Here is a 208,491-nt window from a genome sequence, read left to right as displayed (position 1 = left end):
CACACTAGATTCAAACCTATGTTGAACAGCTTGTGTTGACTGTAAACTGACTATCACACACTGGATTCAAACCTATGTTGAACAGGTTGTGTTGACTGTAAACTGACTATCACACACTAGATTCAAACCTATATTGAACAGCTTGTGTTGACTGTAAACTGACTATCACACACTGGATTCAAACCTATGTTGAACAGCTTGTGTTGACTGTAAACTGACTATCACACACTGGATTCAAACCTATGTTGAACAGCTTGTGTTGACTGTAAACTGACTATCACACACTGGATTCAAACCTATGTGGGTTCAACATGTGTGGCCAGTAAATGCTATCATTCATTTTCCTGTGCTCTATTTAAGATTTGAAGGCAGTAATGAATCACAGTTATTTCTGCTTTTCTGTGGTATTTGCTTCGTAATGGTATCCAATTCCAGCATTTCATCTTATGTAAAGACCACTCTGTTCCATAGTCTACATTACACTTGTCACAAGCATGGACAAGAAAGAATTTTGGGTAATTACTATAATAATTTTCAAATGTTAAGTAATCATTTACATAGTTTACATAAATATAACATTCAAAAGCTGGAAAACCATATCTGAAAGATCAGTAATGTATCTACAATTCAAAAACTCTGAAATACAACTGCTGTTCAACTCTGAAATGTGAATGGATTAAACCATAGTAATTCAGAATGACACTTGGGTCTGATATACACACTAATTTGGGAACACCTAATCTACGTATCAACCTTGGCATCAAAATGAATTTACTGTATTTTAAGGAATTTTATCATATTATCATTACACTTAGTCGCTGTCTCCTGCGTTAGCAAGGTAGCGCAAGGAAACAGATGAAAGAATGGCCCAACCCATCCACATACACATGTATATACAGAAACGCCCACACACGCACATATACATACCTATACATTTCATTATCTACACGTACATATTCATACTTGCGGCCTTCATCCATTCCCGTCGCCACCCCACCACACATGAAATGACACCTTCCCCTTCCCCCTGCGTGCGCGCAAGGTAGTGCTAGGAAAAGACAACGAAGGCCACATTTGTTCATACTCAGTCTCTAGCTGTCATGTGTAATGCATCAAAACCACAGCTCCCTTTCCACATCCAGGCCCTACAAAACTTTCCATGGTTTGCCCCAGACGCTTCACAGGCTCTGGTTCAATCCATTGACAGCACGTCGACCCCGGTATACCACATCGTTCCAATTCACTCTATTCCTTGCACGCCTTTCACCCTCCTGCATGTTCAGGCAACGATCACTCAAAATCTTTTTCACTTCATCTTTCCACCTCCAATTTGGTCTCCCACTCCTCCTCGTTCCCTCCACCTCCACCTCTGACACATATATCCTCTTGATCAATCTTTCCTCACTCATTCTCTCCATGTGACCAAACCATTTCAAAACACCCTCTTCTGCTCTCTCAACCACACTCTTTTTATTTCCACACATCTCTCTTACTCTTATATTACTTACTCGATCAAACCACCTCACACCACATATTGTCCTCAAACATCTCATTTCCAGCACATCCACCCTCCTGCGCACAACTCTTATCCATAGCCCACACCTCGCAACCACACAACATTGTTGGAACCACTATTCCTTCAAACATACCCATTTTTGCTTTCCAAGATAATGTTCTCGACTTCCAAACTTTCTTCAAGGCTCCCAGGATTTTCGCCCCCTCCCCCACCCTATGATTCACTTCCACTTCCATGGTTCCATCCGCTGCCAGATCCACTCCCAGATATCTAAAACACTTTACTTCCTCCAGTTTTTCTCCATTCAAACTTACCTCCCAATTGACTTGACCCTCAACCCTAATGTACCTAATAACCTTGCTCTTATTCACATTTACTCTTAACTTTCTTCTTTCACACACTTTACCAAACTCAGTCACCAGCTTCTGCAGTTTCTTACATGAATCAGCCACCAGCGCTGTATCATCAGCGAACAACTGACTCACTTCCCAAGCTCTCTCATCCACAACAGACTGCGTACTAGCCCCTCTTTCCAAAACTCTTGCATTCACCTCCCTAACAACCCCATCCATAAACAAATTAAACAACCATGGAGACATCACAAACCCCTGCCGCAAACCTACATTCACTGAGAACCAATCACTTTCCTCTCTTCCTACACGTACACATGCCTTACATCCTCGATAAAAACTTTTCACTGCTTCTAACAACTTGCCTCCCACACCATATATTCTTAATACCTTCCACAGAGCATCTCTATCAACTCTATCATATGCCTTCTCCAGATCCATAAATGCTACATACAAATCCATTTGCTTTTCTAAGTATTTCTCACATACATTCTTCAAAGCAAACACCTGATCCACACATCCTCTACCACTTCTGAAACCACACTGCTCTTCCCCAATCTGATGCTCTGTACATGCCTTCACCCTCTCAATCAATACCCTCCCATATAATTTACCAGGAATACTCAACAAACTTATACCTCTGTAATTTGAGCACTCACTCTTATCCCCTTTGCCTTTGTACAATGGCACTATGCAAGCATTCCGCCAATCCTCAGGGCACCTCACCATGAGTCATACATACATTAAATAAGCTTACCAACCAGTCAACAATACAGTCACCCCCTTTTTTCATAGATTCCACTGCAATACCATCCAAACCTGCTGCCTTTCCGGCTTTCATCTTCCGCAAAGCTTTTACTACCTCTTCTCTGTTTACCAAATAATTTTCCCTAACCCTCTCACTTTGCACACCACCTCGACCAAAACACCCTATATCTGCCACTCTATCATCAAACACATTCAACAAACCTTCAAAATACTCACTCCATCTCCTTCTCACATCACCACTACTTGTTATCACCTCCCATTAGCCCCCTTCACTGAAGTTCCCATTTGCTCCCTTGTTTTACACACTTTATTTACCTCCTTCCAGAACATCTTTTTATTCTCCCTAAAATTTAATGATACTCTCTCACCCCAACTCTCATTTGCCCTCTTTTTCACCTCTTGCACATTTCTCTTGACCTCCTGTCTCTTTCTTTTATACCTCTCCCACTCATTTGCATTTTTTCCCTGCAAAAATCGTTCAAATGCCTCTCTCTTCTCTTTCACTAATACTCTTACTTCTTCATCCCACCACTATCTACCCTTTCTAATCAACCCACCTCCCACGCTTCTCATGCCACAAGCATCTTTTGCGCAAGCCATCACTGCTTCCCTAAATATATCCCATTCCTCCCCCACTTCCCTTACCTCCTTTGTTCTCACCTTTTTCCATTCTGTACTCAGTCTCTCCTGGTACTTCCTCACACAAGTCTCCTTCCCAAGCTAACTTACTCTCACCACTCTCTTTACCCCAACATTCTCTCTTCTTTTCTGAAAACCCCCACAAATCTTCACCTTTGCCTCCACAAGATAATGATCAGACATCCCTCCAGTTGCACCTCTCAGCACATTAACATCCAAAAGTCTCTCTCGTGCGTCTATCAATTAACACGTAATCCAATAATGCTCTCTGGCCATCTCTCCTACTTACATACGTATACTTATGTATATCTCGCTTTTTAAACCAGATATTCCCAATCACCAGTCCTTTTTCAGCACATAAATCTACAAGCTCTTCACCATTTCCATTTACAACACTGAACACTTCATGTATACCAATTATTCCCTCAACTGACACATTACTCACCTTTGCATTCAAATCACCCATCACTATAACCCGGTCTTGTGCATCAAAACCACTAACACACTCATTCAGCTGCTCCCAAAACACTTGCCTCTCATGATCTTTCTTCTCATGCCCAGGTGCATATGCACCAATAATCACCCATCTCTCTCCATCAACTTTCAGTTTTACTCATATCAATCTATATATATATATATATATATATATATATATATATACATATATATATAGGTTGAGATGTATATGTGCGTGTGTGGACTTGTATGTATATACATGTGTATGTGGCGGGTTGGGCCATTCTTTTATTTTTCCTTGAGCTACCTCGCTAACGCGGGATACAGCGACAAAGTATATATATATATATATATATATATATATATATATATACATATTTATTTATTTAGAGAGAGAGAGAGAGAGAGAGCGTAAGGGTGACCCTGGAATGAATAGGACCTGAAATTCCTTAATGTGTTACAATAGTATGTGAGGGGGATGCAAGAAATCGAGTGTCCTTTGATAATTTCCTTATGTTTTTATCGTGAAATTTAGAGAAGTATAGAAATATTCCGCGTTGTAAAATACGTTGTTGATTCATTAGGTGTATATGTTACATATGGTACCTTGAAATTTATCCAAGATTTGTTAATTGTGGGTATTTTTTACCGACACTTGAATATAGCAATGTTTAATTGAAATAGTGGCTATCATCTTTATTATCACACTATTTACTTGTTCTCATAAGCTATGCTAAGCTATTATCATCTTTATGACCTATTTACTTGCTCTCATAAGCTATGCTAAGCTATTATCATCTTTATTATCACCTATTTACTTGTTCTCATAAGCTATGCTAGGCTATTATCATCTTTATTATCACCTATTTACTTGTTCTCATAAGCTATGCTATGCTATTATCATCTTTATTATCACCTATTTACTTGTTCTCATAAGCTATGCTAGGCTATTATCATCTTTAATATCACCTATTTACTTGTTCTCATAAGCTATGCTATGGCTATTATCATCTTTATTATCACCTATTTACTTGCTCTCATAAGCTATGCTAGGCTATTATCATCATCTTTATTATCACCTATTTACTTGTTCCCATAAGCTATGCTAAGCTATTATCATCTTTATTATCACCTATTTACTTGTTCTCATAAGCTATGCTAGGCTATTATCATCTTTATTATCACCTATTTACTTGTTCTCATAAGCTATGCTAAGCTATTATCTTTATTATCACCTATTTACTTGTTCTCATAAGCTATGCTAGGCTATTATCATCTTTATTATCACCTATTTACATGTTCCCATAAGCTATGCTAGGCTATTATCATCTTTATTATCACCTATTTACGTCTCATAGCTATGCTAGGCTATTATCATCTCTATCATCACCTATTTACTTCCTCTCATAAGCTATGCTAGGCTATTATCATCTCTATCATCACCTATTTACTTCCTCTCATAAGCTATGCTAGGCTATTATCAGCATCCAGATCATTATTATTGGCCATAAAGAAGGGGGGGCAGAGGTGATTAGACCAAAGTCCACATGATTCTGGTGATAACAGGGTACAAAAACAAGGGGGAGGAGGGGCTCTCTGTTCACCCACTTACACCAGACGCCATGATTTATAGACCAGATATCAATTAAAAAAAAGGTTAGATTATACTCTTAATGACATAATTGGTCAGACTCATAGAGGTAGAAGACCAAGTGAGATATTTGAGATACGAAATGGAACCTCCATCAGAGGTGAAATACAATGGGCACCTACGGCCATTAGCTAACCCAAAAACACAGTACAAATTTATATGATGGGAAGTTCATTAGCAACTCCTTATGATGACTGAGGCTAACAGCTCCATATTAATTAGGATTTTGCCTAATTAGGCTACGGTTTGATGGGTAGAAGGCCAAATGAGACATTTGAGATACGAAATGGAACCTCCATCAGAGGTGAAATACAATGGGCTCAGAAGGCCCTCTGCTAACACAAAAAAAACTGTACAAAGTTCATTAGCAACTCCTTATGATGACTAAGGCTAATTAGGCAGTAGCCTAATTAGCCTATGGCTCGATCTTTCTGGCAAATTTGGCCTAATAACACATCAGATTTTGAAGGACGCTCCATCAGATTTTAAAGTACTCAAGAGTTTTATTGTCACCATATAAGACTTCCCCTCCCCACCTCCATCTTGTCTACTACATAGAGAATTAAAACTTCAAATGAAGCAGCCAAACACAAAGTGTTATGCCAGCCATTTTCATGTAAGTACCCCAAGGGTTAAGAGATAAAATAAAAAATATTAACCATAGACTTTGAAGCTACATCCTTTGATATAATACATCACGAAACTCAATCAAGTCTTGGGTCATTTAACCCAATTTGTAACTTTGGAAAAAAAATTAAGGTTAAAATTACCAATTCGGGCATATTTCTATCTGGAAATTTAAAAATCATGCCTTTCAAAATTTTTGTATACACGATCCTGACCTTAATTTCTGGCGCAAATCACTACCTTTTTGAGATAAATATACGACAGAAAAATAAAATAGCGAATAGCGAGAGAAATGGTCAGTATCGCTGAAAAAGACGAATCACAAATCCGTCGGCAAAATAACTCTAATCCTAATCAAACCTAACGAGTCTTTATCTATACTGCCCTAAATTTTCTCAGGATGTTCAAAACAGTATTAATAAACAGGGAAATAAACATCTGTGTCTTTGGGCTGATTATTCTCCACATAAAATTCAGTTCATAAAATACCCATAGTGAAATATATTAGCCGTTACCCCATACTTCCGACCTCCATACATTATTTACCTAATAATAGCATTCAAGGCATACATATCTACCCAATGCCAAGCTTTCACAGGAGAGGAAATGCACTACAGACATATCTGCTTTATTATTTATCCACATCGTCCAAAAATTATGAAAAAAAAAATGAAATCACATATAAACATCCCAGAGGAAAACATGTGACGTCACGACAACTGGGGTCATATTCAAGAGAGTCGATTTTTGCCCTCCTCGTTAACAGCCATTAACCAGCACCTCTTCACGATGAACAGGACACATAACCCTCACACCTACACATACGACTGTTGAATCACCATGAGGTAACTGGCAGTTACGAGAGAAAGAGGAAACGTCTTCCCTCAAAACCATGTCTTCATCTCTTTATCTCATCTCGATTATGATTAAATGAGTCACTGAAATTATGCTCACCTGATTCCCACTTCAGTAGAAGTGTGGCTGCGTCTCTGGTGTCTTATCTCACCTTCACACAAGGACAAATAAGACTAAATCTCACGTTTTTTTTTCCCTTTTCATTAATAGCGTCTCCTCACGTGATCAACATGTCTCCCGCAAACCCCCAATGCAAAATATAAATTTGGGTTTTTAAACATCCAATAATAGTGTCTTTTTTCATATTTGTTGCTTATTATATTATCATTACCGTTTTGATCGTTAACAACCCAACATTAAGGTTTTTTTTTTTTTAGATTCTAAAACTTTCGAGGAAAGAACCAAGTTGAAATTTGACACGGTCTCCAAAGGCAAACTTTTCCAAAAAAAAAAGTATTTTCTCAAATTTCTTTTACTATGTCTATCGTGTCAAATTCTCGTAATCAAAGCTCCTTTACCATACATACCCTATTACTCACTCGTAAGTCATATATATTTTCTTATATACACAATAAACGTACGAGATATGAGAGCCGGAATTGAAGCTTTCAATATATATATATATATATATATATATATATATATATATATATATATATATATATATATATATATATATATATCGTTTGAGTAACAATATATAACTCGATCTCAGCCAATCATCCAGGATTCATCCATTCCTTGTATTTAAATATTTCTTGGCCTATTTTAACGTAGGCTTAATAGAATTACTTGTTCTAAATAATGTCTGTCTATTTCTTGGCCTATTTTAACGTCAGGTTAATAGCATTACTTGTTCTAACTAACGTCTGTCATGTCTTAATCCCAAAGACCATGCCGTTAGTTCATTATTGTTCTATTTAATTATTTAATTTCCGATCCCAAATGTCTCGTCTGATGGCCACTGATTTCGCACAGTGGACGCCACCATCACGCCCTCGCGAGTCCTTGGGGGTTAGGAGTCAATTTTATCATCTCCTGCAGAAGGGGGACATCGGAAGGCACCTTTATTCATAACCCCGCCGGTTGTGGCTCCATCACAACTCGGTTTCTGTATCGGAATCGTTGCCGATTTGGGACAGACGATCTCGCTGGTGGTTCGTGTGGTTGTTATTGAGGGAGTCGGGCGCGCAGAAGCCACAGAAGCCGCAGAAGGGCGCCAGGCCCGTCCTGATGGCGCGGCGGTGGCGGTGGTAGAGGCGGTAGCCCAAGGCGGCGCTGACCGCCAGCAGGAGCAACACGACCAAGCCGGGCACGACCATCACGGCCCTGTGGTCTCTCGCTTGGCCACTGGCCAGGTCGTCGCCCTCTTCTTCAGACAGGTCCTCGTCCGACTCGTCGAAGATGGGCGGCGTGGCGTCCTTGACGGCATTCATGCAGGAGCGTAGGACGTCCGACGCCTTCACCCACGTACCATCCTCCCGGCACTGAAGCTTCTCCCGCTCCTGAAGTAAACAAAAGTCGGGTTTAAAAATAAAAGCGGGAAATATGTATCTTTCTTACATAAATCATTTTAAAAACTTTATAACACATTAAATATATTAAATATACATACACACACATATATATATATATATATATATATATATATATATATATATATATATATATATATATATATATATATATATTAAAAAACGCATTAAAAAAATGTCGAAGAGGTTGCCAGAGCCACAATGACTAACGTTCCCCCTACCCCGTAAACACAGAGCCTATAATTCGATGAATTCCATTGCAGGTTAGAAAATTTGTGGCTGTTGGGGGCAATATATTTTTCTCCCCGATAATTCTATAAAAAAATCTACAAAAAAGCCGATCCAGTCTGTTTTCTGCCTACAGGAACGTATAGGGGTTGCCAGGCGCACAATGACTAACCCCCACAAACAGCTGCCACGAAAGAATTTATTTATTTCCTTGGATATAAACTGACGGCTGCTGGGTTGTTATATTTTCTGGGAAAATAGGTCAGCATTGAGCAGGATGATATAGAAGATACGAAGCGGAAAGAACAGCAGGAATGAATGGTATAACATCGAACAATAACCGTTGCAAGAAACGAGAGCCAGGAGGATCCGAATCTGTTAAGTCGCTACGAAAAGTGGACTTATGTGATTTTTCAAGGCAGGAATCGGATTAAATACCAACAAAGGGTTTCAGTGAAAATAAAAAAAAAAGAATTAAATGACCTTATTTACAGCGTTCTGTGGCTAGCAAATTAGGCGTTTGAGACAGACCATAAACATAAAAGATTAACAAACGGATTTACGAATATGGGACAGACAGAGCTTGGATATCTTACACGAACGCATCTTAACATATTCGCCATGAATCATATCAAATCACTGAACACATACGATATTCAGCCAAATTAGCTTATATAAACCTCGTATTTATACATATACGTAAGAACTTATAGCCACGAATGGAATTTCGTAGTTGACATTGAAATTCTATGCTTCCGAGCGAGTTTTGACCCTGGGGGAAAAAATGATCATTCAAAGGTGCCAATTTAGCGGCCTCAGCTCATGTTCAGCAGTAAAGTGGCTGTCTCTAGCGGATTTGTCTATCATTATCTGGTAATGGATGATGGTGGCGTATTTAAGCTCAGCCAAGGGGTCTGGCCTTCTACTTACTATGCTACATTCTCATAAGACTATCAAAAGACTTATCGGAGCGTTTGAAAAGATACTTTAAACAATAAGACGCTTAATCATGTACAGAAATGGCTGGATATGGTAGTATTCTTAAGTCGCTAAGCTACGATATTGAAAGTAGTATTGCAGCAGCAAGGATATGATATACCGTTTCTAACAATTAATGTATTTATTATAGGATATTCTGGGTAGAGTTACTTATGTTGTAAGGTTTTTCCGATTCTAACGATTAATGTTAGGATTTTTGGTCTTACTAAACACTATAAGATTGCCATCTTAAACTCTCTAGCAGTTGCTCAGCTAGATTAGCATCTTAAGCTAACAAACCAGTCAGCTTTTATTAAGATCTTGGAGTTGTTAACAATTGTTATATTAAGATCTTGGCTTGTTAACTGTTAGATTAAGATTTTGGCTTAATTGTTAAATAGAGATTTTTTACCTGCTAACAACTAGTTTCTCGGTCTTGCTAACATCTGTTGGCTTTAAGACTTGCAGTCTAGCTAACATCGCTAGGTTAGCATCTTTGGTCAAACATCGCTAGGTTAGAATCTTTGGTCTGCTGTATGCATCTGTTGCTGACAGCGGTGGCTGACAGCCTAGTAAGTACGGTATACCTGTTGCTGACAGCCTAGCAAGTATGGTATACCTGTTGTTGACATCCTAGCAAGTATGGTATACCTGTTGCTGACATCCTGGGCAAGCCTGGAGCCTGTTGAGGAAGGAGAGCAGGTAACACGAGCACTCCCAGGGGTTGTGGTGCAAGCTGGCGTGAGCGTGTGGCTGTAGCTGGAAGGCATCCAGGTCTCGCGCGTCCAGCGTCGTCAGGTGGTTCCTCTGCAGATGGAGGCGCCGCAGGCTCTGCAGGTGCATGAGGGAGGAGGGGGCGATGTGCCGCAGGGAGTTGTGGCTGAGGTCCAGCGAGCGAAGGTTTCTCAGGCCTAACAGCTCGCGTTCTAGGGGAGTAATGGAGGGCAAGTTAGCGATCGAACGGGATCTAATAATTATCGTACACATGTCTACAACACTTTCTGCTATCGTACTAGGCTTCATAGTTGTCGTACATACAGCTACAACACATTCAGTCATCGTACAATCCTTAATAGTTGTTATATACACACATCTATAACACGTTCAACCATCGTACGATGATTAATAGTTGTCGTACGCACATCTATAACACCTTCTGCTATCGTAAGATGATTCACAGTTGTCATACATTTATCTGCTATCGTACGATGATTAATAGTTGTCGTACACGTTTATCTGCTATCGTACGATAATTAATAGTTGTCGTACACATGTTTATTTATCTGCTATCGTACGATGATTAATAAATGTCGTACACATATATCTATTTATTATCGTACCATCCTTAATACTTGTTATACATACATCTACAACACGTCCATTCATCGTACAATCCATATAAGTTGTTATACATCCATAACACAGTCATAGTACGATCCTTAATAGTTGTGATACATAATTAAATCTATACTTTACTTATTCTATCTATTTTGCACCATATTTCTTTCACGTAGTAATATATTCTACAAATATTTGGTCTAAATATAACTTATCTTATGAAGTCGTGTTTATGTAACTCACATCTGTGATTACAAGACCCACCCCCTGTACGTACCTAACCCACCCCCAGGGCCACTCTGCACCTAACCCACCCCAGGGCCACTCTGCACCTAACCCACCCTAGGGCCACTCTTTAACTAACCCATCCCTTGGGCCAGTGTATCTAACCCACCCTAGGGCCACCCTGTACCCAACCCACCCCAGGGCCACTCTTTAACCCACCCCTAGAACCACTATACCTAACCCACCCTAGGGCCACTCTTTAACCCACACCTAGGGCCACTCTGTACCTAACCCATCCTCAGGGCCACTGTACGTAACCCATCCTCAGGGCCACTGTACGTAACCCACCCCAGGGCCACTGTACCTAACCCACCCCATAGGGCCACTGTGTGCCTAACCCATCCCAGGGCCACTGTTCCTATCCCATCCCAGGGCCACTGTTCCTATCCCATCCCAGGGCCACTGTGTACCTAACCCACCCCATAGGGCCACTCTGTACCTAACCCACCCCCAAGGGACCACTGTGCACCTAACCTAAGAGGGCAACCCACTCAACAGAAAACGAGGGGACAGACCATCAGTGTGGAAGGGTGCAGAAAACGGGAACTGACCAAGGAGTATGGTGAGACGGTTGTGCGATAACGACAGGTGGAGCAGTTTGTGGGCTCGTTTGAAGCGCGACTTCCCTATTGACGTCACCTTGTTGTGCGACAGATCCGCCTCCTGTATTAGCGCACGCAGTCGTCCCAGTACCGCCACCACCACAGTCGACAAAGAAACATGTAAACAAGGTATCAGTCAACAGAAATGGTATGAGATTGTAAACAAAAAGCTATTTACATCAAGCTGTAAATATTTACCTGCATTGTGTGGGGTGTAGTTACCCTTAATATACCAAAAGCTTTGGATAAGGTGTGGTATTCGGGTCTCGCCTGAACTCTTCTTTTTCTCTTTGCTCCCTCCTATCTACTTTCCTCTCTGGCTGATTTGTCTCCATTTGGACCAGCTTCTCCCTCCTCAAAGAGATGTTTTTTCAGGCATCTGTCTTGTTTCCTACGCTCTTTCTCATGCACACAATTTTCCAATCCTACTCTAGAGGTCTGTCATTTCACCACTTCACACTAGACATTCTTGGTTTCGCCATAAAATCTACCTTGAAACTTGGAAAACCTCTTTTCTAAGTTCTTAATTCATAGGCAGTTCCACTTAGCTAGACCAGGCCAACCTTATAACAATCTAATCGCCCTAAGGCATAATGTTGGTTCACTTTCCCTATTCTACAGGTACTACTTTGGATTTTGTTCCCAAGTGCTGGCTGCCAGTGTGCCCCCCTACCATCACCTAGACCACGTACTTCTCAGCAAGCAACGGCGTCAAATGACCCATGGTATGGCCGTTGGCAACTCAAGGGTGGGCCGATTTGATATTCGTTTCTTTCCCTACACTTCTTAAACTCTGGAAATTTCGACCCCTCTCATGTTAATCCTAACAGGCTTTCCACTTCCTTCAAAAAGTCTTACTGAATTTCCCACAACTTTTCTCTCTTTCTTTCATTAATTAGATATATAATCTAATTAAGACCCAACCTCAATGTGGACTATACTCTGTGATTAAGGTCTCCAAACTAGAATGATATTTCGAAATATACTTCAAGATCTACTTAGTCCATTAAACTAAGATTCATGCAGGCATCCACACAACAGATATAGATAGATAGGTAAATAGATAGACATATAGTCCACACAAGATATAGATAGATAGGTAAATAGATAAACATATAGTCCACACAAGATATAGATAGATAGGTAAATAGATAGACATATAGTCCACACAAGATATAGATAGATAGGTAAATAGATAGACATATAGTCCATACAAAAGATATAGATGGACAGATAGGTAGATAGACATATAGATAGATAGATAGATAGCTAAATCGATAGGTAGATAGATATAGAGCATGAAGGAGTATATAAATATATCACATACCACAAGGGCGTGGGTAAGAACAGGCAGGCTGGAGAGGTGGTTATGGCTGAAATCCAGATAGAGGAGCGTGTTGGGCAAGGCTGGGGGCATCACCAACAGGTTGTGGGCCACCGTGACGCTGGTCAAGTTAGCAGGAGGGCACGACGTGAGGTCCAAGCCCGCCAGGAAGTTGTGGCGAAGGTCGAGTGTCCGAAGGGCGCCCCACCCGCAGGTGGAAGCCACAGTCATATTATTGTTGTCAGCTTGTAGATACTGCACAGCGGAGACGCCGCCGTGGCAAGAGGCCCACTGCAACCCACCGCCCACCCTGTTCCACGAGACGTGGAGGGTGACGAGGGAGGGCGTGCAGAGCGCCAGGCGAGAAAGGGCGGCGCGGGAGGCGTCCAAGCGCTGGAGTCCAGGTGGTACACACGACTCCTCCAGCTGTATAGATTGTACCGGCGAGTTTGAGACGTCCAACGCCTCGAGCGTGGGCGGGAGGGCGTGGCAAAGCCCCTGGGCGCCCTCCCACACCCAGTCGTCCACGCGGACGGACAACTGACGAAGGTGGTCTGAGCCAGCCCACCATCTAAACCTAAGGACGAGTTTACCTTTGATGGCGAAAGTGAGGCCCTCGACCCATGCCGGGACCCCACGCCCTACGACTACAGCTCCACACCCCTCCACGTCCACCACGACTTGCCCCGCGCCATCCTCCTCCTCCTCCAGTAGGCTGAGGTCCATCTCCACGCCTCTGCCCGTCAGCGCCGCCGTCAGGAGAGACCCCACGGTGGTGGAACTCGGGTCTGGACGCGGAGTGGGGGAGGAGCGGCCTTCTTCTACTCCTCCTCCTCCTCCTTCTGCTGCCGACGCCGTCGGGAGACCCGGAAATAGGCGCGACTTGGGCCGGCAGATGGCGCTCACGAGCGTCGTGTTCCTCTCCGTCGACACCTTCAGCGTCAGGGCGTCGGCGCCCAGCGGCAAAGGGCGTGCGCTGGTGGGGACGACGTCGGAGGACGTGGCGTTGGCGGAGACGACAACCTCCACGGCTGCGACAGTCGTCGGGTCTGGGTTAGAGGGACTGGCCAGCTCGGGCGATGGGGCATCGCTGCTTCCCACAGACGCGAGGGGCGCGCCCACAGCAGATACGAAGGGCGGGCCCACAGCCCCGAGGATCAGCGCCACCCACACCACCCACAGCGGGATGGAAGGCATCGTAGATAGTGGGGTGAGGAAGGGGTGGCTGTGGGGGAGGAACATGGGTGTGTGTGTGGGGGTCGTTAGGTGGGAGCCTGACTCTCTCCTCCCACCAGGATACACCCACACTCCCACATCACCCACACCTCAATCACGAGACGCCCCACCTCCAGCACACAGAGACCCTTTTCCATCCCCGTGCACCGGGCTAATGGTCAGTTAACCACACCTCTCCCTCTGGGGGCGCCGCGCGCTTGCGCTTCGCCACAACCACCTTCCCGCTCGTTAGATGGGTCGTGTGTGTGGGGTGTGTGGGTGGGTGTGGGGGAAGAGCTACGCTAAGCCGAGCCGCCCACAGTAGAGAGACAGCCTTATCACTCACTCCTCTGGAGTAGAATCGCTTTTACCCATCTGGGTCAACGGAGCTGGAGGAAACCAGGAGGAGGAGGAGGGCGCGCGTCCCTAGATCTCCTTCAGCGCCTCCTTCTGCGTCAGCCAGTTGATCCTCCAGCGGAGGAACACTTTCATCCCCCGGACGACGCCCTTCGTGGCTGGCAATAATAGACAACAACAGATCTATCGACCAGGCATCGACTCAAATCTCATTCCTTATCTCCCAAGGGCGGCGCCCTTATCAAAACCCACACTATCACTCGTGTTTACTACACACGCACCCACTCCCTCTGTGTGTGTGTGGCTACAAGCACACACACACACACACACACACACACATACACTCCAGACGACGTAGATGGACGACGACCTCCTACAGGAATGGGGCAAGGGGCCTGCCTTACCCAGCTTCATGCGCTCCCATCTGGAATGGAAAATGGGAGACAAGCGAGAAAGCAAATTAAACACAGAAAATGGTGACATTAAGACGCCCTTGAGACACACATAAAGAGATCATAAATATATCTATTATCTGAACTTATCTGATAGATAAATAAACAATTAATGATAGATGTCTGTTGATAACACTCGACCCTGTTGGGGGTTAAAGTCGAGAGGCATTCCACCTGCAGGAGGGAAAAAGTACAGGGCGAAACGTGGGGTATATGGGGGTCGACGTGGGTCGAACTCAACCCCCTCCCCACACACACACACACACACAACAGAAGTGTAGAACCACACACACACACACACACACACACACACACACACACACACAACAAACTCCATGACCAACAGATTATCTTAATTATTTATTCTCGAATTACGTACAAACATGTCACATTTCTAGAAAAAGAAAACTATCTTAAATATAATTTGGATGCTCTCAATACATTAATAATTACATTGATCATGTATCACTAACTTTAATGCTGTCCATATATTAACAATTACATTAATCAAATATGATTACTAATTGTGATGCTGTCCATACATTAATAATTACATCAATCAAATATAATTACTAATTCTGATGCTGTCCATACATTAACAATTACATTAATCAAATACAATTACTAATTTCGATGCTGTCCATACATTAATAATTACACTAATCAAATACAATTACTAATTTTGATGCTGTCCATACATTAATAATTACATCAATCAAATGTAATTACTAATTTTGATGCTGTCTACATTAATAATTACATTAATCAAATGTAATTACTAATTTTGATGCTGTCCATACATTAATCATTACATTTATAAAATATTCATTACTTTGCAGCAATAATTACCTTACTAAAAGGATCATTTCTCAACCACATTTACGTGAAAAAAAATAGCTATCTTGGATATAATTATCTTACTGTTAATAAACTGATAATTACATTGATCTAACATAACTACTTTGTACCAATAATAATTACCTTATGAATCAAAGCACTGTATCAACTACTTAGTAGAAATAATTACCTCTCCCAGCGAATCACTGTATCAAAATCAATTACCTTTAAGATAATTCATATTGTAATTACATTTCTCAAAGACATTGAATTACATTTTTTTTTCCAACTGGTCCAAAAACTTCGACTTAACCCAAGTTTTACTTAACCGGACATCTATATATAAATGAGGGGAAGGGGGAGAATGGGGGGAAGAGGGAAGGGGAGGGAAGGGGGAAGGGGTTGGTTTAGAAGGGGAGAAGGAGAATGGGGGGGGGAGGAGAAGGGGGAAAGGGAAGGGGATGGTTTACAAGGGGGGAGGAGAATGGGGGAAGGAAGAAGGGGGAAGGGGAAGGGGGAGAATAGGGGAAGAGAAGGGGGAAGGGGAAGGGGATGGTTTACAAGGGGGAAGGGGGAGGAGAATGGGGGAAGGGGGAAGGGAGAAGGAAGAAGGAGGAAGGGGGTTGATTCACAAGGGGGAGGGGGAGAATGGGGAAGGGGAAAAGGGGGAGGAAGGGGATGGTTTACAAGGGGGAAGGGGGAGGAGAATGGGGGAAGGGGGAAAGGAAAAGGAAGAAGGAGGAAGGGGGTTGATTCACAAGGGGGAGGGGGAGAATGGGGAAGGGGAAAAGGGGGAGGAAGGGGATGGTTTACAAGGGGGAAGGGGGAGGAGAATGGGGGAAGGGGGAAGGGAGAAGGAAGAAGGAGGAAGGGGGTTGATTCACAAGGGGGAGGGGGAGAATGGGAAGGGGAAAAGGGGGAGGAAGGGGATGGTTTACAAGGGGAAGGGGGGAGGAGAAGAGGGAAGGGGGAAGGGGAGGGAAGGGACTGGTTTACAAGGGGGGAAGGGGGGAGACTCTTATCGTGTACAGTTATCAGTGTATCGCCAAGGGAGATGAACCATCACCTCCCCTTCCACCCCTTCCTTATCTCTCGACAACTGTAAACCGGCGAGGTAAACTTCCCTGGGTATCCCTGAGGGTGAGGTAAACTCGTCCAGATCATGGTAAACTCACTGGTGGGTACATAGACTCGTGTATGATTAAATTGGACCACTGGATTATTTGAGGTAAACTTGCCTTTAAGGTGGTAAACTCATTTATATAGACATGTTATCTATGATGTAAACTCACCTAGAGGTAAATTTGCCTATGGTAAACTCAATGCTGAGGTAAACTAACTCTTAGGCGATAAACCCGTCAGGACTAAGGTAAACCTGCGTATCATAAACCCATTCATAAAGTAAACCATGTATGACATAGTTTATATAGCAAGCATTCGAATGTAAACCCATCTCCCCGAAGCAAACTACAAACCAAAACTGTCTACCATACAGCAACATGTAGGTAAACTTGTTCCGCTGGTGTAAACTCAGGAAAATTGGAATAAGGTAAACTCACTAACAGGCCCGTAAACTCGCTTTGGCAACAAGGATGTTTCATTAGGTAAACTCACCCGCAGCTGGCAAACTCATACGTATATACCAACATGACTGTAAACTTGCCCACATTAAATACAAAAAAGGTAAACTTGGCAACAGTTGGATACGCCATAGAGTCGATTCGCCTACACTCTAGTATACATCGACGTAAACCCACCCACACGAACACAAAGCTAAAGACGTAAACCCATCCAGACCAAAATCAAGGTAAACCGTCATACTACAGAAAAAATGTAAACTCGCCCGCACTATATTTAACCAAGTAGACTCATACTGAGGCCCGTAATCTCCCCAAAAGAGGCAATGAAGAAGGTAAACTCGCCCGCGCTCATGACAAAGACAGTAAACTCGCCCAGCAGGACAAAAAAAAAGCCATGTAAACTGTGTCGTTCTGACACGACAACAGGGGAGTCAACAAACCCCCGAGAGAGGTGCGCGCGCAGCCTGGGGACCCTGGCCAGTAACGGACACAAGGTCGGAATTCCCATTGGCTCAGCGTGGCCCACTGGGCCCTAACGACGAGCCTAACCTCCAGACGACTACGCATCCAAGAACCCAATTATTTTCTCTATAATTTTCAAGCATTAATACACCTTCAAACTAACTTCTAAGTTAATAAACACTTTCCTTATACATTCTCTCCGTTGTTGATCTACTGATTAATACAATAAAGGGCCAGAGTTTTATTATATCTGTAAATATTAAGTAATGGCGGGAGATTCCTGAAAACTGCCTCACCTTTTTTTCAGGAGCTGCTGTTATCTTCTGAGTGCTTACTGCTTTAGGGGTCAAGCGATAAGATGCATTTGCTTTGCGCCATAAGTATTCGACTCAATCATTGTTTTACCACTATTATTAACGTACAGGATATTATTGGTGCAATTCATTGAAAAACTGAAAAATATATCTAAAAGGGTGGTAAACTAATCCTGATTTCCGTCGGGAGAGGTCGCGGTCGACCTATTTTCTATTATTGTTCTTGATAATTAGTTATAAACAATAATCATATTAATCAGTCTAATTAGGACTTCATCAACGGAATAAGCAAGTTAAATAACAAGTGAATAATGCGCTGTTCTATCAAACATTTATTGTATTTTATTTGTTTAAGGTTCGAATACCTGCCCACAAAATTTCTTGAGCTTTTATATATATATATATTATATATATATATATATATATATATTATATATATATATATATATATATATATATAATATATATATATATAATGTTGGGAAGTGAGAGTCAGTTGTTGTTCGCTGATGATACATCGCTGGTGGCTGATTCATGTGAGAAACTGCAGAAGCTGGTGACTGAGTTTGGTAAAGTGTGTGGAAGAAGAAAGTTAAGAGTAAAATGTGAATAAGAGCAAGGTTATTAGGTACAGTAGGGTTGAGGTCAAGTCAATTGGAGGTGAGTTATGAATGGAGGAAAAAACTGGAGGAAGTGAAGTGTTTTAGATATCTGGGAGTGGGATCAGTCCACGATGGAACCATGGAAGCGGAAGTGGATCATAGGGTGGGGAGGGGGCGAAGATTTGGTCATTATAATCAATACCTTGCAGGATGTGAGCACCAGAAATTGGTCATTAAAATCAATACCTTGCAGGATGTGAGCACCAGAAATTGGTCATTAAAATCAATACCTTGCAGGATGTGAGCACCAGAAATTGGTCATTAAAATCAATACCTTGCAGGATATGAACCCCAGAATTTGGTCATTATAATCAATACCTTGCAGGATATGAACCCCAGAATTTGGTCATTATAATCAATACCTTGCAGGATATGAACCCCAGAATTTGGTCATTAAAATCAATACCTTGCAGGATATGAACCCCAGAATTTGGTCATTATAATCAATACCTTGCAGGATATGAACCCCAGAATTTGGTCATTATAATCAATACCTTGCAGGATATGAACCCCAGAATTTGGTCATTAAAATCAATACCTTGCAGGATATGAGCACCAGAATTTGGTCATTAAAATCAATACCTTGCAGGATATGAGCACCAGAATTTGGTCATTATAATCAATACCTTGCAGGATATGAACCCCAGAATTTGGTCATTAAAATCAATACCTTGCAGGATATGAACCCCAGAATTTGGTCATTAAAATCAATACCTTGCAGGATATGAACCCCAGAATTTGGTCATTATAATCAATACCTTGCAGGATGTGAGCACCAGAAATTGGTCATTAAAATCAATACCTTGCAGGATATGAACCCCAGAATTTGGTCATTAAAATCAATACCTTGCAGGATATGAACCCCAGAATTTGGTCATTAAAATCAATACCTTGCAGGATATGAACCCCAGAATTTGGTCATTATAATCAATACCTTGCAGGATATGAACCCCAGAATTTGGTCATTATAATCAATACCTTGCAGGATGTGAGCACCAGAAATTGGTCATTAAAATCAATACCTTGCAGGATATGAACCCCAGAATTTGGTCATTATAATCAATACCTTGCAGGATGTGAGCACCAGAAATTGGTCATTAAAATCAATACCTTGCAGGATATGAACCCCAGAATTTGGTCATTAAAATCAATACCTTGCAGGATATGAGCACCAGAATTTGGTCATTATAATCAATACCTTGCAGGATGTGAGCACCAGAAATTGGTCATTAAAATCAATACCTTGCAGGATATGAGCACCAGAATTTGGTCATTATAATCAATACCTTGCAGGATATGAACCCCAGAATTTGGTCATTAAAATCAATACCTTGCAGGATATGAACCCCAGAATTTGGTCATTATAATCAATACCTTGCAGGATATGAACCCCAGAATTTGGTCATTAAAATCAATACTTGCAGGATATGAGCACCAGAATTTGGTCATTAAAATCAATACCTTGCAGGATATGAACCCCAGAATTTGGTCATTAAAATCAATACCTTGCAGGATGTGAGCACCAGAAATTGGTCATTAAAATCAATACCTTGCAGGATGTGAGCACCAGAAATTGGTCATTAAAATCAATACCTTGCAGGATATGAACCCCAGAATTTGGTCATTATAATCAATACCTTGCAGGATGTGAGCACCAGAAATTGGTCATTAAAATCAATACCTTGCAGGATATGAACCCCAGAATTTGGTCATTAAAATCAATACCTTGCAGGATATGAACCCCAGAATTTGGTCATTATAATCAATACCTTGCAGGATATGAACCCCAGAATTTGGTCATTAAAATCAATACCTTGCAGGATGTGAGCACCAGAAATTGGTCATTAAAATCAATACCTTGCAGGATGTGAGCACCAGGATTTGGTCATTAAAATCAATACCTTGCAGGATGTGAGCACCAGAAATTGGTCATTAAAATCAATACCTTGCAGGATATGAACCCCAGAATTTGGTCATTAAAATCAATACCTTGCAGGATATGAACCCCAGAATTTGGTCATTAAAATCAATACCTTGCAGGATATGAACCCCAGAATTTGGTCATTAAAATCAATACCTTGCAGGATATGAACCCCAGAATTTGGTCATTATAATCAATACCTTGCAGGATATGAACCCCAGAATTTGGTCATTATAATCAATACCTTGCAGGATGTGAGCACCAGAAATTGGTCATTAAAATCAATACCTTGCAGGATATGAACCCCAGAATTTGGTCATTATAATCAATACCTTGCAGGATGTGAGCACCAGAAATTGGTCATTAAAATCAATACCTTGCAGGATATGAACCCCAGAATTTGGTCATTATAATCAATACCTTGCAGGATGTGAGCACCAGAAATTGGTCATTAAAATCAATACCTTGCAGGATGTGAGCACCAGAAATTGGTCATTAAAATCAATACCTTGCAGGATATGAACCCCAGAATTTGGTCATTATAATCAATACCTTGCAGGATATGAACCCCAGAATTTGGTCATTAAAATCAATACCTTGCAGGATGTGAGCACCAGAAATTGGTCATTAAAATCAATACCTTGCAGGATGTGAGCACCAGAAATTGGTCATTAAAATCAATACCTTGCAGGATATGAACCCCAGAATTTGGTCATTAAAATCAATACCTTGCAGGATATGAACCCCAGAATTTGGTCATTATAATCAATACCTTGCAGGATGTGAGCACCAGAAATTGGTCATTAAAATCAATACCTTGCAGGATATGAACCCCAGAATTTGGTCATTATAATCAATACCTTGCAGGATATGAGCCCCAAGATTTGGTCATTATAATCAATACCTTGCAGGATATGAACCCCAGAATTTGGTCATTATAATCAATACCTTGCAGGATATGAGCACCAGAATTTGGTCATTATAATCAATACCTTGCAGGATGTGAGCACCAGAAATTGGTCATTAAAATCAATACCTTGCAGGATATGAGCCCCAAAATTTGGTCATTAAAATCAATACCTTGCAGGATGTGAGCACCAGGATTTGGTCATTAAAATCAATACCTTGCAGGATATGAACCCCAGAATTTGGTCATTAAAATCAATACCTTGCAGGATAGGAACCCCCAAGACTCTTATGTGTGAAATGGACTGGGTGGAGTCACCTTCCCTCTCCTGGTGCCAGCGTCCCAGACCAATTGTCGAAGTCTAACTGTTAAGGAGGCACTAATGCAAGCTGTTCACATCCTACCGAAAAGCCAGAACATGGAATAACCATCCACAAAGAGTTCACAGAGAAGGTCCAGAGGAAGGGCGACCAAAATGGCACCAGATTTAAGAGAGAGGAGTTACAGGGAGGGGGGGGGGGGGGAAAGATGCCCCCTTAACTTGACCCAAAGTGGAAAAGAGAAAACGGAGTGGGGGGTGGTAACTTGACCACAACCACCGCACCCCAGTTTCTATATACAGACTGATCACTTTCAGAAAACGGAGTGTAATAAAAAAAAATCAGAGGATTTATATATATAAAATGGCGGATGAATGGATTAAAATGACTTTGGATATGGTCAATATAGAGAATATACACAAGTGTACGAGGCCTTTCTCCCCCCCACCAAAACACCACAGCACAAATACGTAACTACATCAACACGGACATAGACATAGACACAGCCATAGACAATGACATAGACATAGATATAGACAGAGGCATAGACATAGATATAGACACAGACATAGACAATGACATAGACATAGATATAGACAGAGGCATAGACATAGATATAGACACAGACATAGACAATGACATAGACATAGATATAGACAGAGGCATAGACATAGATATAGACACAGACATAGACATAGATATAGACAGCCATAGACAATGACATAGACATAGATATAGACAGAGGCATAGACGTAGATATAGACACAGACATAGACATAGATATAGACAGCCATAGACAATGACATAGATACAGATATAGACAGAGGCATAGACATAGATATAGACACAGACATAGATATAGATATAGACACAGCCATAGACAATGACATAGATACAGATATAGACAGAGGCATAGACATAGATATAGACACAGGCATAGACATAGATATAGACAGCCATAGACAATGACATAGACATAGATATAGAACAGAGGCATAGACATAGATATAGACACAGGCATAGACATTGACATAGACATAGATATAGACATAGATATAGACATAGATATAGACATAGTGGGAATGAGAGTGTGTGTGTACCCGGGCTATACAACATGATGCTATGCAAATGTTCTACCTTGAGAACGTCTCGACAACCACACATGAATAATGCATGACACACACACACATACATACACATATACACACACACACACACACACACACACACACACACACACACACACACACATACATATACACACACACATACACACACACACACATACACACATACACACATACACACACACACGAGGATAGCATATCACACAACAGGGGCAGGTGTGGCCACAACAAGTCGGGCCACTGTGGCCACCAAACAACTGGAGAAGACAGGACCACTGTGGCCACGAGAGAGCAGGTCGGGGCCACTGTGGCCACAACGAGAAAGCAGGTCGGGCCACTACTGTGGCCACAAAGAGAGCAGGTCGGGGACCACTGTGGCCACCAAACGAGAGCAGGTCGGGGGCCACCGTGGCCACAAGCAACAGTAACACTGGCCAGCAATGAAACAACAGAAGAACGGTCTATTGTACCTCATCCTGGGAAAAAAATATACCAACAAGAATTTTTTTCCCCAGGGTTATCTAAGACGACAGTGGACGCCTTTGAAAACGCCGGGTGATTAACACACACACGTGTGGGGGGCTATATGGCTCATGCTCACGTCGCCACAGACGAGATAAAAGGCTCTATGACATCATGAGGGGAAGGGGAGAGGGGAGGGGGACACACTCCTCCCCCTTCCCCTCAAAAGCACAAGATTCGGTGCCAATGCTTGCCGCCATCTTGAATATCCCCCCCTCCCCATCCCCTTAGGGACCAACCCCCCACACACCCTCCAGGCCCTCAAGAACACACACACACACACACACACACACACACATGTAATGAGGCGCCAGGTGGTCACTATAGCTAAGACAAAACGACCACTTGACATGTTACTCATTTCGCAAAATGAGTCAAATTGTGAGTCTCGACACCCTTACTCATCCTCTCATAACGAGGTGGTCGCTCGTTAAGGGGGTGGTCGTTAAAGACTGAGTCTAAAACGATCGAAAGACGACCTTCCTTGCAATATAATCAAATGTAATTCAAATTTCCTCAAACCGCAATGAGAGAAAAATTCTTTTGCGAACATCCAAATTCATTAATCATTTGTTTAATCATCCCAAGAACCTCCCATGAGTAATAAAAGTCGCTACAGTTAACAGAAATTTACATAATGTTTAACTCAATTAGTAGACCGCAGAAAAATGAAGTTCAGTGTATTATTAAGTCAGAATAATTTTGCATCATATTAAGCCTGGCAATGAGCGGCGGGAATGGATGTAAGGGATCCTAAATGTAAAGAATCGAGATGACTGATAAATCTATTTCATAAATCATTTTTCACATATAATTCGCCATATTATGCACAAAAGCATTACAAAATAATATTTCTTTAATGCATGATTCCTTAGTTCAACATCAGTGATGAAATGAACATAATATATTTAAGGCTTGAATATAATGTATTTAAGACGACTATGGCATCCCTGTAGACATTTGAATACAAAATAATGTTTTCCCCACAAGAGTATAATATACCCTTTTTGGGTATTACAAAACTGTAATACAGATATATTAAGAACGATGGTGACTTTCACTGTGTGGAGCTCCGTCCGACTGAACCTTTTGCGATAACGTTGTGTACAAGGAGGCGCTCCGTACACGTGAATACTTCGGGAATGAGAGCTTGGAGCTCAGTCTATGGGAATATTCTCGGTAATGCTGAGGTGGAGTTCAGTCCAACTGAATCTTCTGGACATACACGTGGAGCAACTCAGTCCCACTGAAGGTTCGCTGCCTTGCTAGAAGTCTCTGCCACAGCGAGACTAAGTTGATATTCCTATTTTTGTTACTAGGTTAGCCGGGGCGGACACTTTGTCAGCTGAGCAGCCCAAGAATAATACTTAAAAGGCTTTCATACAAACGCATGACCAGGGAATAGTTAAAGTAGGCGACTTAACTCAAAAAAAGATCAAAATAAGAACAAGAACACAATGTCTTTTGTTTTTCTTAGAAAAAGTATCAAGTTTCCGAGATCTCTCAAGGATCGTACCGTCGTGGTCAAGGGTCGTACCGTCGTGGTCAAGGGTCGTACCGTCGTGGTCAAGGATCGTACCGTCGTGGTCAAGGATCGTACCGTCGTGTGCTCAAGGATCGTACCGTCGTGTGCTCAAGGATCGTACCGTCGTGTGTTCAAGGGTCATACCGTCGTGTGCTCAACGGTCGTACCGTCGTGCTCAAGAATCGTACCGTCGTGCTCAAGAATCGTACCCTCATGCTCAACGGTCGTACCGTCGTGCTCAAGGGTCGTACCGTCGTGTTCAACGGTCATACCGTCGTGTGTTCAAGGGTCATACCGTCGTGTGCTCAACGGTCGTACCGTCGTGCTCAAGAATCGTACAACCGTGCTCAAGAATCGTACCGTCGTGTTCAAGGGTAGTACCGTCGTGCTCAAGGATCGTACCGTCGTGCTCAAGAATCGTACCGTCGTGCTCAAGAATCATACCGTCGTGCTCAAAAATCGCACCGTCGTGTTCAAGGGTCGTACCATCGTGCTCAAAAATCGTACCGTCGTGCTCAAGAATCGCACCGTCGTGTTCAAGGATCGTACCGTCGTGTTCAAGGGTCGTACCATCGTGTTCAAGGGTCGTACCGTCGTGTTCAAGGGTCGTACCATCGTGCTCAAAGATCGTACCGTCGTGTGTTCAAGGGTCGTACCGTCGTACTCAACGGTCGTACCGTCGTGCTCAAAGATCGTACCGTTGTGCTCAAAGATCGTACCGTTGTGCTCAAAGATCGTACCGTCGTGTTCAAAGATCGTACCGTCATACACAAGCGTCGTACCATTTACAGTTGCCTACAACCGCCAGACAGATCGACCAAAGGCCACAAAAAACAGCATAGTGAGTCATGTATGAGTAATGCAGATGTACTCATCAGCCTTGACCCCCACTAAACCTATACTCACAAATCCTCACACGATTCACAAACAAGGTCAAGGGAGAAATAAATAAGAGAATAATTAATCTGAGTTGTGAGTCTGGCATGATTTATGCACGCCACAATAATAATAATAATAATAATAATAATAATAATAATAATAATAATAATAATTATTATTATTATTATCATTATTATCGTAATAATAATAATAATAATAATTATAATTATTACTATAATAATAATGATAATAATAATCATAAAATAATAATAATTATTATTATTATTATTATCATTATTATCGTAATAATAATAATAATTATAATTATTACTATAATAATAATAATAATAATAATAATAATAATAATAATAATAATTAATAATAATAATAATAACAATAATACTCTCTCATCATTGATATTCGAGGTATGAGATATGGTTAAATATCAATATCTCAAAACCATTACTTAACCTTTGCTATATATCCCCAATATTCACTCACTCACAAATCACCTTTTCTCTCACCTAACTTGGACATACAATCCTCATAAGTGCTCATAAACTCAATATTCGGGACCAACAAATATCCGATCGGCAAATATTGTCATCACCCACACCTTTCCAAAATACAACGAACGAATATCTATTGTGTAACCGATCCGCTAGATTATAGCGGGTAGCTAGATTATAGCGGGTATAAGACTCAAAATACTAAATATGAGAAATATTTAAAAACCATTTAAAAAAAGGGGGTTGAGGAGGCCCGGGGGGGGGGGGGAGAGGCGGCAGTTATGAAACGCTCTAACTTCAAGTCAAATGGAAACTACAGATGACAGTGGCTGCCACAAAGCTGCTACTTTACGTTAGGAAAAAAAGAAAAAAAAAGCAGCAGCAAACAGCGCTAGAAATCATGAAATCCCTCTAAAACCTCACAATAAATTCAATACCGACAACTATTTGAAATATTTTAGTGACCTGCAAACGTCGGATTCAACATAAGGAAACAATTCTACTACAAATGGAGTCGCAAGGGCATTGGAGCGAGCCAAAGGAACTAGGAATGCTAAGAACGCTAAGCGCTAGGCTACATTCTAGGCTAGATAACGCACGATAGAAAAAGTGGTCAACCAATGAGGTTCCACGAACGTACAACTCCCAACCGGTCTGCAAACTGGTTATATATACGACCCAGTGTATATATATATATATATATATATATATATATATATAGGTGCCCTATATAAGGGAGTTCTGAGATGTAAATATATAAATAAGTCCTGGATGTATGTTGACATCCTTTAAAGTGATGTTTATAGCACGTGATATATATATATATATATATATATATATATATATATATATATATATATATATATACACCAGGGGCGGACTATGACAGGTTAGGGGGGGCGGGGCTGTCACCATCAAGAGACAATAGTGTTTGGGTTGTGGACGCTATGCCACAAAGGTATCTCGAGATGTTGTGGTTGTCCACTATCCCCGCCGCTAACTACGTACCCGAGTGCTGGGAGTGCAGCCACTCACACGAAACTCAATGGTATCCACGCAGGAGACGAGCTGTCGTTGATGCCAATAGCGTCCTTAACGACCAACAACTATAGTCGGACCAGTTAGAGGAAGGCGAGAGCTGGAGCCGACACATGTACTCTCCCTCACTGCTCAAGCGACACTGACGGAGTGACGACTTGGCGCAAAAGTTGCCAACTCTAACATCATGGTCGACCCCAAATATCTCACCTCCCGTCCTCAATAAATATATCTAATTAAAACTATACTACAAACGTAATAATAAATTATGATAATATATTCTGGTGTCTAATATATGTAAATACGATACAAATATAGAAAGATTAGGGAGAATACATATTATGTGTATTGGATGTACCACTGTCTCGCATCACCTCCTGCCTTCCGACCCCCGCCCATGACTCCGGCTTCCGCCTCCTGACCACTGTACCGTAACTGTCAGCCACACCCTTACGGACGCTCTGAGTGTCAGCCATAACCTGATGGTATTATTTTACGACGATTTAACCACATCTGGAGTCGTTACATTGCGACAAAGTCAAGTAATAAGGTGATAGCGATGTGTCATAACAGGCTATAGGTTCATGGCTGACGATCACAATCATAAAGCGGGGAATATATACCAAGTGTCAGCCATATATAGACAGGTTATTCGGGGAATGTCAGCAACATTTAGCTAGGCAGTCAGTTGCCGCCAAAACTAAAAATTCAAAAATAGTTCCGCCAATGAATATCATTCCTTTACGAACAATTATTCCTTTATGATTGAAATCTATTTATTATTTGCTCACTTTTATTGGTGGCTGATCTCCATTAAGAAATAAATAGGGGTCAAGTAATTATGGACAGATGTCTATTGTATCTAAATGCAAAATTCTAGCGAAGTTTGAAATGTCAACTAACTGTGCCTTAAATGCACCAGGGAAAATGAGAGAATTTATATAATTTCCATCATTATGTTTCTCCTTGGGTTTAACGAGCTTCAACGAAAGGCTCTTCGTCAATCCCATAAGGGTATATAATTACAGAGTTGAAAAACATGGGATTAATTCATAATCTTCAATTTTTTAAGATGTTTTATAAACATTTGGTTGATTTCCCTTTATCTAGCGTTGCCAACGACAGCTCTTTTTATTTTTTTTTCACTTGTCTTTGACCTGTCAACCATAGCTCTTTCCTTGACCTGTCAACCCAGCTTTTCCTTTCGTACTGTCAACCCCATTTATGACCTGTCTACCCGGCTTTGGTTCTTCATTATTTACTTCATTATTCAGTTATTTTTTAACTGATTGAGTTATTGAGGGTAGACCATCCGATGAAATCACCGAATATTCGCTCTGGGCATGTCTTTCAGTCTCTCTCCTCAGTGAATAGGATCTTAATTAGATTCTAGGACATTGTGAAGATACAAAATAATATAACATAAACTAGAGAATAAAATTTTTACATCAATAATTCCACTCATACTTCAAAAAAAAAAATATTGCGACCTTTGGCAAGGTCAACATTGTCAACAAACTTTAGCAATTATTTATTCTTTCACTGTCGACTTTACCTCAAAAATTCATAAGAAAAAATTAATTAATTCCAATGTCATTTCTTAAGTCTGGGCGCTTTCAAACTCGTTTTTAAGAGTAACCTGTGTCATATGTGGCATGGAAATCTTCATTTCAACCGTTGGTAAACTGTGCCATTAATTGCGTCCCGCTACTTTCGCTCAGATGCGACGAAAAGTAGCGATAGAAGACCAGTTTTAAACCCCCCCTCCTTGTCGTCTGGTAAGCTAAGGACGTAAAGCTTTATGATTTATTTAACTTTTAACCCGTCTTAACCAGCCTCGCCTCGGCGGGGGTTTAGTCCGGTCCTACATCCTCTCCCGCCATTACTCGAATCTCATTTGCCGAAATTTTTTTTTTTTTCCCCCCATCAAAACACCAAGACGATACTTTTGCTGCTAACTTTAGCAGGCTAAACTTAGTTTAGACGCTAACTTCAGCATACGATATTTTCGCTACTAACTTTAACGAGACGATCTTTCGCTACTAACTTTAGTCAAACGATACTTTCGCTACTAACTTCAGCAAGATGATACTTTCGCTACTAACTTTAGCAAGACGATACTTTCCCTGCTAAATCTAGCAAGACGTTACTTTCGTTGCTGACTTTAGAATTCAGTATCTTCATAGATTATAGCCCCATTTCCTATCTATAGGAAAAATATTGTACAATTTCAGGAAAATAGGGATTTTTGAACTAGTGGAAATTAATAATAAACGCCAAATTTCGATCATATGAAAAGTTTTATACAAAAAATTCAGCTTTGTGAATTTTTCGGAAAGCGGAATGTGATATGTGATCCGGCGCCATACCGAAAATCATTTCATAAGAGAAATTAAAGGGAAAAATAATCAAAGTTCTGAGCGGTAAGGTAAAGGAAGGGAAGCTAAATGAGAGGCAACAATGGCGAAGTTCAAAGAACCACAGCAAAGATGGCGTGACGAGGCGCTGGACCTCGAACTTTTCAGTTGCCGTAAGAGCGAGGGGAATTTGCGACCGGATATATTAACCCCCGGCCACAAAAACATTTAAATTATCCAGCAGTAGATGACTCTAGGGCCATTATTGCCATCCCCAGCGTAATATTCTTTAAAATTTACTGATTTGCCGAAATCGATCTAAATTCCCATGTAAAATGTCTGGTATTTTCGCATTTGTGTTGGGATTAAATATTCGCTTATTCAGAACATGGATACTATTCCCCTTGCTAATTATATCAAAATGTTCCAATTATTTAAGGTAAGACTACATGAATAATATAAGCTCAAAAACTCTCGTAATTCCTTTATGTTCTTGCAATTTAAATTCCGCCATCAAGAAATGCGTTTATGGCCGATCCTTGCAACATTCGAACCCATGTACATAATTCCGGCCATTAAAGATCCGCTTCTCCAGATTGCAGGCATATATATCGTATATCAGGAAAGCTATGCAACCCGATCCAGTGGGTGGTGTTTTCATCACGATTCCCGCCCCATTTTTGCCATGGTTTCCACCCTAGCGACCACGTTAAATGGCGTCGACTAATGCATTCGGGGGAACAAGGGCGGTGATGGTGGGCGTGTGAGGTCCCAGATGTCCCAGCCCCGCCCTGCAGGATGCCCGCCCATAATTTCCGCGCCACTGTGTCCCATTACCAGCCTCCTGACTTCATTGGCTTGAATCTGCGCAATTTCAGCCCTTTACGAGAGCGCATCAATGTCACCGAGATTAATGAGATCTACTATATATAAGACGATATAAAACCATAAGAGGAAAAGGCCTGAAGAGAGAGATACATGTAGAGAGTTTAATGGCGTCCAAGGCCAGAATAAAGGATCCGAGTCAGTGATCATAAGCTGAGGCCAGAGATGTCGTCCGAACACTGCCTCACCTGGTCGTCCTTCCTGTAACTCACACACCCGGAAGGAGGCCACACCGCCATGGCACGCATCTGCTCCTCTCGCATTCTTTCCCGTCGCCTTTCCTTCACCTCTTTGTCACTCTCTTGTTAATGGCTGTCTCTTTCTCAACTGCATCGTTCAAATGTCACAGGATGGGTTGTGCTTGTTACAGGGGCGTGCGATATTAATGCACTGCCACCAACTGAGCAGATATACTATCACCCTCGTTAAGCTCTGGTAAGATCTTGAACTTGACTGTGAATTCGGTTCTTTTCGGGTAAAAAATGGATATTTTGTCAAACTTCAGCGCCATAGTTTATTCTGTAATGAAAATGACGTTATGTATAATAGGGGAAAAAAGTATATATAATTTTGCAGCATTAAAATCATTACAGAAAAATAATTGGAATTATGAATTAAGAAACAATTTCAAAATTACGGGTCCGACTCATCCGATGAAATGCGATCAGATTTTGAATAATGATAATAATAATAATGATAATGATAGTAATAATAATAATAATAATAATGATAATAATAATAATAATAATAATAATAATAATAATAATAATAATAATAGTAATATGAATAATAATAATGATAATGAAAGTAATAATAATAATAATAATGATAATAATAATGATAATAATAATAATAATAATAATAATAATAATGATAATAATAATAATTATAATAATTATTATTATTATTATTATTATTATTATTATTATTATCATTATTATTATTATTATTATTATTATTAATAAGAATAACAAGAAAAATTTTCTCTATAATAATTACTGATAATATGAGAAATACTCTATTTTTCTTGGCGAAAATGGGTACATAACTAGACACAGTATTCTATCAGAGAGGGAATGGAATGGATGCAAGAGATATTTCAAATACGAGAGCCACGTGAATGTGTAAATAAAGACATTTCTACCACATGCTAACGCTGGCCTTCCCATGTCGTTTTGCATTCAGGCGTTGGACAGTTTGGTCGCTGAAGTGTGTGTGCTCCAGCCTCAGCAAGACAATGTGGCTGAAGGGATAATTTTTTTTTAGGTGGATTTTGACCGCATCTCGAAATTTCTGTCCTTCAAGAACGTTAAGTAGGGTTCTTAGATAGGTTCTGTTGATATCCAGTAATGTTTCTTTAATTAATCTAAATTTTCCTGGTTCACCAGCCTTTCCCCTCTAATGTGAATGATATATAAGATTGAAAATAATGACGTGAAATGCGTTCCTAGTCTTAATAAATTCTATCAATTATTAAAAGAATATTTATTTGCATTTTTATAGTCCTGTTATTTCTTTGAGGTCTCTCATCTAGATTTCTACCCTAATTTGATTTTCCGCTGTTTCATCTTTCTATGTAAAGTTCATTATCTTTAAACTACTAATGAATTCTACCAATAAAGAAAACGTGCATTGCCTGCCTAATTTAAGACATAGTCTGTGAATTCTTTTAGATTTTAAAACCTATCATTGAAGTAAAATTGAATAAAGATTGATGAAAAAATTATAATAAAAAATCTTGTGATTTAATATACATTCAAAATATATATTCTTTATTTAGTTTGTTAAATATATGATCAGGTTTAAGCTTAAAAAGGGGGATTTAAATTACTTTAAAGCACGACCTAGGCAACTTGCGCAGTCAATTACAAGAACGGATTGACTGGGTTGGAGAGCCATCCAGTCTGTGTGTGTGTCTCTATACCTCTCCCTGCAGATATTAGGTGACAGAAACTCGTCACATTATCCTCAATTGTGAAAAATTAGCATTATAGAGTAAGGAAATACCTCAAGGTTTTTCTATGGCGTCGACTTTTCGTTCTAAGTCTTGTTAATGTTGTATTTAGTCTCGTTTTATTAAATGACTTGTCATTTTAAAAGTCTATTATCTTCGGTGAATTACATTTGTTAATGTTTTTTTTTTTTATACACAGGCTTCCTTGTTAATAGTAGGATCTAACTAAATGTCTTATATGGATTTAGTGTTTATAACAGAATAAGGCAAAGAGATTGGGCGAATCATTTATCCGGGGTGGTTATTTTGCCGACATATATATTCAAGTGGATGGGGCCTCAGTACTCTTGAGATCAATGAGATATTCTCCCCCTCCCCCCTCCATCGTTCGTCTGTGGTGCATTAGGTTAAGGTTAACTAGATTTAGTCGGTGACAAAGCTAATATAACCTCACCAAAAAGTAGTCTAGAAAAATCTTGGGGTTTGGGTGGGGTTGGGGGAGGGCTAGTAGGCTAACCCAAATGAATGTTCACCCAGACTTACCCCTTAGATTCGCCCACAACCTCATTCATAACCTTAGGTTAGGATGAACATTGATTGGCATATTTTCTTTATACATTGTCCTATGGAGCAGATGTTCCTAAGGTGCCAATATTACTTCGATCCCTTATCGATATGCCCATTATGTGATAAAAGGAAACAAACTAGGCTCTTATATCTTGCTTTTAGTTAACTTTGTCTTGCACATTAAAGCAAAAGAGAGAGAGAGAGAGAGAGAGAGAGAGAGAGAGAGGATCCAGGGGAACATTGTGCTTATGGTTTTACGTACATGGAAATATACTTTTTATTCTACAACCTCTAATAAGTTAATCATATTTTTTTCCTTTTCTTTTCAGCAAAATGAGTGAAAACGAAATACTGGGAATCACACCCTTGCCAGGAGTGGAGTACCCATTGAATGTCACGTATTGTGGAAACTGTACCATGCCTATAGAGGTAAGTATGGCGGCTTGCCCTGTTTGCTTTGCAGTCGAGTTAATTTGGCAGATTTCATTTCTTGGCACAAAAGTTCTTTGTATGATCTTTTTAATATACATATGGCAAGGTCTGTGGGTCCTGAATGTGGAAAGGGAGCTGTGGTTTCGATGCATTATACATGACAGCTAGAGACTGAGTGTGAACGAATGTGGCCTTTTTTTAATCTGTTTTTGTGGCGCTACCTTATTGAAGCAGGGGGTAGCGTTGCGGTTTCCTTTTGGGGTGGGGTAGCGCTGGTAATGGATGAAGGCAAGCATGTATGAATATGTATGTGTGTATATATGTATATGTCTGTGTGCATATGTATATGTGTTCAGGTTTATATGTGTATGTGCATTTGGGCATTTATGTATGTATATGTGCATATGAGTGGATGGGCCATTCTTTGTCTGTTTCCTGGTGCTGCCCCACTGACTCAGGAAACGGTGGTCAGATATGATAAATATCTATATGAATATATATATATATTATTACCCCACCACACAAGATATAGCATCCCCCTTTCAGCGAGATAGCTCTAGGAAAAGACAAAAAAAGGCCACATTCGTTCACACCCTGTCTCTAGCTGTCACTTGTAATGCACTGAAACCACAGCTCCCTATCCACATCCAGACCCCACAGACCACCTTTATGTACAGGGGATGCATTCCTATGGAATGCTTATATTGCAAATCTCTGCCAAGTGGACCTAGTGGTATATGAGGAAACTGAATGTTCCCTACGCCTCCATAAATTCCTTTTCTTTTTTTCGCCCCATGAAGGAGAAAAAGTGTGCCGAGTTCACCAATTTTCTTGAGGTTATTTACAAATGGACCCCTTGCATAGACTTCCCTTTAGCTTGAAGGCCTCTGTTTTGGTTTTTATCTTCATTTTTGATTGCCAGCACTTTCAGTTATCTTAATGAAAGAAAAAATGTTAAAACAGGATGAAATCCCAGGTGCCTATTATTTAAAGGATAAAACTGTATTTTCAAGCATCTGTGAGATGGTGCTCTATGCTCAAAAGGTCCTGTAAATGATAAATAAGAACTTTGCAGTAAAAGGTAACAAACTTTACTTCGGGTGTGTAATAACGAAACCTTTTCCAGTACTGTGAATACTACCCTGGTTACGACAAGTGCAAGCAATGGCTGGAGAAGAATCTGCCAGATATGTTCCAGAAACTTATGGATGGGGGTCAGTGAATATCTCTTTTCCTGTGAACTGAATAGAACTTTAAGTAACGGTGAGATTGATTTGTTGGGAGTATTAATTAAAGCTTTTACTAACAGTGACAGTCTCCATAGTTGAATCATTTAAACTTATGAGTTGATGAAAACATTCATATGAAGCTGTTTATGTGAAGGGAAATCATGGTAGATATAAAATGATTGTTGGGGACGAGGGAATATCAGCGGACTTCACAGAGGGAGGTGACTAGTTAAGAAACAAACAAGAGAACAAATTGGAGAATCAGATGGGAAGGGGTGATAGGTAAAGAAGAGGTAAAGAGTAGATAGGGTATATTGAAGGGTCGTTTAATATGATAGATGATAGGGTATTTAGGACGTGGAGATGTGCGAAGTGAGAGCAAGTGGTATGGCAAAAAAAGCTGGTGAATGCCTTGCACAAGACAAAGTGTGGCAACGTAGTTGGAGTGGAGGGATTGCAGTTCATTTTGTGAAGAAAATGGAGCGACTGTTTTTAATTGGTTAATTAGAATATTTACTGAAGGTGATGTGCATGAGTATTTTTGGAATGCCTGTTTGGTGCCAGTGTATAAAGGCAAGGGGGGGGGGGGACAAAAATGTGTGGATTTGTGCATATTCATATGATCTTAAGTTACTATAATATATATATAATGATTTGAGCATTAGGGGGATTTTGATATTCTTACCCTTCTTTGATTGCAGGACTTTGCATATACAATATAGATATATCTCAGGTTAAACTGTAATCACTTGATGGCACTGCATAAGTTAATAGCCTGTGTCGTATAGCAGGAGGTGGTTCAGAGGAAGGAGGGGATGAAGAGAAGAAGAGGCAGAAGCGTGGTGGGAAAGGTATGGTGAAGGCCAAGAAGAAGGCTGAGGAGGGTCCGCGCAAAGTTGTGGTATTTGTGGCACCACGCGGAAAAAAGAGGAACACTGTTGTCACTGGACTCAAGACATTCAGTGAGTGTGTACCTTAAATTCATTGATGTACAGAAGATTGTAATTTATGATTTACTTGTAACTCTTGATCCTTTACATAATTAACGGAACTTCGTGTTTTTGTGATTACTAATTGGAATTTTCAGATATTGACTTGAAAGTTGCCGCCAAGTTCTTTGGGACGAAGTTTGCCTGTGGTTCATCTGTGACCGGTGATGATGAGATTGTCGTTCAAGGTGACATTAAGGATGATTTACTCTACCTTATACCCGAGAAATGGTCTGAGGTCAGTTTTACCTTCTATATTGTTCTGCCAGCATGCAATAATTGGAATAATATTGATCAAAGTTACATAAAGGTCAGAAGTTGAAAAGGCTTCTGATGTTTTTTATCACCTTTAGACAATGAAATAAATGTCCTAAAGCCTGAATAGGAATCAGCCATAATTTATGCCTCTGAGTTATATATGAAAGTAAAAAAGATGCTTTATAATCATACCTCATGTTTTACAATACAGTGGGTCCCTGACTTACAAATGGGTTGCATTCTTGACTCTGTAAGATGAATAGTTCATAACTCAGAAAATATAGAAATGCAGAAAAATAAATACCTGTATCTGACGTATTAAGATATTGTATTCCAAAGTAAGTATAGTTAATAGACCATCATATTAAGCAACACTTCATGAAAAAGATGGACATTTTAGTAGTTTTGCAATTCACAAGTATGAGTAATTGATTATACGTCAGGCATGAAATTAGATATTATTTTATGGACTGTTCCAGAGTAAATGTGAAAAAGAGCAAGGTTATTAGGTATAGTAGGGTTGAGGGTCAAGTCAATTGGGAGGTGAGTTTAAATGGAGAAAAACTGGAGGAAGTGAAGTGTTTTAGATATCTGGGAGTGGATCTGGCAGCGGATGGAACCATGGAAGCGGAAGTGGATCATAGGGTGGGGGAGGGGGCGAAAATTCTGGGGGCCTTGAAGAATGTGTGGAAGTCGAGAGCATTATCTCGGAAAGCAAAAATGGGTATGTTTGAAGGAATAGTGGTTCCAACAATGTTGTATGGTTGCGAGGCGTGGGCTATGGATAGAGTTGTGCGCAGGAGGATGGATGTGCTGGAAATGAGATGTTTGAGGACAATGTGTGGTGTGAGGTGGTTTGATCGAGTGAGTAACATAAGGGTGAGAGAGATGTGTGGAAATAAAAAGAGCGTGGTTGAGAGAGCAGAAGAGGGTGTTTTGAAGTGGTTTGGGCACATGGAGAGAATGAGTGAGGAAAGATTGACCAAGAGGATATATGTGTCGGAGGTGGAGGGAACGAGGAGAAGAGGGAGACCAAATTGGAGGTGGAAAGATGGAGTGAAAAAGATTTTGTGTGATCGGGGCCTGAACATGCAGGAGGGTGAAAGGAGGGCAAGGAATAGAGTGAATTGGAGCGATGTGGTATACCGTGGTTGACGTGCTGTCAGTGGATTGAATCAGGGCATGTGAAGCGTCTGGGGTAAACCATGGAAAGCTGTGTAGGTGTGTATATTTGCGTGTGTGGACGTATGTATATACATGTGTATGGGGGGGGTTGGGCCATTTCTTTCGTCTGTTTCCTTGCGCTACCTCGCAAACGCGGGAGACAGCGACAAAGTATAATAAAAAAAAAAAATATTGTAGGTCAGATGTTTCTATGTCAGGGACCCCAGTTTTTAAAATTGTGATCATCCTCTGCTGTAGAAACCACAGAAATGTTCTCATACTGTTTGATGTAAGGTTGGCAATGTAGTATTCTATTTCTGTTTTTCCTGCATTATACATGATAGCTAGAGAGTGGATGTGAGCAAATGAGGCCATTTGTTTGTTCGTGGTGCTACCTTGTTAATGCGGGAACAGCATACAGTTATGAAAGAAAAAAAGGAATAGCCTGTTAAGAATGTAAACGGAAACTTTTCTAAAATACAGAAGAGGTATTTGCATGCTGAATACTTTATTCCTTTATGTTAAATTCTTCATTTTTCTCAACAGATTGACGATGACAGCATAGAAGATGGAGGTGAACATAAGCGCTGATTTGAAAAGAGTATCTTCGTTTACACAGTGCAGTGTGAAGCTTCTTATTAAATACACTTTCATGTGACCAGTTGTTTTATTCTTCTTAACTCTTCTTAACTCTTGGTGATGCAGGTAAGTATGACTAGTGGAGAATTATAGATTGTCAATTGGTAATTCTTGCCTTTTCATGAACTCAATTTAACCTCCCTTTAGCACAGTCACGTGACAGTCTTTTATTACTGTCTATCCAAGAACTTAATTTGTCACAGGGTCTGACAGACTCAGTCCTTCATTACTGTCTATCCAAGAACTTCATTTGTCACAGTCTGACAGACTCATGTATCCAATTTTTCTTAATTAACTCTTCTTATCCCCTTTTAACTACATGTTTACATACTACTTTTCTTGTGTATAATGCATGCTTTTGGTAGCTTTTTTGTGTTACTGATAGCCATATTGATATGAGGAATTCATTGATAGGTGTCATTAATATTGTGGATGGGCCTGTCATACTCACGGAGAATAAGCCGTAGAAAGTTAATCTTGCTTACTTGAGGTATTAGCACTATCGGTGGAGATTTGTCTGAAGGAAAATGCCCCATGGCCCCTTTTGTTCCCCATTAATGGTTCTTTTTCTTTGGCCACAATCAGAGTGCAGTCCTTCATTGTGGTAAACCGCACAATCTCCACCTTCACGCTGTTCTTACAGCATTTTCTACATGTCCCCAACTATTCATCTTCTTTAAAGTGCATGCTTTATATCTTAAACTTACTTGTGCATTGTGACAGCATTTGACAGTTGCATAATGTAATATATCTATATTGCAAAGAAGTCTTTGAAAAATACACATATTAAATGTTACTGTAGGGTCTCCAGTATTTGCTTTCAGGATGTAATACAAATATTTTAGGAAGGAAGGCATTATTAACCTCTGCACTGAACTGGGAAATATTCATCTCGGAAATTATGACTGGATAAATGAAGAACATGTTTGTGAGGGAGGTGTGGAATGTTTTCACCAGCATGTGCGAAATATTCTGAAATGAGTAACCAGACCAAAGGGTTGAAGTGAGGTGGAGGTAGATCTCCAGTCCAAATCTCCATTGTCGAAGATCACACAAATTTTCAATGCCCAAAAATTCAAATTTAAACACAAATAGAGCATGTTTCATTTTTCTTTCGATTTGAATTCAAGGCAGTAGTACTACCTTATGCTTTTTTAATAATTTCTGTGGTTTTGCTCTCATTCTACCCTTATAATGGTATCCAGCAAGCTTTTAACAATACTAGTGTGAAGAGTACACGTGTTATGCTTATCCTCACATACTGCTGCTGCTATGAAAAATGAAATTCAGGTTCAGCCTCCAACAATTACTGTTACATCAGCTATGTCTGATGTCATCCCACAGCACTTTATCTTCTATGTAAATGCCAAACTACCGTAGTTTACATTACAGTACACTTGTTAGAAGCAGAGGTTTGGACAAGAGACGTGGAAAAATTTTGGATAAGTACAATAAATAAATGCTTTTCAAATCTTTTATATAGTATATATTTACATATATTTCATACAAATAACATTTAAAAACTATATTAGGTATACAAACACATCACAGTTAGTTACAAAATATTCAGACCTCAGTCTGAGCCCACTGGAAAGATCAGTAATAATCCATGATTTGAGTTACTCTCGGTCCCACGGAGTTTGAACTGGAGATGACCTACCTGTATTTCGTTTGTCGTCCTCTTTTAAATGTGAGATGTGGACTATAAATTCTAGGTTGAAAATGAGGTAACATTAATGATTTTTATATGAGGAAGTCCACAAATAGAAGAATATAACACGGTTAGGGAAGCAGATAAATGCACAAAGTCCACAAATAGAATATAACAGGGTTAGGGAAGCAGATAAATGAATAGGCTTTGCCTAAGTACAGCCTGTCAGGGTCTTTGTTGAATCTTTGAGAAGCCTGTGTGTAGGTAACAGAATCAGATTTGTACAGGATCATTAGCTACTGAGGTAAAGAAGAAAAATTTGAGGCAAAATTCGAAGAAGACATGATGCAGACTTTTGAAATTTCTGGATAGTCTTAGTTAATCAGAGTTAGGTTTCATTCTTTAAGTTTGGATGTTTGTTTGCCGTACAATATGAAGTCTTTAGGAGAAAATCGTGACAGAAATTAGTGATTACTTCACTGTGTAGGTTGTGTAATGATTTGCCTGACGGACCTATATCCCACTCTGGTCTAAGAAATTTACATCCCACTCTTCATGCTTCCCTTCTATTGGCTGGTTATACCTATGTACAAAATGAGGCATTTCTTATTTTTCATAGTTTCCAGATGCAATTGCTAGTGACCGTTTCACCTGTCTAGCAGTAGAACAACTTAAGTGTATCAAGCATTTTAGGTAGATTGTAACATTTGAACATACAAAATGGGTCAAGTGTGTAGTATGTCATAAAACTAACATTGTGCTAGCCTGCTCTTGAAAAGTGCATTTATGACACAAGTAGATGAAGACAGAAATTGTAACTCCATTTTCATGCAGAAGTGGTGAAAGTAAGTTGCAATTATAGTATAAAATGCTTTAATCGAAGTATGTTATCAAATGAAATGATAATTTGAGAGAGCAGTTGCAAATTTGATCACATGCTTCTTGTCCATAGTGTTTGGGCACTACACATCACAGTTATTTTGTATATGTATTATAAATACTCTCACTCTCCACATCATGTGCACCCACAGCTTTTTTTTTTTTTTTTAAAAACACCACTGCACTTGTCATACATTTCCTTTATAACAATATCTCAATCTCTTGACCTCAAATACAACTGTATTAATATATGAATCTTTTATACTAAGATTCTCAACCAGTTCTCTCTGATATTCTTTTCACCTCTTTTAACACTTCGTCCTATTACAAGTGATCTCCGAGACTTACTTAGTACACCATAACTGTTCACATGCACCTCCTTTCCACATCTATGTTACCTTCTTCCAGTCTGCATCACCTCCTTCCAGAACTGCATTATTTTCATTTAGAATTTTATTCATCTTTTTTTCTGAACTAATTTGCTCTTCATTTATGCACCAGCTTGTATGAAGATCTTACATTCTACACATACGTACTGGGTGAACCAGTTTTTCTCATTATTATTCAGCTTCTGCTTCTTAATGCACTTTTTCTCATCGACCATTTTCCTGGTATCTTAACCAGTGAGTTCCTATCTTTATGTGATGTGCTGACTCGCCAAAGTGGGAAATCATGAACATACACGAAAAAATCTAACTGTGCCATGTAACTCAATAGAAGCCTTTGCTAATTAGCATCCATATCACTTAAACCTTACTTTGTACAGTGTATCAGCTTTTTATTTCATTTTATTGTATTTGTAGGCCTAAACTACCCCCTGCTTCAGTGAGGTGTAGCGCCAGGAAAACAGACTAAAAAAGGCCACATTCATTCACATTCAGTCTTTAGTTGTCATGTGTAATGCACAGAAACCACAGCTCCCTATCCACATACAGGCCCCACAGACCTTTCCATGGTTTACCCCAGACGTTTCACATAAATTGGTTCAGTCCACTGACAGCACGTTGATCCCAGTATACCACACTGTTCCAAATCAATCTATTCCTTGCACGCCTCTAACCCTCCTGTAAGTTCAGGCCCTGATCACTCAAAATCTTTTTCACTCCATCCTTTCACCTCCAATTTGGTCTCCTGCTTCTCCTCGTTCCCTCCACCTCTGACACATATATCCTCACTCACTCTTTTCATATTTCAACACACCCTCTTCTGCTCTCTCAACCACACTTTTTATTTCCACACATCTCGCTCATACTTTCATTATTTACTCAATCAAACCACCTTACACCACATATTGGCCTCAAATATATCATTTCCAACACAACCACCCTCCTTCGCACAACCCTATCTATAGCCCATGCCTCGCAACCATGTAATATTGTGGGAACAACTATTCCTTCAAAAATACCCATTTTTGCTTCCAAGATAACACTCTTCTTCATTCCCTCCCCCACCCTTTAACTCACTTCCATGGTTCCATTTGTTGCTAATCCACTCCCAGATATCTAAAACATTTTCCTTCCTCCAATTTTTCACCGTTCAAACTTACATCCCAAATACCTTGACCTTCAACCCTACTGAATGTAATAACCTTGCTCTTATTCACATTTACTCCCAACTTCCTCCCTTCATACACTTTTCCAAACTGTCTCCAACTTCAGTTTCTCACTTGCCTAAGCCACCAGAGACATATCATTGGCAAACAACAAGTGACTCACTTCCCAGGCCCTCTCATCCCAAACAGACAGCATACTTGCCCCTTTCCAAAACTCTTGCATTTACCTCCCTAACCACCCCATCCATAAACAAACTCACTCCCCTTGTGTCATTTGCACTCACCTTTTGCCATTCTACACAAAATTTATTCTGGTACCTCCACACACAAGTCTCCTTTCCAAACTCCTTTACCCTGACCACTCTTCTCCCCAACATTCTCTCTTCTTTTATGAAAACCTTTGCAAATCTTTGCCTTCACAAGATAGTGATCAGACATCCTCAAGCTGCCCCTATCAGTACATTAACATCCAAGTCTCTCTTTTACATGCCCATCAAATAACACGTAATCCAATAATGCCCTTTGACCTTCTCTCATACGTATACTTGTGTATATCTCTCTTTTCAAACCAGGTATTCCCAGTCGCCAATCTTTTTTCAGCACACAAACCCACAAGCTCTTCACCATTTCCATTCACAACACTGAATACCCCATGTCTACCAATTATACCCTCAACTGCCACATAATTCAGCTTTGCACTTAAATCACCCATCACTATAACCTGGTCTCATGCATTAAAATTGCTGACACCCTTAATCAGCTGCTCCCAAAGCACTTGCTTCTCATGACCAGGTGCATAAGCACCAACAATCACCCATCTCTCTCCATCCACTTTCAGTTACCCACATCATTCAAGAATTTACTTTCTTACACTCTATCACACACTTCCACAACTCCTGCTTCAGTAGTAGTGCTACTCCTTCCTTAGCTCTCGTCATCTCACCAACCCTTGACTTTCCTCCAAAGACTTTTCCAAACCATTTTTCCCCTTTACCCTTAAGCTTCATTTCACTCAAAGCCAGAACATCCAGGTTTCTTTCCTCAAACATACTACCTATCTCTCCTTTCTTCTCATCTTGGTTACATCCACACACATTCAGACACCCCAATCTGAGCCTTCAAAGAGGATGAGCACTTCCCACTTGACTCCTTTTGTTTCCCATTTTAAAAATTGAAATACAAGGAGGGAAGTTTTCCAGCTCCTCCACTCCCACCCTCTATAGTTGCCTCTTATGACACACAGGGAATATGTGGGAAGTATTCTTTCTCTCCTATCCCCATATATTATTTTCATGTTTATTATACTTAATTGCTGTTACCCGCATCAAGCAAGGTAGTGCCTGGAAACAGACGAAGAATGGCCCATTCACTCATATGCACATATATACATACACACACAAACACATACACAGACATGTACGTATTCATACTTGCATGCCTTTAATCCATTCCCTGCCCCACAGGAAACAGCATCGGTGCCTCTGCTTTAGTGAGGTAGCACCAGGAAAACACAAAAAAGACCACATTCATTCACACTCAGTCTCTAGCTGTCATGTGTAATGCACTGAAACCACAGCTCCCTATCCACATCCAGTTAATGAACATTTTAAGAAACAACCCCTTTTTGGAAAATTGCTTTCAGGTATTCTTAATACTTTTTCCTTTTGTCCATTTTTCTATTCATTGTATGTAACTCTCCTTTTTTCTACAGGTATTTTTGAAAGACAATTAGCAGTGTTATAGGAAGTTTTACTATATTCAAAGGGAGATGAGAAAATCCCTTTTTCTCAACTTTTTTTATTTCAATAAGGATAAATAAGATTTACAATTTTGTCTACTTGGGTTATCTAAAATTTACTCCTTTGTACATAGAAATCCTTAATATAAATCGGAACCACTACCGAGCCCTCTAACAAGCCCATAAGTACATATGAAGACTGGTTACAGTTCTTGCGTCTGATTTTTTTCACTAGGTGGTAGGCTGACCCTATTCTTATATTTACAATGTAATACTGTGCTGTATAAATGGATTTTGTTGAAAGCAACATTCATCTTCCAAAAGCCCTTGTTCAAGTTCAGTAAAACTGTTCTGGGTGATTGGCTAAGGAGTAAAAACACTTGAGAAATGGTATGGCTCGTTTTGCCATAAAGACTTACTCCCTTAATGGTAACAGCATGTGCATAGTTTTACTTGTTCTGAGTCCCCCATCTGGACTTTGTTTGGTCATACTGTTCCATTACTAAGTCTTATCCGAGAAAAGCAAGTGTTTCCTCATATAAGAGCTGATTTAACATAAGTAATGCATTCTTTTGGGTACTGTGAGAACAGTTTTGCATGAGCTTAGCAATGGGCCATAGACTTTTGAACATTATGTCACCCATAATTTGTAAAATGAAAACAAAATGAAAAAATTGTAAAAATATTGCATTATAAAAACTATGTACTGTACATATAAATTAATCTTAATTTGAAAGGCCATCAACAAGCATATTGTCATATTGTACATATACTGTTATTTCTAAATTCTGTCTAATTCTTATGATTTAAGAATGCATGGAGAAATAAGTGCCTGTCCTAAATCCATTCTTCATATGTGAGCTGGTTACACAAAAGTAAGAGGACACAGGAGGGGAGACATACACAATTTATGATCTCCATCTGGACAATTCTGAAATCAATTCCACAAATAAATAAAATTCTATTTAGAAAATTGTCTATTTATACCAACTAAGCCCTTTCCTACATTCTCAGTGCGATGGCTTATGTATACTCTATTATTTACACATACAAAAAACTTGACAAGTGAGGACTAAATGGACTCTCCCCATAATAAGGACACCAAAGCTTTAAATATAAATCCCACAATGATAGAAACTTATTTTTTCAGCAGTTCTGGTGTTGAATGGCACCCTATGCAGGAAAGTGAGAACACACTCAACTCTGATGGATGCTAAAGAACCTGTCTATTTTATATACCACACAATACCTTCCAACAGCAAAGATTTGAACCTCGTACCATTTGCGTGGTAGATGGGTACGAGGTTAGAATCCTTGCTGTTGGAGAGCATTATGCGTTCTACGAAAGTGCATGTTCAAATGTACTATATATGTATATATATACTTAATTGCTGTTTCCCGCATCAGCAAGGTAGTGCCAGGAAACAGACGAAAAATGGCCCATCCACTCATATACACACACACACACACATATATATATATATATATCTTTCATACTATTCGCCATATAAATTATATATATATATATATATATGAGGATATTCCAAAAAAGGCCCAGTCCTCTGTTCTTAACGCTACCTCGCTAACGCGGGAAATGGCGAATAGTTTAAAAGAAAGAAAAAAAATATATATATATATATATATATATATATATATATATATATATATATATATTTCTTTTCTTTCGTACTATTCGCCATTTCCCACAATAGCGAGGTAGCATTAAGAACAGAGGACTGGGCCTAAGAGGGAATATCCTCACCTGGCCCCCTTCTCTGTTCCTTCTTTTGGAAAATTGAAAAAAATGAGAGGGGAGGATATATATATATATATATATATATATATATATATATACATAAATGTACATACATATACATAACATATACATATGTACACATGTACATATTCATACTTGCTTGCCTTCATCCATTCCTGGCACAACCCTGTCCCACAGGAAACAGCATTGCTACCCCCTGCTTCAGCGAGGTAGCACACGGGGAGACTGTGTTGTTGACTGGTTGGTGAGGATATTCAATGTATGTATGGTTGAGTATTCCTGGGAAATTATATGGAAGGGTATTGATTGAGAGGGTCAAGGTATGTACAGAGCATCAGATTGGGGAAGGGCAGGGTGGTTTCAGAAGTGGTAGAGGATGTGTGGATCATGTGTTTGCTTTGAAGAATGTTTGTGAGAAATACTTAGAAAAACAAATGCATTTGTATGTAGCATTTATGGATCTGGAGAAGGCATATGATAAAGAGTTGATAGAGATGCTCTGTGGAAGGTATTAAGAGTATCTGGTGTGGGACGTAAGTTGCTAGAAGCAGTGAAAAGATTCTATCGAGGATTTAAGGCATGTGTACGAGTAGGAAGAGAGGAAAGTGATTGGTTCCCAGTGAGTGTCAGTTTGCGGCAGGGATACATGATGTCTCCACGGTTGTTCAATTTGTTTATGGATGGGGTTGTTTGGGAGGTGAACGCAAGAGTTTTGCAGAGAGGGGCAAGTATGCAGTCTGTTGTAGATGAGAGGGCTTGGGAAGCGAGTCAGTTGTTGTTCACTGATGATATAGCGCTGGTGGCTGATTCAGGTGAGAAACTGCAGAAGCTGTTGATTGAATTTGGTAAAACGTGTGAAAGAAGAAAGCTAAGAGTAAATGTGAATAAGAGCAAGGTTATTAGGTTCAGTAGGATTGAGGGACAAGTAAATTGGGATGTAAATTTAAATGGAGAAAAACTGGAGGAAGTTAAGTGTTTCTGATATCTAGGAGTGGATTTGGCAGCGGATGGAACCATGGAAGTGGAAGTGAGTCACGGTGGGGGAGGAGGCGAAGGTTCTGGGAGCGTTGAAAAATGTGTGGAAAGCGAGAACATTATCTCTGACAGCAAAAGTGGGTATGTTTGAAGGAATGGTAGTTCCAACAATGTTATATGGTTGCGAGGCGTGGGCTATAGATAGGGTTGTGCGGAGGAGGGTGGATGTGTTGGAAATGAGATGTTTGAGGACAATATGTGGTGTGAGGTGGTTTGATCGTGTAAGTAATGAAAGGGTAAGAGAGATTTGTGGTAATAAAAAGAGTGTGGTTGAGAGAGCAGAAGAGGGTGTATTGAAATGGTTTGGTCACATGGGAAGAATGAGTGAGGAAAGATTGACAAAGAGGATATATGCATCACAGGTGGAGGGAATGAGGAGAAGTGGGAGACCAAACTGGAGGTGGAAGGATGGAGTGAAAAAGATTTTGAGCGATTGGGGCCTGAACATGCAGGAGGGTGAAAGGCATGCAAGGAATAGAGTGAATTGGAACGATGTGGTATACCAGGATCGACATGCTGTCAATGGATTGAACCAGGGCATGTGAAGCATCTGGGGTAAACCATGGAAAGTTTTGTGGGGCCTGGATGCAGAAAGGGAGCTGTGGTTTCAGTGCATTACACTTGACAGCTAGAGACTGAGTGTGAATGAATGTGGCCTTTGTTGTCTCTTCCTAGCACCACCTCACATGTGTGCGGGGGAAGGGGGTTGTCATTTCATGTGTTGTGCGGTGGCAACGGGAGTGAATAAAGGCAGCAAGTATGTATTATGTACATGTGTATATATGTATATGTCTGTGTATGTATATATATATGTATACGTTGAAATGTATAGGTATGTATATGTGTGTGTATGGACGTGTATGTGTATACATGAGTATGTGGGTGGGTTGGGCCATTCTTTCGTCTCTTCTTGCGCTACCTCACTAATGCAGGACACAGCGACAAAGGATGATAAAGAATATATATATATATATATATATATATTCTGTGATCAAACATAGTTTTACTTAAAAACTGAGGAAAGATAATTTACCTACAATTAACAGAATTAATGTGTACTTGTGAAGGCATTCTTATACCTCATTAAAATGAAAGGGAAGAATATAGACAAAAAAAAAAATCATTTGAAAACTAAACCATAAGAAAATACTCATTACAACAAGTGGCAAGCCTACTTCCTCCGGCTCTTCTTTGATTCTGGACCTGTAAATTTGTAGGGTGTTCCTTTCCTTTTGTTAGGCAATCTGACAATTTGTGATGAATCCATTGGAGGATCTTGTAAGATATATATCGTTAGGGCACATTCCACACATTTGTTGGTTATGACGGATGTAATGCAGTTCACCGTTACCTTGGATGCATCAAATCGACAGTAACAATTTGGACAATTCTCTGGACATGGCTGGCTGGGATAATACACGACTAGGTAGTTGCCATCAGCAGGGGCTTTTACAAAAGTATTTTTCAAATGTGGAACCTTTATTAAGTTCGACTGTTTTTTACCATCATCAGCAGTCTTTGGTGAGGCCTTACTATACTTTCCTTTTTTATTTAAACCTGCACTAAGATACTTTAATAAGAGAGCTCCACTCTGCCTTGATTTATTCCCACTTTGGGATGTTTCTTTGGCTGAAAAATTTCTACCAGACGTCTCTCCTGGGATACTGCCACACTTTGATGTTGATGCTACTGCTAGACCAGGTTCATCTAGTGCAAGTGCTTCAGTAGGCTGTCTCACTTTCTCTAAACCAGTTACCTTAAGTTGTCCTGCTGGAGCTACTGCTGACTGACACTGAGAACTAGGGCGCCCTAAAGGTTCAATAATTTTCTGGGCATTAAGAGCTGCACAAGATTGTATTGGTGGTGTAACCGGTTTGATGGTAGAACTTTCTTTTGCACTAGTATGCCCACCTGTCATAAAAAATGGCTTGATGGTACACTTTCCTTTTGAAACAGGATATCCAACCGACACAATAGTTTTCTTATTGCTACCATCCTTTCCTTTTGCACCTGCTTTTCTTTCTGTAACATACTTGTGACATTTAGCAATAGCTGTCTTCCAAGGAGAACAGGTTGCTAGTGAGGATAGCTTGGCCACATAAGCATCAATTTCATCAACAATCTCAGATACTGTTGGTGGACCACTTAAGCTTGCACAAAATCTTTTTATCACCAGTTCCTTACGTATGTAATAGGACAAAAATTCAATGGGATCAAGGGTCCAATCTTTAAAACTATGTTCTTGTGAATCACTTTTCTTGCAAACAGATTTTTTGGAATCCATCATATCTTGTAGCATATCACATCCCACTAACCGTCTGTTACAATGTCCACACTGAAGATGGCCAAAGAAGAGGTGATATTTATATCGTGAACTATCAACATTAGTTTCACAGACATGACATACTGCAGACACAGGTTTTTCACAGACATATACAGTATTTTCTTCAAAAAAGTGTGTAGGTTCACTGTCATTTGAAAGGTGGTCCTCACTACTTACTAGTTGTAAATCTCTTTCCTGATCAATAGAGACTTCTTGAACATCACTACCAGCAGGCATTCTCTCAAAATCAGCACTGTTACTGGTATGAATACCGTGAATATTATGAAGATCACTATGGATTTCTTGGACATCGTCATTCTTATTGAATGTATGGATATTACTCTCCTTAAACCGAAGAGCCTCAGAAAGTAATTCTGATCGTGTAGGTTTGATATCCTGGCTTTCAAAAGGATCAGCAGGTAAGGGATCAGCATATCCTTTAGCAGGAACACTCACTGGGGTACCTTTGATCTCGACAAAATGAAAACAGTCATCTTTTGCAGGTGATGCACCTGAGCAAATAACATCCGAGTTACTTCTATTTTCAGGAACTGAAACAGGCACTGGATTAGTGTCTCCTGCTCTTGTAGCTACTGAAGAGCCTGGCTCAGAAATTTTATCAAGCATTTGAATGCCACTATCTTTCTCTATGACAGATTCTGGTTGACCATCTTTCGAATCACATCCTGAACTTAAAGTGACAGGCAATACAGGGTCTGATTCACTGTTTGTTGGGTTACTGGGATGGCTTACGCCAGAAATCACTGTGCTCTCTTCATGTTCTTTCGATGGTTCAGCCGAAAGGCGGGGATTAACTTTAGACACAATTCCTGGCCAATCATCTGATGGGTTGGAATGCATACGTGCTGCATTTCCAGACCGAAAATCTGACAGTCTGGATTCACGTAATGAAGGTCTTTTTTGGGTATCTGGAGAAATAGGCTTACCTTGTGATGCAGTTTCTGATTTATCATTTGATGGATGTGAATTGCTGAAAGAAGTACCCACTTTAGAGCCTGATGGGTCTGAATTATGAGGTGCAGTTTTTGGTTGACTATCTGACTGGCTGGAATAATTATGAACAGAAGTTCCTGTCTGAGAACCTAGTGGCTTAGGCTTAGCTAAGTCTGTTCCAGGTTGATCATTTGATGAGGTGGAATTATTTTGCAATGCAGTTCCTGCCTGAGTATCTGATGAGTTGGAATCTTGTAACATAGTTACTGGTGGACTGTCTAAAGGATTGGAATTATCTTGTGACGAAATTCTTGGTTCATCATCTGACAGGGTGGAATCATTTCGTATTGCAGTTCTTAATTGAGTATTTGATGACTTGGAATTCACTTGTAATGGAGTTTTTGATGAACTATCTGATGGGGTGGAGTCAACTGGAAATTTAATTGCTGGTGCAGCATTTGAAGGATGAGAATCATCTTGTGATGTTCTTACTGGCTTGTCATTAGTTCTATCTGGCTTGTCACTAGAGTTGGAATCATCTACTAATGTAACTCCTGACGGGGTGGAATAATTTGGTAATGTGGTAGTTGGTTGCAAGTTTGATGAGTTAGAAATGGACTCACCTGATGCATTAAAATCATCCTGTACTGTAGTTTCTGGTTGAGCGTCAAAAGAGTCTGAATTAGCCAATGTTTCAGTTCTTTGTTTATTATCTAACTGACGGGAATCATCCTCTTTTGTACGTCTTGGATGACTGACTGAAGGGCTAGAACTAATCCTAACTGCATCTTCTGTCTGACATGAAGGTATGGCATCGTCAGTTACTGCTGATCTTGACTGAGCCTTAGATGAACCAGTTACAAAGCGTGATTCATTTTCTGCACTAGTTTTCACATGATCAGCTGGTGAGTTGGAATTAAGAAATTCATTGTCTGATTTATTTTTTCTTGAGCTAATTGAAAACCTTAGATTTTCAGGCACTGTAGATTCTGGCTTATTACTTGATTGGTTGGAGTAATCACACAATTCAGGTACTTGCTGATGATCGGAAGGACTGGCATCACCACATAATGCAGATCCTGTTTGGCTATCAGTTGGATTGAAGTCACCTAAGGCAGAACCTGACTGATCCTTTGATGGACCAACTGGATAACTTGAATCAGTGCACAAGGTAGATTCAAGCTGGTCAACAGAAGGATTGGAATCATCACAAACAGCAGAGTCGAGTGGGCCAACTGATGGGATGGAATCATCGTGCAAAGCTTTTTCCAACTGATCGACCGATGGATTCGAATCATCGCGTAAAGCAGTGTCTATGTGGTCATCTGATGGACTACAGTCACTTTGGTCAACAGACTCAAGATGATTTAAAGACAAGTTGGAATCATCATGAACAACAGAGTCTAACTGCTCATCTAATGGGTTTGCATCATCACGTAAAGCACACGAGAGTTGGCCATCTGAGGAATTAGAATCATCACCATCAACACGGTTGAGATGATTACCACATGAAATGGAACCACCACGGACAACAGAGTTTAGTCTCTCATCTGATGGGCTGGCACTGCTGCGGAAAGTAGTTTCTGAATGATCAATAGATGGGTTAGAATTTTTTAAGGTAGTTTCAACTGATGGGCTGCAATCATTAGACACTGCAGCTCCACGCTGCCCTTCTGATGGATCAGCTAAACCTCTGTTTGGTCTTGTAATGTTTGTAAAGTCATAACGTGGGAGGTCATGGGAAGCTGGAGCATGAGATGTCTTGGAACATAATAGCTTACTCGGTGAGTCACTTGGTGATGGGGGAAGATGCATCAAATTTTTCTCCATTGAGACTTTAACTGCAGCCATATTACCATCATCTGTGGAACTTACACCCTCAACAGAAGCTTGGTGAACAGAAGGAGGACAGTGGAGACCAACACGAGCATTCACAGATGTTTCTGTTTGTCTTACTTGAGACTGCAGCTCCTTGTTTGGCTCTGTTTCTTTACGACTGTTGGGAGAAAATGCTGACATTCCCTCACTCAGACTGGCTGGGGATGTTATTTCTTCATCCCGATGCATATCAAGTGGATGAATTTGAATGTGAGAGTTTTTATTAAGCTCTTTCAACAAGGACATGATTTCTGCCTCTTTTTGTTGTTGGGGGATGGGAGAAAGAGGCTCCTGTTGCCCTGATACACTGGCCTGGTGACTCTGATAATCGTGCTGTTTGTCATCATAATTATGCTGGCTTTGTTGTGGTTTTGGTAACTGTGGGTATATATGAGGAAACTGTTCACTTGATCTTGACTGTGTCAACCTCGACTGTTGGTGCTGTTGGCCAAATCCTGCAAGCTGGTGAAACTGACTCAAGCTAATTTCTTGGTGTAGTGGCACTAATTCTGACTGTTGAAAATGTTGACTTAATCCTGACTGATGCTGCTGTCTAAATTCTGACTGCTGGTACTGTGGTTGAAATCTTGGTTGCTGATACTGTTGTCCTAACCTTGGTTGCTGGAACTGCTGTCCTGATCGTGGCTGCTGAAACTGCTGGCCTGACTGTTGGTACTGCTGCTGCTGCCATGGTGACATAGGCTGTACTGCTGGGTGGGGGTGTCGTGTACCTTCCATCCTTGACTTTGCGCACTATTCCCCTGCCAATTAAACCTATTATCAATCATAAATGTACATCACAGCATTTAAAGTGATCCTTTCCAAAATGTGAAGCGTCTGGGGTAAACCATGAAAAGTTCTGTGGGGCCTGGATGTAGAAAGGGAGCTGTGGTTTCGGTGCCTTATTACACTCAGTCTCTGGCTGTCATGTGTAATGCACCAATACCACAGCTCCCTTTCCACATCCAGGCCTCACAAAACTTTCCGTGATTTACCCTTGACGCTTCACAAACCCTGGTTCAATCTATTGACAGCACGTCAACCCCAGTATACCACCTCATTCCAATTCACAATATTCCTTGCATGCCTTTCACCCTCCTGTATGTTCAGGCCCTTATCACTCAAAATCTTTTTCACTTCATCCTTCCACCTCCAATTTGGTCTCCCACTTCTCATTCCCTCCACCTCTGACATATATTTCCTTTGTCAATCTTTCCTCACTCATTCTCTCCATGTGACCAAACCATTTCAATATACCCTCTTAAGTTCTCTCAACCACACCTTTTTTATTACCACACATCTCTCTTACCCTTTCATTATTTACTCGATCAAACCACCTCACACCACATACTGTCCTCAAACATTTCATTTCCAAAACATCCACCCTACTCTGCACAACCCTAATTATAGCCCATGCCTTGCAACCATATAACATTGTTGGAACCACTATTCCTTCAAACATACCCATTTTTGCTCTCCGAGATAACATTCTCACCTTCTACACATTCTTCAATGCTCCCACAACCTTTGCCCCCTCCCCCACCCTGTGACTCACTTTCGCTTCCATAGTTTCATCCGCTGCCAAATCCATTCCCAGATATCTAAAACACTTCACTTCCTCTAGTTTTTCTCCATTCAAACTTACCCACCAATTAACTTATCCCTCAACCCTACTGAACCTAATTACCTTGCTCTTATTCACATTTATTCTCAGCTTTCTTCTTTCACACACTTTACCAAACTTAGTTAGCAACTTCTGCAATTTCTCACCCAAATCAGCCACCAGCAGTGTATCATCAGCGAACAACTGACTCACTTCCCAAGCCTTCTCATCCACAACAGACTGCATACTTGTCCCTCTCTCCAAAACTTGTATTTACCCCTCTAACAACCCCATTCATAAACAAATTAAACAACCATGGAGACATCACGCACCCATGCTGCAAACCGACATTCACTTTCCTCTCTTTCCACTTGTATACATGCCTTACATCCTTGATAAAAACTTTTTACTGCTTCTAGCAACTTACCTCCCACACCATATACTCTTAATACCTTCCACAAAACATCTCTTATCAACTCTATCATATGCCTTCTCCAGATCCATAAATGCCACATATGAATCCATCTGTTTTTCTAAGTATTTCTTCACATACATTCTTAAAAGCAAACACCTAATCCACACATCCTCTACCACTTCTGAAACCACACTGCTCTTCCCCAATCTGATGCTCCATACATGCCTTTACCCCCTCAATTAATACCCTCTTATATAATTTCCCAGGAATACTTAACAAACTTATACCTCTGTAATTTGAACACTCACCTTTATCCCTTTTGCCTTTGTACAATGGCACTATGCATGCATTCTGCCAATCCTTAGGCACTTCACCATGAACCAAACATACATTGAATATCCTTAACAATCAGTCAACAACACAAGTCACCTCCTTTTTAAATAAATTCCACTGCAATACCATCCAAACCCATCGCCTTGCCGGTTTTCATCTTCAGCAAAGCTTTCACTTCCTCTTCTCTGTTTAACAAACCATTCTCCCTGAACCTCTCACTTCGCACACCACCTCGACCAAAACACCCTATATCTGCCACTCTGTCATCAAACATATTCAACAAACCTTCAAAATACTCACTCCATCTTCTTACTTCACCATTATTTGTTATTACCTCCCCATTAGCCCCCTTCACTGAAGTTCCCATTTGTTCTCTTGTTTTATGCACTTTATTTACCTCCTTCCAAAACATCTTTTTATTCTCCCTAAAATTTAATGATACTCTCTCACCCCAACTCTCATTTGCCCTCTTTTTCACCTCTTGCACCTTTCTTCTCTTGACCTCCTGCCTCTTTCTTTTATACATCTCCCAGTCATTCACCCTACTTCCCTGCAAAACTCATCCAAACACCTCTCTCTTCTCTTTTACTAACAATCTTACTTCTTCATCCCGCCACTCACTTACTATAGATTATTATTTGATGATTGGTGCTGTTCAAGTGAGATTAACAAGGGGCTCATAGCCATGATTTAAGTAATACGCCTTAATTAAGACATTAATGACCCAACTAGGCCAATGGACTGCCAAGCATACTTTGACTTCTCACTTTTCTGTAGGCTAAGGAAAGGCCAATAACCTTCTTACATTTAATACCTAAGTAAAATGACACGAGTCCACATAAAATGACAGTGATGTGTCTGTGTACGCAGTCACTGGGATATCTTAACATCTAACTGGTTGCAACACTGCTTACATAATCAGTCATCATGCATGGGTTCGCAGACATTATTACATTAAATACCTAAGGCTACTCACAGTATCAGAAATAATGTAGCATGCATCCTTACACAACTGCTTATGATAACTAAACATCCTAATTCACAGTTGCAAGGGACTTCTTATTAATGCCCTTAATTGTTTGCTTCGCCTCAGGTCCCTGGAGCTTAAAGTTCACTTAGTGAGTATCAATTGGTAACACATGTTCTTAGATGGGTTTTGAGTAACTGGACTGCAGCCGGGTCTCTGGACACGAGGGTATCTGTGCCCTAGCAATGGACCCTCATCCTCCACGTCATGTTGGTCTGTGCCTGCATTTCACACAACGGCGCGCCATAACACACCCGCTGGTTCAAGCATGCCCTATGCACATCCTTGGTGCTGTGCACATGATCGGTCGGCATACAACTAAGACTCTCCCTTGCTGGGACCCTGACTGGTGCCCTACAGATGCTTGACCCAAACAGGTGCCCTGTTGGAATTGAAGTTATCAGTGTCTCTTGTAGACATATTATGGCTCATTACCCTTACTGGGGGACAAGCCTTGCACACTTTATAAAGACACCTTTTGTAACAGATCGAGGCATAGCTTACCAGGATTCCTAGTAGATGTTGAAGCTATACCCCTGGGCTGAGTAACTGTCTCCAAGGGGAGAGGATGTTCATTGACCCTGAGTCTTGTCTGTGTACTGCATGACATGGGATGCACATGGGTTACTAAGGTGGTTATTTCAGTCTCCTGGGTCATCATTTGAAACTGTCTCTGCATGTTCTTATTTGAGCACCATAAATAGTAAAATTTTGCACTTGGCTTACTCCTATATGGGACCTACTATGGACGATGTCACAATCTCTATAATCAACCAACAGCTATACTCATGATACATGCCACATATGATTTTACACACTAATTCCTTACATTATTCTTACAAAATGGTGATTTGCTCCTTACTAATTAAACTACTATCCCTTCAAACATACCCATTTTTGCTCTCTGAGATTACAGCCTTAAAAAATAATGTGCTGATGAGAGTTTGAGGTGGTAATGGAGTGGAATGAGAGCCACTCGGATGGAATGGAAAGGGAGCCAGGCTTGTCTTTGTGAATCCCTGAATCATCTGATCCAGCACCAGTATCGACAGGAGGACATCCAGACTTACTGTAATGCCTGCACTTAGCGTGGGTGTGGAAAAAACCATAGCAGCAATGAACATAACTGAACATAATTCCTCAGTTGTGGGTGTGAAAAAAACCATTGCGGCACTTAACACAACATAATTCGCCGGTTGTTGAGATACAAACCAAAAGGGATTTTGCTGGTAAATCATCAAAATATGCATGACAAGTACACAAATACCTTAAATTACAATGAAATACCTTACTGGAAAGATAATCTTCTAGACTTTAAATAAATAAACATATAAAATTTCAAGTTTTTCACAATCTATTGGAAGTCAAAGCATACTGTCCTAAGTCAATTTTAAATAGAACACCCTATTTCTGAAGTGTCGTATGTCCAAAATGTAAAAGTGTCACAACTCATAGCCATCCTGTAAAGTTAAGTCTTAGGGAAAACAGGTTTCACTTACCAAACTTCACTGAACATTCAACTTCTCAGGAATGCATTTATTCCATTAACCATGGGATACCTGTAACAGGAAACTACATTAAGAAAAAATTCCTTGATACGCTTTAAGAAAATCAATTCATGTGAACCTATATTTCAGCACCGATTCAAGTGCCTTAAAACAAACAGTGCCATGGCTTTTTTTGAAATCCCACAATGAACAAAAGATCCTCTAACCTACTGACTCTAATTCTTTGTGAAATTATGAACATAATTTTTTCCTTCGGGTTCAGCGTAATGAATAGCTTAAAACAATTTTCACAAAGGCAAAATCATGGCATACATATTAACCCCAATGGAACCGAGGAGATTAAATGCGAATAAATCCACAGGAAATGGAAAGACAGATATGCAAAACTTTCTTTTATTTCTCAAGACATATTCAGGGCAACTGATAGCCTGATCACCCTGAAGATGTCTTAAGAAATAGACGAATGCTTGGTATCTCTGACTTTCTGTTTCCTGTGGGTTTACTTGGATAGCATACAAATGCAGCACTAACAAAAATAAAAAAAGGCAGAAAAATGAAAAATAAATTATAAATCAGAATACAAAATGTTTGTTTGCCTCGCCTAAATGTGGACTGCTGGCACTTTGTCCACAAACACAAGCTCTCCTTGTCAAACATAACACCTGACAACACTTAATTTATACAACTCATTCTTCAAAACTCTAGATTTTCTTGTGGCGAGCATATGTGTTAGCCCTGCCTTTTGGCAAAATGGCAGGAGCAATAGGTAGATGCAGTAGGTAGGAAGATTAAGAAGAAACAGTACGTAAAAGTAATTTGCAGGAACACAGGTGGGAGAATTAGATAGAAGTAGTACCTGTCTGTATCTCCGATGCCTGTTCCAAACTGGAGCTCCCTCAAGAACACAAGACAAATCACGCCACAATCACATTAAACGCACACACAAAATGACAGAAAACCCTAATGGTCTAAAAAAATCTGCTTAAAAAAAACCATGTCATCACTTTTGGGTATCCGTACCCCCGAGAACCACTAGTAATGACTTCATACTGCCGAAATCCCTCCACTCAGTTTCCACACAGCCAGTCCTGTACCACAAAGGCTACATAACCTCCATGAAGGAAGGTGAATAGAGGGATTGGGGCTGGGCAACAAGTGAGGAATCTAGCTTACAAACAAGGTTCTCACTATGCCAAAGCCAACTTTTGAAACAAACTTTCTTACTTGCCCTCACCCATGCAGTCTACGCAAAGCAGTCTACATGGATGGTTACCAACAGAAACCTTAACAATTCCAAAGTAATTCTCTCCAACAGAGAGCCATTCAGAAGACTTTAGCTGAACTTCTGGCATGGCTCAATCTTCCTAGATTTACAATCTTTTTATGCTTTCTTCCTAGATTTACAATCTTGTGATGCATTAAGTTATTCTATGAAATATTCACAAGCAAATGTCCTCTTAGGTGTCCAAAAACCTTGTCATCATATCATTTTGCAAGACATAAGCACATTATGTGAAAGTGGTTTTTGGAGGACTGCTACTAAATCATCTGTACGATTACCCATCTCATGCTGCCTTACTGATTATTCCAAGGCATCTCATAATGCGTTAACCATGTCATTTTTGGGTATCATATGATTTGTGACACTTTATTGACTCCCACCATCATTCAAAATCCCAGCTGCTGTTCGTTCTATCAATTACCTTTAGATGTCACTAGCAGCCAATTACCACAGCTGGCAAAAACACCTCACACTTCAGTTACCCATAGATCATTATAAGAGGTCCATGTGAGTCAATATGGCATATGCTACATGCACCTGCCCACTCATAGTATGTATGATACACAGCGGGTGATGAGGGGGAAAGTTTGTATGGTGCAAATCACAAAATTCTACAGGGGAAGCATATTTCCTTACGATAGAGCCTTGATACAGAGACATAAAACTCTGTGTAAATTTCTGTCGAGAAGTCACTAACTTCACATAAATATCTAACCTTGAGAAGTTAAGGGGTAATTGCTGTATAATACTCTAAGTGTGGTGGTTAATTCAAGAGTTCATATAAAAGGCTGACCACTTTGAGTACACACTTTTCACTCTTCTCGTATGAAGATAACTGCCTTCTATGGATTAAGGATGCATAAGAGTGATTTGAGATGACGTATACCTGATCCAACCCTAAAGGAATGGAAAGACAGATAAACCTAATTCCACAAAAGAGTTCATAACTTTGTATGTTAGATCAAGTCAAGTTCATACACGTGAAAAACATGGGGGGGGAGGGGATGGCATTATTCAGATGAAACAACAATTGGCTGTGTGAAAATGTCTGTAAAGGTTCATAAACATGACATCACCACTAATGTATAACAGTGTTGCTATAATATGGATTTCCAGGTAATAAAATAATTAACCAAACCAACCCAACCTCCATCTGACATAACCTAACCAAACGCAGATTAGCCGTTAGCTGAAAATCTCTTTAAACAAACAAACATCAGAGTGGAATGAGGATTATGAGTCATATCCATAAATAAATTCAAAGAAATGAATATCAAGCCTAAATCATCAAGTGAGTCATTTTCTGAGAAATATTGATAATATCATATCCATATTTCAAGTGCATCAAGTATTCAGTGCCATGCATTTTACATGTGTTTCCCTTGGTTGAGAAAATGAAAACAGGAATATAATATTCAAAGATATATAAACACTGGATTTGGCACATACTGTTATACTAGATCTTAATTCCTATCTCAGTTACCACAATACCCTAGACCCAAGCAGTCTGTTATAACATACACCTCCATTCTGGCAAAGGATACATCGGTCTTGTGATTTCCCTTCTACATGTGAAGCATTGCAATTTTTGTGCGGAGACTTTTTAAAATACTTTAATAATAAACCTATGTGGGACAGTGCTACATCAAGTAAACATGAAACAATATAATTTCACATACAAAACAACACATGAATAAAGGAAAATATAAAAATCTGTACATGACAAAAGCATAAGAATAATTAGGGTATATCTACTTCCTTTTATTTACAGATATTATATACAAAATTCTCAATATAGTAAAACTGTTTGGTTCCAATCAAATGAAAATCCTTCATCTAAAGTTGGTAGTTAGGTATAATTAATCCTTTCTACATCTAATTTTCACAGTCACGAAGGTAATTATTTTCATTATGGTTTCAATATAATTAAACAAGAGGAGAGGGTCGTAAGTTATATTATATTAGAATATTTCTTATATAGCATTGCCTGCTCTATCATATACCCAGATCTCCTACACTCTGCGCTTCATCAAAAAATTACAATACATATCTAAGGTACGAATAGCACGCCATCACTTCTTAACTTTAAACATCCATGACTACTTCACTCTCTGCGCTTCACCAAAAAATTACAATACGTATCAAGGGTACGAATAGTATGCCACTGTTTCTGAACTTTAAATATCAATAACCTAAACTATTTCACTCTAAAGGTAATAAGGTATTTCATAACCTGAAATTCCCCGAAACATCTCATTCCCTCTCCTGAAAGCACGGCATAATGTCTCTCATCACCACAAATCACATTAACTATAAATAATACTAATTATAATCCTCATCCTCCTTTTAGTCCTGATAATTAAGCAATAATTATATTTATCTGCACATGCCAGACCCCAGTAGGACTACTCATTCCACCTTAAAACTCCCTAAAAGCCATTTTAACTACCCAGATAAAGTGGTTATACATATATTAGTCTCATGTATCCACTGGGGAGGCTGTCCATCACCCAAGGCTCGCCAAATCCCCCCCCAACTAAGGGTCCAGCCAGACTTTATTTACATACTCCCTCAAAAAAAAGGCTACATTGGCGGCGCCCTTATGAACCCTTCCCCCCGCAACGCCATCTCTAGACCCACCTCTTGTGGCCCCCCATTTCTATCCTTCATTCCCGCCATGGCACGGGTATATTCTCGCTCTTTCCCACCCCTAACCACTTCATGGAGAGGAAAAAGGAAGATTAATTAAGAGGAAAGTCTGTGTATTGACGGCTCTCGGCAGACGGGACCCCCTGACCCCCCCGGAGACTCACCCGGGGACTATAGCAGTCCAGTCGCGGCAGAAAATGGCGTCCTACTTGGGTTTTCTAGGACCGCGGGATCCTCTGACAAGTCCCAAGGCACGAGGAGACACAGGGACACGGGCGATGGGACATATTAGGCCGATCCTGAAGTTGGTATAGTAGCAGGAGCCTGCCTTCAAGCCACCAGGTGGGCCTGCGCGCGCGCCTCTACTGTTTGTAAACAAACTATGGCTGAGGGAGGGGAAGGGCAGGGAAAATTACACCTATTTTCGCACCATTCCCTCCTAAATCAATGGGGAAAGATGAATTGACACCCTCAGATTTTCCTATTTCTCACATGGATGCTCATAATGACGCTGGAAGCGGCTTCACCACCTCACAAAATGGAAGAGAACAGGAACTCGCCTTAAAAGGGGTCACTGTGCTATTTCCTTGGGCGCCCGCATGGCCGAACTCCAACCCAAAGGGGCTTCTTCTTTTTTCCCGATTTTTTCGCTAATTACCATCATTACCCCTGATGAAAATCACCCCCAGGGTCGTTATGACCACCAGCGTCCTATTGACGACTAGTACCGCGTTTCTGTTGGTGTATAAATAGCTTAATTCATCATGGCGAGGGAGGAGGAGGGGCTCAACGGTGGATATAACTGACATGGTTGTGCTATGGCGGGCGTTGGCTACTTCTGCTGGAGCAGGAGGAAAAATGAGGGAGGAGTTCCCCCTTGGAGCTGCCACAGGACACTTGGTCTCCTGGCGTTGGTGTGGGAGAATGGAGAGATTATTTGTGTCATAATTATGCCGCACGAGACAGGGGAGCGTCTGTGCTTCAGGAGGGAAGAGGCGTTTTCGAGGTCCTTTCAGTTCTCCTGCAGGAGGTAGAAGGCTTTATCCAGGTGCCACAACGCCCGTGGTTCTGCTGCAGTTAGGAAGAGGAGTTGTCAGGGTCCCATAGTCCTGCTTCAGGAGAGAGAAGGCGTTAACAGAATCATATTGTTATGCTTCAGGAGGGAAAAGGTGTTACCTAGGTCCCTTGGCTGTGCTGCAGGAGGGAGGAGGCGTTGTTCCAGGTCCCTCAGACCTCCTGCAGGAGGGAGGAGGCGTTGTCGAAGTCCCTTCTATGGTTCTGCTGCAGGAGGCGTTGTGGAAGTCCTATGGTTCTTTTCTAGGAGGAAGGAGGCCTTGTCGGAGTCCTATGGCTCTCCTGCAGGAGGGAGAAGGCGCTGTCAAATTCTCATGGTTCTCCTGTAGGAGGGAGAAGGCGCTGTCAAATTCTCATGGTTCTCCTGTAGGAGGGAGAAGGTGCTGTCCAAATTCTCATGGTTCTCCTGTAGGAGGCGCTGTCGAAGTCCCTCAATTGTTGCTGTTTTTCATCATCGAGTCATGAACTACCATTAATCCCTTAATTAAATTCGCCAGGGAATTTAATGAAGGAACTCCACTTAGGAATATTTCTCCCTGAAGGCGATTCAAATGAAAAATATTAAGTCAAAAGTTGAGGATACATCGCAGGTAAATGACAATGAAACTAATAAAAATCCCGAGCACTATTAATCACCTGACAAGATTAATCACAGGATAATGTAGTTAATTAACGGAGTATTGCCACTTAGTTCATAAACACCAGTGATTAATAACCTTCCCCCCTCCCCCTCCCCCCAATGCAATGTGGTCGCTATTACCGCAAACTTTTTATTTGTAAAATACGAGAACATCCTTCAATCTTTTATAAAATGTATAGTTATAATATATCTATAACACATTTTCCTCCATTAAAATGAAATCTGTCCATGAATTACGCAGATCATTAAAAAATCTATTTTTTTCAAGAACATGTTTAATTAATACCAACCATTGAACGCTTCATAGAACCCAATTATTTGAGTTAAAACTGAATTTATCTTAACAAAATAAATAATGAATTAACAGGATTATTATATATGATATTAGTATGATTTTCACGAGTGACATTAGACATAATGCATTAATAATAATAAATCCCCAGCAGATGTACATATATACATACATAGACATATGCTCATTTATGATAGCCTGTTTATTTTGATGGTTAGATACTAAATACTTTATATATCGAGGAATATTAAGGAATTTACGTCGCCAATTCGAGATAGCACAAGAAAGGCAACATGGCGGCTTGGCAACACCGCCCTTCCCCCAACACAGGAAGCTTCCATTGTCTAAATTTTTATGCTTTATCGCCCTCACTTCCTTCCCTTTTTACCCGCCATTTTACTTCCCTTGACTTAATCCGGCCAGTTGATCTCTTTTGATTATTCATGTATCAACTCAGGAGCGCGCTAATGTCATCCAATTGCAACAAAGCTGCCTTTATTAGGTGGATATTGCTCCTTAAAGTGGAAAATCAGCCCAATTGCCCCCAACAGACGATGTTAAACTCTACTATCATGGCTCTCACCCTCCTTCATGCTTATTTCTTTATCCCCAGAGAACATTTCGAGGAAATTCTTTATCATTTACGCTATTTCACCGTTAAAAATAGCCATGCCGCCGTTCATGCTGTAGTAGTAAGGTTAACGACTCTGGACTTTAGGGTATTTTCATCCTGGTTTACACCACTTCCAAATTTTCCCTGAATATATTACTTTAAACCCTCATTATTCATTATCCTAAATGATTACATATGACCAATGCTGGTACAAGGACGACCATCAACTCCCTAGTCCATTCTAGGATGAATTGTGCCAATTCCCAGCTAACTCTCGTATTTCAAGCTTTAAACCTATCTTTTTTTCGGTGCGTCTAAAAAAAAAGGAATTTATTTCTTAATCTATGTCTAACATGGATTCTTGGAATGCATCGCTTCATGTCCCTTCTTACTGGGGGTCGTAGTTCTTATGGTTGCCGCCTAGGTGGCGCGCACCACGGTGGTGCCGTGTGCACAACCAGTTCACAAAAGTGCGTCCAGATGGCGTCTATAAGTAGAAGGCGTGGCTTGGTATTCCTTGCTGAGCATTGACATACTTATCCTCTCTATTATTTACCACCCTTTACCCAAACTCTTGATTACCCGACTCCAAGGAATCCTAGAATACACACTTCCTATTAAAAAACTTCTTGGCAACCCATCTCTCAAATCAGCAGTCTTGAAAGGTTTTCATAAATAACTTTCTGGATAATCATTATCACCCTTGCAGTTGTTAGGTATTAAACTCAAACAACCAACGAGCCAGCTAAGCCTGATCGGACGCTGAATCATCGGGCCCAAACAACGCCTCTCCTTTAGCAGAACCTCGAGACCCTGGTAGAGCCTTTCTCCTGCAGCAGCACCACGGGACCCCGGCAACGCTTTTTCTCTCCTGCAGCAGCACCACGAGACCCCGTCAACATTCTATACTTTCCTACAATAGCACCACGGGACTCCAGGAACGCTTTTTCTCTCCTGCAGAAGCACCACGGAACCCAGGCAACGTCTTTCCTCCTACAGCAGCACCATGAGACCCCCAGAACGCTTTCTCTCCTGCAGCAGCACCACGGGACCCCGGTAACGCTTTTTCTCTCCTACAGGAGTACCACGAGATCCCCGTAACACTTTCCCTCTCCTGCAGTAGCACCAGAAGACCCCAGCAATACTTTCTCTCTCCTGCAGCAGCACCACAGGACCCCGGCAACACTTTCTCTCCTACAGGAGCACCACGAGACCCCAGTAACGTTATTCTCTCCTACAGCAGGACCATGGGGCCCTGGCAACACTTTCCCTCTCCTGCAGTAGTACCAGAAGGCCCCCGTCAACACCATTCCTCTCCTACAGCAGCACCATGGGATCCTGGTAATACTTTTCCTTTCCTTCAGCAGCACATGAGACCCAGACACCACTTTCCCTTTCCTTCAGCAGCACCAAGGGACCCTGGCACCACTTTCCTTCTCCTGTAGGAGCTCCATGGGATCCCAGCAACACTTTCCTTCTCCTGCAGAAGCTCCATAGGATCCCAGCAACACTCCCTTTCCTGTCGTAGCACTGTGGGGCCCTGGCAATGCTTTTCCTGTGGAGCTCGGACAAAACTACTACTAATCAACACAACCTATGAAAGCCTCACTGAGGTTGATATTTACCTAAAATTTCTAAATATATCAATATTGCCATCTACATTCCAATTTGGAAAGAATCACAATTTTGCGCATGATCAAGATATTCTTGGGTCTACAGGGAAAATTTTCCCCGGGGACTCATAGGATTACCTTCCAATATATTGGATGCATGTACTTCTCATGTCACAGAAAAAACATATAATTATTAGGGAATGTTGAGTGAGGTTTTTAATAGGCCCTGTATTTTATTCCATATTTTCTCTAATCATCATAGCACCTCCACGTTTCTTATTGAAACAAAAATTATCAAGACATATTTTCATGCTCAATGCTACAGTTAAAAAGTTCATTAATCTGTTTTTTCCAAATTCACAAGTTTGTGGTAACTATAAATCAAATTTTACTGAACATGAGACCAAGTCATATTTTCTTTGAAACCACAGAAAATTAATTTGTGTTGCTCGAGGAATTTAGGTGAGCTATTCACAGGTTTTAGTGACATAATAGAACATCTCCCCTACTAATGAACATCACACTTTCTCATGATCTTCATAGCCATCTGGCTTATTTTATTATCATAGCTTGAAAAGGGTGATCCTAATTAAGTTTCCTAATTTTCAAAATAGTAATACAATTATGTTCCCAATTCATATGGGGTAGAAGTGGACCAACTGCTTTTTCTCTTGGTTGAAAGTTTATCACATTACAACGACTTGATTGATTATAAATAACATGCTTAATACTGGCAAAACATGCAAACTAATTAGGGTAATCAGAGTAATACAGTAAATTAGTTTTTATTGGAATAAGAAACAGATCACTACTTCTATAAATGCCATGACTAGAAATAATTGACATGAGATGTAGGACGACAATTTTTCCTTAATGACAAAAACAAAACTAAATTTATATGACACTAGTTAAGTCTTAATATCTACTCAAGTTTATTTCCATACAACTAAAATTTATGAAAAGACGTGATAAATGAATGTAAAAACTGAACTTGGCTCTTTCAGAACAAGTGCTTTGTTTCACTACCCAATCTACATTAAGAAGATTTACCAAGTGATGGTTATCATATATCCAGGATTTCATTTTTTATCTTTAGTCACCATACATAAGTTCTCAAATGTTGAGAAATGCTCTCCATAATAGTTGGTAATAATATATTGCAAAACTGGGCACTAACTACACTTCGACAAGGAGAGAGTTTCAAATGAAAAAATATCTATTATATTCCCTTTTGTGGGTGGTTTCTACTCCTGTCCACTGAGAAACAGAAAAGTTAAACTTTTAGACAGAATTCCCGTAAGTGAAATCTGTTTTTCCATAACCTTCCATCAATAATTAGAGAAGCATTTCTACAAAAAAAATATGATTCTAAGACATAATACCAACAAACTAAAGAATGCAGAAAATCTTTAATTTTAAACATAAATTTGATAAGGTTTTGATATCATTAACAGTACAAATTAAGGCATGGAATAAAAAAAAATATCTTAACACTGAAGACTGTGGGCTACTGTTCTGTAAGGTAGTTTTGTAAGCAAATGTGAAGGAGTTACCATGACTTTCTATACTCAATTTATATATGTGAAACCCAAGTGTTTGAGGTTTAAGATACTTTAAAATAAGATCAGTTGAGATGGATTACCTGTGAGAATAGTTGAAATAAAAGGTTAGATAAAATGTTCCAAGAAGGTTGTTTGGTGTGAGCAAGTCTTCAAAGAGGTACTTTAAAGAAGACATGATTAAGTGGAACATATGGCACATGACAGGCTGGTCAGATGATAAAGTGCATGACTATATTATTCAGCCATCACAGACTCGTAGATCAGTAAAGCACTTAATTCATCATTAGCTTGTCATCAAAGTTAACCAAATTAATCAACAGCATGTATTTTAGGCTACATAAATTTCAACATTTCTTCAACCCTAGTACAGCATTATCTGCTGCATGAGCATAGAAGTTTTTCTTTCATTTATGTAATGAAAGACTGACATGCAATAAGAAGGGAAAATATTTAGAAAGTTATATAAATACCTTTGTTCTAGCCTGGGCCACAGCTAAAGGGCAGAAGAGGGTGCGTTTGACATGACTGACAGCTCCAAATAAGTGAGGATGGGGAGATATTATTTCTTTCTTTTCTTTGAACTTGGATTCACACTGCAGTCTTATCTCATACATAGGCAAAGCACTGGAGATGAATAATACAAAGATATTTGGAAATGGTACACAACCCATTCAAAAAACGTGTAAGGAGTTAAAGAGGCAGAGATACATGGGGAGGACAGTGAAGCTTTTGTTTCTTTGTTTATCTTACACTTAGTTTCATATTCCAATCTTTCAAATACATGTATAGTGGTGGTGGTAAATAACATGAACACTTTTAGAAACAGAATGTACCTAACACTAAACACCAATGTAAGAACAGTAAGCGACTTGCATGTGTGGAAGGATGTGTGAGGAGGTATATTTTTCTTCAGAAATATCTTCGGCCTTTAGCTATCATCTGTTCTCAAAGTACTCAACTATACCAGGATTATATGAAGAAATTAGACACAATTATGTAATTTCTTCCAGAAATGTGATGACCTCAAAATCACATCACAGCATCGTGGCACTTCCCAGGCAATAACAGACAGACATTACACCATCTCACAACTAGATCAATGTCTCTTTCAAAACAAAATATACGCATCACCAAAGAAGTATACCACTAAATCGTTCACCCAACAAATATGAATCCAACCTGTGGCCAAATACTCCCACTCAACAAAACTCCAAGTACATGGGGTATCATACATGACACAAGTATGACAATTTCCTAAATACAAAAAAACAATACAAGCATGAAAAAAGAGTCATAAAAAAAATCATATGTCCTCAGAATGATTACCAATAGCAGATCTAGACAAGAAAAAGAATCCTTTAGTATTCTCTACAAAGAATTCATCTGCTCCATCCTAAACTATATTTTCACTTGGCTTGGTCATTCACCCTCTTAAATCTTCAGAAATGCAAATCACACACTAAAAAAAGTATTTAGGACCTTCACTGGCTGCCTAGGAAGTACAAACATTCAACACTTGCACTTTGAAACAAAATAGTTTCAATATGGAGTCGCCTTAATATGCTCAATACTCAGATCTTTGCAACAGCATTTGATCCTTCTTTTGCAAAACACTCCATAACCAACCACTAACCCCCCGAGCTGGTTTCCAGGTACTTCATGTGAAACTTTGATCAATAACCACAATGTATTCTGTTTGGAAGTTTGGACGATTACAGTGTTTGCATGAAATTATAAAGTGAAGAGACACCAGATAACTTAATATGTGATACATTAAACTACCTGGAGAAACTTTACTGAAAAAATCTTCAGATAACATAAATATGCAGACCTAGACTAAGCTGTTGTACTTAAAATATTAAGCATCATACACCGACAAAATAAATACAGATTATTAAGAAAGGAGTTTAAGCACAATAATCAATGGCAGAGCTAACAATCATGGGCAATGTTTCCATGCATGTAACATTACGTGTTCTGTTGAGTAATTCCTGATGGGGATACTGCCAGATTTACGACAGTATTTTCTGGATATGAAAATTAATCTAAAACATTAAAAGACTGTATCTAGACTCTTTTCAATATTTGTTAAAGGAAGACATAGGGCAGGATTAAGAAGGTACCCATGCATGGGATAGTAGCTAATCATCCAGACTAAAGTCACTGTCATCGTCATCACTTGGTATGGAAGGACCCGTGATGCCTGGTGGGACAAGTGTCTTGTCCATCAGCATGCCATGTCTAGGTGAGGAACGGGAAGCCATTAAAAATAAATGAGGATCAATGAAGAGAAAAGTTATTATCAGTGACCCAACAATCTCATTTAGTACTCTTAACTGTTAATCTTGACAGCCATTAAGTTCTTCCTACAGGAGCAATTAAAAACATACCATGTCATATCTATGCATTTTTTTTCAATTCTAGACAGGGTTCAAATTACTTATGAAATTTCTGATTGCTGAAGTACACTCTAAGTTATGAATTCACAAAGGAAAAATCAGATTCTGAATTATAGGAAATCTATTGCTTTCAGGGACTGCCCTTAGGGCATATAAAATTTAATGAATCACTGCAAAAACCAACGACAATGCATCATGAAGAGGGTAAAAGGTGTTGCGATAAGGACATAAGCTATCAAAATGTATTACCTACCTCAGATAAATACAAAAATCTGTCTATCTATCTATCTACCTGACACCTGTTCCAATTGGAACCCCCTTAAAGGGGTAGCCACAGCAATAGCTTTAGTGCCTCACCCTTAACAGGCCACTGGCGGAGAGCAAGTCTAATGACTACTCTATCTATGAATTAGGTAGAAAAACAAAATCAATTTATCAAATCAATATACTTACTCAATAAGGAAAGATTCTACATCTGTGGCATAAAAATCATCTCCAAACTCATCAGTGAGCCGAACAAAGTTGCCCATCATCTGGCCCCCTTTGTAAACAAGCAGAGCCGGCAACCCTGTCACTTTCTGGAAAATGAAAAAAAATTACTTGATCCTTATTAATCTACTACTGGTATTTATACTTATACTCTGTTAATAACATTTATTTAGATATTCTATATAAAGTACCTCAACAAAAAGAAAAACTGTTTTGATGATGGCAATATCTACACTGTGAGTAATATCTCCCGTGCTTGTAGGGTAACTGAGCATGACAAGTTGTGAAAAGGTATGTGGCAAATATAGGATCCCCTCTACATCAAAATTACTTCATCATTTTTAGTTTTGTATTACGACAATTTTCAACTATCCATCACAACTCTATCAAAAAAAAAAGGAATGTCATTCTGGAGAGTTCTATATACATTCAACCATAAACAAAAACTGGAGGGTATTCTATGGAATATGTGTCAACTGCAGTATGGCATAGTTGAGGGTAAAATAAGGATGGGTGGAAATGCTATTTGGAAAACATCTAAAACATCTTTATTATGTTCTACAGCAAGAGGTGGAATTTTCAGTAAGTTACAAAGCAGGTCAAATTCCAGGATAAAACTCATTAAAAGTGGAATACATGGGTTTTATGCATTTCAATTCTTTAGACGCTGGGAAACAACTGTATATAGTTTCTTCGCCAAAGGTTTAATTTTCTTTTACTTATGAAGCAGGTAATGTTAACATTTTTCAAGCTGTACAACTCAAGCAAAATCCAAACTAATATTATGGTTTTTTTGCCATTCAATTCTTTAGAAGCTAGGAAAATAAATATGAGTATCTAATAAAGAGTATCCAGGCTATGTTAAAGGTAAAGGCAATGGTTAGAGTAAGACTCCTGATGACATGATGACAATGGGCAAAGCTATCCTAAAAATGTCTGTCATACTATGCAAATGACAGAATGTGTGAATGCGGATGGTACATTTTGGGAAAGTTCGGAAACAGGCACAGGAGTACAATAGGTCTGTGTGATATAAATTTGGTTTTTCAATATCAACATGAAAAGGTCTTCAGCTAGTTTTGGGCCTTGAATAGAAGGAAATGGAAGACGATGAATGTGCTAGAAATGAAATGCCTGACAACAATACAGTATCTGGCATATGGCAGACTAATCATATGTACTACTGAGCACTGAATTAGTGAGAGGGCCATAAAGGATGTGCTGAAGTGGTTTCTGAACATGGAGAGGATGAGTAATGAGAGAATGACAAACATACTCAGTGTCAGAAGTGGAGGGAGCATGGAAAAAAGGGTAAACTGAGCATAAAAAGAAAGGACTGAGTAAAGTTTGCTTTGGGGTGCTAGGGGCTGAGCATTCATGAGGGTGATAATTGTGCATGAGAGAGAATAAATTTCACAACTCAGATGCAAAAACTTGCAGAATTAACTTTAAATAACACTTACAAAGTGACTGCTAACACCAGCAGCAGATGCCTGCAACTGACAGAACTTAACGTGAGGATATTCTTGTGCCAGACACATCAGGCAACCATTCATGGCCTCACATCCCAAAGCTTCCTGAAGTAACAAAAGTTTAAAGTTATGATGCAAAATCACCAGTCTTTTGTGATTCAAACAATCAGCTAAAATTTTATAAATCAAAACCTAACCTAGGGTCAGAAACAATAATGAGAGGGAGTATGAATAATTTTGAGAAATAACACTGAAAAAGTTTACACAATGCTCTATCACTGACATTTTTGAAAGAACACTTTTCATCATTTTCACACTGCCTATGTACTGACTTTAATATAAAAATCTATAACCAATACAATTTTTTATTCATCCATCATTTCCTAAGTATCACTTCATCTAATGTACATGACACATGCCTTTAAAAGGAGCAGATGTGCCACACTCATTAATCATGGCCATGGGTGATTAAGTCAAGGCTGAAAGTTTACTCATAAATTGGGAGGAACAGATACATATATTACACAATACATCTGATAAGATAAATATAAATTTTTAAGCATGCTGGCAGGTTCTTCCGGGAAAGCAAACTATTTCAGGCCTATTGGTACCGAGTGTACATGTTAAGTTCAAAGAACCAGGACTGAGGTTAAGGTCCAGCAAATCAAAAGTAGTGTAGAAAAATACAAGGCACATGTATAGGAGAATATGGCATATCAGTGAAAGCCTTTGACAACTAAGTACTGTCTCAATTGAGGTTAAACATTACTTAACTCCAGTAAACAAATAGCAGAGAAAAAACTTTTCCATTTGAATACCTTTGAGAAAAGGTTAAGGTTACAATACATTCAGACCTTAACTTGTGGCCCATATCTCTAAAATCCATAAAAATCTAATGTCTGAAAACTGCTTGGTCCTAAAGTTTATGCATATTTGACAATGTCCTTGTATCTTTAAAATAACATATCCCTTAACATCCAAATGAGCTTCCACACTATATGGCTACTTAGTCTACAGGGCAGCCAGCAGGAGAAGCCTCAACTTCATCGCTTTCCTTCTCATAAAAGACATATCTCAAACTTGATCTTCAAGCTCTTATGTGGATCTGAACACCTGTTAAAAGCTAACTGCTTTCAATTCTCAATAACAAGAATATGTAATCTAATCTTTTTCCTTCCAACTGTGGTCCAACTATCTTCGCTGATGAGACACATAAAGTTAACACATTACGATGGAAAATATGGAATAAAATGTACAGAGATTATGCTAAAGGGTAGAACACAGAATAATAAAATCTGGTTTAAGGAATGAGTTATAAATGCAGTTACAGAAGTTTAAATATTTGAGTAAGTCTATCAGCAAAGGCAGTGGCAGAGACTGAGAAATCTTAAATGGTGACAAAAGAGATGAATGATGAGAGATAAAATGGTGAAATTGTAAAATGAGAAAATGATAAAAAACTGGCAGACAATAAGTGAAGCCATCATTCTTTGTACAAGTATCAGATGTTCATATTTCTAGTTGCTTGTGAAACTTGGGACTTAGAAAAGAATCACATGCAATCCAGGGTAGAATTACAAGTGGAGAACATCACAGGAAGATGATAAATACATAAGGTAATGGTTAACAGAGTAAAACGTAAAGTATAGATGCCATATGAATATGTAGAGATATCTGGTGTGAAAAGAATCACCCCAACTGTATTTGGTTGAGGTGAAAGGAAAAGAGTACTGAAAAATCAAAGACTGATTGAGTATATAGTTATTATGACACAAATATCTCAGGTGTAAATTAAGCAGCAAAATGCAGTGACTGCTGAGTTTGGGGATTCTGCAAAAGGTAAAGATATATACAAAAAGACAGCAAATAAACCACAATGCAATACACAAAATGATAAGGCCTTACCAGCATATGGAAACCTACTTGATCATAGATGTGCACAATGATAGTGACTCCTTCTTCTTCTTTGTCAATAGCATCCAAGAAGGATTCCCCATTCTCGAGTGCAATCAGACGACCAAACTGTGCTCTGGCAGAACAAGAGTGTGTATAATGATATAAACACTGGGATGAGACATATCAAATACCATCTTTACAAGACTGCATCATCTATATGACTTAATAGAAGTTAAACAGACACCACTGGGAGAATATGGAGAAGAGGAAAGAATAAATGTGCCAAATATGATCGAAAGTGACCTATAGGGGTCTATCAGAAAGAGGTTTTGCTAATCACTAAAGGCAAACTGGAGATTTTCAACAGCCCATTTTCTAAGGATAGGCCATTTCCTACTTTTTGGTAGTCTTGCTTCCATTCTGTGGGGGTTTAACTCCTAATTCTAACTAGGTGTAAACAGCATGCCTCTACAATCGCTATTCATTACAGACAAGATCGCTGGTAGAGTTATAAAGGATGTCAATACTCTACACGTGTGATTAAATCTTTTACAACTTCATCTCTTGCTTAAAAAAAAAAAGTTATCCATGGGAACAACTTCTTCCAGTAAATATTTTCTCCTGAAATCAGTCCAGATTCAGGTCTCGCAAATCATCAGAGAAGTGGGTAACAGTTAAATATCAACAATATATTTGCGTGTGTGGACGTGTGTATGTACATGTGTATGGGGGGGGGTTGGGCCATTTCTTTCGTCTGTTTCCTTGCGCTACCTCGCAAACGCGGGAGACAGCGACAAAGTATAAAAAAAGAAAGAAAAAAAAAAAAAAATCAACAATATATACGACAAGATCTGTGACTGTTAATTCTATGGATGACCAGTGAAAATGAAGAAAATGTAAGATAACAAGACAATATTGGTTAATGAAGTTAAAAAATGAATGCATGAATGCAAGAATCATAAATTTACAGAAATTAATCGGTTGACCTTCTTTCACAATGGAAAATGTATACTGAACAAAATAAACCCTAGTGTCTTACTTATTTGATGTGTGAGCCATCATTTCTTCCATTCTCTTTGAGATATACTGTCTGAGGAACTCCTCATCTATTAAGACATCTACATCCTCCTCTTCTTTATTCTGATTTTCTTTCTCCTTTTCATCATCCAGCTGAAAAATGAAGAGAAAATCTTACCAAGTGCCAATCTCTAATCAATCTAACCATCTCCCGGTATCAAATGGGGTGACAAATGTTGTATTCTATGAACATTTCTATCCTTGCAGAATTACACAGCAATCTACTCCATGTTATCCTTTCCATTCTGCCCTTTTCCTCTATCCCTATCTGTGATCTTTAACACTATTCCAGGTTCCATGGAAAGGGTACTTGGCACTCTACCCCAAAGGAACTGTAGATCCCTGATGCTCTATTCTATATATATACCCCTTGTGTAGCAAACACTGAGGCACATGCACAAAAGACAGAGGAACACTTTCTAAAAATTCAAAACATATAATCAACAATGTTTTACAATATCATTTATGATAATTTCCAATATCTGTTATCATGAAACTTAATATACTACTTAATATACTTAATATACTGGATTTGTATGTAGCATTTATGGATCTGGAGAAGGCATATGATAGAGTTGATAGAGATGCTCTGTGGAAGGTATTAAGAATATATGGTGTGGGAGGCAAGTTGTTAGAAGCAGTGAAAAGTTTTTATCGAGGATGTAAGGCATGTGTACGTGTAGGAAGAGAGGAAAGTGATTGGTTCTCAGTGAATGTAGGTTTGCGGCAGGGGTGTGTGATGTCTCCATGGTTGTTTAATTTGTTTATGGATGGGGTTGTTAGGGAGGTGAATGCAAGAGTTTTGGAAAGAGGGGCAAGTATGAAGTCTGTTGGGGATGAGAGAGCTTGGGAAGTGAGTCAGTTGTTGTTCGCTGATGATACAGCGCTGGTGGCTGATTCATGTGAGAAACTGCAGAAGCTGGTGACTGAGTTTGGTTAAGTGTGTGAAAGAAGAAAGTTAAGAGTAAATGTGAATAAGAGCAAGGTTATTTGGTACAGTAGGGTTGAGGGTCAAGTCAATTGGGAGGTGAGTTTGAATGGAGAAAAACTGGAGGAAGTGAAGTGTTTTAGATATCTGGGAGTGGATCTGGCAGCGGATGGAACCATGGAAGCGGAAGTGGATCATAGGGTGGGGGAGGGGGCGAAAATTCTGGGAGCCTTGAAGAATGTGTGGAAGTCGAGAACATTATCTTGGAAAGCATAAATGGGTATGTTTGAAGGAATAGTGGCTCCAACAATGTTGTATGGTTGCGAGGCGTGGGCTATGGATAGAGTTGTGCGCAGGAGGATGGATGTGCTGGAAATGAGATGTTTGAGGACAATGTGTGGTGTGAGGTGGTTTGATTGAGTAAGTAACGTAAGGGTAAGAGAGATGTGTGGAAATAAAAAGAGCGTGGTTGAGAGAGCAGAAGAGGGTGTTTTGAAATGGTTTGGGCACATGGAGAGAATGAGTGAGGAAAGATTGACCAAGAGGATATATGTGTCGGAGGTGGAGGGAACGAGGAGAAGAGGGAGACCAAATTGGAGGTGGAAAGATGGAGTGAAAAAGATTTTGTGTGATCGGGGCTTGAACATGCAGGAGGGTGAAAGGAGGGCAAGGAATAGAGTGAATTGGAGCGATGTGGTATACCGGGGTTGACGTGCTGTCAGTGGATTGAATCAAGGCATGTGAAGAGTCTGGGGTAAACCATGGAAAGCTGTGTAGGTATGTATATTTGTGTGTGTGGACGTATGTATATACATGTGTATGGGGGTGGGTTCGGCCATTTCTTTCGTCTGTTTCCTTGCGCTACCTCGCAAATGCGGGAGACAGCGACAAAAAAAAAAAAAAAAAGTTTTATGGTACTAAGTCTGTTTACACTGTGACATGTTTTAGTACCGATGGTGTATAGGATACAAAAAAGCCAAATGACTTGACTTAATACCTAAAGATTCAAGAGGGCACTTTCTCCAGCCCTTCACATCAAGCAATTACCCAACAAAGCATCTCATGTGAGTTCCTTTGTTTGCCTAAACAGCCAATGCTGTTTGTAATCTAAAAATAGCTACTAATACTCTCACCCATAGGGGTTTGATGATGAAGCCAAATTTCCAAGCTGACATCAGAGAAATGCTAAATAAGTGAACTGATACTAATCTAGCAATGAAAAAGCCTAAAACACAAGGGAAGTCTTTTCAATATGAGCAAGAATGACAAGTGGGGATCACTCAGGAAGTAATGTAGATTCTGCAGTACAACCGTCAGAAATTCTTCATTTCTAAAAGTTACCAACAAAATAGAGCAAAACCTACGATAATACCTTCCAAAAACACTTAAGCCTTCATGGGCAAAAAGTTCTGAAGCAAGAATGAGCTAAAAAAAAAGTCAGCAACAAAAAATTCCTCTGCTAGGTCTGAGAAAAATGCAAATCTTTCTCATATAAAACATCTTTCAGAAGATCTGAGGGACCTTCCATGAAAGTGAGACTAACTGTCATATTTCCCGAGTGTTTTAAGTCGAAAACTTCCTTCCTAGAAGAAGACCGGGTGAGAGAAAAGTTTGAGGATAGGGAAAACCAAGATCCCTGTGGAGTGATATTCAGCACCATTATATCACTACACGGGCACTCTTCACCATGGACTAGGACCCAGGAACCAATCTAACACAGAAGGCTGAATGAAGGGTCAACATTTTTCCAATCTCAGCCAATAATCTTTCCTGAATCAGGTGGACCCAAACCTTCAAAGCAAACTAGAGGCTACTTAATCTTCCAGTGCTCTCATCAGATGCTTGTGTAGTTCTGTGAGTAAGTACGAAAAAGAATCATCATTAAGAATACAGAGTTAGGTGTGCCTAAAAATCTGTAAACAAAGATTCATCTTACATGTGATCTGCAGGTAAGGGTGAGTTTCTTCGCCAGCATAATACATTCCCTTTCTTGTTCTTTCCTTTTCTCTGACTCAAGCTGCTTAAACCGTTGCCAGTCTTTCAATACTCCTTTTGGCCCAGTCTGTTTGAGAAAAAAGCATGAGTAGATCCAAACTCTGGACAATGCCATTGTGAATCTAATCACAGAAAAGCAAATAGCTGAGTGGTACTACTTCCATAACACTTTGTAACCACAGAATCCACTGCAGCCAACCCTATCACTTGTTAGATATAATCCACACCAGCCCAGCTCCTGCATATAAAGCATTTCTGACCCAGTCAAACAATATCCCTTTTCCCAGAGAATACACACACACACTTACTCATGAAAATACCCAAAAAATTAACCACAAAGCAACTACACCTCTTAACGGGAACAGTAATGAAGAACCTACTTAAACTCAATCTTGAAACAGCTGCTCATCCACCTTTCACTCTCACTGACTCGTGCAGTTCAGTTAAACCCTTAAAGAATTCTCCTGCAGCAGGCCCTGACATCATCTCAAACTTTCACTGGAAATACTTTAGCCTAATTGTAATCCAGTCAATCTGAGGTGATCTTCAACCACTCCTGGTTACACACCAAGACCCCAAACATCAAGATGCTTGCCAGCATATTACTAATCCTAAAACCCTCCAGACCCTCCTCTTATATCCCTGTAACACATTTACCTTCAGTATCCAGTCATTAAAATTGATACAGAACAGAATTAAGCAAAATATTCCTCTTTCACAAAAACAATATGGCTTTAAACCCAATCACTCCACTACCACACTGCTTATAGACTCCAAACAATTTATCTGAGATGACTTCAGCATTGCATCCTGTATGGTATTAGTGGTAATGCACTGTTTTCATGCAGAAATATATTTTTTTCATAGACCAACTGTCACTTACATTAGTAGATGATCCTTCCCAGTTTCTCAATTCAGGCTCCATGGGTGGTATTTTAGCATCCTTTAGGCTGGTTTGAGTGTTCTCTTCATCCTTTTCCTCATCCTCCTCATCATCTTCATCCTCTGAGCTACTGCAATAATACTGCAACTTCTCTCCTAAAATGCGGTCTTCGAGTGTTGCCATAGCTACCGATGGATATTTCGTCTGAAATATACCAAAACGGGCATGAATTCATTTTCCTTTATAGATAGCACGTTCAATCTTCCCCAAAGACAAAAAAGTATGCACAGAAAAGTATATATCTCAGGGAATAATGATAAAAAAAATGGGGATACAGATATTATTCTGAGTCCGAGGCTATGTAGCAGACCATAATGTTGTACAATGTGCAACAGGCCCAATATAAAGAATCGCAAACATCTAAGTCACAAGAAATGTTTCCATGATAAAGAATAATAGTCATACTGACAATGAGGACAGGCCACAATCCTCAATAGCTGAGATCAATAGTACCCTGAGTAATACAAGCAGCAGACTATGAACTTAGTAATTAAATCTTACCTGATGATATCTATGGTGACAAAAGTAAGGGCTATGGACATCACTGAAAATGTGGGGTTACATATGTAAATGAATATAATACACTCGTAAGAAATCAATAAACATATAAAAACCTAATGTAACCGCACCTAATAGTTGAGCTGAGAGTAGACACACAAAAATATTATGCCATCTGCTTCTAAAGATCACAAAGCCACTCGATGTGCCATCTGTTTACATACATTTAGCAGCATTTGCGCAGTACTTAATCATAACTATGACCGATATATTTCTACTAGAACATTAAATAGACCTTGACTGCCAGGGATGTTAGGTGTAGTTATCTCGGGTTCTTTCGATTTTATATACGTGCATTACCTATCATCACATAATCTAATCCCAATTTTCTCTTGATATACCTCTGTTGCCAAATTCAATAACCAATAAAATACGAAGCTGAAAATCAAACTGTGTAACCATCACTGCATTCTATAAACACGACAGTAATACTGAAGAACAAAATCACACAAGATCCAAAGATAAGAGAAATACCGAACTAAACTATACCTTTCCCAATCATTAAATATCCAATTAGAAATAAAATATATTATCTTACTCATTTTTCAAAATTAATGATACTTAGTACAGCTTCAAACTTTCCTCAAGTCTTCAGTGAGGATCTACAGCAGACATAGATGTAGTATAACCAATTAATTGGCTACAAAAATATGCAAGATAAATGACTAAATAATATAATACACTCACCACACTCATGCATATCTCACACCATTGCTTAAGCCCTAGACTTATCTCCACTGAGGAAAGAACAAATTCCGATTACATATCTTCACAACTGTGGAAAGCTGCGCGATAATAACATGCTATAATATGAGAAGAAAAGTGTTATAATAACCCACCTGAACAGAGATAACCAGCCTCAAAGTCTGTTTATCCTCATCGATTGTTGTGATTGTGGACAGCTGGATGTTGGCTACAGACACATTCTAAAAAATGATCTATTGACTTTTCTACCACTATCTATGTCTTTTATATATCTAATTCGATAGATAATATTAGTTTCGATCGTTGGTTATGCCTAATGTCCATTGGATAGTGATATAGAATGATTTATAAATCTTGCTGTGTTAAATGATGTTAGCTGTGTTACCCTTACGTCCATCATAAAATTTTGATTAAAATACTTTACAGATAAATCTTTCTGAAAAGAAATACACTCTATGAATACCACAAAGAATGTAATCTGATCATAAAAAACATTTGTTTAGCTGACCTGTGTGTTCAGGGATCTCTTGAATTACATTATTTACCTGAGAGACTGGAAATTGAAAATTAGCCTTTCTTTCAAATATAATTCATCTGACACATTAGAACAGCAATTGCCATTTCCTTTTAGTGTGAACAGCATTAGTATTGATTAACCTAACTGACACTTACATAGATAGGTGATTATGATAAAGTAATTACATTTATTGACCCACTTATATTTACCTATTTGTGACATTACAGTGTCACTCTGCTTTGAATTGGCGTGATATATTCTTATTTTACAAGAATGATCTTTTCCATTAACTACTCTCTGAATATGACTGGATTTCTTAGATAATCACATGGCAAAAATCTGAATTAGTCAGTCAGGTTTGGCATTTAATTGACAGGTGGCGCTAAAAACATATATAAATTTTTTGTACGGTTTGGTCATTTAGTTTCCTATCTTAATAAGACATCTTGCCAGACAGTGTAGAGGTTTCTTGTCTTTTCTACCATTTTTCTGTCGTGGTTATAAACAAATCTTGAAGCTTTCCCAAAGAGGATGTCTATCCCAGACAAGTCATGGCAGCCTCCTTATGTTGTATTAGAGACCTCGTGAGTACAGCTGTAAATTATATCATCTCTCATATCAGTGTGATTAACCTGCCTAAGGGATGTATGGGGGTAAATATAAGTTCATATCATGGAGTATTTTATTTAATGTAAACCCCCTAAGGACAAGGTCTATCCTAGGACATATTCACTCTATGCACCAAGAGGCGTCATATAAAGTGGGCCTTGGTTCAAAGCCTTCCATCATTATTTTGATATTTAGATGATACCCAAGTGTTATGGTGTTCATAGTAACATATTTCTTTTATTTTCAGAATGGGTGAAGTGACATTGGAGCTGTACTGGAAACATACTCCAAATACCTGTCGAAATTTTGCAGAGTTGGCACGCAGAGGTTATTACAATGGCTGTAAATTTCATCGAATTATTAGGGACTTCATGATCCAAGGTATTGTAATGTGTGAAATTTTTATAGAATACCTTTCTCTTGAGTTTATATTAGACTCTGTCTTCTGTTTCTCCCTTCTGTGTAACTTCCTCGCTGTGGGGCCCATACCCTTAAAAGACTGGATAATGACCAGATGGGGGGGGGAGACATGACAGTATCATGATAACTCTCTGCTCGCTCAGTCATTCCATTATTACCATAAGAATTTAGAAATTATTGGTTGTACCTGTGGATCAACTAGTTGCATCCATCCACATCAGTATTACCATATATATATATATATATATATATATATATATATATATATATATATATATATATTTTCTTTTTTCTTTCATACTATTCGCCATTTCCCGCATTAGCGAGGTAGCGTTGAGAACAGAGGACTGGGCCCTTGAGGGAATATCCTCACCTGGGCCCCTTCTCTGTTCCCTCTTTTGGGAAAAAAAAAAAAAAAAAAGTGAGAGGGGAGGATTTCCAGCCCCCCGCTCCCTCCCCTTTTAGTCGTCTTCTACGACACGCAGGGAATACGTGGGAAGTATTCTTTCTCCCCTATATGGTAATAAAAAGTGTGTTGAGAAAGCAGAAGAAAGTGTGCTGAAATGATTTGGCCATATGGAGAGAATGAGTGAAGAAAGGTTCACAAAGAGGATATGAGCATCAGAAGTGAAGGGATCAAGGAGAAGCAGGAGACCAAAATTGAGGTGAAAGGATGAAGTGAAAAAGATATATATTTATATATTTCTTTTATTTTTCTTAATCGCCCTCTCCAGCGTTAGCGAGGTAACGCACAGAAACAGACGAAAGAATGGCCCAACTCATCCATATATACATGTAAATACATACACGTCCTCACACGCACATATACGTATCTATACATTTCATTGGATACATACATATTCATACACAGACATATACATATATACACGTGTGCATATTCATACTTGCTGCCTTCATCCATTCATGTCGCCACCCCACCACACGTGAAATAGCTAACCAGCCAACTGATTATTAACAGTGCTACTTCACATACACTGATAAAATATGATTCTCATGATTACGGTAAATAGAATTAAACAGAAAAAAAGACGCTATTTAGGAACTGGAACCATCATTTACAAGGGTCACCAAGGCTGCTTACCTTTCACATAACCAGTAGTTGAACAAGTTTGAACACCAAGAACTACCATTAGGTGAACAGGCTTGAACACCTAAAACTTTATAAGTCCAAGACTGCTCATCGACTACACAGAGGACGAAGGATTGTAATTTTGGAAAAACAACATAGATAACTAGAATCTAAATATGAGTTGTACATCAATATATGTATATATAAGAATATCAAAATAAAGGAAAAACATATTAAAAGAAAGAGATGTAGATCCATACAAGCTGGCTAAACAGCAGCCAAGCGGCACATCTGTTGCACGGTAAACCTGAAAAATGTGTGGGTTTTGGGTTGTTGGTAGGGCCCTTAGAGCAGGTTAGTGCAAGGAGAATATTTCCCAGACTTTTAGATGACATCCTACATGCCATCAGCTGTGGAAGAGACAGTAGCAAATTCTGATCATTTTTGGAAGATTCATACTTATTGCTTCTAATTTCCTTAGAGAGAATGTATGAAAAAAATGCTCACATTGTATCACTTATACACGTGGGGAAAACCAAAGGAATAAAAACAGGTAAAGTTACAGACAGAAACAAAATGAACTACTTTGTTTAATTTATGATTTCTGTCCACAGGCGGTGATCCAACAGGTACTGGACGAGGTGGAGCATCAATATATGGGAAACACTTTAATGACGAGATCCATGATGAACTAAAACACACTGGGGCTGGTATACTGTCCATGGCAAACGCTGGACCAAATACCAATGGTTCACAGTTCTTCATCACTCTTGCTCCAACACAGTGGCTTGACGGGAAGCATACCATAGTTGGTGAGTGATGAACAGGATATGTACATGGTGCTTCCCAGTCTCTTTCCCTTTGATTGGGACTTTTCTCCATGACTGGAGCCTCCAGTGTATAAAGAAAATAAAATCCTCCCGTATGGTGATAGGGAATTACCACAGTTCTTTAACATTTTGGTATGATCTTAATCGAAATTTGTAATAAAACTTCGTTGATGATATTGGGTCATATTTGAAATTTGAAAAAAGGTATGTTCAATTGTATTGTAGTCCCACAGTATGGGCGTGAGTCACGGGCTTTAAGTACAAAAGAAGAGAGGAGGATGGATATACAGGGAATTGAATAGCTGAGGACAACAGTTGATATGCAAATGGTTGGTTATTTAAGGAATGACAGTGCAGGAGGTATGTGTGTTAGTAAGTATAGGTTGATTTACAGAGCTGAACATGGTGTGCTGAAATAGTTTGGTCACAGAGAGGAAGAGTGAAGATAGATTAGGAGGATATATGTGTGAGAAGTGGACGGAGCAAGGAATAGGGGAAGACTGAGAAGATGATGGAAGGATGGATTGAAATAGGGTTTAAGTTACTAGGGCCTAAACAAGCAAGAGGGTGAAAAGTGTGCTTGGGATAAAGAGAACTTAGGTGATGTGGCATACATGGGGTGACATACTGTCAATCAGCTGAACCAGGACATACAAAATGGTGAGAAAACCACAGAAAGATCTTTGTGGTTGGGCCTGTGATTTTGGTGTATGATACTTGAAAGCTAGATAGTGGATGTGAACCAAAGCGGCTGTTCTGTCTCCTCATGGCACTGCCTCACTAATGTGGGAAGCAGCACTCGATTGTGAAAAAAAGGCCTTTGTTTTAATGTATGTGGTGAAAGGTGTGCATGACATGTACTTGTAGTGAATGATATCTTTAAGGAGTTTGTGCCATGCTGCTTCCTATACCATCTTGAATGTTCCTTCATTGTTATTATTGAAAACTTGTTCAGACTCTTGAAAATTCTTGGGAGGATTATAAAATGCCACCACCACTTTGCCAATTTTTCCTGCATGTTTTTCATCCTAATATATCCTGTTTGAATGGGCTATTTACCAATATTTCATAAAACTGAATGTTGCCCTTTATGTCGAGGGCGAGTCTTCTTCTCCCTTTGTCTTCTCTTTCCTATCTTGCTTTCGTGAACAGTATCCCTCCAGACTGCTTTTTTTATTTCCTGATTCAGTCCTTAAACATGTGCTCTTTTCTTTTTATATACTACTAGTCCATCCACATTTTTATGCCTTATTTCCAGGATGACCTTCACATCACTTAACAATCTTGATCTTTACTGTAGAGTTGTGAATAATTTTGCTCCTTCTTGTGATCGTAATAAGAAAAGAAGACTCAGGATTTGAAAAATGGGTCAGGAGATCACTAGAATAAAGGAACATCAACTTATATTAGAATTGATGTATGACTACATGAATTAACAAAATTCTTTGTTTTATTGTTTCTTAACATCGTGCAGGTCGTGTGTCATCTGGGATGCAGGTGGTAAAGAGAATGGGTCTAGCTGAAACAGACAACAATGATCGGCCAGTAGATCCAGTCAAGATAAAACGTGCGTATGTCAAAATGCATTAAATCCATCCTCTTGGTAGTTAATACATAGACATTTTATTGTAACATTTATTTATGTTGTCAAATTCATAAGACTCATACAGTAATGGATTTGTAGTGATTTTTGTAGACTTATTCCTCATTATTTTGTACACATTAGGAATGAAATACATCATGGGTAGAATGAAGTTGAAGATGTGTGTGAATTTTGTTGTGGAAGCTGTTTGTACCTAATCCACTCCATTAAATTGAGAATGAACTAAAAATAATATATTTAATATGTAGAAAGTAATTTGATAACTTTTACTTAATTCTGCATTTAGTATAAAACTGGAAATAAACACAAAATCTGCATGGTCTCGTAGTATGTAAGTGTGGAAATACTCTGAATAGAAAAATGGAAAAATAATAACTTTTTTATAATAATTCATTGTGCAAATAAACTCCATGTCAAACATGACTTTTAATACACCTTAGAATGCTCTTAATGAAAAGAGCTAAAGCTAGGAGGAGAGTACTCTTAACCCTGTGGGCATGTTCTGCATCTTTCGACTGGCAATATTCTGGCATCTTAGGACTGGAACCATTCATACCAATGTGTACCAAGGACTCTTACCATTTCCCTTTTGACTGAATATCATTGGCATTCTTAGTGTCAAGGAACACCCTACAGATCCGTAAAAATAAGGCTTGCACAATGAAAAAAAAAATTAAACCACCTTATATTCATTACTTTTTTTAAATGAAATTTACACAGAACTAGAATTTAATGACCCACAAGGTTTTTTCTTTTCCTATTTCTGAATAAGAGATACAATAGGCTTGTAGTCTTTATCACAGTTGCATTTGGATATGAGTTCTATTATGAAAAAGCCTCCATGCATGAACGTCATGGTCGGGTCTGGAAGGGGAAAAATTGTATATGGATAAAAAGAATGTAAGTGAGGATAAAAGGTATAAAAAACAATCAAAATGCCAGTTGTAAGATGAATGTTAGAAATATGGTGATTAACTAATTAATCTGCATGGGAGTCAGGTTTGGAAATGATTATTTAGCTTTTGCAAGTGCTTATTCTTGATTTATGAAAAAAATTTTAAAAAATAACCTCAACCATGCAGTACTTTTATCATGATCTCTAAATAATCATCTTTCCTTACTAATACTGTATTTAATGGACCCGTACTATACCAGCACTGTCGAATCCCAATTATCCAGACTTAACTCATCTAGATTCTTGCGTAGGTAGAAACCAACTATACTAATTTCTTTGTACCGTAGAGTATCATAAAATCTGTGTGTTAGAATCATGGTTCTCATAAATTCTGTCTTTACTATAAATACTGAAAACTTTTCACTGATACCCATTTCCTCAATATCCTCTACTAGTGCTTTGGGTATGGAAAGAATTGAAGCACCTAGGCACTGTAATTGCATAGGTTGACTAAAGCAGCAAAGGATCTTGGGAAATATGCTGGCCAGTAAAATTATGCATGTGAGTATCAACCAATTAGTGTCCAATTTTCCCATATATAAGTTGTGCAGTAGGCTAACATTCCAAATCCCAGCCTGGACACTTTGGTACAGCCACCACCAGAGAGTTCCTCAAAGTCTTAGGAATTTACTTTTTTATCATCCACAGACACACCCAACATAACTTTCCATATTTTCCTCTAATCTTTTATATGCCGTGGTTCAGCCCACTGTTATGACATTGCTCTTCAAGTACCACATTGCTCCATCTCATGCAAGCCCCTAACCCTACTGCATGTTCAGCTCCCAATAAAAAACAAAGCCATTTTCAGTCTATTGCTTCATCTCCTTCTCAGTCTCTTCCTCACACTTGCTTCCTTCACTTCTGACACATGTATCCTCTTGGTCATTCCCTCTTCTCATCCTCTTCATATGTCCAACCAGTTTCAGTACACTAAGTTTAGCTTTCAATTATCCTTGGCTTGTTAGCACACCTCTTTCTTACAATATCATTCCTTACACAATGAAACCTCCTCACGCCACATATTGTTCTCATGCATTCCATTTCAAACACACCTACCCTTTGATATTCTCTTGTATTTAGACCTCATGACTTGCAACCATGTAGCACTGCTGGGACTACCATGTCATACCCATCCTTACTTAACACATGGTAACTTCTGTTTGACCACACCCACTCTATATCTAAAACACTCCACTTCATCTGTGGTCTCTTCATTTAAACTCTTGCCCAAGCCAGCCTGCTTATACTCCTGCTAAACTTCATTACCTTATTTTACTGACATCTCTCAACTACCCCTTTCTGCCCATTATAATGTTGCCCTCTTCCTGTTTAACAGGTACTATTTTGGCTCTTGCTCTCCTGGGTTGTCTGTGAGTGTTTCTGCCACCAAGTTATGGCCTCATGTGTGTGGCTGCTGCTTCCCACAGTTTTTCACGAGACCAACTGCATGAAGACTTAAAGTCATTATACTTCCTTCTCCCTTGTACTGCAAAGCTGTGCCATTCTCTTTCTTTCATCTTTCTGGCTTTTGATACCCTTTCAGCATTTAAGAGGCATGTCTGTAAATGCCTGGGGAGGCTTAATGAATTTCATTCTTTTCCTCTCACAGTATCATTTGTCTGTGGTGTGTTGTTCCCTATAAAAATGATTATGACAAAATATAGGATACTGAACATAATACATAAGCAAAATCTAATCATGGTTGGCTTCAGTTACTCATATTTTCTGTGTTTACTATTTTCTGTAATTCAGCACAGATTATTACATTAGAAATATAATGCATATCTTTTATAAAAGTGTGTGTGAAATTATAGGAAGGCATGATTTTATTCCAATAAAAATTGCATCAATATCTTCAATTTCTCTTTATATTTATGATGCACATTACAAGACAAGACATTCTTTACATGCTATATGAGAGACAACTGCATCAAGAAGACTGCTCACTTCCAGCTCAGCATCTGTTACTTTATACACCTGCTTCACCTTAGCTCTGTCTGTTAAATGTGACATCTCCTTCACTGATGTTTGCTGAAAGGCAATATACATCATAATTTACAAGGACGACTGTTTTAACCTGAGTTTGTTAGCAGTGACCTTTCAATGAATGATACTTGTTAAAAGATAACCTATAAAGAGAGTCTAAATATTTATCAGCATCCGCAACAATTACTTAAGAGTGTTTATCTTGATTTATAAAAGATTGAATATGTCTAAGTTTTGCATAATTGAAAACTGAATCTCGAAAAGTCTGAAAACCACCCTTTTAATTCATGTTTGGTCTATCTCAATCTTTGGGAAAAAAATGGCCCAAAAGATAAATATCCATGAAATTCATCCTATTCAATTCCAAAACTTCTTGTCCTTAGTTGAGTTGCCATCTATGGCCAGCCAACAAACATCAAACAAATACATAAAATAATAGTTAAAATATAATTTTCATGTTTAATCATCATTCAAGAATTGTACTTCTATAATTTTCATGTTTAATCATCATTCAAGAATTGTACTTCCTATTTTCATCCACTGTTCATAACATACCATCTGCTTTATGACTCTACAATTGGCGAACGTGCAATCATCCTGAGTATGCAAAAAAAGACACGTTTCATTATTATTTACCTGTCCTTTTATCTGGCTATTTAATTTGCCAACTTTTTCTCCTGACTCTTGGTCCAGCACTACAGCCAAGATCTCTGTATCAGTCTCACCCAGACCAAAGTTCTTCAGAGACTCTGTAATCTGAAAAGGTTTAGGAAAGTCATATTAAGTGAGGTTTAATCTCTTTTGCTTAGGGCATACAATTATAATTTTTTTTGTTTTCTTTTGTTTTACCATTACATACAATACAGAAGGGAGAAGTTAGGCACCATTCATGGTGGTACTACACCCACCAACACTGCATTGGCTGTCCTATTCCTGTCCCTGGCCCAGGTTGCTGTCTTTCAGTTAGGCCTCATTGCTGGAGCTTCTTTTACAAACACAAGCTTTCTCTAAATCTCATACATAAAACTTGACAGCATGTAATTCAAACAGTTCTTTACACTAATCTGCAACTTTCCTTTTATCCCTTGTGACAGGAGAATAAAAAGCTACTTGTACCCACGTGTCTTCAGCATGTTGTATGAGGCAACTGTTGGGTGAAAGCCTGCAACTGGAAACCCTCCCTATCTGTCTTTTGATTTTCCAAAGGCAGAAAAAGGAGGAAACAGGTGAGGACTTATTCTCAACAGCTCAAACTGGGGTGTCTGAATATATGTGGCCGTAACTAAGATGAAAAGGAGAGATAGGGGTTATTTTTGGTGAGAGAGACATGGATGTTCTACCTCTGAATGAAAAAGGTCGGAGGTGAAGGATAAGATTGATTTGGGTATGTCAAGGGGGGAAAGCCTAGGGTTAATGAATGGGCAAGAAAAATGAAAGGGTGACAAATCGGATGAAGAAAGAAATGTGGGACTGTGTAAATGAGTGTAGGTACTAGAGTTCAAGATTACTGTGAGTTAGAATGAAAGTAGGTTACAAAAGGTTGCTGAATGTTTTGGTTGGCGTTTTGCAAGTGCTTTGACCTTCTTGATGCAAGGGACCAAATCCTGATGCAAGGGTATCAGAAGGCAAGGATGGGTGATGTGCAGTTGAAGGTATAAGTGGGAATGTAGGGTCCCCCATACATACAAGAATGGGATAAACTTGAGCTGTGTATTGAGATGGCAATGGTGATAAGGAACACATGTTTTAAAAAAGATGCTAATATAAGTACAGTATATGTGGATGAGGGTGAATGGGCATAAGTAGATCACATGCTGGCTGACAGGCATGCTAGCATGAGGCTGTTGGATGAGGACATACTAAGAGGGCTGCAAGTGGAATTTCCGTTCATTTCTTCTCTGAAAGTCTGTGGCAGGGTTAGGGAAAGAAATGATGTACCATGTGTGTGAAGGATGTAAAGTTAGTTTGGAAAAACAGACTGGAGGCTAAGATGCTAGAGATTGAGTAAAACATGGCATAGAATGACAGCAATGGAATCTTGAAGATTGGAAGGATCTTAAGAAAGCAGTCCTTGTACGTGTGTGTGAAGTATGTGGCTTGCAGAGGATAGGATATGAAAGTATGAGAAAATGTATCAAGTCATGGAATGAGGCAGTCAAATCACTAGCAAGAGAGAGAGAAAAAATAAAGGCAGTTGTATGGATGGTATTTACAAAAGAATGCCAGTGATTGGACAGAGTACAAGAAAAAGAGGGTCAAGAGAAAAGTACAGAAGCTGAAAAAGAGGGACAATAAAAGATGAGGTGAAAGAGTACCAAGGAAACTCAAAGAGAATGAGGTAATATTTTGGAAGGGGTCAAAAAGCATGAGATGAACAAGAAAACAGTTAGGAATGACAGAAAGCTCATGAGAGCAGATGTGAAAATGGTAACAAGAAAAGGAAAATTGCAAAGAGGAAGATTTTAATTTACAATAATGGGCATGAAAATATAAGTACTAAATGTCAAAATGATCAATGTAAGCAGAGAACATTTGTGACAAATATGACTACTATGAAAGAGTAGATAATTTAGTACTTACATTTTTTGAAGGGGATAAATTAAAGATGATTTCAGCATACACAGAACGAGTTACCATTTTTTTGGCAGCTAAAGCTCGCACAGCTTTGTTTGCAGCAACCAAAACTTGAAAGGGGTCAACAACCTGCAAGGATAAGTTATATTCTTACAACACTTTTCTGGATACTGTGGTGGCAAACTGCTTGTGATTAGCTTCCTTTTTGGCAAGTATTTTATGCAAGTTAAACAATTTGTCCATTAATGAGCTCATTGTCTTAAAAAACTTCAACGTGAAAAATGAGACAAAATACTATAGTAACTATGATAGGATGTTGTTCCTTCTAATTTCAATTATACAATCCCAGGACCCCTTCTGTGGAGCTCCTGCAACTTTGAAACTGCGGTCCAACGAGGAGGAGTGAAATGATAATCATTTGGAATTGGAAATTTCTTGACGAGGCTGTAAGCCTTTCATTCAGTGACAATCATAGAGCCTCGTAAGAGTTAACTTTTGTACTGCAATGTAACCAAAAGAAGGCAGAGTCTAGTAACAACTAATAACATTAGTGAATCTCCACAATTCCTTAAAAGTGTTCCTTCATGAAGAAGGTAGTAGAAATTGTGTTGCTATGTACAACACACATTAAAAATGATGAAATTATTCTTATTTGAGTGTAAAAGTGGTAATTCTATGTGTATATTTTCTCCATTCTTCATGAAACCAAAGGAGAGTGATTTGAAGCTCTCACAAGTAGTTATTTTAATAGTACGTTAATTTCTTATGATCTAATTTAAATTTAATAAGGCTATGTTACAAAACATTCAATAAAAAGAGGAAAGGAAAATGTCAAAGCACAATTTTCATAAAGACTACTATAAGTAAGTGTAAAATGGTAAGATGCTAATGGGTTTTTGTACTAATTTTTCAAGAATGGTTGTGTTGATGATTACCATGAAGAAAGCAAAGTAAACGAACTAAAAAAATGAATTTTAAAAGTATGGTCATGATCAAATGCGAGAAACTTATGAGAGGATATTAGAAAACTTAGGACCACTATCTTTATTTAAAGTAACTCCTCTTCTGTAAAAAGATCCTTAGTTTAAAGCAATACAAGCCAATAAACAATATTAAGAGTGCTAACATATGGTGAAGGGGTAAAATGGGGGAGTAACAACAGGCAGAAATGAGGGGAAGAGGAGATGGAGTGAGTAATTTGAAAGGTTGTTAGATATGATCGATTATCGGATGCCAGGTGTGAGATTTTGGGATCCCAGCCACTGTGTCAAGACAATACCTAATCATCACTCTGGCATCACCAAACATGTTAATTTCCAAGCTCAAAGCAAGGCACTTTACTTTCTCCCGAAGCCTTTACTCACTGAACATCCATCCTTCTTTTCAAGAAAAGAACAAAGCCATTTTCCAAAGAAGTCTGAATATTGGTCAGGTTTAACTTTGTGTGACAAATGCTAACTGGAGGAAACTAAAGCTGACAAAATGACATCAATGATGGTTGGTGTATCTGTATAAATTCAGTGATACGTGACTACCTACCATCTCAGGTTTGATTAAACTGGCCTCCACCTGCCCCTTCATAATCATCTGACGCACCTCTGCTGCATTCTCCACATTGCTATACAGCATAATGTGGCAACTACTCTGTGCTGCATCTTCAAGATTTACAGTTACATTCATGTTGTGCTGTTCATCAACCTAAAAAAACGAGGACATGTAAGTAAAAAAAATCAGTCATCAGCTGTTTCTCATTCAATTATTACAAAGTCATAAGCTTGCTGTAGCGTCTTACATAATCTTTCTGTTGAGGTTGTGAATTTTCCTTTAGTTCTGCATGAGTAGAACAAAAAGAACACTTCAAACAATCACACAAATGTAGATTTTGGAGGATGTAAAACATTTTTCTACCATGCAAAGGATCCTATGGGTATTTGAATACCAGTTACCAGGAAGAATGACAAATGTGGAAAAAAGTTTTATAATGGCATTACAGAGATAACTAACAGATTCAGTAAAATTGCATATAATGGACTCTTCATACTCTAGTAGTGATCTCGGGTATCACTTTCTTACGCTTTGACAGACCTGATAGCAGGAATTTCTATGATGATCTAGAAATTGTAGGGAATGAAGACTTGATACACATCCAGAAATTAACGTAAAATATGAAAACCACACCAGACTTTCTGCCAAAATGATAGCTAGAATATACCAACATCATATCAGTTGTCAGTGAGTGTAACTAGCATATTTTGGCTACATTATTGAAAATTAAAAGGAACCTTGACCAACAGGGAAGTTGGGTTTCCATAGGGTCCTATGAATTTTAACAAGTGTATTCCTAACTCTGTTATAATGCCACATTTTACTAGACATCTAGTTTTCTTATGCAGAATCATTCAGTGGAACTAATGCTCAAAATTATACCCTATAAGTATTTCTGTAATCATTGGGAATTATTTAAGGCACCCACGACATATATAGCCAAATCTCATAGCTACTTTCGATGTGGAGTTAAACTGCTATGTTCAAATTGTGTACGTCTTCCCATTCCATGTATCCACAATGGCAGTGATAATGTTGTTAGTGTATTTTGGCTATCATACTGTAAATAAAAGTACATCCCTCAATGTAGGTAGGGGGAGATTTACATACTTTTCTATTGGTAAGTTTCAGAAAGTTTCGATAACTTTTGACTCCCATTTTTCTTAGTAATCATTCTGTCATCTATTTATAAATTACTGATAATAAAAAAATAATGCTCTAAATCTTGTTGTCTTGGTTCAAATTACTTTCGTAAAGAACAGTGAATCTAGTAATCTATACATTTTTTCTGAAATCCGTTACTTAGGTTAGTGGTGCCCCTAAACTGGGATTATAAATGCATTGCCCCCTAAACTGGCATTCTACCAGGTTTTTTTAATTCTCAAAATTAACGTCATATGTTCCATACACTGTAGCTATTATAACTGCATTTATCATATAACCATACACACTACTACTGCTGCTGCTGCAGCTATTACTGCTATCAATACAGGGGTCGTCGACAGATCCAACGTTTTCCCTCATCTTCGTAGCTCCCCTGAGGCCCCCTCCCCCCGACGCTTTAAAATTACAGTATAGAGATGTGACTCAATGCTAGTTGTAAATGTATATAGAAGTGTATCCCAGTGCCAGGTGTGTGTATATAGTGTCCCAGTGGCAGGTGTGTACACAGAAATGAGTCAGTGTCAGATGTGTACGTATGTATAGGGTCCTAAAGCCAGATGTGTGTGTACACAGAGATGTATCCCTGTACCAGGTGTGTATGTGGGCAGAGTTACAGTGTCAGGTGTGTGTATATAGAGATGTGTCCCAGTGGCAGGTGTGTATATGTGTATTAGCGAGGCTTACCTCACGTGGTAGATATGTTAGCCCTCGGTCTCGTCTGTTTAATGTATTTCCTTCCTCCAGCTTAACATTTATAGCCATATTGTAAGATTAATCCCCTCCAAGTCTGAATTTAAGGTTATTTGACCTTATTGGGTGAATATAGGTATGTCACCAGCAGTGACTTTTGTGGGAAATATTTATTTACAGCCTTTAAGTAAGCCAGGCCAATATAGAACCTATCTTGAGTTAGACAGTATTAAGGACAGTTGGAAGTAGCAGTGGCAGCCAAGGTTATTTCAGCCACTTTAATGTGGCCATGTATGAATATTAATAATGGCTGTTAATTGCTTTTATTTCTGGAGCGTTAATGGACCCATGGGTTACCACATGGCTCTGAGTCCTCTATGGTAAAGACCAATTATTTATTTTCAATCTAATTGACCATATTAGCAAAAAAAAATTGGTTTTTGTTTTTGTGAATTGAATAAAGAAATGCACACGATTTCATATATGAATGCCGTATTTGCTATATCATTAGGAATTGTATATACGCGTAAATGAAGTGCTAGATTAGCAGCAGTCAAACGATTACTGGAAATTTTACAATATCATTACTAGTCCCAATCAATGGTGTAGTTTTGTAATGGCATAGTTTTTATATATATGTTTTTTTAAGGTTTGTTTATTTATAGTTGTAAAAAAAATTCCCGTCAAGCCGCTTTGTTTACATCGTGAAGTTTGCTATTCATTACCACTAAAACTATCAAGTCTTATGACCATTAGGTCTAAATCATAATATATTCACTTCCAAATTCAGACGATGCATTTACGTAATTATGGAAAATATATATGTATGATTATCAGGCATGTATGATTTTTGACGCCCCCCAGCTGACATAATAGTGCCATCCATCTTGTATAACATGGGCATCTCTGTTCTTTTCTTTCATTTATTTCATGGAAGATAGATGGATTAGCAAACATTATTTGCAGCAGAACTCCTCATAATATCAAAATAAACCATGTGTTCTCGAACAGTGCCTATTGAACTTCACAATTACTTTTGCGGGAGATGTCAATGGAGAGAGAGAGAGTTCTTGCATTAAATCATTTTAATTTTCTATATTGATAACGTCTTTCACGTGTATGGTAATTTGAATAAGTGTATCATAAGTGTTTTATTTATTACCAGGCTATGATGTCAGGGCAAAACATACTCCTAACGCCCATCTTTGGTGAAAAGGAGAGGAAAAAAATATGTTAGAGCTCTGCAGGTGTGTGTGTTTGTGTATGGACCTGAATATATGAAGGCAGAAGGGCTATAGATGGAGTGAGGGACGTAAAAATGAAGGTAATTCCATATTCCAGACGTCATGGGAAAGAAGGAGGTATTATAACGGTCTATTCTTGAATGGTTGGTCTCTGCTCATAAACGTAGGGAAACTAGCTGTAAGTCGCGTGCAACACCATCTTGGTGCACAAAAATGATATATCTAGTCCTTCAGATAACAAAATGCCAAGGAATTTAGCAATTTTCGAATGAGGTCAGCTTAGGGCAATGTTTAACTAGGTGACATTGGGCTGAGGTTTCATTGACTGAGTCATGAAATGAAATCAAGGTAGGCTAAGATCGATATAGAAAATAGAATTCTTTCATCCAGTAGATGCAAATGAGCTGTAGGAACAAGATGAATTCCATATATTCCTGTGGTTTTGAATGCGCAATTTAAAAATGGCGCCGGATGTCAAAAAACAGACGACACCGAGCGGCCATGCGGCCTCCAGCAGCAGACGAATTTAATCTTGCTGTAAATCTGTTACCATATCGACCCAGTGGAGGAATTTCCATAGGTTCCATTAATATCTTACGAATGTATTACCTACTTTTGATACTAATTAATCCCACGTTTTCCATTATCTTCATAATTCTCTTACTATATGCTTATCTGATATCATTTAATAAAAAAAATTCGCCCTTACTGATCCTCAGTATATATATATATATATATATATATATATATATATATATATATATATATATATATATATACTTAAGGATCTGTTAAGCTTTATTACAGACTTGAATATCTTTTACGAAATCATTATATTTAAGATTAATTCTAAATAAAGTAAGGGAGGGGATATTTATCTATAGAATAACCAGATACACAAGGAGAATAAAACTGGGGTAAAACGATAAAAAAAAAAGATAAAAGATAAGGCCATTCAATTGAGAAAATGGTGGACCGGGTCTGGCCGGATCCGTAGAGTAAGCGACCGAAGCAAACCACGACCATGGGGACGCCACAGCCGTCTTTCATATTTCCTCTGGTTATCGGCGCTTTTACCGCCGTCTCCTACGTCTTCTTCGTGATCGTGTACACAGTGCAACCCAAGCCGTTTATTGACGAGATCTACCACATCCCCCAAGCCCAGAAGTACTGCGAGGGCAAGTTTGGAGAGGTTCGTTGTCAGCCACCACCCCAGACAGCGATTTCTGTTGTATTATTTCTTAAATATTTTTTTTACCTTCTCCCAATGGCCAGATTTAGAATTTTTGGTGGTTTGCTATGGGGTCAGGAGTGATTTAGGTCATACGGGACAGTTTCAGATACTGTCAGCTTAAATAACCTGATTTTGAGGGCCATTTCTACTTATGTGACTTAGGTGACCTCATTGTAACTTAATAGTTTAGGGGAGGGTGATTAGGAGAATGATGGTGAGTATATGGTAATTATCAATTAGCTTTGAATATTGTCTAATTGTTTTCTTCAGTGATAGCGTCGGGTTTGGAGAAGTGTTACGTGGCGGTATATATTATCAAAAATGTTACATAGTGTAATAGGTATTTATATTAGGGAAATGGTGGGTTGAAAATGTTGGCAGTACACATGTAAAACACAAAACAAAACAAAAAACTAAAAAACTCTCATAGTAGCCAAAATGATTTCTTAAATATACCAAATTTCGTGATCAACTGAGGAAACACGTTGTGGTGTCTACTTGTTTGCATCCGCTGCTGTTCTGGTAGTTCATTTTCATGGCTACGATATTTATATATATATATATATATATACATAACGGCCAGAATACTGGATATGAATATAAATCTTGACTACCTTCACATTTTCTCTGAAATTTGTGTAGTGAACCACTATTTCCTGCCGATATGTCTTCCCCAGCTGCACTAAATAATTTTCATATTGGCACAAATCCCACTTGCTACTGATGCACCATATGTAAATACCTTTTTCCGACATATTTTATTGCTTCGGAGGAATGTTCATTTATTAATGTTACTCTGTTGGTCAAATTGGTCAAATTATGAAAAATGTACACAGAATCTGCATAGAATTGTGACTGTAATGTTCAGTAGCATATTCTCCAAATAACATTGAAATTGAGGTAAAATTTGACAGCTAGAATAAGTTAGGTGAGGTTCTCATAAGTTCGTTGATTTTTAGAAGTGATTCATGCATTTTATAGGCCTTGACTTCACACTTTCTCTTATCTTGATAGCCTTTCCAGTTCTAACTTTCCCAAGTCTGAATTAATTTTCCATAATTAGTCATAATTTACCTTGAAAAATTCCTGTGAAAAACCTAGTTTATAGAGGGTATTAAACTACAACTTTATCTTGGTGTATTTATTTATCTATGAATTTACAAAAGAAAGACAAAATGAGCCAAAGAAATGTCAGGTAATTCTTTACTTTGTTGGTATGAAAAAAGAATCATTTAGCAGTATAGACGAAAATCACGTCATTTGCAGTCATTAAACTTAATAATGGTATATTTAGTGTGTAATGGTCATGGTAAGTTCAGGATCGAGGTAACTCTTTTTCTTGAAAATCTAAAGTTAATACAGTATTACAACAATCCAAAGCACTCTTGATCCGGTGGGAAATTTGGGCAAGAGATGCTGCCTAACCATAGACGTGATGAATAATTGTGCCATAAATTTGGATTGATTATCTGTCTGTCAAAAATTTTTGTAATTTTCAAAGCATTAAATGGTATATTATCCTTGGGGTTAGGGGAGAAAGAATACTGTTCATGTATTCCCTGCTCATCATAGAAGGCAACTAAAAGGGGTGGGAATTGGGGCCTGGAAATCCTCCCCACTTGTTTTACTTTCCAAAAGAATGAACTGAGAAGTTGGCCGAGTGAGGATTTTTTTCCTTTAAGGTTGTCATTTGTTTCTGACGCTACCTCAGTAATGTGGAAAATAGTGAATATGTTTGAAAGAACAAGATAAATTGATAACTTTTATGAAATTTTAAAACCTCACAGACTGATGTTATTCATCAGTAGCATTGCATTCTGAAACTTCACTCTATTGATTCGTAATATATTTCTTGGAAACTTTGAACTTTTCTAAATAATGTTTTTAGTACATTGATAAAAATTTTATCTTCCTTAACAGTGGGACTCCAAGATAACAACACTTCCTGGCTTATACTTATTTTCCATTGGCCTTAATGGCCCAGTGTCATGGGTACTGGGACGTCCACTGTGTGATGTATTTTCCCTGCGCATCACAAACCTTGTTGCTGCTGCATTTCTGTTGTCTACAATACACAAGCTGCTCATCCACTTACATGGAAGCAAGGTAGATTATGTAATTGCACATATTGATATATAACATAATGAACTGATTTATTATACTTTGTGTAGTTAAGTAAGTGTTCATGTATTTCACTATTTCATAATGAAGATGTATGTAATTTTTGAAAGCTTATTTAGCTAAAATCTGTACTTGAATTTTGTTAGTTCCCCAGCTGCTTTAGGGAAGGGTATGGAAGTACTCATGCACGTTTGAAATGGGTAAATGCATCAAGTAGAACAGTGCTTGCAGATCTGATTTATTCTCTTTGTTGGTCATGTGACACCTAGATATCCTACATGTATCTTTACAAATGAAGTCCAAATGGATTTGAACTCTTGAAACGAGTTCATGGTTTATGTGAATCCAGTATAGAGATTCATGTAGATAATCATTCTTTACAATCACAGTTAATTTGGTTTGATGATATGGGATAATGAGAAAGGAAGCTGGGAACTTCCAGAGAGCTATCACTTACATTTTTTTGCTGTTTTTTTCCGAGATTATGATAAACTTTTGTTTCGGTTACAGATAGACAGTTGGAAGTTGATGTTGAGTGGGCTGAACCTTTCTTTGCTCCCCGTGCTGTACTGGTTCACTTTCTTGTATTACACTGATGTTCTCTCTACCTTAGTGGTGCTGGTCATGATTCTTTTCCATCTCAACCATGCTCCCATCACTGCTGCCGCCATGGGTATGTTCTCGTACTGTATTTGTTTTGCATCACAACTGTCTTCAGTTTTTCTCATTATTTATATTTTTGTTAATGGTATCCTAAGAAACAGAGAAAGTGAGAGTGGACATAAGTGAATCATTGTTTGTTATGGTTGCCATATTGGTTACAAAGAACTGCATTACAAGAACCCTAATAGCTAAGTCTTGGAAAACAAAGAGGTTAACAGTTTGAACCTTATACACTCTCGCTCTACAGGGGTAGTAGCAGTAATGATGCGGCAGACCAACATAATTTGGGTTGGATTTTTATGTGTCTTAATGGCTGCTGATGTCCTAGGAGCGAGGGTGCTTAAAGCCCCTGTAAACACACTTGCTGACACAAAGGTAAGAATGATAATCCAATTTAACCTTATTACCGTTAAGTGGGTTAACATCCTTAAAGGATGAAGGAAGTTGTTTAATGACAGAATATGAATTTTAAGGATAATCTACGCAGACTCATAGCAAGTGGCACTGCTCATCACTTGCTATTAAACTTCAGAGATTCATGAAGATTAACACTAAATTTTAAGTTAGAATGTTTGTGGTTGATTAATGATTTCATGGATAGGATGTTATATAAATGAAAGTAATGTTAAGGTGATAACTGTGCACAGGTAGAACCTTAGTGAAACAGGATGAAGTGACTACAGTACTGCGTGCAGATGATAGAAGCTTTTCTGTTCACTGAATCAGAGGAGTTGACACAATGGTAAATGTGTTTGCTAAATGTGAGCAGGAGGAAGATGCTGAAAGTTTGGAGGCTTTTATACCCTAAACAAGTTGCAAAGATCCAAAGTAATGAATTTGATTAAAGACGAATAAGATGTTAATGAGTTTGGGTATTTTGGAAGGTTGATGAGAGAACTTTGGTGTGTGGAAGAGAATTTGTGTAGAGCCTGTAAGGTGACAGAATGAAGTCTTTGTACTAGATATTATGTATGGATATTAGACCTTAATTTTCCTAGGTCAAGATTGATTGAACAAAGTAAGAGTTGTAGAAATAGTTAGGTTATGTATATTATTTGGAATTTGGAGAACTGATGAAGGCTAAAGATCTGAATAAGGTGTTTGGTGTGAAGAAGTTGAAAGATGTATGAATCAAATCTCTGAAAGTGGATTATCGATATATGGTGTATGCAAATGATAGGCTATTGAAAATTGTTAGGAATACGGTGGAAAATGCTAGGGTGGGAAAAGTAATTTACTAAAGAGATTGACAGATGTAATTTGATTTTTTTTAGGGTTGAGGTATATTAGATGAGACTACTTGATTCCCCCCTTAAAACTGGGAAAATGATGACATGAATAGGGTATCAGTGGAACGATTTTATTGTTTGTGTGAGATGAAGACTTCTCTTTATAAGGATATAGGTAGGAAAAATGTTAGTCACATTTTTAACAAGTCCTCTTGGTGGGCAATTATGATATATGTAATGCTTACAAAGTGACAGTGTTTAAGAAGCATAATATGGTGAGAATTGTGATCATTCCTATTCAGAAAGCAAATGTACTAATCTTATTGTCCACTGGTCTTTCTTGCATTCTGCTTTTGTTTCTTTCCTTGACATATAACGAGTTTATGGTTACCTCTTTTGCTGAGATAGTCCTTATTCGTCAGAAATACATTTTTACCATAGTAAAAGCAGACAGCATTAAAAGAATAAGAATAAAGTATATTAGATGTAATAATACTTTATTAACTCTCCTAATTATAAGTTTTGGTTACAGGTATTAATGAAGAAATTAAAGAAAGTGGCTGCAAAACCCTACCGCTTGGCTGAAGTGTTGGTAGATGTTGTGGTGGACTGCTTCAGCTATGGGCTGGTATTGGCTGGCTTCCTTGTGTTTGTAGCATATAATGGCAGCATTGTAATAGGTGATCGGTCTGCTCATGAGGCTACTGTCCATATCCCACAGCTTGGTTATTTCTGTCTCTTCTTTTTAATCTTCTCTCTACCACATGCTCCCATCCATGTGCGTCCCTTCATAAAACTGTGTCGTCGTCACCTAGCTTTTGCTGTGGCTACGTTGGTGGTTGGAGTAATGGTTGTCCACTCCAACACCTTGGTACACCCATACCTCTTAGCTGACAATAGGCATTTCACTTTTTATCTGTGGAGTAAGTTTTATGGTAGATTTTCTTTTGTCAGATATATCATGGTTCCAGTTTACATGTTTGGTGCATACATGGTACATGCTTTTATTCAGAATCGCAGCTTTGTATTCAAGGTCCTGTTTGTAGCATGTTTAGTAGCTTCTGTGGTACCCCACAAGTTGCTCGAGTTCCGTTATTTCATCATTCCTTTTCTCATGGCTCGCATGCAGACTGTATCCAGAAACTGGTGGCAGCTCTGGATAGAAACCCTGTATTTCTTACTCATAAATGCTCTTTCTCTATATCTTTTTGTAAGTAAGACCTTTTTGTGGGAAGATAGCCCAGAGCTTCAGAGAATCATATGGTAGTAAAGTCTTGAGGCTGTCACGGAGAATTGATGTGGAATATTAGGACAACTAATATGTCAAATATTTTTGTTTTTTGTTTGATGCATCTGTTTGTGGATGGACTTTAGATTATTTATAGAAGGACATCCAAAAAGTAGATATATGGCAGTTTTAAACTGGTCACACATAGAATTCTTTTGGTTATGGAGCTGAAAGACTTCTTAATTCAAAGGGTTGTATCACTGTTTTCTTAATCTTTAGTATTTCTTTTGTTATAATGAGATATTTATGAAACCTAAATGTCCACACATGCTATAGGAATGATGTCCTTAATTGATAATTGACCATATTTGTGAAAGTTTATTGGTAAAGTGAATTTCTTGATGTCAAATAATTATGCTTTTTGTTAGAATTCAAACCACTGTAGGCCTCAGACATAATGATTTTAATGAGAATGACACCTAGGCAACAAAATAGCTAAGTTTTGCCTTTGTGATTGTGCCCATTAAAGTCATGTCCCTGGGTTTGAATCCTAGACTGCACTGGTTCTTTTGAAAGTTCATTTTTTGGCCTGTGTTGTTACACTCTTAAAGTAGACAGTTACATGCTTATGACATTTTGCAGATAAAAGTTATATTTAGATATGAAAAGAGTGTGTACATAAGCCATTAAATTCAATCCTGAATAAATGTACAATGTTTCTTGGTAAAGATATGGAGATTGTCTCCTGTACAGAGTGGCATATATGTACATGCCTTGCAGGTGTTTTAAGGTTATATTTTAGGGTTTATATATTGCACAAGGAGTGAAGTTAAACATTGTATACTATATGATGACTTGTTAGGCATACCTTCTAGTTTGCTGTATTTATATCAGAGAATTTCTTAGAATTGCCAAAATAAGTTGTTTGTTATTAGGTCACTTTCCACCTCTTGTGCAGCCTCACTGTCAGGCCTTTTGTTTTTTCTTTATGGATTGAAAACAATTGATGGAGGTGTTGTAATCATCTGTGATTATGATAGATTTGATGTCCAGCATGCCTCCTGTGTTTGGCGGATGTAAAATATTTGGAGATTGTATTTTTTGAGAGTATGTGTTAGTGTGCATGAGAATCATTCATTGCTTATGTGATGTGGAGTGTAAGAATGATTGTTTTTATTTTCTGTTAATCAGATCTCCCATCTTGCAATAATTCCTATATGATGACATCTATTTCTCTAATGGGCAAAGTTGAAACTCCGTCCATTTCTATATTGAGAGTGATCTAAGATACTAAATTTAAATGAGAGTCTTGTATTCTTGATCACTTGTTTGGTTGTCAAGGTTCTTCATAACCATTGAAGATTATTACTGAATTGAAGGGTTAACTTTTCAAATTTGGTATCAATATCAGTAATAAAGCAGCTAGTTGCAGTATTGTAAAAATACAGCATAGTTTCAGTTTTTATTTGGAGTAGAAAACTGAGAAGTAGCTCATAGAGGAAAGCAGTTTTCTACCCCACAAAAAATTGTGACTGGCTTGGTCAGCTCTCACAGACTGACATTTCAAGTATTCCACAGAATCCAAAAGTTTAACCTTTAGATACTAGGTGATTTGCAGAAACTTGTACATGATTTGGAAAACTGTCTTCAAGGTTTCTGCTTCCAGTTACAAAATGAAGGAAATACATAAAAATGTAAAGAATGTATACTATACAATAAGTATAACTTATATGGCCTTAGTGTAGTGCTGAAGTGAACGTGTAGAACCCCAGGGGAAGGTGAAGGAAGAGCAAGGAGGATATGAGCCTTTAATGCAAGTTTAATAACGATTTTTATCATTGTTTATGAAAGAAATACAGTTCAACATAAAGGATAGGTAGGATTGATCTAATATAACTCATGGGGAAATGAGGTAGCCCAAAAGGGGTTTTCCTAGGCTCTACCTGCAAGAGGTTACACCACGAGTGAAAGGTCACCTTTGATGAGATTGTATCACTTGGACTACAGTCTTGTCAAAGAACTTCTCATTCCAACAGAATCCAAATTTTGATTGTATTGGGAGTTGTTCAAGCTTGGGCTGCAGAGGCATTTAGAAAGAAGTCCTGAGTAACATTAGGACTCCTTCGTTGAAATTCCTCCTGGTGTAGTTGTAAACAGATAGATGAATAATATCCCAAAAAGTACTGTGTGATATCTCTGGTGGAGGTGGTAGAGGGAAGGGGGGTGAACCTCTTGGTCAACATTCACTAAATGACTTACTGCTTTATAGCGACTAGTTTTTTTTAATATTTATGTATACTTATGTAAATGCTGTCTCCCGCGTTAGCAAGGTAGCTCAAGATAACAGACGAAAGAATGGCCCAACTCACCTACATACACATGTATATACATAATCACCCACACATGCACATATATATATTTATTTATTTATTTTTATCTGTAAATGAGCCCTGGAAGTACCACTCCAGTAGTTGAAGACTGCACTACTCCCAGTTGCGGGGAAAAGATATACGCCTTCGGAATGAGATGTTCTTTGATGAGATTGCACTGCCAGTGATGCAGCCAGAGAGATTTGTATCTAAGCCAGAATTACTAACAAAAAGTGATAGTCTGCGTATTAAGCACCTATAGTGATGAAGAGATGCTTAGTAGCCATGAAATTTTTAGAATACACCTGCTGCAAAATCCAAAGCACATATGATTACTCCCGGTGCCTGCTATACAAGTTTTCATACTGTGACTTATGGCATTTAAGGATTGATGGAGTGAGGGCAAGTTCAAACCCATTTTACCCCAGAAACAAGTTTGAAATCTTGCAGCTCAGAGATGCAATTTCTCACATATTTTACATCAAAGGAAACTATTTCAGAACGTTAAAGATTTATTAACAAGTTTTGCATCCATCAAGATTTTGTTGGTGGGTTGTCATAGCCAGTTATGACATTAATCTGAAACTGTCTGGACAGAATGCAGAAGGGCACACGTTTAATGAACAAATTTAGGAACTCTGAGTTGTGTCTGATAGTAATGCAAGGTGTGTAACATTTGCTTAAGTTGTTTCATCTTTTAAAAATATTGATTTTATGGGCAAGTATGCAATTTAGATATAGATGTTATTTAGGATGCTGAAGTAACAATACAAGATTACCCTCGTTATAAGTTATGGCACATTTCTTCAATCGTTTTTGAATAGACACATTGTAAACATGTTGCTGACCAATATTCACTCCTTTGGAATACATTTAGATATCAGAGTATATGGATTGTTATATGAGATTAATCTCCAAAAAGAGAGAAAGATAAAAAAGAAATAAATTATTTTGTATCAGTACTCTCCAAAAGAAGGAACAGAGGAAGATGCCATGTGAGGATTTTCCTCAAAAGTTTAAGTGTGTGTTCCTGTCGCATCCTCTCTAATGCAGAAAATGGCAAATAGGCATAAAAGAATATATGTGCATACAGGTGGGCTTCAACTAATGGCATTTTGGCACGAAACTCTTCAAAATTAGGGTACATTGTATGATTTATGACTGCATTGAATTTTGAAAAACTAAAAAACAAATGTTTTCCTATCTATTTATTTCAGTGTTTAGAAGGATATTTTATTTTGATAATAAAGTGGTAACCATAATTTGAGGTACTTGCATGTATTTATTTTGCATATTTTGTTTATTTCACAGGAAAGTACCATCCTATTTGAATCCCACCAACTGGCAAAATATGTTTGCTTGTGTTCTCTTTATGTTCACTGATACCCCATTAATTACCACATCCACAGTAAATAAAGGTATTTCATTTTGTCTGGTAGGAATGTTTGAGATAGGCATAAGATTACAGGATGTAAGGCCATCAATTTTTGGGTTAAATTAGAAGTGCTTAGGAGGTTTGGTACTGTTAAGAAACTCATGGTTATATCCTTGTGATTAGGTCTTTCTGACTCTGTTACCATTGTACTTTTTATGTATGTTTATTAGATATCATATGCATTGCCTGTAATATGATAACATTTGTTGAATCAGATAATTCAAGAAGCAATGTAGATAAGTCTAGTGCCCCCTCCCCCTCTCTCTCTCTCCTAGTAACCCCGAGTCCACTCCAGCAGCACAAAACCCCATCACTGTGTACAGTGAAGTACCTTTTTCAGTGAATTTTCAAGAAGTATCATCTATCTTATGTCACGAGAGTGTGGTACACTGTATTGTTTATGATTGGTAAGCCAAGTCATTTCAGGTTCAGTATAATCCATTCGTAAGGGTTATGTTGGGAAAATATTTGGTCACGGACATGCCCTCCTCATAACATGAGTTTGAATAGACTGACATATGAAAGTGTCACATTGTGACAGGTTGTTTAGAAAAAGAAACCCCAATGTAGATTGGAATCCTCTTGTATGAATTTGATTTAATTGTTCAACTCTAGTACCCCTCAGTTAAGTCTCTTGGAGCTTTGAGGCTGCAAATCAGGAGCAGGGAATATGTGGATTCTGTCAGGGCAAGAGGATTCTGTTGAAGCAAGAAATTTCTGTGATGCTGTTCCCCATTTCATTTCTTGAAAGTGTTATAACCTTGCTGAAGGTGACTTTTCACTTGCAGTGTAATCATGTGGGGATGGAGTCTGGTACCAATATATATATATAAATTTCTTTTTTCATACTTGATCATTGTTTCCAGCGTTAGCAAGGTAGAGCTTGGAAACGATGAAGAAATTGCCTCATTTGTTCACATCCACACCGTGGCTGTCATGGATCTGTCTGTGGTTTCACGCAACTGCTTCACATAATGTAATTCAGTCCATTGGCAGCAGTTCATCCTCATCATACCACTGTGCACCTAATCTCTTGTGTGCCTCACTCTCTACATGTACAGCATTTACCACTCCATCTTTCCACCTCCTTGCTTTAATCTGTGTTCTCTTTTTGCCCTGCCTGAGTGAGATAGCATCAAAAGCAGATGAAAAAATCCTTGCATAGCTCTTACTTTTTCCAGTCTTTTAGAAAGTTATACAGGAGGAGAAGATTTCTCACTCCCCACTTCTTGCCATCTTAGTGTCTTTTTCAATCCATTACCCCTGCCATCATGGTAAAATCTCATCGTAGGTACTCATAGGTAGGTTGGGTTATTATACTTTACCTAACTCTCCTACCTCAGGAGTCCCTTCTGTCTTTTGTGGGGCTCTTGGAGCACTCAGGAAGCTGGCTACATCCACTGGATGGAACTAAATGTCATAAAGTGTCACGATGTGTGTTTGTCTATTTGGAGAGAGTGTGTGGCAATGGAGCCTTATGTGTTCCATGTTTTCATCGTGAAAGCTGCTTTGTGAGCATGATAGGTCTTGAAGTATGTTAAATTGGTGTCTGTAATGTTGTAGGGGCAGAAAATGTCCAAAGTGTTGATGAGAAAATGTAAATTGTATTTCTTTTGAGGGTATGGTTCATGATCAATTTATGTCTTGTAGGGGGATGATTGAATTGGAAGGCCAGCTCTTTGATGCTTATTGGTTCATATCATTGTGTATTTGTTTTCTGTGTTATATTTTTTAGGGGTTAGGGGATCTGTCAGAATAGGATGCTGAAGTGTGAAGCATGGGGTTGGTTATAGAATGGTTTGGGCAGGAGGGGTCTAACTCCGTTGCAAAGAATTAAGTGTCTGGTATGCTGAAGTTGGATTGTGTATGGAGAATCTGTTTTATTGTTTAGTTGTTGAATTTGGTTGCTAGGTAGCAAATGATTGTTATGAATGCTCTGCTGTGTATGATGTGAAGCTTTGTTTGGTTTGCTCTTGATGGTAGATGACCAAACAGATGAGACATAGTTTAGGGTGGAGCAGATAAATTGCTCATAGGGGATACTAAGGGATTCTTTTTCTTGTCCAAAGCTGCCACCAGTAATTGTTCGAAGGGTGATTAGTTTATTTTGTTCTTTTGTATTGGTGTTTATATACATTTGTTTTTAAATGATTGCTCAATAATATTGTATACACTGAATAGTAAATACAATAACAACTTCACCATAATGAAGCAATCTTGTTGAGATGCATGTTTTCCCTTTTGGATAAATGTTTTTGATGATAATCAGTTTATGACATTATTGTCTTACAATAATTTTTTGATGTGCATTTATTTGTAAATGATTGCTCTATAATTGTTTATACACCAAATGGTAAATTTATTACACCATCATTATAAAGTGTGTCCTATAAGTAAAGCATAAATGTTAACAGAGCAATTTGTGATGCTGTTTTAGGTTTTAGGCCATACGTTGTTTTTTTTATATGCATTTGTTCATGAATGAATGCCTTATAGTTCTGTATACAATGACTATTATTTTGACTTCACCATTATGAAGTATGTTTGTTGAAATGCATGCTACTGTGAGAGTTTCTGTGTTTATGATAGTAATCAGTTTGTGATGCTGTTTTATTGTCTTGAACTCTCATTTTTACATGCATTTATTTGTATATGATTGCTCTATAGTATTATATACACCAGTTTGTAAATATTATAATACTTTTCACCATTACAAAGCAAGATTTTTGAGGTGCTTGCTGCTGTTAGTGTGTAAATGTTTACGATAATCACTTTGTGATGCTGTTACTGGTCTTATGTTTATTTTTTGTATTCCTATGTTTGTATGTGATTGCTTTATGATAGATGAAATGCTAAATCTTAAACAATCGTCACTACTGCAAAGTGATAGAATACATAAACTTTGATAAGTGAAATGATACTACCCAGTACTGAATCGAATTTGTTTGCAGCCTGGTGCAGTATTGTACTTGTTGAATGCTTACCCGCCTCATTGAAAAGGAGTGTTAGAGAGGGAAGTACTGGTGGATGATATAATACAACTGCCTGACCTTATTACAGAGGTTAGTTGTTCCCTGGTTTTTAGCTAAGAGGCCACCATTGGTTGACATTTTGTGTATGAGTAAGCTTGGGGTAATTCATGCTCCAAGTTAGTCCTGTTTTGACTGTCACAGCTTTTGTTTTCCATTATTTGTATTTTCTCAGTTTTTTTCAGATGAGGTTTTATTTTGATTTTCTCCCCTCCTGATTCCATTGCTGCCACTATTTGTGGACTTTGAGAGTCCAAAATAATAGATAAAGTCATAGCCAGTGCAAGAGTCCGAATATTTTTGTTGCCTTTCACTAAAATCTTCATTTTTGCATGATGAAGAGCGCTAGTAGACTTATGATTCAATATCACTTCCCTTGTCTATGGTATCAAAGTTGTTTTTATTTCATCGTATCAATATTCTCTGGGAGAATTTTTTCAGTTCTGTTGTCGTCATGCCACCCCCTCATCCCACGATTCACTGAGATAGAACTTGAGGCATTTTGATGAGATAGCCAATTGGATGTTGTGTAAATTATGTCCAAGCAATAGGAGCACTTCCTGGGTGGACAGTAAATAGCAACTTGGTGCACTGAATTAAGAAAAAAATTTGAAATCCAATATTGCACATAGGAGAGATACTTAGGGGTGGACAAGGCAACGAATAGAACTTTGGGAGTTGAAGGGAACCATAGGATGACTGAGGATTGGAAAGATATTCGGTACATTGGGGAGTGTGTGGAGAGAGGATTCAATGTCTTTGAGGGCAGTGGTAGCTTATGAACTTCTTATGACGAAAATATCTGTCATTATTCCGGCTTCTGATAGTCGTGCATCCTTGAAGCTGCAGAAGCTCCAGAAAAGTGGTCCTTGGAGTATTGGCAATAGTATTATTAGTGTTACAGACCCATGGCCCCTTTGTAAAAGGTGTTCTAGGGCCTTAAGGACTCCCTATCCAAGGGCTTCTGTGCCTCCAAAGCTCCTTTATGCTCAGTAACCGGGACAGGATGGACTATTTTAAGGCTGGAAGTTGTTTGGCAAGACTGTATTCTCTTTGGTCAACTGATTATTATTCATCCTCACCAAAAGCAAGGTTTCACTTGTGGTGTAACCTCAAGCAGGTTTGAAAACAGGGCTTGTAAAGTGGCCAGGGCGAACCTTGGAAAGGTTTATGGGAGGCCTGGTTATGGCTAGGGAGCTTTGGTTTTGATGCATTACACATGACAGCTAGAGAAATGTATGCGAGCAAATGTCTGTTTCTGACACTACCCTGTTAACACAGGATTGGCAGTCAAGTATGAAAAAATTATGTAGCGTCAAGAAGAGATGACTTATCCTGAGAGGGAAAATCCTCACCTGGCCCCCTTCTCTATTCCTTCTTTTGGAAAAGTAAAACATAAGGTAAGGATTTCTGACCCCACACTTCCACCCCTCTTAGAAAGCATTCTTTCTCCCCTATCCTGAGGGATAAATTTCTTTTTTCAAAAAGTAGGAACAGAGAAGAGGGTCAAGGGAGGATATTCCCTCTAAGGCTCAGTCCATCCACTCATATACTCACATGTATAAATAAATGCCCATACATACAGATATACATACATATATGTGTATATGAGTGGATGGGCCATTCTTTGTCTGTTTCCTGGTGCTTCCTTGCTGACACGGGAAACAGTGATTAAGTATAATATATAAATGAATAAGTACATATATTTTGTGGATGATGTGGCAAGGGAGACAAATGCAAGAGTCTTGGAGAGAGGGGTGAGTATGCAGTCTGTGGGAGATGAGAGGGCCTGGGAAGTGTTAGTTGTTGTTTGCTGTTCTGCAGTTTCTCACTTGAATCAGCCATCAGTGCTGCATCATCAATGAACAACAATTGACTCACTTCCTGGGCCCTTTCATCCCCAACAGAGTGCATGCTCGCCCATCTCCAAAATTCTTGCATTTACCACCCTAACCACCCCATTCATAAATAAATTGAACAACCATGCGGACATCACACATCCCTGCCGCAGACCAACCTTTACTGGGAACCAATCACTCTCCTCTCTTTCTATTCATACACATGCCTTACACCCATGATAAAAACTTCTCACTGCTTCTAGCAGCTTGCTTCCCACACCATGAGCTCTTAAGACCTTCCACAAAGCATCTATATCAACTTGATCATATTCCTTCTCCAGATCCATAAATGCTACATAAAAATCCATCTGTATTTCTAAGTATTTTTCTCATACATTCTTCAAAGTAAACACCTGATCAACTTATTCTCTACCACTTCTAAAACCACGCTGCTCCTCGCCAGTCTAATGCTCTGTACATGCCTTCACCCTCTCAATCAGTACCCTCCCATACAATTTTCCAGGAATACTCAACGAACTTATGCCTCTGTAGTTTGGACACTCACCTTTATCTCGTTTGCCTTTGTACTATGGCATTGTACATGCATTCCACCAGTCCTCAGGCACTTCATCCTAATCCATACATACATTGAATAGCCTTACCAACCAGTCAACAACACAGTCACCCCCTTTCTTAATATTCCAACTGTGTCACTGAACAAGTACAAAACTTGAAAAAAGAAATGGAAAGATCTTGGAAACTAGGCTGATACTCTGATGGGAGATGGGCATCTGTGATTTGTAGCAGATAAAATTAATCGTGATTAGAAGCTCCCTTATATTCTCTGGATTGAAAAATTATGGAATAAAAGAAGAAAGGACAGTCAGTCATGGACTCATGTTGGGAATGTAAAGTGAATTATAATGTATGATATTAGTCAGTGTTAGAGAGGAGGTTTTCGTATAGTTCAAAGCATGAGATATGTATATATATATATATATATATATATATATATATATATATATATATATATATATATATATATATATATCACTACCTCGCTAACGTGGGAGACAGCGACAAAGTACAATGAAAAGAATATATATATATTTATGCTTTGGATTGTAAATGATTAATATGTAGGATTACAGGATGACAAGTCAGTTTTGGTATTCTGATTCAATCTAGTCTGCTGAAAGCACTTAATGTTGACAATTTGTGTTCAGATTTTGTTCCTATTGATAATCAGTACAAATTTGTCAGTATTTTATCTGTTAACCAAAATGTGATAATGAAGAGATAAGTTCGCAGTCATTTACTGTTTTTCAATACGGAGATGTCATATTCAAGAAGATGTAGGGACAGGGATTATCTTTAATGTTACCTTTTATCCCAAATAGTCAATTAATTCACAAGTTAAGGTATGAACTTACACAAATAGAATACGTAAAGGTCTGTGCTGCACGTGTAAAAGATTTCACAATTCTTAGTGAGCAGTATTTGGTATTTGGATACAAAAGAGATATGAATAAAAGGGAGCAAAGGGCATTACTGTTTTATGTTGGCAGCCACTGCCTCAGGTGATTAATAGACTGCCATAGCCGCCTCCAAACATTTTACCTTGAGAACTGTGATTCCCGGATAGTGACATGGCAAGTCTTGCTCAGTAGACATTTACTATAGTGTTACTTCACATGTTTTTAGGTTTTTTTCTTTTGCGTTTATCTCTCATATCAGTATGATCATTCATATTATCTCATTTATTTTGATTTTGTTTGTTTTTCATTTACAAAGTAGCAATTGATGAAATAAGGTCAGAGTATGGGAAATATATTGCTAGAGATGGGTAATGCTTTATTATTCTACATTGGCCATGGTGCTAATATGCGCAGATAAGGGTTAGCTGTATACAGTTTGCAGTTCGATTTGCTCAGACTTGCCAGATATATAAATGGGAATGGCCAATACTTGTAATAAGTGCCTAACCTCAAGTTGTCCTTGAGTCCCAAAATTGGGGGGTGCAATTTAGTGATTTTATGACATTTTTGTATAGGTGTTGTCCCCACTTGATGAGGACAAAATAAAACCTATTTTCATCCATAATCTCTGAACTTATTATCCTTTTGGGTTTGCATTTCTAGGCATATATCACTGTGAAGGACAGTGAAGCATGTACTGCTTTTGCTTAAACTTTTAGAACATAAATGATTAAGTGGAATTGTGATGGGATATAGTGGTTCTCAGGAAGACAATAAACTGCATTGAGCTAAATTAGCAAGGGGAATCAATTAGGTACGTGTACAAGAGGACTTTTAACCTTTAAGTTGTAAAAGGATCATTCATAGCTGTTGTACCATCATGGCATGTAACTTTGCCAGTTCGTGAATGGGGAATCAACCATTATCATATTGTCTTTGCAAGTAAATGTTACAAACTTTCTTAGCATTAAATACACATTTTCACTGTAGGATAAAAAGTGACTGGAACAAAGTCCAGTCGTTTTAGTAGCATTTATTTCATTGTATCTCAAGCATTGTACAAATATTCCAGCAGGTCTTGCTGTATATACTGAAGTTCATTGAAAATATCAAAAATTAGGGCAAAAATATAAAATCACTATAATTTTATTTTTTAGCCTATTTCATTGAATTAGTTACCTTTTTTATTCGTTCATTTATTTATTTATAATGACAAGCAATTTAGGCCATCTTGGGTAGAGTACAAGGTAAGGAAAAGAATGAAGAAATTAATCAGAGCTTTTCATGTGTTTATAGTTCTGACTGTTGGGGGTTGAAAGATTATCAGAAGAGGATAAGGTATATGAAGAAGGAAGAGAGCTTCATAGCTTGATTGCTCAAGGGAAGGAGTTATCGTAACTGATAATCCTTGCCTTTTTGCTAAAGGATATCATGAAGCCAAAGTTTTACTCACCCTTCCACATGGACTTTGATACAAGTAGTTTAATGTTTTTTATGAATTATTTTTCTAAAAAGGATGAATTTTATCAAGAAATATTTCTTGAAAGATAAAAATATCTTGTAATTTCAGAACTGCATTTTTACTGTAAAAAAGTAATTAGGATAAATATGATAATAGATGTAAGTTCTGAGGAAATAGCTGAAGTTACCTAATGCTTTCATATGTACAGTGCTGGTTGAATTTTGAAAATCTGTAATCTTCAGGACCAAGCAGTGTTTAGAATATTGGGATTTTATGGATTTTAGAAATGTGTACCCACAGATTATGGTCTGAATGTAGTATATCATGTCACTAACAGAATGTTTTGTACAGTTGTATGTGAAATACATTTGTTTTTTTGTTCTTGAAAACTTGAACGTAAAGTTAAATATGTTGAACGGTATTTCACCGTAAGGTCCAAGTATACAACTTGACATCCTAAAAAGATTTTATGACCAAAAACATATTAAAACAACTATTTTTAAGACAACAATGATGCTATTCCATCTATCTATCTATATTTCTGATGCACATTCCCTCCGGGAAAATTCTGTCAAGGGGGGGACAACAGCAAAAGATATGAATATGCCAAAATAGTAACGACAGGTAATTAACCACTTAACTCCACAATTCCTTTGAAATTATCATCAACCAGTATGAAAGAAATAGAATATTCTTTTCTCTAACAATGTTTCCTAACAATGTTTACATGTCGCATAATATTAAAGATGATACCTGAAAAAGTAGTATGCCCATACTTTATGTTGATATAGAGGGTTGTTTAGTGGATGAGAGGGGCCCTGGGCTGGATGCTCCATATATGTATTGATATATAATGATTTTTATGCGAAGCAGTTATCCAGTAGGAAAAAAAATCTTGCAGTCCTCTGACATCCCAATCTTGACTGTTTTATTACCTTCACCACCAAATGATTTTCAAACCATGCAGTGGTCAGTTGCCTAGTGATCCTGGCTGTTTTATTACATCCATAAATCACAGGCAACATTTTTCCTCTTTAGGTCATGAGGATGAGCCCTTCTCTTACTACAAACAAACTATACAAGTGTGTTAGCATTGTTGGCACACACAGTCAAAGTCACTACCTTTGTTTCCTGTAAGCCAGACTAGTGTTCTTAGCAGTCAGTGCTAAGTGAGTGTAGACTTATGTGTGCTGTAAATCTTTTCTGAAGTAATGTTTTCATCTTTCTCCAACATGGAAAGCTCATCAATATTCCTTTCAAGAGCCCCTTTGTCTGCTGAGTTTTACACCATATGATTTGAGGTAGTGAATGCCATTATGCATCCATCCGTCTGATAATTCATAAGGCTTAAAGGTTTAATTCCTAATGAAACAATCTGTACCCCTGGCAGAATAGTGACCCAGAAACAGACGCAGTAAAATTTCAATGCAACGTATGTAAACCATTCCAACACAAGCCTCTCTAAGAGCGGTTGATGTAGCTTCATGATTTGATCCACAAGAAACAGAGTACTTAATAGATTCACACTCATAGAACTTTGATAGCCTTTCACACTGGCTCATCATATATTATTTTGTTCTCAAGACTATGTGACTCGGGTAGCTGATGCTCTTTCACACTATTATTCAGTTTCTGTAATATTTGCCTATTCTACAGTGTGGTTAGCACGATATGCTCCCTCTTCACAACACCACACCCAGCATTATCACTCATCAGCTTTTTAGATGCCTTTATAATAAAGGACACAGTTTATGAAAATATGGCAAGTAAGGAAAGCATGGAGCTTTGCTACCCTCCCTACATTCAGACAGCAAGAACAGCAGTGTGTGCTTTGGCAATGATTAGTACACAAGGTGAACAACTCGTGAAACATGATTCAGATTGTCTCTAATCTGGACTACAGTTTATGAGAATTTTCAGTTTAGAAGCTCAGGTTTTGAAAACTTGACTATTTTCTCATAGGTACAATGTCATGAAGTACTAAAAAGATGTTGAGAGGTGATAGCAAGCATTTTATGGATTGATGAAACGTGACTTTTTGTGAAAAATTGAAAGAATTTGGTCTGTAAACCAGAAAAGAAAAAGAGCAATAAGCAGGATGATGTATATATGGCAAGAAAATGAAAAGATCGAGGAAAATGTAATAAGACTACAACTACATAATATGAAAGAAACGAGTAACTGAATCTACAAGAAACTCTCGCAGCATACCAAAAAGGTGCCAAACAAAAATGTTATGGAGCCAAGCAAAAGAGATGATGAGGCTCTTTAATACTTCCAAATGAACTCAAGATTAAGATCTGTACATTGTTTATGGCAGCAGAAAATACTATTACTGTTTGATCATGAGACTATATCTCATCACACATGGTTTAGTACTCTTGTTGCTCCAGCCTTTTTCATACGTGCATATATTATAGATTATAAAAGGTAAGTAATCCCAGAATACTGTTTTAAGTATAATTTATTTAGCATGTATTTGAAGAGAATTATACACTGGTAGTTTTGCAGCTGGGAGAAATGGAATACAGAATGAAGATATAATGGAGAAACTGCTTTATGAGTTATTGTTCTTAAATATTTCTTTGAGCAACAATACAGTCTCTTAAGTGTGTATCAGGAAGTCCTTTAGGCTAAATACCACATGCAGTATATATATCAGTGTCATATCATTAGTCACTGGCATGTAAATCAATGGAGTAAATGAGGTGCAGACCCTTCTGACCTTCCCAACATTCCATTAACAGCATCGATTTTGTGTTTATCATTTGGTGTTTACACATAAAATCAGTGATAAAAGAGCTAGTGCAGCTATGAAGTTAATCAAACATTTATGTTTCCCCCAAATCTGTTATACTTGGTGTCTGGTATATTTTGAATCATCATAGACATTTGGCTATGTTTCTAGGGAATGAAAAGAATTTGGTTATTAAAAAAAGATTTTTAAACTTAGCAGCATCGAGAAAATATAGGGTGGCATTGATCATGAGGTTGCTTTGTTTGCTTCCTCAACTTGATCACATGTTCACATACCATAGTTAACGCTTGGTGACTTTCATGGGCCATTTGTAATTATGCCTTTTAAATATGCATTACTTATTAGGAAAAGAAGATAGTTATTATATTCCCAACAATCGTTGTCACAGCTATTGCCTTTGACTCTCAGCTTCACAGCTCATTGCAAAGGACAGATAACTATGTTGGTTTTAACTGAGCTATTGAATTACATTCAAATTCATGAGATGGAGCAGGTTGTATTTCATTCAAATAAGCATGAATAAAACTCACAGTTTTGAAGTAACCTATCACAGACCTTGTATGCTCTCAGGCAGCCTGCATAGTACATCAGTCATAAAGACATGGTAGTAAGATACCATCATGTCGTACTGAATTGAATACACTAATATCTGCTGCCACAATTTGCCTATTCACAACTGCCCTCAAGGGTTAGCTGATATTATGCACTGTCCATTAGATCTAGGAGATCTTGATCCTTCTCAGCCATGGGGTCAGAGTCCTGTAAGGTCAGCTCCCCTAAGATCTTGCCCAGCTCAGGTCGCCCTTCACGCAGCCCGCCCTCAATTGTAATGGTGTCATTGAGCAGGAATTCTTGGTCATCAACAGAGCTTCTGAGCACCAAAAAGAGAAAAACCTGGTCAGGCATGTTTTTCAAAAATCCCATTCACAGTAACTCATAGTGGCATAAGTTGCTATCGGAAACATATCACTTAACTTTGGTGATGATTAGACTGAAATACACCTCAATTTCATGATTTATTCAAAAGGCTCTCCAACCAAATCTGATACAGAATGATTTAGATTATGGCTTTCATCCATCTCGCAATAATTCACATTTTCCTCATGTAGTTAGTCCCTCATTCTATTATACCATCTTATCATACTGTGCCTATATCAATTTGTCCCCTTTCACCATCAGTATCATTCTTTTTACTTCCATTCTTCCTAATTGCCTATGCCCTAAGATTTTGACCACCCCTTATGTTAGGATTCCTTTTACACTTTCATATAAAATTAGAAATTTATGCATATTACATTGAAACCTTTCACCCAGTCCCAAAACCTCCCATAATGGGTGTTTCAACAACTTTCACTGTAGTGCATATCTTTTTAGTCAACACCATACTACCACTTCATCACAGTAATGTGGGGTTAACACCTTTTCATCATGCCTGGCCATACTTTCTCCTTTCAGTACATGCTTGTGCTTGAACATGCAAGCCATCCTGCAACATACTATTTAGTATAAATATTCTGGTGTATACTTATAGCACGCTATGCGAATGCTACCCAAAGACCTTAAGCCTGTCGTGCACTTGGTTTTGCTAATGCTACTCAGCAATATAAAACTTTGCCTTTGCTCAGTTTGAAACTAGAGGGATGGGAGTGAGTGTAGTTTCTCAACTAATGTGTCGAGTCAAGCAATAAGTGCTTTATGTTATGTGATAGTACATTGTAGTTGTATGTTGGGGTTAAAGTATTTAACAGGTGTTCACTTACGCTGTTTGATATGTGACTGCACTGTGTTGCAGATGTAAATATTTTTAAGAGTTTTCATTACTTTCTGCTGATATAATGATTATGACTGTAAATAAAAGTTAATGGTAGATTTGTAGTCTAAACATCCAAAATCCAAATGCTCATACAACTGAAGATTCTCACTAGAGTGGTACTTGAGTTTTGGAGTTTTAAATTGGAAGCAGCAATGCTTCATTTTTTTTTTTCAGTTTTTATTGATATTTGTATTTATAATGGCATTCAACAAGCATCCAACTCCCAGCACTGCATCTTACATGTAAATTCAAAACTCTAGTGTAAACTAAGCTAATAAGAAGAAAGTAAAACAAATGTACAAATAGTATAAATGTGCAATATAAATGTATTCAAACTGTACTCTGCAATAATATGTACATACTTCACAGAAAGTAACGTTTAAAACTGAGAGTTCTCACAGGAAAGACTGGTACCTACAATCTTAAAGAATTAAAATTTAACCACCACTTTGCCTGTATCAATCTTTATCAATCAATCTTTTTCAGTTTGATAAATTGCAATACTGTATTTTGATGAAAAAATGTATTAAGATATGCTTACAAAATAAGTACAAGCAGTATACAAACCAACAAACTCTCCATAACACTAAAAATGTATTATTAGTAGCTGACGTATAATAGTTTGACTCACCTGTTATCCTCATCAGCAGGGAAGAGGTTTAGTCTAAATTCCTTTTTGGAGGAGGAAGCTGAACCAATCAGCTGAGCCAAGAGGTTTAGCTCATCCCGAGCTGTTCCACTGATGAAGCCACTACCTCTACCATCATCACTGGTCAGATGGGAAAGGCAAGTAAGAGGGTTGTTTACTTATTATTTATATGTAGTTCATTGGCCCCTGATGAGACGTTTCTCTTGTAGATATCATTCATGAATTTAAATCATCTAAGTATACGAAGGGATCTTGTGTATTCAGTATTTTGAAAGTATTCATATGTCTGTTCCATTGTGTCATTATTTACTGTTTTAAGATTGGAGGCTCCAGTCTCTGACAAAAGTCCATATCAAGGCTGGGCCTCAACTGAAATGGAGACAGGTTAATGAAAGGGAAAAAGAAGAAACACGGAATGTTATTTAAAGATTTTGGAGGAAGTGAAAAACCTGTCATCAATAAGTGCCAGGTCATAACTATTGTGAAAGAAACAGCCAACAACCACGCAGTAATCATGTGACAGCAACTTGCCAAGTATTCCATGGTCTAGCTAATGGTGGGGACACATAAGTAACCAGCTCTTGGAAGCAAACTTTAAAGCAATACCTATTGAAGAGGGAAAGTGAAACAACATTGCAGCTTAGAGCAAATGCCTCAAGTTTTGAAGTTAGCCTAGGAGAGTTGATAATTTGGACTGCATTTGACATAACTCTTTCAAATAAGGATCCAGAGCTGAAACTACCCCAGAAGTGAAAGCAGTACTCCATACAAGGACAAAGCAATTCTTTGTATAAACAAAGCTTCTGTTCAGAGGAAAAGAAATACCGACATCGAAACAGGACTCCCAGTTTCTTAGAGGTAGACTTAGTTATCTCCGTAATGTGGGGTTTCCATGAAGGTGTGGATGCACAGAAAGCCCAACTATGTTCATTGAGTCAATAGTTGGAGAGAGAGATGAAATTTATGAGTAATTTTTGACTGAGAGATGGGCAGAAGCTGCATCTTGTTGGCATTAAACTTAATCAGATTTCATCTACTCCACTGAGATATCCTGTCCAAGTCTGAGTTTACTGAGGAAGTTGTATCAAGGTAAGATGCAGATCAAGTGAGAAGGAGCATAACTGAAGGATATGGAGGAATGCATGAGTGCATTTGGTTATTTGTGGAAGAAAGGAAATTGTAAAGATGGATAAGAAAGTGTAGCTGACAGGAAAGAACCTCGAGGAACACCGCTGTTGGTGGAGAAATGTGAAGTTGATCCATCGACAACCATGGAGGTAGACTGGCCAGATTGGAAGCATATATTATCATCTGTCCTAGGGCGGTCTATAACCTTGAAACCAGACGAACATTATGAGCACACTGGCCGGCTGTTGTACTGAACATTACCTTGTAGTGAGGGATGGGTGGGTCTGTTGGCTGGAGTAGGCAAGGTTTGCATCATCCTCCGCAGGTGCTTGTTCATCATCTGTATGACTAGCATACCTGTCATAAACACATTATTAGGAACTCTATTAGATAGACCGTATCATATACTTAATACCATTATCATCAAGGAACTGAAATAATGGCACAGTAGATTTTGGAGCAGTATTTACATCAACCATGGTAGCAGAAACATGAGATTAATGCTCAAAAGATAAAGGCTCCATGAGTGTATGCTCTTTCCATATGCTGTACTAAATGGGTAATTACATATTGGTGCCAAGTGAGGTGCCCCTTGGGCCATTAGGTGCCAGGGAGCCACACTGGACTGCTGGGGTGAACTGACCCCCTGGGATGAAACGTAGCACACTAACCACCTCGCCATTACCCTCGAACACCCTGATGACGCCTGGCATCTCGCTCCCTGAAATGACTATCTTTGTCAATCAAGGTGAGTCTTGCATATACTTGGAAACTAAATCATAAATCAGCTTAGTATGATAGAAAAAAAAAATATGTTTTCTTAACACTCAAGTATAAAGCTTTACATGCAGTGAATCTTAAAATACAGTTAGGAAGGGAGAGAAAGATACTGTGGGTGGGTTAACTGACCATGAGGGACGGGGCCACTGGTAGGGAGCACAAAGGTGCCATTAGGTGTCTGCTGCTTCTCCTTCAGGAAGACAGATACCCGGATTCGCAGGTCTTGAACAAATCCCAACAGTGCCCTCCGTACCTCTGCTAGCTCTCCAATGCTCATGCCACAGAAAGTCTGACCAAAGATGTTATTGTATTCATTATTTCATATGTAGTCATTTATAAGTACTCAGGACTGATCTCCATGAAAGAGTCCTGGTGTTACCCAGAACCTCTTTCTATCTGCTTCTGCGGCCCAAGGCAGCTTTGCTTCCAGTAGCAGGGAATTGTAGACTCAACTGGAGTGAGAAGTTCTCTGACAATACTACTCCTAATGGTACAGCTTTGCAAAACATAATTTTTTTCTCTTGCAGGTGATCAAGTATGATAATAACAATACTAATGATATATATATTATTCATTTTATTTTATTTATTATACTTAATCGCTGTTTCCCATGTCAAGCAAGGTAGCACCAGGAAAGAGACAAAGAATGACCCATCCACTCATATATACATATATACATAAATGCCCATACATGCACATATACATTCATATACACATATACACATGTACATATTCATACTTGCTTGCTTTCATCCATCCCGTCGCTACCCTGTCCCACAGGAAACAGCATCGCTACTCCCCGCTTCAGCCTTCAATAAGGATGTATCCTCATCGTAATTAGTTAATAAAAGGGAGTTTAGTCTCTTTGAGAAACTTCTAGCTCCAAAGGAGTCCATCATTCTCCTGCTTCTAAGTGTAGCATAGCGTAAAGTTGTTGGAGTCCTACAAAAGGGGTCCTGGGATTTTTATGTAAAAATATATATAAATGTGTGGCAATAGTTTGTGTACTAATTTTTTTATGTTCACTTGGAAATATTTCTTTGATAGGATTTGAAGTGTTTTATATAGAATCAATCAATTTATATCAATAAATGTAATTTTGGAGAGAATTCATTATATAGGCAAGTTTACAAATGGCTAACATAAGATAAGCAGTCTTAAGTAATTTGGGTAGTGGATACATCAGTTTAGGCTCATAGTGTAAACAGGCCTCAGACTTCATGTACAAAGCACAAATCAAACCTCCATGTTCCAAAAAATGAGCAATAACAAGTTCTTGGAATATAGCCATAGTTTGACTGGAAAATCAAGCAAGAGAATGTCAGCATAAATGTTTTCTTTTCCACACTGTACTTTCTTCAAATCAGAGAAAAAAAATTACTGGAATGCCTTTGTTCAGTCCTGAATAATTCCTTTAGCGAGTTCCTTAAGCTGGCTTTTACACATCAAAGGCTGATAAGATGATGAAAATAGGTTGATGAATGTGGTAGATTACCTGTCTAAACATGGTGACGGTGGACTCAACCAGCATCAAAACTGGTGGCGTTGTAGAAAAAGCCCTGAGAGCATCAAGATGGTTCAAGGTAATAAGGAGGAGTTCACCAGGGTGGCTGCACATCAGCACCTGGTGCTTCAAAGCCATCACCATTAGGTCGTACAACTGCACCAAACATAACTAGTATTAGAACTACACCCTAAAATTCAAACTAAACCATATATTTCATTTACAATAAACATATGCTGCGTGTGAGGGAAACATAATCAGGAAATGTGTATATGTGTGTGTAAGATTGATGATTAAGAGTTAGGCAAGGCTATAGATAAGTTGATATACACATAACAATTGCTTGAATGCAATTTTGAGAAAAGTATAGAACAGAATTATACTTCATTATAACATGATTAGCATGTTCCTTATGTGCGTTGACATTAAGAAAGATGATCTTGAGCTATGGGGTTTTATGAATATCCTTAAGAAATTTTTTTAGTCCCACATAAAAGTTTAATTTGTTACCCAAGGATTAGAAACATTTGGCAGATATAAGGGAAGTATCAGCACTAATGAAAAAAGTACAACTTTGAATTTTTCTCAAATATATCTAAGCGAGGAGAGGTACATCAGCCCTCGACCAACCTTGTCCATGCTGGGGGCATTGAGGCGCATGATGGAGCCATGAGCCAGCTTTTCAAAAACCGTTCGCAGTGCCCGACGGCTGTATAACTCCTGTGGCTTGAACAACTCCTCCACAAAGCGCCGGTTGAGCATGATGCCAATGATGTCATTACGGACTGTTGAGGAAAAGACAAAAGAAAGGCAGCCATAAGTGTCATACAGCAGGACGGACTTGCAAATAGAACAGGGATCCATGAGAAGGATGGCACATCCTGTTACTGCCTGAACCAATCCCATGTTGTGGAATATGACTAGTACTATACTGGACATCTTTTGTGTTGAAGTACGAGTTAACTTATATGTCCTGCAGCAACACAATTGGCTATGTGTGTGTGAAGTTCATTCTCTACGCTTGAAATTGGTATCTGATATCCCTGTGATGTATTCATATATAGCTTTAGATGTAATGAACTGGGAAGACTGGCAGGTGAGACAGTCACTAACTGACCCTTAGCAGCACGATTTGGTGGGATATTCTGTGCTCGTAGTCGCTGGTCGATGATGTACATCATCTCACCACCCAGGTTGAGGAACTGAAGAGGAAGCGCGTGTAACGACATCTTCACCTTGCTGCTCCTGCTGTTGCCTCTTGCTACATAACCTCACTTGTTGCTGCTTGACCAACACAAACACACACACACTGCCAACATCAGACTTAATTACTAGGTATTAGTCTCTACTTTTAGTTGAGGAATGGCATTCAGCATCTGCCTACAATACTCAACCATTGTTAGTTCAGTGCTTGATGAGTTATTTCATTGTATATGTTTTTTGCAGTGTCTCTTTGTTGAGGATGGGAAGATCTACGAGTTGAGGTTACTGAAGTGTGAGGCAGGGGTAAGCTTTTTATTTCTACTTAAGGTTTGGTGGTTATTTATAGAAAAGGTTAGCATGTGAAGGGACTGGTGCTGTTTCATAGAAATGAGTGCCAAGCTTGATGAGGTGGGATGTGTTGGAAATGAAATGTGTGAGGACAATATGTGGTGTGAGGTGGTATGATCGAGTAAGTTAATGAAAGGGTAAGAGAGATGTGTGGAAATAAAAAGAGTGTGGTTGAGAGAGCAGAAGAGGGTGTATTGAAATGGACATATGGAGAGAATGAGTGAGAAAAATTGGCAAAGAGGATGTATGTGTCAGAGGTGGAGGGACCAAGGAAAAGTGATAGACCAAATTGGAGATAAAAGCATCAAATGAAAAGGATTTTGAGCGATCAAGGCCTGAACATACAGGAGGGTGAGAGGTGTGCAAGGAATAGAGTTAACTGGAACGATATGGTATACCAGGGTCGACGTGCTGTGATTGGACTGAACCAGGGCATGAGAAACGTGTGGGATGAACCATGGAAAGGTCTGTGGGGCCTGGATGTGGATAGGGAGCTGTGGTTTCGGTACATTACACATGACAACTAGAGAATGGATGTGTGTAGATACGGCCTTTTTTCGTCTATTCTGGCGTTACCTTGCCAGCGCGGGAAACGGCGATCAAGTGTGAAATATATGCATATGCATATTCAAGTCATGTAGCATCGTGTGTAGCGACAATCTGCCATAATTCAAGACACTCTCATTCATATCAGCATTCGGGTAAGAATTGGGTCATGATAACATCATATACATAACGGTATTCGATTAGGGTCAGCCATTTATTGAACAAAGTTCAGGGAGGAACTTCGAGCGGGAAGTTTCACCTTGTGGAACACCATTAACTTCCTATTCCTATTGAGAAGTGAAGTTTCTTATAGCACTGTATTCCCATTTTGTCTATGTGTGGCCATGTTCCCCACTACTTATGGGGTAGACATGTCTGCTGGAGTTGTCCATATTAAACCCTCCACATCTTGGCATTCACACTCATCATTCCTCCGTGTTAGCAAGCCAGCCATCTACATAAATGATAGCCCGTTCTCGAGGTCGCAATTAGCGGCTTAACTAGCAATATTGAGTATTCTTAAGCCGCCATTGGCTGCCCAGGTCTGAGCCAGGGGGACCAAGCCGACATGAGGGGAAGAATTATTATTTCTTTTGCTGATAATTTGCCTCTGATAAATCTACAAAGCAAATTAGGATCTTCTATTGCCTCGGCTGCACATATTTGCGTCATATTTATATATCGCCGTTTCCCGCGTGGAGCGAGGGGGCGTCGAAAACACGATTGAGCCTTAGAGGAACTATTATTATTATTATTATTATTATTATTATTATTATTATTATTATTATTATCATTATTATCATTATTATTATAGCTTCGTCTGATATCATCCAGAATGTCTATGCAACTTAAATACCCGGTAAAACGGAAGAGAAATATGAATATGTATGAATATGTATGAGAAAACATGTGATTTTTTGTGTAAAGTCAACAACCACATCATGTAAATTTATTTATATAGTTGTGTGACACAATGCATCATTTAATTATTTATCTATTTTATCAAGGAAAGATTATTACATCTGGCATATTGACGAGAAATAATGATTAATTTCACGCTGAAGCTGACATGGTAAAGGTAGGTTAAACTATACTCGTTTACACCTTTAATTTATAATTATTTCATATCAGTTATTAAAAAGATATATTAAAGGACTGAATAAGAATTAACTGATAATATAGCCATGAGAAAGTGTTTTCCATGATTAAACCTCAAAAGAGAGACGACATTTACCAATTCAAGAATAAGAATAAAGGCTTTTTCTTCTTTTTTTGTATTAATGATAAACTTAAGCCTTACCTGAATTTCTGTGTATTGCTATGTGTTTATCCTTCCCTTCCATTTACCAACTTAACTCAAAAATAGTTTTGCAATTAAGAATTCCATCATTGAACTTAATTTTACTAAAACAAATATAACTATATTATATGTCTTATTATGAATTTTATAATGTTATCAACTAAGTAGTGATATATGATAGATTTATTAAGATATATTATCCCAAAATGTTTTAGAAGAGCATCTGTAACCATGGTAACCCAGACACCGGAAACCAAACATCAACACATCCCAGCGAACACATAAACCTGCGCCAATTACCGTGAGAGAATACACAAAGAATTACTCATTCTATATGAAAATTAATTCCCATTTTTTTTCAAGATTAACACTACCGTTTTCTAAGTGAGATTCAAGAGCTTATTATTTACCTGATTTTACAAAAAAAAAACAAATGTATGTTTGTCTCATGTACACGACTACCACAAGGGCTAGAATGATTCTGTACTGAGTTTTATGTCATCGATTTTTATTAGTATGTTTTCTATTAAAATAAGGATTTCCTTTGGACTGATCCGGTGTAATCGTTATTCTACTCAGGTCCTTAATTTTCATCGGTACTGTTTCGTCGGAGTGAAGACATGGAAGGATGGGATAGAGGAGTCTCTGGGGTAACACAGTTTAAAATTCAAGAAAGGCAAAAGGTATACATAGAATATTATGAAATGGATTAATATCATATATAAGGAACGATATGCTGTCCATGTATTGAACAAGAACTCATGGAATGTTCATCAAATTTTAGTATGTAACAAATAATTTAATTAGGTGTTCGCCAGAAATGTTAGCTGCCGTGACTATTCGCTCGAAATGTTTGTGTCCTCGACAACTTTGTTGTTATGGATGGCTGACGGAAGGACCGCGTTGCTTCGTATATTCAGTTCAAGAAGACATGGTCAGATTTAAGAAAAGGCAAGTTGTTTTTCCATGTAAAATCTGTGTCTCTGGGAATGGAGAATGTGCCATTAATGGACGTCAGTCTGTAATAAAGTTAATGAATTAGTTTGAGAGATTAGGTGGTTAAGGGAAAGCTAAGGCCAAATCTGATATTTGAAACGTTATTTATTTTGCTTTGCAGTTGCAGAATAGAATAAGTTTGGAGAGTTGAGGAAGCTCGAAGGATCACAACTTTGAGACATTGAAGTTGTCAAGTTAAATGTAATTTGCCTCGTGGGCGAAGATCAGGGAAAATGTGGTGGATTATTTGTAAACATGGGAGAAATATATTGTGGATCTGACAGAGACTTTGTTCATCTCACCTGATATCTCCCCTCCCCCCCAAAGCAGCCAAGAGATCGCTTAAGTTCCTAGTGCAGAGCTTATATTTTTTCTGTCGCTTAAACACCAGTCGATCAAGCAGTTTTACAATGGCTGATACACTATACCTCCACTTTGTTATTACTTTTGAATAATCAATATGATTTTCTTCTTAATTACTATTGTAGTGTCTAGAGAGTACACTGAAATTTACACCACGATTCGGAACATTATATTTTGTTGAAAGGTACTTAATAAGGCAATGGTAGCGAGGATTATATATACTGGGTAAAGTATGCGATTAAATTTAATGTAAAGATTGGCATTACATGTAGGAATTACATACTGTGTACTGAGTTTTAGGGACCCATTCATGTCTTTCTCTTACACCTCTGCTTGCTTCTGTGGTGCCCTTAAGATTCGCGTATGGAAGACGATAACAATATATGCCTATAACATTTATGACATTGAAAATTCAGTGTGTTTATTTTGCCCCATGTGAGTACGAACATCAGTGCCGGCTATGTTTATTTTTCAATTTGTACTACGACAGTGTCACGTCATCCTCTATACTCGTTCTCTATGAAACTGAATGAGGTACTGTCGTAAAATCTTTATGCTTATTGTGAGTAACTGCATTATTTGGTGTTTTCTTTATTACATGATAAATCAGATGGGGTTAGTTGATGTAAACATAAACAACTGTAAAATTCAGGAGAACGTATGAAAACTCACCTACCTATTCTAAGCAGCCAGTATTTTTTATACTGATTTTTGGGAGATGTTACAATTATCTAATGTAGTAGAAAAGTTGGGAAATGTAGTGAGGAGTTTTCATTGAGGGTAAAGCATATGTGCAAGGGAGACGGAAGAGGTGTGAGTGGTTGCAGGTGAAGGTGGGCCAGTGTCAAGGGTGTGTAATGTCACCTTTTCTGTTTAATCCATTCATGGATGGGCTGATGTGGAAGGTGGACGTAAGGGGTCTTGACGAGAGGAATTGGTCGACAGTATGATGAGGGTAGCAGGTTAGAGCAGATTGCAGCAATGTGGCATAATGGGGATGATGTGCTGTCAGTGGGCTGAACTATGGGCTACAGTGTAAGAGAGAAATCTGGTATTAAGTGCTGTCTCGTTGAGTACACCGACCAGGGGGTGCTGAAATGGTTTGGACACATGGAGAGGAGGAGTGAAGAATGTCTAACTTGGAGGATCCCCTTGGCAGGGCAAGAAGGGTGAAGGGGTAGACCAAGGAGACGAGAAGTTGCATTGGAAGAGATGTTGGGGTATTGGGATGTGAACGTTCAGGTAGGTAAGAGGCATGCATAAGATGGAATAACTTAGTTTGGTGTGGTATCCATAGGCTGATTTGTTGTCCATGGGCTGAATCATTGCGTATGAAAAGGTCAGGGTAAACCATGAAATAGCCTGGGGTCTTGGCTGAGGATGGTTGGTGCTGGTTTTGTTGCATTATATATGACAACTGGAGAATGGAAATGTACAAATGAGGCCATTGATCATGTATTGCTGATGCTGCCTTGCTAAGGGAGGAGAGGTAATTGTGTAGAAAAGTATATATACAAAGATCGATTAAGTATAAAGTGAATTCTGATTTTTATTCTAGATATTTTGTTGTGGAAGTGGTGCCAGAAAATCATAGTTACTTTCGATGGAATGCATTGTACAAAGCTGTAGTTGAATCAGTAAAAAGACTTCACGGTGATTTTGGGCTTGCTGCAACCGCACCAGGTTTCCACGGTAAGTAGGTCAGTTTGTTTAACTTCCATAAATTCTTTAGTAACTGTGCACATTATTTTATTCACAGTTAGGATTATGAGTCATATTGCCATAAGATTGGAAGTTCGATGCAGTGATATTCTTTTTCTGGTTCTTGTGGTAGTGGTGATGACAACGGCAGTGGTATTAGTGGTCATGGTTTTGCTTTTGTGATGTTAACTTAGATGACCAAAATCAGACTACTTGTCCACTTCCATTTTATTTCCTGTATAGAAGCAAAACCAAGAAATCTCTTCATCATTCTATGGTTGGGTGGATATTTGTTTTTGTTTTTTTGTCAATACTTTGTACATTAACTTTCTCTTTTGATCTCGTAGATGGAAATCTTTAGTTTTCTGTTTCTTTATGTCCATTTGCATTTGGACTTTCCAAAGGAACGATGGAGGAAGACATTAGTGTGACTGGGTCTTTCCAGAATGTAGGTGCAATTATGTGAATAAATTTTAAATTTGCAGTGTCCAAGCTTTTCTTCTCTTCATATTCACTAAGTAGGTCTTTTGTAAACAAAGTTTTGATAATTATTTTTTATATTTCAGTGAAATACTGCAATGTAGAGACACGCATAGCATTTGTAAGTGTTGGGCGTGGACCTCACCTGTTAGTGGCCTCAGCTCTACCGCTCATCACCGAAATAGGAGGACAGGCAGCTTCAGTGCGCACCATACATGTTGCAGCTTCAATGAAACAAGGTTTTCTCTTTGTAAAGGTCAGGCAGTTATTTGTATTTCAATTATAAACCATGTAAATGATGCTGTTGATGAAACGAGCGTTGTAGTGCTTGAATTGTGTATTTTCATATTTAATCCTTATAATAGTGTGAGATTTATTTATGTGTACTTGAGATAATGAATGTGAACTTTAAGGTCTGTTAATGCATCTGCGTTAGTATTGAACACAGAGGGATTTTTATAATCGGATGTATCGGTAGCACAACAGAAGTGACTTGGATGTGCCAAAATGCAGTTATTGAGGAATGCTAACCATAATGGAAGTACAGTGTGGGAAAAGCATAGGTCCACCAAAGAATCTCAATGAAATTTTCTTCTGAGGAAATGGTCTTGAAATGATAGGGAGATAACCAAGATATTTCCTTTGTGTAACCAGCCAACCTTTACCTGAAGTCTCGTCTTCCTTTGTATAACTATTTGCATCCTTTAGCAAACTTGATTTCATTATTTTCACTTCATGCATATCAAATGCTCCTCTACTCCTCATCCTTATGCTGCAAACAATACATCTGAGTGGAAAATAAGGAGGGGTAAAATTTTCTAAAGTGGGAAAGAAAAAAATATATGGGACAGATACAGCAGAAGAAAAGTGACCGTTTGATTAACAGCATGGAGTTGTTGTGTCGTGAGGATGGGCTCTGGAAAGAATAAGTCAGGGAAAAGAGTGCAGTCTTTTCATTTCTCCAATAGAATTACATCTTATGTCATGTAAGTCAACTGGTTTACCACATATAGTTAAGGTTACAACTTGTATAAATGTAAAGAAAAAATATGCTTTATTCACATGTTACCCTTCTGTGATACTTTTATACCTTTATGAAGTAATTATTGAATTCCAGTTTTACTTACTACTTTTTTTGTTTTTGGAAATGTTTGAGGAATATGATTATAGTTGTGTCATGGTATATTCACTGAAAGGAGATTGTTTTGTTGTTTTCACCGTTGAACATAAAGTATTCCTAATGCCAACTTCAGCTCAACTTGTATGATAGGGAGAATATATGCAGTGGCCTAAATGACATTTAATATTATGGAAGTTTAGGTGCATAAATTGCCCTCATACAGTATTTATTATCAGTCTATTTTCTATATGCTTGATGAATTGCATCACTTGAATTGATGAAGCTGTGCTTAACGCCACATCATTATGTATCCCCCATAACAGAAATACCACGAGAAAAAGCTGAAGGAGTTAGAAGCAAGCCTGAACCCTGTTGAGAAGCAGCGTTGGAGGAGAGAGAAAGCTCAAGCCATGCGTTACAGATGATCACTTTTCATGTTAAGTATTATTTTACTTGAGTCTGTGGACGAGTTTAAAGATTAATGACAGGAGATATGTGAAAAAGTTTCATTTGCTTGAAAATGATTGTGAATATGAATAATGGGAATTGTTAACCATAGCCAGTAGGACTCTAAAAACTGTGGGTATGGTGTTACACATTTCAAATGAACAAGTGCACAGTTGTAAATTGGATAGATATATAATTTCATGTACTATACCTTTGAAAGTGGCATTTTTTTAAAATACTCTTTGTGGTTAAGTAATGCTGTTCAACATTTCTCATGTTAAGATTTTCAGTAAACAAATATACTATGAACTAGTTGTTTCATGTATACATATGTAACTATAATTTTTTTATTCTCAACTTTATGTGGTGGCTTTGGTATGTATAGCATTTGGATAGAAATCAATTACACACATCGTCAGGTCATGCTCAGTTGTTATGAGTGAAACATGGACTTCTGTATGTATAAAGTGCTTTTTCCTCTTTTACGCTATGAACTAAGTGACACCAGCGTCTACATTCACATCTCCAAATACAATTGCTTCCATTGCATCTGATAGCCAATCAGCCCTTAAGCTCTTTATTAGAAGTATCCCTACTCATTTATACTACAGTCTAGTCCTCCTCTTAGTACTTGCACTGTACTACTGCATATCTTTTCAATTAATACCAACCCTCGTGTATTATACATCACCATAACATCATATAAAAACTTTCATCCATATACTTACACTTTTTTCACACCTCACAGATTCTCACATCATTTTTCATTTTATAAATCCTTCACACTGTACACATATTTTTCTTTTACACTGGATCTTTCAGCATACCTGCTTTTTTTCTCCTCCTGCCTGTTTCTCCTTTCATCTTCCACTTTTCCACTGTCATCTTTACTAAACTTTACTCTTAGATAGGTCCTTAAACTCATCCACTACTTCCAGTTCTTCAAGATGGAGTGTGATCTTCCTCTTGGGCTAATCCTGTATAAAAACTAGTCTGTTTTACTTTTATTCATAGTCACTTTCACTATCCTTATCTTATAAACATCATGATGGCCCATCATTCTTTTCGGCTTTCCCTCTGACTTAGCAAACAACACTGCCCTATCAACAGGAACAAGTAAAAGATGGATTTCTTTACAATGTGATGCTCTTCAGCGAGATTGTATTTTGATGATTCAACCTCAGTGTAGGTGACATTACCTTTTTTGCCCCAGGATCTCATCTTACAAGGTTCCTGCCACTTTCAGGAACCAAGTGGGACCACGAGTCAAGGGGTGGTGATGTGCACATTACTGTGTGAAGTGAATACAGGACGATTGAAGATTAAGTGTTTAGCATCTTCATTACAGAAGTTGCATCTTGCTCATGGGGATGGTGGTCTTTGGATATATTGATTTAGTGTTCGTAGTGTCGGAGATGAGATTATAGTTTCAGATGAGTGTAAATCTGGTGGAGACCAGGTCAGAAGGGAGGTTGCTGTTTATTTCATTTATGTAGACATGGATATGTTTTTAATCCTTTGCCAATAATGATAATGGCCATGGGGACTTCTAGTTTGTTAGTCATTTCTTTATATATGCATTAACATGAATACATTTTCTCAGTAATCCATGACCAATGATGGCAGTGGCCCTGGGTATCATATAGTACTGATTATTTTTTTCAAGTTCCGTTGTGGGCGGAGATATAATATATCCTTGTGATAAAATTCTGGTCATCAGGCAGGCATAAATGAGTAATATGGCAAATAAGAATGAAGCAGAAAGCTGGACACAAATGTCGATTATAGGCATGATAGAAACAGTTTCTGAAAGATTTGTTCTGTCAAGTTCGTCAAGTAACCAAGAACAAAGTACCCACGAAGAGAATGTTTCTTCTCTTGCCTCATTAAGTTCACTGTATGCCTGCTCAAAATTTTGTATAGCATGAAAGAAAACAGGATATAGGTAGATTAAGATTTTATTACTAAAAATTATATATAATTTATCATAATATGCTACATATTTGTAAGAGAATAAGTGAATATTTCACAGAATAATACAACTGACATTTGTATCCTGACACTGAACTAAATGAATCATCCACTTTGAGTTACAAAGCTGAACTCCACAGCCCATTGTTACAACAGCTACCAAGATGATGTGGCAGGCTTAACATTTTGATATGTTCTCTGTTATTTCAGAGGTCACCATGATCAGACTCATGATATGTGTGTAGAAGCATTTTATGAACTGCCTAGTAAACCTGAATCAGACAAGTATGTTTGACATGCTTGTCTACTGTATACACTGGTGTTGCCGTATATGCTAAAGATATGATGTACACACTGGTGTTGTTGTATATGCTAAAGGTATGAAAAGAGGAAGACACAGGAAGATGTCAGGAATATAATTGAATGATGATAGCATTTTATATATCTTCTACTAGTAAATGTTCCAGCTAACATGGGGTGGATCAAGTCAATGCGAGCATTAAATCATTTTTGGGAATTGAATTTGTAGGATAGTTTCTCAGCCTCACAAGCTGGCAAAGATTTGGGATGCCCGGTGCTCTAGAGTAGACTTGCTACCCCAGTATATGCATATCTTTAAAGTAACACAAGAATTATAAGTTTTTCTCAGTTACTTTTGAGGGGTGTTAGGAGAAAAATGCCTGTTACCATAAAATTATCGTGCAATGCTTTATTCTAAATAATGTTTTGATTAATGACAAATAATGAAATGCTCTTAAACTTCTAAATAATAAACCAGTATGCTTAGCCGGGATGAATTATTGTTGACAGAGTTGTAAAAGATGGTCACAGAAGCACTTGGAAATATGGGTATTGAGGAGCATGTAGTTTGGAATATTTGTTAGGACTGAAAAACTGAATGAGGACCTGGAAGAGAATTTAAGGCACTTTTATGAATGTCTTTACTAGAAAGGGTACCATTGAAGCTGTAGGACAACTGGAAAGTGATGAGAAATATACCAGAAAAGGTATTGTCAAAGCATAAGGAAACTGGAAAGAGATGAGAAATTCAGAGGGATTGAGTTAATATGGATGCAGCTTGCAATGCATTGACATTTTTGTTCCATTGTTGTATGAGGTATTTGCCATGTTCTGAACTTAAAGAGGATTAGACTATTTTAGTTTTTTTGCCTAGTTGATGGAGCTACTATCAGGACTGTTTTCCAGTCATGTTAGTTTTTGACATATTAAGAATTGTCCACTAGCTCACTTTGAAACTTTGGGTGATCTCATTGAAGTTTGTTCATGTTTGGTTCAAGATTCTCCTGAAGAATTGGCTCTCGAACATTGTACTCTTAATTCTCAATTCTCTTTTCAAGTTACAACGTCATGGAAGAAAGGCACTTTGATAACTAAAACTGTCGTGTTTGGAGAGCACACCCTTTGAAGATAATAGAGAAGTGTGCTTCTGAACTTCAAAAGCTTAATCTGTATCTTTCGTGCTATCAGGCCTCTTCAGTTTTTTTCTCTTTTATCAGAGTTTTACCCTCTCAGTCCAATTTGCACTCAGTGTACAGTTTCTGATAGTCATAATTATACTTTCTAAATATTCATACCCACTTTTGAAGGGTCCATTGCTTCCTCTTCTCTTAACAGGCATACATAGATGCTATGTGTTACCAGCACTTCTAACAGCCCATTGTAATATCCACAAGGCTCAGTTACTCAGAAAAAACTGTGATGGGAGCATGTTGCAGGTCCCCTGCCTTGCTATATATTTTAGATAAATGCAATTTTGTGGGGTCAGATGACAATAACAGCCAGCTTTCACATTTAAACATACCAGAAGACCTTGAAGAGTTATTCACTGCACCAGAGTTGCCTTCTGCCAGTGGCCTGTTATGGATGAGGCATAAAGTCTAAGATTCAGCAGTGGAGTTCACGTTCTGAAGCCTCTTTTACTTTGGCCATCCCGTTGAGGTAGTTCATGAAGGGATTGGGCATTAGAGAGATAGCTAGATGAAGAGTTATTCTGAATCTATTAAAGGAAGACAATATCCCAGCAAGAGAGAGGAAAATGATGAAATGGTCATTGGACTCACAGATGCTTTAAATAGCTGTGATGTACCAAGATGTATGTGCCTTAGTTTCAAGTCAAAGTTTTATGTCCATAATGCATAGGTTTAAAATGGCATATTGATATTCTTTTCTAATACCTCAACTTTAGCTAATATTCATTGGGCTGGAGAAGATAACTTTTTTAACACAGGACTGAAAGGGGTAAGGAAAACCCATCAGCTTTTCACCTAATGCCAGAGCTTATCATTCTTATCATCCCTTGGATTATGAACGTATAAAGCTATAAGCTAGATTGACCTGAATCGTGGTGTGAGTGTATCCAGGGGAATGTAATCGGACTCTGCATGCACAAGGTTGCACAGTGAGTGAAAAGTCTCCTTTGGAAAGGCTGTATCATTGGGAGTACATTTCCCTGCCACTGGAGCCTTTAGAAAGGTCCTGGTCGTACATGGATTCTTTCATAAAATTTGGTCTTTGCATAATTGTAAATAAAGTAAATGTACCATGGTGTTTCACTAAGTTTGTGGACTTCAGATTCTTTTTATGAAAAACTCATTATGCCAACGAAATATATGAATATCATGGGAAGTTTAAATGGCTCATAATGATAGTCTCTGAACTAGTGACTCGTACATCTAAATGTTTATTGGCTGAACCCTCTTGTCAAAAATTTACGTCAGTGAGACTGGTGTGACCATGTTATGATTTTGTATCTAGGCTTTGATGATTTGAGGGCTAGACATATAAAAAGGAAGAACTTTATGTAGAAATCTTAATGAAAGTATGTGTGTGTGTGTGTGTGTGGGAGTACTGGAATTAAGAAAGTAAATGGCAAGATTGACACTTAAATGAAGGGAATTTCAGAATATATGAGAGTCTTCTAATGAAATACAGGTGCCATATGGATGAATGCCAGAAACAACTTTATATCTGCCATCCTTTATAGAGATCAGTAGCAGAATTATATATTATTCTTCACAAGAATAATTATGTAATAACATTCATGCTTTCAAAAGTGCATGAAAGTCAGACACTTACAACCAACCAACTACAAAACTTGAATTAGGTTTTAAATTTAAGATATATTTATGTTTATACATTGAAATCAACTGTACATTAAGCCTCCTATCACTAATCCATCTTTGGTTTTCTTAGTCCTTATATGAATAATTTCAAAATTAATTAAACATTATCTAATATCCCACATTCCACCCCAGTAGAAAATTGCATGCAAACTGTGATACAGACACAAACACTTATTTTCATACACATATAATGATCATCCTCATTTTTTCTTATGCTGTTCTTGCCTTTTCAAACGTACGTACTTGTCCAGTGTTCTCCATTTACTCCTGCTCACATCTACCTTTTATACATTCATACTGTTTTTCTCCATCCCATCTTGCCTTATTCTATTAACTCCACAATTTTTCCCTCTCTTCTCCATCATAGTTGAATCCATGCTATTAACCATTTACTGCAGTACCAAACATTACATTAAACTGCACTGTTATTTATGAAAACATACTTATGCAGATTGGTAACTTTGTCATATTTCTTCCATCATCAGTTAAACTCAATTCACCGAGTTAGGTGCAGTTCGTCCCATTAGTGAGGGTGGCAGCAGTGGCTTTATCTAATAAATCTTGTAAAGCAGATGACAACTCTGTCTCAGGTGAACTGTCTTTTCGCCATAAGTTAAAGCCGTCCTTCCTTCCAGCTCCCTTAGCTTTCAGATCTTTTGTGGGACTCCCTTTAATCTTCAGCATTTTGCCTTTGCCAAAATCATTCTGCCATTCTTGCAAAGCTACATCTAAGTTGTCATTATCGCTATCATAATCACTAATATTAAGGTCAAAACTACTGTCATCATCTCTTTCATCTACATCCTTCACCTGTCTAGCTGAAGGTTCAACTTCATCGACTAGGTCAGTACCTTCTGCAGTGTCGTCCTCTAAATGGGTAATATTCTCTTCATTGTTGCTGAAATTTGATGTACCATTTACATCATTACCTGATTTGCTTGCATTATCTGGCACATTGTTTACCAGCTGTTTTCTCCTGAGCTGAACTTCTCTTATATATGAATCTAACTGATCAATCGGTATTATTTCTTCCAGATCATCTTCAGGATTAACATAAGGTGCCATTTTTTTGTCAAGAGTATTGTGCACGTTTGTTTCTTTGGTGGATGCACAATTAAGTCCTAGCAATTCCCTCCTCCCAGTTTTACCTCCTTTCACCGATTTTATTATTCCTTTAGATTTACTAGTACTCTTATCACTGTGTGCGGAATCATCCTGAGGTATAATGAGTTTTTCACAGTCATCCACAGATTCATTAACATGCATAACTTGTCTGTCACTTTTGTTAGACTGTACTTTCTCCTCAACACTGAATACCTTTTTTTCATAATCACTTTTGGTTTGGACTAAAGCATTTTTGTTGGAAGTCACTGAAGTGCTATCTTTTAAACTACTGTTTGAAGCTTGTAGTTTTATTTTGCTGTATGGAATGTTTGATGTGTCTTTGCTGTTCCTTCTCAAAATTAACCCATTTTCATTAGAACTATTTTTCAGATTATCACTCACTTTACTATCTTCACTGCCCTCATCAAGATCTTTGTCATCTTTCACGCCCTCCCCTGGCTCCTTTCTGGGACTGAGAGCATTTACAAATCTTTCTAGACGAGGGTCCTGTGTGATGTCTTCATTGTACTTTGTAATGGGTCCTGCTGGAGGAGTGTAGCCATCCATTAGGCCGAGGGAGGCCAGTTGTAATCCTGGAGTTTCAGCTCCTGTGCTCTTTATTACATTCTCAACCACCTTTGTATCCTCAGGACTTCCAATGGTGGATAATCTTCTCTCCAGCTCTGCTACTCGGGTCACCAAAACCCTGTTGAGAATAGATCGATTTATTAAGTTTAACTTTTCCCAGTACAGTACATGCTGCTTATATAATAGCCTACCTTTGAACTCCAGTGCCACATGCATAGTGTTGTAATACCTTTCCTATTAATCTACCACCAGCAATATATATATGGTCTTGGTGAATATTTAATAAGGCATATCATTTCAAATAGGGACTAATTCGAGGCTGCGGATGAGTGTAGAAACAGTATTTAACAGTGAAGTTCATTAAGGATGAAAGCAGAAAAGCTGAAGCCGAAAGTCATTCTATGCCTATATTCTTCCCACTCACAAGAGGTCTCATGACATCCCTCGTTTTCCACCTTTACATGACTACTACTCAACTTTGGCTTTCCCATTACTCTTTGTACTAACCATTACTGGCTTTCCTATTACTATTTGTCCTAACCATTACTCCCTAATACCCAAACTCATCAAGATATATGAATTCTTCATTCAAACTAATGTCACACTTTTGAAAATGAGAACTTTGATCCTAATTGCCAAAATGCTATTCTTAAATGCACTCTCAGACAGACCAAACATTCTTGCCAGCTTTTTCCAATTTACCTGACGGAACAGTATATATATATAGTGACAGTTTTAGGAACCATTCTGTTTACTGTTGATTTATCTATATAATATGAACACTATCTCATTCTTATCTCATGCAGTGACCTTTATGCAAATCTGTAATAACAGCTTTTACTGTGAATATTCAAGAAATTTCACTAAGGTCCATTTAGTTATTAAAGTCATCTGTATAACTTTCCTTTATGTTCCAACATTGTTTTCCACTAACCCTACCCACTAGAAATAGGATTTTATCATGACCACTTATGGCTGTAATCATCTGTGTGAAGCTTAATGAATTTCTATACCAAACTGGACTACCTCAAACTTCAAAAAATTTATTCTTTCCTATAATTCTGTCATATGAAATCAATACATGCAATAACTGGTTACAATTATTATCTGTAAAACTTACATGTAAGCGTACTATTCAAAAAAGTAACAATTTCATTCGCCTTCACAGAGGGACAGTTCCTTATCTCCACATTTACATTACATCATCACCATATGAGTGTCACATACATACAACTCAGCTATTATTATCACTTTCTAATCTTTTCTTATAACCTATGTACAACCCACTTTTCAACCAGTACTTGATATATTTCAGATTAGAAATTAAAGCCAAGAACACTAACAACATGTTTAAGCTTACAGGATTTAGATTAGATATAAGACTGATGACAACTGCATAAATTCATCGGTAGGCTGATCAGGATTTCGTGTGTGTGTGTATGTGCACTCGGGTTGCCCTCTGCCAGTGGCCTGTTAAAGATGAGGCACTGAAGGCTAAGAAGCAGCACTGGAGTTCACCAGTTACGGAGGCTTTTGCTGTGGCCACTCCCTTCAGAGAGATTCGTGGAGGGAATGGGCATCAGAGATAGTGTCAGTTTTCAACTGTAGAAATGCAAGGGATCAGTAGCATGCAAAATGTCTGGATGAAAGCTAAAGAGGTTGGTAGCATTAGACAGGAGTTGGAACTGGCTTGTTTCATTCAGGTAATGAAATATTGAACATAAATTCAGCAATAGTATAGTAACTCACTTGTTGGCAGAGCGCTGAGTCCGTAATGCCCGTGAACGCTGGTTAAGAGCATCAACAAGAGCCACACACAAGGATTTCAGATCACTTTCTGCTGCTCCTCCCACCTCTCCACGGTAGTCGTGCAGCAACTCGCACACTGGCCATACACAAAATTGTATTAATTTTAAGAAGGATCTTTTTTAATACCTTCAGAATTACTACTAATGTTAGAATTTACCAGATTTTAAAAATCTGCGAATAATTTGGTCTGCTTCCTGTAATAATACTGAATAATATATAAATACAGGTAGCTTCTAAAATCACAAAAACATTAGTCCAGTCCATTCGAAATTAGCACCAACATGGCTCATAAGTTTCCAGAGCTGCTGCTTTGTTTACAATGTACTATTGAAATATTTGTGTATTTTTTTGTCTGAACTTGCAATATTAAAGTTCCATCTTTTTTTCATTTACTTGTGTGATATTCTCACAAATTCTGGCATTATAAGGGCATCCAACAAACATCTAAGTGAAAGTAGTAGGTGTATGTGAAGAAAAGCATATTGTGCTCACCATTATGAATCAGGAAAAACACTTTGCGAGTGCTAAAGATGCTGCATAACTGAAAAATTGAGGTTTACCTTTACATAGATAGTATATTCAAAGATTCATAAATCTGTTATTTAACCTGTAAAATTTTCGTAATGAAAAAGATGAAAAATGCGTATCTTGATTTCCATGTTAAAGACTGCTTATTAGTCGATGGTTTATTCATTCTGGTTAAATCACCCTCAACCCTTACTTAAGAATCAGATAAAACTTAACAAAAGTAGAAAGTATTACAAATTGATCTCTAATCAACAATATAATAATTATTATGGATAACCCTGCTTGGAAATGAGGATGTAACTCAAACATTATATGTATTGTATGTATCATAACTGTGACCTCTTGCAACAATTAAGAAAGGTGTGATTCATAAATCAGAATATATAGAACAGACGCAAATTGTATTTGTTATTGATGGGAGACCACCTGTGAGGTTATCAAGAATTCTTCTCGTAGCAACTTAGGGAAAAAAGAGATCCCTTTATCATATATAGTATATACATCTCTGTGTATTGCAGGAATAAAGTGAAAATGATTATAGGACATTTAATATGCACTTTATCTGATGAAGCAAAGTATATGGAGAGAAAAAAAAAACAACGCTAGTGAGTGTTAAATATGCAGAGAGAGAGAGAGAGATGTACAACAGAATCATTGACTCAATATCCCTCTGCTAATTACAAAAAGATAATCAAAGTACTACCTTGCTGAGGCGTTACAATGAGGTTTTCCGAAGTGCCTAGCTTGAGTGATCCCTGAGAACGACACTTCTCTAGTGCAGCCTTATGGGAGTGGAGAAGAAAAATGAAATTGATAAAGTTTCATGGGTCAGAGGTCTCTTGATTATGGTCCTCTGTTAACTTACAAGAAATTCCATCACCAATGGTTTCATGAAACTAAACAGTATCTGTTACTTCTTAAACATATTTACATGGTGTGATCAATTCAACAGTCATCTGTTTTGCCATTAAAGGTAATGCAGTAGCCATATACAAAATGGCTGCACTGGCACATCATGCTAACCAACAAACCATTGTGTCTTAATACCCTCTGTTTATGGTAAGTTAGATTACATAGCACAGTCATCTATTGCAGCGAATCTTGAATTTATCACTTAGTAACAGTTTCTTAAGTATAGTTTGTACATGTTTCTATGGATTCTAAAATGTAGTTTGTGAAGCTGATCCATGCAACTTGCAATTACTTTGCTGATATTGCAAAACAAGGATTCATGTGTGTTTATGGAAGCAATTCAACACTGGGAAGTTGATTCTCTTGATTGAAGTAAAGATCTGTGAATATGTCACATTACCAAAACGAGTTAAGAACACAGGAAAAACTATTTCTTCCAACAGAAAAGGCCAGTGAAGAAGGGTGAGAGTGACCATATTCCTTTGAAATAATACATATGTATAATCTCAATCATGCATCATGGTTCACCCACCATCCTTTCTTAAAAGCAGGAACCCCATCTGTGACCAATTGTTTGCAAGTATCCCTATATTGTCATGTCATGGATTCTGAGCCGTACACAAGTCATGTGAACAGTAATGTCCTTATATTGTCATGTCATGGATTCTGAGCTGTACACAAGCATGTGAACAGTCGTAGCTCATTGGTAGAAAAACAAATATTACTCAACAGGAAGTAAAAGAGAGTGCAAAAGGGCTGTAGTCTTAATGATGCAGCCCTGCCAAAGTCAACTTTTCATACGCAGTGTAAGCTCTAACAGGCAGAGCCCAGTAACACCCCTCTGATATCAACTTGTTCATACAAACATGGTTTGGGGTAAATATGGTTGAAGAACATTGTGAAAATATTTTATGCTATAAATATATGAAAAAAGGCCATGGTACATGCACATAATTCCTTGAAAATAGAAAACTTTGTTTTAGATATGTCATCTTCAAACATTAAGTAATACTAAGAAATGCTGTAATTTACCATTACTGTACCTTGTACTTTGATGCATTGCTCTTAGCTAAAACCTTCTCTTCTTCTGTTTGTTTTAATCGCTGCTGCAGGTATCTGTAACATGCATTAAATACGGTATTAAGATAATACTCTTCAAGCTCGACAAATTCACAGTTCTCTCTAACCTGTAGACATACCTGTTATCTAGACACATTCTGAAGTGTCAGGATTACAATGCCAGTACTTAGTTTTGATTGTTTTCCATACGGTGTTTCTTTTGAGTAGGATCATTACTATATAAAGCATCCTCCTCAAGCATAACAGGATCCTATTGACATATGGGGCTAGCATATTCAGTCATGTTGAATTTGTGTCTACTGTGAGAAATAACGGAAAACTAAATTCCAACCTACATGTAAGATATCATTATTAAACCTCTTTTTGAAGACAAATCTTACATTTCACATCGCTGTAATTAGGAAAGTCTATTCTGATCCTCTTATTCAGTGAATGCAAAACGTGCCACAAAAGCAATGCCATTGCAGAATGAGTGAGCACCTCTAATGAAAATTACTTAAGGTCATAGGGAAGTAGTCACTGACTATTGATAGTTCATGCACTAGCCATCAATGGGGTTATAAGCTGTGTAAGAAGACAGGATTACACACACACACTACAAATGCTGCCTGGGCTCCCTAAGCTATACGATTTTATGAACTAGGGTCCAGGCAGCACATCCTGGGGAACTTTACGCCAATACTGGAGATGAGATACCACAGAAAGAGGGAAAGAAATTTATTATTGCTGACCTGTTCTCAGTAATAACAGCATCAAGATCTATGATGCGTTTTGGAGGGTTTGTTGTGGAGGCAGGTGAAGTGTTGGAGAGAACAGTGTTGAGAATGTAGTTGAGGCGGTGGAGTTTGTGATAGGATGCATCTAGCTCCCTCACTAACTCTTCCCGTTCCTCTACCAGACCTCGCACATCCCCCTCTAAAGCCTGACTCTGAAAATGTAACATCAATTAAAAAGTCTTGACAGACAGAATAAGGATCATATTTAACCCTAAAATGGCTGCCAACATTCTAAAATGTTGCATTTCTTAACTGGACTGAACCTTCCGAGCATCAAAGAGGATACCTTCACAAAGAAGGTGAGATTTTAAAAAAACTGATGTAGTTCTAGCAAATAAACAAGCAAATGTTTTTAGTAATCTTCTGTGAGATTAATGAAATCATGATATTTTAAGTGGACATAAAGGATGATATTCCAAAGGAGGTTTTCCAACATTGTATTAAAGATGGGTTTATCCTAAAATAGAAGTGTCCCATTTTAGCATGGGATTCTGGGTTTGGATTAATTGTCACCTTTAAAAGCCAATCTGTAAATTTCAGTGGATTTCACAAATTCTCTAACTAACTTTTGCATTGAGTTCCTCCATTTGTGAAATGAACTGCTCTCGTTCCTGATGAGCCAACTGACTCATGGTGGTGTGCACATGGCTTCTTCGCCGACCCTCACTACCTCGTGACCGTTGGATTTCCTCACGCAGAACCTTAGGAGTAAGGAAAGAAGCTATAACACATGACAAATATGGGTCAGAAAAAAATGCTTTATACTTCAGGCATGATATTCACAAGTGTGACACTCATGTCATCCCATAATTATAAAGTAATATACCTACACAATGTATTACCTGCAATGCATGTATATTAATACATAAATGTAGCTGTTTTGGTTACCCTAGTGCCAAAGTGTGATGTCTTCACTTCAAATTTTTTCCCTAAAGCTTTGGCAATTAAATGTAAATGTTGTGTATCACCAGACCCCTGAAATGCCACAAGCACCTGTCATGTATGTATGTACATTAACTTACATTCCTGTCCCAGGAACTCCTATGGGAATGTTGCAATGCTTAGGTAGCCAGCCACAGTCACTGGGTAGGACTACAGGTCACAAAATGTGGTGATGTGATTTCATTTTTGTGGGGTGAATATAGGACAACCAAGAAGTAAGCGTTCAGTGTCTTTAGTTCAGGAGTAATGTGTAAAGCATTACAGGTCTTGTGAATATGGTGAACTGGTATTAATAATATAATGCTGTACAACATCGGAGAGATGTTATTTGCCTGGACCCAGTCGGGCTCTGGGGGTAAAGACCTACAGAGACTGCGAGTGGTATCCTCATGGAGGTATGTGTGTGTGTGTACTGGTCATATCACAAATTCCCTAGTAGTCAGTTGGTGAAAGCAAAATCAACAAACCAACTTGGTAACATTTATCTCTATATGCAATGTACAACTTGGCAGTACTGACCTAAGAAGTGACTATATAATCACCAACCAAGGGTTGTACCCTAGTTTCTGTACTCTGTATATCTGAAGTGTTACATTTTCTGCACAAAAAGTGACTTAGAGATAGATTTTACTCCTTAAAGATGTAGGGCACTGCATCGGCAAAACTAGGCATAAAAATTCGTAACCTTTCTTACCTTGATATCAGCCTGAGCATCATGCAGCTTACAACGCAATTCAGTGGCATCTTGCCGTAGCATTTTGTTTTCCTCTTTGGACTGTGATAACAGCTGTGCAAGAGTACCATCTGATCCACTTAACATTGCTGATCTACAAGGATCAGAGTATGCTGGCTGTGGACAAATATGAAACATCAAGATATAGATCATATGTATGTAAGAAATTGTACATAATTCTCAGCCTCTAGACTCGCTATCTTCTTGCATATTTGTTTCTACCTTTACACAATTTACAAAAAAGACTTCAAAGATTTGCCTTTGTTCTGCCTTAACTATTTATAACAAAAATACCCTAATGTCTGAGAGATAACCTAACCTAGAATCCTTACCATTTGGACACAATTTCAGATTTTTAGAAGAGAGTCAATTTTTGGGGATTGTTGGTTATCAACCCTGTCTAGCAAATGTCCAAAAATTACAAAGGCTATATTCTAGAGATGAGTCTTTCTATATTATGGATCTTTATAATGAAGCGTCCATGCCATACCCAAATTTGCCTAATAAGTAACAAGGTTTCTTTGAATATATGTTTACATCTTATTCTGGATTTTGAATGCAAATAAAGTACAGAAGAGCAATATATATATTTGAGCCTCCCCTATTCTAACATCTCACCCATCTTTGTTGTCTTTTCTAGTCCTTACCCAAGCCTAAAACTTTGTTTTATATTGTACCAATGTACCCAGTGATCCCAAGTCACTCTGGTTTACATCCAACTAGTAGCCACACAGATCCATGTCTTGGCTCCATACATATCAAAAATGCATTGGATTAGCAACTCACAATAACCTACACTCTTGAGGTCCTACCTCGTAAATATTCTTTTGTATTACAGTCTTTTAAACTTGTAAATACTGCAAGCATTTACAGTAATTTAGCAAATCTAGTGTTCAGAAATTAAATTTTGCGATGTATACTATATATGGATACACATATGGCTGCACTATATAGATTATTTGAAATAAGAATAGATGTAAGGATATTAAGTTTCTGCTGAAGAGTGGTAATGTTTTCTTTCCCCAGCAGTTTAGTTTCTACTGCATGAACAGGTATTTATTAATATGATCTTACAAGTACAATCAGAATTACATTTAAAGAAACAGAAAGCACTGAGTGGTAAAGAGTGATACAGATAATACTCCAGGACAAGAAGTACCTAGTGAGAATTGAAATATACGTATTTCACCTTCGAGACAGTAGAGGATGACCTGTGTAATGTTCCTTGTTCTGCTAATGTGCGAAATTTATCTCGTTCCCTCTGACATTCCTGTAGTTCTGCACGGAGAATCCCCACAGCTGCACTCTTACTCTCCACTGCACGCCGTAAAACACCCACCTGTTAGTAAGGGAAAAAAATCTTTAATTTTTCTCCAAACATGATCAGGTATTGTCTAACTGCCCTTTTTTTCAGTGTCTACATAAGTAGCAGAGTTAAGAATGGATGATATTTTTGTTGCAAGATAAGCCAACATTTTTATTTATCAATTCTTTTTTTAAATGTTAACCAAAACAGCATGAACAACTGAATGCTCTAATCTATGTCATAAAGTGTTGTGATACCGTGTGTGCATCTATGTGCAAAGAGTGCAGAATGACTGAGTGGTAGGTCCTTAGTGCGGTGCTTATAGTGTTGTAGTGATGGGTGACGTTCAGAGTTTAGGTGGTACAGTTTGACTTGGATTTGTCTATAACTGTGGTTTCTGTTGGATGGAATTCAAGGCCGAGTTGGAACGTCAGTCGTTTAGTACTTTTCGGGTTATTTCAATATGTATGGTTGGTCAGTTTTATATTTGTTGAAGGTCAGGGGATCTATGAGTTAAGTGAAGGTGAGGCAGGGTAAGCTTTTCATTTCTGCTTTGGGGTTAGTGGTTACTTATGGAGTGGTTCAGGTGGGTGGGGTCGAATGCTGTTACACAGAAGTGAGAGTCAACTGTTAAGTTGCGACTTTATTAGATGTATATTTGTTTCACTGTGAAGGTGTTGAGTGTCTGTGGTTGTCAGGCAGCCAATGATTGTTTTCAACATACTATTTTTTTGTTTGTAAATTTGTTATATTTTCTTTTGAGAGGGTAGGAAAACCTGGCAGGTAAGGCATAGCCTAAAGTAAAGCAGACAAATTGTTTGTATCGGATGCTGAGGGATTCTTTTTATTGTTCAAATGTGGTTTCAGTTACTATGCTGAAAGGGATTTAGTTTGTGTGTTGCTTTTACAGTGATGTTACTGGTGTCGGAAGCGAATGTTGTGTGTGTCAAATGTGATGCCCTGATCGATTGGTGTTTCGCCCAGTAGGGAAGACTGTCTCCATTCTAGGTGACTGGAGGGGGTGAGAGCTGGAGTCATGTCAGTCTGGGGTTAAAAAAAAAAGTTGGACTGAAGACTCGTGTGTAGATACAGACATTGTGCTCTGGGTGGGCCATTGCTCCTAACTGTGTGAGGTAGTGTTGCGTGTCTGATGTTACTACTGTGATATCAAGGGTGTTGTGATATGATTGTGAGGTCGTCTACAGGTGAAATGACCATAGTGAGGTCTGCCTGAGGTAATGGGAGGTCATGAAGGAATACCTGCGAAAAAAAAACCCATCTATCCTAATAAACTATATAATAGTTTTATATCACATATAAAAGGATTAAATAAAGCACCACATTAAGCTCTGCTAAGTTTATAAGTTCGTAAAGACTTGCCATTCACCCGATCACAGTAGGAGCGGAAATGGTTCGCTATCTTGTCACTTACTTCATTTCGAAGGTTTTCCAGCTCTTCCTCGGGAGTGATTATCTGCAGCTGACGTGACCTCGTCCTTCCGCTCATATTTTCTCTAAGTTGCCTTTGAGTTCACATAAAGCTTCTCTATCGCCAAATATCAAGAAATATCTCTCCCACTGTGCAGTATGTTGGTCACCTCTTATCGGCTGTTGACATCTGCCAGCTGGTGCGTCGTCTGCTACGATAACCCCCAGGGATCAGTAGTATAATACAAGCTACCCTTTGTATAAAGATAAAATTAATAATTCATAATAGTCCAATATAAACTATTTACCTTTAATGTAAGTTAGATATGCTCCAAATAAAAATGTAGAGGGTAAAAAGTTATTTATAAGCCTATTCTAACAATTCAAGGGTAATTAAGAGAATTGACACTTGTATAAATAATTCAAAAGGAAATAACACCACGTGACAGCTCATAAGTGAATTAACTGACGTATTTAATGTAGTCATATTTACTTTATCTCCGGTTGAATATGCATTATTCAATTTGAAATGGTTTTATGTTTTGTTCGTATGGTACAATCTCCACTAATATTTTGCATCTCATGAACATTAGAGAGGAAGAATAAAGTATATCCTGCATGAATGGCTGAAAAATACTTTGGTAAAAGTCTGAATTTATTTCCTAAAGAGGACATATGGCGTACTTAGAGAGCGGGGTACGTCTATTACTGTATACAGGCGTCAAAAAATAGTTACAGTACTATTTCAATCCATTGACAATGTCTTCTCACACTGGCATCACCATTATCTTTCTCCAATGATATATGAATCTTTCATTAAAGACGCAGACGGGAAATTAGGCTTAGCTTGTCATATTGTAATTAGTCAAAGTGATTTTAACAATTATATGCCATTTTCTAACCCTCCTGTAAAGTATGTTATTTCTAACTTATGAGAGCTTTAAACTTTGAAGAAATGAAATGTCATCTAATTTCATCATATTCTTTATTATAAATGTGATCCAGAAACCTCTCGACTATTTTTTTTATAAATAGAAAGAGTCAAGATGCGTGAGCCATGGCAACAAGATAAGTGGATCACCGTCAGCACGTCATGCGTAATATATTCTTTTAATTTAAATTGAAGACATAAATAATATAATAAAGAATATAAAATTCTTGATAAAATAAAATAAATTAAATTATTATTGTTCCAGAAATATAATATTCTTCTAATTTTAAGAAAATATTATATATTTAATAAATATTTGATCATGTAAAAGCTAAAAGTTCAATGTTGTCAAGAGGTAAAGCAAGGGGTTGTACGAACGCGCCTTCATACCGCCTTCGTGTCTCCACCAACCAAAAACGCAAATTTGGTGTCTCTCCACTGCTGACTGACTGACAGCAGTCACGTCTTAAGTGGCGCTGGTGGTTACAGCTGAACGATGAAGGCTTATTAAGACGACGCAGGGCAATTATGGACGGCAAAGAGATGCTCATTGGCTGGTTCTCCGTCGTGGCCTCCGTCAGCCTGGTGGTGATCTTCGTGGCCTTCGGTAAGGCTAATGAGGGAGAGGTTGAGTGGGGTTATGGGGGGGGGGGGATGTTGGAGACCCATCGTCTGAGGGGGTGAGGGGTCGTGTTGTGAGGGGTGAGTCACCTGAGGAGTCGTGTTGTGAGTGGTGAGTCACCTGAAGGTTGTGTTGTAACGGTGTTGAGTCACCAGAGGGTCACCTGAGGGGTCGTGTTGTGAGTGGTGAGTCACCTGAAGGGTCGTGTTGCAAGGGGTGTCACCAGAGGATCGTGTTGCAACGGTGTTGAGTCACCTAAGGGGTCGTGTTGAGTGGTGAGTCACCTGAGGGGTCGTGTTGCAAGTGGTGAGTCACCTGAAGGGTCATGTTGAGTCACCTGAAGGGTCATGTTGAGTCACCTGAAAGGATCGTGTTGCAAGTGTTGAGTCACCTGAAGGGTCATGTTGCAAGTGGTGAGTCACCTGAAAGGGTCGTGTTGCAAGTGTTGTCACCTGAAGGGCCGTGTTGAGTGGTGAGTCACTGGAGGGGTCGTGTTGCAAGTGTGGTGAGTCACCTGAAGGGTCGTGTTGCAACGGTGTTGAGTCACCAGAGGGTTGTGTTGTGAGTGGTGAGTCACCTGAGGGGTTGTGTTGTGAGTGTTGAGCCACCAGAGGGTAGCATTGTAACGGTGTTGAGTCACTGAAGGGTCGTGTTGTAACGGTGTTGAGTCACTGAAGGGTCGTGTTGTAACGGTGTTGAGTCACCAGAGAGTCGTGTTAAAACAGTTGAGTCACCCAAGTGTTATTTTGCGGTGATGAGTTACCAAAGGGTTGTAAATCCAAGAAAGGAGCGCATTGAATGTAAAAGAATCATGTTTATCTGGAATGTGCTGTATTTTGGTAAAGATAATCATGAATAGATTAATAAGTATTTATCAATAGCATTGACAAACTTTTAGATAAAGCGAGATGTGCCCGTGAAGTTTAATGAAGATGGGGGGTAAATTACCTGTTTTTTCATGCATCAAAATTAGTATTCATAACCCTGACCACTGTCAGGTCGTTTAGATTGAAAAAGAAAGTATAGTAAATGTGTGGTTTAGCTCCACATTGTTATTAGCTTTGGATGATATTCGATTTTGCTGTGTACCTTTGTGTCATGTTGAGTGAATGCAGGAACAGTTACAGTTAAGAGCTCTATGTTTTATTGCTGTTAAGGTGTTTAGAGATGGTGGGAGGTTAGGGGCGTTTAACATCCAGAGATTATGGACATTTTCTTATAGCTCATAGGACACCATTTTGGAGAGAAACAATTTTCCATTATTCTGAGCACATATTTTTTCGTATAGCTCAGTTGTTTATTTATACATGACTAGGGTAATAGATTGAAAGCTGATTTTTTTTATGTGTGTGCTTGGAGAAATGAAATGATGCTATTTTTCAGTTACTGATGTCTAGTAATTGGAATTCATTTGGCATTTCCTCTCAGGATGGTATGTGGTATGGTGGTTGTTTTTGTCAAGATTCAAGTTTATCCGTGAACTTCTGGGGAATCATCAGGAGACTAGTCCATCGGTTGAAGAGCTGAGACAAGCACGATTACGTACATCACGCAAAGTGCGACGGGACTGACATTTCTGCAGATATGCTGTTCTGTCACAGTTCATCAATGGCTCTCTTGGTTTGTGAAAATATTCATCTTCCAAAGTTTTCCATAGCTTGTTTTTTTAGTTTAGTTTTTTGTGGAGTGTTAAACAGAATGATGAATATACCTGTTAGTTATTATTTTGCTGCTGTTACTTTGAAAATCATGTGAGTGTGTGTGTGTGTGTGTGTGTATGTTTGTGTGTATTATATGTTTAGTTCACTTAATGTGATTAACTATGTGGGAATTTTCTTCAGAGTACGGGAAAAGTCAGATTAATCTGTTTCTGGTTTTCCTTTTATTCTACACATCAGTCTGGACTTGTCCAAATCTACTTATTATTTATTGTATGTTAAGAGTTTAGTTATAAGACCTTTTCACCCCTAGATAGAACCTAAACTGTCTTGTGAGTTGCTAAGTAGAGGATTCACTTTTCAAGCATCTGTAGTCACCTTTATTTTCAATGTTGGAAGTCCCTCGATGTGTTTCCCAGTGACTTCTTTTTCTTTGGTATTGGAAATTCAGAAAAAAATAATCCATCCCCTCACTGTATTCTTATAAAGCAGAGCATTTGCACTAAATTTCTCAGGATAAATTCTTATTCAAGGATCATACTTTAAGGAAAATTTGTATTATCATTAATTTCATTATTGTGAAAGATCAGTCATATATCATGAGTGCTTAAAGCTATTGAAAGGATTAGTAGGGATGTAATATTTAATGATATCAATAAATTAAAGGAAGGAATGAGGAGCAATTGATAAACTTAGAAAGTTTTGTAATTGATAATGAAATTGGAAAAGGGGTGCTGGGGTAACAGCAGTACCTTTTCTGAAGGGGTTCTGGAGTAACACCAGTGCCTTTTTGAAGGGGTCCTGGCATAACATGAGTACTTTTTCAGAAGGGGTCCTGAGGAAACACCAGTGCCTTTTCGTAAGGGATCTTTTTTTTCATACATGTTTGCCTTTTTCTAGACAGCAGTTTTGAATACTAATGTTCTAAGCTAGTTTCCCCAGCCATAAGCAGAAAATTGTTGTATGTATCAAACCTAAGTTTTATCATCTTGCCAAAATGCTGTGGCTGAGTGAGAATTTGCTGTATTTTTTATGTGATCATTTGCCTCACAGGTTCTTTTAGTGGACTTTAGAATTAAGGCTGATGTTTGATACACCATCTGTAAAAAAAAGAATTGTAAGTTGGATGCTTGGTAGACTTATGTATCTGTTGATGGTTTCCTCAGAATCTAAGGTAATAAATTATTTATTTTTCAGGAGTGGCTGTAATGTGTGTGACTTTACCAAGCGGTAGAAGAATGGAAACGTCTATTCTCAACCAACCTTTCGTCTGGTTTATCACTGAGATGGATTGTTTTTCTTTCTTCATTTACAGTTTTAATTAGTAACTCAGGAACACAGTTGTATTAAGAACATAACTCAGTCATTTTATGAAGTCTTTTGTCATAATATTAAGTGAGGTTATCCTATGAGAATCATAGCATGTTCAGAAGTTTAAACATATCTGTGATTTCATTAAAAGATGTATTTTTGAGTAGCCTGTAGGGTGTCATCTTGAGTATATGTATATTACATGCAGAGTAAGGTAATGATATATCTAATTTCGTGTGATGATAGCTGAAAATATGTAAATAAGCCTTTTTTATATTTATAAATAGGTCACATTTAAAGATTTTTGAATTGTGATTGGTTAAATTAATTAAATGGTACATGAGAGCCTGTCTCCCGACATGGCAACTTGTCTGGCATTTTATGGTTTGTGCTAAAGTTGTACAGTTGATTAATTTTTGCTCTCTGCTCTCTGTAAAGTATTTATGGAAACATGTAAAGTTTCTGTATGATAATGCTGTATACAGAAGAATTAGTACAACTTATCCTCTGTGCATTATAGTAAGGAAATGAGCACAGCTTAGAAAAATGGTGAAATGAGCACTCATGTGGAATGGTTGATGAACATGGAGTAGACTTTGTCAGATATTATATACTTGTTCCTTTGTATATATTGTATAACATGAAATTCATATACAGTAATTATGATGTGGTAATTATGCATTAGTTTATGATTGTGATACATCTAATAGGAAACTGATCATATTTTTGTACCTTTTCCAACAAACAAGGCAATTTGAATGGATCCTACAGGAGTATGGATGGTATGTGGGGTATGTGATGATGTAATTTTTTATCTTTTTATATCTGGCATAATCAGTACACTTCATATGAATAATGTATATTCAATATGAAGAGATATTATCATGATTGGTATTTTTAGTTGCATTTGTACGTGTATGCTCGTGCTCACCGGTGATTTATTTTGTGGAAAGAATATACTTGAGAATAAAAAGTAAATTCTGGCTATAAATTACCTATTCAGCAAAAAAGAAGTTGATAAACATGGTAGAAGCAGAGCTGGCTTTACCAGTAAATGCATCAAAAAATGTAAGAAGCACTTTTATAATTTTGGAAGTTTCATGTTTCACTTTAAAACACTTAACATGGGTTGATGATAAGAAACAAGATGGTAAGTGATTGTTGATTATGGGTTAGATCAGAAGTTTTTGGCTTTTAATCATGAATGAAAAGGAAGACTGCATGTGATAGGGTCACCATTTACCTAAACAAGATTGCCTTGGGTGCAGGCAGCTTGGTTGCATCTTCCTACAACAGTCACTGAGAATCTGTGTTTTTGGATGGAGTGTTGGATGAATAGCAAGCTTGATGCCGTTGGATATTCTTTGAATGAGCAACATGAATATATCCCATGAGTGGGAACAAAGCTGAGTAGTAGTGGAATCTTTGGAATGAAGCCAAAGGTGTGTGATCAGGGCTGATTCATGGTGTTGCTAGTTATGCAAGGGAAAGCATAGGATACTTAATAGATGATGAGTGTTATGACAATTGGTTTATTTTAGGTATGAGAACAATTGTTTATGTATTTTGTAATGACAGAAGAGGTGTTTAAGGTTGCCTGAATACTGTAACTTATCTATTTTTCTTCATTCTGTTTAACTTTTTATAAAGAAGCTTTAAACGCATAACCCTAACATTAACCAACACGCCTTCTGTTTTATCTTTCCAATATTTCTTTTTTTTTTTTTTTTTTTCAAACTATTCGCCATTTCCCGCGTTAGCGAGGTAGCGTTAAGAACAGAGAACTGGGCCACTGAGGGAATATCCTCACCTGGCCCCCTTCTCTGTTCCTTCTTTTGGAAAATTAAACTATATATATATTTGCTATTTCGTGTGTGAGTGAGTTGGTGCCAATTACAAAAAATGAGCCATGAAAGGAAAATTTTCTGACTTGGCTCCTTCCTCTATTCCTTTTCTTGGATGAAAAGGGATGATGTCCAGTGTCCCCTGCTACTGCCATTCATAGTTATCTTTTTCTACTGACAGGAGATATGTGGACAGCTCCTAGTGAGATAGAAGGACATAAAGGTATAAGCAAAACTAAACTTCTTTGTGAAACAATAGACTGGCATGGAAAAGTGAATATGATAAAAGTTATGCTGTCAGGTGGCAATGGTCTTCGCCCTGTCAGATTGTCTGTGGATGTTGGTTAATGTGATATGATTAAACAAGTAACAATTTCAGTTGAAAGTCCTCGTCAGCATTCAGCAATCTTTCATGCACACTGTTGAGGAAAAGAATTCCAAATTTATATTGCTATAACTAAATATGCTCCCTATCTTAACCAATCCATGCAACATACCCTTTTATAGTATTCTCTAGGTTTTTCACTAATACTTGCTAAACTGCCCCAATTTGATCAAAAGTGTCTGTGTCTCTGATGCCTGTTCCCATCTGGAACTCCCTCAAGAGAGTGGCTTCAGCAATAGAGTCTCCATAGGTGGTGAACTCCAATGCTGCATCTTTGTCTTTATTGCCTCGCCCTTAACAGGCCACTGGCAGAGGGCAACTCTAGTAACTCTACTGCTTACTGCTCCTGCCTAATATTCCTAGCTGCTGCCTCTGCCTAATGCTCCTGCCTAAATATTCCTACCAACTACTACTATCTATTGCTCTTACCATTTTGTCAAAATCGAGGACTACCTCATAGGGCTTAAACAAGCAAGTCCAGATGTATGAAGAATGAACAGTGCAATTTATGTGTTTACAGTGTTATGCATAACAAGGAGAGATTGTAAGATTGTGGACAAATTTGCCAGTTGTACGTGAGTGTAAGTGGCAAAAAGAAAAAACAGCTACCTGGATCGGAGGAGTGCAACTTGACAACCACTAACGTGCTGGCTTACTACACTGCCATCACAAACCCTCCTGATACCCAGACGGATAGTACTGGTAATATACCTCCCTGGAATATGGAAGGGTTATATGTCGCAAGCACGACCAATGAGAGGGTGGTGCACAGATTACATCATACTTGGGCCTGGGGGTCCAAAAGGGGGCCCAGAAATTTCCCAGGATCTCAGAAAATGTTTACATATATTGAAGACTAACATTCACATCTTCCATACCCTTTTTTGGCTTTACAGCTCATAGCATAAAACAGTAGTGGATAAAAACAAGATGCCTAATGGAGAAGGGAAGGGGATCCAAAAGAGACATTGTACCCTTTGATAAAATTCCTCTCGGAGGCCCTGTGACAAGATAGATAAACAGGTTTGACCCCACCTTCGTACATTCTTTCAAGGATGGAACCCATGGGGTTGGTCCCATTAGTTATTTTTACCTCCTCTCATGAAATTAAATTTGTTGTTCGTTGGAAACTGGAGTGTAAAGATAGATATTGAATGGATTAAAAGGGAACTACAGGATGGGCAGGGGATGTGGTGTGGGAAGTAGAGGTATGATAAGGGATATACACATGTTCCCGGTGCTGCTTCGCTAACGCGGGAAACGGCGACTAAGTAAAGAATCTTGGATTGGTAAGAAGAGCTTCATCTCTTGGCAACAGACATTGTTCTATTGTTCCATGCTTCAGTCGCTAAAAAGGACAAATAAGGTGATCAGGATATTTTTTCCTCAATTACATTGGAAATAAATACTGATCACTTGATAAAGAACAACAACCACTTCTTCCTTAATTTCATCATTAGAGTTAACTGATATATACATATGCATAATAAAAGCCAAATGAAATATGACAAGCCTTGTGTCAAGGGACTGCTTAAAACTTCCCACATAGTCAACAAATAGTTACCAACTTCTAAAGATGAAAAGATATCATTATTGACAGATATATGGCAGGAAACTGCAAAATCTAGTTTCCATTATATTCGTTTATCTATCGGCTCATCCATTATTTAGCGAAATAGACCATATTTTCTGGCTATACCAAATTTCATAATTAAAACCGTTTACCGGTGGTGTAGATACGCAAATAAAGGGTGAATTGATTCATCCACATCTCATGATTTGAAATCCATTGTACAAATTAACCACGTTGAAATAATTTGGTTATAAAATCAATAAATAACGGATTGTGAAGCAGGTAGGCGGAGACCCTCCTGGGAATAAAAAGGAAAATGGCGCCTGTTGACATAGGCTGGTTGGAGGAGACCCTCCTGGGAATAGAAAAGAAGATGGCGCCTTTTGGCATGTAAGAGCAACGTTGATGTTGTTGTTTACAGACGAGAAACAAGCCAATAATGCAGTCCATATGACTTGAATCACCGGTAAGTTTGCATATTCAACTTATATATCACTGTTCTCTGGCCTGGTGACCTTTTAACCATCAGTCGTTCACTGATTCGATTGTTTTAAGCTCTTAAACCACCTTCGGGTCGTAATAAGGCCATTAACGTTACACTTTAACTACCAGTTAGAGTTTAAACACTTTCTTCGGGTGTTAAGGGTAATTCTAAGGCGACAAGAACTCCATATATTTATATGTAGCTCTTGAACAATCGTTAGGCATCAAAGCCATCATTACCCCTATATCCTCTGGCTACACACCGGTGAGTAACATTTTCCGTGAAGTAGTCGTATGTAAATAGCATTTTGCTGTTTAACCATCAGTAGAACAGAATGAAGAAAGGACAAGTAGGTAAAGGCCTCAAAAATGCTAACAGGTATAGAACGTGAACACTCAAGAAGGTAATTATAGTGCCGACTATTATGTATTTTAAGGTCACCACCTGAATCATCGATTACATTATACAGTGATGTCAAACTGTATTTTGATAGAAAGTAATTAAAGACATTAATCATTATAGTAGAGTGATTGTAGGGAGGGTCATGAATATCAGGGAAAAAAATTTGGGTTTATGATGAATATTGATAGAAATTGTAGAAATCAACAGATTTTGTGAAAAATTCTCTTAATCTCCCCAGGCAGCTGAAATTATATAGATTTTTATAGATTAGTCCAAATATACTGTGTAACACCATGTTATCTGCCCAAGAATGGGTCATTCATGAGTTTAGCTCTGCATTGCTGTTCGTTGTGAATATTGAGAAATTTACAACTGCAGTGCGACTGCAGTGTTTAAAGAATATAGTAACAGTTGTGGAGTATTACTTACTAACTTATTTTCTATTGCACGATGTTGAATGAGTCTGTAGTAGTGCTGGTAATGTATATATCAGGGAATGCGTGGAGTTGGTTGATGTGAAAGTATATAACACACTTGTAAGATATCAACAGAACGTATTAGAATTAGTAGATACATACGACACGATCAGGTGGGATCATATGGCTCAAATCCCGGGCGCAGAAGTCAGCTTGCACCTAACCCATATCTTTAACCTCTTCTCAAGGCTGGTCAATAAGTGGGTGGCTGGCTTTGACTGTGGTCTGGGTGTATATACACATACAAGAGAAAAGAAATTTTTCTTACATGTGCAGGGTTAGATGTGGCATTATGAGTGTAAAAACTGTCATCTTGTAACACATAAGTAATCGCAAATAACGATCACATAAAAAAAATCTATAAACAAGCGAGATGAATAAGGATGTTGACCCAGCAATCTCCATGTAGTATGGAAGAAATTTATGCTTTAGCATCTTATAACAATTCATGGCATGCCTTTACAAAAATTATTAACATAAATACCATACCTCATGAACTCTTAACCTTGTAAAAAAGATAAATATAAGACTTTTCCAAGTTCTTAGGGAGGCTGGGGATTTACTACCATGCACCATTCCTGGATTGATTAGGACTGCATGCGACAAAGAGAAGGCCAGAGGGAGAACAGTACCGTTTAGTGTCAGGAAAGACGCTTTCATATTGATGCTTAGTTGCTTGCTAACTATAACGTAGCATCTGTTGGTGGTGATGTGACCATGATTGTTATTACATACTATTTAGAATTGGACAGATTTTCCTTATTTTAAGATATATTTAAATGAATTTGGATGGTTTATAGTAATCCATGGTCCTTGGCTTGAGTCTGGGCCCAGAAATGTTTTTAGTAACAAAGGTTTTTGATATATACCAAGCATTACTTTACTGTATTTAGTGAATTGTTTATTATTACTAATGTATTGTTATTTATATTTTTTCCTTGCTGCCATCTATGAATATTATTAGAATTATGTTAAACAGAGAATTTTGGATCATGTTTTGACAATGTTAACCCACATCATGTACAAAAGTAATCTTTTTCAGGTTGTTCATTTCATGAGGAGTGACTAAAGATCATCATCATGAGGATCAGTGAGGTGAGGCTAGCAAACAATATAGGTGCCCATTTCAGGGCCCTATGGCTTGTAAAAGGAAAGAGACGGGTGTCAGACACTGGTGCCGAAGCCATCCTAGCTGCCAAAGGAGTACCAGTCATTGATCCTCAAGAAATCCTGTCGCGTCCATATCGCAAGTGAGTAACTTGTTCCATGCAACCAAACCTAGATTAAGGTTCATGCTTTTCTCACACTTAATTGGTCCCAGATTTCACTGAACTTAGAAATGGTTAACAACTGCTGTTGAATGGATGTTGAAAATAATGGTTATCTGCCTGATGATTGGACAAAGGTAATGATTTGTCGACTATATGAAGTTAAAGAGAGTAGATATGAGTGTAAGAATTGTGAAGAGCTATTAAATAAAGGTATCCTAGCAAAATCTCCGCACTGTTTTATATAAACAAAATCTTTTAGCATGATGTGTCATCATTTGAGCTTGTAGTATCTGCTGTGTCAAATAAGCACATTAATGTATCCATCAAGTTTTATCATAGCTGTGATTGAATTGATTTCTTGCCAAATACTAAGAATACATTAGAAAATAAGTATATGCCGTTAAATGCCGCCTTACTTTATTTCAAAATGTTTGATAAATATATTTAAAGTTATGCTAATATTGGTGAAATGATTTGTAATGCTGTATTTTCAGGAATGAAGAGATTTGTCTTCCACCAGAACCGATACCTTATTCGGAATCACTGGAGAAGAAAGAGATCCCATGCCATAGGTTTTCTCGTAGATTTTCACCAGTGGTGGGCTTGTCTCAGGTGCAACTGATCACAAACTCAGTTGTTCGGTCTACTTTGCCTCAGGCTGTGCTGGACAAAGCAACAGACAACACCGTAAATGAAGATGAAAGAGTGAAAGAGTAAGTAGTCTGGTCACTTGTTTTTCTAATTTACCACTCTGCCTGTCTATATCTCTGATGCCTGTTCCCTTCAGGAACACCCTTAAAGCAAGAGTCTCCATAACTGGTAAACTCCATAGCTACTTTTTAGCCTTTAGTGCCTCTCCCTTAACAGGCCACTAGCAGAGAGCAACTCTAATGCAGTGGCTCTTTTTGTCTTGATTTAAGAATGGTTAACTGTTATTTATCTTCCGTGGTAGAAATTCTAAAACACATGACGATATATGTTATCATTATTGTGATTGAACTATACAAGAACAGTATTTATATTCTTAAAAACTATTTAGAGAGGGTAATACAATGAAGGCATGATTATAACCTTTAAACACATGAGGAAAGTTGAGGGCAAGAGATGGAGACAGAATCAAGGAACTTTAAGTGTTTGAAGTATCAAAAAACTGTTCACCTCTATAGTGGTATCCTGCAAGCATGAAGAGAATCTCAAAGATCCCAGAGTATAGTAACGTTTTAACTTCTAGCCTGGTAGTAAGAGGAGTGTATATGGGAGAGATGATGAGGGTGTGCTGATATGGTTTCGACATATGGACAGGATGAATGAGGAGAGAATGACAAAGTGGATATACTTGTTAGAAGTGGAGAGAACAAATATTAGGGGTAACCAACGGGAAAGTGGGAGGATAGAGTGAAAGACCCTTCGAAGGTTTGGGACCTGAACATGCAGGAGGGTATGGGGCATGCAAGGGATAGTGTGAAATGGAGCTATATGGTATGCAGGGAATGATGTGCTGTCAGTGGGATAAACTAGGGTGTACGAAGTGGTTAAGAGAAACCATAGGAAGGTCTGTGGGGCCAAGTCATAAATGGGGCTCTATGGTTTCAGTGCATGACAGTTAGAGAGTGAATGTGGGGAAATGAAGCCATTCTTTGTCTGTTCTTGGTGTTACCTCACCAATGCAAGAATTGGCAAAAGTATATGGAAAAGAATTTTTTTCCTGTTTAGGGTGGCCTCCCCATTATTTGTAGAACAAGTCAAATTTTCCTTCGCTATTATGAGGATTGAATGTTCATGTGGGTAATAAGTTCAGACATCAAATTAAAGAACTAATGTCACAGAAGTATCAGATAAAGATTATAAGATTGAAATGTGTGGATAAGAGTTTTAGTTTGATAGTTTTGTTGAAGAAATTCTGGAATTTATATGTGACAGATTTGTTGGAGGAGCTTCTAATTGATATTGAATGTAATAGGACATGTCTTTGTAAGTGGTGGAATAGACCAGGTTTGTAATAAAATGCATAAATAAAAGTTTTAGGTTATGTCGTGTGAATTTACATTAGTGGTTTCCATTTCTTTTAATGATTTTATGATGTGAAAGATTGATTTATATCAATCTAATATGTTTAAGTTAGCATGTCTCATAAATAGGTCCCACAGTATATATTACACACAAGATGTCTTGATAACATTTTGAGTATCCTAAACACGGAGCCTCAATCAGTGTTATGTACGTAGTTCAAACTGCAGTATGTTTTGATATTCAGTGCTGTACTCTTACATCAAAAAAGTTCATCTGAATATTTTACTCCAAAATTTATTAGTGCATTAAATGCTTAAGAACGGATTATTACTTCCTAGATTATATAAACAGTTGCAAATAAAGACCTCGGGTCACTGAACTGTTTTCCTAATTGTCTTGGCTGTACTGTTAATGAGTCAGGTGTCTTCCACAGAGCCATTCTCCATGCTCACTTATTGGATTCACATCAAGAGAAGCTACCACGGATAATAGATGTTATCAACAAACCTGGCTGGGTTGATAAGCTGGAATATGGCATACCACTTTCAAGGAAGAAGTAAGTGTTCCCATATTAGTTTTTGTAATACGATTATTGCTCTAAGGAAAGGTGGCCTTCATGGAACGTGCAGCTCTTAGGAGTTTGATGATTAGACACCTCAAATTTTATATTCATTCTTTTAGCCACGTAATTTATGACAATGTTTTACTTTCGACTTTTCATACACAAGGCATGGCTTGACTATGTGTAAGTGATGAGAGAAGCTTTGTTTATGTAAACCACCACGTATAATGGTGAATAGAATTAATGATGATAGACAGATACAAAGAAAATTTTTCTTTCTGCATCTTCTTCTATCTTCATGTATGTATGTGCTCTTAATTCTGTTTCTCCGTTTGGTTATATTTCGGCTCCAGTCTTTTTTTCAGCTAATACTCTTGTATAGACCTGTAGCACCCTCTTGTAAATCATTCCTTTTTAGATTTCTTGTATTATTGGCAGAACGGTTCAAAATATATATATTGTTGGTGCATACGTATGTGGTCTGTAATAGTTTTTTAGTAGTACTAATTATGCCACCCCCTTGAGGGAGTTCCAGAAGGGAACAGGCATCAGAGCTATAGATAGATACTACTAATTACACTATTCTGTACACTCTTGTTTAATGTTTGGCAATGTTATAAGGATACTTGGCCCTGTTTCAAAGCAAATACTGTAAGAAATGGTCGTTAACAACTGAAATAGAATATCCACCTGTCTAACTTGCCATTTCATGTGGACCAGCCACTTATGGACCGAAGAAACTGTTATAACAGTCATCAGTGTTTCCTCATCCCATGGGTCACTTGTTGCTCTTTAGTGAAAGTGACATGTAAGACACAGAGTACAGTCTTATCAGAGAACTTCTCGGTTCATAGGAGTTCATTTTGTTTCAGCTATTGAGTGTAATGCTGTCTTGGACTGCATGAGCCACAGGAAAAGGGCTTCTGTGGTGATTATGAATAGATGAAAATTAGATGATATTTTTCTCTTATGTATGTAAAGTCCTACTTGTGTAAATGTGTAAGAAATACAAATGATATAAAAATATGTATATGGAACCATGGAAGCGGAAGTGGATCATAGGGTGGGGGAGGGGGCGAAAATTTTGGGAGCCTTGAAAAATGTGTGGAAGTCGAGAACATTATCCCGGAAAGCAAAAATGGGTATGTTTGAAGGAATAGTAGTTCCAACAATGTTGTATGGTTGCGAGGCGTGGGCTATGGATAGAGTTGTGCGCAGGAGGATGGATGTGCTGGAAATGAGATGTTTGAGGACAATGTGTGGTGTGAGGTGGTTTGATCGAGTAAGTAACGTAAGGGTAAGAGAGATGTGTGGAAATAAAAAGAGCGTGGTTGAGAGAGCAGAAGAGGGTGTTTTGAAATGGTTTGGGCACATGGAGAGAATGAGTGAGGAAAGATTGACCAAGAGGATATATGTGTCGGAGGTGGAGGGAACGAGGAGAAGAGGGAGACCAAATTGGAGGTGGAAAGATGGAGTGAAAAGGATTTTGTGTGATCGGGGCCTGAACATGCAGGAGTGTAACATAATCAAATGATATGTGTATGGAATGTGAAATCACACATTGAATAAAACATAAAGTGTGTAAAGTGATTAGGACCTGGAAAAGGCCTATAATTGTCTGCAGCCCGACCCCTCTCTTGTTTACATAGCACCCTACCAACATAGAGGAAAGGATGCTACTTTTTTGGGTATTTTCGTCCATAGATATGAGAAACATTATGTAAGAAAAAAATTGTAGTAGAGGAGGGTAATTTCTGAAAGAGCCATGGTATTACCCAGGACCTTTCTAAAGGTTCCTGTGGCCCAAGGCTGTGCTTCTTTTAGTGCAAAGTAAATGTAGACTCCTTTTGAGTTCTTTGATAAGATTGCACTTTCAGTGATATTGCCTTGCCAGAGATGACTTTTCACTCCTGATGTAACCTTGAGCAGGTGGAGTCTGGTGAAACCCAACATAGGGATTAATGTAGTAGATAAAGCATGACTACAGGAGAAATGTTAATTCAGTAACATATTGCTATTGTCATCCTCTTTCACTGTGTCCATTCTTTGTATTCGTATCTACCATTTTTCTCTGTGTCCTGTCCTTATATTTTGTATTTACACAAGCTGAATTTCATCAGTAGTGCATTAGAACAACTAAGGAGTGTGTGTACGTCCCCTTGTAAATCAGTGCAGTCCTCATCACTTTTTATCATGTACTGCTACTTCTTGAGCACGACTAATAGACTAGCAAGACTTTCAGCTCAGTTGTTATTTGATGAAAAATGGCAAGGTATATTTTAACAACCTCATCCATATGTAATACATGTAGCAAATAAATATTGCTTTTGCTTTTTGCTTATTAATATGAAAGACCTAATCTCTCTCTCTCTATCTTTTTTTTACAGCAAGACTTTAACGTATCAACTTCTGCTCTTACTCGATCAAATAGTGCCAGAGGCAGCAGAAAGGCAGCTGGTGGAGGATGCCTTGACGCAGATCACACTTAAACACTCAGGTGTGTCTCATCATATACCTGTTGCTGTGCTTACTTCTTGACCGTAAGGATTATTAGCATGACAGTCTGAGCTGCACTGCATTCGGAACTGAACAGAATCGTTACTATATCTATCAAGTAACCTCTTTTCTTTCATATAAGGTAGCATCAAGAACAAATGACTGAATCTTTAAGGAAAAAGTCCTCATTTGCCTCCTTCCTTCTGCTTATTTTGTTAGGTGAAGCAAGAGGAAAGGGTTTCTAAACCTCTGCTTAAGCTTGTGAATTACCTTATATGACATGCAGGAGATATGCGGGCAGCTTTCTTTCTTCCCTATTCCCAGGGAAAATGAGGGTAATGTATTCCAATAATAATGTTTTACAGGCTTCTCTTATGTTACAGACATTTCAGCCAAATCATTTAAAATGAAGATGGGTTTCTGTTGTAAAAGGATTACACTCAAGATTCCCTTCCCCAGACCCAGTGTTCCCAGTTTTTGACATTTTAAGAAATAGTACACAGAAATTGTTTACATCTATGGCATATAATCATACTGTGAAAGTATATAAACAAAAACGGCTAGTACAGGCAGTAGGTTTCAGCAGGATTAGTAAATGTAGGATGTGTAGAATGCTACTTGTTTGCTTGGTGAGAGGATGGTGTATAATCATCATGGTTACCAGTCTGTAGAAGTAGCATTGTTCCCCTGTGAAGAAGAGGGATCCTAAAGTGGGCTGGAAGGATCATTGAGCACGGTTGGGCTAGCTGGGGTACTGCCACAAGCTTTACCTTCATACCCGCAATAAACTTATCACAGTGAAGACTGTATGCACTGCACTGCACTCTCCCAACATTTACGCACAATATCACTTTTTTTAACCAGTGGTTTCGTCCAGTGGATGTGGCTAACTGTGGTGCCCCATTGGAGGGGCTCCTTTGGAAGGAAGGTAAATATATGGATATGCTTTCCGCAGATCCATAAATGCTACCAACAAGTCACTTCCTTTCTTCAAGTATTTCTTACACACCCTTTACCTCTCCTGAAATGTCATTATTTCTCTCCAGTCAGTTGCTCTATGCTTTACACCACCCTTTCACTCACTGCGCTCTCATTCACCTTATCAGATATTTATTTGTGGCCCTCTTTCTTTCATATAAGGGCTCTGTATATGCATGCTGTCAGTCCTCATACATCTAACCACTCGTCTGCTTTCACAATTATATGTGTAGCCTCTTATTCATGGTCTTATCCAGCAGAAGAAGTGCAGCAAAAATATTTTGCATATACAGTTCGTCTGATATAAATTTCATTTGGCTTAGGATTCGCTAATTATGGAGACTTTGTTGCCATGACCATCCCCTTGAGGGAGTTCCAAGTGGGAACAGGTGCCAGAGATGGATAGATAGGATTTGGGGAATGTTTACAAATCATTTGCATATACTTTTATTTTCCAGTGTAATGCCTCAGACTAAGCCATTAGTTCCAACCATGAAGATGTGACCCTTTGATAGTGATTGTTAATGTAAAAATGTCATCATCGGATTAGGAAATATATATATTAATGTGCCTTTTCTTCACATTGTATTGGTTTTAGTCCACTTGAGGAATTTAGATTGTCTCTGATGCCTGTTCCAATTGGAACTCCTTCAAGGGGGTGGCCACGGCAACAGAGTCTCCGTAACTAAAGAACTCCTGTTCTGCTTCATACCCTTTAGTGCCTCATCCTTAACAGGCCATTGGCAGAGGGCAAGTCTAGCGCAGTGTTTGAAGAGGCTCTTACCTAATGTTTGTAATGACTTTTTTCTACTGCTCGTACCATTTGCACAAAGTGCTCACTGGAAGAAAATCTTGAGTTATGAAGAATGAGCTGTGTGAGTCAAGTGTTGTTAAGCGTTACATATAACAAGGAGAGATTGTATGTTTAAGGACAGAATGCCATTAGTCAATATGTTAGTGAGGCAGAAAGAAGACTGCTACCTGGGTCAGAGGAGTGCAACTTGACAACCACTAAAGTGTTGAAGTCACTAACCCCCCTGACACCCAGACGAGTAGTACTGGTAATATACGTCCTTGTTCATTGGCTGTCTACCAACGACTACCTACTAATAAGATTGTACGTGACTGTTGATGGCTTTCTCATGGTTATGACATACTTTAAGCATCAGCAGATTATTGAGAATCACTTAAGAAGAACCCAAAGAATCTTCAACTTATATTGATAAAACTTATAATTTCAGTGTATTAAAATAACCATTTGTCTGCATGCTACCATATTTGTCCTTTATAAGTCCCATAACCTATAGTAGGGAACTGGTTTATAGATTTGATTAAAGCTCGAACGTTATAAAAACAGTGGATACTTTTTCTTTTGTAACAGATCGCTTGATTCAGATGAATCATCGAGCAGCATTCATTTTGTCGTCACCAACACCATTACCACAGCTTTTGCATGCTGAAGAAATAAAATTGCTGGAAGTGGAGCCAATGCCAGATATATATCCTCTCTCACCCTTCATCAACAGTAGAGCACAGTGGAACTACTCTCTGAATGATAGATATGGTAAGTCCTGAAATGTTGATATGTTTGATTAGTAATTTGAATTCATCATAGTTGCTAATCCATTTATTTTTATTTAATTACAATACCAAAACTTAATGATTTAATAACATTCAACCCAGTTAGAGTCAGAAAGTGAAATGAGGCAAGATTATAACGGTCATCTTATAAGGAATAAACTACTAAAATCTTTTCATGAAAGGAGTTTGGATTGACATGTGACTCACTTTGTCACTAGACCACTACATGAAAACAATTGTAAAGGGGGTAAACTCTTTACTGGTCAGCGTTAACATTGATTTTAAATACTTAAAGATGTTGATTTTATCCATGATCATCTGTCCTTTTCCACATTAGCAAGGTAATGCTAGGAATGGATGAAAAACACCCTTAACATACTCTCGACCTAAGCTAGAGTATACAACATTATCTCTATCTTTGGGAGTAGTCTCATCAAATCTCATTTGAATGGATTTCACATTTATCTGCTATTAGAAATAGTGCAGCCTTGGGCTGCAAGATCCTTTGGAAAGAGGTCCTGGGTAACACCAGGTGAAAATGTGAAAATATCTATAAGTGAATGTTTTGTCTCACTCTTGTTTGAGGTGGGATATTCAATCCACAGTCATTTAGCCATGGGTGAAAAGACAACAGGAGTAGACCTCAGTAGTGTTATCCACTGGTTAGGGGAAGAGGAATTAGTTGGTGGAATGAGAAGCAGACTTATCAGGGAGGATACAGCGTATCAGTTGGTGAAGCAGAGAATGGGGAGACCACTTAACAATGAGCGATAGAAAATTAGAACCGAAGATGAGTTTTCAGTTCAGAGATTCTTGTATTTTTTTTTTCCTAGAAAATGAGGGAAAAAATGAGGAATCTGAATTGTAGAGTGATATTGGGATCAAGAAGAATGTTCAAAGGGTGGGTTAAAATGTTTTAAATATCTGGTATGGGCATAGGAAAGATAGGAACAGGAAAAGCCAATTGGCCATTTTTCTGCAGTGGCTTTCATATGTCTGATTATTGGCACACATGGATGAAGTCAGATATTTTGTATGAGTGTAGGAAGGTGATCATAGTGGAGATGAGGATAACTATGAGAAATGAAGGAAGAGAAATCTTGAGTCGATCAAATAACAATATGATTAAAGAGGTTAGTCACACTCAATATTTAATAGTATGAAATATCTAGAAAAGGAATTAAGTGTGACATGTAAGCTTCACAGTTGTGGGAAGTGGGGTGTATGGTAGGCCAGTTTCTTTATAGAGACAGTTGATAGTCACAAAATGACAAAAAAATGAAAAAGGAGTCATGGAAGGATGCAGATCTGCTCGTCAGCATTGGAATGTGAGCTGAAAAAAACATATAGGAAAGAAGAGTATTTCTGCTGGATGTATTTATTCAGGTAAGATTTAATGATAATGTAGTGTGAAAAAAGAATGTAAAAAAAAATAGTTTGTAAACTCAGACATTTGTGTAAGTGTATATTTTTTTAGATATTTAGAGCATGAATAGCCTGTGTTTACATATCATCCCTCATCATTCTCCAGGTGTAACCAGTGGTTTTTATCACCCACATACCATCTTTATCCACCATAACCAACCCAGAATGCCTCATAAGGAAGACAATTTTTGTGGAATTTCCCTCCTTTATGCATTCTCACATGCTGCTGCATATGCTAAAGAGATACTCAAGGTATGTAGTTTTTTAATCTTTTTTTTTCCAGTAGATTAAGTGCAGTTTCTTAACTTTGAACATGAAAGACAGAGAGATGTTGACTTCTTTTTTCTAGTAGATTAATTACAAGTATAGTTTCATAAGTGATCTATTTATTTCATTTTATAGTGTGCATGAAAGACAGGGAGTAGATTGACAGATGGAATAAATGAGCGTATGCTCAAGAGTGAGAAAGATAGCAAACATGGGAGAGGAGAAGGAGGGGGGGGTAATATATGACTAGTTGGCTTGTAACATTGTTGTTTATGCATCCAAGGAATTGATGATTTTATATTATGAACTAATGTCAGTTGGCTTAGGTTTGTCCCTTCGGCATTCAGTAATCTCCACTCAGCAGTGACGTCTTTGTTCTACTGGCTCCAATGCTGGTCCACTGGTTGCCTCAGAATTCTTAGATGCCAGGATTGCACTTTTATGTAAGCCTTTAGAGGCTAGTCAGTCTTACCCCATGCACTGATCATCATCTGGTAGGTAGTTCAGAACTGAGTAAACGGTGGACTGTGGTGATTTGTAAATACCTTGGCATTGCCCGGACAAAAGAGCTGGCAACTCCTCAAATGATTGCCATTTCAGTGAGAACTGATAGCCTCGCACGTACTAGAGTATGGGAGTTGTCAGTGTTTTGAACACCAGACTGGAGACATTAGAATGCATTATTAAGAGTGTACTATGCTTCATGTTGTAAGTTGTGCCTCATTGGCTTTGGAAGCATTTTTTGGTAACCTCAAGGAAACAAAAAAAAGCAGGTACCTGTATCTCTCAGACTTCAAAAGTGTACAGAATGCCCCATACTTGTATGATCTTGCTATGTTGCAGATGGATTCAGCCCTTTTTTTTCCCAAAAATGTTGCAGTACCTGGAACTGATCACCCTTGTAGAGAAAATATCCTTCACATCAAAGTTTTAAGACATTTATATCACTTCATGAGAATACATATAAATTGGTGTTACTGAATACATTTGAACGTGTTAGAGAATGACATAACATTTGAGTTACGAGATTTAAAAATCCTATTTTTAGATGCTCAATACTGATTATGTGATTGCTCTTATTAGTTATGCATTGACGATGCCTTTATTTCAGATTGAAGAGGGTGACCTAGAGAAGCCAGTGGTACTGCAGGTAGTCCACATTAATCGGCAGCATTACCACCTAGGGGTGTTTCAGCTGAACACCCTGAATTTGACTGGGTCCACCAAGAATGTTTTCTGGACTCAGCCATGGGAAATTCTGTTTGGTAAATGCTGTTATGAAGCGGCAAGACCAGTCTTGGAGGGTTACAATCCTAGAGTCTTTAGCCTGCTTAAGGGATTGCATGCCCAAAAGTGATACTGTTATCTGTAAAAAGTAGTTTTTGTATAAAAAAATATAGTTTAATTACTGGATATTTTTTATTCATCCTATTAAACATTATGTAAAGGTACCAATAAGTTATTTCTTATGCAGACTTTGCCTCTGTAATTATATCAGTCAGGATAGTTGCTTTTAAACGCAAATATTCAATTAGAAATGTTCACTATTACACTCATTTTTTTCTTTAGAAACCAATTCTTTGTAATGTATTGCAGATTCTCCCTTTGACTTTAGTTCTGTCTCCATATTTTTTAATGTTGAATGCCTTACAGTGGTGCTTAAAGTAGTTACTAAGGAAATCTGAACTTTGACTTTCAGCAGTGTAATGTGGCTCAGTAAATAAACAATGTACTGCAACATTAAACGAATAGAAAAAAATAGTTTTGATTGGAGGTGGAGCCATGACCTCCAACTGCCTATGCCATGTTGCCGGAGAATTCCTAACTGAACACTGCAAGAGCTGGTTGGGTGTTGGAGGGATTACAACAGGTGTTCGGAGTTGGATAATGTACCTCACCATCATGAGAATAATATACAGATCACAGATGGTGGCATTAGACCAGTATCTATGTATTTTTGCTGGGAGTGGATGAGCTTGTTGGTACTATGAACCATGTGAGCAACACAGCTTTACTGCTTGCCAACAGGTTATTGTCGTGCATTTTGGTAAGTTCTTTGAAAAATATGTGGTTTAAGCTAACTGGTATGTTAACATGTTGTGAGCTGGTCAGTCAGTATGGTAATGAGTAGTGCGCTGAGTAGGCTGGCCAGTATGATTATGAGTAGTAAGCTGGTCAGTACGATGAGTAGTAAATGGGGCAGTATGGTAACAAGTAGTGAGCTAACCAGTATGATAGCGAGTAGGAGGCTGGCCAGTATGATAAGTAGTGAGCTGGTAAGTATGATAGTAATGAGCTAGCCAGTTTGATAATAGACTTGTAAACTAGCTAGTATGATAAAAAAAAATGGGCTAACCAGTATGATAGTGATTATTAGGCTAGCCAGTATGATAGTAGTGAGCTGGCCTGTACGATAACGGGTAGTGAGCTGGCCAACATGATAACAAGTAGTGAGCTAATTAGTATGATAATAGAGTAAGGTAGCCAGTATGATGAATAAGGGGTAGCAGTATGATAATGTAATTGTAAGCTAGCCAGTATGATAAACGAACAGTGGGCTGGCCAGTATGATGCTAATTAGGAAGCCTGCCAGTATGATAATAATTAATAAGCTGGCCAGTATGATAATTAGTAAATTGACCACATTTCATGTGAAATATTACAGCTGAAATTGATCAGCTCTTAACTCTGTAAGGTTAAAAAACATAGTAAAAATGAATATGGAGTTGGAAGAAACGCATATCAATGGATATTGTAACGCGTAATGAAAGTGAATCAAAATGGGGAGAAAGTGAACCGAGCATTTGAATTTTATATAGTATGCTGGGTGTTAGTGGGGAGGGCTGTGATATTTGGCTTGATTATGGGTAAAAAATTAAATGAAACACCTGTAGATATCAATAGAACGTATAAAAGATTCTTTTTAATTTCTCTATCAGTCTAGAATTCCATAGATAATGACTAATGGGAGTCCACATGGCCCAGTCTGACCCCCCCTCTTGCCTAACTACCCGGATACTTAAATGGCGTAAGCCCATGTGATCACCTTTAACTAGCTGTTGGTAATCTTATTGTGACAAATGTTCTTGGAACAAACGCCCCGTCAACATACATAAAGCCAAAATACCTGTGAAAGAAATATGATTATCAGATTTAATCTCACCAGCTTTGTTGAGATAAGAAACGTGATAAATGAGCCAATCAAAGATGGTGATTCAGGTATGCGGTTATGAGTCATTGAAATGGTGATTCATGTAAACGATCGTTAACCAATCAAGGTGGTGATTCATGTATACGGTCATGAACCAATCAAAATGGTGATTCATGTATACGGTCATGAACCAATCAAGATGGTGATTCATTTATACGGCCATTAAATCTACTGTCCTGCCATTACGGAGTTGAATTTGATTATTTCTTAAGGCCGGGAAATATAATCATTAGAATGATTTAAAATAAGGTCAGTAATTGGTAGTTATGAGCTGTTAAAACCACGGGATGACCAAAAGACGTAGCCAGATGGTCGCCATTTTGGATAAACGGGGAGATACAAGCTTGGGGAAAAAAAAAAGAAAATTAAATATAGAATAAATAATACAGAATAAATTGAATTTCTTTTCGGTATTTACAGACTTTATTCTAATGGTGGGAAGGTTAGAGTCAAGGACAAAGGAAAGACGTCTTGAAAGCTATCTATTTCGCTCTCCAAGGAAGATAAGATAATTACTGTATCTTCTCTTGTATTTACATCTTAGTTTCCTAGTTATTGGTTATTAGTTAATTTACATCTTAGCTTCCTGTAGCTGGGGTAGGAGTGGGTTAGCAGCTAACTGATCAAGGCTATACTGTTTCCAAGCTGACATCTTGAAAGGGAATTCAGTCCATATGTAATTCTTCCAATATTCGTCTTTGGAAGACCTTAAAATTCCCCATTCCCTTCTCTAATTTAGGAAGAAAATCCCATTAAAACCATTCCATTTTTTGTTCTATACACTTTGGATGTCTTAAGCCCACTAACAGCTATAGAAACGAGGAATTGAATGAAGCTACGTAGTTGAAATTGGTTACAATGTTGCTGTTTTTTATTCCCAGTTTCACGAGGCCTTAATATATCTTGTGGGAAATATAAGAACATGGAGGAAGACAAATAATTTGTGAGGATATTATGTTTTTTAAGTCATATTTATAAACTGCATCTTTGGCGGCGATAAATTTTGAAGACTGATGTCATAGCGTTTTCATTTGTTGGTTGTGTCTACAATATGTCCTATGTCCATCTTTCCAGTCCTAAAAAGAATTTCAGACGTGTAGACTTTCCAGTCCTAAAGAGGTTCAGACGTGGAGACTTTCCAGCCCTAAAGAGGTTCAGACGTGGAGACTTTCCAGTCCTAAAGAGGTTCAGACGTGTAGACTTTCCAGTCCTAAAGAGGTTCAGACGTGGAGACTTTCCAGCCCTAAAGAGGTTCATACGTGGAGACTTTCCAGCCCTAAAGAGAATTTCAGAATTGCAGACTTTCCAGTCCAAAAGAGATGAAGACTTGGAGACTTTCCAGAGTCTCAAAGAGGTTCAGACTTTAGACTTTCCAGTCCTAAGGAGAATTTCAGAAGTGTAGACTTTCCAGTCCTATAGAGGTTTTCAGACGTGTAGACTTTCCAGTCCTATAGAGGTTCAGACTTTAGACTTTCCAGTCCAAAAGAGATTAAGACATAGAGGCTTTCCAGTCCTAAAGAGAATTTCAGACGTGTAGACTTTCCAGTCCTAAAGAGAATTTCAGACGTGTAGACTTTCCAGTCCCAAAGAGATTAAGACTTGAAGATTTTCCAGTTCCAAATATTCAGACGTGAAGACATACGTCAGATTCACCTAAAAAGATAAAGTTTGTGGCTCATTATCCACTACACTGGTGAGAGTCATTGTTGGGATCACAATTTTAATTTTAGATGTGTTTAATGCTTAGGTTGCCGTCAGACATTGTTGCTGGAATACTTCAGGGGAAAAGAGAAATGTATGTTCCATGAAGTACTGGGAATATTTGTGGGACTTTTCAAAAAAGGGACACTTAAACCCATTGAAACCTGAATTGTTTTTGGGAAATAGAACCCCATTAGGTTTATTAACCACACTTAAACCCATTGAAACCTGAATTAGTTTAGGAAATAAAACCCCATTAGGTTTATTACCACTTAAACCCATTGAAACCTGAATTATTTTTGGGAAATAGAACCCCATTAGGTTTATTAACCACACTTAAACCCACTGAAACCTAAATTATTTTAGGAAATAAAACCATTTTGTTTATAAACCAGACCTAGTCGCAAAAACCCCCCTGATGACATCCATATTGAAGGCTAGTAATAGATAACCAAAATTTGGATGGAAATAACTGCAGGAAAAATGGGAAGAAAAGGAGAAAGAAAGAGATGTAGGAGAGGCGTAGGTTAAATAGATATATTTAGTTAATTGTTTATATATATCTATCGTTTTCTTCAAATGCTTTTCTTCAGTATTTAGTTAATTGTTTATACATATATCGTTTTCTTCAAATGCAAGCACTACTGCTTGTTTCAGATTGGAAGTCAGTGTTGCTTTCAAACCAGACTATGTTGATGCCATGGACCCTAGACTTAATTTTCCCAAGCTAGTGCTTTGAATATCAATGTGATAGGCTATCGTGGCGCCATGATTGGACCACCTTGTGCCTTGTCTTAGCCCTCCATATCTGATTGGTTCTTGATTGTCGAATATCTCCGAATATTTACCAAAGATTAGGATGGTCAGGTAGATTGGGTAGGCCGCCATGGCAGTTTTGATTGGTTAAAAGGGAAGAATTATGTTAATGTGTTAGGCTGGGCAATAGACAGCGTATGAGTGAGTATTTGATGAATTATGAGAAACGTGAATGTATACGTTAAAAATGTGACCAAAATCAGACTCATGTAGGTAAAGATGAGTATTTAAGGCTATATCTCATACTTAGAGGCCGTATTAAAAGTTATCTAGTATGCGTAAGGGATAATTGTGCTTGATACATCACTAGAGGAAGTTATAAGATAATACCACTGGTTCTGTTATCAGTGTACGCCTTCCACAAAGCCCCTCCTTATCTTATCTTGTAGAACATGAGCTCCATGTCCCTGTGGTGAGTATGGATGGCGTGGGTTAGTGTGTGTGTGTGTCATTAACGTGCGAGGTAAAACCTGTTCTAATTAGCCACACTAGTGTCATAAAGATTAACTGCCAGTGTCATTGTATGTTTCTATATTCACAGTGAACCTCAGAGTGTAATATGGTATTAGTGTACTGGTTCTCAAGGTCATTTTTGACCTTGTTTGCCCAGTTGACTTGACCTCCCAGTGCCTTGTGTGTGTGTGGTGAGTGGCAGCAGAACTCATTGAAAGAACTAAAGATATTTGCAGACAGATTCTAATACCAATTGGGTCGTTATGGTGACGAGTGGTTGTCACTGTTAATGGCAGAAAGTGTTTGTAGATGAATGAACTTATGGCAGCTTTGAATAAGGTGTCTAGTTCTTCATTGTGCTCTGTATAATCGTGAACGTAAAAGCTAAATTAAAAGCGGGAGACAATTCAGTGAAATTCTGAAACGACCGGTTTTTGGCAACGTTCATTGGGTTTGTGGTATTCGTAATATAGCTTGCGTCTATATATTTTTTCAACTAATATGTTGCAAAGATGTGGCAGAAAATTGATGGCTGGTGGGTGGCCATGGCGACCCAAGTGAAGTACATTGGAAGCACAAAAGAGCTAATAGAGAAGGTCCAGAGAAGGGCGAAGGAAGACGGTCCAAGGATCTAGAGAGCTGCTGATGTACAGGGAAAAAGTAGAAGCCTTAAATATGTCAACCTTGGTGTGAGGATGTGTGAGAGAGAGAGAGAGAGGCTTGAATTTTCAAATCAATTTAGAAAAAAAAAAAGTCAGTCTTGAACAGTTCTTGGAAAGGTACAGTGGAAAGAACAACAAGAGACCATAGCAGGAAATAAAAGAAGAGACTAGACAGAAACAGATATAAAAAAAATACTAAATAGTAAAGGGGTTTTGGGGAATGGAATGAGCCAATGTAGCTGGTAGTAAATGTGGAAAACATATAAAAGTTTGAAGTATAATTGGAGTAGAGTTGAAGAAATGGGTCCCCACTAGTGTGCAATTCCTCCCCGCATGGTACAAATAAGTAATTAGACAAACATAGATATACATCGCCGTTTTCTGCATGTGTGAGGTAGCGTCAGGAACAGACGAAGAAATGGCCTTACAGTAAGACTTCTTTATTGACTGACTATGTCCATTAAATTGTGCCGGGGTTAACAGAGGAAGACTAAACGAGAGGATATATTGAAAAGACAAACGGAAAATACGTTGATAAAAGACGTTTGTGACATACGTTCACCACCGTGTCAATTGAGGTGGGAATGATGAATTCAACTTGATGGCGTCTCTCATTGAAATCCATGTTTGGGGAGTGGAATTTATATGGTCAAGTTTCCGAATGAATATATCTGAAATGGAGAAGAAATATGTTTACAGTCTAGTTACATGTATTAACCTTTGTGTGTTTACTGAGTGTGCTGAAAGTGAGCTTTATGCAAGGGAGGCAAAGGAAAAAAGATAATTGATTTGAAAATTCGTGGAGACGGGGACACACACACACACACACACACACACACATATATATATATATATATATATATATATATATATATATATATATATATATATATATATATATATATATACATACATACATATCTACCAAAGGAGCCCTATACTTTTATGTTGACAACACCATTAGTGTGTAATTAAAAGTATAAAGAGTAATTACAGGTGTATAGAGAAAGACTGGTTGAATTTAGATTCTCACTGGTATACAAATTTTAAGAATATAAAGAATACATGAAATTTTCCCGTATCAGCATGTCACTTAGACTGGAATCAGGGGAAGTGATTCACCATCATTACTTCTATAAATCTTATCCTCACTATATAGAATTTTGCAAATGAAGAATATCACATAAACTACATATGCTTGAGTTTGAATATGTGGTGTAAAAGAACTTAGATAGAACAAAGATGAAGCCACATTTTATAAGGAGATTCGATCATGGAGCCTACACAGAACTGGATAATTTCTATTGGAATATGAATTAGGAAGCAGAGATCAGTTGTCAACATGCGAGTGTCAGTATTTGTCGAAGATTCTTTGAAATCTAGAGCGAGGGAGTATGACAATGGCTAGTTATAGCTTAGAATAGGGAGATGTGGACTCCCCTGGTGTAACGGGTCGCCCAGGGTCGAGCGCATAGGTTCGAATCCTTCTGGTTACGGCAGTCGGCCCACAGTCAACCCAGCTGTTCGTCCATCTCATATGGGTGGGGCAAGAATGAGGGGGAAAGAATATGAAGACCATATTGTCAACAAGGCAGGAGATAATCCGAAGCTTTTCCAAAAATTCATTAGGAGTAAATTATCAGTTCAGGAGCAGCTTATCAAGCTTAGGGTTTTAGAGGAAAGTGTTGCAAGGGATGATTTAAAGCTGAGTGACAGGTTCAAAGGTTTTGACAGTAGAAAACTCTATTACTCTAATACCAGTGAGATGGAATGGTTTAGAGGTCCTTGAAAAAAATTATCTTTCTTTCTTTCATACTATTCACCATTTCCTGCGTAAGCGAGGTAGGGTTAAGAACAGAGGACTGGGCCTTTGAGGGAATATCCTCACCTGGCCCCCTTCTCTGTTCCTTCTTTTGGAAAATTAGGAAAAAAAAAAAACGAGAGGGGGAGGATTTCCAGCCGCCCACTCCCTCCCCTTTTAGTTGCCTTCTACGACACGCAGGGAATACGTGGAAAGTATTCTTTCTCCCCTATCCCCAGGGATGGGGGGACTTAACTCATATATAGCTCATATATAGCTCATGGTCCTTATGACATTCCTCCATGTGTGTTCAGGACAAATCTTATAAGATCTTCTAGATGTCTCTGGAGGAAGGTAAAGTGCTAGGGGAGAAGATGAGGGCAAATGTTATACCTGTCATTGAGGAAGGAGGCCACGAAGTTGTGATGAACTACGGACCAGTTTGCCTGATGAATGAAGCCATTAAAACACTAGAAAAGATAACCAGAAAGCATTTAGATGACTACATTCATAAGAGACTGCCTAAGCAAAAGACAATACATATTCAGGAAAGGTCCTATGTGAACATACCTTATAGACATATGTAAGAGACTGAACTCTGATTTTGACAAGAGAGCTCATTGGACTGCTTATATTTTGCCTGTCATGAAGCATTTGACACTGTACTACACAGCAAAATGGTAAAGAACCTAGATCATCATGTAAGAATAAGTGGAAAATTCCTTTGATGTATAGAAAATTACCTTAGTGGAAGGGAACAAGGGGTGCACTTGGTAGTGGGCCAGAAGTTCAGTCCAGCAAACTTTTTGATCCTGACCATGAGGATTCATCTCATTCCAAAACCTACAGTGAACTATGATCTCTAGGAGATACTTCATCCAGGAACCCTATGACATATCCTCACTTCCCACTCTTGTATGATAGTATGATAGTCTCATTGCTGTTGTATTCTTTTATGGCCTCATGTGTCCTGCTGTGTGTTTGTGGATGTGTTTCTTTGAGCAAGAGTTTATATTTTCAATATGTCACATATGTGTGGTAAGCAAAACATTTATTTTTCATGATATGATCCAGTATATACCTATACAAAAATGTTTGTATGATTCCAAACAGGAATGTATCCTGCAAGGTGGCGATTGGACAAAGTAAAATAAACGGGAGAACATACAGTGTGCTGACTTGCAAGGGAGGAGACCATACTGTGTGTCAGTCCACCAGTTGAAGCAGCCCTCATCAGAGGGAAGATCATACAGTGTGTCCGTCAACCCAGTAAGGCAGCCTCCACCAGGGAGGACACAACGTCGTGTGTCAGTCTGCCAGGTGAGGCAGCCTCTGCCAGGGAGGAGACCATACTTTATGTTGGCCTGCTTGGCAAGGTAGCCTCTGCCGAGGAGACCTTATTGCAAGTCAAACCTCTAGGTGTGGCAGGTTTCTCCAGGGAGATAATCATACTGTGTTTAGGCTGCTGAGTGAGGTGGTCTTTGCAAGGGAGAGGGACTCCACAACATTTTCAAGCCCCCCACAACATCATATTTGAAGAAATGAGTGACGACCATCCCTCAGTGGTAAGCTGGTTAGGTCTTTATTCATCTCCTTCATCCATTCATTATATTTGTGTATATATATATATATATATATATATATATATATACATGTGTATGTGGGTGGGTTGGGCCATTCTTTCGTCTGTTTCCTTGTGCTACCTTGCTAACACGGGAGACAGCAACACAATGTAATAAAAGATAAAAAAGTAATATATATATATATATATATATATATATATATATATATATATATATATATATATATATATATGTACATCACAGTGGTGCACATATGCATATAAATCATAGCAATACACATGATCTAAGTATTTGCTTGTAACCACAAGGAAAAATGAAGCATGATAAGTCCCAAGTGCACTTTTGTGTATTACATCTTTAGGAGAGACTATAGGAAGATGCAATAAGCTAGAAATGAATATCCCATCTCTGCCACCTGTTTCTGCAACATATACTCACAGATCCTCCCCATAACATGACAGAACAAATACACACAGAAATGACCTCAAAATCACCAAACAATTGTGCTCCTGATTCAAACATCACAGCACCAAACATACATCCATCTGAAACCACACTTCCCAGACATACATGAGTCACACCCTCCCTTCTGCATTTGGTTCATCACCCATCCTTACAATGCTACTAACCCCAGTTCAGCATATCATACCCATGTTGCAACTGCAATGATGTTCATTTGCCCTGCACTCTGAAAAAGAGATTTATGTTCAGAGAGAACAAAACTGAGTGAGCAAAGAGTGGCTCAGGGTGAGAGTAAGTTAGATTGAGAGTAGATGGTATTTAGGGAAGCCTCTACATGTGTATCTGAAGTGTGTTGCATTCAGAAAATGGGAGGTAGATGCATCAGAATGAGTTGTGAATGGCAGAACAAAGTTGATTTGTGAAACTGTCCTCTGTAGTCCCCTTCTTTTACAACAGTCACAAGTTATTTTACTGTCATATTTGGTACCCATGAAAGATTTGTGGTGAAGGTGAAATATTTTGATTGAAAAATTGTTTGTGAGTATTTTGTCAGATGATCCATGGCATAATTCTATAGTGTTGTGTCTCTCTTGAGAGTGTGGTAGTGTAGGGATAATGTCCCATCTTGACTGCATTGGCTTCCAATGCTTTGCTCCTTCATCTATGGTTGCTGAAGGGTTTTTGCAGCAATATAATTTAAGGTGGTATTAATAATACATGATTAACCTCAGGTAGTACCTGGGCTGGGTACACACCACTAACACATGATTCACCTCGAGTGTGTACTATTTAAGGTGGAAGGCAAAGATTGACACATGCTCCTCACTAGGTGCCGAGTGCTCTGGCTGGAGACACAGCTGGGGTGGAGGCAGCACTGCAGAGAGGTGCCCCGGTGGATGAAGTGGATGAAGGTCGCACGGCTCTGCAGCATGCTGCCGCTGAGGGTCTCTGTGAGATTGTGCAGCTCCTCCTTTACTGGAAAGCTGACTACAACAAAAAAAGTACAAGTGGTGATGACAATGGTAAATAAAACTTCATTTCGTATTTGCCCTATACATGATGGAGTCAGCCTTGTCCTACGTACACCCATCCAGGGCAATACAACACGTGTCAACACAGTAGTCATTCTTTCTTGCTCTTTGCCACTGTATAGACTCTTAACAGATCCAACAACTATATATCCATTCATATATATTACCTTCCAGCCTCTCACATGCTCCCTGGTAAGTAATGATTCTGTTTGAACTTTCAGAAATCTAAATTCACTGTAAATGAATCCATATGATTGAATACAAACCACCATGACCACAAACATTGACCCTACATATCAGTATGCATCCTCTGATTAATTGTGTTCTTCAATATTGTCTAGTTCGAGATTTTGTATAATGTTTAAAATTCTTAGGTAAAAGTTGATTCTGTGTTTGCTATGAACAGTTTCATGAGTAGTTTTTCCATAGTGCATGAATATAGAGACATCTGTTAAGGGTAGAATTATAGTGAAAGAACTGTACGATTGACAATAATTTTTTTGTTTGTTCTTTATAATTTTTCTATAAAACAAGCACAACCCTAAGACTGCATAAGCCTCAGAAACAAGGATTACTGGGGTTCCATGATTATGAACAATTATATATGGAATATATTGTACTAGATATATGGTTTAGGGGAGCAGAGATGTGAGTGGATATGACTCTGTAGTGTCTTGTTATATACCATAAGAGTGCTTGTCTCCACAGGCGGGACAGCAGTACATCTAGCAGCTGAGGCAGGTCATACAGAGGTCCTCAGGCAGCTGTTTACAGCCGGTGCTCATGGGGAGGCTCTGGACCATAAAGGTGAGGTAGCATAATACTTTTGGACTCCTTTGGAGTAAGTTCTTCATTGAGACTGCACTCCCATGAGTGATAACTTACGTATGGTGAGTCCGGGTTGTAGCATCTTCATCGGATGAAAGGAAGTACAGTCTCACTGAGGAACTTCTTGCTTCAAAGGAATCCAGCACTTCCCTGCCGCTACTGAGATGCAGCCTGAAAGCTACAGGAATCCCATAAAAAAGGACCTGCAGTAGTGTTAAAAAATTTTAATTCTTTCAAACTTGTACTCTGTTTCCAACCTTAGGGAAATAGTGTTAGGAATGGATGACCATGCCTTAGAGGAAAAATCATGGTTCCTTATTTTAAGAAAAATATAATTTTACCATTGGGGAAGATTTCCAGCTGCTGCTCCTACCCATTCATCACCTTCAATGAGAAGCAGGAAATACATGGATAATACTCTTTCTTCCTTATCCCTAGGGATGATATTTAAGTTATAGATAAAGTCCTGGCATTTAGTAGTTAAAATGACTTATCTTGAAATTACCTATGAAGATATGGATGATTTGCAAAGAAAGGGTTAATAGCCCATGCAGTTTTAATTATGGTACCCTATTTCCCCTCATGTTAACTCCCACGGCTTTAAGGCTGTGTATAGTTAGTAGTGGGAAAAGGTTGGACTTTCCTGCCCCAGAAACCTCTCCTATGGAGCTTCTTCAGCATGTATGCATTCAAAATGTATATGGGCAGCTGTGGCTACATCTGAGACTAGGATGCATCTTTCATGAAACCCCCTTGTATGTTACACATTTACTGTGAATGTCTTCCATTAACTTCCATTGACCTTACTAGGACGAAGAGCATCACACAGGGCAGCTGCCCGAGGCCAGCAGGGGTCCCTGGAAGTACTGAAGAGCTATGGCTGTAACCTAGAGGCTCGTGACCATGGGAAGGCCACACCTCTCCACCATGCTGCCTTCAGTGGTGACCAAGGATTGGTGAGGTGGTTCGTGCAGGCTGGTGTCAACACTATGTGTAAGGATAAGAATGGTCGTCTGCCCAAGGATGTGGCCAAGCGATATGGCCATCACAGTGTTCATCGGTATCTGAAGGACTCTGGCTCAAAGAAGAACAGTATGGTACATGTAATACTGTACATAATCTGTCTATCTATCTGTCTTTCACCTTCACTTGAGTTCTAGTTCACTGAGGTGGGTCAGGTGAACACGCACTCTGCAATACCCCTAACCTTACCCTTTTGTAAAACATTTTCAACCCATGTCCAGTGTGTTAAAGTTACTTGTCTTTACTCAGTTTGTTTATTAATGATTGCTTGTATGGAGATTTGTTCTGCATTGAAATACTGTGTTGTTTAAAGGGTAAAGTTAGTTATTTTTTCATAACAGTGTAAACTGCTGTTTACATGTCTAGCCAACAATTTTCAAGGGCCAAAATTTTGCCAAGAAAGTTGATACAATTACACATATGTATGTATTATATTATGAACAGCATTATAATGCTGTAGAATAATAATGATATAGTTGTTGTATCAAAATGATAAATATGATTCATTTACAGTTTGGTATGCCGAAAGTACGCAGGAGTATGAGGGAAAATAGCAGCCATCAACGCAGGGTACACGAGAGCGCCCCACCGCAAATAGAAGCAACACAGATATCACAAGCCATGAGCTCACCCTCTACAGATTCTCCAGATGTTGACCCGCCACAGGTGGAGTTGCCTTCCATTGAGGCTGCTGCACCATTAGTTTCCTCCACAGTAAAGCCTTCGCAGGAAGATGCCAGAGTATCAGATGGATCCTTATCACCGCCAGACTCCCCCACTCGCAGAGTTGTAGAATTAAGGGTATCTTTTTTATATTAGTAAACTTATCTATTGATATTAGTAGGTAATGATTGCTGAAAATCATAACTACATGCCAAATGAGAAAGTTCTAATTATTTCATTGAGGTGAATTAGATATCATCCACCTGAAAAATGCATTCTTACAAAATGGCAGTAGGCAGAGAGATGAAAGATCCAAATTCTGTCCTTGATATACATTATATACATTCATGGTAAATACTGCAGGTAGTGTTTGAGTATGTTCGTAGATTTTTTAATGTTTCTAAAATTCATTTTATGAAGATGAACAAGGAGGTTAGTGATATATCAACCTTCTACTGTATGTGTTGTAAATGGTGTATTTTTTTTTTTTTTTCTCCAAAAGAAGGAACAGAGAAGGGGGCCAGGTGAGGATATTCCCTCAAAGGCCCAGTCCTCTGTTTTTAACGCTACCTCGCTGATGCGGGAAATGGCGAATAGTATGAAAGAAAAAAGAAATTACAAAAAAGGCACTAGCATTAATGTTTGGTACCCACACAGGCTGTAGAGCCGCGGCGCAGAACTTGGAGCTTGAGGTCATCAAGGGGCAGGACCAGCCTTAAGAGCCAAGTAGAAGACCTAACAGAACTCAAGGTGGGACAGCAGCGAAAACCTAGCAAAAAACACGATGTCACTTTCTGAAGTTTCTTTTGTACTACTTCAAAACTTTAAACTTCCTTTTACAGTGGAATATTATAAATTTATGAATGATATGACCCATCCACTCATATACACACATATTTATATACATACATGCACATTCACATGTACATATACATATCTACATATACACATTTACATACATAAACATACAGACATATACATATATATGCATGTACTACTTATTCATACTTGCTTGCCTTCATCCATTCCTAGCACTACCTGCCCCACAGGAAACAGCATTGCCACCCCTCTGTCAGCTGGGTAGTGCCAGGAAAATAGAGAAAAAAGGCCACATTCATTCACAGTCAGTCTCTAACTGTCATGTGTAATGCACCAAAACCGCAACTCTCTATTCACATCCAAGCCCCTCAGATGTTTCACATGCCCTGGTTCAGTCCATTGACAGCACGTCAACCCTGGTGTACCACATCAATCCAGTTCACTATATTTCTTGCACATCTCTCACCCTTTTGCATGTACATCTCTTGCCCTCTTGCATGTTCAGGCCCCGATTACTCAAAACCTTTTCCCTCCATCCTTCCAATTTCAATTTGGTCTCCTGCTTCTCCTTGTTCCCTCCACCTGTGACACATATATCCTCTTTGTCAATCTTTCTTCACTCATTCTCTCCATATGTCCAAACCATTTCAATATCCTCTCCTACCCTCTCAACAATATTCACCATTTTCATACCTAATCAGCCTCTGTTACCCAGATGAGGCAAGAGGAGGAACTGGATTTCAAAGAAGAGGAAATTGCGAAACTTCAGAATCAGCTGAGCCGTGTGGAGCATGAAAAGGTGAGACAGAATAATAACTTAAGTTCAACTTGTACCTAGGTACTGGAAGTGTACTCAGTTCCTCAGAATCTTTAAGGTTTCATTGCAATTTTACCACTGCATTATGATGTATGGATGTCAGTGGACATAAATGTGTGTCTGCATATAATATACAATATATTACTTTCCCTTGTGCATGTTCCTGCAGCACTCAGAGAGCTAGCCATTTCCACCATGCAGGCGTCCAGAAGATAATGAGAAAGTGGAACTTGTACATGCCTGAAGAGTGTAGTTTCAGATGGATGTATGTTTGGTAGAGAAGTTTGATATTGGATTATGGAGGTAGTTTAGTGCTTGTAGAGTTGCAGTGCATTTTTGTTAGTGTTGCATTTTGGAAGAGGAGGGAGATATCTGTGAGCATTAGTTGAAATATAAAACAAGGATAAACTTTTTATTTCTATTTTGGGGTAGGTGGTTGAATATAAACCGATTTGGATGGGGGGGATCTGTTGGTTTTATAAAGATCTGAGTGCCAAGCATATTGAGATGGGATTGTAAAGTGTTCTTGTTTCATTGTGCACTGTTGAATATGTGTGGTTGCTGGGCAGCTCGTGATTGTTCTGAGTGCTCTATATTGAGTAAACTGTAGATTTGTTATATTTGCTTTTGATGGTGTAGATGACTTGGAGGAATCCATCATTTTCTTGCTCTTGATCAGAATGCAGCTTTGAAGTTGCAGGAGTCCCATAGAAAGAGTCCGGGATCTCCATCTACTGCATGGGGTGTGATATCACCCGGGCTGTTTATTCTGTTTACGGATTGGGTGATGAGGGAAATGAATGCAAGAGCATTGGGAAGAAGGTGAGGTCTGTAGTCTTCTGGGGGCTTGGGAGGTGAGTCATTTACTGTTTGCTGATATGTAAGGATCTAAATGGCTGGCTCGAAAGTGTATTCATGATGGATGATTCTATATTCCCAGCACCATTGATATGGAATGGGAAGGGTTTCTTATAAATACAGAAATGGCGAGAAAAGACAAATGGGATACAAAAGAGCATTAATAACACTTAGGGTCCACATGAACTTTCTCTGTATGTGCTAAAGAAGTGTGCAGATACGCATAACAAGTCACTTGATATGTTGTTCAAGAACTTGCTGGAGAAATGTAAAGTACCAAAGGAATGGAAGATGGCAAATATCATACATATCTTCAAGGAAGGAGACTAGTAAGTTGCACTGAACTACAGACCAGTCTTTCTGATAAGTGTAATGTAAAACTTTGGGAGAGATAGTGAGAAAGCAAATGGATGATTACTTCAAAAGAAGCAGTTCCCTAGATGAGAAACAGTGTGGAGTTATGGAAAGAAAGGTATGTGTACTGAGCGTTGAAGACTTCTAAGAGTAAGTGAACTCCACTTTAGACAACAAAGATGATTGTGTGGATTATGTTTATCTCAGCTCCCTGAAAGCATAGACACAACATTACATAGGAGGCTGGTAAATAATTAAGATTAGGCAGGAAAAAGGGGTAAACTCCTTCAATAGATAGATTATCTCTGTAGAAAGGAACAAAGGATTTACAGTGTTGGTAGTGAGCAGTTCTAAAGAAGCAAGGCCAAAAGAGTTCATAGCAGGTTTGAAACAAGAATCTTGTTAGAAAAGCTGTAAAGAAGAGCTTTTGTGATATCACAAATATAGGTGATTGGAATAAGTAATAAGTAGTAAATATACACAATATTCATAAGTCCAAGTTGTAAGACAGTAAAGACAACAGCCCATGTAAAAAGCACAAGCAAGCATCACCCAGAAAATTTTACTTTTTGTCTTGCAGGATCACAAATATGGGTCTTTTACAATTTCAGCCTTGTTCAACAAGTCTTTGGGAAGTATCACATCATGTGAGTGCCACAAAAGAGTATTGTACATAAACATGATAGAGAGATGTACAGGAGTCTAGTGAATAATAAAAATGATGTACATTGGCAGGGTCAGATGGAGGAGCAGTTGAGGGAGCTGGGTCATCACCTTGACTGTCAGCAGCAACAACTTGCGGATTCAGTTGACTCACAACAACAAATCCAGGTGCTCTCTGTACAAAACGAGGAGTACCAAAATCAGCTGGTAGGTTATAAGCTATATCTCTGAATAATGGTGTTCTTTCACAGGAACACTACACGTCAGTGGTTATAGTAACCAGCATTTAAGGTTATGGTCATCAGTGGTCAAAGCTATGTGATGACTTGTGGATATAGGCACTATAGGGCAGCGTTCATTACTGACTGTCACCATAGGATATTGGTTAAGGTGATCAACACTAGCAAGAGAGCAGTGGTCATAATTTGTTGGTACCCTATCATGTTGGTTGTAATGATCAGGACCACAAGGCAGATTTCAGTGTAAATAGAGCTACCAATGTAAGGTTATAACAATAAGCATCAGAATAAAATAATTATACTGGTCAGTGCCAAAGGAAGATGAAAATGAACAGAGTTAATCTCTAGATGGTGTAGGTGTCTCAACCATAGGTTGGTGCATATCTATATGTATTTGAGTAATCGTTATCAGAGGTAAATATATAGGCCAACATCACTGATTCATTATAGTCAGAAGTTGATAGTGATGATGATGACCATATGAGGATAATGATTTTTTGGAAACTGATGCAGTCCTAAGCAGGGATGAAACTCACGGTACAAGCTTACAAACTAATCACTAAACGAACTTTAAATCAGTGTTTCCCAGCTGGTGGTTTGTGTGCCTTAATGTTTTGCATGAAAGCTAAGCAAATGGTAATTAGTAATAGTCTTAAAAGCTCCAGTCTTTTGTAAAAAAAGAGATTAGTATGAGTCTTTATATCATGGAATGCTGGACAGTGTACATGCATTTCTTTGTTGTAAGTACTGTCATTAAGATAAAACTTGTAAAGTACAAAGTATGAAGCTTTCTCAAACTTCAATCTTTTCATGTTTAACTTAGATCTTTTCATGTATGGTGGAACAAAGTTGGACAAAGAGTGCAAGCCTAGACAGGTTGCTGTATGGACACTAAGTCATTTGAAAAAGCATCCTCTGGTCCCTTATGTTATTTAGTGGTCCATTGGAGATGAGTCCTCATCTCAGATATATCTCATTTGGGGAATGAAATGTTTTTTAACAAGTTCCCAAGTAAATTCTCTTATTTGTTCAAAGGACTCTGTCAATATGTGACAAAAAAAATATCATTTGTTGAGACCATTGTGAAAGTGATGGTAGGTGAAGGTCATAACTAATTGATGGCACTGAGAGTACTACATAATACCATCTGTATTAGGTCAGTCTTCAAGTGTTTGGAAGAGAGATTGAAAAAAACCCATCTTCATTGCAAAAATGGTTATAAAGTGTAGTTCATACACAGGCTGAAAAACTGAATAGAGAGGTTGAACTGCTGGAGCAGGATGCTTTTCACAAGGAGACTATTGAGAAACTCACCAAGGAGATTGAACATCTTTCACTGGAACTGAAAACAAACGAAGAAAAACTTCTCCAGAGTCAAGTAAGTCTCCCTTACACAGTACTCAGTTCATATATGAATTGCTAGCACCAATGAGATGCATTTTCCTCTACATTCATTTTTATGAGCTTATCTCATAGACATTTTCACTCTCAAGGGGAAAATAAATAGTTGCACTTTATCGGAAGGAGAAATGATGCAGAGTTCAAATTTCTTTCATTGATTTCAAGGTTTGCTAGTAGTGTATCAAGCAATTTACCTTAGCAGGAGGCCTCATCTGAAACTGATGATGATGAAGAAGAGAACTCGGCTGCCTCCAAAATTGCTTCATTGATGAATGAGGTGGAACATTTGACGTACATGTTAAATGAAACTGGCCAGACAGCAATCAGTAGTCAGGTAAGGAAAGAATAGATAATGCTTACAAAGTTTGTAATTCTTTGGGGTGGCAGGATGTACTTGTATATATTTCAATGTTTGATAATAATAGTTGGGCTGAAGTAACAGTATGTCCACATGTCTTATTTATTTTCTCACATATGTGTAGTGAAATAGAATATTAACTTGTATGATGGTACCCAATATTTAAACCTAAGAACATAGTTTGTATCACCACCATATTCTCACTTCTGTCTGACTGCCTTTATAGGTGGATGCTGCCATGATGATTTCTCCCATGTCTACATTAATTACTTTGTTTCCTCATGAATGCTGTATAAGCAAAGCACATGATGGCTTGAGCCATGGGATAGCAGTGGCTAGGCTTACAGAAATTTGAAAATATCCAGGAAAAATATAGAAAACTCTAATGTGATAGAAATTGATAGAATTTTATAGGAGCTTTACTTCCTGTAAATAGTGTAAGATATTTAAAAAAAAGATACATGATCTGGCTCTACATCAAAGTGTTGAATACAAAGATTGTAACAAAGATATAGATTACTTCAAAATATATCAGTGTGAATGTGAATTGTTCTACATATTCTGGTGTGTGTGTTGTAAGAGTAAAAATGTTTGCTAACTCTTAGATGTGTGAACTTTGCTCACTTTGATGTACGATGACTGACATTGAAGATACTGAGACACATTTCCATAATATAATGAAGAAGTAGAACATAAGGAGAAAGAATTTTGGTTAAGAAACTTTAAATGCGTATGAATCTAAAAGTGGGGATTTTCAGAGATACCTCTGAAAATGTAGTGAAATTAAAGAATCTCTGCTAAATGGAGCCAGATATTAATGCAGATAAAAATTAAACATTTGATATTATTCATGAATGTTGTGGAAGAGAATAGCAAGGTTACTATAAAAGGTTCAAGATGAATTATTGGGTAGCATATCAAATTTGAAATACTTTTGCACCATTCTTGAACTTGGAAGTAGATGTGGGATAAATGAAGGTTTCAGTACAATGACTTCTCTTATACAGGAAAAACTGGAGAAGAAAATAGCTACATTGAAGGAAGAAGATGAGATCAACAAGAATACCATTGCTGTGTTGTCAGAGAAGCTGCGAGAAGCTGAGGAGAAAGGGGTTAGCAGCCCTGTAAGTAAGATTTATGCATGTCTTCCAGAATGAAACAGCACATCATAGTACAGCGACACAGGGATGGAGATACAAGACCTCTATGCAACCACGTCAACAAACTCAAGCTTTATATAGATTTTTTCACTGTTTCCCATGTTAGTAAATTAGGTAGCACCAGGCACAGATGAAGAAAAGATCTCATTAATTCACATATATCCTCTGGCTCTCCTGTGTTATGAACTTAAACTGCAGACCCTTATTCACAACCAGGCCTCACAAATTTTTTCATGGTTTCCACTGGCTGCTACGTATGCCTTGGTTCAGTCCATTAACAGCATGTTGCCCCCTGTATACAACACTGCTCTAATTCATTCTATCCCATGCATGCCTTTCACCCTCCTGCATGCTTATGCCTTGAGAACTCAAGATTTTTCATTCCATCCTTCCACTGTATTGATGTTGCTAGATTTTCCTGCTTTTATCTGTGCTACAAGTGAAAAGTCACCTTTGGTGAGGTTGTGTCTTCAGAGTAAAACCTTATCAAAGAACTTTTCCTCCCAAAGGAGTCCGTCCTTTCCCTGCTATTGATTGTAGTGCAGCCTTGGAGTTGCGAGACCTCCTGGAGAAGGAGTTGTGGAGCTTGATAATGATAATTATAAATCTTTTACATTTTCTTTCAAACATGTTTGTTATTTCCTGTGTGTGCAAGGGAGTTCAAGAACAGATGACTGAGCTTGAGAGGGAAAAGTCCTTGCTTGTCTTCTTCCTTTGTTCCTCCTTTTTGGAAGATAATACAGGAGTGGTAACTAGTGAGATACATAGATAGATACACAGCTAGTTTATGATTGATGCAGTCTGATGTACCCATGAAATTAATTATCGTATGAACTGAGAGAAAATACAAAATCTTTATGTAATGCAAGTCTTGTAATATGATTTATAAACCAGATAGAAGTCTTATCAGCATGACGTCACAATGTGTCTCACTTGGGGCAGGATCAGGATGAAAGGCTTAAGGAACTGCAAGAGCAGGATGAGGTCAACAAGCACACCATAGCAACTCTCAATGCAAAATTACAACATATGATGCAGAATCTGAACGACCAAGACAACAAGATGCTAACTTTACATGTAAGTCACCTTTTACACAGAAGATAATGTATGGTGTGAAGGTTTTTTGTGAGATTCTCAGAACACTTAGGGATGATTTGTAGAAATTTCCATGGAAAAATAGATATTTTCCGTGACATATTTATAGTCCATATTATCTTATTGGGTAAGAAAATGACATAATCTTAAAGTTTGCCACTATTCTTATGTTAATTACTGAATATTTTGTAGAAGCAGCAGCATGCAAGAATAGAAGAACTGACAGAGCAAGCTGAAAAGGATCAGAAAACCATCTCTACTCTCATGAAAAATGCCGATCAACTGTCACAAAAACTGAAAGAGAACCAAGAAACTGTTTCTTGGTATCAGGTAAGCTAGGAGTCAGATTTCAAAAGACACTTAAATTTCACTGTATATATTCATTGATAATCTAGTCCAATATTCTCATCAGTATATCCCATACTTTGACTATGAGAGACATCACAGTCATCTGCAAGCCCAATTGCAGCTGAAAGAAAAGGAGCATGAGGAACGTGAGAAGGTCAGCCACCAGACTATCATTTCACTGAAGGGGGAGATGGATAATGTGATCCAGAGGCAGGAGACTGACCAACAGAAAATGCCGGTACGTAGTGCAGATAAACCATACACAATCTACTTAGAAGTTATTATTTGAATTAGGTATGCACATATATCTAGATTTTTTTTTTCTAATTCCTAATTACTTTTGCTTTAATGAGGTAGCATAAGAAACAAACAAACAACAGCCTTATCTTCACACACTTACACTCTACTTGTGATATATGATTCAGAGAAAGCCTGCCATCTATGACCAACAACCCACAGTTAGTTCTTTCTGTGGTGTACCTTGAACCTTGGTTCAGCCTTAAGCCCTTGCCTGGCCCTACGTACCAAATCACCCCAGCTCATTTTTTCCCTGCATATGTTTTTTCTTGAATATTCAGGCCCTGATAACCCAAAGCCTCCCTAATTCCATCCTTCCATTTTCTTGATCTACTTTTCCCTCTTCCTCCCTCTATTTCTGAAACATTCATACTCCTAATCACTCTTCCTGTGCTCACCCTCTCACAGTTGTGTTAACCACGACATTCGCTCTTACATTGTCATTTCCCAGACAACCAAGCTGCTTCACACCACATACTGTTCTTTGCCATTTCATTTCCAACATATCCACCCTCTTTTGTGCTTTTGCATTATGTGTTCAGTACTCGTATCCTTCCATAGAGCAATGTCAAGACTACTATATCTTCATCCATACCCAACTTTTCTCTATTGGATGCTCATCTTTCCCTCCACACACTCCTCAGTGCACCCAGAACAAATAGTATATATTTCACAGTACATAATGATACATGTGATGTATACTAAACTGTATATTGTGAGATACTTTGCCATATACTGTGCTCTGTATAGTATCATATGTGGTAACATATGTGCAGTTCACTAAATAATCTGAATTAACATGCTTTACCCAACAGATTATGAGGTAATATGTGTATGATACACAGTACACTGAATATCATAATGATTACTGTAACATAGGTTCTGTGCACTGCACAGTATGTATGTGCTATGCACTAAACAGCATGTAATGATATGTACCACAATATGTACAGTTTATATTAATTTATGTACTGTACTGCATACAGAACAGTAGTATAATGTATAGCGTACTCAGCTTACAGTGATTGATACTCCACACTTCACAGTATGAGCGGGGTGCAACAGTGGTGGCACTACAGAAGAGGGAGGCAGCCCAGAAGCAAACCATCAAAGCCCTGGAGAACAGATTGAACCACCTGACACAAAAGATGGCAGATGCCGAGCAGGCATCACTGACTGTTCAGGTACTTTGTCATATGCTGTTCGTATGTAAGACCTTATGATAAGTTTAAATAATGCAACTTTTAAACATTGGATTACAATTGTTCCATATACTTTTCAGTTATTGTACACACGTAACAAACTTTTCTATAAATGTCTATCAGTTACGTATTAATCTAATAATTTCCCTTGATGTCAGCCTCATTCAACATTGTAAACTTATACATGTACCTTTTCTAATTAAGGATTCCCTGTCACCAATATCTTTTAAGAACAAAACTCATTAAGCTGTTCCCTGTTTTCATTTACACCAGGAACCCTATACCTTGCAATTTTACCCTCAGCTGTCGCCTCATTCAAAAATGAGTGTAAGTGTGCGTGTTTACATGCTCAATATGTGTAATCATATTGGACTGTATACTTATCCTGGAAAATAAGACATATATTGCTATGCAGAAGGAGCAGCTGGAGACCATCAACTCACTCCAACAACGGGTGGAGCAGCTGATGCAACAGAATAGTGGATCAGGTGGCCTGGAACAGGTCAGACTCATCATATTAGTAGTTTATTAATATTCCAGTCTTTGCATTATTTTTTATGTAACATGCATTGAAATACTCATCTAGATAAGTTATTCATCATGGTAATCACTAAAGGCATGTACACTCACTCCCCATGATGTATTAAAGTGTTCTTTGTTTTTCTGACATATTTAACATCTTTCAGCATGTTTTTATGGAAATGTTTTGTTTTAGTAAGGTTTATACATCTATGCTACCATTCGTTATGTTATCACTCATAGACCTGTGTGTTTGTTCATATATGAAAGTATCATTTTCTTCCTTTCCTTAACAGAAAGACAAAATGATAATCACTCAGTCAATATGTAAAAATCATGATGAAACATACACAGTCTACTGTTATCTTTAATACTGATAGCACAACAACTTATCATAGGCTTTTTATGGCTAAGTTTACTTTGAATTGTTTATCTCATTCTGTGAGTATGAAAATGTTTTTATACAGCTTGAAAAAGATAGTAATTTTGAAGTGGAAAGAAAACTTTACTGAGAAATTAGAGGTCAATCAAAATTTTTTTTTTCTATGGCAGGATGATCAGGCAAAATTACAAGAATTTATGGAAGAAGACTATAGGAATAAGCTTGTCATAGATGCACTAAATAAAAAGGTTGATCAACTGTCGGGTGAGCTGAAGAAGAATTATTCAAATTTCTTCTCTTGGCAGGTATGCTTTTAACTTTCTTATGACCAAATGAAAATATTCATTGATTTATGCAGTAGTTCCAAGCCTTTTTCAGTTGGTATACCCCCTTCTCAATGACAAGTCATATTTTTTTTGATAAAAGAAATGTTAATTTTTATTTCTTTATTGATGAATCTTGGCAAAATAATGAAGCTTTGAGCAAATCTTATGTGCCAAAGCAGTGCTCTTCTTACACAAAATAGCCCAAAGGTAATATACCTTTTACTTCTTAGAATGTGTCTCACGTACTTTCTTATGAAGTTTCATGTACCCTTTAAGATGATCCCATGTTGGGAACCAGAGGATTAATGTACCTGCTTAAGTAATTCTTATGAGACTTTGTATAGATCCCACATGCTACATTTGTCAAACACCAGAATTTCCGCAGGCTCAGCAGAAAGAAAATGATAAAGAACATGAGGAGCGTGAGGCAGCCAGCCAGCAGACCATTGCTGCACTGAAGCAGGAGATCAGTCATCTTTCACAGAGGCTGGCAACCTACCAGAGTACCAACAGTTGATCAGGTACTACTAGGATCTGCAGTAGTATTGTGAAAGTGCTGGGATATGATTAATCTGAACAGACAGAGATGTAGTTTGTGGAATATATGCTAAAGAAAAGCTCATGATGAGCTTCTTAATGTTATTCTAGGATATTTATACTTTCCATTTTTCTTGCTCTCAAATAGTACAGGAACATATGTGAAAATGCAAATTTTGATGTATGAAAGACTTTCCTGTCAGGGAGGTCCCTTGATAGAATCTGTAGGATTGCTTAGGGTTAAAAAACTCTTAACCCTTGCCGTCTGGTGATATAAGTGCCTCTTAACTCATTGTTCACCACTTACTTATTTGACATTAGCAGCCTGCTGGCTTGGTCCAAGTCCACCCACTGGCCAGTCATCATCCACTCCACAATGATGTTATCATTCCCTGTTGTCTTGAAAAACCTGAGTCATCGGTTGAAACAGTTGCAAAGCTGAAGGAAGGTTCAGGTGCCATAGTTATCTCTTTCAGTTTAGGGACATGGATTACTAGAAATAGTGGGCAAAAGAGATATTTTTGGTTCAAACTTTTCCAGTGCAAACTTTTCGGTGCATCTATGGCTACTGCCTCTCAGTTGAACGTCAGAGAGGCACTGGTTGGCAAGAAAGCATTTTCTTTTTTTGGTCAAGACCATCTGTCTATCTATATCAATGATGCCTGTTCCCTTTGGGTACTCCCTCATGGGGGTAGCCATGACAAAAGTCTCCAAAACTGTTGAACTCTAGTCCTGCTTCTTAGCCTTTAGTTTATTAACCTTAACAGGCCATTGGCAAAGGGCAACAGTAGTGCAGTGTGTCTACCTCATAGTCCCGCCTAATGTTACAATGTACTACTTCTACCTAATGCTCCCAGCTAAGGCTCCTACCTACAACTTTTACTTGAAGCTCCAGTTTAATGTTCCTACCTACTACTTCGACCTAAAGCTCCAGTCTAACATTGCTACCTACTACTTCTGTCTATTGCTCCTACCATGCCAAAAGGCCGGGCTAGCGCAAAGCACTCACCACAGGAAAATCTAGAGTTGTGAAGAATGAGTTGTATGAGTTAAGGGTTATCAACTGCTATTTGTGACAAGGAGAAATTGAATGTTTGTGGACAGAATACCAGCAGTGTACATGTAGGAGAAGCGGAAAGAAAAGACAGCTACCCCTGCATGTTGTAGAGGGCAATTAAGAGGGGTAGGGGCAGGAGAGCTGGAAATCCTTCCCCCTTGTATTATTAATTTCCTAAAGAAATGACCGAGAAAGGGGCAAGACAAAGATTTTTCTCTTAAGGCCAGTGATTCATTCCTAACACTACCTTGTTAAGGTGGGAAGTACTGATTAGATATGAAAGAAAGAAAAAAAAAAGATTTGATATGGTCACAAACTGGAGAGACTTTATTATATTATAATTTGAAGTGTTCTTAGGGGCCACATACCATGGAATACCTGGCATAGGTAATCCAGCTCTATATCATTTCATATAGTGTCAAAGGAAATGGGTTTGTATATAGAGTGTACTTTTACTAAAGAAGAAAGGTATTTATGTCGGAATATACATATCACAACAATAATGTCACTGAAATATTCATGATAAATTTTTTGTCTTTCAGTATATGTTGTCACCTGAGAGAAACAAAACAGCTGAAACTACAGTCTGAAAGAAAGATGGTCTTAAGTATGGTAATTTGGTTTAGCTAAGAACATAAACATGACTATTTAGTTCTAGAATCAAAACTCATTTGGAAATTTAGTGGACTGAGTTATGAAATGAGTCCTTTATCAGAACATTACATGTCTTTAATCTGATTAGCTAGTGAATAGAGTGAAGATGTCATAAGACGAGAACAGAGAGAAGTTTCAAGCAAGTAATTTTCAGACATATACACCAGTAAAACATATACATCAGTAGAGTCACAGGCTGTATTGCAATGGGGAAAATAAAATCACAAAAGAACAAGTTATGCTACCGTTCAGTCATTGTCACCTACGCATGATTACTTGTGAGAAACTATCTGATGAGGGAAGAGGGAGTTATTCAAGATATCTTTGGAGTATATTGAGATAAGTAACTCCAAATGTAATAAATCCATACAAAGACATTTACAGCCTTGGGATTGGTTGCTGGACTCAGTTGGGTAACTTTGAAAAAGTTAACATGAAGTAATGTCATAATTGTGATATTCACACTAATGAAGAACTTTCAAAGTAAATGTCAGAGTAATTCTGCAGAATAAATTATGTTTGAATGAATATAGAAAATACATAATACCAGTGGCAGCTGAGATTAAAATGCCAATGTTAAATGACATAAACAAAATTGATATATGAATTCACCCGTGGGCCTTTTTATAGTAACTAATAACAAGTGGAAGAGGCTTTAGGAATGCTTGAAATTTCAGGATCCTTGATTGCGGTTGCACTGAATTAAGAAATTGATACTGCAGGAAAATTGGCAGACACAGAAGCCAAAGTTACATCACATACTTTGGAAGCAGCCAAGTATGGTGTACATGACTTATTTTTATGAACATATATATATTTAACAAAGACTCTTAGAAATGCAGATTTTCCAGTAACTTTATTTCTTGTTTCAATAATAAAGAATGGGACCTCTACAGAAAGCTAACAGCAACTGCATTTCTTGATTTTCATACATTGTATGCAGCAATTGTCAGTACCTCTTTTCATACAGAAAAAGAAATTACTATCCTGTTGCAAACATGAAAAATTCAATTTGTGGTTTCAAGGTAGCCTCTGTAATACTCAAGACAGACTGGACAGTTCAAGAAAGCAAGGAGGGATTAGAGTTTGTCCAGTACTGTTCCACTTACAAGTAAGGTGATGGGACAGCTGTTTAAGAAGAGAAAAAACATGAAAATATTAAAGAAGAAATACCTTCTAGGCCCCACCTTAAAGACATCAAACTTGACTGGAATGATCCTAAATATCATCTTTCCTTTTAAGAATGATGAGGTACATTTGAGAATATTGTCTTAAGGAGTTAACTGTTTGGTGCGAAACATATTTTTGTATAACCAAATGGGTGTATTCAAGATTTAGATAACCTAGAGACAGGTATAAATGTAAACAGTCAAGTTTTGCTTTCTCTGCTTTCTACTTCCATGGAGACGATTATGGTAAGACTGATAGTATCAACCGATGAAAACCATTTGTATGAAGAATTTGGTAGCTCACAAGGAACAGTGAATGCCTCTGACTTGTTTCTGCTCATAATTATATATTTGAAAATACAGACTTTTCAACTGTTATTCTAGAATTTGGAACACATCATTTTTTGTTATGTATGATATTGATTGTTATATCCATACATACATACATACTGCAAATCAGTAATCTAGGATACCATTATAATTAAAGACATGTCTTGATCAACACTGACAAAATATCAACTCTTTGAGCCATGGTCCCCTGAACAAAGAGCTAATTCACAGCTATCTGAGTATGGTAGTCCTTGTTAGTTTTTTTTACTACATTTCTATTGAATCCTCAACATGTATGACATACTACGTAAATTCATTTGTTGTTCATTAAGATGTTAACAGTGCTTATGTCATTCAAGGTTTATTTGTGTTAGTTTTAGCATAATACCCTAGATTTTAGTTAGTAGAGTACTGGTAGCAGAAAAGTTTCTAATACCAATACTGGTTTGTACCAGTGTTAACATTTCTTTCAAAAAATAAAGAATTTTTGAAATTTTTGTCTTGTTGTCCTTTTGTTTATATTAAGTATGATTAAGAAACCATTTAGTAGTTTAGTGTTCATGAGACTATGCCTGTTTAGTAAGGCTAAGTAAAAAACAAAGCATTATTACAGATACCATATTTTGACAGTATTCAGTCAGAGAAATAGAATATGAAATATTGAACAGTAATTCATTAATTTTTTTTTTTTTTTTCAAAAAGAAGGAACAGAGAAGGGGGCCATGTGAGGATATTCCTTCAAAGGCCCAGTCCTCTATTCTTACCACTACCTCGCTAATGCGGGAAATGGCGAATAGTATGAAAAAAAAAAAAATCATTGAAATGTATTGGCTATTTAAGTCATGCACAAAAATCGGGAGAGATGAGTAACTCGAAAATTGTTTTGGTTTTTCTCCTTATCAAGTAATATCATTTTAAATTCATCTTAAATATAATAAAAGTGTGTATGCATTAAACCTATTAAAAAGTGTGTATGCATTAAACCTCCGTGTTCAAACAACAGACTAGCTCTTACATGTTCAAACAACAGACTAGCTCTTACGTGTTCAAACAACAGACTAGCTCTTACGTGTTCAAACAACAGACTAGCTCCTATATGTTCAAACAACAGACTAGCTCTTACGTGTTCAAACAACAGACTAGCTCTTACATGTTCAAACAACAGACTAGCTCTTATGTGTTCAAACAACAGACTAGCTCTTACGTGTTCAAACAACAGACTAGCTCTTACATGTTCAAACAACAGACTAGCTCTTACATGTTCAAACAACAGACTAGCTCTTACATGTTCAAACAACAGACTAGCTCTTACGTGTTCAAACAACAGACTAGCTCTTACGTGTTCAAACAACAGACTAGCTCTTACGTGTTCAAACAACAGACTAGCTCTTACGTGTTCAAACAACAGACTAGCTCTTACATGTTCAAACAACAGACTAGCTCTTACATGTTCAAACAACAGACTAGCTCTTACATGTTCAAACAACAGACTAGCTCTTACGTGTTCAAACAACAGACTAGCTCTTACATGTTCAAACAACAGACTAGCTCCTACGTGTTCAAACATCCTGACTGATGGAGTATTTTCCTCGTCCCATGACGTGACCTTTGACACAGATGGCCTTTGACCTGACCTGTCATGAGGAAGATAATTTAAAGTACCTTTAAGGCGTAGATTTACGCCTCGCACGTACTTTAAACACATTCCACAACCACGTGCACGTGTCTATTGGTCGACATGACACGTGCATGTCTATTTACCACACCCCACGTGCGCAGTGGGTAGATATTTACGTATCTAAAGATACTCATATTTACGCATCTAAGAGATACTCAATGGGGGGGGGGGGTTGCGGTGGAGGGGGAAGAGTGGATATTTACGCATTTGAGATACTCATATTTACGCATCTAAAAAGATACTCAATGTGGGGGGGTGGAGGGGAGGGGGCAGTGGTTAGATATTTACGCATCTAAAAGATACTCAATGGGGGGTGGAGGGAGAGGGGGGGGCATGGGTAGATATTTACGCATCTAAAAAGATACTCAATGGGGGGGAGGGGCAGTGGTTAGAAATTTACGCATCTAAAAGATACGCAATGGTGGGGGTGGAGGGGAGGAGGGGGGGCAGTGGGTAGATATTTACGCATCTGAGATACTCAATGGGGGAGGGGGGTCCGTAGAGGGGGGGGGATCGGTGGTGTGGGGGTAGTTAGTAAGTTAGTTAGAGGCACGCGCATGCGCGCGGGCCCGTCCGCCTGATCAGCTGTTGGAGGACAACATTGCCTGGTGCGCCAGCTGACAGGCCAGGGAGGAGGCAGGTGTGAGGGACACACACACACATTTTCAGGGGGGGTTTGTCTTTCCTAGGCAGGTTTCTACCCCCGTCAGCCATGGGTGGGAGCACGTCCAAGCTCAAGCGGTGGATAGGTAGTGGCGAGGAGGACGTGGGACACCCGGAAAAGGCCGTCAAGAGATTAGCCACGCCATTTGTCTATACCCGCAGAGGGTAAGTCGAAATTATTCTTTCATTAGGGTGAGAGTCTAGAATTTTCGCCTGGTGTATATATGTATTTATAAATATATATATTTTTTTTCTTTGGGGATGTTCGGGGATGGATGGTCGGTTTTTAGATGACAACTTGATGGATCAGTCGATCTATGATGCATGGTTGGGCTGGTCGCCTGGGCCACAGTCGTGGTTCCACGTAAGAGGTGGTTAGTAAGCATTTTGGCCATTAACTTAAACGGCCCATTTATTATAGACTAATTTTGAATAAAAAGATGGAGAGGTAAGAGATACAGACCATTTGACAGCCCTTGTGTGTTTCTTGAGTCGTGTGATCATCCTTGCCAGTGAATAGGTCTCGAGTTGTGATACGACTAACCATAAAGTACAATTAGAATGGATGTAATTAACTATTTTTATTTTTTTGGTGTAAAGTTGGTGGATGTTTGGAATAGATGAAGCAACGAAACTAGGTGTCAATGCAGTGATAGAATGTGTGAAGGGTTACGAGACAAAATTGTGTGACGTGTGGAATTCCATTTCTTGTTATAGAAAAAGGTATTTATATTATTACATTCTTGAAGTTTGGTGGAAAGCATTGTATACCCGTGGTATCATCTCGTCCCTCTAGTCTTCATTATTATTCGGGTCCAGTCGTGTTACGACATTAGGTCTGTGGTTGTAAAGAATGCCTTGTTCTTGCTGGGAGTTTTCAAATGCCCCCTTCACTGATGTTCCCATTTGTTCTCTTGTCTTTAGCACGTTATTTACCTCATTCCAAAACATCTTTTTATTCTCCGTAAAGTTTAATGATACTCTCTTGCCCCAACTCTCATTTGCCCTCTTTATCAACCCTTGCACCTTTCTCTTGACCTACTGCCACTTTCTTCTGTACATCGCCCAGTCACTGGCACTCCTTCCTTATATCATACAAATGCCTCTCTTTTCTCTTTCACTAACAACTTTACTTCTTCAACCCACCACTATTTACCCTTTTTAATCTGCCCACCTCCCACCTTTCTCATACCACATGCGTTTTTTTGCACATGCCATCGCCACTTCCTTAAATACATCTAAAATGATATCCTTTATTATATGTCCTCTTTTTTGCTGTTGTTCTGTTGCCAACAAATGATATCCTTTATTATATGTCCTCTTTTTTGCTGTTGTTCTGTTGCCCATCATCAAAAAATTTTTAAATTTCTGCATGATTGATTTTGCTTTGAAGGTGGTTTTCTTGAATGATATTGAAATCTTCCTTACAGGTCAATGTATTTTGATGAGGATGGAGATGTTGCACATGAATTCTATGAAGAAGTCCCACCTTTGCGACGAGGTGTAAAAGCAACAATGCGAAGAATACTTACAAATTTGACTCCTCAGGTTGGTTTTAGTTGTGAAACTTAAATTAGAATTTATGTTTTTTTTGTTTGATAATGGATTGATTTCATCCAGTTTACTTTAGCAAGAAAATGAAAGTTTATAGAATTATAAATTTTTTTGTTTGATAATGGATTAATTTCATCCAGTTTACATTAACAAGAAATCTTATGCAAATTAGATTGTTAGAGATCATTATATCAGAGTTAGAACTGAAATAGCTACGAGACCATATTTACCCTTAACATATATCTTTCAAAAGTTCCTCAAATATTAGAAGAGTCTCCATCTTTCTGCTGATTTTCAACAGGCGTTACTGTCCGAGAGTTTCAGGTCTCCAAAACTTTTCGATATAGTAAGCACTTCTGTGAGGATAGCAAGTTAAAGTTATGCCTTTGATGTAAGCATTGGAGTACAAGGTTATTTGCTGTCATTCTAACTCTTGTTTTTTCTCAGTTTGGCAGTGGAATGCAAAAGGGAAAAAGCAGAGACCAAATATTGTAGTTTCACTAATTACTTGTTAAGCTTATCATTGTTTGACAGATATAATGATGATATTATGATGGATGAAGTGAAGTGGTTTGAAAGAGTCCCATTGGTGCATCTTCCCTTTACCTAGGGATAGGCAAATAGGAATTATAACCATGAATCTCCTCTGTGTTGTAAGAGACAACTAATGGTTGAAATTTGGGGAGGGCTGTTAATCATCCTTTATTGTGTTACCACTTTCCAAAAACACGTAAAAAAGAAGAACTACCTGGAAATATGTCCTCTAAGGCATACACAGAAATATGTTGTTGCTCGGGGGGTCTGTGTGAGAGACTAGGTGAAGTGGCAATTTGGAGTATGATTGGTGGTCTTGGAATTTATATATTTTCTTCATACTTGCTTCATAGCCTCTTACTGAAAGGGTCTTGGTATTGCCCAGGACTTATTTTCCAGGGGATTCTGCAGCTCCAAGGCTGCACTATACTCAGTAGCAGTGACATGGACTCATCTGAAGCATAAAGTTCTTTGACGAGGCTGTACTCTCTTTCACCAACTGTGTCATAGCATTGGCTAAGGTGCCTTTTTTACTCACTCTGTAACCTAGAATAGATGGAATCCGATAACACCAGGGCCTTGGGAGCACTGCTGTTAGGTTGGGGGTCAGTGGGCAATGTTGGATTTCATGTTAATTCATGGAAATTCACTTGACAAGTGGCAGACCTGATCTTATCTTGGTGGAGGGGTATATGAAAGTTTGTTGTGGTTAGAGGAAAAGAGGAATGACATGAAAAGTAGTGAAAGCAAATGAGCTTGGAAAAGAGGTTTGCATGCTGATACTTTAGACTGAATGAAAAGTGGCATAGGGTAAGTGTGTATGAAACAAGGGTAATGGAAGAGCAATTGAAGGTATTATCTATATTATACTTGATCGCCGCTTCCCATGTTAGCGAGGTAGCGCCAGGAAACAGATGAAGAATGGCCCATCCACTCATATACACATTTATTTATTTATTATACTTTGTCGGTCTTCCACGTTAACGAGGTAGCACAAGGAAACAGATGAAAGAATGGCCTAACCCACCCACATATACATGTATATACATAAATGCCCACACACACACACATATACATACCTATATATTTCAGCATATACATACCTATACATACACAGACATATACATATATACACATGTACATATTCATCCATGATGTCATCATCCATTCCCGTCGCCATCCTGCCACACATGAAATGGCACCCCCCTTCCCCTGCGTGCACGAGGTAGCGCTAGGAAAAGACAACATAGACCACATTCGTTCACACTCAGTCTCTAGCTGTCATGTGTAATGCATCAAAACTATAGCTCCCTTTCCACATCCAAGCCCCACAAAACATAAATGCCCATACATGCACAAATACATCCACATACATATCAACATGTACACATACATACATATACATACATAGACACATACATATACACCCATGTACATATTCATACTTGCTTACCTTCATCCATTTCTGACACAACCCTGCCCCGCAGGTGCGAGGTAGCACCAGGAAAACAGACAAAAAAAAAAGGCCACATTTGTTCACACTCTCTTTGGCTGTTATGTGTAATGCGCCGAAACCACAGCTCCCTATCCACATCCAGGCCCCACAGACCTTTATGTTGTACTCCAGATGTTTCACATGCCATGGTTCAGTCCATTGACAACACTTCAACCCCAGTATATCTTGTCGTTCCAAATCACTCTATTCCTTGCACACTTCCCACCTTTCTCATGCCACATACATCTTTTGCACATACCATCACTGCTTCCCTAAATACATTCCATTCTTCACATACTCCCCTCAAGCCATTTGCTCTCACCTTTTGCCATTGTACACTCAGTCTCTCCTGGTATTTCTTCACTCAAGTGTCCTTTCCAAGCTCACTTACTCTCACCACTCTCTTCTCCCCAACATTCTCATGTCTTTTTTGAAAACCTCTACATATCATCACCTTCACCTCCATAAGATAGTGATCAGACATCCCTCCAGCTGCCCCTTTCAGCACATTAACTTTCAAAAGTATCTCTTTTACATGTAATCCATTAATCCATCAACACATAATCCATTAATGCCCTTTGACCATCTCTCCTACCCACATATGTATACTGATGTATATCTCTTCTTAAACCAGGTATTCCCAGTCACCAGTCTTTTTCAGTTTACAAATCCACAAGCTCTTCACCATTTCCATTCACAACAGTGAATACCCTATGTACACCAATTATACCCTCAACTGCCACATTACTCTCCTTCACATTTATATCACCCATCACTAATACCCAGTCTCGTGCATCAAAGCCGCTGACTCACTCACTCAGCTGCTCCTGAAACACTTGCCTCCCATGATCTTTCCTCTCATGACCAAGTGCATAAACACCTATAATCACCCCATCTCCCTCCATCCACTTTCAGTTTTACCCACATTAATCTAGAATTTACTTTTTTACATTCTATCTCACACTCCCATAACTCTTGCTTCAGGAGTAGTTTTACTCCTTCCTTACCTCTTGTCCTCTCACCAACCCTTGTTTTTTCTCTCAAGACTTTTCCAAACCATTCTTCCCCTTTACCCTTGAGCTTTATTTTACTCAGAGCTGAAACATCCAGATTTCTTTTCTCAAACATACTATCTATCTCCTTCTCATCTTGGTTACATTCGGACACCCCAATCTGAGCCTTTGAGGAGGATGAGCACTCTCTATTTGATTCCTTCTTCTGTTTCCCCTTTTAGAAATTGAAATACAGAGAGGGGAGGGTTTCCATCTCCCCCACTCCTCCCCCCTTAAGTTGCCTTTTATGGCATGTAGGAAGTATTCTTTCTCCCCTATCCCCAGGGAAGTATTGCTTACACTTGTGGGTAAAGAGTGTGGCATTCAGAAAATGGGAAGTGCAAGTGTGAAAAAAGTTAGTGAGTGGTTGGATTAAGTAGTTACCTTGCTAGGAATAGAGAAGTGAGAGATGCATGGACATATCTTTAAGGACAGAGAGTGAGCAATTGTGAGGAGCACAAGAGCAAGTCACAGCAGGTGAAGAAAAAGGTATTACCTGAAAACAAATGCACATAAGAGATGCGGTAAGAGAATACAATATCATTGAGCGTCAAAGAGAATAATGAAATATCTTGGAGGTACTGTAGGTGAATAGTTTGAAGAGAACAAGAGAAATAATGGGAGCTGCAGTGAGGGAGAAGATGAAGAAGTGGTAAAGAGTAAAGAGTGATGAAAAAATTATGGCTGATATGATGTGCTTGGGATGAGGTGTGGAAGAGAGCTCTGGTGAATGGTATGGTATGGACGGTATTCATCCTTCCTTATCCTCAGGACTTGTCACTATTATTCTTATATAACCCCAGGATACCTTTCTCTGAAGGGGCTTCAGTGGCTTGTCTGCACAACTTCCAGAAGCAGGGGGTGAGAAGTTTTTTGATGAGCTGATGAGACTTTACTCCCTTTTGTTAAGAGATGTTGATACGGCCTTGCTGAAGGTAACTTTTCACTCAAGGCATAACCACAAGGAGGCAGAGTCTGTTAATGTCTTTGGCAAGACTGTATCAATAGGAGTACAGGCTCATCAAAGAACCTGTCTTCAAAGGAGTTGACATTTTGCTGCTACTGGGAGTAGCACAGCCTTGGGCTGTTGGGGTCTTTAGAAAAGCCTTGGTAACACCAGGACTCTTTTATTGATATTAAGTTCTCGGGGTAATTATGGGAGAATGAATATGCACACTCTTATACATATTTTTTCCAGCATTTATTGTATTTATGTATTTTCATCATTTTTGGTCCTCATTCTTTCACTTAACAGGGTGAGGTACGACTACCATTCCCATGTCTCCATGTAGATTTTCCCATCATCCTATATCAAGATAGCTGAGATGAAATTGGAAGAATGGATCTCTAACTTGTTTTGGTATGCTTGAGAATAGCATATCATAAGTCCCGACAGATGATATGTGTTAGTGCAGACTGAAAGGCACTAGATACTATTCACTTGTAATGGGCTAATGAAACTTTTTTCTCTGCTGTGATTGATTTAGTGGAAAGTTGACCCTATGGTGTGTCATAAAATCCAGCCACTCTTCCTTGTTGCGGCGTAGATGAGAAGTAAGCAGAGATGTATTGCAGATACGCATTGATTGTCTGGAAGATTTCAACTCAGTGTCCATTTTTATAATGGTTGTGATAATCTTGTTGTAAATGACTACCACAGTATTTTAATTTTTCTTTAGTGTAGATAGTTTGATACAGTCCAATGATTATAATGTATCCTGTCCCTTGTCGCAGATCATATATATTTTCCCACAAACTTATTCAACTTGATAGTATCTCAGCTTGACATTACTCTGCTATACAGCTGGAGATGAGGTGAGGAACATTGATAGAAATTGTCTCAGAGTGTAAATGGTTGTAAAATTAAAGCATTTGTAATGTGTAAGGATACAGAAATGATTTTGACTATTGACAGCAGAATCATTGTGTGAGATGGAATTGAAAGCTCTCTTCATCAATGATGTGTTCATCCAGAGGTTATTTTGCTCAATTGAAAAAAACCTGGTGTTCATTTGATGTGTTTAAACAGAAAATAATGTTTCTTGGAAATGCAAAGGAGATCATTATAATGAATATATGCATTTTAAAATCATATACTCATTACTGTCTTGTGTTAGCTGATGAAAATTAAAGCTAAAGACTAAAAATATAGTGCCAAGCATATTGTAAGATGACAGAATAAGCAGTACTCATATTGTCAGAAAGAGATATAAATCAGTAATGCAAAGATGTGAAGGTAATGTATCTTCTTATGTGATCACCGAAAGACATTATACTTTGTTGTTTTGAAGTGCAGCTCTATAATGAATATGATCCTTCTGTATTTTCTGTTTAGTCTGTTTATGTTTTAGCTCTAAGGTAGAAATTGTCTTCAATACCACCACTTATTTGATGTCAGGCTATGTATGTGAGGCTTATTTATTGTTTGTATGTTATGTTTATGCTAAAATTCGAAATGGTGAATTATAAATTATGTATGATGTATGTATATAGAAATTGAAAATTGTGTATTGCTCATGATATTTACTATTAAAGTATTGTTTTGAGAATGTTATCTTTATCAGAACGTCTTTACATATATGTGCTGTCTGTGATTTTGAAGCTGGGTATTACTAACAAACCCACATTAGAAGTCCATGATTTGCATTCATTATTGTTTAGTATGTACACTCTCCCAGTAAAGCTAGGTAGGCGATACATTATCTTTTCTTACATTATTGTTTAGTATATGCACTCTCCCTGTCAAGCTAGGTAGGTGATACAGGGTCTTTTCTTGTAGCTTCCCATTTTCATTTTACTTATGAATTTAATAAGTGTTGAGAGTGCTTTTACTTATGAAGTACTAGACTCATATCCGTGATGCTTAATTTCTTACACCAAGTTTTTTACTTATGAATTACTAGACTTGCATATCCATGACACTCTATTTCTGTCACACCAAGTTGTATGTAATTCTTTGTTTGACATATCAAGATTTACATTCAAAAATAATGAGCAGATGACATGAAAGCAGCATATGCTGAAATCCAGAAGATAAAAAACATTTACTCCTGTTTATCTTTATACTACTTCTTAACCCATTCTGTGTGGCATGTGGCATTCCCATCCCTTCTCTAATAAGCACCAGAAATATTCCTCATTTGGTTCCTTCATCCATTCTTTTTATCAAGGGAGGATTTCCAGCCCTTAGCTTTTTCCCCCTCTCAGGTGCCTTCTGTGATTAGCGAGAGATACATGGGCGGTATCCCCCCCCCCCCCAACCCTAGTGACAGAATACCTTCTAGAAAATACTCCTCAACTATGAACCAATGAGAATATTTCAATGAAATATAGTGGCATCTATTATACTATGGAAAGTAACAAATGTACCCTTGGTGAGAGCTGGTGGGTGTTGTTTATGTTTTGCCTTGACAAACAAACCAGCCTGTGTCAAGGCCCATGGTGGCCCATATTCCACTTGAACACTATCAGGAACATGGAATGTAACAACATGAGTGTGAAACAATGCAAAAGCAAAACTAAGATCAACTTTTGGCCAGTCTTAGGTCGTGGTGAAGAGGGCAAGTGGTGCCTTTAGGCAGTAAATCTCAGGACATCCTTTCCATGCACTATTTGAAGACCACTGTCACTGTGGCGAGTTTATATTCTTCTCATTACTTTATATACGATCTTTCAATCAGCTTCAGCAATCACACAGTTTTACTTCATGAACTTTAGATAAAGTTTAGGTCACTGCTTACAAGTTATGATTGAGGTTGTTTTATTTTATATGGGTAAATGTGCCATAGTGCTTGGAATCTCATGGTTACTATCTCAACCCCACTGGTACACTTTTAGCCATCCAACCTCTGATAGACTTTTCTGTCCACTTTGGTATGACTCCTTTATCTCTGGCAGTATAAAAGCATGCTTATCCTTACAAAATGAGAAATAAACACAAACTAAATTTAGCTTTGAAAAGTCCATGTATAAGTTGATTTGCCATCACTTATAGATGAGAGTGAACAGGATTGCTACCAGGCTTGCTTAATCATAATTATTTTTTGCCTTATATAGTGAAGGAATTATTATTATTTTGTTTTTATTTCATACGCTATGTAGATTGGGTAAAAGTGTATCAGTGCATGAGTCCCATGACTACTGTAATGGTTTAACCAGCTCTTAACATGGGAGTGTTGGTATTCCTGGCAGTGGTTGGTCCAACATATTTGACCAACACATTGTGGCATTTATGTCAGCACAGTCATTGTTGGCCACCAGTGTCATGGTCAGGCAGGCATGATAGAAACTTCACTGGCAATTCATGGAGCAATTGTAGTCCCCCATAGTGAGGGCTACTGTGTTTGTGTGATATTGCCCAGCAGCTTTGTGTTCACTGAAACACAGCAGCATGGTGGATTTGGCAACATGCTGAAACAGGTGCTATAAACGACAATGTCAGTGCGTTTATAACATATATATTATTTGTATAAACATATAACATTCCCAAAACATTTGGCAGGATATGCCACTAGTGGTTGATATGGCACCCTCTTGATGTGAGGGCTGCCAACTCATAGATGGTCAGACAAAAATTTCTCAGTCTCTGTTAGACAGTGCGTGATAATGTTTCACACTTATTATGTACTCATACTTTTTTTTGTAACAGTGTACATATACGAGTAACATCTATGAGGTAATTACAGAAATGTCTGTGGGGTCTGGTTGTGGATAGGGGGCTGTGGGTTCAGTGCATTACACATGACAGAGAATGGGTACGAGCGAGTGAGGCCTTTCTTCATCTGTTTCTGGCATTACTTTGCTAACATGGGAAACAGCAAACAAGTATGAAAAGAGTAAGCAGGAATAGAGATATTTTTGGCTATGCCATCTGTATCTACACAGACTGTGTGAGATCTCCTTTTCTCATGTCTGGAGGACAGCTAAGTATGCCATGTGAAGACATTTAGGACTCATATGCCCCACCTCCCATTCCCTAATCCAGAACTTAGCCTCAGAATTGTGGCAGGAAATTTTAGTTTGTAGATAAACAGGCGGAGAGGTTACACAGGCAGAATATATATACATATTTTGGTTGAAGGTTAAAAGCGCCAAGTTTAGAATTATGAAAGCCATGTTCCACAGGGAAATGGCAAACCCATAAAGCCACATCCTGCATGAAAAGGGTTAATTGTATTCTAGTAAAGGAGAAATAACCATTGTAAAGTCTCCATGCTATTTGATGAAGTATGCTTGAGTGCAGGTCACCAGGCGTTTGTTCAAAAATTTGATAACCTTCCATCTCTCTCACCAGACAACTGGTATTATAAATGATAATTATCGTAAGTAGACCAGATTTCAAGAAATACTTTTTGTGTGGGTTAATTCTCTTGTTATGACATGTCAGTAAAGTGTTAGGAATCTTGATGTTTCTTTATTATCTTTGATTTAATTCTGTTCCCATTTACAATGACTGGATCAAGTGCATACATGCATTATAATTGGAAGTTGATTTTGTTGGAGTGAGATTTGTAGCCAAAATCCTGGAGCAGAGACACCAGTTCCTTGAATTATATGGTACTTGGTCTCAACAAAGAATGCATCATGCCCACAGATTTACCATGGCAAGTATCTTTTGTGGGTAATTATTCATTGTATCATGTAATGATAAGTTCAGTTATCTTATTTTGTGCATGTAATTCATAAACCATCTATACTGTAACATTTCTTGCTTCATGCCTTGTTGTGCAACCGCAAAGGCAAATAGTATACAGAAGAAGTAATCCATTTGAAATACATTTGAAGAATGTGTGTGTGTGTGTTTATATGTTTGTCTGCCTTTCCAGTTGTCTTTATCCTGTATGATATTTCTCATGTATAGAGCAAGAGGATAGGTACAGAATATTCTATAGGCACTTCACCCTGATAGATGTCCACACATGGCACAATTAGTACAGTTGAAAAAACCTTATGTTCTTGCCTAGGGAGTCCTTTCTGTGGAACTGTCTGAGCAAACAGGAAGTTGGCTATCCCTATTGAGGGGGACCACAAGTCATTGACCAGTAATATTGTGTCAATGTTGGATGAATTCAGGGCAATTGAGGAGAAAGTGTTCAGTGTGTAAGTTGCCAATGTGCATGCCAACTGGTGATTATGTGTCCAAAATGTAGTTGGGTAAGGGTAAATTGTAAGTGTCTAGGGAGTGTGTCTGAGTAGAACTTAAATCTTGGATGGAAGAGCATTTGATTAGAGCATTTTGGTTTAATACAACATGCATATGTTTTGTCCTTGATGTCTGTTTGAGTAAGGGGTATATATGAGTATTAGTTCCTGAAATCTGAGGCAATGTTAATTTTTATTTTTTATTTTTACTTCTGAGTTTGTGGTTAGTTATGGAGTGGTTTAGATAAGAAGGGTTTAGCATTGTTGCAAAGAACCAAGTGTCGAGCACTTTGAGGTGAGATTGTGTTGCAGTATTTTTGTTTTCATTTTGCAAGTTTTGAATGTATATGGTGATGAGGCATCTGGTAAATGTTCTTTTTTTATTAGGTTGGAT

The 208,491-nt window shown here is 38.3% G+C and overlaps 13 protein-coding genes across 23 annotated transcripts; 7 read left to right on the top strand and 6 right to left on the bottom strand.

The window, feature by feature from the left end:
• Positions 1 to 6,623: 6,623 nt before the first annotated feature.
• On the bottom strand, positions 6,624 to 31,419 carry LOC139762868 (uncharacterized). 2 transcript variants are annotated; one of them, XM_071688097.1, is made up of 5 exons: positions 31,210 to 31,419; positions 13,156 to 15,148; positions 11,778 to 11,889; positions 10,255 to 10,529; positions 6,624 to 8,367 (listed from the first exon to the last, which is right to left on the bottom strand). In XM_071688097.1, exons 2-5 carry the CDS (start codon positions 14,392 to 14,394, stop codon positions 7,960 to 7,962), a joined length of 2,034 nt encoding a protein of 677 aa, XP_071544198.1. In that variant the 5' UTR covers positions 14,395 to 15,148; positions 31,210 to 31,419; the 3' UTR covers positions 6,624 to 7,959. The 2 variants fall into 2 exon arrangements, with proteins under 2 accessions (XP_071544198.1, XP_071544196.1); XM_071688095.1 differs by lacking the exon at positions 31,210 to 31,419 and adding an exon at positions 27,750 to 27,925.
• Positions 31,420 to 32,887: 1,468 nt separating this feature from the next.
• Positions 32,888 to 38,272, top strand: DENR (density-regulated protein). Of its 3 annotated transcripts, none has more exons than XM_071688094.1 (6): positions 32,888 to 33,016; positions 33,872 to 33,971; positions 35,101 to 35,188; positions 35,995 to 36,165; positions 36,291 to 36,430; positions 38,161 to 38,272. In XM_071688094.1, exons 2-6 carry the CDS (start codon positions 33,876 to 33,878, stop codon positions 38,203 to 38,205), a joined length of 540 nt encoding a protein of 179 aa, XP_071544195.1. In that variant the 5' UTR covers positions 32,888 to 33,016; positions 33,872 to 33,875; the 3' UTR covers positions 38,206 to 38,272. The 3 variants fall into 3 exon arrangements, with proteins under 3 accessions (XP_071544195.1, XP_071544193.1, XP_071544194.1); XM_071688092.1 differs by having other exon boundaries at positions 35,992 to 36,165; XM_071688093.1 differs by having other exon boundaries at positions 32,908 to 32,964; positions 35,992 to 36,165.
• Positions 38,273 to 39,713: 1,441 nt separating this feature from the next.
• On the bottom strand, positions 39,714 to 61,395 carry LOC139762866 (uncharacterized). 2 transcript variants are annotated; one of them, XM_071688091.1, is made up of 3 exons: positions 61,350 to 61,395; positions 56,918 to 56,977; positions 39,714 to 52,801 (listed from the first exon to the last, which is right to left on the bottom strand). In XM_071688091.1, exon 3 carries the CDS (start codon positions 52,776 to 52,778, stop codon positions 48,057 to 48,059), a length of 4,722 nt encoding a protein of 1,573 aa, XP_071544192.1. In that variant the 5' UTR covers positions 52,779 to 52,801; positions 56,918 to 56,977; positions 61,350 to 61,395; the 3' UTR covers positions 39,714 to 48,056. The 2 variants fall into 2 exon arrangements, with proteins under 2 accessions (XP_071544192.1, XP_071544191.1); XM_071688090.1 differs by lacking the exon at positions 61,350 to 61,395 and adding an exon at positions 61,022 to 61,343.
• Positions 61,396 to 65,862: 4,467 nt separating this feature from the next.
• Positions 65,863 to 79,381, bottom strand: LOC139762865 (phosducin-like protein). The gene is made up of 8 exons (XM_071688089.1): positions 79,248 to 79,381; positions 77,791 to 77,994; positions 76,849 to 76,974; positions 73,947 to 74,077; positions 72,935 to 73,040; positions 71,003 to 71,116; positions 69,504 to 69,628; positions 65,863 to 68,892 (listed from the first exon to the last, which is right to left on the bottom strand). Exons 2-8 carry the CDS (start codon positions 77,971 to 77,973, stop codon positions 68,793 to 68,795), a joined length of 885 nt encoding a protein of 294 aa, XP_071544190.1. The 5' UTR covers positions 77,974 to 77,994; positions 79,248 to 79,381; the 3' UTR covers positions 65,863 to 68,792.
• Positions 79,382 to 80,057: 676 nt separating this feature from the next.
• Positions 80,058 to 84,600, top strand: Cypl (peptidyl-prolyl cis-trans isomerase-like 1 Cypl). The gene is made up of 4 exons (XM_071688088.1): positions 80,058 to 80,214; positions 80,487 to 80,620; positions 82,364 to 82,561; positions 84,054 to 84,600. Exons 1-4 carry the CDS (start codon positions 80,162 to 80,164, stop codon positions 84,167 to 84,169), a joined length of 501 nt encoding a protein of 166 aa, XP_071544189.1. The 5' UTR covers positions 80,058 to 80,161; the 3' UTR covers positions 84,170 to 84,600.
• Positions 84,601 to 86,990: 2,390 nt separating this feature from the next.
• Positions 86,991 to 93,269, bottom strand: LOC139762863 (EKC/KEOPS complex subunit TPRKB-like). The gene is made up of 5 exons (XM_071688086.1): positions 93,094 to 93,269; positions 91,240 to 91,398; positions 89,707 to 89,829; positions 87,763 to 87,882; positions 86,991 to 87,171 (listed from the first exon to the last, which is right to left on the bottom strand). The coding sequence occupies exons 1-5, from the start codon at positions 93,169 to 93,171 to the stop codon at positions 87,025 to 87,027; spliced, it is 627 nt and encodes a 208-aa protein (XP_071544187.1). The 5' UTR covers positions 93,172 to 93,269; the 3' UTR covers positions 86,991 to 87,024.
• A 2,064-nt stretch (positions 93,270 to 95,333) lies between these two features.
• Positions 95,334 to 111,592, top strand: Alg10 (alpha-1,2-glucosyltransferase Alg10). The gene is made up of 5 exons (XM_071688082.1): positions 95,334 to 95,535; positions 97,498 to 97,683; positions 98,209 to 98,371; positions 98,609 to 98,736; positions 100,123 to 111,592. The coding sequence occupies exons 1-5, from the start codon at positions 95,368 to 95,370 to the stop codon at positions 100,855 to 100,857; spliced, it is 1,380 nt and encodes a 459-aa protein (XP_071544183.1). The 5' UTR covers positions 95,334 to 95,367; the 3' UTR covers positions 100,858 to 111,592.
• Positions 111,593 to 114,877: 3,285 nt separating this feature from the next.
• OSCP1 (Organic solute carrier partner 1) lies at positions 114,878 to 124,574 on the bottom strand. The gene is made up of 9 exons (XM_071688084.1): positions 124,459 to 124,574; positions 122,179 to 122,370; positions 121,692 to 121,846; positions 121,053 to 121,217; positions 119,687 to 119,846; positions 119,345 to 119,498; positions 119,039 to 119,134; positions 117,632 to 117,769; positions 114,878 to 116,058 (listed from the first exon to the last, which is right to left on the bottom strand). The coding sequence occupies exons 2-9, from the start codon at positions 122,288 to 122,290 to the stop codon at positions 115,887 to 115,889; spliced, it is 1,152 nt and encodes a 383-aa protein (XP_071544185.1). The 5' UTR covers positions 122,291 to 122,370; positions 124,459 to 124,574; the 3' UTR covers positions 114,878 to 115,886.
• A 683-nt stretch (positions 124,575 to 125,257) lies between these two features.
• On the top strand, positions 125,258 to 129,874 carry Pop5 (POP5 ribonuclease P/MRP subunit). The gene is made up of 4 exons (XM_071688085.1): positions 125,258 to 125,409; positions 127,376 to 127,509; positions 128,085 to 128,254; positions 129,442 to 129,874. Exons 1-4 carry the CDS (start codon positions 125,279 to 125,281, stop codon positions 129,541 to 129,543), a joined length of 537 nt encoding a protein of 178 aa, XP_071544186.1. The 5' UTR covers positions 125,258 to 125,278; the 3' UTR covers positions 129,544 to 129,874.
• A 1,651-nt stretch (positions 129,875 to 131,525) lies between these two features.
• Positions 131,526 to 146,092, bottom strand: LOC139762859 (uncharacterized). Its single transcript, XM_071688081.1, has 9 exons — positions 145,890 to 146,092; positions 144,341 to 144,490; positions 143,113 to 143,268; positions 142,043 to 142,177; positions 141,432 to 141,628; positions 140,664 to 140,736; positions 139,412 to 139,490; positions 138,121 to 138,256; positions 131,526 to 136,489 (listed from the first exon to the last, which is right to left on the bottom strand). Exons 1-9 carry the CDS (start codon positions 145,962 to 145,964, stop codon positions 135,184 to 135,186), a joined length of 2,307 nt encoding a protein of 768 aa, XP_071544182.1. The 5' UTR covers positions 145,965 to 146,092; the 3' UTR covers positions 131,526 to 135,183.
• An 8,451-nt stretch (positions 146,093 to 154,543) lies between these two features.
• mRpL37 (mitochondrial ribosomal protein L37) lies at positions 154,544 to 167,572 on the top strand. The gene is made up of 8 exons (XM_071688080.1): positions 154,544 to 154,675; positions 156,614 to 156,821; positions 157,337 to 157,555; positions 159,286 to 159,408; positions 161,802 to 161,911; positions 164,270 to 164,452; positions 166,001 to 166,146; positions 167,273 to 167,572. Exons 2-8 carry the CDS (start codon positions 156,652 to 156,654, stop codon positions 167,516 to 167,518), a joined length of 1,197 nt encoding a protein of 398 aa, XP_071544181.1. The 5' UTR covers positions 154,544 to 154,675; positions 156,614 to 156,651; the 3' UTR covers positions 167,519 to 167,572.
• A 4,720-nt stretch (positions 167,573 to 172,292) lies between these two features.
• LOC139762856 (uncharacterized) lies at positions 172,293 to 193,412 on the top strand. 7 transcript variants are annotated; one of them, XM_071688075.1, is made up of 20 exons: positions 172,293 to 172,352; positions 175,919 to 176,370; positions 177,680 to 177,872; positions 178,590 to 178,688; positions 179,520 to 179,806; positions 180,246 to 180,533; positions 181,053 to 181,145; positions 181,930 to 182,013; positions 183,979 to 184,113; positions 185,386 to 185,523; positions 185,746 to 185,880; positions 186,912 to 187,028; positions 188,007 to 188,141; positions 188,352 to 188,489; positions 188,629 to 188,745; positions 189,851 to 189,988; positions 190,422 to 190,508; positions 191,078 to 191,212; positions 191,619 to 191,754; positions 193,370 to 193,412. In XM_071688075.1, exons 2-19 carry the CDS (start codon positions 176,347 to 176,349, stop codon positions 191,748 to 191,750), a joined length of 2,475 nt encoding a protein of 824 aa, XP_071544176.1. In that variant the 5' UTR covers positions 172,293 to 172,352; positions 175,919 to 176,346; the 3' UTR covers positions 191,751 to 191,754; positions 193,370 to 193,412. The 7 variants fall into 7 exon arrangements, with proteins under 7 accessions (XP_071544176.1, XP_071544180.1, XP_071544175.1 ...); XM_071688079.1 differs by having other exon boundaries at positions 172,300 to 172,352; positions 180,246 to 180,398; XM_071688074.1 differs by having other exon boundaries at positions 172,300 to 172,352; positions 188,596 to 188,745.
• Positions 193,413 to 197,238: 3,826 nt separating this feature from the next.
• LOC139762855 (tumor suppressor candidate 2-like) lies at positions 197,239 to 204,505 on the top strand. The gene is made up of 3 exons (XM_071688071.1): positions 197,239 to 197,486; positions 198,752 to 198,869; positions 203,212 to 204,505. The coding sequence occupies exons 1-3, from the start codon at positions 197,371 to 197,373 to the stop codon at positions 203,278 to 203,280; spliced, it is 303 nt and encodes a 100-aa protein (XP_071544172.1). The 5' UTR covers positions 197,239 to 197,370; the 3' UTR covers positions 203,281 to 204,505.
• Positions 204,506 to 208,491: the final 3,986 nt, after the last annotated feature.

This window comes from Panulirus ornatus, chromosome 45 (assembly GCF_036320965.1).
Source record: "Panulirus ornatus isolate Po-2019 chromosome 45, ASM3632096v1, whole genome shotgun sequence".
NCBI classification, from domain to species: domain Eukaryota; kingdom Metazoa; phylum Arthropoda; class Malacostraca; order Decapoda; family Palinuridae; genus Panulirus; species Panulirus ornatus.
This window is presented reverse-complemented; position numbering and strand designations above follow the sequence as displayed.

Bases quoted from the DNA above. Each gene is read 5' to 3' on its own strand.
- LOC139762865 (XM_071688089.1), bottom strand. From the start codon at position 77,973: ATGGCAACACTCGAAGACCGCATTTTAGGAGAGAAGTTGCAGTATTAT. The intron at 74,078-76,848 runs GTAAGATGAATC...TTCATTTTTCAG, and splicing joins CCCTTACCTGCAGATCACAT to CTGGATGATGAAAAGGAGAA. The intron at 73,041-73,946 runs GTAAGACACTAG...TTGTTCTGCCAG, and splicing joins ATGGCTCACACATCAAATAA to AGCACAGTTTGGTCGTCTGA.
- LOC139762863 (XM_071688086.1), bottom strand. From the start codon at position 93,171: ATGGCTATAAATGTTAAGCTGGAGGAAGGAAATACATTAAACAGACGA. The intron at 89,830-91,239 runs GTAGGTAGTCAC...TTATCCTTGCAG, and splicing joins GTTTAATCAAACCTGAGATG to GTTGTTGACCCCTTTCAAGT. The intron at 87,883-89,706 runs GTAAGTACTAAA...AAACCTTTTCAG, and splicing joins ATTTATCCCCTTCAAAAAAT to ATTACAGAGTCTCTGAAGAA.
- LOC139762855 (XM_071688071.1), top strand. From the start codon at position 197,371: ATGGGTGGGAGCACGTCCAAGCTCAAGCGGTGGATAGGTAGTGGCGAG. The intron at 197,487-198,751 runs GTAAGTCGAAAT...TCTTCCTTACAG, and splicing joins TTTGTCTATACCCGCAGAGG to GTCAATGTATTTTGATGAGG. The intron at 198,870-203,211 runs GTTGGTTTTAGT...TTCACTTAACAG, and splicing joins TTACAAATTTGACTCCTCAG to GGTGAGGTACGACTACCATT.
- LOC139762868 (XM_071688097.1), bottom strand. From the start codon at position 14,394: ATGTTCCTCCCCCACAGCCACCCCTTCCTCACCCCACTATCTACGATG. The intron at 10,530-11,777 runs GTCAGTTCCCGT...TTACTCCCCTAG, and splicing joins CCGTCTCACCATACTCCTTG to AACGCGAGCTGTTAGGCCTG. The intron at 8,368-10,254 runs GTATACCATACT...TGTTTACTTCAG, and splicing joins GCCCAGGATGTCAGCAACAG to GAGCGGGAGAAGCTTCAGTG.
- Cypl (XM_071688088.1), top strand. From the start codon at position 80,162: ATGTCTATCCCAGACAAGTCATGGCAGCCTCCTTATGTTGTATTAGAG. The intron at 80,621-82,363 runs GTATTGTAATGT...TTCTGTCCACAG, and splicing joins TAGGGACTTCATGATCCAAG to GCGGTGATCCAACAGGTACT. The intron at 82,562-84,053 runs GTGAGTGATGAA...AACATCGTGCAG, and splicing joins CGGGAAGCATACCATAGTTG to GTCGTGTGTCATCTGGGATG.
- LOC139762859 (XM_071688081.1), bottom strand. From the start codon at position 145,964: ATGAGCGGAAGGACGAGGTCACGTCAGCTGCAGATAATCACTCCCGAG. The intron at 144,491-145,889 runs GTAAGTGACAAG...CCTTACTAACAG, and splicing joins TGGAAAACCTTCGAAATGAA to GTGGGTGTTTTACGGCGTGC. The intron at 142,178-143,112 runs GTAAGAAAGGTT...CTTACTCCTAAG, and splicing joins ATGCTCAGGCTGATATCAAG to GTTCTGCGTGAGGAAATCCA.
- Alg10 (XM_071688082.1), top strand. From the start codon at position 95,368: ATGGGGACGCCACAGCCGTCTTTCATATTTCCTCTGGTTATCGGCGCT. The intron at 95,536-97,497 runs GTTCGTTGTCAG...CTTCCTTAACAG, and splicing joins GCGAGGGCAAGTTTGGAGAG to TGGGACTCCAAGATAACAAC. The intron at 97,684-98,208 runs GTAGATTATGTA...TTTCGGTTACAG, and splicing joins TCCACTTACATGGAAGCAAG to ATAGACAGTTGGAAGTTGAT.
- Pop5 (XM_071688085.1), top strand. From the start codon at position 125,279: ATGTTAGCTGCCGTGACTATTCGCTCGAAATGTTTGTGTCCTCGACAA. The intron at 125,410-127,375 runs GCAAGTTGTTTT...TTTTTATTCTAG, and splicing joins ATGGTCAGATTTAAGAAAAG to ATATTTTGTTGTGGAAGTGG. The intron at 127,510-128,084 runs GTAAGTAGGTCA...TTTATATTTCAG, and splicing joins AACCGCACCAGGTTTCCACG to TGAAATACTGCAATGTAGAG.
- mRpL37 (XM_071688080.1), top strand. From the start codon at position 156,652: ATGAGGATCAGTGAGGTGAGGCTAGCAAACAATATAGGTGCCCATTTC. The intron at 156,822-157,336 runs GTGAGTAACTTG...CTGTATTTTCAG, and splicing joins CTGTCGCGTCCATATCGCAA to GAATGAAGAGATTTGTCTTC. The intron at 164,453-166,000 runs GTAAGTCCTGAA...ATCATTCTCCAG, and splicing joins CTCTCTGAATGATAGATATG to GTGTAACCAGTGGTTTTTAT.
- LOC139762856 (XM_071688072.1), top strand. From the start codon at position 176,347: ATGAGTGACGACCATCCCTCAGTG. The intron at 179,807-180,245 runs GTACATGTAATA...ATTCATTTACAG, and splicing joins GCTCAAAGAAGAACAGTATG to TTTGGTATGCCGAAAGTACG. The intron at 185,524-185,745 runs GTAAGTCTCCCT...AATTTACCTTAG, and splicing joins AAAAACTTCTCCAGAGTCAA to CAGGAGGCCTCATCTGAAAC.
- LOC139762866 (XM_071688091.1), bottom strand. From the start codon at position 52,778: ATGGAAGGTACACGACACCCCCACCCAGCAGTACAGCCTATGTCACCA.
- DENR (XM_071688092.1), top strand. From the start codon at position 33,876: ATGAGTGAAAACGAAATACTGGGAATCACACCCTTGCCAGGAGTGGAG. The intron at 33,972-35,100 runs GTAAGTATGGCG...AACCTTTTCCAG, and splicing joins ACTGTACCATGCCTATAGAG to TACTGTGAATACTACCCTGG. The intron at 36,166-36,290 runs GTGAGTGTGTAC...TGGAATTTTCAG, and splicing joins CACTGGACTCAAGACATTCA to ATATTGACTTGAAAGTTGCC.
- OSCP1 (XM_071688084.1), bottom strand. From the start codon at position 122,290: ATGTCGTTACACGCGCTTCCTCTTCAGTTCCTCAACCTGGGTGGTGAG. The intron at 119,847-121,052 runs GTAATCTACCAC...ATCTTTGGTCAG, and splicing joins CCGTCACCATGTTTAGACAG to ACTTTCTGTGGCATGAGCAT. The intron at 119,135-119,344 runs GTAATTACCCAT...TGTTTATGACAG, and splicing joins ACCTCACTTGGCACCAATAT to GTATGCTAGTCATACAGATG.